The sequence below is a fragment of the Oreochromis niloticus genome, linkage group LG18, assembly GCF_001858045.2.
Source record: "Oreochromis niloticus isolate F11D_XX linkage group LG18, O_niloticus_UMD_NMBU, whole genome shotgun sequence".
NCBI classification, from domain to species: Eukaryota; Metazoa; Chordata; class Actinopteri; order Cichliformes; family Cichlidae; genus Oreochromis; species Oreochromis niloticus.
Window position 1 is genome coordinate 36,592,865 of NC_031982.2, and position 228,216 is coordinate 36,821,080.

A 228,216-nucleotide genomic window follows, 5' to 3' on the forward strand; every position below is an offset into this window, starting at 1 on the left:
ATGTTATTACACTATAGAATGCTAAATGCTAAAAGGGAAACATTGATGTAACTTAAGTTACCATGAACGGAGGGGACACATGATGAATAACTGTTCTGTGTAAGTTTATTTTGGGTTATAACACAGGTTGGATCATAAGTGGAGAAACTGAGTATAAAAGGTGATGTTCTGGTTAACACACAGGCTTTTGTTTCTAGGACGTTTCAAGGATGCAGGCTGTGGATGGAGCCAAGAAAGGATTTGACAGGATGATTAATGTGATTTTATTCCTTAAACACAGGTTTGAAGGGCCGGAGCATGTATGCCTAATATGATATGACTAACCTTTTTCATTTAATTTCCTAAGCTCGAGTGAAGGATTTTGAGTTTGTAACACATGAGATGTGTCACAAAAAGGGGGGTGTTAATATATGCGATTAGCTACATGAAATGTGTTCTTTTAGGGTTACTAAGCAAATGTCTACGTGACCTTTACCTAACAACCTTTGTGATGATAAACTTGTTTACCGACTTGCTCTCTTGTAGAACATACAGACTTAGAAAAGGGGAACTTCAGCTTTGAGTTTTGAGAATAACTCTGTTAAGTTGACAGGAAACACGTCGGAACAGCCATATAGGGCAAATGTGTTGGAGCTTGTAATTAAATGTGGGACTTGAAAAGAGGAAGCAAATTTGGTACAGGACGTGCTTGAGATGATCAGACGAGAGAAGGAGAAGGTCAGGAATAGTTTAAACTAAGATTGAGAAAGTAAATGGGGTAAAAGGGGGTGTAGCTTCAGGGCAGCTCACAGCCCGGCGTAAACGCAAGGTGCTGTCACACAGCTTAACCCTCAGGTCTTGTTCAAAATCACCACCCTTTCAGCTTGTTCGTGGCCAAAAGTGGCCACCTACAGATTAGGTCTGTAATTTTTATTATTTTTGGTTTTTTGCCATTTTTTTCTGCATAAAGCTTTTAAGTAACTTCAGTTCTTTCCATAAATATAAAATAATTATTACTTTTTTATTTTTTAACCCTTTAAACACCAGTTTGTTTATCCACTGCACCAGCTGGACGACAACCTCAAATCTCACAATTTTATATAATTGCATTGCTACTGAAATTTCTTGTATTATTAATAGTAGAGTCTGGGGCATATAATTGATTCACATCAACATTGATTATAATGCATTGTTATTTTTGTGCTGGGAGAGCAAAAACATAAAAAACCCCTTTCAGACTGTTCGTGGCCAAAAATGGCCACCCCCTGTTTACATTTACAAAATGCTATAAAATTCATATATATTAATAAAAATGTCCAGGTTTTTTTACATGATTTTTTAGATTAGCATCAGGGCTGTTCAAGAAAATCAAAATTTCATTCAAATTCTGAAATTTAACCCTTTAAATACCAGTTAGAGCACATAATCATAACAACTCATAAATAGAGAAAATCATAAAATCCCAGTTTTTTTTCTAAATAATACATGCCATCTGATTTATTTGCTAACCATGATGAAGGTTAGATGCATAGCAATAATTAACAGCATCAATGACATTTATGCAACATTGTTTTTTTCTGCAGTGGCAGAAAAACAAAAAAACTCCCTCTGAGACTGTTCGTGGCCAAAAATGGCCACCCCCTGTTTACATTTACAAAATGCTATAAAATTCATATATATTAATAAAAATGTCCAGTTTTTTTTACATGATTTTTTAGATTAGGATCAGGGCTGTTCATGAAAATCAAAATTTCATTCAAATTCTGAAATTTAACCCTTTAAATACCAGTTAGAGCACATAATCATAACAACTCATAAATAGAGAAAATCATAAAATCCCAGTTTTTTTTCTAAATAATACATGCCATCTGATTTATTTGCTAACCATGATGAAGGTTAGATGCATAGCAATAATTAACAGCATCAATGACATTTATGTAACATTGTTTTTTTCTGCAGTGGCAGAAAAACAAAAAAACTCCCTCTCAGACTGTTCGTGGCCAAAAATGGCCACCCCCTGTTTACATTTACAAAATGCTATAAAATTCATATATATTAAAAAAAATGTCCAGTTTTTTTTACATGATTTTTTAGATTAGCATCAGGGCTGTTCATGAAAATCAAAATTTCATTCAAATTCTGAAATTTAACCCTTTAAATACTAGTTAGAGCACATAATCATAACAACTCATAAATAGAGAAAATCATAAAATCCCAGTTTTTTTTCTAAATAATACATGCCATCTGATTTATTTGCTAACCATGATGGAGGTTAGATGCATAGCAATAATTAAAAGTATCAATGACATTTATGCATCTTTGTTTTTTTGTGCAGTGAGAGAAAAACAAAAAAAAATCCCTCTCAGCTTGTTCGTGGCCAAAAATGGCCACCCCCTGTTTACATTTACAAAATGCTATAAAATTCATATATATTAAAACATTTTTCTACTTTCATTGACTTGATATTTTAAATTAGCACCGCTTCTAGTCATAAAAACCAAAATATAATTCAAATTCTGATATTATACCCTTTGAATACCAGTCAGATTATGTATTATTATAGTAAAAATAGTAATAAATTTCACATCTTTTAGCATATAAATGGTGAAACCTAATATGTTTTTATCACCATTGCAGGTCAGTAAAAGTAACTGTTACAATGATTTATTTTTACTTTATTTATTTATTTATTCTTTTTTTTGCGGGGGGGAGGGGGGATGAATGGCCAAAAGCAATGTCACACATGGTGTGTTAGTGGCCAGAAAGGCAATTTAATGACCAAATAATCCCTGCAATCACCAATAAAATGATCAAAATTTATATTCCAGTATCTGTGTGCTTCTGTGTGCATCCTCATTAGCAGCCACACTAGAGTGGTTTTTGTAGGCACACTTTCTACACCTGGTTCAAGGGGCTGCTGTTCCGTTCCTTTCACGCATCCTTTATTCCCCATCACCAACTGCTGGTTCCTTGTGTGTTGCTGTCAAAAGAAGCATATTCCTCCGTTGCTTTGGCATGTGGGATATTGCTGTGGTAGTTTTGGTGAAGCCAAAGACAGACAACAAAATCTTCCTCTGTTGCAACTGGAGGAGCTGAGGAGGATGCTCTGGGTTGTTTCCCCTGTGCCGGTTTTCATCTGAGGAGTTCCTCTGCCAATGTGACCGAAGGAAAGACGTTGTCCTCGGAGCTCCTCCGTCAGTTGGAGTCTGAACCCCATGCCTTTTTTACTTCCTGAGAACTTCCAGTGTTTTCATCCAACATGCTATGTATTGCTTTATTTTGGTGTAGGTTTTATCTCCACTTCATCTATAATCCTCCAATCCTCACACCTTGGCCTCCCGTGCAGGTTTGTAAGGGTGCACAGCAGCTAAAAGATCTCCTTTGTTATAAAAAAGTCAAAAGTAGATCTCAGGCTGCTAATGCAGGACTAGGGTGACCCCTAGTGGGTACTGGATTGTGGTGCAGTCTCTCTTCAGTAGTGGGACCCACATGGTTTTCCCTTCATGGCGGATCCACTGAGTCGCCGGCTCCTCGGTCTCAGAAAATGCTCCTATGTTCTTTTTTTTTGGGGGGGGCTCCACCTCCATCTCCATCTCCATCTCCATGCCCCCCAACCCCAATCCTCCCCCAAAGAAGAGGATTCGGGCACTGGCTAGAACTCAACATCAGTGGTGATGCAGTCAGCCTCTTTGAAGATTGTCCCCTCATCTTCTGGAGAGGAGGTTTCTTCATCTTGGGCAGATGTGTTTTCTTCAAGGGCAGAGGACTGCTTGCTGTCCTTGCTCTCTGACCAGATCATATAGACAGTGCTTGAAGCAGTGATGATCTAATTGCCATATTGCCAGAATAAATGATCTGGAAGCTGTTAGGCTTACTTACAGCAGTAGCTCTGTCTGCACCTGCATAAACTCCAGGACACGTTTACAAATAGTGTTTGTTGTTGTTTGCGCTCCAGCTGCAGCTGCAGGTTTGAACTCTGCAAAATGTCCTGTGATTGGGGTTTTTTTTGTTTCTAGAGTTGATATTTTGGGTATGGTATCTTTTGATGAAAAATACAAGAGTAAAAGTGCTTATAACATGTGCTTCAAAGCTAAGTTTGACTGGGAACCTCAAAGCTCAATATCCTGCACCCACAGAAATTCACTGCAGCCTATGTAATGTTTGAATTTATTCCAGTCTATCTTGCAAATACATGTTTGTACTGCAATGTCATGCACAAAAACAAACTATTAGATCCTTAAGATCAAACCTATGTCAAAATTGTTTCATTATTTTGGTCCATTGGAGTGTGGTAGGCCAGCAAAGGCTGCTACTAGAAACTCAGAATATTACATGAAATTGCTTGCTTGGCCAAAAATGGGTAAATGATGTAATTTGGTAAAAAACATTAAAAACTACAATTTTCATGTGTTGAGTTTAGAATGAAAGCAATTTTACCTAAATTGCATGATATAGTACTGTCAGTAACAAGGAATCAAAAAAGGTGGTTATAATGGGTTTCAATTGGCCACAAATGGCCACGATAGAACCAAGAGGAGCAATTTGGTGTATAGTGAATATTATTGACATTATTAAGGAGCTGATGTTGAAAATTAAAAAATCTGAAAAAAAATACACCCCTTTGGGAAGTTTCATTCCATTTGCATTGACAGAACAAAAATGGTTGAAAAGCGAAAAGCGAAGTGGCCACAAATGGCCAGGATAGAGACCAGAGGGTTAAGTTATTTGGGTGATTTATTTTATGACAAAATAATAAGGAAATATTGAAAATATACAACACGTTGAGGAGATCTCTTTTGTTATATGCCTCTCTGGAGCTTCTCTCCTGATGCTCTCAGCCAGACTGAAAAACAGGAAGCTTTAGTGCACAAGGCATATTAATAAATATAGACACAAAAAGAGGAACTCCCCATATAAACAACGTTCAAAATGTGTGAAGTATAAAGTACCGAAATAACACTATATAAGTCACAGTTGATGATTCTAATGTTAGAGAGCTCTTGCAACTGGCGTCTGAGCTGTGCAGAGGTCGATGTTTGTCATAACAGTGATGTCTCTATTTACAGGTTGAGTTCATTTTATACACAGTGCATAAGTGTGCTTGTTTAGAGTTGATGTTCCGTCCAAAAGGGTTTTAAGCTTCACTGGTGAGTGTCCAGGTGATACATGTTGAGGGAGGATGAGAATATAGCAGGTTAATTGCAGGCACGCTTACAAACACACATGATTTAAATATAGGCCAGGCTAAAGGCCTGGACTTGATGCAGCTTTCAACTTTACAGCTCCTAACGTGCAGGAATGGCGTGGAGTGTAATGAATGAATGCAAAACATGCTTACAGACACAAACATGACAGGGGTTTATTTTACAGGGTAAAGGTGGATCACAGGTTGCTTTGTTTCTGCTTAGCAACTACTGAGGTAAAAGGTGTTAAAGATAAATATGCAATAAGTGAACAGGAAATGTGTGAAGGTGAGCCGGGTGAAACAAAATGTTGTAGATAATGGAAACTTGTCTAACGGGGATTAACAGTAACCTTTGCATGTTATGTATATGCTTGAGGCCAAAAGAGGCGTAAATCCAGATAGAAAACTTTGAAGTGTGCTTTTTAGCGGAGAGTCAGGCTGACATGGGGATGGTGTGTATTTTACTTGGGTTGTGTTTAATAAGACTAAAAGCGTTGCTCACACACATAAAGAGTATTGAGATTGAAGAAAGTTAATATAATGGATAGAGCCCAGAACATGATAATATATAAGTGAAATCAAATGCAATGTGTGATTTCACTTTTATTGGGAAAATAATTAGCCAAGAAATGTGTATTGAACTCTCCACATACATTGACACTGCGCAACTATGAGTGGGCCATGGAATCAAGAAACTGTTACATATCTGTATTAAACTAGCCAACATAGACTCACCACAAATGATGTAGGATGTTGCCCTGCAGCGGGGGCAGAAAATAATTTGCAAATCAGGGATGTTATGTTGATTATAATATGCTTACCTATGTAGACACACACACAGAAGGGAAGAATTTCAAAACAAAACAAAAAACAACTTCCCTTATCCTGTCAAGCACAGGAGCAAAATAAAAATCTCTTTGGGCTCTGGTAAAATTTCTTTAGTAAAAGTGTAAAAGGTCAAACCTAAGAGGTTGGGCAACCCGGAAAGTCCCTCCGGTATCAGGAGTTAATAGTCAGGAAACATTTCTCACATTAACGCCTTATATCTGAAAAATGATTGACTGATAGATGACTAGACCACCTAGAGGACAGGAGGTTATTGTTTGATTTGCTGAGTCAGGGGGCGGCAAGAGAGGGCCAGAGCGAAGGTAGTGGACCTGGGAATGGTGTAGTGACGTCTTTGGAAGACGTCAAAAGGGGGAATTGTGGAATTACAGGGATTATTTTACATAACCATCATCTTATCATTGCATTAATTATCATTTCATCAAAGCGTTTATTGAAGCTGCTGGCATTATGTTATAATTTATATTATAGGGGTTATCATAATCAAATATTAACATGTTTATTACAGGTGCAGTTATAACTACTTTAAAATGATTGAGTTAAATATATATATATCATAACTCATATGCTGAGTATATTGGTACAGTAAAATAGTAGCTGAGCAAAGGCCTGAATGTATTCAGCTTCTTGTGGTATTTGAGTTTGCTTAGTTACAGGTGACAGAAGGATGTCCAGTCCATGGTGACCTCAAAGGCCTTAGGTCATCACCATATTTGGAAGAGTATGCCACAAGGAGGAACCTCTGTGTTTGCATTTAATTCTTAAAATACATGAATGTTCTGTACATGCAAATTATGTGCTTGTAAACGCAAGAAGGGGCGTTACAATACCCTGATGTTATAAAAGCAATCTAGAGTGTATTTTGGGCAGAGATGTACAACTGTTTTGCAGTTTGCACCTCTCCACGCTGCGTGCATTAAAATCAATTGTTTGAACGACCTTTTCTGGACTATCATTGTTTTACTCTCATCCTCAATTTCGAACCCGTAACAATGTCTAGAGTTTTGATCTCCTCCATACCTGCTTCATGCCCTGGAGGACGGGGCTGTGGCCCCCCACACCCTCTAGCAGATCATTACATGAAGGAACCTTTTAAATACAAGCGTGCTCATGCTCACAGGTGTACACACGGGTGCTCACAGACACAAACTACACCCTTTTTGGCTCCTACCTCAAAGCACACTGTGCGCTGTCGATCTCACGTGCTGCACAATAATGTTTAATATTTAGTATTTACTGTCATATTCCCATAGATCATTGTGATCTTGTTTATTACTCTCGTTTTCTTCTGCTTGCTTTCTTTTTTCTTTCTCAACAGGTGATCGATATATGTATTTTTTGTCTGCTTATTCTGTTGTTTTTTGTTTTTTGCCCTTTTTCCCCATCCCTCTTCTCAGCTGTTTTTCTTTCCCTCTTTCTTTCTCCCCTTTCTTTCCACCAGTCAAGTCTGTCCCATATTCAGCAAGTGAAAATAAAATAAACAATAAAAGGTGAATCAGATGGACCATTACGGCGAGGCTGGGATGGTCCATTTGGTAAAGTAAATCCGTTGGGCATCTTTCTTCGCCTTTAGACAATAATTCTGATGGCAAAAGAGCCAAACGGGACAGGCAAAAAAGAAAAAAAAAAAAGAAAAAAGAAAAAAAAAGACAAGTGACAGCGCAGACATCTACTAATGAGAGAACATGTTTTATCATCATAAAGGCTGAGATGTGAAGCATCGTTAAAGTGTCACTTCAGTAATGCTGCTGGGAGAAAGTGTTGACTCATGTTTTAATAGATGACTTAAAACACTAAACTCGTATTTCACTGGGTTATTTTTAAAGAATATAACATCTGGTAGGACGATGAGTTTTACTTCTCACTGTCCGTGTTATGTCATAATATCTATTTATCATGTATGTTGCTTTGCTCTGTAAACTGTAAAATGTTTCATTGTATTCATGAAATAAACCAGACTTTCACAGTCTGAATCTTTTACTGTTTTTCTGCTTTTGTTCACTCCAAGTTTGACAAAACCCACAGACATCCAGAGTTGACTCACTAACAATGTGGAGCAGTCTCAGTGTATTTAGCTGCTTTTTCCCTAAACACAATCAGCTGACTGAGAGAAATGCTTGTAGTCCTCACATTGGTCATTGTGAACGCTGAAGGAGATTTGTTCCATAGACACCTTATACTAGTGTTTCCTGCACTTACATCAAACACTACTGCGTTCTATTTAAATCCAGATTCCTTTTATAGTTTGCAGTAAAATTTGTTAAACCGTTGCTTAACAAGCCAGAAGTCACTCTTTACTAACACATTGTAGATAAGTTTATTGCTGAACCACACAGCTAGCAGTCTCACACACGCTTTAGGTTTTTGAAGTTTTGTGTGTAACGGTTTAGTCTATCAAACATTTCCCTATTCTCCCCAGTATCACAACAGTATGACTCCCAAAGTACGGCTCAGTAAACAAACAACGACTCTAAAGTCAGAACAGAAAGATACAGTTGGAAGATGAATGATTGTGTTTTTTATGAGGCGGTCGCACTTTTCTCCCTCTCCCTTATCTTTCCTGCTTGGCTTCTCATGTCTTTTGTATAGTCTCGCTTATTCTCTAACCCTCAAAGAGTCCCTCAGTCTTGTTCTCTAAAACCTAAAGAATTATGGATTTGATCAACTGGTCCCGTAACAGAATTGACATCTTCCTGGGATTGGGAGAGCCCGACTGTCCTGCGGAGACATTTGCTGCCGGATACTCGATGGTCGGTTGCGTCATGTGTCTGGTGACACTCTCGATGGAGGACATTGAACGACATCTTCCAATTTAGAACCACGATAACAGAGGTCGTGCTGATTGGAGCTGGCTTGGACCTGGCTTATCGAAGAACAAGAAGCGGCTACAGCTGTTCAAAATCCCGCAAGGCTGGCCGACATGATAGACGATGGGCAGCGCTGTGAGTACTCAGACTGTGTTTTGAAGACAATATGGATAAGATCTTGGAGAAGAACAACGGGAATTGAGAGAATTGGTGACCAGTGACGGACATTAGACCAACTGTAAAAATTGGATGCAGTTGTTCGCACTAAACCCAAACATTCACCATCTTCACTCATGCAGCTATCCCACTGGCACCAGCTGAAGGCCTGCCAAGGTCGAAGCCGACTGGAACAACAAATTCTTCCCATGATAACAGGATTGTTGTCAGAACTCTTTGTCCCTCCTTCAAGGCCACCTGGGTCCACTGGAGACTGTTGACCTTCGCTTAACCGGGGGAAGGGACACTTTCTCTCGGTTGAACACGGAACACACACACACATACGCATGTACACTGACACAGATCTACACTCACCCCCCCACCCCCTTCAAACGCCTTCAAAGCTTATGTCTTCTACGTTGATGAGATGTGATGATTCATGTGCTGAGGTGTTTTTTTCTGTTCTCAAACTGATCTCCCTGTTGGAGCTCAGTCTGGGGGGAGTTCTTTTTTTCTCCTCGTCTTTCCTCATGTTGTGCATCTTCCATGGTTACAGCTCTCTGACCTGTCTTCTCCGTGTGATGTTTGTGTAATGTATGTATGGTCAGAAGGGTAAGATGGTGCTGGCAAGGCTGGCAGCCTTAACCCAATTTCCCTCGGGATGAATAAAGTATTATCAATCAATCAATCAAACTACCCCCCTCTTCTTCTCTGTGTTGTTGTTCTTGTGTGTGTGTGTGTGTAGGTGTAGGTGTGTGTGTGTGCACCTTAGAAGTCAAAGTATACATTATCCATACTTACAAAAACCATTTGAGTTTCATTTAGAACTGAGATTCTAAGTTGTAAGCAGAAATCTTATGTTCAGCCAGAAGCATGTTTCCCCACTTTCACAATGCTAAATCCATGACCCCCAACAGATGGTTTTTTACACGTGGGACGAGAAGGGCAAGCTTTACTTACACAGCCTCACACACTATAGATTTTTAAAGTTCTTGTGTACAATGGTTTAGCCATATTTATAGCATATTTGCAGCTCTGGAGGCCAGGATTACTGAATTGGAGACTCGGCTTCGCACCCTTCATTCACCCGTAGCTAGCCAGGCCCCTGTAGCTGGTGCAGCCGAAGATAGCGTATGCCCCGCTAGGTGTTCCCCGGCAGACCCCAAGCAGCTGGGGAAAGAGGGCGGCTGGGTGACGGTGAGGAGGAACCATAGTCTTAAACAGAAGCCCCAGGTACACCACCAACCTGTTCATGTGTCTAACCGTTTTTCCCCACTCGGCGACACACCCGCCGGGGGTCAAACTCTGGTAATTGGTGATTCTGTTCTCAGACGTGTGAAGCTAGAGACACCGGCAGCCATAGTCAATTGTCTTCCAGGGGCCAGAGCAGGCGACATTGAAGGAAATTTAAAACTGCTGGCTAAGGGTAAACGTAAATACAGTAAGATCATAATTCACGTCGGCAGTAATGACACCCGGTTACGCCAATCGGAGGTCACTAAAATCAATATTGAATCGGTGTGTAACTTTGCCAAAACAATGTGGGACTCTGTAGTTTTCTCTGGTCCCCTCCCCAATCAGACCAGGAGTGACATGTTTAGCCGCATGTTCTCCTTAAATTGCTGGCTGTCTGAGTGGTGTCCCAGAAACGATGTGGGCTTCATAGATAATTGGCAAACCTTCTGGAGGAAACCTGGTCTTGTTAGGAGAGACGGCATCCATCCCACTTTGGATGGAGCAGCTCTCATTTCTAGAAATATGGACCAATTTATTAAACCCCCCAAAATATGACTATCCAGAGTTGGGACCAGGAAGCAGAGTTGCAGTCTTACACGCCTCTCTGCAGCTTCTCTCCTCCTGCTACCCCCCCAAAAACCCATCTCCATTGAGACTGTGTCAGCTCCCAAACAGACAAAAAACAAACCAAAAACCAGCAATAAACAACTTAAACATAAAAAATCCCAAAGAAAGAACAATACAGTATCCACATCTGAACCAAAGAGTAAAACAGTGAAATGTGGATTATTAAATATTAGGTCTCTCTCCTCCAAGTCTCTGTTAGTACATGACTTAATAATTGATCAACAAATCGATTTACTCTGCCTTACAGAAACCTGGTTGCAGCAGGACGAGTATGTTAGTTTAAATGAATCAACACCCCCGAGTCATTCTAACTACCAGAAACCTCGAAGCACAGGCCGAGGGGGCGGTGTGGCAGCAATTTTTCACACCAGCCTATTAATTAACGAAAGACCAAGACAGACTTTTAATTCATTTGAAAGCCTGATGCTTAGCCTCGTCCACCCCAGCTGTAAAACTCAGAAACCAGTCTTACTTGTTATCATCTATCGTCCACCTGGGCCTTACACAGAGTTTCTCTCTGATTTCTCAGACTTTTTATCTGATTTAGTGCTCAGCTCAGATAAAATAATTATTGTGGGTGATTTTAACATCCATGTAGATGCTAAAAATGACAGCCTCAACATGGCATTTAATCTGTTATTAGACTCAATTGGCTTCTCTCAAAATGTAAAAGAACCCACCCACCACTTTAATCACACTCTAGATCTTGTTTTAACATATGGCATAGAAACTGAACATTTAACAGTGTTTCCTGAAAACCCTCTGCTGTCTGATCATTTCCTGATAACATTTACATTTACAATAATTGATTACACAGCAGTGGAGAGTAGACTTTATCAAAGTAGATGTCTTTCTGAAAGTGCTGTAACTAAGTTTAAGAATATAATCCACCCACTGTTATCATCTTCAATGCCCTGTACCAACATAGAGCAGAGCAGCTATCTGAACGCTACTCCAACAGAGGTCGATCATCTTGTTAATAATTTTACCTCCTCACTACGTACGACTCTGGATACTGTAGCTCCTGTGAAAACTAAGGCCTCAAATCAGAAGTACCTGACTCTGTGGTATAATTCTCAAAAACGCTGTGGATGGTGTTACGCCCCAGTCTAGGGGTACAGGAACATAACATAAGAGTTAAAAAAGGAAGTGACCCCGCCCTGGGCCCCAAAACCATACACAGAAAAAACAGTTTCTTAGTGAACTGTGGTTTATTTGTCTACACTGAAAATGAAGCTCCGGGGTGAACAAAGGCCAAAATAACAAACAAAACAAGCTAAGTCAGGTGAGGAGGTGCTATCTAAAACCCTATGTGAAGCAAAAACCAAACAAAAACCGAACAAAAGACAAACGCTACACCCTAACTCCCTAACTGAAATAAACAGGAGAAAACAGTACAAGGAAAAACAATAAGGCAGCTCACCCCTTCTGTTTCAGTGCTATTTACAATGTGCTATTTAGAAGTGAAAACTAGTGTACACACTATATACAAAGCTAAGTCACGAGAATCTCAAACATAAATGTCACAGGCTTTGGAAGCCAGGGTCATGTCTGCTGCTGCTGTCAGTGGCTGCCCCGGGACAACTGCTGGTGAGGGATTTTGAGAGCAACCACATGATCAGGGGACCAATCAGCAGCCGTCAGCTTATCCAATCAGGGACCTGCAGAGACTTAAAGACACAGACAGAACAAGAGACAGCCACCAAGACACATTATGGCCAGGGCCGCAACAATGGCCTCCCAGCTGTGTCTCCCTCCTGTTGCCCATTCCCTGATTACCACCCTGTGTATATAAGCCCTGTGTTTTCCTGTGTTCCTTGTCGCGTCGTACCCTCAGATTAGGTTTTTTTTGGTTTCTGTATTCACTAGTGATGGGCAGATGAAGCTTCATGAAGCACTGAAGCTTTTCATCCAATTGGTTCACCCCAGCACAAAGCTTCTTGAAGCTTCATTTGCTCTAGTAGGACATCTACTGGACGTAAAAATATTAGTTGGCATGAATTTGAAGAGTGTGGCATTTTGCACACAGCCTGTAAATGTCAACAACAAAAGGAGTGTGTAAAACATGTATATTGTAGTGATGGCAGTATGCTGTGTATATTTATACTGGCAGTATGGAAAATGATTATTTGGAAATGCTTAAAATGGAAATGATCATTTACTGTGAGGTGAGGTGTGGTTGAGGTATGGACAGCTACACACTGAGGCTTTGAGCCTCAGTCCTGCCTGTTCACATTTTATTCTGTAAAAGCTAAATTTTCACTGCTTTTATGACCTTTTTAGTGGGGAGAACATAGCTAAGATTTAATGATTTAACAAATCTTTTAAATCCTTTGTCCTCCACAATGCTAAATGGCTGGGAGTCCTCAATCACCATGCTAACCAGGTCTCCATCTATTTGAGATTGTTCTCCTGAGGAAAGACAATAAAAACAAAGCACAAATATAAATATCACACACGTAACTTATTACAGTTGTATAATATTGTTATATCGAGACTAAGGAGCTTGGAAAGAAAAGCGTCTGGACTTCTTGAGTTGCTTGAAGACGTTTCACCTCTCATCCGAGAAGCTTCTTCAGTTCTAAGGTCAAATGGCCGAGAGTCCCAGATTTAAACCTAGTGGGAGTTTCCCCCCCAAAGGGGGACAAAGGACCCCCTGATGATCCTCTAATCACATGAGCCAAGGTGTGAAAGCGGGTGTGGGACCTAATCAGCCAGAGTTTCGGGTGAGCTCATTGTGAAACCTGGCCCCACCCTATCATGTGATTTCCTGAGGTCAGATGGCCCAGGATGTGAGTGGGCGTTAAGGCGTCTGGGAAGGGATCTCAAAACTGGATTATAGATGGCAGACAGTTGGTGTCGTAAACCACCGCCTCTGTCCCAGAGGCGGTGGGACCACTGATCCTTAGAACTGAAGAAGCTTCTCGGATGAGAGGTGAAACGTCTTCAAGCAACTCAAGAAGTCCAGACGCTTTTCTTTCCAAGCTCCTTAGTCTACGATGACCTGGATGACTGAGAACCTTCACAGAAATATTGTTATATCCTTTAGTAACATTACGGCATGCTATATTATCATGGCATTTGATGGCTCACCTGGTCTTGCTCCACAATCGGTGTTCGCCTTATTCTCATGCAAAGCTCTGTAGTGCCTGAGCATGGATGAGGTGTTGTTGTTATATCCCAGCTCCCTGGCACATAGCAAACACTTCACCTTGTACAAAGGTAAAGACAGCTTAACAGAAATTGTATTGCACCATCAGTATTATGAAAATACATCTTCTGTAGAAATTTACATACCTTGTTGGGAGGAATAAGATCAAAATGTTCCCACACAGGGGACGACATCCTCCTCTTCTTAGCTGGCTCCATTCTCTCCTGACTTTCTCTCCTCACTCTCCTAAACCTCCAAACTCTCTCCAAACTCTCACTAACCGCAACTCTCCATCAAACACCCACATTATGAATGAAGTCTGAGGGGTTTATATCGCTGTCACAGCTCGCGGCAAAGTTCGAACCACTTCCTGAACCAGTCACGTGGTACAGCCGGGCAGCGAGGCTTCGGACGTCATCATTTTCAGCTCCTCCCATAAATGAAGCAAGCCTCGATACGCGCATCGCGGAAACGCCCCCTCCATTACTCGACACAAGCTTTGAAGCCTCGATACAGAACGTCCCATCACTAGTATTCACTTCATGTTTGGTTTTCATGTCAGCAATAAAGCTGAGGTTTTGATTTACAATTCTGTGTTCGAGTCCTGCGCTTGGATCCTCCTCTCTGCCTGCCCACACACAGAGCCCTGACACCTGAACCCTTTACCCTTGGGCCTTTGTGCTGCCACCCTCCCAGTTGGCCACCTGAACTCTATGGACTGCTGTGCTGTCAGCCCCAGGCCGGTTCCCAGAACTATATTTTGGACTGTTCGTGAGCTCCAGTGTGTGGGGTTTTTTTGTTTGTTTGTTTGTTTGTTTGTTTGTTTTTTGTTTTTTGTTTGGACTCTCGAGACTCAGCGTTGGTTCCGGTCGAGTTCTGAACCTGCCACCGGTGTATGTTTTAATGGTCACGTGCTGTGAGCAGTACTAAAGAGCAGGTTGGTGTAAGTAATGACAGAGTGTCTAACAGATTTAAAAGTTAAGTTTACACTGTTATTCACTTTGTAAAACTTTGCATATTTCTGTTTGATTCAGAGGGGAGATCACTTGCTGTATGATTCCTGTGTGTGTACTTGTCCCAGCACAACGGCTCTGCAGTGAAACCAAAGTCAGTTATGATGTTCTCCCTTGAAAATGTACGAGTTCAAAAGGGTACAGTTGGAGAATAAAACACCCACAAAAACCACAAAAATAATATTTTCTGTGTCCTGTCTCATTCCCCATGACCGGGCCACATATACTATTCTCGTGGTTTGTTAAAATATAATTTCTCAAGTGTGTCAATTCTCAGGGAGCTTATCAAAAATCATAAACACAGAAATATTTTCCCAACACCTTTTACAGGGGTAAGGTCTCACACCTGTGTGACTTCTATTTTGAGGGAATATGGATGAAGATTTTCCAACATGTTTAGCAGGAATGTCTGACGAGTGTGGATTACTGGATGGCTCTTAACTGCTGATAAATAAGTAAATCTCTTTCTATGCGTGTTACATATGTAGAATTTCTCATCGGTGTGTGTTCTAGTCTGGATCTTCATGACACTATAAATGAATTGCTGGTCTGTTTCATAAAATTGCCATTACTGGAGTTGTTGGGGCTGTGTGCGCAGTGAGGTGAGTGACAAACACGTTTGGAAGCATGCCCAGTAACTTGTGGAGAGCAGTCTGTCGTGCGCTCAACATTAATGAGGTGCATAAAGTCTTTGGTAAAATGTAAGTTACAATAATACAAAGGGACTGTGTGAGGAGCAATTTTGCCTTATTTTGTAGTTTTCATGTTGATGTGCAAAGAATCAGTCTATTTGTCCTGATGAAAAAAATAAATGGCTGCACCTCAAGAGACTCTTCTGTCATTCTTTACGTCAGGGGTCTGCAACCTTTAATACCCTAAGAGCCACTTGGACCTGGTTTCCACGCAAAAGAAAACACTGGGAGCCGCAAATACTTTTTGACATCTAAAATGAAGATAACACTGTATATATTGTTTTTTTTTACCTTTATGCTTTGTGTGAACAACTAAAGTAAGTAAGTAAGTTTACTTATTAAGCGCTTTTCACAGACAGGCAGTCACAAAGTGCTGTACACAAATATTAACATAAACAATACAATCAATAGACATTATACACAATGTAAAAGATCAAATGTAAATAATGTAAAGAATATAAAATACGTAGATCAACAAAAGGCTTGTTTGAACAGAAAAGTTTTTAACTGCTTTTTAAAAGAATCCACAGAGCAACTAAGGTGTGTTGCTTATGAAATCCATGAAGTGCTACAGAGAAAATTACATTTTATTTATGTAATTAACACATTTTGAAGAAATATAACAAAAGGAAAGACACCCAGCTGAACTAAAATGATCCATGTAGCAAACAAAAACTGTTGTGAGCCTCATATCGTTTTTTGGAGCCTTGACCTGACTTTTAAAAAATAATTGGAAAAAAAGCACTATGCTGCTAAAAAATGAAAAATAGATATTTGCAAAATTCTGCCTAAACATGTATTTTACCTGGTTAATGTGTGTGGCAGGGCGTGGTCTGCAGTGCCGCTGCAGGGGAGGCGGACGCACCTGAGCGGCACCCGCAATCACACCTTGCAGCCTTAAAGCCTGTGCTCTCTCTGCTGTTGTGGTGTCAGGCTGTGAGCTGAAAAGCTACGGCTGGCTGTATGCGTCAGCAACCGTGTGTGAAAAGTGGTCAATAAAGAGATGCTGAAAAGCAGCGGGTCTGCCGTGGTACGAAGTCACTTTCATCTTTACGCAGGACTGTAAGCTGTCATCTGTGAAGCGTGAGCGGTGTTTGTTTTTAACATAGTTCACGGTGGAGAACAGCTGCTGACATAATGTGGATCCGAAGATCCATAATTGGCCTATCTGGGGTTGAAAGTCTCGATAAATGCACAGCGTTTCGGCGGGTACACCGGCTTCTGCGAGTGTGACGCTTATTTTGAGCGATGAAAAATAATAAAATATAATTTTATTTTTATATTTCAATATCACAATAATCTTCCAAATTAGAACTACAAGTTTAAAAAAAAAGAACTAACATAAATAAAATACACTTCAGCTAAATATTTCTAATTTATTTTCCCAAACCACCCGGAGCCGCAGTATAAGGACTAAAGAGCCGCAGGTTGCCGACCCCTGCTTTAGGTCAACGGCTGACCTGATTACTGCAACTTTTCCCACATCCTGTAAGAATATGTTTTCTTAGCTGGATACAGAAACATCCACACAGAGTCATTCATAGTTTTTCTTAAAGGATTTTCCACAAACATCAGCTTCAGTAACTTTTTCCTGTGTCAATTTTACACTCTCTGGTATGGAGAGATCTGTCAGGCTGCTGGAGTGCAAAGTGGGTACTCAAATGTTGGACACAAGGCAGGCAGAGTGAACAGAAAGCAAGTCATTTATTTAGGTTAATGTTTAATAGTACAAAAACAAAAACACAAAATATGAAAGGGTACAGTCAGGACCATATATATTTGGACACTGACACAAGTTTTGCTTTTTTACCTATTTGCTAAAAGATATTCCCATTATCGTTCTGTAATCGACATGGACATAATGTGGAGACTCTCAGCATTCATTTGAGGGTATCCACATTTGAACCGTTCATCCAGTTTGAGAGTTTCAGCTTCTTAACATATGATGAAGATGTTCAAAGGTGAAACCAAAAGGAAAACAAAGGTTAAAACCACTGGAGGTTTCTGAGTTTGTGCTGAAAGCTGTAACATGTATTGAGGTTTGGTTTTGGTGTTTGTAACATGCAGAGATATGAGAGGAGGAAGAGGCTGAAGGAGGAGCAACACTGTCACAGAGCAGAGCAGAAAAGGACTCCCACTGTCAGATACATTCAGTATCTGAAGCATACAGAACAGATAGTGTGTGGAAGATGCTGTCACTGCATTACTGGCTCATGTTTCCTTTGTTTCTGATCACACTAACAGGTCGGTTAAAGCAGGAAGAAGAAATGTCTTTAAAGGATCTGTTTGCTAGAAATCACTGGAACAGGCGCTCACAGTTTAACATCGTCTTTATTAGACACCCAAGCAATGGCACTGGATTCGCCACTGATGCCAGGTGAACTCCAGGAAGCCCTGATAAGTATGCCCAATAATAAGGCTCCAGGTCCAGACGGCTTTCCTGCAGAATTCTACAAAGAATTCTGGACGATTCTAGCACCAGTTTTTTACAGAATGTTGCAGGAAATCAAAGAAAATGGCAGACTACCACCAAATATGAACTCTGCAAATATCAGTCTCTTACTAAAATCAGGCAAAGACCCTGTATATCCCTCAAGCTATCGTCCAATATCCCTTATTAATGTCCAATATCCCTTATTAATGTAGACCTTAAAATAATCTGCAAAGCTCTCTCAAAGAGATTAGAGAAAATGACCCCCCTTTTAAGTCATCCTGACCAAACTGGCTTCATAAAAGGTAGGCACTCATCAACAAATACACGTAGATTACTTAATTTAACAGACTACTCATGCAGTAAAAACACTGAAACCATAATATTGTCTCTTGATGCAGAAAAAGCGTTTGACAGAGTTAACTGGAAATTTCTATTTGCAACTCTACACAAATTTGGTTTTGGAACCTCTTTCATAAACTGGTTAAAAATATTATATAATTCCCCAACAGTATGGGCAGAAATCTGTGCCATCAGAAACTGAATTTGAATAAGTTAAATTTGAATTTGAATTACTCGGATTGAATCTGAATTGTAACTTGAATGAAAGCTTTTGAAAATTGAATTTGAATTAGTCTAATTTCAAATTGAATTTATGGTTTGAAAATGAATTGATTTGCTTTGAAACTGCATTTTATCCTTTAAAAATTCAGCTCTCGAATAATTTCAGATTCACTTCTCACCATTCAGTTTCAGTTCTACAATTCAGTTTTTTGGGACTTACATCCGGTTCCGGTTCAAGCGCAGATTAATAGAACTACAGACTGATAGCGTTACTGACGGAATCTACAGCGTCTTGAGCTGAATTAAGACTTCAGAAGTCATTCGTCATGTCGAATGACCAGCGGATAAACTCTCAGGTTGGTAATAAATGTATTACATGTATAAGAACAAGCGTCATGTTAACAATTGATAGCCGTACAGTAACCTTTATGCTTATTGTAGCTGCTAGCTAAAAACGCTAATTTAGCCTAGTTTGCCCTGGATTCAGCTTTGACAAACAAACATGATCGACTGTTTCTAGTAGAATTCCAAAGTTGTCATCTTGTACCCTGTCAGAGCCCTGTATGCTTGCAGAGACCCCTACAGTAGGGAAACATGCAAAACGGTGTCCAAACCTTTGTATTTGAGCTTTATTTATGTCTTACACAGCATCCCAACTCTTTAGCTAACTTAATAACTTTAGCTAAAGTGAATAGTTAGTCTAATTCATTAGTGCAGCTTTACTGGATCACCTGTTTGAAGTGATATAATATGATATACAACTATCACTGACACAGCAAACTTTGTAAATAAACAAACAACACTTCTCATTCTCTAAACGTTTGGCCACAGCTGTAAATTACACTATCAGTGCTTGTTCACTCTTGACAATAATTACATTTCTAAATTCTCTTTGTGCATTTACAGGTAAACAATATCTAATATTTTATCTAAATGACTGCTTTGTCTTTGAAAAGGTGAAGAGCCTGAGGCCGGTGACAGTCCAGTTCTACTCTAAGTACATCCTTACGGTGGCTCACAGGACAAGGCGACATTCCTGTCCTGCCAGAAGAGAAGAGAAACTTCAGTCTTCATGAAGTTCAACCACACCTGTCATATGGAATATGACAGGGGTCTCAAACTCCAGTCCTCGAGGGCCGGTGTCATGCAACTTTTCCATGCCCTCAAGGACTGGAGTTTGAGACCCCTGCTGTATGGTGTTCATGCAGTTTTCTACCCCACAGTTACAGCATGTCTGACTGCCTGTTCAGCATATGCAAAAATATATGATGAGTTTAAGCATGTGATGACTAAGGCCTTCCATTATGGTGTTTGTCATCACATGTCACAGACATCTGGATGATCATTTGGAATAAACAAAAAACTTGTAACTTCATCTTTTATCTTTATTATTATTATTGTTCTTATTTTACATTTTTCATTGTTAGGCATTAGGTTTATTTGTAGTAGTCCTTTCCAGCTTCTTTCCCTCTTCCATATTACTGTGTCAGCTTGTCAGCATCTATTTGGGTTTGGGAGTGGAACAGGAAGTAAGGAACAGAAAGTGCCATTTAAACCAGGAGAGGTTCTTATATTTCAGAAGAAGGGATTAATTCAAAAGAAATGACCTCAATGCCATATTTTATTTAGGAACCCTAGAGAGCACTTTGCAAAATAACACATTCTTATAATTTCACCCTCAGATGAACCAAGCTACGACTGTCAGGGAAGGTGATGTAGGTACAGAGCATGTGAGAGTGGTTAAGTTAATGTCTCTTGTCTAGATGAAGGCACAGGAGGGATCAATGGCACGGCGTAGAGATTCAGTATCTTCAGTCTTCAGTGGACACTCCATTTCTGGCACAAAACACCTGTAAAAGATGGTCGATTTAGGAGGTGACCTGACAACTTCAGCCTGTCAAACATAGCAATGGAGCAGTATGTTAAAAAAAAAAAAAACTAATTAAGCATGCACTCAGTACCCTAAGAATTATTATGGTAGTTAAACACAGTGATAGTTGTATATCATATTATATCACTTCAAACAGAGGTGATCTAGTAATGCTGCACTAATGAATTAGACTAACTATTCACTTTAGCTAAAGTTATTAAGTTCGCTAAGGAGTTGGGATGCTGTGTAAGACATAAATAAAGCTCAAATACAAAGGTTTGGACAGCGTTTTGCATGTTTCCCTACTGTAGGGGTCTCTGCAAGCATACAGGGCTCTGACAGGGTACAAGATGACAACTTTGGAATTCTACTAGAAACAGTCGATCATATTTGTTTGTCAAAGCTGAATTCAGGGCAAACTACGCTAAATTAGCGTTTTTAGCTAGCAGCTACAATAAGCATAAAGGTTACTGTACGGCTATCAATTGTTAACATGACGCTTGTTCTTATACATGTAATACATTTATTACCAACCTGAGAGTTTATCCGCTGTCGAATGACTTCTGAAGTCTTAATTCAGCTCAAGACGCTGTAGATTCCGTCAGTAACGCTATCAGTCTGTAGTTCTATTAATCTGCGCTTGAACCGGAACCGGATGTAAGTCCCAAAAAACTGAATTGTAGAACTGAAACTGAATGGTGAGAAGTGAATCTGAAATTATTCGAGAGCTGAATTTTTAAAAGATAAAATGCAGTTTCAAAGCAAATCAATTCATTTTCAAACCATAAATTCAATTTCAAATTAGACTAATTCAAATTCAGTTTTCAAAAGCTTTCATTCAAGTTACAATTCAGATTCAATCCAAGTAATTCAAATTCAAATTTAACTTATTCAAATTCAGTTTCTGATGGCACAGATTTCTGCCCATACAACAGCTTGTGTCAGAACAAATGATCAAACATCCTCCAGCTTCTGTCTCCTGAGGGGCACCAGGCAGGGATGCCCACTCTCCCCTTCACTGTTTGCAATTTTTATTGAGCCACTAGCAGCAGCAATTAGACAGAATACAGTAATTAAGGGCATAAAATGCAAGAACGTGGAACATAAAATCAGCCTTTATGCAGATGATGTGTTACTTTTTCTCCAAAACTCACAAACCAATATCTCTGGGGTGATTGAATTGATAAATTCTTTTTCAAGAGTCTCAGATTATTCAATTAACTGGTCAAAATCTACAGTTCTTCCAATTAATTGCTCCTTCCATAATTCTTCTCCTACACCACTGCAATCTGGAAATATAAAATATTTAGGTATTAATGTCTCTCCTAAGCTTTCAGAATTAACTAAATTAAACCACATCCCACTTTTAAAGACAGTAGAAAGCGATCTGGCTAGATGGAAATCTTTACCCATATCACTCATGGGAAGGGTTGCTGCTATAAAAATGATGGTCTTGCCAAAAATAAACTATTTGTTTTCAATGATCCCAAATAAGCCATCACAAGATTGGTTCAGATCTCTGGATTCATATATTTCTAAATTCCTTTGGAAAGATAAACCCCTACGTATCAGCTTAAAAACATTACAAAGGACCAAGGATAAAGGAGGATTAGATCTGCCCAACTTTAATCACTATTTTTTAGCCAACAGGCTTCAGTTCATCTCTAGATGGTTTAAACACAGCTTCTTAGATGAACCCTGGCTAGATGTAGAACAGGCACTATGTAATAATCTAGAAATTTCAGACCTACTATTTATCAGCTCAAACATCAAACAACATGAATGCTTTAAAAGCATCAACATCAGCTCTTCTCTGACAGCATGGTGGGAGTTTCTAAAAATGACAGCGTCCTCATTAATCCCATGCAAACGTACACCTATCTGGAACAACCCTGACATATTACAAAACAATAATATGATTAATTTTCCAGAATGGAGTTGTAAAGGAATTAAATACTTAGAACATATATTAGAGGGAACAGAATTTATTTCATTTGACAGACTAGTTACACAATATGGGATCAACAAGAAAAGATTTTTAGAATATCAACAAATTAAATCCATAGTAAAAAAGAGATTTAACCTCAGTCAAGCTGAATTACAAACACCACCAAGTGCGGTACACTTTCTTACTCTTAAATCCCCCAAATTATTATCTAAAATATACAGAACACTTTCTAAAATAGATGAATCAATATCCCTTCCTATTGTAAAGTGGGAAGCAGATTTATCAGTAAGCTTAGACCAAAACTTCTGGTCTCAGGTTTGCTTAAAAACCTTTAAATTGATTAAAAATCCCAGTCTGCAATTAATACAATACAAAATACTACATAGAGTGCACTATACAGGTCATCGGATGTTCAAGATGGGCTTTACATCTTCCAACAACTGCTCACACTGTCAAGGCAATACACCAGACAATTACATCCACGCTCTTTGGTTCTGTCCACCAGTGCAGAAGTTTTGGCGTGAGATATGTGAAGACTTATCAAAGTGTCTGAAATGTAACATTCCAGCCTCCCCTTTAGTGTGCTTGCTGAGCAACTTGGATGAGGTCACTGCAGAAATAAACACAGCCCACATTGTTTTTACAGCCCTATGCATTGCCAAGAAAACGGTCCTCCTTAACTGGAAAAATAAAAATAATCTTAATTCTAATCAATATAAAAACCATCTAATAGATCACATTAGTCTTGATACAGCCTCTGCCACCACATTTGATCAATCCCTTTGGGCTCCTTTGATCGGCTTCATCACCTAGTGGGGGTGGGGGGTCATGGTTTGGTCCTGCCTTCGCTATTGTGGTTGATGTGGAGGTTGGGATGGGCTTAGGGCGCCAGGAGAACCCCTAGAGACATTATCCCTGGAGGGCTCAACCCGGGGGGTTGTGGTCATAACCTGGTGAGTGGCTCTGGTCACTCTTAGAGGGTGTTTTCCTCGTGGCTGCGTGCAGCGGGGCTGGGGGATGGTCTGTACTGGCGGACGTAGGTTACTGGCCTGGTAGCCTGGCTGCCCCTGAGTGGATCCGGGGCAGGCGGGGGGGCTTGGGGTTCAGGGGTGCTTCGTCTCCGTGATGGGGCTCTGGCTGGGCCTTGGGGGCTTCGGTCCTCATCGGTGTGTCGCCGAGGTTGTGGGCGGGTGGGTGCACGGGGGCTCAGCCCTGGCGCAGGGGGCCTCTGGTGCATCGACCTAACTGAGGGGCTCTTCAACTGGCAGGGAGGTTGTTCCATCCTTGCAGAAGTCCACTCTGCAGGTGGGGGAGAGACACAGGAGAGGTGGAGAATAAACCTAACCTGGGTGTCTGTTGTCTTGTGTAGTCTGGAGATGATTGAATGTTGGGGTGGGTATAGTTTCCTCTGCGGTGGGGTGGGGTGGGCTTCCCCAGGTCCTGTGGGGCTTAGCGGTGCTGCTGCCGTAGGCCCCGATCGGGATGGGCCTGGGCTCCCTTGCCTTGGTGGGTACTAGAGGACGGGGGTGCCTACTGGGGTCAGCCGGGGAGCTGGCCCTAAGGAGGGGCATCTTGCCCCTCCCTTCTTTTCCTCCCCATCCCCGGCTGCCTCCCTCTTCCCGCTCCACCACACCCACCCACACAGGTAGGGCCTTGGGGTGCGGGTGTGTCACCAGGGTGCAGGGGAGGCATCCCCCCCCCTCTGTCCCCTTCTGGCCACCTGTGCCTCAATTTTATTTCACAACTTAGACATCCACATTATTCACACTCTCATAACACACACACACACACATATATATATATATATATATAGGGCCTTGAGGGTGACCACGTTAACGGCGTCCAGAGGACGGTCTGTGTATTCAACCCTACCTCTGGCGCCGGTGCCCACCTCTCAATTTTAAATCCATGTAGACATTGAGGGTTCTCGGGAGGGGCCGTGCTAACACCTGCTGCTCTCTGGCAGCAGCACCATGCCCTCCCTTGTTTTAAATGCACTTTAGAACAACACGCAGCAACACTACACATGAGCGGGAGGAGGGAGGTATGGGGTCTTCACACATCCCCGTTCTCTACTAGCCATCGGGGCGGGGGGCTGGGAGGAGGTGTTGGCTGTCCGATTGGCCTCCCTGCTGCTGCGGAGCCTGGGGCGGTCTGCTTGCCTCCACCCCGGGGAAAGGGTCACATCTCTTGGGTCTGGGTGCCGTTTCCCCTCTGGGGGCGAGGGTACCTGGACCCGGGGTATAGAGTATGTTTGGGGAGTATGATTGTGTGTACATGTCTATGTATGTCTATCCCTACGTTGGGTGAGTGCTGAGTGTTTGTATATGTGTGCATGAGGGTGGGAAAGCATGTTTATGTCTGTGTGTGCCTGTTTGTCTGTGTCTATATGTCAGGTCGGGTCTTAGACTCCACCTCCCTGGGTACTCCCAGGCCCTCCAAGTGTGGAGGCCTATCTCCCCTCACCACACTCCCTGCTGGTAACTGATGTCCTCAGGGGTTGGTGCATTGGTGGTTCTTGGTGTCCGGGGCTGGGCCCTCAGGTATGCACCAGCTCACTCCCGGTGGCTACTTGGCGGGGCCCGGTGCCTGTCGCTCGGTCAGGCCTCTTCCGGGGCAAAGGGGGCCCTCGGGCCTCCGGCCTCGGGGCCTGCAACTCGGTTCACTCTGGCACAGCTGGCTGCCGGCAGAGCCGGCGGGCACGCCGGTGCAGCCCCCTCTGGCTTCTGCTCCGTGGCTACTGGGTGACCCCCTCGTCTGGGGATCCCCTCAGCCCTTCCCAGGAAGGTGGCACGGATGCCCCTCCGGTGGTGCTCCTTGGGCTCTCGCACTCTGGGGCCTCTGGATGTCTGGAGCCTGGATCTCCTCCATGCCTGCTTCATGCCCTGGGGGACGGGGCTATGGCCCTCTACACCCTCTAGCAGACCGTTACATGGGGAAACCTTTTGTATACAAGCGCGTTGATCCACACAGGTGTGCACACGGGTGTTCACTGTTCATAGACAAACTACACCTTTCTTAGCTGCTACTTCAAAGCACATTGTGCGCTGTCTGTCCTGCATGCTGCACAACAACTTTCAATATTTAGTATTTACTGCTGTTCACACTTAGCTAGATTAACGTGATGGTGTTGTGTTTAGTATGTTGCTTTGTTTTTGTTTGTTTTTTTTTGCTTGTCTTCTCTTCTTTTTCTCTCAACAGGTGATCCAGGAGATTTTTTATTTTTTATTTTTTCTTTCTCTTTGTCTTTGTAAGTGCCCTTTCTCACTGTCCCTTTTCCCTTCTGTTTTTCTTTTCCTTCCTCTCTTTCTTTCTCCCTTTCCTATCCCCCCGTCATGTCTGTCCCATCTGTAAAAACTGAAAATAAAATAAATAATAACAACAAAGTTTGATCAAATGGACCAATACGGCAATGCCATGATGATCCATTTGGCAAAATAAATCCATTTGGTATTCTTGTTGGTCTTCAGACAACAATTCTGACGGCTTAAGAACCAAATGGAACAGGCAAAAAAAACCCAACATAAACAAAAACAAAACAAAAAACATCGTCTTTAACAACATTTATCTCTTCCTTTAGGTGTCAGCTGTGATCAGCTCACTGCAGTCAAGGATGAAGAGTCCACTTTAGAAGGAAACACTCTCACTCTGTCCTACAGATTATCCAGAGATATTATAATTAATGATTACTTTTTCTGGTATCGACAATATCCTGGAAAACCACCAGAGTTCCTGATCTACATATCAGGGACGAACAATTCAAGACCGTCAGAGTTTCTAAAATCAGCTGCAAGATTCTCCACAAAACTGTCTGGAAAAAACCATCTGGATCTTCAGATCTCCTCTGCTGCAGTGACAGACTCTGCTGTGTACTACTGTGCTCTGCAGCCCACAGTGACAGGAAACACCAAAACTCTGTACAAAAACCTTTGGAGCAAAGACAACAGAATACTCCACAACATCCACTAGAGGGAGCCACACACTGTTAAACCTCTGATTCTTGTGTCATTGGACTGATGACAAAGACAACAGAGAAATGAAGCAGTAAAGATCAGAGACAGAGACAGAGCTGCTGTGGAAGCACAAAACTATTTGATTGGCTGAGCTATTAAACTGGCCCCGCCCACTGAAGTTGAGCTCATCCAATGACATTATTTGTTGGTCATTGTGCTGCAGTGGAAGAACATTGTTCATGTGCTGTCTGTCTGGCTTTAATAACTCCAAAGACATGTTGCTGCACCTCTTTTTGCTTCTATCTCACATTATAGGTGAGTTTAAGAACAGGGATTAAAGTTTAGTTGAAGCTGCTGCATTAAGCAGATATACAGACTGCATTTCACTACTTTTCTTCTTTCTTTTTCCAGGACTAACAGCTGGAGACTCAATCACTCCTCAACAAACTGAAGTCACTGAAACAGAAGGAAAATCTGTCAAACTCAGATGTGACTATGAGACAGATTATAGTGATGTTTGGCTTCACTGGTACAAACATGATTCTGACCTTCAGGCTCCTCAGTTTATTCTCAGGAAAGGAGCCAAAGGAAACTTGGGTGAATATATTCCTGACAAACGATATAAATCAGAAACAACAGATACAGCAACTGATCTGACCATAACAGCCCTAACCCTGGCAGACACAGCTCTCTACTACTGTGCTCTAGAAACACAGTGATACAAAGTGTAGAAGAGGCTGTACAAAAACCTGAACACAGATATCTGACTACTCTTCAAAGAGGAGGGAAGTGGTATTCAAAGCACAGCTTCATATCAGATGGATTCTGCTAATTCCTGTTTTATCAGAGTCACTGTGGTTACAGCTGCTAATGAAACACTGTGGGAGGATTCACATGAGCAGCAAATCCACATCAACCACAAACCAACTGTAGGAACGTTCAGACACAATAAAAACTGTCAAACATCCAAAGCTGCTCATTTACACTATTTTATATTTAGTGGATGAGGACATGCAAAAATGCAGCAGAAGCCAAATAAACAGAGTAACAGAGGTTTATCTCTTTAAGGTAAAATCTCTCACATGAAGCTAAAAGTCCAACCAGGAAGACCATCTCATGCTTATTCCATTTATTCTCTTTGAACTCATCACATCAGATGATGATGCTCTCCTTCATCATTGTCCTGCTCTGGTACTTTGTGCCTGGCCTTCTTGAGGTCTCTGAGCAGGATCCTGGACGCTGCATCATCTGGTAACTCTATTGTGCTTCTGAGGACTTTATGTGTCAGAGTGACAGAATGGTGGTTTCTGTTTTACTGGACTTGTGTGCTAACCACAGTATAGGTGGATGTTTGACTCTGTAATTGCATCATCAGGTCTGCAGCAGTATGTTCTGGACACTCTGGTGAAGAGAGGAGCTGAGCTGTCATCTGATCACCATCTGGGGGTGAGTTGAGTCAGGTGGTGGGGGAGAATGCTGGACAGGCCTGGCGTATCAAAGTGGTTCAGGTGATCTTCAACTCCCACCTCCAGCAGAGCTTTGGCAGCAGTCTGAGTGCGGCTGGGGACTCATTGCTGATGGGGCTGTGCAGAGCTTTGGCTGCAAGCTGGTTGGTGCTTGTAGTGTTGGTGACCTCCTAACCAGATCTCATTAACTCCTCATGTTTTGGGGAATGAAAGGTCCAGCTGAAACATCCACTCTTTGTCAGATTGTTGTCTTCATTCTGGTGGAAATTCAGCTCTTAATTTATGACTTATGAGTTTGTGCTTGTAGCTTCTGTTACCTCACCATGTTCTCTTGTGTCTGCTCATAGCTCTGTGGACTTGAGTTACCTGAAACCTGAAGGATTCTCTCATTGTCTGCTGCAACCTAAGTCCAGGCTGAAAACCAGAGGTGATCGTGCCTTTGCTATTGCAGCTCCTCAACTGTGGAACAATCTCCCTATTGCCATTCGCTCTTCTGAGTCTATTCAGTCTTTTAAATCTCGTTTAAAGACTCATCTTTTTACTCTGGCTCTGACTTAAGATAGTTTGACTATCATTTGGTTGGCTTCTAAGTTTGTCTTGTCTTGTGTTGTTGTTTGGTAATTTTGTCTTATTTTATTTATTTCCTAACTTGTGAAGCACTTTGATCGTAACTGTTGTTTTTAAATTTGCTATATAAATAATTTTGATTTGATTGACTGATATCGGGGCTGCCACATGAAGGGGCAAAGTGAACAATTTTATGAATACCCCCCAAAATACTTTAATTAGTGTAAATTATCCTCTAATATTAACAATATCCTGGAACACCAACAGAGATCGTTGTATTTCACTGGGAACACAAAACAGAGAAAATTTCAGACTGTCTGTTAAAGTTGTTGATGATCAAAGATGAATGGATCTTCAGATCTGCTCTGCTGCAGTGACAGACTCTGCTGTGAGGCCCACAGTGACAGCAAACCCACAGAGACGCTCCACTAGAGGGCGACATCATCCAGTAGGCGGTGCTCTCCTTCTGCACTGTGTTCAACCATTGTGTCAATAATAAGTGCTGCTGTGAAGAGAACAATTCTCAGACTGAATGTTGAACATCAGCTAGTTTCTCCTGTTGATTGAAACCTTGTTGTACAGATGGAACATTGGCTGTGGATTATTCTTGCTGCTCTTTTCTTTGGTAAGATACAAACATCAACATGTTTCCTTTGCACACGATTCACAACAAGGACAGAAAGAGGAGATTTCATCATTTTACACTGTGGAACTTTTCAATAACTTCAATCATGTTTATTGATCCATCTCTTCCTCTGCATGTTCTGTTCTTCCTCAGAGTGTAAAGGAGAAGACAAAGTGATCCAGGAACAAGGAGATGTCATTGCTGCTGAAGGAGACACAGTTACACTTGGATGTAGATATGAGACCAGTTATGCAGCTACACTCATCTGGTACAAGCAAGAAGTTAATAGTTACCCAAAGTATGTGCTCAAATGTGTCTCAGAAACAACAGTTAAAGCTGAAGAGTTCAAAAACGACAGATTTGATGCAAAAATCAACGAGAAGCAACAGTCAGTTCCTCTGAAGATCCAGAAGCTTCAGCTGTCTGACTCTGCTGTGTACTACTGTGCTCTGCAGCCCACAGTGACAGGAAACACCAAAACTCTGTACAAAAACCTTTGGAGCAAAGACAACAGAATACTCCACAACATCCACTAGAGGGAGCCACACACTGTTAAACCTCTGATTCTTGTGTCATTGGACTGATGACAAAGACAACAGAGAAATGAAGCAGTAAAGATCAGAGACAGAGACAGAGCTGCTGTGGAAGCACAAAACTATTTGATTGGCTCAGCTATTAAACTGGCCCCGCCCACTGAAGTTGAGCTCATCCAATGACATTATTTGTTGGTCATTGTGCTGCAGTGGAAGAACATTGTTCATGTGCTGTCTGTCTGGCTTTAATAACTCCAAAGACATGTTGCTGCACCTCTTTTTGCTTCTATCTCACATTATAGGTGAGTTTAAGAACAGGGATTAAAGTTTAGTTGAAGCTGCTGCATTAAGCAGATATACAGACTGCATTTCACTACTTTTCTTCTTTCTTTTTCCAGGACTCACAGCTGGAGACTCAATCACTCCTCAACAAACTGAAGTCACTGAAACAGAAGGAAAATCTGTCAAACTCACATGTAGCTATCAGACAAGTGATAGTCATCCTTGGCTTTATTGGTACAGACATGATTCTGACCTTCAGGCTCCTCAGTTTATACTCAGGAAAGGAGGAAAACAGAGCACAGCTAAATATATTCCTGATAATCGATATGACTCAAAAACATCACCTACAACAACTGATCTGACCATAACAGCCCTAACCCTGGCAGACACAGCTCTCTACTACTGTGCTCTAGAAACACAGTGTTACAAAGTGTAGAAGAGGCTGTACAAAAACCTGAACACAGATATCTGACTACTCTTCAAAGAGGAGGGAAGTGGTATTCAAAGCACAGCTTCATATCAGATGGATTCTGCTAATTCCTGTTTTATCAGAGTCACTGTGGTTACAGCTGCTAATGAAACACTGTGGGAGGATTCACATGAGCAGCAAATCCACATCAACCACAAACCAACTGTAGGAACGTTCAGACACAAAGAAATGAAAAAGCAAATTCACACAGCTGAAATTCAAAACCCACTGATTTTAAATACATATTTATGCATTTAATACTAAAATGTTAATTTATGCTCTTAGTACTTAGTTATGTGCAATTTAGATGGAACTGTTTAGAAGCTTCAACTAAGGATCTGACTTAGCCACAAAAGTTGTGCTTTACATAACTTAGGAGAGACTACTGCCATTTTAAAGAAGTGGTTTTATGTTTTATTCCAGCAGTTATAAATGCATTCAGAAAACAAATAAAGTCAACTATTCTAATCTGTCCTTAGTTCTCTTATCCCACACTTGTAACCACCTTGGATCTTGAAACATGGCTGGATAATAGATGAGCTTAAAGCAGTAATTCTCAAAGTATGTGGCGTGCGCTACTGGTGGGGTTCTGACAGGTGGGGCACAAGTTACCTGGCAGAAAAACCATATGCAACTAATGTTTAACATTAGTTGCGCATGTTAAGCATCTGCTGAAAAGCTGCAGCCGCATGTGTAAGTCGACAGTTGCAATAAAGGAGTGTACTAAAAAGTGCGATCATGTGGTCGGGTCTGTTGTGCATCTTTTACAGTGGTGCCGAAACCCAGGACTGGGGCATGAGACCCAACCACATTTTTTTTATAAGACTGAACTTTCTTTCCCACGTCTGGCCACGTTCACGTTCTGCTTAACTTGTTGCTTTTTTGAAGAAGTGCAGCAAACTAATGAAGCAGCCTAGTGACAAAAGTTACAAATAGTTGTTTGAAGTGAAAGTTGTTTGTCTGAAACAAAAATTGTTGAAGGATTCATTGTGAATGAGTTGAATGAGGCAGCTGTTGTCAGCTGTGGTTGGTCCCCATGAAGGAGACAAAGCATCTTTACTTCAGGCTGTGACCTCATTTGTGCTCCTTGGCTAAATGAGCAGAGGCCTCCAAACGCCTCTAAGTGGGTCCAGGAACAGGCTGAGGGAGTACGAAGGACCAAAAACAGCCTGTGAGGATTTTTAATCAGCATCTGCTTTTTGAAAATCTTTGACACAGACAAGTGAAGAAACTGCACTCCTGTGCCGCTGTGTAAAAAAAGCAACCCAAAATCTCCCGAGCACATGGTGGCCCTTTACCCGTCTTTGGATTCTAAAGTTGCCAAATCATGTTTAGATTTTAACAAAACCCCAATGCACAGCATCAGTATTAAAATGATGCACAAAAAATATCAAAATAAAGAAAAATTAAAGAAACTATTAAACAAACAGTTGCATCTGCAGGTATGGGAGGAAGTCTTTACTGCAGGAAAGGGGATTCTGACCATCTGTAACACAAAAACAAAAAAGATAAAACAATAAATAAATAAATGTTTTTCATGCCTTTCTTCATTAGTATTGTTTTCTTCAGAAACCTTTCCAGAGTAGAGGAACATTTGAATTGGATGCAATGACTAAATCAAAGAATATTAATAATTAAAAACCTAAACATTGAGTCACCAGACTGAGGACCATGAGAAAACCTAAAAACTACCTGCAGCCGAACCAGGCTCAGGGAGGGGCGGGGCCATCTGCCACAACCGGCTGAAGTGAAGAAGAAGACAGGATAAAGACATGCTGTGGAAGAGAGACAGAGATTAATAACAGATATGATTCGATGCAGAGAGGTCTGTTAACACACAGTGAGTAAGAAAGGTGACTGAAGAAGAAATACTCGGTGCATCATGGGAGTGCTCCAGCAGCCTACACCTTTGCAGCATAACCAAGGGAGGATTCAGGCTAAATTATATCACCATGACACTGTTTGAGATGACATTGTATTTTTGTTCTAACCATTTTTTGCTGTGAAATCTTGTTTCGAGAACCTGCCAGAAAAAAAAAAAAATCACACTTAGACTTTTGTTGTAAAACTTTAACACACAGGTAAGAGAGTGGCATCCCTGCCTCACAGCAAGAAAGTTTTTTCTTTTCACATTCAAACTTTAGTAACTGTGAAAACATTGATGTGATTTGGACAGTTTTACAGATTATTATATGTCTTGTACATAAAAATCTTCACTGCTTCCCAGATAACCCCGCCCACTCAGGTCTTTGCCTTTTCTGGGTTTGTGTAGGATTAGGTAGGTTGTGAGGCAGGCGATGAGAGGAGGCACACCTGTTACCACTGTGGTATTGTTGAAAAAGGCCTGCTAACAAATGTTCAGTCTTCTCTCCAGCAGGCGGGGATGTGGTTTCTCTGGCATTGGTTTAATTTTCATTCTTTTTCAGGCCTTAGCTACATACAGACATCCACACACTCACCACATGACTGTTAGCCTTTCCACATTTCTTTTAATTTACAATAATGGTTGATTATGTGTTCTAGGACTGGGCGATATATCGAGTTTCTAAATACATCTTATACGAGATATGAGATGCGACAATATCTCATATTGTTTATATCGATATAGTCTATGTTACCTTATAACTATACTTGTGGAGCCACTAGTTTGCCTCTCTTTCGTCTACTTTTGTCTCTACGCAACGTTACTCTGCCTCGCCTCTCTCCTTCACTGAACACAACTCCACCATCGCTTCACCTGCAGGCAACGACAAGACAGACATGGCAGCTATCAAAGAGGAGCTGGTACACAACACTCAGCAATCTGTCAAAGAATGTTTCAGTACGACTTTGGTAATCTACGAGGCCACACCGGTGCATGGATTGTTGGAGCATCACAGCTACTGCAGCCAGGAGCCTCGCGGAGTGATACGTACTGTGCTTCAATATTACCGTACTGTGTGTGTAAAAGGATCACAAATTGCACCTGTTCAGAGACATGGTTACAAAGAGGATTTCAAACTCCAGGCTGTCAGTCACGCAGTAGAAGTTGGGAACAGAGCAGCTGTGAAATCTGTCTTTGTTATTATGCTCAGCGTCTGTCTGTTAGTTTAAATTTTGGCTGCACAATTGTGAGCTCTTTGTTATGCACAAAACAACATAGTTTTCTTTTATTTATGGAGCATCATTATTTAATAAATGCTGATAATTTATTTCTGAGTCATTTTCTCATGTACATCTACAGCGTATGTTAATAAAAGTGCCTGTGTGAGTTGTGGGACACAGCTTAGACTAAGAGCTCTTTTTGTTCTTACTCTATGGCTTTAAAAAAATATCGAGATATATATCGTATATTGCCACTCAGCTAAAGAATATCGAGATATGAATTTTGGGCCATATCGCCCAGTCCTAATGTATTCTGAACTTCATATATATGAGCAGCTGGAACTCAAATGTCAGCCTCCTACTTGTAAAATTCTGTTTTCTACACACCTCCAAATCTGCATCAGAGATTTGACAACCAAATATTTTAGGGACTTCCATCATCATTCAGTCAGTTCCACTTCTCCATATTCATGGAGCCATAGTGCCAGATAAATAATATGAAACATCTTAAGGACCGAGCTCAAGTGACTTTACAATGACAGAATTCAGGTGGAAGGGGTCTCAGGAACAGACATAGACCCCTGTGTAACAGTTTTCAATAAAGTTCAGGTGTGTACAAACCAAAATGACGGAGGTAAAGGGGAAAACTGTTTCTCTAACACACAATCTTAATTTTACATCACTCAGGAAAGACTACTGAAAGAAACTACTGAATGAAATAAAGTAAGGACAGGTGGGCTTTAATATAATCATAGATTCAATTTATTTAATGCAGGCAGAAGGCTAACAGCAATAATATATAAAAATCTATTCAACAGTTATAAAGGATACAATTGAAGTAATCCGTTATCTTCACTTATCCCTATTCCATCTTATTCTACTCTGCTTAAAACCCTCTTTGATCTTTTAAAGCGGTGCTGAATGAAAGTTGAGCTCAAACCAGCCTTCCTCAGCTCTGGCAGGTCCCCATGACGCAGGAAAAACATCTTTGCCTCACACTGTGCTCTCAAGCAGAGAAACATATGTGCAGCTACAGGAACGAGGTCTTTGCTGCAGGCTGGAGGAGTCCAAGGGTACACAAATGTTCTACTTTATTACTGTCAAAATATTCTTTCATTAGTTACTGCTATGCAGATAAAACACAACAAGACAAAGACCCTCCCCAATGCTGGTACTGGTAAAACCTGATGATCGCATAACAACGTCTACATTCTTACAAAACTGAAAAAACAAACAAAAACAAAACAAAGTCAGTCTAAATGAACTAAATGACCAAAAATGATATGAACCAAATAAACTGAATAGCTACAAAATGTAAAAAACAAAATTAAAAAAACCTTCAACATTTTCTATTTATTAAAAAACAAATAGCTCAAATGCACTTTTACATCACAAGACACCAACTCCAAATCAGCAAAAGCTATCAGCTATCAACGAATAGACAGCAAATATAAAACTTGATATTCAAATTGAGTTTCAACCACCCGATAGATAAATATTCTCTGAACAGCTCTCCTGTGAACCTGTATAAATCCTTAGATCTTCTGTTACGCTTGGTTTCTCAGATGTTCTCTCTAAATGCTTCAAGACTACGACTTCTCAAACATATGCTTTGTCAACGAAGTGAGTACTCGTGTGTCCAAACAGATAACTTCTGTATGGGAACATTTTCCCGCATCTTTTACAATGAAACGGTCTCTCACCTGTGTGCAGTCTCATGTGTATGGTCTCTGTTTATGGATGGAATAAAGAAAGGCAACGTAGTTGATGCCTTGTAACTAAGCAACAATCTATATGCTGCACTTAAGTGCAACGCTAAGTCACACTCTGAGTCTGAACTTTTACAAACCAAGCTACTGAGAACTGAGGACACAATCAGCAGAATGTCTGTGATGAAAATGACCATGAGCTGCCTGAAATGACACTGATGCGTTCATATTATTGGAGACCCACAGGAGGACTTCTATTGCTGTATCTGCATCTGTACTCTGATCTTAATGCATACATACATGAGGGTATTTTACTTTACATTTTCTTTTAAAGTGATACCTTCACAGTTCTAACTTTATGCTGTTACATAAAGAACACTCAAATCCAGGCTGATTTCAGCGCCTGCTGTTTGAATGGAGCACAGTGCAGTCCTGTCCTCTGTTTGCTCTTTGTTAGCTCACATCTCCAAAAAGTCCTCACAATCAGAAATGTCCCGCAGAGCTGTGATTAGGATCCTCCCTCAGAGTGACACTCACCTGACCTGTGCAGCTTGATTTCGGGTTTCCAGGTGATATCCAGCAGTCTGCGCTGACGGTCGATCTCTTCCTCGTACTGGACGATCGTTTTTTCAAACTCCAAGAATATTTGTTCAGCAGCAGCAGTTAGTCGCTCGTTGATAAACTCTCTCAGATACTGAACTGAAGGCATTGTTACTGCCACAGCTCACACACTCAGCTCACACACTCGGCTCACACAACAACATAACCAACCTCCAGCTCAGTCACGCAGACAGCTAACACTACTTCCGCTTTTGCATTGTTCACTTCCGTCTAGTGTCGCACAGTTAAGTTCCGACAGAACAGGACATAAAATCTATCGTACAGTTTTAGTTGGGATATTATTTCTGCATCCCGTATGAACAGATTCATCTGTAAATAAAGTTCACGTCCAAATAAAAGACAAATAATCAGACTCAGATATTTGTGATGGAGCTCATCAGAGTTACAGCTGTCAGCTGTAAATGTCCATCAGCTTGAATACATTAAACATCCAATCAGACATTTTTAAACCTCCACCCTGTGCATCACCAACATTCATACTGTTCTTCAGACTCTCTGAATCTTTTAATGATGTGATGAACTGTAGATGATGAAATCGATAATCTGAGAAACATGATTGTTTGATTCCTTTCACAGAGTGATGGATCCCTCTAACTCTGACACTCTCAGCCTCTCTCGGAATAAAGCAGCTAGTTAACGTCACCTGTTCAGCCTCTTCTTCTGTTGAGTTACACTTTTCCAGTCTATTGTTGTCCCATCCTCACTTAAAACAAACAAACAAACAAACAAACAAACAAACAAACAAACAAACAAACAAACAAAAAAACACGATGGGACAATAAGTAATGAAACAAGCTCAGATTTGTCAGATAATTATTAAATATTATCTTCATAATATTTTACATAGATGTAGGCTTTAAGGTGCTCACAAATCATTGTAAAGCTACTTTCAGCTGCTCTCTTAATCACAAGAGTTTTGCTTAGTCTGATTTTTACATTTCATGCAAAACCAGTATCGTCCTTTAGAAAAAGCTGCTCTCTCTTGTGACTGCTGCAGAGTTCCTCCTGGCCTGCAGGGACAAAAGGAGATCAGAAGAAAACTCACATAAACAAAAAAAAATGAATCTGTGCAAATATTTAGTTTCAACTACAAATAAGCCTGCTTCAGCCCGGTCATGAGACCGAGTAGCTCTGAAACACAAGCACATGATGAACACACCAAAGACTGAGTGACAGTTAAGAGTCGACAGCAGTGCCTGTTACTGGAATAATGATCAAAACCTTTGCAGGTAAAAAGCCAAAAAGAGTCTGTCATCAAACCCTCAGATCAAAAAGAACAATGAAAGAAGCTTGTTTTAGCTGGTGGTTAAATGCATGAATTCCATCAATGTGACATCAGATCGGAAGCGCTGGTTTTAGGTGTTGGGCTTGGCTCGACGCGCCGGGGGTGCGAGGGCCCTCATATCGCTGCTTGCAGCTTTAATTATTAGGGCCCGAGCACCGAGAGTGCGAAGGCCCTATTGTATCTGCTCTGTTTCTTATTATTATTATTATTATTATTATTATTATTATTATTATTATTATTATTATTATTTCGGCAAATGAATCGGCCTTTTGAGGGCCTAAACATGCTCAAAAACTCATGAAATTTTGCACACGCATCAGGTCTGGTGAAAATTTACGTATTTTAATGTCCGTAGACATGTCCAGGGAAAATTGGCTCAGTAGCGCCACCTAGAAAAATGAGAAACGCGAGCCCCCGAGATGGGTATGACCTACATGTATAAAACTCGGAACACATATCTAACGTTCGGAGACGCACAAAAAAGTCTATTATGGCCATGTCCTAAACCCAACAGGAAGTCCGCCATTTGGAAGTGAAGGTGACATTTTGGCTCTAATTTTGCCATTTCCATGCCTCGAACTTTTTCGAACTCCTCATTGGAATTTCATTGTACAAGCTTCATATTTGGTCAGTGTCAACTACACACCTGGGCCATGTTAAATTGCGGAGCTTTTGAGTTTTTGGGATACGGTGAGGCCGTGGCGCCACGGCGAATTTCGATGACTCGCCATGAAAATCTTATTGCCTCTCGTTCTGTCATACATTGTCCGACCTTGACCAAAGTGGACACATATGATAAGGCTCCACCCCTGAACATATTTCAACTGCCATATTTGACATCAGGGACAGCGCCACCTAGTGGGAACAGGAAATGTCATGTTTTACACTTTGGGGTACAGTATTGTAATGGGTGACATCTGCAGCCTCAAATTTCTCCAGGAAAGCCTTAAGGAGTTGGTCTTGGGTTACAGAGAAAACTGTGAGTTTTTGCTGAAGGGTGTGACCCCAGCAGCATGGCGAACATTGAGGTCTCGCCATGAAGAAACAAATTAGTGTAACTCAATGAAATCCAATGTGATCAGTACCAGATTTTACAGGGATGATGTCAGACCCGCCCTGAACAGATTGATATGCCCATTGTCAGGAATACGTAGAGCGCCACCTAGTGGCAACAGGAAATGTCATGTCTTTCATTTTGTTGTACTGATTTTCACAGGTTCATCGTGGCCACCTCAAAAGCGGTGAATATCACCATCAGTCCCTCTTGATGCTTCAGTGAGAAAATTGTGACTATAAACTGAACGGCGCACCCTGGTGGCAACGCAGTTCACCATGAAAGATGAAGTGGCTTTTGAGGGGCTTGAAAAGTTTAAAAAGTCTTGAAATTTGGCGCACACCTCTAATGTGATGAGGGTTTTCTTTTTATATGTTCATTTTCCTTGAACAGCGTTTAATGGCTCCACAGCGCCCCCTACAAAATTTCAAAACAACAGCCCCTGCTCTGTGTTTTATGTATGAGTTTGAAACCTGGCAAGCTTATTGGAGATATCAAGATGTACAAAAAAGTCTCTTGGAGCAATATCCCAAATCCAACAGGAAGTCAGCCATTTTAAAATTAATGTGTAAATTTGGCGACATTTTCCCCTCTTTTCAGGCCTCATACTTTGACGAACTCCTCCAAGGGATTTCATTAGATTTACGCGATCTCCTGTGTGTGGAATCTAAAGACCTTTGTGATGTTAAATTGCGAAGCTTTTTACGTTCAGGGAAACGGGGTGGTCATGGCGGCACGTGGAGTTTCAATCACTCGCCAAAAAGCAGTAACCTGCTGTCGCTCAAAAACACAATGTCCAATCTCTCCCAAAGGTCGCAGGCGTGATGGGACTCGAGCTCGGAAATGTTTGTTATGCCATTTGTCAGTAATGGTTAGAGCGCCACCTAGTGGGACGACTATATAATGGTTGAATGAGATGAAATTTTAGCTGGTGGTTAAATGCATGAATTCCATCAATGTGACATCAGATCGGAAGCGCTGGTTTTAGGTGTTGGGCTTGGCTCGACGCGCCGGGGGTGCGAGGGCCCTCATAACGCTGCTTGCAGCTTTAATTATTATTATTTTTCATTGAAATGAATTGCCTTTTTGAGGGCTTTAACATGCTCAAAAACTCATGAAATTTTGCACACATGCCAGGTCTGGTGAAAAATTTTGTATTTTAATGGTTTTACATATGAGCACTGGGAAATGGCTCTGTAGCGCCACCTATGCCTTGTTAAATGCAGCCCTACGAACACATCGTTTTAGCTACATGTATGAAATTTGGCACACATGTGTATCATGCCAAGACGAACAAAAAAGTCTGTGGGACCATTGACGCAAACCCAACAGGAAGTCCGCCATTTTGGATTGAAGGTCACATTTTGGCTCTAATTTTGCCATTTCCATGCCTCGAACTTTTGCGAACTCCTCATTGGAATTTCATCGTACAAGCTTCATATTTGGTCAGTGTCAACTACACACCTGGGCCATGTTAAATTGCGGAGCTTTTGAGTTTTCGGGATACGGTGAGGCCGTGGCACCACGGCGAATTTCGATGACTCGCCATGAAAATCTTATTGCCTCTCGTTCTGTCATACATTGTCCGACCTTGACCAAAGTGGACACATATGATAAGGCTCCACCCCTGAACATATTTCAACTGCCATATTTGACATCAGGTACAGCGCCACCTAGTGGGAACAGGAAATGTCATGTTTTACACTTTGGGGTACAGTATTGTAATGGGTGACATCTGCAGCCTCAAATTTCTTCAGGAAAGCCTTAAGGAGTTGGTCTTGGGTTACAGAGAAAACTGTGAGTTTTCGCTGAAGGGTGTGACCCCAGCAGCATGGCGAACATTGAGGTCTCGCCATGAAGAAACAAATTAGTGTAACTCAATGAAATCCAATCTGATCAGTACCAGACTTTACAGGGATGATGTCAGACCCGCCCTGAACAGATTGATATGCCCATTGTCAGGAATACGTAGAGCGCCACCTAGTGGCAACAGGAAATGTCATGTCTTTCATTTTGTTGTACTGATTATCACAGGTTCATCGTGGCTACCTCAAAAGCGGTGAGTATCACCATCAGTCCCTCATGATGCTTCTGTGCAAAAATTGTGACTTTAAACTGAACGGCGCACCCTGGTGGCAACGCGGTTCACCATGAAAGACGAAGTGGCTTTTGAGGGGCTTGGAAATTTTAAAAAGTCTTGGAATTTGGCCCAAACCTCCAATGTGATGAGGGCTTTGTTGTTATGTGATCATTTTCCTTGAATAGTGCAAAATGGCTCCACAGCGCCCCCTACAAAATTTCAAAACATCAGCCCCTGCTCTGTGTTTTATTTATAAGTCTGAAACCTGGTAAGCTTATGGAGGATATCAAGATGTACAAAAAAGTCTCTTGGAGCAATATCCCAAATCCAACAGGAAGTCAGCCATTTTAAAATTAATGTGTAATTTTAGCCACTTTTTCGCCTCTTTTCAGGCCTCATACTTTGACGAACTCCTCCAAGGGATTTCATCAGATTAACCCGATCTCCTGTGTGTGGAATCTAAAGACCTTTGTGATGTTAAATTGCGAAGCTTTTTACGTTCAGGGAAACGGGGTGGCCATGGCGGCACGTGGAGTTTCAATCCCTCGCCAAAAAGCAGTAATCTGCTGTCACTCAAAAACACAATGTCCAATCTCTCCCAAAGTTCGCAGAAGTGATGAGACTCAAGGTCGGAAATGTTTGTTATCCCATTTGTCAGTAATGGTTAGAGCGCCACCTAGTGGGACGACTATAATAATGATTGAATGAGATGAATCGTTAGCTGGTGGCTCTAGGCATGAATTCCATCAATGTGACATCAAATCGGACGTGCTGGTTGTAGGTGTTGGGCGTGGCCCGACGTGCCGGGGTGCGAGGGCCCTCATAACGCTGCTTGCAGCTTTAATTTTCTTGTTGCATTCGCAAAGACTATCCAAAGACATTTTGGTTATAGTCAAATAGACACTCTCTGATTGCAGACTGAGGAGGTTGTGGTGTTACAACCCCAGGACTGAGAAAAAAGACTCTTTACACAATATATTCACTTGCCACCTGGTTAGAAGTGGCCATTGATGAAAATATATTTTACTTCCTCTTGTCTTTGTTTGTATTGTATCCCAGGGAAGTTCTAAGTTGTTCAGGTTGGAACATTTGTACTTAGAGTTGGTTAAGTTTCCTTTGGTGTATCAGTATCGAGCTGATGTTTATGAGTGTATGTTAAGGACGGATGTGCTCCAGTCCATCAAAACTTTAAAGTGCTGGACACCGATGGTAAATTGCCATCAGACCCTAAATAAATTGTCCTCTGCTGTTATCCATATTGCTTCACTCATTCTTTGGTGAGTAGACGTATTGGTTACACTGACAGCCAGTCTTTGGTTTTCACAGTGAAAAAGTTACAGAAAAAATAACAAGGAAGAAAAACTGTTTCCATTTCATTTACATTTATTCATGTATTTGCTAACAGGAAAAGTGATCCATCCCACTGAATCCAGCCTGAAAGCTAAAGTGCTTCTATCTGTTCACTAACAGGAAGTGTAAGAAAGAAGTGAAAAAATATATAAAACAGGAAACAGCGATTCAGGGAGGAGCACGGAGGAGTGACTGAACTACAGAAGAGAGAAAACCTTCCACGTTTCATTAACAGACCACAAAGGTTAAAGATTTCCAACATGCTGCCACTGGACTGTTATCTTATTTCTCTACTGATGATGACTTCTCTAACAGGTACGTTATTATGTGATGTTTACATTTAAAAAATATTTTAGTCATTGATAAATATGATTACACTGAAGAAAATGGGACATTGTACAAAACATATTTGTCTCATTTTAGGAGTCAGATGTGAAGAACTCACTGCAGACAACGAAGACACGTCCAGTTTAGAAAGCAGCGCAGTTACTCTGTCCTACAGATACTCCAAACAAGCGTATGAAAGCGATGAATTTTACTGGTATCGACAACATCCAGGAAAAGCACCAGAGCTCCTGATCGCTCACATGGGATCAAAGAATTTAATGAAACGAGAATCCTCCAGAGTGTCTTTCAAAGTGCTCGATGACAGAAGACAAATAACAATTTCCTCTGCTGCAGTGACAGACTCTGCTGTGTACTACTGTGCTGTGAGGCCCACAGTGACAGGAAACACCAAAACTCTGTACAAAAACCTTTGGAGCAAAGACAACAGAATACTCCACAACATCCACTAGAGGGAGCCACACACCTTTGTTAGGATACAGACTAACACATATCACACAGCTGTGATGAAGAGCTTCAGGTGAAGTTAATGTGATGTGAGCCTCCTCCTCCTCCTGTCTACAGAAACCTGTCTGACTCCAGCTGTGAACATCAGACCACTCACAGCTAACTCCCAGTGAACATCACTTCCAACATTTCTCCTCTGGAAAAATGGAAAAACTGGCTGTGATTTGGATCTTTGCAGCTCTCGTAGGTACGTATGTTTCTGACAGGAACACCTGAAATTCAAAGACATGTTTACAGCGTTACAGATCCAGTTTGGATTTTCTTTGAGCTCAAGTTTGGAGTGATGATTAAACAGAAAATATTTCAAGTGTGAAATCAGAGAAACTTCAGAGAAATCAGCAGTAAAAGCTGTTTAAAAAAAACACAGTAATACTCACAGATACTCAGCCTCATGGATAATGTTAGTCTGATGGCTTCATTTTCTCTACTCTTCCAGGACTCACAGCTGGAGACTCAATCACTCCTCAACAAACTGAAGTCACTGAAACAGAAGGAAAATCTGTCAAACTCACATGTAGCTATGAGACAGATGCAGATGGTGTTGAGCTTCACTGGTACAGACATCATTCTGACCTTCAGGCTCCTCAGTTTATACTCTGGAAACAAGCAAGATCATGGACTAGAGAGTATATTCCTGATGATCGATATAAATCAGAAACGTCAGATACAACAACTAATCTGACCATAACAGCCCTAACCCTGGCAGACACAGCTCTCTACTACTGTGCTCTAGAAACACAGTGATACAAAGTGTAGAAGAGGCTGTACAAAAACCTGAACACAGATATCTGACTACTCTTCAAAGAGGAGGGAAGTGGTATTCAAAGCACAGCTTCATATCAGATGGATTCTGCTAATTCCTGTTTTATCAGAGTCACTGTGGTTACAGCTGCTAATGAAACACTGTGGGAGGATTCACATGAGCAGCAAATCCACATCAACCACAAACCAACTGCAGGAACGTTCAAAAAAGTGTAAAATAAAAAATTTTTACTTAAAGCACTTTAGACAATAAAAATACCCAAAGACATGTTATGCATGTTACTTTAAGTGGAGTTTTTCCCACACTTCATCTGTGTAGGTTCTCAGTCATGAAGTACAAACAGCTTAGAATGAAAGTTTCTTTCCTTTTTCATACCTCGGCTTATGTGATGAGGCACAAGATTAATGATGGGTCAGCGATCCTCTTTTATTTTTTTTAATTTTTTTTTTAACCTGTCCCGTTTGGTTCTTTTGCCATCAGAATTATTGTCTAAAGGCGAAGAAAGATGCCCAACGGATTTACTTTACCAAATGGACCATCCCAGCCTTGCCGTAATGGTCTATTTGATTCACCTTTTATTGTTTATTTTATTTTCACTTGCTGAATATGGGACAGACTTGACTGGGGGAAGGAAAGGGGAGAAAGAAAGAGGGAAAGAAAAACAGCGGGGAAGAGGGACGGGGAAAAAGGGCAACAAACCAAAAACCAACAGAATAAGCAGACAAAAAATACATATATCGATCACCTGTTGAGAAAGAAAGAAGAAAGCAAGCAGAAGAAAACGAGAGTAATAAACAACATCACAATGATCTATGGGAATATGACAGTAAATACTAAATATTAAACATTATTGTGCAGCACGTAAGATCGACAGCGCACAGTGTGCTTTGAGGTAGGAGCCAAAAAGGGTGTAGTTTGTGTGTGTGAGCACCCGTGTGTACACCTGTGAGCATGAACGCGCTTGTATTTAAAAGGTTCCTTCATGTAATGATCTGCTAGAGGGTGTGGGGGGCCACAGCCCCGTCCTCCAGGGCATGAAGCAGGTATGGAGGAGATCAAAACTGCCCGTGAGCTCCGCCGGCAGCCAGCTGTGCCTGAGTGACCGAGCCCCGGGCCGAGAGGCCGAGGGCACCCCATCCCCGAAGTGGCCCGAGCGAGCCCAGGCTCCAGGCCCCGATAAGCAGCCGCCAAGGAGTGAGCCGGTGGGTACCTGGGCGCCCACCCCCGGACACAAAGAACCACCAACGCACCGATGTCTGAGGGCGTCCACCACCGGCAGGGGAAGTGGTGGGGGGAGATAGGCCTCCAAACCTTGGAGGGCCTGAGATGTCCCCAGAGAGGTGGGGTCTGATACCCAACCTGACATATAGACACAGACAAACAGGCACACACAGATACAAACATCTATTCCCACCCTCATGCTCTCAACACTCACCCAACGTGGAGACAGACATAGAGAGACACTGTACACACAATCACACTCCCCAAGCGTACTCTAAGCCCCGGGTCTAGGTACCCTTGCCCCTGGAGGGGGAAACTGCGCCCAGACCCAGGTGGTGTTACCCTTTTCTTTGCGGTGGAGAGAAGCAGACCGCCCTGACTCCGCAGCAGCAGGGAGGCCCCACATTCCAGACCCCAGTCGGACGGCCAACTCCTCCTCCCAGCCCCCCTGCTCCAGCAGGCCGCAGAGAACGGGGGTGTAGGAAGACTCCAAACCTCCCTCCACCCGCTCATATGTAGTGTTGATGTATGTGTGTTCTAAGGTGCATTTAAAACCCAGGAGGGCATGGAGCTACCTGCCAGAGCAGCAGGTAAGCGCATAGCCCCTCCTGCTAGCCCTCAATGTCTACGTGTATTTAAAATTGAGAGGTGGGCAGCGACGCCAGGGGTGAGGTGTACACCCTGATGGTGATTGGAATCCGTGTAGCGTGCCCACCCCCAAGATCCTATATGTATGTGTAATGAGAGTGTGAGTAATGTGAATGTCTAAGTTGTGGGATAAAATTGAGGCAGAGGCAGCCAGAAGGGGACAGAGGGGGGGGATGTCTCCTCTGCACCCTGGTGACACACCCCTACCCCAAGGCCCTGCATGTGTGGGTGATTGTGGTGGAGCGGGAAGAGGGAGGCAGCTGGAGATGGGGAGGAAGGAAGGGAGGGGCAAGTGACCCCTCCCTGGGGTCAGCTCCCCCGCTGACCCCAGTAGGCACCCCCATACTCTGGTCAGCGATCCTCTTAAAGGAAAACCCCCTACTAAGGTTAAAAAGCCTGGGACTATCCATTATTAGATTATTTCGGAGAGTTAGAGGCTGCAAAGGTTTGCATGGCTATCTACAAGTGAGGTAAATGTCCTAGAAAAGTGTAACAAACTGCACATATTGTCACCCGTGTTTTTAGAGACTGTTTCCTAGCTTAGGAAGCTAAGTTTGTAGTGTAATGACTCCGTGTTTGTGATGTGATGTCCAGAATCCTGGAAAAAAATAGTTCTTAAACAACTTCAGACCCTTTTAGATGCTAATGATATTTTTTTTTTTTTTTTTTGCCTGTCCCATTTGGTTCTTTAGCCATAAGAATTGCTGTCTGAAGACCAACACGGATACCCAATGGATTTATTTTGCCAAATGGATCATCGAGGCCTTGCCGTATTGGTCCATTTGATCGACCTTTGTTGTTATTATTTATTTTATTTTATTTTCAGTTGTTACAGACGGGACAGACATGACTGAGGGATAGGAAAGGGAGAAAGAAAGCGAGGAAGGAAAAGAAAAACAGAAGGAAAGAGGGACAGTGAGAAAGGGCACTTACAAAGACAAAGAAAAAAAAAATTTCTGGATCAACTGTTGAGAGAAAAAGAAGAGAAAACAAGCAACAACAAAAAAAAACCCAAAGCAACATACTAAACAACACCATCGCATTAATCTAGCTAAGAGTAAACAGCAGTAAATACTAAATATTGAATGTTGTTGTGCAGCATTCAGGACCGACAGCGCACAATGTGCTTTGAAATAGCAGCCAATAAAGGTGTAGTTTATGTCTACGAACAGTGAACACCCATGTGCACACCTGTGTGGATCAGCGCGCTTGTATTCAAAAGGTTTCCCCATGTAACGGTCTGCTAGAGGGTGTGGAGGGCCATAGCCCTTTTAACTGTTGGTTGCTCTGTAGTTTTAGTTTTAATAGATTTGACTTCTGCCTGTGATACGGTTGATCATAACTCTCCAAAAGTTGATTCTGTTCATCTGGACGTAGCGTTTTGTGGCAGAAACGTTTCATCACTCATCCAAGTGACTTCTTCAGTCTCAGCTGACTGCAGGTTTCCCCAAATCTTATAAACAGTACATTTGCATAATGACTGAAACCAGCCCACTGATCATAACATTCATTTATCAAGGCTAGAACATGTAGTTGGTCTTAAAGGCACAGTTTTATCATCGTTCAAATCATATCTCTCAGAGAGGTCGTTCTCCGTTGCAATGGGGCAATACTCTACCTCTTCTGCCCCTATTTACTGTGGTGTCCCACAGGGGTCTGTTTAGGGTCCAACTCTTTCTCCTTGTACATTCTGCCCTTGGGATCCATTTTAAAAAAAAAAAATATCTCCTGCCACTGCTATGCCATTGACATCCAAATTTACTTTTCCCTGAATTTCGATGTCTCTGCCCACAGCAACCACTGCTTAACTGTCTTCATGATGTCAAAGTCTGGTTATCACATAATTTTCTCTCCCTGAATGAAAATAAAACCAAAGCTATTGTTTTGATAGTCATACCCCTTTGGGCCAGCTAACTGATACTGTTGGTCCTCTTGCTAGCCATCTCTCCCACAATGTAAGAAACCCCTGAGAATTTTTGGATAGGTCTTTCAAATTAGAGAAGTAAGTGTCCACAGTGGTTAAAACCAGTTTTTATCAGTTACATCAGATACCCAAAGCGAAGCCCTATCTTCCGATGAAAGACCTTGAAAAACTTATTCATGCATTCATCACCACTTGACTGGACTACTGCAACTCTCTCTGCACACTCTACTTGGGCCTCCAAAGTAGTAATAAACAGGCACTTTTGTTGCCCCCCACCCACCCACCCACCGTGCGGGTTCATGTGCATGCGTGTACCCGTGCGCCTACCCCTGTACAAGGCACTTTTGCTCGTTCGTGTGATTTCTGAGTTCATATATGTTTAACCAGGGTTTTTAATTTAATCAATCAATTATGAAGTGATATTTCTGTGCGAATTTTATACAAGTGTGGAATTACTTTATCTTTTTATCCTAACACTATAGAAAGACTCTGTTTTTAGACAGTCAACCTCAAACAGCAAATTGCGTGTGTTTTAAAAGCAGATTTTCTTGGGTTAGTTAAGCTGAATTTGCATCTTCCCAACTGTGATGCATTGCCACATTGTCTTAACAACAGTGCTTTGTTGACTGTTTCAGACTTCATGACGCCGTGTATCTCGAGAGGTGGGGGAGATGAAGTGTTTTTTGTCTGTCTTGAGAATGGGGGAAGAGGCATAAAGGTTGATAACAGCCAGCAAACTCTTTCCTTGAGCCTGACACCTACGCACATTTTCGTTAGTTTGTGTATTTGACCGTCTAAATTTCAAATTGCTTAGACAAAATACACATTGACTTTCGATGCCATCTTTAAAACATAGATGTGCAATACATTATTTAATTTTGTTTATCAACCGCTGTGTGCGTTTCGGTTTTGAGTGTGAATTTATACAAACAGGAATTACTGTTGTAAATGCAGGATCAAAGTTCTTAATGGTGCTTTTTAGACACTGATCTGAAAGATGAATGTTTGTGTTAGAAGCAGCTTCGCTGGATTTGTTTTAACTTTTTTTCTTAATTCAGTAACTGTGTGGTCTTTCTGTTTTTCTGGAAAATGTAGGCCAACTTGTGAAATGAGAGCGTGCACTGCTCTTCAGAACTGCCAGCTTTGCTTCTTTCATGCGTCCTCTTTTGATAAAACTGATTTTTTTTATGGATCTTAATGTTTAGGGACAATAGCGAGAGACACACTGACCTGTGTGTCTCTTTAAACTGTAGATGTTTAATTCTATGGCTACATATTATTTATCTCCCACACATATGCTATGTATGAAGGCTCTGGACCTTTCTAAAATGACGTAGAGGCGGATTTAGCGTGATTAATTTATTAAAATTTCAGTTTCTGGGAAGTTTTCAGTTTTCCCTCCTGTGTCTATGAACAGTATGGCTGGTGCAAGCTTTTTGTTTATTTGTGAAACTGAGCGTGGTCGTGGACAATTCCGACTGCGCTGTTTGATTTGAGTTTCGTGTTGGATCACTTTCTTTAATTGTTAATTCTCTGCGAGCAGTGAAGACCCAAACTAGGACTTACAAGTTTTGCCGGGCCCCAGTGACCAGTGCGAGGTTGTGCTGCAGATCCCAGCATGAAAAGACCAGCCAGCTGGTGGAAAGATGCCAGGACATGTGTTGGAACTGACTTTGCTACCCGCACGGAGCGTTTATGACAGGCGGGCGTTGCTTATGCATAAGAGAAAAGCAACAATACAGCGTGTTTCTCTGCTCCAAGACATCCTGTGACAAAGTGGAGGAGCAGTTGAAATGCTCTCCATTTGTACCATATGTGTTTACCTTTTTTTTGCACATTGTACACATCATTCTGTTTCTATGTATTTGCTATGATTTGCTATTTGTCAAGTAACATTGCTGCACTCACTATCCCGGGTTTGTTTGTGTAAGCGTTTTGTTGCTGGCAAATCAAACATTCTGCAAATTAAGGCAAATACTCAGTTACATGTTTCTTTATATTTTATTATGTTACAGATTAAGTCATTTGTTCATACTTACTTTGTCTTTTCAGTCTTCATGAGGGTCAGGTGTGGGGAAACGCCCGCCTACCATTTCCTCATTTTAAAATCCTGATGATGTCACACATGACATCAGCAGGTCAAACCAAGTGGAGGGGTTTCTTTTTCCATAGAGATGCTTCCTTTAGTTTGTGTTAAGGTTTAAATGAATTTGTTGAATGTTTTTCTTTTCATTAATATTGCCATTTAGTTGTGTAAATGTGCATATTAGAAGTATGAAGAGGTTTTGTGTTTTTAGATCATCTGTGTAGAGTTTTAGATCCCTCAGTCTGAGTGAGTGGTACTGGCTGGGCAATTGGAGGGAAATTGATGGCCCTATTTAAAGCCAGTCTCTACCAGATTCAAGAGAGAGGAGAGGTGAGCTGTGTTACCAGAGCCATGTTATGTTGAGTTTTGTTAATTGAATGGATTTGGGGGGAAGTTTTGTTAAGTTATTGTCAGGAAGAGAAAGATATTTTTGTGGATATTTTTATAATCATCATTACCATTTCATTATTAATAGTGATGTTGCATGCAGATGCATTCAGATGTTCAAATATATTGGTATTATATTAGTCTTTATTACAGGTCCAGTAAGAACCACTTTAAACTGTTGAGGTGAATCTATAATTTTAAAGGCTTTTGAATGTTTTTATATTTTTACACTGAAGTCTTCAGTGGGTGAGAGACTGAGTTGCAGGCTGACAGGAAACGCCAGGCTTTGCAAAAGTGAAACTGAAAACAGAGTCTGAGTGTAAGCCAAGAGCAGGGTGTTTTATTGTGCATTAATATCTCTGATTAAGCTTTAAGTAGTTGTATTAGATTGAAACATTTGTTTTATACATTTTACATATAAGTCAAGATAGGCACACACAGGATGGCCTTAGCCTGGTTGTTTAAGTTGAGGTCAATTAAGGTGCAGCGTGTATGTACAGACATACACACACATAGTTTCAGTTGTGGCCTTCTGTCTAGTGGAAAGGTTACAAGGTCTGGCTGGGGAGCTGAGAGGTGAAACAAAGGGCAGCAGAAGCTGACATACACATACACACATATTAGACTCATTTATATAGGTAAGAGTTTAATCATGTTTTGCTGTAACTGCAAAGTTGGGGTGCGTACATGTTAGTCTGTTCCAGGAAGTACACCAGATGTCCCAGAGATAAGCGACAGCGAAGACGAGCTGAGGGGAAGCATCGAGCCGAAGACAATGTTCTTTTTTAAAACTATGTTAAAAGTTGTCAACAGAACATTTGTGGTTTTGGATTGACGTATGTTGTATTGTGTCTGAGGGGGGGGGGAGCAGTATCACCCCCAACCCTATAAAGCCTTTGTCTGACTATTATAAGTTAGTTCGACGCTGAAATCTGCACAGTGTTCGGACTCCACATGTGTTCATTAAAATGCCGTCTAATTGCACCGGCCGGATCAGTGGTGGTTATTTCTGGATTCCTCTCTCAACATTGAACCTTAACATTATACATTAAATTAAGTTCACTGTAAATAAATTGATCATCTCTGGAAATCAGAAATGTCTGCCTAGTCTGCTTCCCTACCACCTTCCTTGATGTTTGAGTCTGACTACCTCACACATCCGCGGTCCTTTCACAGGGTAAGCATGTGTGTGTTATAGCCGGCGCTTCATAAATGTCTGTCTGTCAGCGCTGGTTATTCAAACTATGTTTAAAATGTGACTCATTTGTTGTCCAAAAACATTTCCTCTAAATCAGTAATTAAGTTACTGATTTAAAAATATATATTTTCAATTTTTAGCTGAATGTCAAACATATGATAGACTCTTGAGCATATTTATATAGCAAAATTCACAATGGTATACCCATATTAAATAAAAGATGCCCCTCTAATGCAAGCCTCTGAACTATATGTTGATAATGAAGCGTATCTCTACCTCTATAGCTGAAAAGAGTCTGTTATAGTCTGCGCGGATCTGCTGATTTGTTTTTTAATGTGGCACTTTTTTTTTTCACGAACTGCAGATGATGAACTCCTCTTTGTTTGAGAAAGTGTCCCTGATCTATTGCTGCTCATACTTACTGAGTTCCCTAGCTACTTCTTTACTGTGTCAGTAAACTTTCTGATCAAGAAAGGTATCGTAGATTTAAAGACACATCTTAATTGAAGCAAAGGCAAAAAATTGGAATGAATTTCATGTGGCTGTGAGTCAGTCAGTCATGGGGATAATGTGACAAATCTTTTGTGGGCCCTAATAATGATCAATGGTAATTGAAGAGGAAGCTTGAACCCTGGCTCTGGACATTTTCATGACAAGTGACAGCGCAGACATCTGCTAATGAGAGAACATGTTTTATCATCATAAAGGCTGTGATATGAAGCATTGTTAAAGTGTCACTTCAGTAATGCTGCTGGGAGAAAGTGTTGACTCATGTTTTAATAGATGACTTAAAACACTAAACTCGTATTTCACTGGGTTATTTTTAAAGAATATAACATCTGGTAGGACGATGAGTTTTACTTCTCACTGTCCGTGTTATGTCATAATATCTATTTATCATGTATGCTACTTTGCTCTGTGGACTGTAAAATGTTTCATTGTATCCATGAAATAAACCAGACTTTCACCGTCTGCATCTTTTACTGTTTTTCTGCTTTTGTTCACTCCAAGTTTGACAAAATCTACAGACATCCAGAGTTGACTCACTAACAATGTGGAGCAGTCTCAGTGTATTTAGCTGCTTTTTCCCTAAACACAATCAGCTGACTGAGAGAAATGCTTGTAGTCCTCACTTTGGTCATTGTGAACGCTGAAGGAGATTTGTTCCATAGACACCTCATACTAGTGTTTCCTGCACTTACATCAAACACTACTGCGTTCTATTTAAATCCAGATTCCTTTTATAGTTTGCAGTAAAATTTGTTAAACCGTTGCTTAACAAGCCAGAAGTCACTCTTTACTAACACATTGTAGATAAGTTTATTGCTGAACCACACAGCTAGCAGTCTCACACACGCTTTAGGTTTTTGAAGTTTTGTGTGTAACGGTTTAGTCTATCAAACATTACCCTATTCTCCCCAGTATCACAACAGTATGACTCCCAAAGTACGGCTCCGTAAACAAACAAGGACTCTAAAGTCAGAACAGAAAGATACAGTTGGAAGATGAATGATTGTGTTTTTTATGAGGCGGTCGCACTTTTCTCCCTCTCCCTTATCTTTCCTGCTTGGCTTCTCATGTCTTCTGTATAGTCCCTCAGTCTTGTTCTCTACAAACCTAAAGAATTATGAATTTAAACAACTGGTCCCGTAACCAAATCGACATCTTCCTGGGCTTGGGAGAGTCCAACTGTCCTGCGGAGACATTTGCTGCCTGTTAAGAGATTTTTTAGAATTTTGGGATTTTTATTATGTTGTGCTTAAAAGTACGTTTCTTTATCTAAATATGTTTGCTCTTTCAGTATTAAGCTTAAATAGGTAAGTCACATTTTGTGCAGACTCCTAAATGGGGAAGTTACATACACTCTGTACTCCACAGGAAGCCTGCAGGCAGCACGGGTCTATTTTATCTCTTCCTGTATGTGCTCTGTGAATAAAAAGACTGTGTGTGTGTTGTTGTTTTTTTGTTTGTTTGTTTGTTTTTTGTTTTTTTTTGTTTTTTTACTGCAGGGTGCGAGTCTCCCTGAGTCTCACCCGTGTACACGTTAAACCTGTCTGAGCATTTTCATTCCGACCTGAGTTGCAATACAGGAAAACTCCTGACACTGCCGGATACTCGATGGTCGGTTGCGTCGGGTGTCTGGCGACACTCTTGATGGAGGACATTGAACGACATCGACCAATTCAGAACCACAATAACACCCATACGGTAAAAAAATACATTTTTCCTGGCCAAAATATATTTCAAATATATGGTAAATATATTTTGTATTTGTGATGCTCCAAAAAATATATTTTTGAAATTGAAAATATATTTCTTTCAAACCAAAATACATTTCAAAACATATTTTAGGGTGAAGAAAATACATTTCCAACCTTACAGTAGAATGTATATCAAAGTATCCTCTATTTAAAATGTATTTAGTGCAATAATGATAATAATACTAAAAGTAACATGTTTTATGCACATCTGCAAAAAACAGTTGGATTAAAAAAAAAACAGAGTCAAAGGTCTATCACGAATTAGGTTGTTTATTCATTTGCTTACAGTATTTCACATTACACAATATCTCACTATAATGTAGCGTTCATTGACTTTGAAATTATCTGTCAGTGATACAGTAAACAAGATACAACAACTGCTATGTACACTTTAGTTTTTGACAATATATACAAAATAGTACTTAAAGGAACACACTCCACTTTTTTTGGAAATAGGCTCATTCTCCATCTCCCTCAGAGTTAAAAATGCAGCGTCTTCTTTCTAGATCCGTACGTTAATGGGACTCTGGAGCGTGATCTTACGGGATGGGGCGTAGCCAGGATTTTTGGTCGAGGCGCCATATTAGCAGGCCAAACAAATGCTTGCTGTGTGGTCGGTTGTAATGTTACATTGCACTACCGGCAAAGGAATAAGCTTGAAAACAGGCTCTCTTTTCATTGTTTCCTCACCTGGAAGCATCATGAGGGAGCTTATGTGTTGGATGTTACCAAAAGAAGGCGTCTAGCCTGGATAGCAGCTGCGAGACGAGCTGATATTCAGTTCTCTACCATCTAAGTTCTAAATAAATTCATATTATTCTTTATAGCCTGTTAGTTTTATTTTCAATGCGCTCTGAGATCACAGCACAAACTTAGAACAAACATGCAGAACTACCTTCTATTTATAGAATTGCTAATTATTTGGCATTATTGCAGCAAACCAGCCTATGAAATGAAAGAAACAAATCCTGACTGGGTTCCAACACTACACATGGGGCACTACAAAATCCCTGTTTCAAACTACATGCTACATACCACCATACCAATCAGATTACTTCATCCATGTGTGGGTAAAAAGCTGACCCTTCTGGATAAGATGGCAAAGGTTTGCTGCGTTTTGGTGAACATGTGCCCCAGTGTGGTAGTAAAACCAGGGAAAAATGCTCTTGTTAAATACTCTTAAGTCTTGTGCTGTTTATGTACTGATAAGTTTTCAAAAGAGACAGTAAATTACAGAATGGTAGTAGTGGGTGATATTATTTAAATGCTGTCATGATTTTTTGTGAACATTTTGTCATTTGTAAACTATACATAACATTGATTCTACATTGTAACTGATTTGATGTTCTACAAAGTGCTTTTAATTAAAAATAGGCAAACATTTCTTTGTTTCTTTATTCAACTTTTGAACAGTGGTACTTAGTAAGTACATATTCAGTAAATGCAAAGTATTTACATGGCCCCCTAAATTAAAACATTATGGGTTATTCAGAACAGAACTATGCTTGGAAAAATATTGTCCCATCAGTTGATCCAACTCCTCCACAGTAGCAGGTGGAACTTTTCTTTTTTGAGGACAGCTTCTTTTACCTGTCACAACGAATGGTCTGTTTATGTTTTGATCAAGAGCCTTTTTTTGGGCAGCTGAAGAGGAGAAGTCTATCTTATGGCCAACCTCTGACTGTATCTTGGTCATATTACCAGGCAAAACCCAGTATGCAGGTTCATCTGTAAAAGTCCTTGTGCCACAGATCAACACTGTTGCTTCTACATTAAACAGAAGAGCAGCGACATGGCTGCAGGTCTCCACAACTCCGGCCATACAGGTGTAGTGGGCGGCTTCAACCTTCCCTGTGATGCTCACAGTGACCCATGGCTGCAATGCTGCAATTCAGTCTTTAAGAGTGCAGTACCTGAAACACACACAGACAAAGTTCATTTAAAGACAAGAACTTTAATAAGCCAAGGCCGACACAAATGTGTTTTATCTACTTTCAAATCCATTTATCATAAATATAACAAATAAAGTGTTTTTATGCATCCCCTATCATCCATCTATAGAACACTGCATGTTATATTCTAAATCTGCCTGTTCTCTTTCAGAAACCTGCCTGCAGAAAATGAACCTAAAGTATGTAATGCAAGGATGTAATCACTTTCAAGAGGGAGAAAACATAATCTCCAAAAGTTGAATCTGTTCATCTGGACGTAGCGTTTTGTGGGAGAAACGTTTCGTCACTCATCCAAGTGACTTCTTCAGTCTCAGCTGACTGCAGGTTTCCCCAAACCTTATAAACAGGACATTTGCATAATGACTGAAACCAGCCCACTGAAGGAACAATGGGCTGTGAGGTCAGTTCCTTAATCATAAACATAATGTTCAACTTTAAGTGACAATTATGGACACCTAATATGATAAGGAGATTCTGCAGGTCATTAATCAATGTATAAAACTAAAACAGAATGTATTTTTAGTGACACAGGACACAAACAAGGAAGCAAGATGTGTAATTAGGATTATTTATAATAAATATGAATTAATTAGGGCAATTTCTTTAACCATAAAGAATAACTAAATCCTTCAGGACAATGTCACATCAGTGCACTGAACTCACTATGTTATCCCTCTAACAGAGCCTCCACATGTTCTCACTGTAATTATGAATCATGAATGAATTTATGCTTGCACTAATCTGAATGTTCGGGGGGAATCAAACGCATTTTACTCGCAGTACTCAAGCTGACTTACCTTTGCTTGAATGACGGCGTACTCACAACGTGGAGGCTTAAAAATAGCCAAATCTTGTACCCAGTCCTTGGTGAATTGGATGTGCGCCTCCAGAGATTTATAATTGCGAAATTGGTGCGCCGTGTATGCGCTGACTCCACAAACAAGGTACCAGAGTAGATCATGCTAAGTCAATAGCGGTTTGGTCTTCAGGGTTTCTACTCCACGGCCGTATTTCATACGGGTCCACATTTCAACAATCAAGTACCGTCTCTTTGCATCTGGACACAATCTGTCTCTATACCGTCATTTTCTTTTGAGCTACGTTTCAGAATGGTTCGTAGCAATCTTGTTTTGATTCGTGGCCAGCCAAGATGGTGCTGCACTCCCACAATGCATTGCGGCATTACGTCAACTCCAAAGCCCTGTGCGTGCAGGAGAGTATGCGCATGCGCATTTCCATGGTCGTTTAAAAAATAAAGATATAATGAAAAGTAATTAATAAAAATTTAATATTTAAACATTCCCACAAATGTGCAATGAACGTGCAAAAACTCTCTTTATTAGTTGTTGCTGTTTCTTTCTTTGTTCCTTTTTTTTTTTTTTTTTTGAAAAATAACGACGTCTCTGAGGCGCGAATTCCGACAGTGAGAGGAACGGCCGGATACAGGAGACGGGAAGAAACAAGCCGATTATGTTCGCGTTAATTAGTGTGAATGCTTGTAAAAGCATTCACAGTATTGTTCTTCTAATCTTTATTATTAGTGTGAATGCTTGTAAAAGCATTCACAGTATTGTTCTTCTAATCTTTATTATTATTATATATTCCGTACGTTTTTTGGCATCTAACTCCTTCAAAACCGTTCAACTTAGAAAAACCATTCAAACACCGTTAGATTCCTCTTCTTTTGGACATGACTGCTTCTATTTTTTTCATTTATAACATTTATCTTTTTAAAATTATTCAACTTTTTTCAACAAAAATTTCCCATGCATTTCAATGGGGAGACCCTTCAAATTCTCATTCAACTTACTCCTCTTCAAACTGTATCTACTTCCACATACATTGACGTAGAGCCATCATTCAAACTTTAAAACGAAGACAAGACATTCAACTATTCAACTTGTATTTATCTTTTCAATATCTATTATACTTTTTCTTCAGTTCCAGTTTAAGTTTCATGCTGTTTTTTCAGTCGTTTCAGAGTTTATAATGGGTGTGTATGGGACGGAATGTTGGGGCTAGAGTGAGACAGCTCAACTGCCAGAGTGAGAGGAGCAAAAAAATTAATCTTAAAATATTTTTTAAAACTGCTGCTGTGTGAGCAGCTTTTGCTCTACAGGTATGATTTTACCCTCAAAACGTAGCCATCGCTGTCCTCTTTCATCCAATGTGTTTACTATTGTACTAGGTGTTATGGTTCTTTCATAAATGTCACCAAAGCACAGCCTCCTCCCTCCAACTCCTCCATAGACTCTAATGTTAAAATGGCTCAGAAGGTTCCTTTGAAAATCAGAAGAGCATGGTGTTTTTACACTCTCACCACGTCCATATAATAAACTCCACAGGCATGAAAACTGAGAATTTGGTAGACTGGACATTGCTGCCGCTCACGGTGAAAGAATTTCGTCAATAGAACCTGTATTTTTCATTTGGGAGCGATTTGTTTCGGCCTGACTTTTCTGTTCATTTTAAGCAGCAAAAGTGAGGTGCATGTCTGTGAGCGTGTGTATGGAGCCATTGGGTGCAGTCACTATAGCAACCAGGCTCACACCTGCCTAACGAGCTCTGTCTCTCACTGTGCCAAGATTCATCTTAAACACTTCTCTTTCAACTGCTGCTGTGTCCACAGTGTTTGGTCTATAGCCATCATTTTACCCTCAAAACGTCGCCATCGTTGTTCTCTTTTCAACAGTGTGTCTTTCAGAGCTCAGAGATGTAAAGTTTTTAAACTGTGTGGATCCAAGTGGAAGGATGAGATTTTAGTCATTCAGTGATTCAAAGAATATGAACTTTTAATATTCATTCAGATGTTTTCTGACTCTAAATAGTCTTTTCTCATTTTTTAGGTTTTTCTAATTTACATTTAAAACATTTTCAGCTCTTTTCTAACTTCTTCTCTGTGGATGTCAGCTTTTAGCAGTTCAGCTTTAGGTGCAAATTTCTGTATTTTTCATCCCATTCAACATTTTTAACTTAAAATTCAGCAATTAATTCATTTCAGCGCATATATTCAGATTCAAGCATTCACACTGCAGTTTCTTCAGAAAATGCACTTTCTAGTTCTATTTTATTATTATCTATTCCGTACGTTTTTTGTACTCCTACTCCTTCAAAACCGTTCAACTTAGAAAAACCATTCAAACACCGTTAGATTCCTCTTCTTTTGGACATGACTGCTTCTATTTTTCTCATTTTTAACATTTATATTTTTAATTTTATTCAACTTTTTTCAACAAAAATTTCCCATGTATTTCAATGGGGAGACCCTTCAAATCATCATTCAACTTACTCATTTTAAACTCCTACTACTTCGACATACATTGACGTAGAGCCACCATTCAAACTTTAAATCGAAGACAAGACATTCAACTATTGAACTTGTATTTATCTTTTCAATATCTCTTATACTTTTTCTTCAGTTCCAGTTTAAGTTTCATGATGTTTTTTCACCCGTTTCAGAGTTTATAATGGGTGTGTATGGGACGGAATGTTGGGGCTAGAGTGAGACAGCTGAACTGCTAGAGTGAGAGGAGCGAAAAAATTAATCTTAAAATATTTTTTAAAACTGCCGCTGTGTCCGCAGCGTCTGCTCTACAGGTATGATTTTACCCTCAAAACGTAGCCATCGCTGTCCTCTTTCATCCAATGTGTTTACTATTGTACTAGGTGTTATGGTTCTTTCATAAATGTCACCAATGCACAGCCTCCTCCCTCCAACTCCTCCATAGACTCTAATGTTAAAATGGCTCAGAAGGTTCGTTTGAAAAGCAGAAGAGCATGGTGTTTTTACACTGTCACCACGTCCATATAATAAACTCCACAGGCATGAAAACTGAGAATTAGGTAGACTGGACATTGCTGTCGCTCACGGTGAAAGAATTTCGTCAATAGGACCTGTACTTTTCATTTGGGAGCGATTTGTTTCGACCTGACTTTTCTGTTCATTTTAAGCAGCAAAAGTGAGGTGCATGTCTGTGTGCGTGTGTATGGAGCCACTGGGTGCAGTCACTATAGCAACCAGGCTCACACCTGCCTGCCTAACGAGCTCTCTCTCTCTCACTGTGCCAAGATTCATCTTAAACACTTCTCTTTAAACTGCTGCTGTGTCCACAGTGTTTGGTCTACAGCCATCATTTTACCCTCAAAACGAAGCCATCGTTCTTCTCTTTCCAACAGCATGTCTTTCAAAGCTCAGAGATGTAAACCTTTAAAAGTGTGTGGATCCAAGTGGAGGGATTACACTTTGGTCATTCAGTGATTCAAAGAATATGAACTTTTAATATTCATTCAGATGTTTTCTGACTCTAAATTTTCTGTTCTCATTTCTTAGGTTTTCCAAATTTTAATTTAAAAACTTTTCAGCTATTTTCCAACTTCTTCTCTGTGCTTGTCAGCTTTTAGCAGTTCAGCACTTTTGTTTTCAGGTGCAAATTTCTGTATTTTTCATCTCATTCAACATTTTTAACTTAAAATTCAGCAATTAATTCTTTTCAGTGCATATATTCAGATTCAAGCATTCACACTGCAGTTTCTTCAGAAAATGCACTTTCTAGTTAGGTAAAAAATTCTCAATTCTGCCAACTGAACATATACGAGATTTTAATGAGGATGAATAATTAGCCGGCATGGAGGAAACGGACCTTTATTTGGTGGAGTGGCGACAAGGAGCCAAAAGGCGGGTGGCCGGTCTATGAAGCCTCCATCATCAAGCTAGCAGGTGCCTTTTCTCATATATTACTTTATTCTCGCTTATTTGGCACGGAAGCGTAGAGCTGCCACCCAGGACAAAGAGAAATATAAGTATATCACGTTATAACGTGAAAAGTTTATCGTTCTAACAATATACTATCATGTTAGTACAATATACTTTTCATGTTTGAACAACATTGTACGAGCAATGTACATAATTATCACGTCCGTACAATATTGTGCGAACGTGACAATTATGTATATTGTAATAACGTGATATTATATTATACAAACATGAAAAGCATAATGTTAGAACAATAAACATTTAATGTTATAACGTGATATAGCTCTATTTTTCTTTTGCCTGGGTGGCAGCTCCACGCTTCCATAATGTGGTAATCAAAATATGTAACTTAATTAATTATGTTGTGACGTACTTTTGCCTTTTCTTATTATTCTGCCTTCTCAGAAAGGGGAAAAATACAAATAAAACTGTTTACACTTGTTATATACAATAACTATCAAAACCTATTCACATTTAATTTGGCTTTCACAGAAATCCCACCTCTCCTTCTGGCTACAGAGTACTTACCAAGGTTAGAAACAAAGCACAGTTATGCTTTATTAATGTTCGCTAATTAAAATGTTCCACATTTTCTTGCTTTTTAAGTCATTTTTAGGCTTTTTAGAGTTTTTGGTTTTTTTAGCAGTAATGTTTCTGCCTATTTATTTCAGCCCATGAAATCGAATGCAGATCTTCCTGATGTGAGATTTATATAAATGTAAGTAATTTTGTTTGTCATTGTCATTAATGTTGTTGCTGTTGTTGTTTTTGTGCAGTTTGCAATCATATAAACCTAGCAAGCATCAGTCAGCACAGTGACTAACCTAAACTGATTCTTGCTTTATTCACATATATTATATGTAATTATATATACCTGCACATTGTACCTAGGGTTGCAGCCACTTGGCCCCACCCCATTGTTGTGACAGCCCTGATTGTACTTATACACTGCATCTGCCACATTAATGTATTTTTAAGTGACTTGTTTGTAATACATGAATTTGTTTCTTACAGATGTCAAAGTCTCAACCTCATGCTGCCCTCCCCCATCCTCCTAAAGTAAGTATTTGTTGTTGTAGTTTTTATGCAGTGTCTGTGTCACATGCTAATCATAATTATTGAAATAACTGTTTTCTAACAGATTTTCCAAAACACTAGTTATATTTGTTGTCATTCAGACTAATACTACTGCTTAGACATTGCTTAGTGGTCATGCATGTTTGACAAGCTTGTTATGATACCAAAACAGTAGGCCTATCACAATAATCGATATATCGACTTAACACACAATACATGTACATGACCTCAATAATTGTTAATGATGCAATTTATCTGCCATTATATTTACAAAAATAAAATATAATAATAACAACACAATAACATTAAATAACATTGTTTTCTATTTGTTAGAAAATTTACTATTTATTCAAGTTTTTATGGTATCTAATATTTTGATACCTAATTTCCATGATCTAAATATTTTAAGAACTAGATGTTGGTTTGTCAATTGAAAGTGTGTAGATCTTGCATTATTATGGTGTTATATTATGATTATACATTCAAAGACATAAAATGGTCTTAAAATGACAATGACATAACTTGTCGCAATTGTTTATGGGGCAATATACCGACCAACAAAAAGTTGTTATCGTAACAGGCCTTCAAAACAGACGGTTTTATGATTGATAAATTCAAAAAATAAATACATTTAATTTCTCTGAGATTCTCTAATATTCAGTTACAGTTCACAACACAGCTACCTGTACATGCAGTATTAATACTGTAAATATAAATCTCTGCATTTAGCATCCCACTAGAAGAATCACAGTTACTGCCTCTTTTTTTTTTTTTTACAAATACCTGTACTATTACTAACACATTTACTGTTTTACTTTTAGCCTGTGGATACAAATGCAGATTTCCTTAATGTAAGTTGTGCATTTTAATTACATCATGTTATTTTTATTATTATTTATTTATTTATTTTATTTTACATTCAAATATGATTGCTAGTAGGTAGGTAAAGAATAGTTCACCTATAATTGATATTCCCAATTAATTTCTCATTGAATCTCATTTCTGATTGAATGCCTTTGTTTGTTTGCCTTTTTTTTACTATAACAAAACATTTTTGCAGGATATATATGGTGAATTTATATGCATAGATACAGTCGTAGTGCTTGACACATGCACACAGCAGTAGATGTACTAAAAAGGAAATAATTACAATCATGATGTTGATTGCTGATGTCAGTATATATATTTTAGGGGAATGTTTTGTTTTTCACCCAAAATGAACTATATTGTTTCAGAAGAGATTTATTACTCTGCCTGACTCTTATATATTGTTCTGTTTTTTGTTTGTTTTTGTTATTTTCAGGTTCAATAGTGCGTGTTCTTCTAATGGCCGCCTTCCCACTGGAAGTTTTGATCCACAGCAATTTAAAAGGTAAACAGCTTTGAAAGTCAGTTCAAATGGTTAGCTAATAGTATTCTAAAAAGCCTACTTCTCTGTCACCAGTTTCTTTACCAAAAAGTACCCATAAAAGTATCTCTCAATAGCATATCATTGTAGTTCAAATGTTTAGTTGTACAAATATCAGATTTTTGGAAATCTAAAACTAGTCAAACACTCAAATGTTCATGCTTTTTATAGGAGCACAGATCAAAACGGACATCGGCGCAGAGCGAAGAACTGCCCTTCATAAGGACACTATGACAGCCATATATAGTAAGTGAAGACTTTCTGTGTATCTAAAATTGCATACAGCACAAGTAACTTACTTTGCAACCATTAAAATAGGTTGTAAAGTAAGTTACCAATACAAATAGGTGATGATGCATTGTAGTGGTTGGTCTCAGACAAAGAAGGTCAACAGATTTATGAATGCTGGAGGGTAAGGAGAGACAACCAAAAGGGGTGTTAGCATTACTGTAATGTGAACTGGATAGACTTTCCATCTAGGAAAAAAAAGAGGTAAAATTATGCGTAAAATATATCTGTATTAATATCTGTATCTATATAAACAGAAATATCTGTTTGCTAAATGAAGCCAGCTAACATAAATCATATTTTTATTTTAACTCTGATAAAAGTAATAGAACTGTGACTTTTGTTTGTTACAGTGGCCGTAAGGAAGAGGTTTCCCAATGTGTCCAGAAGGGCTTTGAGGATTGCAGTGAAAGCTGGGGGAACTGAGACTGCTGGAAAAGGAAAAGAAATTACATTTAAAGTATGTTGACTTATGTTCACACAATCACACACACATATACACATACACACACATATGTGTACATATATATATATATACACACATATATATGTATATGTGTGTCTGTGTTTCTTTTAGAATGTTTAAGTATGTAATGAGAATAAAATTATAAAATGAATATTCCTTGCTTGATTGATATGCTATATGTATGTTTTAAACATCAAATAAAGATTTCTTTCAGCTGTTACATGTGAATGTGTTTTCTTAGAAATATATGAAGGGTTAAATTTATATATTTTTGAATGATTTTAAATAAGTTTAAATTGTATTTTGAAATATATTTTATAAATATATTTCAAAATAAAAAAACAGCCAAAAAATATATGTGTTAAAACACATTTCAAAATATATTATAAATATATTTTTTAAATATATTTTAAAATATACAAAAAATGGCCAAAAATATATGTGCTAAAATATATTTCAAAATATATAAATATATTTTAAAATGTATTTTAGCACATATATTTTTTGGCCATTTTTTGTATATTTTAAAATATATTTCAAAATGTATTTTAAAATATATTTTTTTACCGTATGGGCAGAGTTCTGGCTGATTGGACCTGGCTTATCGAAGAACAAGAAGCGGCTACAGCTGTTCAAAATCCCGCAAGGCTGGCTGACATGATAGACGATGGGCAGGGCTGTGAGTACTCAGACTGTGTTTTGAACGCAATATGGATAAGATCTTGAAGAAGAACAACGGGAATTGAGAGAATTGGTGACCAGTGACGGACATTGGACCAACTATAAAAATTGGATGCAGTTGTTCGCACTAAACCCAAACATTCACCATCTTCACTCATGCAGCTATCCCACTGGCGCCAGTTGAAGGTCTGCCAAGGTCGAAGCCGACTGGAACAACAAATTCTTCCCATGATAACAGGATTGTTGTCAGAACTCTTTGTCCCTCCTTCAAGGCCATCAACATTGATCGAAGATTGTTGACTTTGCTTACCGGGGAAAGGGACACTTTCTCTCGGTTGAACACGGAACACGCACACATACATGTGATGATTCATGTGCTGATGTGTTTTCTCTGTTCTCAAACTGATCTCCCTGTTGGAGCTCAGTCTGGGGGGAGTTCTTTTTCTCCTCGTCTTTCCTCGTGTTGTGCATCTTCCATGGTTACAGCTCTCTGACCTGTCTTCCCCGTGTGATGTTTGTGTAATGTATGTATGGTCGGAAGGGTAAGATGGTGCTGGCAAGGCTGGCAGCCTTAACCCAATTTCCCTCGGGATGAATAAAGTATTATCAATCTACCCCACCCCCTTGTTCTCTGTGCTGTTGTTCTTGTGTGTGTGCACCTTAAAGTCAAAGTATACATTATCCATACTTACAAAAAACATTTGAATTTCATTTAGAACTGAGATTCTAAGTTGTAAGCAGAAATCTTATGTTCAGCCGGAAGCATGTTTCCCCACTTTGACAATGCTGAGGTGTCAAATCCATGATCCAACAGATGGTTTGTTACATGCGGGCGAGAAGGGCAAGCTTTACTTACACAGCCTCACACACTATAGATGTTTAAAGTTCTTGTGTACAATGGTTTAGCCATATTTATAGCATATTTGCAGCTCTGGAGGCCAGGATTACTGAATTGGAGACTCGGCTTCGCACCCTTCATTCACCCGTAGCTAGCCAGGCCCCTGTAGCTGGTGCAGCCGAAGATAGCGTAGGCCACGCTAGCTGTTCCCCGGCAGACCCCAAGCAGCTGGGGAAAGAGGGCGGCTGGGTGACAGTGAGGAGGAAGCATAGTCCTAAACAGAAGCCCCAGGTACACCACCAACCTGTTCATGTGTCTAACCGTTTTTCCCCACTCGGCAACACACCCGCCGGGGGTCAAACTCTGGTAATTGGTGATTCTGTTCTCAGACATGTGAAGCTAGAGACACCGGCAACCATAGTCAATTGTCTTCCAGGGGCCAGAGCAGGCGACATTGAAGGAAATTTAAAACTGCTGGCTAAGGGTAAACGTAAATACAGTAAGATCATAATTCACGTCGGCAGTGATGACACCCGGTTACGCCAATCGGAGGTCACTAAAATCAATATTGAATCGGTGTGTAACTTTGCCAAAACAATGTGGGACTCTGTAGTTTTCTCTGGTCCCCTCCCCAATCAGACCAGGAGTGACATGTTTAGCCGCATGTTCTCCTTAAATTGCTGGCTGTCTGAGTGGTGTCCCAGAAACGATGTGGGCTTCATAGATAATTGGCAAACCTTCTGGAGGAAACCTGGTCTTGTTAGGAGAGATGGCATCCATCCCACTTTGGATGGAGCAGCTCTCATTTCTAGAAATATGGACCAATTTATTAAACCCCCCAAAATATGACTATCCAGAGTTGGGACCAGGAAGCAGAGTTGCAGTCTTACACGCCTCTCTGCAGCTTCTCTCCTCCTGCTACCCCCCCAAAAACCCATCTCCATTGAGACTGTGTCAGCTCCCAAAAAGACAAAAAACAAACTAAAAACCAGCAATAAACAACTTAAACATAAAAAATGTTAACTTATTTCTACCTGTCCAATCCAAATAAAGATATAATTAAAAAAAAAAAATCACAAAGAAAGAACAATACAGTATCCACATCTGAACCAAAGAGTAAAACAGTGAAATGTGGATTATTAAATATTAGGTCTCTTTAATTCATTTAATTCATTTTCTTTAAGTCATTTTAATTCATTTGAAAGCCTGATGCTTAGCCTCGTCCACCCCAGCTGTAAAACTCAGAAACCAGTCTTACTTGTTATCATCTATCGTCCACCTGGGCCTTACACAGAGTTTCTCTCTGATTTCTCAGACTTTTTATCTGATTTAGTGCTCAGCTCAGATAAAATAATTATTGTGGGTGATTTTAACATCCATGTAGATGCTAAAAATGACAGCCTCAACATGGCATTTAATCTGTTATTAGACTCAATTGGCTTCTCTCAAAATGTAAAAGCACCCACCCACCACTTTAATCACACTCTAGATCTTGTTTTAACATATGGCATAGAAACTGAACATTTAACAGTGTTTCCTGAAAACCCTCTGCTGTCTGATCATTTCCTGATAACATTTACATTTACAATAATTGATTACACAGCAGTGGAGAGTAGACTTTATCACAGTAGATGTCTTTCTGAAAGTGCTGTAACTAAGTTTAAGAATATAATCCACCCACTGTTATCATCTTCAATGCCCTGTACCAACATAGAGCAGAGCAGCTATCTGAACGCTACTCCAACAGAGGTCGATTATCTTGTTAATAATTTTACCTCCTCACTACGTACGACTCTGGATACTGTAGCTCCTGTGAAAACTAAGGCCTCAAATCCGAAGTACCTGACTCCGTGGTATAATTCTCAAACACGCCGTGGATGGCCTCCCAAACAGTCTCCTGAATGGTGTTGCCGCCACTGCCTTCTGCATGGTCGGCCTCCGAATTTGTTTTGCTTGTGACGCCACCACTGCCTTCCACGTGGACGTCCTCCTGATCTGTTTCCACGCTACTGCTGCTTTCCGTGTGGACTGCTTCCCGAGTTGTTAAGTTGCCGCCACTTTCTGTGTGGTGGGCCCCCTGAACCCTTTACCCTTGGGCCTTTGTGCTGCCACCCTCCCAGTTGGCCACCTGAACTCTATGGACTGCTGTGCTGTCAGCCCCAGGCCGGTTCCCAGAACTATATTTTGGACTGTTCGTGAGCTCCAGTGTGTTTTTTGTTTGTTTGTTTGTTTGTTTGTTTGTTTGTTTGTCTGTGTACTCACTACCTAATTTATAGCCAAAGTATTCACTCACTGTCTCTTTACTGTTTCGCTAGCTTAGCTTAGCTCGTAGCCGACTCGTTAGCACCATGGCTACTTCACCTGTCCCTCCTGCACTTTCCTGCTCATTGTGTCAGATGTTTAGTTACTCCTCGGCCTCCTTTAGCAGTAATGATACCTGTAATAAATGTAGCATATTTGCAGCTCTGGAGGCCAGGATTACTGAATTGGAGACTCGGCTTCGCACCCTTCATTCACCCGTAGCTAGCCAGGCCCCTGTAGCTGGTGCAGCCGAAGATAGCGTAGGCCCCGCTAGCTGTTCCCCGGCAGACCCCAAGCAGCTGGGGAAAGAGGGCGGCTGGGTGACGGTGAGGAGGAAGCATAGTCTTAAACTGAAGCCCCAGGTACACCACCAACCTGTTCATGTGTCTAACCGTTTTTCCCCACTCGGCGACACACCCGCCGGGGGTCAAACTCTGGTAATTGGTGATTCTGTTCTCAGACATGTGAAGCTAGAGACACCGGCAACCATAGTCAATTGTCTTCCAGGGGCCAGAGCAGGCGACATTGAAGGAAATTTAAAACTGCTGGCTAAGGGTAAACGTAAATACAGTAAGATCATAATTCACGTCGGCAGTAATGACACCCGGTTACGCCAATCGGAGGTCACTAAAATCAATATTGAATCGGTGTGTAACTTTGCAAAAACAATGTCGGACTCTGTAGTTTTCTCTGGTCCCCTCCCCAATCAGACCAGGAGTGACATGTTTAGCCGCATGTTCTCCTTAAATTGCTGGCTGTCTGAGTGGTGTCCCAGAAACGATGTGGGCTTCATAGATAATTGGCAAACCTTCTGGAGGAAACCTGGTCTTGTTAGGAGAGACGGCATCCATCCCACTTTGGATGGAGCAGCTCTCATTTCTAGAAATATGGACAAATTCATTAAACCCCCCAAAATATGACTATCCAGAGTTGGGACCAGGAAGCAGAGTTGCAGTCTTACACGCCTCTCTGCAGCTTCTCTCCTCCTGCTACCCCCCCAAAAACCCATCTCCATTGAGACTGTGTCAGCTCCCAAAAAGACAAAAAACAAACTAAAAACCAGCAATAAACAACTTAAACATAAAAAATCACAAAGAAAGAACAATACAGTATCCACATCTGAACCAAAGAGTAAAACAGTGAAATGTGGATTATTAAATATTAGGTCTCTCTCCTCCAAGTCTCTGTTAGTACATGACTTAATAATTGATCAACAAATCGATTTACTCTGCCTTACAGAAACCTGGTTGCAGCAGGATGAGTATGTTAGTTTAAATGAATCAACACCCCCGAGTCATTCTAACTACCAGAAATCCCGAAGCACAGGCCGAGGGGCGGTGTGGCAGCAATTTTTCACACCAGCCTATTAATTAACGAAAGACCAAGACAGACTTTTAATTCATTTGAAAGCCTGATGCTTAGCCTCGTCCACCCCAGCTGTAAAACTCAGAAACCAGTCTTACTTGTTATCATCTATCGTCCACCTGGGCCTTACACAGAGTTTCTCTCTGATTTCTCAGACTTTTTATCTGATTTAGTGCTCAGCTCAGATAAAATAATTATTGTGGGTGATTTTAACATCCATGTAGATGCTAAAAATGACAGCCTCAACATCGCATTTAATCTGTTACTAGACTCAATTGGCTTCTCTCAAAATGTAAAAGAACCCACCCACCACTTTAATCACACTCTAGATCTTGTTTTAACGTATGGCATAGAAACTGAATATTTAACAGTGTTTCCTGAAAACCCTCTGCTGTCTGATCATTTCCTGATAACATTTACATTTACAATAATTGATTACACAGCAGTGGAGAGTAGACTTTATCAAAGTAGATGTCTTTCTGAAAGTGCTGTAACTAAGTTTAAGAATATAATCCACCCACTGTTATCATCTTCAATGCCCTGTACCAACATAGAGCAGAGCAGCTATCTGAACGCTACTCCAACAGAGGTCGATTATCTTGTTAATAATTTTACCTCCTCACTACGTACGACTATGGATACTGTAGCTCCTGTGAAAACTAAGGCCTCAAATCCAAAGTCCCTGACTCCGTGGTATAATTCTCAAACACGTAGCCTAAAGCAGATAACTCGTAAGCTGGAGAGGAAATGGCGTGTCACAAATTTAGAGGATCATCATTTAGCCTGGAGAAATAGTTTGCTGCTTTATAAGAAAGCCCTCCGCAAAGCCAGAACATCTTACTATTCGTCACTGATTGAAGAAAATAAGAACAACCCCAGGTTTCTCTTCAGCACTGTAGCCAGGCTGACAAAAAGTCAGAGCTCTACTGAGCCAACCATCCCTTTAACGTTAACTAGTAATGACTTCATGAACTTCTTCACAAATAAAATTTTTATCATTAGAGAAAAAATTACCAATAATCATCCCACAGATGTAATATTATCTACATCTACTCTTAGTACCATCGATGTTAAGTTAGACTCTTTTTCTCCAATTGATCTTTCTGAGTTAACTTCAATAATTAATTCCTCCAAACCATCAACGTGTCTTTTAGACCCCATTCCTACGAAACTGCTCAAAGAAGTCCTGCCATTAATTAATTCTTCGATCTTAAATATGATCAACCTATCTCTAATAATCGGCTATGTACCACAGGCCTTCAAGCTGGCTGTAGTTAAACCTTTACTTAAAAAGCCATCTCTAGACCCAGCTGTCTTAGCTAATTATAGGCCAATCTCCAACCTTCCTTTCATATCAAAAATCCTTGAAAGAGTAGTTGTCAAACAGCTAACAGATCATCTGCAGAGGAATGGCTTATTTGAAGAGTTTCAGTCAGGTTTCAGAGCTCATCACAGCACAGAAACAGCTTTAGTGAAGGTTACAAATGATCTTCTTATGGCCTCTGACAGTGGACTCATCTCTGTGCTTGTCCTGCTAGACCTCAGTGCTGCGTTCGATACTGTTGACCATAATATCCTATTAGAGCGATTAGAACATGCTGTAGGTATTACAGGTACTGCACTGCAGTGGTTTGTATCATATCTATCTAATAGACTCCAGTTTGTACATGTAAATGGAGAGTCCTCTTCAGACACTAAGGTCAATTATGGTGTTCCACAGGGTTCAGTGCTAGGACCAATTCTATTTACATTATACATGCTTCCCCTAGGCAACATCATTAGAAGACATAGCATAAATTTTCACTGCTATGCAGATGACACGCAGCTCTATCTATCCATGAAGCCAGGTAACACACACCAATTAGTTAAACTGCAGGAATGTCTTAAAGACATAAAGACCTGGATGGCCGCTAACTTTCTGCTTCTTAATTCAGATAAAACTGAGGTTATTGTACTCGGCCCTGAAAATCTTAGAAATATGGTATCTAAGCAGATTCTTACTCTGGATGGCATTACCTTGGCCTCCAGTAACACTGTGAGAAACCTTGGAGTCATTTTTGACCAGGACATGTCCTTCAATGCACATATTAAACAAATATGTAAGACTGCTTTCTTCCATTTGCGCAACATCTCTAAAATTAGAAATATCCTGTCTCAGAGTGATGCTGAAAAACTAGTTCATGCATTTATTACTTCCAGGCTGGACTACTGTAATTCACTATTATCAGGATGTCCTAAAAACTCGCTGAGAAGCCTTCAGCTAATCCAAAATGCTGCAGCAAGAGTCCTGACAGGGACTAGAAAGAGAGAGCATATTTCTCCTGTTTTGGCTTCCCTTCATTGGCTTCCTGTTAAATCCAGAATTGATTTCAAAATCCTGCTCCTCACATACAAGGTCTTAAATAATCAGGCCCCATCTTATCTTAATGACCTTGTAGTACCATATCACCCTATTAGAGCACTTCGCTCTTGCACTGCAGGCCTACTTGTTGTTCCTAGAGTATTTAAAAGTAGAATGGGAGGCAGAGCCTTCAGTTTTCAGGCCCCTCTTCTGTGGAACCAACTTCCAGTTTGGATTCGGGAGACAGACACTATCTCTACTTTCAAGATTAGGCTTAAAACTTTCCTTTTTGCTAAAGCATATAGTTAGGGCTGGACCAGGTGACCCTGAATCCTCCCTTAGTTATGCTGCAATAGACGTAGGCTGCCGGGGATTCCCATGATGCATTGAGTTTTTCCCTTCCAGTCACCTTTCTCACTCACTATGTGCTAATAGACCTCTCTGCATCGAATCATATCTGTTATTAATCTCTGTCTCTCTTCCACAGCATGTCTTTCATCCTGTTTTCCTTCTTTCACCCCAACCGGTCGCAGCAGATGGCCGCCCCTCCCTGAGCCTGGTTCTGCCGGAGGTTTCTTCCTGTTAAAAGGGAGTTTTTCCTTCCCACTGTCGCCAAAGTGCTTGCTCATAGGGGGTCATATGATTGTTGGGTTTTTCTCTGTATTTATTATTGTGCTATCTACTGTACAATATAAAGCGCCTTGAGGCGACTTTTGTTGTGATTTGGCGCTATATAAATAAAATTGAATTGAATTGAATTGAATTTGTTTGTTTGTTTGGACTCTCGAGACTCAGTGTTGGTTCCGTCTTTTGGAGCCTTGACCTGACTTTTAAAAAGTAATTGGAAAAAAAGCACTATGCTGCTAAAAAAAAGAAGAAAAAAAAAAAAGAAAAATAGATATTTGCAAAATTCTGCCTAAACATGTATTTTACCTGGTTAATGTGTGTGGCGGGGCGTGGTCTGCAGTGCCGCTGCAGGGGAGGCGGACGCACCTGAGCGGCACCCGCAATCACACCTTGCAGCCTTAAAGCCTGTGCTCTCTCTGCTGTTGTGGTGTCAGGCTGTGAGCTGAAAAGCTACGGCTGGCTGTATGCGTCAGCAACCGTGTGTGAAAAGTAGTCAGTAAAGAGATGCTGAAAAGCAGCGGGTCTGCCGTGGTACGAAGTCACTTTCATCTTTACGCAGGACTGTAAGCTGTCATCTGTGAGGCGTGAGCGGTGTTTGTTTTTAACATAGTTCACGGTGGAGAACAGCTGCTGACATAATGTGGATCCGAAGATCCATAATTGGCCTATCTGGGGTTGAAAGTCTCGATAAATGCACGGCGTTTTGGCGGGTACACCGGCTTCCGCGAGTGTGACGCTTATTTTGAGCGATGAAAAATAATAAAATATAATTTTATTTTTTTATTTCAATATCAAAATAATCTTCCAATTTCGAACTACAAGTTAAAAAAAAGAACTAAACACAAATAAAATACACTTCAGCTAAATATTTCTATTTTATTTTCCCAAACCACCCGGAGCCATGTCATTTATTTAGGCTAATGTTTAATAGTACAAAAACAAAAACACAAAATATGAAAGGGTACAGTCAGGACCATATATATTTGGACACTGACACAAGTTTTGCTTTTTTACCTATTTGCTAAAAGATATTCCCATTATCGTTCTGTAATCGACATGGACATAATGTGGAGACTCTCAGCATTCATTTGAGGGTATCCACATTTGAACCGTTCATCCAGTTTGAGAGTTTCAGCTTCTTAACATATGATGAAGATGTTCAAAGGTGAAACCAAAAGGAAAACAAAGGTTAAAACCACTGGAGGTTTCTGAGTTTGTGCTGAAAGCTGTAACATGTATTGAGGTTTGGTTTTGGTGTTTGTAACATGCAGAGATATGAGAGGAGGAAAAGGCTGAAGGAGGAGCAACACTGTCACAGAGCAGAGCAGAAAAGGACTCCCACTGTCAGATACATTCAGTATCTGAAGCATACAGAACAGATAGTGTGTGGAAGATGCTGTCACTGCATTACTGGCTCATGTTTCCTTTGTTTCTGATCACACTAACAGGTCGGTTAAAGCAGGAAGAAGAAATGTCTTTAAAGGATCTGTTTGCTAGAAATCACTGGAACAGGCGCTCACAGTTTAACATCGTCTTTAACAACATTTATCTCTTCCTTTAGGTGTCAGCTGTGATCAGCTCACTGCAGTCAAGGATGAAGAGTCCACTTTAGAAGGAAACACTCTCACTCTGTCCTACAGATTATCCAGAGAAGCAAGAAGTGACGATTATTTCTTCTGGTATCGACAATATCCAGGAAAACCACCAGAGTTCCTGATCTCTCATTCAGGGACAGGAGTGGAAATATCAGATCCAGTTCCTGGAATAACCTTTAAAGTGAGTGACAACAAAACACTGATGACTCTTCAGATCTCCTCTGCTGCAGTGACAGACTCTGCTGTGTACTACTGTGCTGTGAGGCCCACAGTGACAGGAAACACCAAAACTCTGTACAAAAACCTTTGGAGCAAAGACAACAGAATACTCCACAACATCCACTAGAGGGAGCCACACACTGTTAAAATGAAGCTTGTGCGAAAGGTCTCTCTTCACTCATATGTCTGCTTTTCCAGGTGTTTGGCTGATTGTCTATTCTTTACATCACTTTCACTTTCCCATGCTCTAAAACTCAATACTGAGATCATTGCTTTCTGCCTGCCTTCTTCAAGCAGATCAGCCTCCACTCTGCGTACTTCAAATGCACCTTCTCCCAATCTCTGCTTCACATACTTCACTTTATCCAAGCCTCCATCTCGTCTTCACCACTACCAGTGTCTGTTCCTGGGATCATCAAACTTCTTCATGGTTTGCAGATGTTTAACATCTGAATGAGAAGCATTTGATACCCAAAGTATTATTTTACTATAGGGTGACCATATTTTGATTTCCATAAAAGGACACTTGGCCCAGTCATGAAGAACTTTAATAACTGTTTGCTTAAAGAAAATTTTATCATATTTATCTGATACCTTCTCTGTGCGGTTAATGAATGGTGAAATAAAACGTGTCACGTAGGCTTTTAAAAGTCAACAAGTGCAAAAAAAGATAACTTAAAACCCTCTGGGATTAAATAATGGTACAGAAATAATTCCTCATGTGTATAAGAAAAATTACCAGTAACTAAATGTTTTCGCCCTCTATGCAAAAAAAAAATCCGAAATATATTTTCAACATAAGTATTCTATTCTTTCTTCTCAAAGTAATAATACAAAGCAGCAGTCATATGACATTTATTTAACAAGAAAAGTCATTTGTTTTCTTCTTCCTCCTTTTCTGACCACCCATATTTGTCTTTGGAGCAGATCTTTCTCAGCAGTTTTTGGTTGCTCAACAAATAAGAATGAAATTCTATTGCACAAACAGAATCCCCTTCAGTGACTCGACAGAAAGCTGGTTCCTCTCCTTAGTCCACTGACTCTGCATTAGTGAGAAAACCCTTTCAACATTTGCGTTGTGTGACAGAAGTGCAACGACAAACTGTGCAATCTTCAGTAATTCTGAGCAACATGTGATGCTTTTGGCCTTCTCAAAATATTTGGTCCACTTCTGATTCACTGGTACTCCACTGAAGTCCTCATCACTGCTGCACCTCTCTGTGAATTTCTTCATATCTTCATATCTTCATTTCTTCCCAGTCAAAACACTTGACATCATCAACTGCTGCTCCCTTCTCTCCTAGGTACTTGATGCAGACTTCATCATCATTCCAGTCTGGTGGCTCACTCAGATCCATCCACCTAAATGTTGAAAGCTCTTCCATGGGGGCCATCCACTTCTCAAGATACTCCAGACATACACTGTACAGGCCCTGAACATCAGCACAGAACTGGTCACAGTCCTTACCAAGTCCATCTTTACACTTTTGTGCCAGTATTCCCTTAACTTTAAGGGACATGAAGTTTTTGCTCTTGTGTTCAAGAAGAATGGTGTGGACACTGTTCAACATTTTTTAAACCTCCATAATGGACAGCTTTCCTTTTTCTTCTTCTTCTTTTATATCTGGAACATTGGTGTGGAACACAGACATGAGTGAGTGCATGTGCCAGAGGTAGATCTCTCTGAGCTCATTTTCAGAAAACGTCTTGATCACTGTGGGTGACTTTTGCTTGAGCAATGACAGCCACCTTTTCTTGCTGTGAGAAAGCATTGCTCTGTATTCAATATCAACAAATTCACAGAACTCCTTCAGGTTCTCAGTGCACAGTGTGTAAATGTGGAAATACTGATAACATGATGTTCTCAACATCATTGTCTATTGTGCCTACTCCATGATGAACGCAGTTTTTCAAAAGCTGTGCTGGGCCGCACCAATCAGATTCTTGTTCTGAAGTAACCTCTTTACATTGGCAAACACATTCTTTCCTCCTTCATCGTCAGATTCCTCCAGAATTTGTGTTGCAGTTGTCTCCAGTAAACACAACACATTTTTCAGACAATCTGTTTTTTGTGTTTCAGTGAGGTATTGTGCAATAGTTTCTGCTGTCTCATTTCACGTGTTTCTAACCTCAATTAATTTTGTTTGTATGCCACCGTTCAGCACATTCTTCCGGTCAAAGTACTGACTTATGACTGGGAATATTTTCTCTGCTCCATGGTTACTTCAGTCTGTAGAAATGACTGTACCAGATTTCATTAAGAGCTTCACGAGTGACTTCCACTGAGTGTGGAGCTATCACACCATTGAAAATAGCTTCAGTCTTGGTGCAGGCACTGCTGAACGTTTTAGCTGTGTTAGAGTCTGGAAATGCATTTTTAGGAACAGACTAGAGCAATCCATTGGACCTGTAGCTATTGTGATGCTTCACCGTATGAAATACCAGTGGATCTTCTGCTGCAGATACTGTCAGGAAACAGCTGTGTGCAGGCAGGGGTGGACCCAAACGCACGACTCACGACACACGAGGAGTAAACTCAAAAGAAGGCTTTATTCATGCAAAGTACAAAACTAAACTGGGCAAAGCTAACCTCACAAAGAAACACAGGGAACACACGGGGAGTGCACACACCACTGAGGGACGACGCGACACGGAACAGAGGGGGACTCTGACATAAAAACACAGAAGGTAACGAGGAAAGTGGAAGCACACGGGGAACACCCTGAGGATAACTACACATGACAGGACGGGAAAGACACGGAAACTGAAAATGCTGACACCAGACACGAACCTTCAACCCAACACAGGATGTACACAGAGACAACCTGGAGGGAGAGAGAACAAGGAGCAGCACATGACCGGGTGAGGAAAACACGGAACACAAAGCACCAGAACTAACATCACAATATAAACAAAGTTACACAGGGAGGACACAAAGGGCAACTACACACGGGGGGGGGGGGGGGGGGGGGGAACAATACTGAACAGAATAACCTAGGAAACCTGGAGTAATCCTCAACATAATGCAGCTGAAAATCAAGAGAAGTTGATATGTATAAACTAATAAGTTGGAAGAGATCTGATGGGATTATTTCCTGCTTATTCTCTTTGAACTCATCACATCAGATGATGATGCTCTCCTTCAGATCTGGTGAAAACATCATTGTCCTGCTCTCATGTTTAAGTGTTTCCCCTCTCAGTGTCAGATGGATGCAGCACTCCTCCACCTTTCATCAGGACCAGAGTCTGTGGGTCCTTCCACTGAGGTCATCAGCAGTCCTGCTCCACATCACATCCATCCAGATGTTCAGCATGGTTCTTCAGCCTTGCTCCACCACCACAAGAGTCCAGACTCCCTCTGATCTAAACACTGAGGACTCCTCACATGTTTCTGCAGCAGCAGGGAGAGTTTCCAGTGAGCAGCTTCATGTCCTCACAGCAAACACAACAAACAACTTTAGACAGTTTTAAACCTTCACTATCATTAACACATCAGCCTGCAGCTGGCAGCACATTTTTCCTTGGTTTATATTGTAATTTTGTCCATATTCATACAGGAAGTGACAAAAAACGTTATTTTACTCTGAAAAATCGATAACATTAAATAAATTAATCCATAATTTTAAATAATCAGCCATCAGAAAATGTTGTAAAAACTTTATTTACACAGAGACTTTCATATTTCCACGCTGTACATCTGCTTCAGTTTTCTCATGGTACATTAAATAATGTGCTATTAAATAAGAAAAAGACTCGAGCTGGGCAGAAACTAAACTTCAACATCTGAGTGTGACAAAAGCCTGAGGCACAGTTTAAAAGATGAAATCCAGCATTCAGAGAGAATGAGACATGAAGTGAGAGCACAGCAGCGTTCAGCAGACGGGCCAGGAGGTCAACTGTGTGGAAGAAAACCTAACAGTGACGACCAGGAGCACAATCAGGCCTCCATCAACAGGAATTCATGCAGGAATTTTATTTCTTTAACTATTTTATTGCTATTCTACTGCAGGAGGTTAAAGTATTTGTGTGTTTTGTACAAATATGAAAGGATTCTGCAGCAAAACACTTCAGATATTAAATATAGCAGCATTACATCTTAGACAGTGTGATGCTGATGTGATACAGACGGATGATACGAGCGGCCAAACCTCACGCTTTTTTATATTTCACAAACTGATCAAAACGTTAAACTTAAAACACACACACACACACACACACAGAAAACAGCTTTTATATTAACAGAGAACAGAGAGACTCCTTCCCACTGGTGACAAGACACTAACTCAGACTCACTGACAGTCACCACGTCCAGCCCTCTGTCTCTCTGTCACTAACACAGAAGCACAAACATCCAGCTGTTGTAAAAGCACACAGCTGTTAATCCAGCAGCAAAAAGCTCAGCTGTTTGAACTGCGGCTTCAGAAACATCACATGTAATAAACTCTGAGCTTCTTCATGAACAGTTTGAAGCTGCTTTCAGTCTGAAACATGTTTCCAAGCAGTTCTTGAATCTGTAGTTTGGCTGAAACGTTTCCCTCGTTTATTTGAACGATAATCACACATCAGTCCGGATCCTTCAGCTTCTTAAACTTTATCATTCTCCAGTCATCAGTGATTTAAAATCTGATGATAAACCAGTTTCAGACGAAGACGCTGAACATGCTGTCGATCCATTCCTGACCAGAGTGATGGAGTAGTCATGGATAAAGCCCACTCAGATCATCCAACAAACATGGATCAGGGTTCGTTCCTTCAGTCCAAGGCCGGCTTTATTTTTATTTAACTTTTATTATTTTTATTTAACTTTTCAGGTATTTGTCAGAACTTAAAATCCAACCTTTTCATTAAAAAGCTCCTGATGCACCCTGAGAAAGTCCAAACAAAATCTGTGAAATTTACTTATTTATTTTATCCTGGTGTTACCATGGCAACCCAGCCTTCACATTATACTGGTGTGATTAACTTCACTAACTACACAACAGTACAAGACTAGTTACAAAAACGTCAATCCAGATGCTGAGTCCTCCGCTGCTGCCTTCTCATGAGCACCCCCTAAAGTCCAACCCCAAAAAGTACAAGTGAAAACTTCCTTCATTTGGGCTCCTTTCAAAACTGCTCTGTGAGGACCATCAATGTCTGTTTGACACAAGCATTACTTCTTTCTCCTGTGCTGGTACACATGAAAATCACTCTCATACACTCACTCTGATTCAGCAGTAGTTGACAATAATCCAGTCGTACACAGCAAACACTTAATATTTCCTGACTTTCACAGTTTCCTTTAATAAACTTTGAAAACTACGTCTTCTCACCTGGGTGACTCTTCATGTGGCGCCACAAATGGCTGCTGTACGTGAACACTTTCCCACATATTTTACAGTGGTACGGCTTCTCACCTGTATGAGTTCTTATGTGTGCCAACAAAATGCTACTGTACGTGAACATTTTCCCGCATGTCTTACAGGGGTACGGCCTCTCGCCTGTGTGGATTCTCATGTGGACAGTCAAAGCGCTCCTCTGAGTGTAGCTTTTTCCACACGTTTTGCAAGAATGAGGCTTCTCACCTGTGTGGGTCCTGTAGTGGTCCTTCATTCGGGACCTTCTCTTAAAGGCTTTGCCACAAACATCACATGTTACGAGCTTTTTCACTGTGTCAGTGTTGCACTGGCTCTCTGACATGTGGGGGTCTACACCGTTACTGTGACTTTTGTTCCTAAGATGTCTCGTTGGTGCTAACACTTTATTTCTAGTTGAATCAACGTTCCTGCTTTCTCCATGATCTACAGCAGAGCTGTGAGAGAGGAGCTGCTCCATGTTTGGTCTGTGCTCTCCTTCCTCAGCAGCAGTCATCATAAAGGTATCAGGCTCCTCCTTCAGTCCCAGCTGCTCTCCCTCCTGACTGCTGCACAGTTCCTCCTGTTCCTCTTCAATCTGTGGAGGTTCTGGTTCCTCCTGGTCCACACTGGAGCTCCTCTCCTGGTTCCAGAGCTGCTGCTCAGGGAGAACCTCCTCCTCACAGACGGGCTGCTGTGGAACATCTGGAACTAAAGAAGGACACTTTTTATAAAAACTAATAATATATCGGCAAATTCACAGAAATAACAAGTGATGAGCAGAAATATTGCAGACTTCTGACTATAACAAAACACTCCCACATGGTCATTTAAGCAGTTCAGATTTAACAGATCTGATCATTTAATTCAGACAACAATGAAATCATTACATTTCTTACTATCAACATGAAAAACTGTATTTTAAAGGTAGAGACATTTCTGAAGTTAGAATAAACAGCTTGGAGTTACAGATTACCAGCGTCGCAGTTACACCAGCCCGAAAAACTGAGCCAAAAGCAGAAGCTAATACTACACAGAGTCAGTGGATGAGGAGCTAGTTAGTGCTAGCAGTGCTGTTAGCAAGCATCCAGATAATACAGCTGCTGAGCGTCTGTCATCTGAGCCTCAGATGAGAGACGCTCATCCTATTCATGTAACCCCTTCCGCCAGGGTTACTTGCGTAGTAGCATTCCAACAACGCCCTGTTTTCGTCTCTTGCCCACCGATGCCTTCTTGTTCCAGTAGCCCACTTGTCGTCAGGGTGCCCTGGTTCCTCAACACCTGACGCGGACCTTGTTGATCCGGGCGACGTCCGAGCCGGCATGCCTTCATATTTATCTGTCTCGCTCATGTCTGCGGTAGGCTTACTTTTTAGCATAGGGGGTCTAGCCTTAGGACCCTTACTGGATACAGACGCCCCAGGCAGGAATCGAACTTGCGAATTTATGTATTTATTTATGATAATGAACAATAGTTTCAGAAACAATACATGTTTTAATTCAGCCCAATATATTTATATATAAAAAATATTTTTTTTTTTTTCTGGCCTATAGAACAAGACCTCTGTTGAGCATCTTTAAAAATGAATTTACAAAAAAAAACTCCGTGACGCAGCACTGGGTGCAGATATGGAGTCTACACAACCTCTGCAGAGGTCAGCAATACTACTGAAGCACCAGCAGCAGTGCTACGAGCTAACAATGCTCAGTATGTGGCTGCCATCTACAAGAATGTATGTTTCTAGAATTTATGAAGCTTAAAGATCACACACAAAGTATTCGATACTGAGATTACACCTCAGCATCCAAACAAGACAGGATGCACCAACGAGCTGCAGCCCATCATCACCTGTCCTCTGTTTGCTCTTTGTTAGCTCACAATAGAGCTGGGCGATATATCGAGTTTTTTAAAAATATCGATATATTTTTATACGAGATATAAGATGTGACAATATCCTTTATATCGATATAGTCTATGTTACGTTATAATTATAGTTGCGGAGCAGCAAGTTTGCCTCTCTTTCGTCCACTTTTGTCTTTACGCAACGTTACTCGGCCTCGCCTCTCCTTCACTGAACACAACTTCCCCTCCTCCCCCATCGCTTCACCTGCAGGCAGCGACAAGATGGACACGGCAAATCTCCGTTGACGAGTTACTGCGCATCGCCCCGTGCGTGGGGCTGGACGGCGTCAACGTGTTAACGAGCTAGCCACGCTAACGCCATGCACGGCCTGAAATCCTTTCATTCTCTCAAAAGTTGACAGCGCGCCTTTTGTATGAATTCTGGTTGTGCTTGATGACCGCGAACCGATTTTATGTGATACACAGCGCTCAGCAATCTGTCAAAAAATGTTTTAGTCCGCCTTTGCTAAGCTACGGAGCTGCACCGCTTGATGGATTGTCGGAGCATTACGGCTACCGAGGAGCCTCGCGGAGTGATACGTACTGTGCTTCAGTGTAATATTACCGTACTGTGTGTGTATAAGGACCATAAATGGCTCCTGTTCAGAGACATGGTTACGAAGCGGATTTCAAACTCCAGGCTGTCAGTCACGCAGTAGAAGTTGGGAACAGAGCAGCTGTGAAATCTGTCTTTGTTATTATGCTCAGCGTCTGTTAGTTTACATTTTGACTGCACAATTGTGAGCTCTTTGTTATGCACAAAACAACATAGTTTTCTTTTATTTATAGAGCAGCATTATTTAATAAATGCTCATAATTTATTTTTGAGTAGTCTTTTTCATGTACATCTATGCTGTATGTTAATAAAAGTGCCTGTGTGACATCTGGGACACAGCTTTGACTAAGAACTCTCTTTTTGTTCTTACTTTATGGCTTTAAAAAAATATCGAGATATGAATTTTGGGTCATATCGCCCAGCTCTAGCTCACGTCTCCAAAAAGTCCTCACAATCATAAATGTCCCGCAGAGCTGTGATCAGGATCCTCCCTCAGAGTGACACTCACCTGAAATTTCTTTGGATTTGGACTGAATACGCATAAAGGTCTCAGAACCTTGTGAGAAGAAGTGCTCGCTGCCTCCTCCTGGTTCACTGTGCTCTCCTTCCTCAGCAGCAGTCACCATAAAGGTATCCGTCTCCTCCTTCAGTCCCAGCTGCTCTCCCTCCTGACTGCTGCACAGTTCCTCCTGTTCCTCTTTAATCTGTGGAGGTTCTGGTTCCTCCTGGTCCACACGGGAGCTCCTCTCCTGGTTCCAGAGCTGCTGAGAAGAGAGAACCTCCTCCTCCTCCTCCTCACAGACAGGCTGCTCTGGGACATCTGGAGGACAGAAAATTAAGATTGATGTGATTAAAGAGAGAAAACTGAGTAAATATTCACTGCAACCGTAAGTGTGAATAAGAGCAAAAACTAGAATAAAATGAAGTACTTTTCTGTTAAAGAGGTCATATAACCTGTGTAAGCTCCCACACTCTCCATGCATGTGTGTGTCTTGGCTCGGTCCAGCACATATATATCTGTCATATACTGGATCACATCACACACAGGTCACTGCTGTATGAGAAGAAGATGCTACACTACATGCAACTGTCATACTCCAAACCTCTAATCACGGAGCCTGAATGATTCTGGGTTCAATATGGAAACAGAGGTCAGTGATCTGTGCAGAAATGATGAATCGATGTTTTGCTCTGAGTGTCTGACGCCCTGCAGAAAATGATGAATTCACAAAAGGTAAATATGAGTGAAAATTCATCTGAAACTGTGGAAGCTGAATGAGACGTCAAACCGTTCTCCAGCATGAAACGTTACAGCAGTACGAGGCCTGGATTCACTTTAAAGATTAGGGCAGCAGAGCAGACAGGAAAGGGGGAGGGAGCGGGAGTACCCCCAGACAGGAAACAGCCCAGGGTGGGTCCACCCCGTCCTCCTGCAGGAGCACCTCTGAATCCTCACTTTTTCCTGTGGAAACACCCACAGAGGGGATACGAGTGCCCGGCTCACAGAAGGCAAATCCAGACCAGAGTGCAGCCCGTCTCCAGCTGATTCGTTTTATAACACGAGCTGTGTGTTTTGGCAAACCCGACTACATCATGCTGGTATCGCTCGTCCGCCAGAGAAGTGACTTTCCTCACCTCTGTGGTCAGACTGGTCAGAGATTAAACTGCTCGAGGCGCAAAGAACAGAACCCCTAAAGCCCCTCATGCAGCTTTTTATGGGCTGTGGCCCCCCAGACACTCACTCCAGGCCCGGCTCCAGGATAGGGCCTGGTACAGGTACACAAACCCCTGCAGCACCACAAAAAGCTGCTGATTCACACACAGACAGAACAGGTGTGTTTAGATTAAGATAAAGTGGAACTGGTTTCAAACAGTCCTCAGCACAGCAGCAGATCACAGCGCTGAGGACGAGAAACAGCCTGTAGATCAGTCACATTAGATATTTTATTATTGCACAGCGACTTTATGTTTCCAACATTTGTTTGTAACTTTCACAAGTGCAACAGGAAACATACATTTATATAAACGTTATATTTATATGTATAAAATCCATCTGGAAGAAATGATGTAGTCTGAACCTCGATTTTCGATGTTTTCCAACTTTGACAGCAAACATAAAGAAACTGATTGAGTGATCCAGGTCAGAGAAAAGCCTCAAATCCACCGCCTGCTGTTTGAATGGAGCACAGTGCAGTCCTGTCCTCTGTTTGCTCTTTGTTAGCTCACATCTCCAAAAAGTCCTCACAATCATAAATGTCCCGCAGAGCTGTGATCAGGATCCTCCCTCAGAGGGACACTCACCTGTCCTGTGCAGCTTGATTTGGGGTTTCCAGGTGATATCCAGCAGTCTGCGCTGACGGTCGATCTCTTCCTCGTACTGGACGATCGTTTTTTCAAACTCCAAGAATATTTGTTCAGCAGCAGCAGTTAGTCGCTCGTTGATAAACTCTCTCAGATACTGAACTGAAGGCATTGTTACTGCCACAGCTCACACACTCGGCTCGCACACTCGGCTCACACAACAACACACTCTCTGCTCGGAGGAAAAGCTAACGCTACTTCCGCCTTTTCCTAGTTTACTTCCGCCTGGTGTCGCGCAGTAAATTTCCGGCAGAGAAGGGCAGTTAACTTTTCTTTCCGCCTCTCTCTCAGCTGACTTTACCATAGCATCTGTTGGTGATATGATTTATTTATTTGTCAATAATAAAAGAATTCATATTATATATAAATACCCACAGACAGACAGGATACACAGAATAAGTGAATAAAAGCAAAGGGTTATTTTTTTTTAAACGGACACCATTAACCCAGCTAGAAATGTCTATCAGCTTAAATACATTTTGATTAAACAACAAAAATCTCTTAAACCATAAAACTACAGACATTTTAAAGGTGTTCTAAACCTGTGAGAGGGCCTGAAGATCTCCAACAGTCAGTCAGCTGTACAGGTTTCTGTAGATTCTCTCAATCTTTTCATGATACGATGAACTTCTTCTTCTGCTTGCTCCCTTTTGGAGTCACATAGATGGTCATCAGCCTCCTATCCCAGCATCCTCTTCTGTCACACCAGTCCTCTGCATGCTATCCTTCACTACACCCATGAACCTCCTCTGAGTTGTTCCTCTTTCCCTCCCGCTTGGCTGCTCCATCTTCATCCTCCTTTGTCTGATATATCCACCCTCCTTCCTCCACACGTGTCCAAACCCTCTCAGCCTCTCCTCTCTGATGGACTCATTTCTGATCCATGCTGCTCGCTGAACATGTGATCATCTTCAGCTCGGCCTCATGTTTTCGTGTCAGAGCCACCGTCTCCAAACATCCATCCCAGCAGGTCTCACTGCCACCTCTAAACCTGCCCTTTCACTCTTGCTGCTGTCCTTTTGTCACAGATCACCCCTGACACTCTCCACCCACTCCACTCTCTTCTTCACCTCTCTTGTGAACTGTCCGTTTGCATGGTTGATCCCAGGTATTTAAACTCAGCCACCTTCACTACCTCTGCTCTTTGCATGTTCACCCTCACAGACTCCCTCATTCAGTACCACAGCTCCTCTCTCAGCAGCCAATCATCTGATCAACACTGTCAAAGCAAACATCATGGATGAAGCCACTCTGCTGCTTACTGATCATCACTGATCATTCTTAACTTAGATTCAGCAGCTCTTTCCTATATCTTCATGGTGTTATCCCTCTGTGGTCCTATAGCTCTGCACATCAGCCTGTCACTGCAAATGAGTACCAGTGCACATTTCCTCCCTTCCTCAGGCACCCTTTCCTGATTATTCCTCCTTCCTCTGTAACAACAAAACCGAGAGGAAGTGAAAGTGAACACTCTGCACACAAGACAAACTGTCAAAATAAAACAGGAAAGATGAGACACAGACAGAGATGAAGACTTGAGTCTGGAACCGGAAAAAAACAGACATGAAAACATAACTTGATTAGACGTGACACAAGGAACGTGGGAGCTGCAGAGACAGCTGCACCTCCCGCTGTAACATGTATTGAGGTTTGGTTTTGGTGTTTGTAACATGCAGAGATATGAGAGGAGGAAGAGGCTGAAGGAGGAGCAACACTGTCACAGAGCAGAGCAGAAAAGGACTCCCACTGTCAGATACATTCAATATCTGAAGCATACAGAACAGATAGTGTGTGGAAGATGCTGTCACTGCATTACTGGCTCATGTTTCCTTTGTTTCTGATCACACTAACAGGTCGGTTAAAGCAGGAAGAAGAAATGTCTTTAAAGGATCTGTTTGCTAGAAATCACTGGAACAGGCGCTCACAGTTTAACATCGTCTTTAACAACATTTATCTCTTCCTTTAGGTGTCAGCTGTGATCAGCTCACTGCAGTCAAGGATGAAGAGTCCACTTTAGAAGGAAACACTCTCACTCTGTCCTACAGATTATCCAGAGATATTATAATTAATGATTACTTTTTCTGGTATCGACAATATCCAGGAAAACCTCCAGAGTTCCTCATCCACATATCAGGGACGAACAATTCAAGAAAGTCAGAGTTTCTAAAATCAGCTGCAAGATTCTCCACAAAACTGTCTGGAAAAAACCATCTGGATCTTCAGATCTCCTCTGCTGCAGTGACAGACTCTGCTGTGTACTACTGTGCTGTGAGGCCCACAGTGACAGGAAACACCAAAACTCTGTACAAAAACCTTTGAAGCAAAGACAACAGAATACTCCACAACATCCACTAGAGGGAGCCACACACTGTTAAACCTCTGATTCTTGTGTCATTGGACTGATGACAAAGACAACAGAGAAATGAAGCAGTAAAGATCAGAGACAGAGACAGAGCTGCTGTGGAAGCACAAAACTAATTGATTGGCTGAGCTATTAAACTGGCCCCGCCCACTGAAGTTGAGCTCATCCAATGACATTATTTGTTGGTCATTGTGCTGCAGTGGAAGAACATTGTTCATGTGCTGTCTGTCTGGCTTTAATAACTCCAAAGACATGTTGCTGCACCTCTTTTTGCTTCTATCTCACATTATAGGTGAGTTTAAGAACAGGGATTAAAGTTTAGTTGAAGCTGCTGCATTAAGCAGATATACAGACTGCATTTCACTACTTTTCTTCTTTCTTTTTCCAGGACTAACAGCTGGAGTCTCAATCACTCCTCAACAAACTGAAGTCACTGAAACAGAAGGAAAATCTGTCAAACTCACATGTAGCTATCAGACAACTGCAAGTGGTGCTTACCTTTACTGGTACAGACATGATTCTGACCTTCAGGCTCCTCAGTTTATACTCTGGAAAGGAGCAAGATCATTGAGTAGTGAATATATTCCTGATAAACGTTATAAAACCCAAACATCAGATCGAGCAACTACTCTGACCATAACAGCACTAACCCTGGCAGACACAGCTCTCTACTACTGTGCTCTACAAACACAGTGATACAAAGTGTAGAAGAGGCTGTACAAAAACCTGAACACAGATATCTGACTACTCTTCAAAGAGGAGGGAAGTGGTATTCAAAGCACAGCTTCATATCAGATGGATTCTGCTAATTCCTGTTTTATCAGAGTCACTGTGGTTACAGCTGCTAATGAAACACTGTGGGAGGATTCACATGAGCAGCAAATCCACATCAACCACAAACCAAACATAAAAGCACACTAACAAAGAAATAGCATTTATACAACACATGAATCTGAATAAAACTTCTCACTCTGGTCTTTATTAGTCTGAAGCTGCTTTTAGACTGAAACATGTTTCCAGGCAGTTCTTGAATCTGTATTTTGTCTGAAACGTTTCCCTCGTGCTTCAGGACGACACAGCGTCTCACCTGTGTGGATTCCTCCGTGGTGATGCTATTCTGACCACACAGACTGACTTTATTACAGAAGTTGTGAAAATTTTGTCATAATCACACATCAGTCCAACTTCAGTTTATCAAACCTCATCAACTTTGCAGACACAGAGACGATGATGAGCTTGCTGCATGTGTGGATCCTGACACAGAGTCTGTGGGAGCCTTTAAAGGTGAAGGCCGGACCGTGAGCAGCTAAAGGTCAAAGGCCACTGCTGCAGCCTGGGCACTAAAATGTGTGTGTGCAGTTTATTTGTTCATTTCATCTTGGTGAGAGTTGCCATGGCAACCCAGTACAGAAGCCCAGGTTAGCCCTCACATTATACTGGTGTGACTACACACAACAGTACAAGACTGACCACCAGCACCCCCTACAGGCCAACCCCAAATACACCACTGTGGTTGACAGCAGCTCTGATCACAGCTTCGGTCCTGCACAGGTTTCAGGCTGCGTGTCAACTTTACTGCTAAGTAAATGTTCATGTGTGTTTAGAGAAAACTGCTTAGAAGCTTCCAATAAGGAGCTGACACAGATCTGTATTTGTCCACGACTGAGGACGAGCTGCTGGCAGTTTAAAGAAGTCAAACAGAGGACAGTGTTACAGATTAAATACTTTATTTGATGCATGCATGAGTTAAACAACAACAATCAATAAAATCAATGACTCTATTCAATAGCTGTAAATGCAGTAAGTCACAGTCACTGCTTTCATCCACAGCTGTGAGCTTATGAATTAAAGCTGGAGGAAAGATGAACCAAACTCAGCTTTCCTCGGCTCTGACACATGCCCACGGAGCAGGCTGGGCCTCGCGTGGGCCCCTCAGAGAGGCCTCCAGACACCTCAGCAAACACCACCAGCCAGGTCCCGCAGCGGCAGCCAGGTCCTGGCTGGGAGTCTGAAGGACACAGTCACCACCTCCAGACTTTACACTTTATTACTGTCACAATGATCATGAGTTATTGTTTTAATTTGAATGTATTGCCTTCAGCTTTTCAGAATATCCTTCAAATTTAACCTCCCACCACCTCTAACACTGCTTCTTCTGTTGTTGCTCCTTCGGTGGATTCTGACAAAACCCAAAAACAAATCTAACAATAAACTCGTGTAAACAAACAAAAATGAGCTTAAAAAGATTAAATATCCGTCCCTCTAAAAATCAAACAGCCTAAACAAACATATATATATTTTTAAAACTTTTTCTATTAAAAAACAAAAAGCTCCTACAGTTTGTTTTAAAGCATCAACAGTCTCCACATATTCAGCGGTACTGAGGAAAATCAGGTTATAATTCATTTACACTTAAAATCACACCAAACCGTCACTGAAGGCTTTGATGCCTGAACATCACTGTGACCTCTCACTGTGGGAAACATGCTCCAGTGTGACGCTGAGCTCTGTGGTTTAGAACAAAGGTTTGCTCTGGGTACATAAATGCTATCTTTTATATTTAATCTGACCGACTTTGTTACTTATTGAGACATTAATGATGCGTTTTTGCTGTTCCCATCCTGGAGAGAGCTTTCTCTGGGATGGAAACTGCCTGGGGTAATCTCAAAAACCCAGCAGGGACGTGGATGAAAAGCGCCCGATGATTTCATTCAGTTTTATTTATACAGCACCAAATCACAACAACAGTCACCTCAGGGCGCTTTATACTGTAAGGTAGAGCCTACATACATACATAGAAAACCCAACAATCATATGACCCCCTATGAGCAAGCACTTTGGCGACAGTAGGAAGGAAAAACTCCTTTTTAACAGGAAGAAACCTCCAGCAGAACCAGGCTCAGGGAGGGGCGGGGCCATCTGCTGTGATTGGTTAAGTCACTGGGACTTGAGCGGACCCTGACGCACTCGCAGACGTGGGAAGTGTTATTCCTGTTTCACACATACAAACACAGACTTTGGTCTTTGTGAGGATGTCATAGAGAATAAACACGCAGGTGTGGTCACACTTCAGTTCATCTGTCAGTGCGCCGGGTAAGATATGTGAGCAGCCTGCAGCACTCACAGTGATCCAAATTAACTAGTTGGGTTTGTGCATCCCAAATTCCCACTTTCAGGTTCCCACCTGTCACTCGGAGGCTGCAGTCACTCCTGAATATCTGTTCGAACTGGAAGTTTTCATTCTTACACACTGTAAGAATAATACTTCGAGCATCCTGGTATGACAGGATTACAGTTTTCTCTCTTTTTTGTGTATAAGGACAGCTTTAAAGTACTGGACCCGTGACCAGCACCACTAACAGTACCACTACTGGGACTCCTCCCCCATGTGAATTTTCATGTGGCGCAACAAATGATTACTGCGTGTGAACATTTTCCCGCACGTTTGACAGGAATAAGGCCTCTCGTCTGTGTGAGTTCTCATGTGGCGCAGCAGATTACTGCCTCGGTTAAAAGCCTTTCCACACGTTTCGCAGGAATACGGCGTCTCTCCCGTGTGGACGGTCGTGTGTCTTTTGTATGTCGACAAGTCTGAAAATCTGTCCCCGCAGGTATTACACAGGTAAGGCATCTCACCCGTGTGCGTTCTCATGTGGACCATCAGATTACTCCTCACCGTGCAACCTTTCCCACATATTTTGCAGGAATACGGCTTCTCGCCTGTGTGAGTCCTCATGTGGACAGTCAGCGTTCCCCTCTGAGTGAAACTCCTCCCACACGTTTCACAAGAATACGGCTTCTCACCCGTGTGGACTCTGTGGTGATCAATCATCTTGTACTTGTTCTTAAAGGCTTTCCCACAAAAGCCACACGTTAAAGACTTTTCCCCTGTGGTGGCGTGACACTGACTCTCTGACACAGGAGAGTCTTCTGCGTTGCTGCTGTGACTTCTAGACGCTCCTGGATCTGCGCTCCTGACTCCTTCCTGGTCTCGGATCTCGGTTCTCTCAGCAGAGCTGTGAGAGAGGAGCTGATCGCTGTCCGGCTCTGATTCGCTGTGCTCGCTTTCCTCATAAGTTTCAGTCACCAAAAAAGTATCGATCTCCTCCTTCAGCACCAGCTGCTCTCCCTCCTGACTGCTGCACAGTTCCTCGGGTTCCTCTTTAATCTGCGGAGGTTCTGGTTCCTCCTGGTCCAGACTGGAGCTCCTCTCCTGCTGCTCGGGGAGAACCTCCTCCTCCTCCTTACAGACATGCTGCTGTGGGACGTCTGGAGGGACTGAAAGAGACAAGAAATCTGAGAATTCCAGCAAAACAGTTCAGAGCAAATATATTGTTTTAACCACTAATGAGGCTCCACAGAGTGAACATGTTGCCCTCCCACTCTGTGGAGTATTTTATTGCATCTTCAGGATGAGTCTGAACATGCAAAGGGTCAAAGGTCACGCCTCACACCTGTGCTGAAAACACAGACAGCTGACGAGCTGCGTGAGAATCTTGTTTCTGAACTTTTCCAGTGCCTTCAGCACCATCGGGCCGGCTTTACTGGGTGGTGAACTGACAGTGGTGCAGGTGGATGCCTCGCCGCTCACATGAATAGTCGACTATCTGTGTGACAGTATGTGGCCTGCAGTGCTCACGCTGACTGAGGGGAGTGTGTGGTGGTCGGTGCCATCCTCTGCGCCGGGGCAGCACACACCAACAGACTCAGCACACCGATCTGTGTGGCTGGTGTGGGTGTGGATGTGGAGCCTGGCTGTCTGACAGCACGTCAGAAAGGAGGACGCTGCCAAAGTTACTGACTGCACCTCCTCTCCACGACGAGGAGCCTCATTCCACAGGAAGTACTCGTGCAGTGGGCTTTACGCCTCCTCGCTGTGACACCTTTTTCACTTCTAATATCTCGTTTTTATCATAAACATTGTTGTTTAACATGTCATATGCTGCACCTTGAACAGAGGACCTAATTTTAGTATCTGTTTACATTACAGTTGAGCATCTATAAGAAATCAGGTTGGGGTTGATAAAGTGTTCCGGCTCTGATTCATTGAGTGGCTCAGGTGGGAACCAAAGCTCCTCCCCCGCGTCAGGCTGAGGCTCACCTGTCTTGTGAAGCTGTGTTTCGGGCTTCCAGGTGATGCTCAGCAGCCTCTGCTGACGGTCGATCACTTCCTCGTACTGCACGATCGTTTTTTCAAACTGCAGGAAGATTTCCTCGGCAGCAGCAGTTAGTCGCTCGTTGATAAACTCTCTCAGGTAGCGAACTGACGACATCGCGGCTCCGACAGCTCACAGATCCGGCGGAGAGACGACCACAGCTCCGTCTTCCTGCTGAAGCTCCCGGAGGAAAGCGAACAATACTGGCAGCGTTTCCTCTTCACTTCCGCTTCGTGTCACAGGGAAGCTCTCCCGGTGGCTGGAAAACATGGAAATGGTGCATTAGCGCCATCTGCTGGCGTGGAGTGTGGACCAGCGTCACTGAGAAAAAGAAGATGTTGTTTCTTCACAGCTGTCACATTTCCCTGTTTCCTGTTATGAACAATGTGCTGTTTAAACCAGAGCGTCCAAAGTGCTGATGACTCTTCTCTCCTGCTTTCCTCTGTCCTGTAACACCGTCATCCTTCCTTTTCCTCCACCCACTGCTTTTGCATCGTGTCTGCTTCATCATGCTTTGTATTTCTGTGTCTGAAGCTGATAAGAGGCTCAGCTTTGTGGAGCTTGCTTTGCAGGCTGATCTACTGCTTCATTCCTTATTTACAGAATGATTCTGTTGTGTTTGTTGGCTCTCTGTCAGGACGTCTGCTGACTTGTATCTTCAGTATATTGTTACCTGTACACAGTTTCTCTGGTGTATAATGATCATCCATCCTTGATCCTTCCCTGTATGTTAATATGAACCTCAGGAACAATGAACACAACCCTGGTTTGACTGATCTGCATGCCTTTATGTACTGTGTGTCAGTTTAAAGTAAAAGCTGTCCTCCTTTTCCAACACTGTGGCATCAGGACGTATTCCTGGTAAAGCTGCTGTTCACTGATGTTTAACCTGCTCTGACACCTTCTGAGTCACAGTCCATACAAAGCTTTATATCCATCCTCTTTTCCCAGAGTGGTTTAAAGTGTCCATGACCCTGGAGACTTCCTGCTCTCCTCTGATCTGTGGAGGCATTTCTGTACTTTAAAACAGTGACGTTTGCTTCCACATCTTTTAAATGTCTCCAGATATTACAAAACAATTTCCAGTAGGAAGGAATATTTATTCTACACATCAAACACTAAACAGTAACTTGACCATCATAAATTCATTTTCAACCTAAACTTCAGAATACTCTTTAAGTTTGAGCTCACATGCTGAAGACAGAATTAGAAAGATCAACGACTTTGAATCTGTTGTGTGATGTTTTTGGTGCTCCTCGTCTTAAAAATGATATTTCTCAATGTTAGTGTTGCTTTGAATTCGTGCTGTAAAACATGCAAAACTCACTTAAATACATTTTCTTTGCTTTGACAAAAACAACTGTAAAACATGACAACTCAGATGTTCTGGAGCCTTCTGAGGATGTCACGCTTAAACCTCAAATAATCTGCAGAAATATCTGACCCTGAGTCTCACTTTAAGCACGAGAAGCATTAATGGCCTCAGTGATGGAGAACATTTGGCTCGTTGTGCTTGCACACAGTGCAAAGTGCTCCATCCTCACAGTGACTCAAATGCTGCTAACAGTCTGTGACTCAGGAGGAAGAGGAAGTGAGAGAAGTGAACATCCAGCTCAAAGAGGAGACAGAGGGCGACATCATCCAGTAGGCGGTGCTCTCCTTCTGCACTGTGTTCAACCATTGTGTCAATAATAAGTGCTGCTGTGAAGAGAACAATTCTCAGACTGAATGTTGAACATCAGCTAGTTTCTCCTGTTGATTGAAACCTTGTTGTACAGATGGAACATTGGCTGTGGATTATTCTTGCTGCTCTTTTCTTTGGTAAGATACAAACATCAACATGTTTCCTCTGCACACGATTCACAACAAGGACAGAAAGAGGAGATTTCATCATTTTACACTGTGGAACTTTTCAATAACTTCAATCATGTTTATTGATCCATCTCTTCCTCTGCATGTTCTGTTCTTCCTCAGAGTGTAAAGGAGAAGACAAAGTGATCCAGGAACAAGGAGATGTCATTGCTGCTGAAGGAGACACAGTTACACTTGGATGTACATTTGAAACATCTGATCCATTTCCATATTTGTTCTGGTACAAACAAGAAATAAATGACTTTCCAAAGTATGTTTTACTGCGTGGCACTTCGGGAACAGCAGAAAACGCTCAGGAGTTTCCAAAGGACAGATTTGATGCTGAGCTCAACAAAAGAGAAAAGTCAGTTCCTCTGAAGATCCAGAAGCTTCAGCTGTCTGACTCTGCTGTGTACTACTGTGCTCTGCAGCCCACAGTGACAGGAAACACCAAAACTCTGTACAAAAACCTTTGGAGCAAAGACAACAGAATACTCCACAACATCCACTAGAGGGAGCCACACACTGTTAAACTTCTCTGGTCTGTCAGGTAGAGTCTAGTTTCTCTTCACTCGTCTGGCACAGCTGTGATGACGAGTTTTGGAGGCAACACCTCGTCCACCTGGGACAGCACGTTATCATTCCTACAGCAGCAGCCAGAAGAGCAGAGCTGCTTCAAATCATTGCACAAAAACATTTTTCATGCCTGTATTTTGAGTTTACCTCTGAGGATGCAGATCACAAACGTACAAACATTTAATGCAGCAGAACAAAGTCTGAGAAGCCTGTAGGAGCCTTAAGAGGCAGCACACAAACCTGCTACACTGTGCCCTCTGTTTCTGTGAAGTGTATCCAACTCCACATCCTGATGGTTACTCGAGTTATCAACACTTTAGGCCAAAACAATGTTTATTTCTGAAGAGCTTTTTACAACAGCATGTTGAACATGGTCTTAATCTCGTTAGTGTCACCTCTGAAGATGTAGTGTGAACACAAAACGTCCTTCAAACAGAAGCCGCGAGCACGAGAGGGCTCCTCAGCTTTGACGCTCAATCCACAAATAACTGAGACAATAACACAGACTTCAGTCAAGGTTTACGAACTGATGGAAGACCTCACGTCTGTGTTCTCCACCTGTCCTGTTTTTAGATTTGCATGATTAGACATTAATGTAGCAGTGAGGACACCACAGAAGCTGCAGAAACGCACAAACAGGAAACACTTACAGCTTTATCGTATGGATATTATATAAGTTACATCTGTGCACAAAGCAGGCAGGGTCTCACAGAAAAACCTCAGAACAGCTTTTATAGCAAACTAATGAATAAATACAGTTATTTCCACTGGTGGCTTAAAGCAGTTTTCAGCTAAAACTAGTTCAGTGACACCTGTCAGCACATCCACTGACGCACAGCGACTCACAACAAACGCAAACATGAAAACTGTAACACACGTGTGTGAGACGCAGCTACTGCTGAGCAGTAATCTGAGCAGACACAAAGAAACGAGGAGACTTTTTCTGTGGTTTGAAATATTTACAGTACGTAGTGTCTGTGCTGGCACACTGACAGCACCGCCGCTGTTTCTCTAATAAATACAATCTGAACTATTAGTATATGAAACAAGTAACGCTAACAGTCATGTTACATTTGGCTGAGGTCTGCTGCAGACTGTGATGTAACCCAAGCAGCGTGCTTGTTTCAGAGAGAGCACAGCTGGGAAATAACGAGCCCTTCGTGGCTGTACAGGCAGCACGACTGGCTCAGAAATGTAAAATATTAAAAACAGATCTTTGTTATGATCTTCAGCTGTGAGTCTGGGTTTTGTAGATTAAAGCGGGGAACACACGCCAACTTAAATCTGACACTCTGTCCTGACATCATTCACCTACTGTTACTGTTTTTAACCACATACAAAAACAAGATGGCAGAGCCTGCAGAGATATCAAGTCAAGAATGAAGCAAATGTTCAGACTAAATCATAGTCAGGGCTGTGCGATACGACGAAATATATCGGACGTTGAAATGTTATTATATACGCTATCGTTTGTTACGTATATTTATAATACTGCAGTAAAATCCACTGTTTATGGTGATATGTTTTCATGGTTTGGTTATGAAACATCTGACACGGACCTGAAAACTGTACTACGCAAATTATGGTGCAAACCGGTGCAGACCTCAGACTCAAACACAGCAAACCTCTTCAACCACCCACACAAGAATCACGTGACAGAGTGTGGACAGAGTTTACGGACGAGAAGCAAAAACGAGCCGTCGGGTGTTCACAATGAACCTTAGACTCAAACATCAGAACAGGCTTCTCCCCGCAGCACGCCGTCTAATAAATACTCAAAGAAACAACTTCTATCTAACACGGTCAAAACACTCGACGCCCAGCTGGAAACACTTCCCACAGGTCGAGCTGCCCGAGATTCACAAAGTTTACAGAAAAAGCACTATTTTGTGATATTTATCGTTATCAGGATGAGAAATGTCTTCTATCAGGAGATTCTGGTCATATCGCACAGCCCTCATCACAGTTATATCTGATTCAGTGCTGGTAACGAGTACACATCTTTCTCTTCATGCTGACAATACGAAACAAACTCCTGCTGCCTCTCTCGATTTCATATCTTCCCATTTCTGAAACAAACACAGGTCAGCGTCTAGAGCAGGGGTGGGCAATCTCAGTCCACGAGGGCCGGTGTCCCTGCAGGTTTTAGATCTCACCTTGGGTCAACACACCTGAATCACATGATTAGTTCATTACCAGGCCTCTGGAGAACTTCAGGACATGTTGAGGAGCTAATTTAGCCATTTAAATCAGCTGTGTTGGTTCGAGGACACATGTAAAACCTGCAGGGACACCGGCCCTCGTGGACTGAGATTGCCCACCCCTGGTCTAGAGTCTGTGTTAAAGCTGTAAAGTGCGCCTCCTAGCTGGTTGGCCCACGTAACTACATCTTTAAATAAATACATTAGTGTGGTCACCGGTACGAACAGAGAAAACAACGGAGAGAAGGTGACATGAAGCTGACCTCACAGAGAGTCTTTTCCCACAGAAATGTCCGACTTCAGCGTCTCAGCTGTGTGAGTTTTCATGTGGACCAACAAACCACCATTTTTACTGAAACTCATCCCGCAGATTTTACATGAATACGGTTTCTCGCCGGTGTGAATTCTCATGTGCACCAACAGAGTACATTTTTTAGTGAAACTTTTCCCACAGGTTTTACAAGTATACGGTCTCTCGCCCGAGTGGATTCTCATGTGGACCAACAAACTGCCACGCTCCGTAAAACCTTTCCCACACGTTTCGCAGGAATACGGCTTCTCGCCCGTGTGCACCGCCTTGTGCTTTTTAAGCGCCGATAAGTAACAAAACCGTTCGCCGCAGGTGTTACAAACGTACGGCTTCTCGCCCGAGTGGATTCTCATGTGCACCAGCAGACTACCTTTTCGAGTAAAACTGTTCCCACACGTTTCACAAGAATACAGCTTCTCCCCTGTGTGAACTCTCATGTGGCCCAGTAAAGTACTATTTTTAGTGAAACTTTTCCCACACGTTTTGCAGGAGTATGGCTTTTCACCCGAGTGGACTGCCATGTGTCTCTTAAATGCTAACGGGTCACTAAAAGGCTTAAAGACCTTTCCACAAACATTGCATTTTAGAGATTTGGTGACTGTGTCGGTGTTACACTGACTCTCTGATGTGGGAAAGATTTCTGCGTTGCTACTCTGACTTATGTTTCTAGTGGCAGTTGAAGTAGAATCGAAGCTCTCGCTTCCTTCCTGATCTCGGCTCTCGTATAGAAGAGAGCTGCGAGAGCCGAGCTGGTCGCTGTCCAGGTCAGGTTCACTGAGGTCGCTGTCGTCATAAGTTACAGTCACCATAAAGGTATCAGTCTCCTCCTTCAGTGCACGCTGCTCCCCGTCCTGACTGATGCACAGCTCCTCCTGTTCCTCTTTAATCTGTAGAGACTGTGTTCGGTTCCTCTGCTGAACCTCCTCCTCCTCCTCCTCCTCACCACAGACATGTTGCTGTTGGAGGTCTGAAGGTACAAATGGAGACACACAAACAAAAAGTTGTCAGAGAAATCCACCTGAGCCAACAGTGTGAACATGACAGACGCCTCAGTCGGCACCGATTACCACTGGAGAAGCACCGACTGCATTTTACTTTGCCGATGAGTTCATATACAAACAAAAATCACTTTTCAAGGCAAACAATTTCCCCCAAACTGCACTAAGTTACAGGATCTGACAGAGGTACAAAAATCTAGCTGAAAATGAGCCGCTGACATATTTTCCTTCACCAAACAAAAGCAGCTTGAACGGGTGTTTCCATCATGTTGCTGCATGTTTGGAACACCAGACAACAGGAAATCGACTCTGAGCTGCGGAGAGCTTTCGCCACTTTGGCTTCGTTAGCGTCTTTAAAATGTTCAGCCAGGTCGGACGATTTGGTGTCAGATTACGTTTGTTGTTGTTTGTTGCTTTCTTGGTGCTCCCCCTCCCCCCGAGGTTCACTTTATAGTGAGGTGCTTCCATGCAAGCAACGTGCTTGTGTGTGACTGTTTGACCTGCCACTGTGCGGACCAGCTCGTTATCAGACATAGGAGAGACTGACCGGCTGTCCTTTGCAGTTCTGCTTTCACACTCAGTTCTCTCCTCAGCACCACAGACAGACAGACAGACAGACAGATAGACAGTACAACATGTGCATCGCTGCAGATTTGTCCATCTCCTGCTCCATTCCCTAACTCGTGCACAAGGCATTAAGATAAACACTGACAGACCTCAGCTTGAGGCAGGAACTTGAACTCCCTGACCTGGAGGGGTCGCTCCTCCCCTTGTTGTGAACAACCCCACTGCAAGCTAAACGCCACCGTCTAATGCAGTGTTTCCCAACCACTGTGCCGCGGCACAAAGGTGTGCTGTGAGAAATTATTTAATTTCAATTAATTGGTCCAAAAAATACAATTTAATAATTACTGGAAATAATAAAATCATTTCTGGGCATCTGTGCTTTCAATGAGGTGACTGGTGGAGTAATTACTCTTTCATGTCAGTGGGTAGCGCAATATGACCTTGTTGAGTTAAGCCAATAGAATTATGATGCGCACGCTACGTGGTAGTTGCAAGACGTACAACAAAGATGGATAAATATTTGAAAAGAAAAACTCCAGACTCCGAACTGGGCCCTGGACAAAATTCTAATCCAGAAGACGAGCGGTGGTCAAAAGAAAGCAAAAACGGTGAGTTTGAGGCAATACAGCGAAAGTTATCTTTCGTTTGGATTTACTTTCACTGCGACTGCACCGACTCCGTTGTGTTTGGGGAGAAGCTCTCAAACAGTGCCGCAGTCCGAAGCAGGCTTTAACGTCATCTCCGTACAAAACATCCCTCAAACAAGAACACAGACTATTTTGTTCGTGAACTCGCTGAGAATCGGATAACTTTAATGAGAAAAAACACAAAGGTGTTTTTACCACACACTGTAGCGGAGACGTTAATACTACCTGCCTGCAATGCCACTGTGAATGAGATGCTCGTCCTGATGCGGTTACAGAAATTGCCAAAGTCCCGCTCTCAGCCGTATCGATGACACGTCTGCAGACATTGAAAGTGTGTTTGGAAGAAGATGCGCATCAGTGGGAAGTTTGCAGTGCAGCTTGATGAGTCTACGGACATTAGTGGACATTCCCAACTCTTGGCCAATGTGCGTGTGGTGGATGGAGACTCCATCAGAGAAAACTTTCTCTTTGCAAGGCAAAGCCAGGAAAAACAACAGGAGAGGAAATTTTTCAGGTTACATCCGAATATTTGAACAAAGAGGACTGAAGTGGGAAAACTGCACGAGTGTCTGCACTGATGGAGCAGCATACACCCAGATGTTACTGTTACGCACTGTTTTCTGCACCGCGAGGCGCTTGCTGCCAAGACTTTACCAGCAGACCTAGCTCCTGTGTTGGATGATGTTGTGCACATGGTAAACTTCATCAAAACTTCGTGAAATTTGGGTCTTCAATTCCTACCAGAATATCATCTTTGTGCTCATCTAGTCAGGACCAGGTTTCACACTGAGGACTAACTTGCCATTATATGAACTGCATTATGCTACAGTGTGTCATTTTAGAACAAGCTTGGTTGGTGGTGTGCCACGGGATATTTTTAATCTATAAAATGTGCGACGACTCAAAAAAGGTTGAAAAACACTGGTCTAATGAGCCCAAGTCCACAGAAACAGAAACGCTCTGCCTTTTGGCTGCAGCTCAAATTGTGTCCATAAAAGTTCTGAGCAGAGTCAGCGGGTCTGCTTTCTGACAACAGTGTGAACCAAGCTCTACCTGCACTTACACAAGGACCAAACTGTCCATCCCAGACTCCCAAAACACTCCCCACAGGACCCCCCGAGGGTTTGCTGCCTTCTCCCAGTCCAAAACAAAGCACTCAGCACATGGTGATAAATCTTCCCCGGGTGCTGAGACGTGTCATCCCCCTGAGGGGCGACTCTCATCCATCCTACCAGGCCGTGTATTCAGGTTCGGGGATATGTGAAAATTTTCCAGGACAGTTGTCAGTCCAATAACCAATCATAGGTGATATAGTCGCACAGGTGACTTTTTGATGGGCGGAGCGATCATGCACAGACTGATTCACCCATTTAGAATTTATACATTTTGTTTGGAGGTTATATTTGACCTTCTTTTGTTTCAGTTTTAATACAGAGACTCTTTGGATTATTCCATCATTTATTTATTTATTTATTTGAAATGCGCCAAATCACACAAAAGACTTTACATCAGGGATTTTTTAATGTTCGCTGGAAGAGACGTTTCGATTTTTAACTTACTTTTTGTTTAATTTTGTATTAGTTGTTTGGTTGAGTGTGTGAGACAGATAAACATGGTTAGAGCCAGCTTCTTTCTTCTGTCACAAAGAAGAGTTCTGCTACCTGGGCTCAGTCATCAGCTACGATGTCCAAACACGAATAGATGCAGCCTGGTTAAAATGGTCACTGGTGTCCTTTGTGACAGAAGAATGCCAGATCGACTCAAGGGAAAAATCTACACACGGTGGTCCGCCCAGTAGCCCGCATATTGGCCCGCACTGACCACACATGAGCAGGCCCTAAACACCATGGAGATGCGCATGCTCCGATGGGGCCCGGGAGTTACCAGATGGGACCGTGTTATGAACGAGGACATATGGAAGCGACTAGGTGTGGTCCCATTAAGGAAAAGATGCTCGAGTTCCTCCTGAGGTGGAATGGACACGTGATTCTAAGCGATGAGAACTCGGTAGCAAAAACGGCTAAGAGGATCAACCCAGAAGGACGCCGGCCTCGAGGCAGACCGAAGAAACGGTGGATGGACAAAATCAAGGAAGACACAAGACCGTCGACGCATCACCTGAGGACAGAACCAAAAGGAGAAACCTTTGCCGAAGAGCGGACGCTGCCCCAGTGGGAACAACGCCAGGATGAAAACACAGAGCCAGTTCCTCTTCGTCTCCCCACTGTTGTGGTTTTGTTCTTATTTAAATAAAGTGTTTTTGTGTTTTCTGAACACAGGCTACTGCCGTTCTTTCTTTTATGAGTTTGAGTAAATGAATCGCTGCCATTAAAACAGCGCTATTATTTTTCCCTTGACTGCTTCTCTTAGCTTCAACCAACATTACTAGCAAACTTACTCGTGGACAAATAAATAAATAAATAAATAAATAAATCGCTCTAGTTCGGCGAAAGGCTCAGCCTATCGTCGATGGTCGATATATTCGTTCAAACCTTACCGTGTGTCTGCTTTAGTGACCTCAGCCACAGTGACGGTCCCACAGTTGTGTTCTGGGCTCACTGCGATTCTCCGTTGGCAGCCTGGTGGCAGACCGTGGGAGGTACAGACTACCTGCACAGATCATCGAGGCAGCGGCCAAAGTGCACCCAGCCTGTGGCTCCTTTGCTTCTGCTGTTTTCATCAGCCAGCTGCAGAGAAGAGTTCTAACATACAACGAGCTGAAGTCCAACCGAGTGTCCAAAGCAGTGAACAATGTCCACTGCAGACACAGCTCGTCCTTTTGTTGATCTTCTATGTTTTTTCATACTTTTTCCATCTGTTTCAGCCAGCTCGTCAACCAATCAGCATTCAGCGTGGCCACAGTCAGGCATTAACTGTTGGGTTTTAAAGGGTACAGTAAAGGACTGAAACATGCTGGGTACTCTGTATACAGAGCATAAATCCAAACAACAGTCAGGACCTGTTCCCCGACCCAAAGGCACAGGAAAGTAACCCTGTGTGGAAACACCCACAGAGGGGATACGAGTGCCCGGCTCACAGAAGGCAAATCCAGGCCAGAGTGCAGCCCGTCTCCAGCTGATTCATTTTATAACACGAGCTGTGTGTTTTGGCAAACCCGACTACATCATGCTGGTATCGCTCGTCCGCCAGAGAAGTGACTTTCCTCACCTCTGTGGTCAGACTGGTCAGAGATTAAACTGCTCGAGGCACAAAGAACAGAACCCCTAAAGCCCCTCATGCAGCTTTTTATGGGCTGTGGCCCCCCAGACACTCACTCCAGGCCCGGCTCCAGGATAGGGCCTGGTACAGGTACACAAACCCTCCAGCACCACAAAAAGCTGCTGCTTCACACACACACAGAATAGGTGTGTTTACATTAAGATAAAGTGGAACTGGTTTCAAACAGTCCTCAGCACAGCAGCAGATCACAGCGCTGAGGACGAGCAACAGCCTGTAGATCAGTCACATTAGATATTTTATTATTGCACAGCGACTTTATGTTTCCAACATTTGTTTGCAACTTTCACAAGTGCAACAGGAAACATACATTTATATAAACGTTATATTTATATGTATAAAATCCATCTGGAATAAATAATCTACTCTGAACATCGATTTTCGATGTTTTCCAACTTTGACAGCAAACATAAAGAAACTGATTGAGTGATCCAGGTCAGAGAAAAGCCTCAAATCCACCGCCTGCTGTTTGAATGGAGCACAGTGCAGTCCTGTCCTCTGTTTGCTCTTTGTTAGCTCACATCTCCAAAAAGTCCTCACAATCATAAATGTCCCGCAGAGCTGTGATTAGGATCCTCCCTCAGAGGGACACTCACCTGTCCTGTGCAGCTTGATTTGGGGTTTCCAGGTGATATCCAGCAGTCTGCGCTGACGGTCGATCTCTTCCTCGTACTGGACGATCGTTTTTTCAAACTCCAAGAATATTTGTTCAGCAGCAGCAGTTAGTCGCTCGTTGATAAACTCTCTCAGATACTGAACTGAAGGCATTGTTACTGCCACAGCTCACACACTCGGCTCACACACTCAGCTCACACAACAACAACAACAACACACTTCCTGCTCAGTCAATAAAGCTAACGGCACTTCCGCCTTTTCCTGGTTTACTTCCGCCTGGTGCCGCACGGCGACGCTCCGCCAGAGGAGGACAGTTACTTTTCTTTCCTCCTTTTCCATCTCCGTCTGAAAAACAAGTTATTTCGTTCACGTCATGTTCTAAATATCACTCACATTAAAAACAAGAGTCCCACCAATTATACATTTTAAACGTTATTTCTCAGGTTCAAACCTTTAGGGGGGCTCAGCTCCCAATCACAATCATTCATGCTATATGCTGTTTGTCCTCTTTTCATATTTACAACCTCAAGTCAGAGGATTGAACATCACGGCTCAGTCATTAAAGAAGTAAAAGAACTATTAGTGACAAAGCAGATCAGATGAGAAGCATCATTCCACCAAATCAGCAGGACGGACCGTGGAGAATCCCCCTGCCACTCCGTCATTATGCAGACTCAGCACAGAGCATCGTGTACCCAGAATGAGCGCTGTGGCCATGTTGACAGTAAATCCTGCAAAGTGATATCATTCATATCAATTTGTTCTGTTTATTATGTCCTCTGACATTTTTTAAGTGTGTTACTGGAAAGCACACAAAGCCTCCGTGAAATACATGAAAAATCACTTTATGAAGAATAATTGTTGCTTTTCCAGCTGACGTCACGACCTGCTGCCCTCGCTTCCTGAAAAAGAACGACTCTGATCCCTTTAATATATTTCTCAGCAGAAACACGGGGGCGGCTGTTGTAAAGGCTCAGCTTTCAGCACACTCACTTTACCGGATGCACCTTGTTTCATTTCCTCACCTTTGATTGGATGTGGTGCTTTCCCTTAATTGCACTCACCTGTCACTCCTTATATAAGGACTACACTCACCTGCGATTCAGTCTTTCTTCACTCCCACATGGGGCAGTAGCTGAGGTGAGTTTCTGTTTGCGTCTCCTGAGTTTATGCATTATTTTGGGTCGCTGAGTTGCTTAAATCATATTTTATTTCCTTTCAGTAGTGATGTGTAGATGAGGTGAAGCGTTTCAGCACATTCCCCAAACTGTGTGGATACTGTGTCGACAGTGTTGCTGTTTTGCTCCATACTGACACCTGCTGGACCTTAAATATCATTGCAGGCAACTTACTTGAGACTCACAACAGACACTGATTCAATGACCCAGTCATACGTGTATACACTGTAAGGTATTGTGCTTTCCATGGAATCATTTTAGTTCTTTTACATTTCAAATATTGTAGACATCTTTAAAATTGTGTAAGACATTAAGTGAAAAGTAGAAAGTATTGTGAATGTAATATTACCTATTTAAATGTAATTGACTCAGTTTATTATAAATTTTTATTCAGAAAAATAAGTTTATCCAGTGTTTTTGCATTCAGTCTATTGTGTTTTTTTTTTACACCATTATCCCAGCTTTGGAAAACACACTTGCAGGGCACAGATGAAGCTGGGGTACACAAACTGTAAAGCCAGGTGGGAAAGGTTCTGATAAGATGATGTTCTATTCCCTCAGTACGTTAAAGGATCCTCTGACCGTGGAATGTTTCTCTCCTCCAAGTAGCGCTGGACCTCAGTGATGGAGTCCGCTGTTGCATTGTTGCTGCCAACTTCTTCATCGAGCCGCTGCCACAGGTTTTCTGAAATAATAAAAAATGCATGGCCTTTTTAGTTTTTGTCATCTACTCCAAATTAGTACACATCAGCATCAAAATAATACTGAACTTGCCTGAAACAGGTGACTGCTCTGATGAAGGTCCAGGCTGTGGCTCAGATGTTGTGAGGGCAATTACTGCAGACCACTCCACTTTCAGGCGATTGACTGCCTCACTACACTTGGAGGAACTACGAAATCCAAGTGTTGTAAGTCTGGGGTCTAAAAGTGTTGAGAGGGTCAACACACTATGACTCCAGATTAGAAGCGATGTCTGACACGACGCCTCAGTTGGTCATGCAGATGGGTGGATGCTTGTGTGTGTGTGTGTGTGTAGATGTAAAGAGTTCAGCTCAAGTGCAAAATAGAATTTTCATCATCGGGATGACCTTTGATCCTGAAACTCTCCTCAGACAACTCCACTGTGGCCTGATGGAAAGGGGCCAGCACAGGAAGTGCTTCCCTTACAATGTCACACTCATCAGCCGTAAGTGGAGTTAAATCTGTTGGAAGAGAAGAGATACCCAGACTGCTTCTTTCTCATCATGTAGCTGTGACAGCATCTGATATGTGCTGTTCCAACGTGTTGGTACCTCGTTGATAAGTTTCAAGATGGGCTGTCCCATCTGCTGCTGCACTTGAGCAAGCTTTTCTTTGGCTGTAGTGCTGGATCTGAAGAATGATATGATTTATCTCTTATGGATGAAAGTTCAGGGATTTGATCACATGATTTCTTGACTAATAAATTGAGTTTGTATGCAATGCAAACTGAATGTCAAATTTGGAGAGTTCTTGTTGCTGCAATCACATTTGGTGCTGCATCGGTCACAAGACACATTATTTGCGATGGCCCAGTCATCCATCATGTCCTTTTTGAATTGGGCCAAATTGTCTGCAGTGTGACTTTGTGGAAAGTGTTTCACATCCAACACAGATGTGCACAACTGCCACAATACTAAGGGGTTGGCAGTCCTTTACAGTGTTGGGACTAACGCGTTATTAAGTAACGCGTTACAGTAACTACGTTATTATTGTGGTAACGAGCACGGTAACTAGTTATTATGCCAAAACCAGGAACGCGTTACTCGTTACTAGGATTTAGATAGGCTCGTTACTCGTTACTTCGTGTGGTGGATATCGCGGAGCTTCCACAGATTCAGTAACATTAGCAAGTGGTGGAAGCCAGCAGGTGGATGAAGGAAAAGGGAGGCAAGAGGAGAGACCCGAAGCGGCCGCCGGTCCGCGTGTCAGGTGAACTGAACTTCAGGTAAGAAGTTATGACCTGCAGTCTATCTGGGTCAGATATAAACCAAGTTTAGGTGGAGTTTATTTTCGGTATGCTGACATTTTCGTACTGCGTGCTAGCTAGCATGACGGAGTTTCTATACAGCTGGGTGGGTGCTATGTTACTGATGTTGAACTTTATTTTGTTCATACGGTTAATTATTAGTTGCCAACCGTCCGGTAAAAACAGAATCGTCTGGTATTCAGAGAAAATATTACGCGTTTCGTACTGAGGTGAAAAGGAACACAGTTTGTCCCGGACTTCAGCTACAATGAAAAAGACACAAAGCTGAAGCTGCACAGCTGCCTCTTCTTCTCTCATTCTCTCCCGTTTCTACTTCAATCACGAAACTGATCAATGATCAGCTGATCGGCTTTTCTCTCTTGTTTATTTATCGCCCACTTTGCGCCAGAAAGAGGAAACCAGCGGATGTCGCGCTAAACAACAGCAGCACGTTTAAGCTTGATCAGCTGTTGTTACAATTTATTTAATATTAATTTCTAGTATCAGCTGATGTTTGCTGGAGCCACAGCTGTAAAGCTGCTGGTCATGATATCGGTTTGGTTATCTGGTGAGAGGGAAACATGCAGATGAAACCAGGAGATGTCATTACTGAATCATCAGAGCTGAACAGGTGATGGAGAAACAGGTTTACCTTTTAGGTGACATGAATGAGTTGAAGGGACGTTATGAGCTGTTTCTGAGAGACAAATAACACCAGGATCCTTTTCTACGTAGCTGACAGCTGGTAACTGTGCAGGGGCGGGTCTAGCAAAGTGTTGCCAGGGGGCCAGGTAGGGCATTAACAGGGAAAGGGGGGCACAAAGAAATACTTTTCTTTATTATTCTCATTTAAAATGTCTCGCTTTTAAAAAAATAATTATCTGAGTCTTACAACAAACAATTGATAGATTGATACATATATACCATCAGAACAGTGTACATCACTGTCACAACAGTGTTTGTTTTCATTCAAAGGCTTTATGATTTTTCCTATAATGGTGGGCCGGTCTCTAGTCAAAATGCCCATCTGCAGTCTGGTGTTACCTACATCTTCCTATTCAGAAGGCAGAATTTCCGAGTTCTGAGTACAATCAAAAGCACCACGACTGCAGTTTTTGTGTTGGATGTAAAAAGCAGGCTAGAATCATGGCGGCAGTCAACGACGGTCCAGGCGTGGGATTTCTCTCATGGAAATGTGCACATTATTTTTTCCTTTCTATTGGTAGGTGGCACAGTGCACTTGTGGCAAGTAAGCAAGCTAGAAGACTGGCAAACTTGTTGGGTATCCAGTTACGGAAGCAACACATTAACAAGAGAATTCTGAGTAAAACCAAAGTTACTTTCCCTAGTAACTAGTTACTTTGAAAGTAACGAGTAACTTGAAGTAACTGAGTTACTTTTTTAGAGAAGTAACTAGTAATGTAACTAAGTTACTAATTTAAAGTAACTTACCCAACACTGGTCCTTTATAATAAAATTCAGGACTGCCTGGACCAGAACAGTCTTCTGTTACGTTCTTAGTCTAGGTGAGTATTGAACGCAACAAGAAGTTGGCCCACTCACACACCACCCAAGCAAGAACACAAACAACAATATCTTTTAAAGTGCTAAGCAGCCATTTATTTTCTTCAGCAGTGAGCAGTGCCAAAAATAACACACAAAACTCCCTAATGGTCCCTATGCTTTCCTACACAAAATGAAAACCAAACAAAAGACAATTCACTTACCTAACTTCCTAAACGAAAAACAGGAGAAAACGTAATCAACAAAAATGGGAAAAGGGTAACACCACCTGGGTCTGGGCGCAGTTTCCCCCTCCAGGGGCAAGGGTACCTAGACCCGGGGCATAGAGTACGCTTGGGGAGTGTGATTGTGTGTACAGTGTCTCTTTATGTCTGTCTCCACGTTGGGTGAGTGTTGAGTAATTGTATATGGGAGCATGAGGGTGGGAATAGATGTTTGTATCTGTGTGTGCCTGTATGTCTGTGTCTATATGTCAGGTTGGGTATCAGACGCCACCTCTCTGGGGACATCTCAGGCCCTCCAAGGTTTGGAGGCCTATCTCCCCCCACCACTTCCCCTGCCGGTGGCAGACGCCCTCAGACATCGGTGCGTTGGTGGTACTTTGTGTCCGGGGGTGGGCGCCCGGGTACCCACCGGCTCACTCCTTGGCGGCTACTTATCGGGGCATGGAGCCTGGGGCTCGCTCGGGCCACTTCGGGGATGGGGTGCCCTCGGCCTCTCGGCCCGGGGCTCGGTCACTCAGGCACAGCTGGCTGCCGGCGGAGCTCACGGGCACGTCACTGCAACCCCCCTGGCTTCTGCTCCGCGGCTGCTGAGTGACCCCTCATCTGGGACTCTCCTCAGCTCTTTCTGGGATAGTGGCGCGGCTGCCCCTCTGTTGGTCTCCCTTGGTCTCTTGTGTTCTGGGGGTCTCTGGATGTCTGGAGTTTTGATCTCCTCCATACCTGCTTCATGCCCTGGAGGACGGGGCAGTGGCCCCCCCACATCCTCTAGCAGATCATTACATGAAGGAACCTTTTAAAAACAAGCGCGTTCATGCTCACAGGTGTACACACGGGTGATCACACACACAAACTACACCCTTTTTGGCTCCTACCTCAAAGCACACTGTGCGCTGTCGATCTTACGTGCTGCACAATAATGTTTAATATTTAGTATTTACTGTCATATTCCCATATATCATTGTGATGTTGTTTATTACTCTCATTTTCTTCTGCTTGCTTTCTTTTTTCTTTCTCAACAGGTGATCCAGGTCATCGATATGTATTTTTTGTCTGCTTATTCTGCTGGTTTTTGGGTTTTTTTGCCCTTTCCCCCCGTCCCTCTTCTCAGGTTTTTTTTTTTTTTCTTCTTTCCCTCTTTCTTTCTCCTCTTTCTTTCCACCAGTCAAGTCTGTCCCGTATTCAGCAAGTGAAAATAAAATAAACAATGAAAGGTGAATCAAATAGACCATTACGGCAAGGCTGGGATGGTCCATTTGGTAAAGTAAATCCGTTGGGCATCTTTCTTCGCCTTTAGACAATAATTCTGATGGCAAAAGAACCAAACGGGACAGGTTAAAAAAAAAGAAAAAATGGCTTCTCACGCCTACTAGGCTGCTGCAGTGAAGGATATATACAAGGTGAACAAAATGTACGATCGCTACTTGACAAATCTATTTACAGCTATTTACAAAATTGACATAACAATGCCAGACACACACACACGAGGTTATACTTGCTAATCACTTTGTCAAAGAAACTCTACACTGCAACGAATCAACACACAGGTTCTTGGTTGGACGGTGGAGGTTAGGAGAGAGGGGGCCAGGTGGCTGTCATCTGGTGGCTAAATACTGGAGGTGATCGACCAATTATCCAATCCGAGGATAGGCAGAGACTCCACCCAGCTACTCAGCAGGCACGCCCAGGTGTCCACCTCCTAAGAGAGAAGAGGGAAGAAACCCACAGCCATCCTCTGGTGGGAGGAGTCACTCATAAAGCAAACACAACATTGAAATCATAACACTTCCTTGATGATTGATTTCAAAATAATAAAACACATTAATTAAAAAAAAGATGATAAAGCTGCTCAATGTGTATATAGGCCTACCTGTGTTCATTCTCGGTGTGTTTGTCTCATTTTCATGTTTGGCTCTGTAATGCCTAAACACTGAGCAGGTGCTTTTGTTTGTGTAAGAAATGCAGAACAGATGCTACATTTAACCTGCATAAAATGAAATAAATATTTTACACTGCAGGTCACATTGCTGTTTTTCCTGTTCTGATAGATTACACTGAGACAAAGATAAACTTGCAGTTAAAAGATCAAAATGATCCCACACTGCAGAAACAGAAATTTCTTGCTCCATTTTGTTATGGAGAGATGTATTTTTTTTTTCTTTGCGAGAGTAATTTTGTTTTTTTGGTGGTGACTCATTCCGTTGACAGATGCGGATGCTTTTAAACACAGTTTGGCGCGTTGGCCGTGAGCGATACAGCAGCTGTATCAATCACGTGACTTTTTCTTAAAGCGACACACGCACCGATACAGGTTTCGCTCTGTGAGCTGGATACATGCGCCGGTGCGTCAGTGTTGCTGGACCCATCACTACCTTTCAGAGACAGCAGTCCATGTGTGTCTTTCCTTTGTTCATTATTCAATAAAAACAAAAACCCTGCAAGTGATTGCTGACTGTTCATTCTCATCCTGACCGCAATGAGCCATGATGGTAATAATCCCCAACCTCCTCTGAACCCTCCTCCAAACCCCCCGTGGACACCATGTTTCCTCCTTAACATAATCTGCAGCCCTTTGTTGCAGCTGCTGCAGGTGTCTTTCTCAGTTTTCTATTTAATGAGTGAAAAGCAGCTCTGCTGGTTTGAGATCAGCTGACTGACTTTGGTCACTGAAGAATTTTTCTTATCAAAACCACTTTAGTTGTCTTTTTAGTCTTTCGGGTCTTTTTAATGTTGCTGAGCTGATCAGTGCATTCCTTCTGTTTAAGGACGGACAGATTGTTGATCTCCCAAAGTTAGTGCTCCATCCCTGATAAGCTTATTTGGCTGCAACTCATCAGCACAACAATGGAAAACCGAGTCTTCTTAGATTTATGATCCAACATGGCACAAATGAGCAGAGAAAATGTCAAAAATATCAAAACAAATTAAAAGTCCACTGTTGAGCAGTGGCTGAGCCCCGCTTTTTCTTTGTTTACTTCCGCCTGGTGTCACAGTGAAGTTCCGGCGAAGTAGAACCGTTAACATGAAGTTCCGCTGGAAACAGTTTCAGGTCGGACAGAATATTTACTCCTGAAACATAAACATGATCATAAATCATCAATGTTCACTTCACTGAGTGAGACACAATTTCACACAATATTTTAAAGTGAAAACAAATTGCAATGATTTTAATCTCATAAACTCATTTTAATAACTCCAGAACACAGAAAAAACTCAATGCTTGACAATAGAGCACCGCCCAGTGGCAGGTTCACGCCACAGCAGCCCGGAACTAAAAGTACCCAAATCATTTATATTTTTATAATTTAAAGCATGAATCCAGCTGTGCCAGTCAGTCTTCATTTACTGTCTAAGTCCAAGATGAAATCCAAAAGTATGAAACACAAAGGTTAAATCCACTGGAGGTTTCTGAGTTTGTGCTGAAAGCTGTAACATGTATTGAGGTTTGGTTTTGGTGTTTGTAACATGCAGAGATATGAGAGGAGGAAGAGGCTGAAGGAGGAGCAACACTGTCACAGAGCAGAGCAGAAAAGGACTCCCACTGTCAGATACATTCAATATCTGAAGCATACAGAACAGATAGTGTGTGGAAGATGCTGTCACTGCATTACTGGCTCATGTTTCCTTTGTTTCTGATCACACTAACAGGTCGGTTAAAGCAGGAAGAAGAAATGTCTTTAAAGGATCTGTTTGCTAGAAATCACTGGAACAGGCGCTCACAGTTTAACATCGTCTTTAACAACATTTATCTCTTCCTTTAGGTGTCAGCTGTGATCAGCTCACTGCAGTCAAGGATGAAGAGTCCACTTTAGAAGGAAACACTCTCACTCTGTCCTACATTTATCCCAAAATTTCTCCTGGTAATGACTTTTTTTGGTATCAGCAATATCCAGGAAAACCACCAGAGTTCCTCATCTACATATCAGGCATGAATATTTCAAGAAAGTCAGAGTTTCTGAAATCAGCTGCAAGATTCTCCACAAAACTGTCTGGAAAAAACCGTCTGGATCTTCAGATCTCCTCTGCTGCAGTGACAGACTCTGCTGTGTACTACTGTGCTGTGAGGCCCACAGTGACAGGAAACACCAAAACTCTGTGCAAAAACCTTTGGAGCAAAGACAACAGAATACTCCACAACATCCACTAGAGGGAGCCACACACTGTTAAACCACTTTTTACTTTTTCAGCACTGTATATTTTTCTCTTCCACTGACTTCACTATTTTGTGGGCTCTGCCCACAAAGGTCAAGTTCAACCAATGAGATGATTTCTGTCTGCAGAGCAAAAGGTTTGAGGAAATAAAAGCACAACCTGATGAATCTGCTGCAGTGGAAGAACATTGTTCATGTGCTGTCTGTCTGGCTTTAATAACTCCAAAGACATGTTGCTGCACCTCTTTTTGTTTTCATCTCACTTCATAGGTGAACTTTTGTCTCTTTTCTCAGAACGCAACATTTCTTTCTCTGCTCTGAACTCTATGCTAGAAATGAATGATTGGTCTGGAGGATTTTAGATTTTCACTTCTGTCCTACTTTTCCTCATTTCCACTGTCTTCTCCTCTCAGCATCATGAACATTGTTAGTCTGATGGCTTCATTTTCTCTACTTTTTCCAGGACTAACAGCTGGAGACTCAATCACTCCTCAACGAGATAAAGTCACTGAAACAGAAGGAGAATCTGTCACACTCACATGTAAATATCAGACAAGTTATAGTAATGCTTGGCTTCACTGGTACAGACATCATTCTGACCTTCAGGCTCCTCAGTTTATACTCCTGAAACAAGGAAAAGGAGGCAGTGGTGAATATATTCCTGATAATCGATATCAGTCCACAACATCAGATACAACAACTACTCTGACCATAACAGCCCTAACCCTGGCAGACACAGCTCTCTACTACTGTGCTCTAGAAACACAGTGATACAAAGTGTAGAAGAGGCTGTACAAAAACCTGAACACAGATATCTGACTACTCTTCAAAGAGGAGGGAAGTGGTATTCAAAGCACAGCTTCATATCAGATGGATTCTGCTAATTCCTGTTTTATCAGAGTCACTGTGGTTACAGCTGCTAATGAAACACTGTGGGAGGATTCACATGAGCAGCAAATCCACATCAACCACAAACCAACTGTAGGAACGTTCAGACAAAAAACACGAAAGCAAATCAAAACAGTGAAACGTGGCCGACGGCTAAGTAATCTGAGAGTCTGTAACCTGGAAATGATCAAAGTATGTAGGTAAGGTTTTGGATGATTTCATAACAGACAATAAAGTTTTTCAAAAAAAAAAATCCATAACTCTGCTGTGTCTGAGAATGTTTGGTGGATGTTTAATGGACTGATTTCAATATAACACAAAGCAGCAGTGTTTTCATCTTCAGCATGTCTGCTTTTGAAAAATATGAAAAAGACTGAGTCCACAAACAGGGCCTTCAGTAAGTGGACTCTAAACACCAAAGAATTCATCATAGCAAGAATACAGATGATCTAGATCCATCTACATAAATGACTGTGGAAAGGGTCCACGGGGTCCTTGGAGTACACTAAGCAGACAACCTCCCCTCACCAACATTCATCAACAATGCTCAGTACCAACTTAACGTCTTGAAGCTTCTCAGAAGGCACAAACTTTTTGAGAAACAGTTGCTGTCCTTCTGACCTCTGTTCCACTGAGTGTTCTGAGCTACTACAAACCCATGATTCTCTTTGGTTTGGCACTCCAGAGGTCATCACTACAGCCCAAAGTATCATGAGCTGCTCACTTCCTCTCCTCAAAAATATCTACACATCAAAATAAAACTACTAGAAACCACCATCAAACTCAGATCATCTCCTGTTTGAACCTTCACCTTCTAGGAAGATGTAAAGGCTCATCCAATCACAGGCAGAGCCATCGTCACACTTAACTCCAGATACGGAAGTTCGCGCTTCCGGGGAGGGCGTGGAAGCTCCTCCGCACGGCTGTGGCCTCACCTGCACTTGATCGCTCTGCCAGCTGCTCCTAATCTGCCTCCATCTTAGAGCTGTGGTATATAAGGAAGATGGGCGGCAACCATCGACGTTGGATTATTATTCCAAGCCGGTAGCATTCGTTACTTAAGGGAAGTTGATAGTCGGTTTAAGAGCTCTGCTAACTCAGTGTTTGCTTTCTCCTCACCTAGGAGTTTGGCTCGGAGAGGAGGATCAGGAAGCACTACTCACACACGGGATTGCACAGACGAAGGAGCACTTAGGGATTTAACTGGAACACCTTTTGGATAGCACCTTTAACTGTTTGTGACACCTTTTTTGGACACTGTAAATAAACGCACTGTTCTCCCTGCTAACCTGAGCTCCGCATTTTGGGTCCTCTTTCTCCTGCGACTTTGACAGAACTCCTTCCCATTGATTTGTCTTTACGTCATTTCATACGTAAATTCAAGCTAAAACAGTCTACGTCGCTGTATCCATGGTTACAATGTACTTCCTAACCCACACAACACATGAAGACAACTTCTTGCCTGTGTGACACATCATGCGACCTTTCAAATGTGAGGGGTAAATAAATCTTTCCCATAGGTGGTACAGGGGTAAGGATTCTCTGAGTGCCCTCTCGTGGTGAGTCAAATGACAGCTTTGAACCTCTTCTCACATGTTTTACATTGATAAGGCTTCTCACCCATGTGGACTCTGTGATGTTTCTTCATTCTAGACTTTTTCTTACAGGCTTTTCCAAAAATATCAATTTTTAGAGACCTTTTAGTAATATGATGATTGGGACACACATCTGGACATCTATATTCACACCTTAATAATTCATAATTTCCAGGACTCTTTTGTGCTTTGTTGCCTTCACAGTAGACATTTCTGTTCAGGAGTTTCTCAAAGAGTCGTTACACCACCGGACACACCCCAGTCTACATCAGCTTCCTGGCTGAATGCAGACAGCTTTCCTGAACTGCTTTAAACAGACCAAAAGGTCTCTCCAAACTCCTCTCACACCTCAGCTTTTGACTTCTATCACTGCCAAAGCCACAGCCCTTCAGTTCCCACCTGCTACTTCAGGAGATCCCTAAGAAAACCCCCCTTCAGTCCTTACCATGACCACCAGTGGGTCTTTAGATTGCTGCCATGACAGGCACCAATACCCTTGTGAACACTGGCCTTAGATTCTCTACTACCAAGTACACTTATGATCCACCTCGTGGTATCTGTTATAGCCAACACATGCCTAATATAGCAGTGCTTCCCATCAGTGACGTGATGCTGCAATGCTGAGGATCCACACACACGAACACGCCCCATGAATTCAGGCCTGGCCACCAGATGCTGACCTGCAGCCCTGTTTCCCTCTTATGGGCATGATTATACACCATCAGATTTTGGGTTTCATTTGCTTTTTCAAATCACTCTGACTCTGGTCTCTCTACAAATCGTGGCAGGATCAGCCTGATGTTATTTGTATCCCGCTGTAACTTTACTGCATAAAGAGCTAACATCTCCAAAATGTCAGGAGTAGTTAGTCATTACAACAAGTGTTTGTGAACTAAAAATCAAGAATGTGGGATCCTGTTTGTCCTTGATTTGAACAGCCCAACCATGCTCACAGGGAAAACCAATTCTGCAGGGGAGACCTACCTCGGCACTTGTGCAGGTGAAACCAAAGGGCAGATATGCTTCATCATATTTTCTAATCTTTGGCTTAGAATGAAGTTGGTTTGGAAACATATTCAGCGATGCTTCATCTCCTGCTTTGCGTTCCTGTAGGCGCCCCGTGCTAGCAGTGTCCAAGCGTTTTGTCCCCCCCCCCTTTTCATACCGCGCCCCCCTGCAATGGCTCTGCGCCCCCCCAGGGGGCGGGCCCCACACTTTGGGAAGGTCTGCCATAAAGCATGTAGCTAATGTGTGTGTGTGTGTTGCTTTATTGCATGGCTACGTGCTAACATCGCTGTGTGCCTCCCATGAGTGAAAAACTCCTGCTTAAATATAGTTCCTCAGTTAGTTATACTCAAAAACATGTTAGTCATGAGTAATCATGTCTTATTAAATCTCCTCTTATTGTAAGACACAAACCACAAATAATCTGCAGAAATATCTGACCCTGAGTCTCACTTTAAGCATGAGAAGCATTAATGACCTCAGTGATGGAGAACATTTGGCTCGTTGTCCTTGCACACAGTGAAAAGTGCTCCATCCTCCCTCCTCACAGTGACTCAAATGCTGCTAACAGTCTGTGAACCAGGAGGAAGAGGAAGTGAGAGAAGTGAACATCCAGCTCAAAGAGGAGACAGAGGGCGACATCATCCAGTAGGCGGTGCTCTCCTTCTGCACTGTGTTCAACCATTGTGTCAATAATAAGTGCTGCTGTGAAGAGAACAATTCTCAGACTGAATGTTGAACATCAGCTAGTTTCTCCTGTTGATTGAAACCTTGTTGTACAGATGGAACATTGGCTGTGGATTATTCTTGCTGCTCTTTTCTTTGGTAAGATACAAACATCAACATGTTTCCTCTGCACACGATTCACAACAAGGACAGCAAGAGGAGATTTCATCATTTTACACTGTGGAACTTTTCAATAACTTCAATCATGTTTATTGATCCATCTCTTCCTCTGCATGTTCTGTTCTTCCTCAGAGTGTAAAGGAGAAGACAAAGTGATCCAGGAACAAGGAGATGTCATTGCTGCTGAAGGAGACACAGTTACACTTTACTGCAAATATGAAACAACTTCTGCATTTCCATATTTGTTCTGGTACAAACAGGACGTGAATGACTATCCGAAATATGTTTTACGGCGAGATGCTTCTGGAACAGAAAATGCTCAAGAGTTCCCAAAAAACAGATTTGACGCTGAACTGAACAAGACATCAGTTTCTCTGAAGATCCAGAAGCTTCAGCTGTCTGACTCTGCTGTGTACTACTGTGCTGTGAGGCCCACAGTGACAGGAAACAGCAAAACTCTGTACAAAAACCTTTGGAGCAAAGACAACAGAATACTCCACAACATCCACTAGAGGGAGCCACACACTGTTAAACCTCTGATTCTTGTGTCATTGGACTGATGACAAAGACAACAGAGAAATGAAGCAGTAAAGATCAGAGACAGAGACAGAGCTGCTGTGGAAGCACAAAGGAAACTTTATTTATAAAGATCCTTTCACATCGACAGGTCAAACAGCTCATACAGTTTGTTAGTGTCAGCTCTAACGACTTTAATGTTTAAAAAGATGAGAACACAAAACAGAGCATGCTTGAAACACAAACTTCAACATCTGAGTTCAATCCAAAAATCACTGAGGTGGTCCAGACAGTCAAACATCTTCCATTAAACGTTCAGGTGCAAACAGAGTGATGGAGGTAAAGAAGAAAACCTCGAGTGTGATGCAGGCGGAAGTTCAGAGCTGCATCTTTGTCATTTTTACACTGTTGCTGCTGATTCTACTGAAGCAGAGACGTCATCAAACATGTTTTCTTCCAGAGTCTCAAAGAAATCCTCCAAAACAGCTTTTATAGAAAACAGAACCCAGGAACTGATTTCTACTGATCAGACTTTTTATATCACTGCCAGATTGATACCCATTAAAACACGTGATCTATGGCTGCAGTCCTGTTTAGTTCCTGTGCTTCTGCCAGTGATCCATCTAGTTGCTGGTAGACAGAGAACCAGACCCAACTGACTTTATGAGCCAAGCATCGGTTCAGCCTGCAGTTCAGAAACTGACTTTTTCCCAGATTCAAACACTTTTTATACACAAATTGTTAATCGGTGAAATAAGAGGATTCATAGTGTGATGGGTAACACAGCTGCTTGCCAAGTGAGAGGTTGCTGGTTCAATTCAGCTGGAGACATAAACCCAGGAAGGGCAAACATGAGCAGCAGCTGGAAGCAGCCAACTCATCCTGTGAAGTTACGCTACAAAGACGCAGACTCTCCTGTGGACACTGGAAACATCACGTGTTACAAGGGTAAGGCTTCTTATCCGAGTGGTTTCTCATGTGTACAGTCAGATGATACTGAGAGCGAAAATCTTTCCCACACATTTTGCAGGGATACGGCTTCTCACCAGTGTGGATCCTGGTGTGGATGGACAGCCTGCTGCTCTGACTAAAACTCTTCCCACACGTTTTGCAGGAATATGGTTTCTCCCCTGTGTGACTTCTCATGTGGACCCACAAACCGCTATTCTGACTGAAACGTTTCCCACACGTGTTACACAGATACGGCTTCTCCCCCGTGTGGGTTCTCATGTGGCTCAACAAACTACCACTCTGAGTAAAACCTTTCCCACACGTGGTGCAAGAATATGGCTTCTCCCCTGTGTGGACCGCCTTATGCTTTTTAACCGATGACGGGTCACTAAATCCCTTCCCACAGGTTTTACAAAGGTACGGCTTCTCACCTGTGTGGATTCTCTGATGAATCCTCATTTGGTACCTTTTCTTAAAGGCTTTTCCACAAACATCACACGATACAGACTTGTTACCTGTGCCAGTGTTACACTGACTTGCTGGCATAGTAGGGTCCTCTGCATTTTCACTGTGATTTCTCTTCTTTGGCTTCACCTCTGCATTCTCAGTTACTCCTAAATCTCTATATTTGCTTCCTTCATGATCCTCAGACTCAGCCACAGGAAAGCTGGGAGAGAGGAGCTGCTCCCCGAGGAGTTCTGATTCACTGTCGTCACTTTCCTCATACATACAAGGCACCATAAAGCTATAAATCTCCTCCTTCAGTCCCAGCTGCTCTCCCTCCTGACTGCTGCACAGTTCCTCCTGTTCCTCTTTAATCTGTGGAGGTTCTGGTTCCTCCTGCTCCACACTGGAGCTCCTCTCCTGGTTCCAGAGCTGCTGCTCAGGGGGAACCTCCTCCTCACAGACAGGCTGCTGTGGGACGTCTGGAGGACAGAAAATTAAAATTGATGTGATGAAAAAGAGAAAACTGAGTAAATATTCACTGCAACCATAAGTATGTATAAGAGCAAAAACTAGAATAAAATGAAGTACTTTTCTGTTACAGAGTGTAATGGGAAAATTCTAGTTTTCACATTTCCACATTTAGATTGAGGTGCTTAGATGAATTGTATGTATGTGTCAGTATGACCTGGTGAAAACTGTTTAGTTTTGCTTAACGATGTTTCACTAAGTTATCTGCTAACTGTTAGGGTGTACAAGGACAAACCCCCCAAGAAGACCAGTGCCAGGAGCTTCCTGGGAAAAGATAGTGGGAGTTGCTCTCTGCCCAGCAACAGGCTGTGGGACAAAAACCTGTTGTAACTGAAAGATACAGAGGTTTGTGTGTGAGGGTATAAAAGGGTTAGAGATCCCATGACTGTGAACTTTGATATTTGATGTGTGTTGGCTCTCCTGCATGCAGTAAGTAAAATAGCTTGACCACAGCTGACGGTGTTGCAGATTTTATTAACAGAAAATTCCACGACAAGAGGTCAGATAACCTGCATCACTTGTGCAAGCTCCCACACCCTCCATGCATCACACACAGGTCACTGCTGTATGAGAAGAAGATGCTACACTACATGCAACTGTCATACTCCAAACCTCTAATCACGGAGCCTGAATGATTCTGGGTTCAATATGGAAACAGAGGTCAGTGATCTGTGCAGAAATGATGAATCGATGTTTTGCTCTGAGTGTCTGACGCCCTGCAGAAAATGATGAATTCACAAAAAGTAAATATGAGTGAAAATTCATCTGAAGCTGTGGAAGCTGAATGAGACGTTAAACTGTTCTGCAGGATGAAACGTTACAGCAGTACGAGGCCTGGATTCACTTTAAAGATTAGGGCAGCAGAGCAGACAGGAAAGGGGGAGGGAGCGGGAGCACCCCCAGACAGGAAACGGCCAGGGTGGGTCCACCCCGTCCTCCTGCAGGAGCACCTCTGAATCCTCACTTTTTCCTGTGGAAACACCCACAGAGGGGATACGAGTGCCCGGCTCACAGAAGGCAAATCCAGACCAGAGTGCAGCCCGTCTCCAGCTGACTCGTTTTATAACACGAGCTGTGTGTTTTGGCAAACCCGACTACATCATGCTGGTATCGCTCGTCCACCAGAGAAGTGACTTTCCTCACCTATGTGGTCAGACTGGTCAGAGATTAAACTGCTCGAGGCTCAAAGAACAGAACCCCTAAAGCCCCTCATGCAGCTTTTTATGGGCTGTGGCCCCCCAGACACTCACTCCAGGCCCGGCTCCAGGATAGGGCCTGGTACAGGTACACAAACCCCTGCAGCACCACAAAAAGCTGCTGATTCACACACAGACAGAACAGGTGTGTTTACATTAAGATAAAGTGGAACTGGTTTCAAACAGTCCTCAGCACAGCAGCAGATCACAGCGCTGAGGACGAGCAACAGCCTGTAGATCAGTCACATTAGATATTTTATTATTGCACAGCGACTTTATGTTTCCAACATTTGTTTGTAACTTTCACAAGTGCAACAGGAAACATACATTTATATAAACGTTATATTTATATGTATAAAATCCATCTGGAATAAATAATCTACTCTGAACATCGATTTTCGATGTTTTCCAACTTTGACAGCAAACATAAAGAAACTGATTGAGTGATCCAGGTCAGAGAAAAGCCTCAAATCCACCGCCTGCTGTTTGAATGGAGCACAGTGCAGTCCTGTCCTCTGTTTGCTCTTTGTTAGCTCACATCTCCAAAAAGTCCTCACAATCATAAATGTCCCGCAGAGCTGTGATTAGGATCCTCCCTCAGAGGGACACTCACCTGTCCTGTGCAGCTTGATTTGGGGTTTCCAGGTGATATCCAGCAGTCTGCGCTGACGGTCGATCTCTTCCTCGTACTGGACGATCGTTTTTTCAAACTCCAAGAATATTTGTTCAGCAGCAGCAGTTAGTCGCTCGTTGATAAACTCTCTCAGATACTGAACTGAAGCCATTGTTACTGCCACAGCTCACACTAGTGATGGGTCCTGCAACACTGACGCACCGACGCTTGTATCAAGCTCACCTAGCGATGCCTGTATCGGTGCGTGCGTCGCTTTAAGAAAAAGTCACGTGATCGATACAGCTGCTGTATCGCTCATTGCCAACGCTCCAAACTGTGTTTAAAAGGTACCGCATCCGCATCTGCCAACGGAATGAGTCGCCACCAAAAAACACACAAAATTACTCTCGCAAAGATTTAAAAAAAAAAAAAAATACACATCTCTCCAAAAACAAAATGGAGCCTGAAAGAAAAAGAAATGTTTCTGCTGTGCGGGATCATTTTGATCTTTTCACTGCAAATAAGGTAACTGTTTGTCTGTCTTTGTTTCAGTGTAATCTATCAGAATAGGAAAAACAGCAATGTGACTTGAAGTGTAAATTATTTATTTCATTTTATGCAGGTTAAATGTCGCATCTGGTCTGCGTTTCTTACACAAACAAAAGCACCTCCTCCGTGTTTAGGCATTACAGAGCCAAACATGAAAATGAGGAGACAAACACACCGAGAATGAACACTGGTAGGCCTATATAGACACTGAACAGCTTTATCATCATTTTTTTTTTTTATTAATGTGTGTTTTATTATTTTCAAATCAAGCATCTAGGAAGACTGTTCTGGACCAGGCAGTCCTGAATTTTATTATAAAGGACTGCCAACCCCTTAGTATTGTGGAGAGTGTCGGAGAGAAACATTCCAAGATCAGAGGATCCTTTAACGTACTGGGGGAATAGGAAGACATCTTATCTGAACCTTTTCCACCTGGCTTTACAGTTTGTGTACCCCAGCTTCATCTGTGCCTGTATGTTTTCCAAAGCTGGGGAAATGGTGTCAAAAAACCCCCCGCAATAGACTGAATGCAAAAACATTGGATAAACTTATTTTTCTGAATAGAAATTTATAATAAACTCTGAGTCAAATGGGTAATATTACATTCACAATACTTTAATTTTAATTTTCACTTAATGTCATTCACAATATATTTTAAAGATGTCTACAATATTTGTAATATAAAAGATATAAAATGATTCCATGGAAAGTACAATACCTTACAGTGTATACACGTATGACTAGGTCATTGAATCAGTGTCTGTTGCGAGTCTCAAGTAAGTTGCCTGCAATGATATTTAAGGTCCAGCAGGTGTCAGTATGGAGCAAAACAGCAACATTGTGTCGACACAGTTTGGGGAATGTGCTGAAACGCTTCACGAGGCCTCATCTACCCATCACTAGCTCACACACTCGGCTCACACACTCAGCTCACACACAACAACACAACACACTTCCGGTTCAGGCCAAGCATTTCGCCGGTGCTTCTACCGGATATGACGCGGCGCTGCCCTCCGGAGACCGTTAACTGCTTCGAGCTCTGAGCAGAAAATAAAAGATGAGATAAAAACAAAGAACAGAGCAGTAAGAAAGAATGATGACGTCAGGTTTGTTATTTCTTTTCAAAATACGAAATCAAAATTGAAGGGAAGAACATTATCACTTATTTTGAAACTAAAGAAAAAAAATATGTGCCATTGTCAATCTTTATGTCTTATTAGGGAAATTCCATATACATAAATGTAAATTTCAAAACTCAACCCCATCATTTAATTTGTTTTTGATTGAAATTGAATATTACTTAAACTCTCTTAAATTAACTTCCAATAAAAAAGGTTTATCATTGATTGAAATTCATTCAGAAATGTTTAACGAATAAGCTGTCACAGATACAACTTTCAAGTACAAAGTTGTTATGACGTCTGTCACATCCCTCTCTTTTTTTTATCCTTTATTTATTTATCCTTCTTATTTCATTGTACTGTATATTGTTACTTTTATTTGCCCTGTATGTCTACTGTACAAACTGAACTGGAATGACTGACTGTTCAAATTATAATTTCAAATAAAGTAAAAAATAAATATATAAAAAAAAGTATTTCTTTTCAAAATAAAGGTTTAAATATTCAGGACCTTAGTGAAGCTGTACAGAGAATATAAAACATCCACGTTCAAGTTCACTAAGAGAGGCCATTATGAACAAAGCAGTGACACTAGACCCACGCAGGAAACAGTTTAATATACACATACACTACAAACAGAGGAAACATCTGGGCTGCAGACAGCTGCTGAACTGGTTTCTTTCAGTCTGGGAGGAAAACAGCTGGAGGTGAGGGAGGGAGGGGTGACCTGCTTCCCCTCTGCTGCATCAGCACTCAGGCAGGAGCCATCTACTCTTTGTGAGAGCTACGAGCTGACTGTTCCAATATCAGCATACTTTTATTTATTCATTTTTACCGGTGCTTTACAGAGTTTCATTTACATGATGATTTCTCTAATGGTCAGAACAGTTACCATCACTGTGTAGATAAGGACCTCCCCCCCACCTTCCATCCATCAAATTACAAGCATCCAAAATAAAAGCAGGATGTTTGTTAAAGCTCTCTGCTCTGTTTAACAGCACCTGGGACATTGAGTGTTATTAATTCTGTCCTGATGTGGAAACAGCACAGTTAGAAGGCAGCTGTAGTTTTAGGTTTAGTCACATTCAAAGACAAATATCATCAGATTTTGTTTATTACACAATTTGAAGCATAAAATAAATAAAAAAGGATGCAAAGACAGATAAAATCAGACTGTGTTTATGAATAATCTGCACAGAGACGTGACTGCTGAAAGCGCAGCTTCACTTAAACCTCAGGCAGCTTTTCCTGTTTCACTGCTTTAAATGAAACCTTTACTCTGTTTCACAGAATACCGCTCCCATCTCTTAACTGTTCTTGAGTTTGAGAGTTTCGGTTGTACGAGCATCTTTGGCTAGGACAGACAGAAAGTTGCCATGGAAACAGTCCACCTTTCACATGGATTTCTCCTTTTTCCGTGTTTCACATGAATCCGGCTTCTCGCCTGTGTGGGCTCTCACATGGACGCTCAGGTTAGAGCGAGAACTGAAGTTTTTCCCACACTCTTCACCTGTGTGGATTCTGTCCTTCCCACAACTATCACAGTTTACAGGCTTTTTACCCATGTCAGAGTTACACCGACTCTCTGATGTAGGGGAACCTCCTGCTGTCACTTCTGTTCCTAATTTCAGACGTCCTGAGTCTGCACTCCTGCCTCCTTCCAGATGCTGACTCTCAGCTACAGCAGATCTGTGACAGAGGAGCTGCTCCCCGTCTCCTCCTGGTTCACTGTGCTCTCCTTCCTCAGCAGTAGTCACCATAAAGGTATCAGTCTCCTCCTTCAGTCCCAGCTGCTCTCCCTCCTGACTGCTGCACAGTTCCTCCTGTTCCTCTTTAATCTGTGGAGGTTCTGGTTCCTCCTGCTCCACACTGGAGCTCCTCTCCTGGTCAGTGAGGATTTCCTCCTCCTCACAGACATGCTGCTGTGGGACGTCTGGAGGAACAAAGAGAGAGGAGACAAAGGTCACTTATGTAAGGACAAAAAAAGTACCTGAGCAAAATAACAGATGCAAAAACTCAGAGCAGAGTCAGAGTCCAGCACCAGAGTGAGACTGAGTTCTGACACTCAGCCAGTGTGTGTGACTCAGCTCTCAGTGTTGGGTTAAAGGGTCACTCTTATATATTTACAGTTAAAAACATTATCAGCATTATGAGTTTATAAGCACATTTAATAACAACACAGACTGAACAAAGTGCTGCACAAAGTAAAACAAACACAAAGAGAACAAAACGGAGTCACAGTTAAAAGCTGCTGAGTAAAGATGTGTTTCAGACGGGATTTAAAAATGTGGAGTGTTGGAGAGACGCTAACTGAAGAGGCAGACTGCTCCAAAGTTTAGGCACAGCATCATAAAGTCTCCGTCTCGTCCGTGGTTTAGGCTGCTGCTAGGAACAATCAGAAGCAACTCATCAGCTGACCTGAGAATTCTGTTTGGAGTATTTTCAGTTAGAAGATCAGAGAGGGACGAGGAGGCCAATCCATTTAAAATCTTAAAATCAATTCTACATGTACTGGAAGGCAGTGTAAACGAGCCAAGACTGGGAAATATGGTGGTGTTTACGAGTGCCTGTGAGGAGTCGGGCTGCAGCATCCTGAACTAGCTGCAGATGAGACAGCAGCGCTGATACCAGAATAAAGACTGTTACAGTCGTCAAGCCTGGATGAAATACATGCATGGATCACTTTCTCAAAGTCAGCAGATGACAAAATGTTCAGAATTTTTCCAAAGGCCCTGAGCTGGAAGGATCAGGCTCTTACAACAGAAGTTATTTGTTTGTCAAATGAAAAACTGCCATCAAAGAGAGTTCTGGAGTTTTCCAGAGCGCCAAGGTCAACCTCAAGAGAAGAACGAGGGTCAGAAGGTCCAAATAGTACGATCTCAGTTTTTTGATCATTTACATTCAAAATATGTAATGCCAACTATGATTTCATGTCATCAAGGCAGTCCAGCAAAACTTTAAAGAGTCTGTAGATTTTTTTAAAAGGAAAGTAGATTTGAGATTCATCGGCATAACACTGAAACGACAGTCAGTCAGTCGGTGCTCCGTCTTTGTGTCGTCACAGTTCACGGTGCTAATGTGGGCTACACGTCTGTGCTTCATGCCTCAGATGGAACTGTCACAGTGTAAGACAGAGATTCTCCATGCAGCAAATGTAACACATGACTGAAGTGGAGCTCTGACAGACGACACAGCGTTTAGCTCAAAGATCATTTTTGCTTGTTATGAAGCAAATTAAAAACTGACGGGCTGTGCTGAGTCTGAACTCTGTCTTTGCTCCCCAGAACAAATGCCCCCACTGTTTATGATGGAGGTGACAGGTGCTGTCAGCCCAGCTCCATCAGCTGTGTAACTCACTGTAACACTGGGTGTGGGCTGCGGCTGCAGAGGAGGGTGGTGCAGTGAGTTCAGGGGTCCATGACACAGCTGTGTTGCTGTACTACAGAAGTCGAATGTTAACTTTAACTGGAAACCAGCCTGGAGTACGGTGGCCCTGAGAGGCCAAACGGACTGCAACTTCAGAAAACACTTGCAAAAAGAAAAACACTTGCAAAAAGAAAAATGCTGCAAAAAGAAAAATGCTGCAAAAAGAAAAACACTTGCAAAAAGAAAAATGCTGCAAAAAGAAAAACGCTGCAAAAAGAAAAATGCTGCAAAAAGAAAAAACACTTGCAAAAAGAAAAATGCTGCAAAAAGAAAAATGCTGCAAAAAGAAAAAACACTTGCAAAAAGAAAAATGCTGCAAAAAGAAAAACACTTGCAAACAGAAAAATGCTGCAAAAAGAAAAACGCTGCAAAAAGAAAAATGCTGCACAAAGAAAAACGATGCAAAAAGAAAAACGCTGCAAAAAGAAAAACGCTGCAAAAAGAAAAATGCTGCAAAAAGAAAAAACACTTGCAAAAAGAAAAATGCTGCAAAAAGAAAAACACTTGCAAACAGAAAAATGCTGCAAAAAGAAAAACGCTGCAAAAAGAAAAACGCTGCAAAAAGAAAAACGCTGCAAAAAGAAAAACGCTGCAAAAGCACACAAAGCACAACGGAAATGGGAAAAAAGACAACGGAAATGTTTCTGGGGAGACAATAACCGGACGGACCAGTTGCACGAACCAAAACGTATGTATGGCTGTATCCCAATTCAGGGACTGTTTCCCAATTCAGGGTCTGCAGCCTTAAAGTACGCAGCCTTAACGGTCCTTAAGGGCCGCACTCAAAGACCGCTGAGGCCGGCTTGTAGGCTTGTAAGATGGGACGGTCTAGCCTCCGTCGCGCTGCCCAGGTTGCCTAGCAACCATGATACTAACAGCTGGAAACGTTTCATACAGCTTTGTTTGACAGAAATGAAGGAGAACATATTTTGTACATTTGTTTCTACATGAGCTTTGTGTGATTTGATAAGTATCTGAGGCTGATGATTTTTGGGCTTCATTTCTGTACTGAACAGTCATTTAAGATTAGCTAGTAAATAACAATTAGCTCATGTTGTTCATGAGACTAAAGTCATCTCACTTTGGTAATGTAAATATAATATGGCCAATATTTTATTAATCATTATTAGTTATTACAGCAGTGAACATGAACTCTGTGCCAAACACTGAGCTTCAGTAAAGATTCAAGTTGCATTTATTTATATTTCCTATCACCTTAAATCTTCACTCAAAGACAAGCATCTTTGACAGTGTATATATAGATGTATTATATATAAGAGACAAATATTGTTTTTTTTAATATGTTGGCATTACTAAATTTGGCTCAATGCTTATATATGTGTGGAAGAAGCAAATGTACGAGCTGTGATAACTGTTTCTGATAGAATGAAGATCAGACTGATATATTAAATATTCCTTTATTGGGTGAGAAAATCAGAGCATGTCATAACTGCTTTAAGTCACACAGAATAGATATCAGAGCCTTAAACAGGCTGACTTCTGCTAAATGGGTCAAACTGGGCAGAAAGTACACAAACACATAACATCCTTATAGAATATGATGTAACACTATAGATCAACTTACCTCAGACTATATAAAGCATATAAACAGTTACAGCAATATGATGCAACAAACACAGCAGTGCTACTAATCCAAAATACTCAAAGCTTCATAGAACTGAAACAAACATTTATTTTTAGCTCCATTCTGCTGCTGATACATACTTCAGGTTTCTGAATATTAAACTTGTTGCTGCCTTTCATAGTGTGTAACTTGAAGGCCCTGAGTACTTTCTCCCACACTGAAAACACTGGAATGATAACATTATTTGAACATTACCTAATAAGACTGATTCAGGACAGACAATTAGTTATGTTAAACTTTCCTAGCAGTCCTTCACAAACAGGGAACAGTCTGTCTATTCTCTCCGTCTGTCAGCTGCTGCTGGCTCTTCCTCCTCCTCTTCCTCACACACTGCTGAGTTTGTCCTGGTGGATCATCAGGGGTGCAAAGCCTCACAGATGATGTGCAGCAGTGGGTCCCTCAGTCTGTCCTCACTCTGGACACTTGCAGTCGTCACACATGGAAATCAAATGTGTGATAAGCTGCAGGATTCAAACACAAGTGTAACTTATAAATACATGTTCATACTTTTATTCCACAATCAGAGAGAAAGAAACAGAGAGAGAGTGCAGGACAGACAGACAGGTGACAGTCTCAGGTGTATACACTGCTACAAAACAGCACAAGAGAAGGAGGATTTAATGTTTGTGTTATTACGAGTGCTAAACAAGAAGAGTTCCCAGATGGTCCAGTGGACACATGTGTGACTCCTGTGATTAAAGCATCTTTCTTTCAGCTTAACGAGTGAACCGTCAGCTCGTTCAAACACACGTTAAACTCCGTTTGGCTCGACACCACCGAACAGAGGCAGCAATATAACATAGCGAACATTAACAGTGCAGTGAATCCTGCTTGTGCCGTCATATTCAGGACTGCAAACCGAGCAGCATCACTGACTTTCAGCTTGTTGTGTTTGTGGATATATGACTGACTTTAATTATCCATAAAATCATCACATTCTCTGTAAGATTAAGGTCGACTATCTAACGGCGTATAAAGTAAAGGCTTTAAAACAAAGTAAATGCTGAAAGTACAAACATCGCTAATGTCACATAACTTTGCCGGCATGTGGCCAACAGTAATGTTTTAATGTTCCTCATTATTAAACATTTGCACATAAATAAGTGACATAATATTCAGAACTTACTTTTGAAAGTTTACTCTTTGGCCGCTCCACTTCTTTGAAGTGTCTCCCAGTGCACTTGTTAGCATGTTTTGGTTCGTGCAACTGGTCCGTCCGGGTATTGTCTCCCCAGAAACATTTCCGTTGTCTTTTTTCCTATTTCCGTTGTGCTTTGTGTGCTTTTGCAGCGTTTTTCTTTTTGCAGCGTTTTTCTTTTTGCAGCATTTTTCTTTTTGCAAGTGTTTTTCTTTTTGCAGCGTTTTTCTTTTTGCAGCATTTTTCTTTTTGCAGCGTTTTTCTTTTTGCAAGTGTTTTTCTTTTTGCAGCATTTTTCTTTTTGCAGCATTTTTCTTTTTGCAAGTGTTTTTCTTTTTGCAGCGTTTTTCTTTTTGCAGCATTTTTCTTTTTGCAAGTGTTTTTCTTTTTGCAGCATTTTTCTTTTTGCAAGTGTTTTTCTTTTTGCAGCATTTTTCTTTTTGCAGCATTTTTCTTTTTGCAAGTGTTTTCTGAAGTAGCAGTCCGTTTGGCCTCTCAGGGCCACCGTACTGGAGACCTGAGACCTGCTGTCAGTCTGCTACAAACAGAGTGAACTGAAGACGCTGAGTCACATCAAACATCAGAACGAAGTCAGAGAAACCACATCACTGACTCGTGTGTACAGCTCACACTGACACACACTTCACTGCTACAAACACCTTAGAATCAATGAAATCACATGAAAGTCACTGATGTTGGTGGCAACATGACGGCCGTGTGGTCTGCACTGACCTCGATAAAAGAAAATCATGAGTATGTAAAACATTTATATTCTACACTTTAATAAATAATATATATATTTATAGTTACAAAGTGAGCTTTGTTTTAATGACACTGGCAAAAGCGCTCGTCCAGCATTCTGAATGTTTCACAGTGAGCGAGGAGGCCGTCACACTGGAGCCGCTGCAGCCCCTCAGCTCATCCTGAAACATGATGTTTTAGCTCCGTTATCCTTTAATCCAACTTCACTGTGATTGGCCGTCTTTTGAAAACTGAGTTGAAAGCTGAGTTCATTCAAACCAGCAGAGAATCACACACTGCTGCTGCATGCTGGACGATACCTGTGTGTTCATCAATACCGGCGCTGCACTCAAACTCCATAAAGGTATCCGTCTCCTCCTTCAGTCCCAGCTGCTCTCCCTCCTGACTGCTGCACAGTTCCTCCTGTTCCTCTTTAATCTGTGGAGGTTCTGGTTCCTCCTGCTCCAGACTGGAGCTCCTCTCCTGGTCCCAGAGCTGCTGCTCAGGGAGAACCTCCTCCTCCTCCTCACAGACAGGCTGCTGACAGAAGTAATTATTTTTATTGAAATAAGTACCACGTGGAACCTTCAGAGGCTCACACACCCTCCGTGCCTTTAAATAAACGTGTGTGTATTGAGCAGCTGCTCAGTCTGATTCTACAGCAGCGTCCACAGAAATGCGCGCTGTTAGCTTTACCGATGAACTGTGTGATCACTGCGGGACGTTTCTCTTATTATAGACATTTATGTGAATTTACCTTCAGTCTGTGAGCCTAAAAACGGTAAAACACTAAAATATTACACATAGCTGTGTAAGCTGTAAGCTCAGACCTGCTCTGTGAGGCTCCTCATCACCAGAGTCTTCCTCAGACTCCAACATGTCCTCCTCCTCCTCGGTGATAAACTCTCTGAGACGCTGAACAGCAGACATGTTACTCCAACCGCTGGAAACAGTTTCAGGTCGGACGGAATATTTACTCCTGAAACATAAACATGATCATAAATCATCAATGTTCACTTCACTGAGTGAGACACAATTTCACACAATATTTTAAAGTGAAAACAAATTGCAATGATTTTAATCTCATAAACTCATTTTAATAACTCCAGAACACAGAAAAAACTCAATGCTTGACAATAGCGCACCGCCCAGTGGCAGGTTCACGCCACAGCAGCCCGAAACTAAAAGTACCCAAATCATTTATATTTTTATAATTTAAAGCATGAATCCAGCTGTGCCAGTCAGTCTTCATTTACTGTCTAAGTCCAAGATGAAATCCAAAAGTATGAAACACAAAGATTAAATCCACTGGAGGTTTCTGAGTTTGTGCTGAAAGCTGTAACATGTATTGAGGTTTGGTTTTGGTGTTTGTAACATGCAGAGATATGAGACGAGGAAGAGGCTGAAGGAGGAGCAACACTGTCACAGAGCAGAGCAGAAAAGGACTCCCACTGTCAGATACATTCAATATCTAAAGCATACAGAACAGATAGTGTGTGGAAGATGCTGTCACTGCATTACTGGCTCATGTTTCCTTTGTTTCTGATCACACTAACAGGTCGGTTAAAGCAGGAAGAAGAAATGTCTTTAAAGGATCTGTTTGCTAGAAATCACTGGAACAGGCGCTCACAGTTTAACATCGTCTTTAACAACATTTATCTCTTCCTTTAGGTGTCAGCTGTGATCAGCTCACTGCAGTCAAGGATGAAGAGTCCACTTTAGAAGGAACCACTCTCACTCTGTCCTACACTTATTCCCAAGATGCAGATCTCAATGATCATTTCTTCTGGTATCGACAATATCCAGGGAAACCGCCAGAGTTCCTGATCCACATATCAGGGATGAATATTTCTAGACTGTCAGAGTTTCTGAAATCAGCTGCAAGATTCTCCACAAAACTGTCTGGAAAAAAGCGTTTGGATCTTCAGATCTCCTCTGCTGCAGTGACAGACTCTGCTGTGTACTACTGTGCTGTGAGGCCCACAGTGACAGGAAACACCAAAACTCTGTACAAAAACCTTTGAAGCAAAGACAACAGAATACTCCACAACATCCACTAGAGGGAGCCACACACTGTTAAACTGCTCTGGATTGTGAGGAAACAGAGTCTTTGTAGTTTGAATGAAATTGAAAAATGTTCGAAGTATAAAACAACAGTAATTCTTTAAGATAATCAGTTCTTGTGGCCTCTGCATAATGTTCTCAGCTACCTCGTCCTCTCCTATAATCCATGAACATCAGCCTCTGGTTTAAAGTCAGGAGCAGCAGCACAGACACTGCAAAGCAGAGCCCTGAAGGAGCAAAGCAGCAGAGTCCTTACAAACACACAGTAACACCCACACATACCCAGACAGTGACTCAGTTTGCACCTCATTTCTGTCACACTGAAGCCCTGCAGACACCTGAAGGCAGCAGGACACATATGTTGATGAATGTGTGGACAGAGCGCTCTGACATGACACATGAACTCCTCTGTGGTTCGCCCCATTAAACCCCTGCAGATGACACCAGGCTGCTTCAAAGCCCATCTGACTCTACACTCAGCGACTGCTGCAGTGTGAGCTGTATTCTCATCACGAGCTCCTTTATTTTGTAGTCAAAGCAGCATTTCATGTTTCTCTGAATCGACCACAGTGAAAAAGCTGCTGAGTCACAGTTTATCAGCTGAGATATGAATCCATAAATAACAAAGAAAATCTGAATGACATGCTGAGAAAGAATGACTTCAACATTCTGATTATTTATCATCACTGTAAATTTTATTTACTAACAAAGAAAACCTGAATGATGTCGGTGAGGTCAGGTTCCATGAAGGGTCACTGACATCAGTTTAAACTGAACGAATAACTAATCTGACTTGATTCACTCGTCAGATTCAACTTTTTACAGCAGCTTTCTGTGTCCTGAACTTATGTCTGCTGTCAGTTGTGTAAATGCACAAAGAGCAGCAGCTCAGCTCATCTTAGTCTGTACACAAAGCAAACCCACCTGCTGAAGCTCACAGTCTCAGTTATTCTATTTACTTTCATATTTTCTTTTGTCCGTGCTGCACTGCTTCACCTGATGTGGGTCCCCACCTGTAGAGCTGCCAACTGTCCCATAATGAGCAAAACTCTTTCTTCCTTTATTCCACTTTAAATGTCCCGTTTAGTGACCGTTACCTGCAGCGTCACATACAGTGCATATTTACACTGTCATGGTTGCTGGCCCAGTGTTTTGAGTTTATTGTTATTATTTTCTAGTTTCTTCTGTTTCGTATTAGTTCTTAGGGTTTGAGTCTTGTCTTTAGTGTTTCTGTCGTCCCGACCTGTGTCCTCTCCCGGTGTCCTCTCCCGGTGTCCTGTTCGTGTCTCTGAGATTATGTTTGTAAAACAGTCTGTGAGTTTCCTGTTTTACTTTGTTCAGCTGTGCTCCCCTCCTGTGTGTCATTCCCTCATTACCTTGTGTGTATTTATAGTGTGTGTCTGCCTCTGTTTGTTGTCGCTCCATCTGTGTGTTTTGGTATTCCTCGCGTCTCTCTGCTCTCCTTTCCCTGCACGGCCTCATGTTTTCAGGTTTGTTTATTAGTTTTCCCAGTTTAGGCTTTAGTTGCTCCCGTTCCTTATTTCCTGTTTTGTACTTTACTTTCATTACAAATAAACACTCACTCGCACCCCAGCCAGTACCTGCATTGTGGATCCTACACTAAGCTCAGCTGGTTGTGTGTTGTGCTTCTGGCAGAGTGTCCCTTATTTATAACGGGAGGCCGTGGCTCATGTGGTAGAGCAGATCAGCTACTAGTTCGATTCCTGGCTCTGCCAAATATCCTTGGTCAAGATACTAACCCCAAATTGCCCTCCGCTGCGTTCATTGGAGTGTCAATGTTTATTAGTTTACACTTGAGTTTAGAAGTGCTTGTATGAGTGGGTGAATGAGGCATGTTGTATACAGCACTTTGAGTACTCTAGGACAGTAGAAAAGCGCTATATAAGAATCAGTCCATATTTGATGGTTAACCCACCTGCCAAATCTCACTTTATCCCCAGTATAGAATCAGCCACATGTGGCAGCTGGTTTATTAACGCTGAGTTCTGCTGCTACAGACGACTGCTTTAACTTTTATGGTTTACTTTTGTTCTTTTCTCACTTATTGTTTCACTGCAGCTCCTCTGTTCTTTCTTTGCTGTGCTCTGTGAAACACGTAATGCTTCATGTTAAAGAAAAATACAGCTTCATAAATCCAAATCATTTAAACCATAATCAAAGCTTTTCAAGTCTCACTTTAAGCATGAGAAGCATTAATGACCTCAGTGATGGAGAACATTTGGCTTGTTGTGTTTGCACACAGTGAAAAGTGCTCCATCCTCCCTCCTCACAGTGACTCAAATGCTGCTAACAGTCTGTGAACCAGGAGGAAGAGGAAGTGAGAGAAGTGAACATCCAGCTCAAAGAGGAGACAGAGGGCGACATCATCCAGTAGGCGGTGCTCTCCTTCTGCACTGTGTTCAACCATTGTGTCAATAATAAGTGCTGCTGTGAAGAGAACAATTCTCAGACTGAATGTTGAACATCAGCTAGTTTCTCCTGTTGATTGAAACCTTGTTGTACAGATGGAACATTGGCTGTGGATTATTCTTGCTGCTCTTTTCTTTGGTAAGATACAAACATCAACATGTTTCCTCTGCACACGATTCACAACAAGGACAGAAAGAGGAGATTTTATCATTTTACACTGTGGAACTTTTCAATAACTTCAATCATGTTTATTGATCCATCTCTTCCTCTGCATGTTCTGTTCTTCCTCAGAGTGTAAAGGAGAAGACAAAGTGATCCAGGAACAAGGAGATGTCATTGCTGCTGAAGGAGACACAGTTACACTTGACTGTAGATATGAAACAACTGATGCATATCCATATTTGTTCTGGTACAAACAAGAAATAAATGAATTTCCAAAGTATGTTTTAAGACGTGACACTACAGGAACAGAAGATAATGATCAGGAGTTTCCAAAAGACAGATTTGATGCTAAAATCAACAAAATACAACAATCAGTTCCTCTGAAGATCCAGAAGCTTCATCTGTCTGACTCTGCTGTGTACTACTGTGCTCTGCAGCCCACAGTGACAGGAAACACCAAAACTCTGTACAAAAACCTTTGGAGCAAAGACAACAGAATACTCCACAACATCCACTAGAGGGAGCCACACACTGTTAAACCTCTGCAGTTTGTTAGGAGACAGTGTAGATCCATTTTCATCACAAGATATGGCTGTGTTAAAGAACACAAGGTTTACACCTGCCCACTGATAAATGCAGCCATGTGTGGAACATCCACCTCTGTGGGTTTGATTTCAGTCTCAAAATGAAAACAGTTTTATCTTGGAAACAAATGTTCAGCTGCTCCCATCACAAACCATCAGTTTAATGTGTTGCTGCTTGATCTGTGTTTAAGTTCCAGCAGAGGAGGAAAGAGCCTCCAATAAAATACAATTCCTCTCCGAAATGCAACTTTACATTCCAGCTGTAAATGATGGATGACTTTAAAACCCAACAATCATATGCTCAAAGGGGGTCATATGATTGTTGGGTTTTTCTCTGTATTTATTATTGTGCGATCTACTGTACAATATAAAGCACCTTGAGGCGACTTTTGTTGTGATTTGGCGCTATATAAATAAAATTGAATTGAATTGAATTGAATTTAAAGATCATTTTCAGTAATAATCATTTCTTGCGTCAGCACACATTGTGGTACTTTATGGTGTGTTTTATGAGTTGGTGTGGCTGCAGCGAAGCTGCTCTCACCTGCTCCCTGATTGAGAAGTGATCCCACAGCGAGTCGTTCCACATGTCTGAGGTTTCATGCCTTTCCTCAGACTGTGGACCTTTTGCTTGTTAGGTAATGTGTAACACACAAAAGTTCACTTTCATCTCCTGCACCTGACATCCAGAGACCTACCAAAAGTTGAGCTAACACAAGCCCTGCTGAGTGTGACATGCAGCTTGTTCAGAGCTATGTCATTTTGTCATTATATATTTTGATATCATTTGATCTTTGCTATGACAGTGGAAGTTATTGTTCTTAAAACTGTTGCAGAGACCTTGGAGAAAAGCTTTCCTGCACGTCTGAACTGTTTGTTTCATCTAAAGTGAGTCCAAACCTGTTAAACCTGCTTTCAGAAACCGCAGCTGCTGTGTCTTCACTCAACTGCCACTAGAGGTCACTGTGTATCTGAGGTTTGACTTTAACTTGCTCCCAGAGGCTTAACTGAGGTCAGAGGTCACATTTTCATCCATCTTTGTTCAAGAGGAGTGAGTAGCTTCCAGAGGGAGGAGATCCAACAGGGACAGTTTGGTACTGAACTCCAGGAGAAACGATCTGAACTGATGCAAGTTTGCATTTGAAAGCAGACGTCTCTGCTTGTTCCTAATGTTTGAACACTTTCAGCCTTTTTGTGTGAGATCACAGGTTTAGTTAACGGTGTGGAGAGTGATTTCCAACCAAGTGTGTTAACCTAATGTTAGATTATCATTGATTATTATAGATCTAATTATTAAGTACACAAGTATGTTTTATTCACAATATAGCAGTGAGGACAGTATAAGGGACACTTTTATACATGAACATATAGTTTTACTTTCAGTAAACTATATGCAAATCATTATGCCTCCTATGTTTTCATGTTTCAGGTAAAACAGGACATAATATTTTGTCAAAGTAGATGTTTTTCTCCAAGACACATTTTTTAAAAAATCTAATAAAAAAAATCTCCCTGCTCTCTGAAAGATGAATTAAGGATTAATCATCTATTTATCAATGAAACATTCTATTTATAAGGAGATCTGCAGTTTATAATTCAGTATAAACACTTTCTGTGAGGGAAGTTAAAATATGACTGACTATGACTGTTTTAGGACCAGATATTCATGTGTAATAACCACTGAGGTTCAGCAAAATCACCAGAATAAGGAGCCGTGTGATACACATATTTAAACTCTTCACAAAAACTCATCTTCACAATTAAAGAATGTAGATAAGAGAAACAATGAGAAAGAAAAACTACAATCATCACAGTTTTCATACTCAGGGAGAGTCACTGTGGTGCCTGACTCGTGCATAAATTATGAACATTATTCGAGTCCGACCATATTTAGGGTAAAGAAACAATAACGAGCAACAAACACGTTTCCTTGTGTTTTTGTTCTGGTTCATTTTAGACTCAAGGTGCAAAGATTATGTAATGATTTATGGTCTTATTTGGAGAATTCTTATAAGTAGTAAGAGACTCATCAGCAATTAGTTGTCATATCCAGTTAATCCCAGCAGGTGTCACTCTACTAATAGTTATTAGTGAGAGGTTTGAACTAATAAGCAGAACAATAAATTTCTATGTAAGTGTATATCCATTACATTTTCTTTGATCTATAAAACACACAACACACACACACACACACACACACACACACACACACACACACACACACAGCAGCTTTGGTTCCTCACCTCACCTGTTTGACCACCAGAGGTCACCAAAGCTTTGCCAAACGGACCAGAGCAGCACAGGATGTTGTTCACTTTCTGTTCCTTCTTCCACAGCTAGTATACAGTATTGTGCAAAAGTCTTGAGCCTCTTTTTTATACTTTGCCAGGAATTGTAATGTATTGCAAAGTATTAAAATTTACAAACATAAATCAAAATAAAGTACATGGTAGTGTAGTACATATGAAGTAATTATGTGTTTTTGCTTGTAACAAAGTGGGTAAAGATACAATTTAAAAGCAATTCTTGTTGTCTGTTATGTGCAAACACAAATCTTGAGTTCATCCCTTGAATTAAGAACCTTTCTAGTGTTTCACTGAGTCATGTGCCATCTTTAAGAGGTTTAACAAACAAAGAGCAATTCTCTGAAAATGGTCAGGCACGAGGACAAGACCGAAAACAACTGAAAAAGCTGCCAGTGTCCAGGGGAAACTTGAAAAGATCAAGCGCACTTGAAAAATTACAACTTTCAGCTCCACTGTTCAGAGCTGTGAAAAAAAAACGACTGAAACTGAAGAACAGTTTACTTTCACACAAAGTCTGTCGTTAAAATAAATTCAAAAGAAATTTGTGGGACATAAAACATAACATAAATTAATCACAGGAGGTCACTCGCCTGATGTCTAAGTTAAGTAAGCTCATTTCTGCCACTCCCCTTACTCATGAGCAAGACCTGGGGATACTTAAACTTCTGCACTCTTGGCAGCAACTCTTCGCTGACCTAGAGTGGGCACGCCATCCTTTTCCACCTGAGAACCATCGCCCTTCAGACGTCCTCCTTGTTTTGTTTTTTTGTCATGGGACATAAGGGTTGATTAGAAGCCTTTGTTCACTGCTTTGGGCACTGCTTAGCTCTAAGGAAAATAAAATATTCACTCGGTCGATGACTTTGATTTTTCTTAACTAAGTCACTAACACCAAGGATACCTATTAAACGTATCTGTGACTTTGATGAAGTTGAAGCTTGTATAAACATATAAGAAATAAATAATGATTATTTATTGCTTATATGTTTACTTCTGAAATAATGTCCACCGCAACACGGTGGCACGGTGGTTAGCACTGTTGCCGCACAGAAGGTCCTGAGTTCAATTCCACCCTCAGGCCGGGGTCTTTCTGTGTGGAGTTTGCATGTTCTCCCCGTGTTCGCGTGGGTTCCCTCCGGGTACTCCGGCTTCCTCCCACCATCCAAAGACATGCAGTTTGTGAAAATAGGTTAATTGATTAATCCAAATTGCCCATAGGTGTGAATGCAGGAGTGAATGTGAGTGTGAATGGTTGTCTGTCTCTGTGTGTTAGCCCTGCGACAGACTGGCGACCTGTCCAGGGTGGACCCTGCCTCTCGCCCTATGACAACTGGGATAGGCTCCAGCGCCCCCTGCGACCCTGAAAAGGAGAAGCGGAAGCGAATGGATGGATGAATGGATAATTTCCACCACCTGTGTAAAACATTGCTCGCTAGTGTTGCAGAGGTAAGGTTTCCCATTTGCATGAGTCCTCACATTTTGGTAGGACTTTGGCTTTAAATCATTGAAATAATGTGATGTGTGCAATAATGTGATGGTCAAACTATATTTGGTACACACAAATATATCTCTGAATCTTTAAAATTGCTTATGATTCATGTGTTTAGGACTCTTTACTAGAGAAATTATAAGCAATGTGGAGGGTTCTCATGTCATTAAATCTTTTCTGACCAGTGTTGCAGGGGTAGGGTTTCTCTCTCCCTGTGTGTCATGTAGGTGTTTAACGCATTGCTTTGGCAATAATGTGTCTTTGATATCTGATGCAAATTCTTTACTGTTTTTATGCATTTAAACTTTTTTCACAGGTGTTCCCAGAGTAAAGTTTCACACATGTGAGTGTTAAAATGGACAATCAAATCACCAATCAATGAAACTTTTCCAATTTTTCGCAAGAATGCTGCTTCACACTAATGGGATATCAGTGTTTTATGTCTTAAATCGTTGAGATCTGATGTTTTGATGCTTTGATACATTTACATTTCTTGTCACTGGTGTGGTATGGAGTTTAATTTTACAGATTTTCTCTGAGATCTTTCCAGGGGTACGGTTTCTTAGTTGTTCATCCATATGAGTAATCATATGATAAAATCACCAGTTTTCACACATTTTTTGGCTTGGAAGAATCTTTGATGTGTGTCATTTGATGTGAATTTATTTTTACAGATTTTATATTAATTAACAATGGAGGTTATTGTACTCGGCCCTGAAATTCTTGGAAAGATGTTGTCTAGCCAGATTATTACTCTGGAGGCATTACCTTGGCCTCCAGTAACACTGAGGAATCTTGGAGTTGTTCTTGAGTAGGATATGTCCATCAATGTGCATATTAAACAAATATGTAGGACTGCTTTCTTCCATTTGTGCAACATCTCCAAAATTAGAAATATCCTGTCCCAGAGTGATGCTGAAAAACTAGTTCATGTGTTGTGCCCTAAAACCAGGGAATTAGTGAAGGGAGATGAATGAAGACACTGACACGCAGGTCTTGTTTTCAGTCATCTGCATAGAGTATCGGTTTCAAAAGATTGTTTGTTTGTTAATTTATTTTGATTATGTAAACAATATACAAAGTTCATTTAGCAAAGAAAAGAAGAGAAAAAATAGTATACAAAAAACCCCAATACATATCAACATTGCTTCACCTGTTCTGATTCAGTTACATATCGAAAAAGAGTTTGAAGGACACGCATATTTAATCCCACCCCTTCACCATAAGTTATCAGTCAATATTTCATCAGCTTCCTTACTGATATAATCTGCAGTAATAATAACAAACATATTTCTGATATAATATATACAGCACACTATAAAACTTCCTAAACAGAGATATTCACTGAATTTCATCAATTTCTCCAAACTCAAACTGTTCCACAGCTTTGCTCCACTCACAGAAATAAAAAGGCTTTTTCAAAATCCCTTAAATTATAACTTCCTTCTATGCTGACACATCTTTAGACGGTTTAATAGGATTGTGTGGTTAACAGTACCAAATGCTGGACTCAGGTCTAGAAGAATTCAAACTGTACTTTTACCAGAGTCAGCAGCTAAAAGTAAATCATTGAACACCTTCAGTAGAGACGCTGTGCTGTGGAAGGCTCTGAAACCAGACTGATATTGTTAGGGTTCAATGTTGAGAGAGGAATCCAAAAATAACCACAGATCCAGGCGTGTGCAATTTAGACGGCATTTTAATGAACACATGTGTGAGTTCAACAACCCAATCAGTGTTGAACTGTCTTACCAAAAGTCAAAACAAAGACTTTATAGAGGTGAGAATTGTACCGCCCCCTCTTCTGTTGCTAGGCAGATTTAATACAGCATACGTCAGCCTAAACCACAAATGTTCTGTCAACAACCTTTAACATAGTTTTAAAAGAACATAGTCTTCGGGTCGGTGCTTCCCCTCAGCTCGTCTTCGCTGTCGCTCCATGAGCGCCTCCTTATCTCCCCGAACATCAGGTGGACTTCCTGTAACAGACTACCACGTACGCCTCGACTTTGCAGTTATAAACTCTTACCTAAATGAGTCTATCTGTGTGTGTGTGCACGTGCGGGGGCGCGTGCATGCTGTGTACTGTGTACTGTGTACGTGTCGTGACCTCTCCTGCACCCCAGCTTCACCTCACACCTCTGTCATAGCCAGACATAAGGCCTGAGCTCATACAGCTAAACTATGAGTGACTTTTGGCCTAAATGTCACACTCCAATGATGATAACATAACCTCAAATGCAATCATGTATAAAAGATTAAAATCATTTTCATAACACAGGTTTTCCTTCTCAGATCTGCCAATATGTTTGCTCCTCCTAATATAGTCTAAAAGCCACCCCAAGCAACACAATTTGAACTTCCCCTATCAGTGATCCCTCTAACTAAGTGTGTGTGTTAATCAACGATACATGCATAATAACACCCTGCTCTTAACTTGCAGTTAAACTCTGGTTTCAGTTTCACTTCTGCAGAAGCCTGCAACTTCAAACACATGTAACTTCCTGTCCCTGCAGTCAGCTTCTCACCCACTGAAGACTTCAGTATAAGAATACAAAACATTCAAAAACCTTTAAATTATAAATTCAACTCCACAATTTGAAGTGGTTATAACAACCTGTAATAAAGACTGATATAATACCAATATATTTGAACATCTGAATGCATCTGGGAAAGCAACATCACTATTAACATGAAACGGTAATGATGATTATCAAAATAGCAGCAAATAATAGCAGGAAAATATTTCTATTCTTCACACTCCCACTCTCGACCTCTGGACCACCAGAGGTCGCAATACATTATGTTGGGTCACTCCTTGGCCCATTCAGCTGCTTCCCTGTCCACCCCTGACGTCATAAACTTTAGGATCACTTCTCCCACTCTGACCCTCTCTTGTTCTCTTCATTCAAACCTGATTCAAGCTAATATTACTCAAAACATGAACCTAATTTTGTATTTGGTTTTTGACTTTTATTTTTATATCTCATTCAACCATACTCAGCATTTGTAAAACTCTTAAAAGCACTGCTTGCACGTCTCTGCAGGCTTCCTGTTGGTTCCTTATCTGATCACCAACATCCTATACACAAAACTGTCGCTGCTGCAGGTGCCTCTCATCTAAAGTCACCTATTACAAGAAAATGTATCAAGAAAATCATTATACCTGCTTATTCTACTAAAGGATAAAAAACACAACCACTTTAATCACTACGTGTAAGCACATTATCAATAGCTCCTAAATAAATTTCATCATAGCTAAAAGCTCCCTAGGAACAACTTCTGTGTATATCATTCTATTTCATTTTGCTGCTCTTATTGTAATGATACATTCTAATTTATTCTTTATCAGACTTAAGCAGACTATATAAGCTTTCTCCCTTTGCTTCTGTTCTAAACAAAAACTTAGTCACTTCAACAGGCATTTGTTATTCTGTAACTGCATTTTATATAAGAGGACTCATTTGGAGCTGCATGTGTTATCTCCATATTTTACATGTCACCCAATTTAGTTACAAGCGAAACTCCTATTCAGTTAAATGCTAAATGGATTTCAGGCCTTTTGCCTGGAATCAATCCTGTCATGTGTCTTAATGAACTCTATATGTCTGTAAGCGTGTGCAATCCTTCAATAACTCAGGTCATTCTCACAGTAGATTGGCTAATCATAACGTTAACCAAAAGTTTGTGACCCTCAAGAGACGACTCTCTGAGCCACAACTCCGTTAAAGGCACAAAAATGCAATGTGTATGAAAAAATCATTTCTACATATATAATCTCCAATATTATTCATTTGAGTCAGCGAGACTTTTAACATCCTCATAAAAGCTCTCCTCTACCCTAGAAATAAATCTATTTACTCTCTGTTTCTAAAGCCTACATTATAACAACATTCTAACATTATGTCACTGTGACAACTTATCTTAAAAATCAAAAAGAAATCCCACATTTTCTACTCATAAAATGTTCACTATTTTCCCCAAAGCATATCCTTTATTCCCACCATTTCCCTCTAAGTTTGGTGTACAACTTCTTATTAACACCAGCAATTTATCTTCTAAACAGAATTCAGTTCATTTTACTCCTTTTTTTAGAATTAACAATCTCTGCCTCGGTTTTACCATATCTAAATTATCAAACAACCCCAATCGTTATAAAATTATACTAAAACCCATTTTAAATTAAACAAATTAAATCTTAAACCCCTCTCTTTTTTGACACATCTCATGTGGCAAAAACTCAACATGCTTCACCCAAGCTTAGGAAATTAAAAGGGAAAAAATGTTAGTCCTATCATATCATTCCTCAGAACACTTCAGCCATCCTCCTCTCCGGTATTTTGCTCCAGCCCTGAAAACCTGTATTTAAGATGTTAGAGTGAATTGTTAAATGTTTGTCATTTTTATTCTTACCATTTGTACTTTAACTGTGTGTTGAAAGGAATTCTTTTGTTCTCCCCTCCCCAGATTCTCGAGGTTCTGAGTGGGGGGCTGTAGTGTTTTATCACAGGCAAACATCCTTGTGAAGGTCTGATGTGGTAAAACTTCCTGCCCTTTGTATGGCTTCACTGTGTTATCTAGGGTGACCATAGATTGGGTGTGGGGAGGTTACCCTCTTTATGACCTAGGATGTTGTTCCTGCTTTATGACCCTTTTGGTCAGCAGCTCACACACACACACAAGGTATTCCTTGTTCACATGTATACCTATAAGATGTCATATGTTAATGAACCTATGCATATTCATGTAACCACAATAAAAGAGCAGTGTTACGGGGGAACGGACGAGAGCAACTGGGGTCAAGCGAAGGAACGGCGCCTGTCCAGTTCTCTCCCGTGCACGTGAAACATAAAGAATGTTGCCTACTCGGGTCTTGCTTGCTGTGTGATCACATTGCCTTCAACGTTCCAGCGAATAGGTTTAAGCTACAAACCTATCAAAGGAACAAAATCAATTAAATTATTATGTCAAATCTTCTCAAAATCGTTGCTCCATCGAACTCTGGATCCTTGGAACTTCCTGGAAACAAAACCTGTACTTCACTCTCCCCCTTTATGATCCAGTCTGTGTCATGACAAAAATAACCTTAAACAAAACAGTTATTAATCCTGAGTTACCTCAGTTAATGGTAACTTAAATCTCATCAAACAATGTTTCCCTTTTAGCATTTTGCATTCTCCCAACAATATAATGTAATCCCATAATCTAACCCCAGTAAAAAGAAATTTTCTCCAAACATCCATCAATATCCCAAAATCAGCACCCCCTTATTTAAGTCTCCCACTTGTCCTTTCATTTATTTCCCCCCTTGGTCTCATCACTCGCATTCACTCACATGCATTCACACCTGATGTTTTTGCTGATACTGCAGCCTTCTGCGCACGTCATCAGATGCTCCACATCAGCAAAATGAGCTCAATCATTTGTTTTATTTCGTTTTCCTTTTTAGGAAAATAGTTCGCTATACTTTTGACTGGATTGACTCGCTGCAATCATTTTTAGACAGGGACTCGCCGCCACTCAGTCTCTGATTGTAATCAATTATAATTCTGTAAAGCCCACCTGATTTTCGTACTTGGTAATTTTGTCAGCGCCGTCGGTTCACTCTCTTCCAGGCCTGCTTAGAACAAAAATGAAAAAAGAGAGCTGATTATTAGCTCATCAAAGTACAAAACAAAATCACCTGACAGGTTTTTCCTAAGTGCACTGTTCCAAAAACTATGGGCCCTTTTAGACATGTCCATGTTTATCAAAACTCCCTCTATTAAAATGAAAAACAACAGCCCCAAAAAATCTTAAACAATCTTAAATTTCACCCATTCAACGCACTGAAAACCTCGTCAAAAGATCAAAGACCGTTTGCACAATGTCTCCCTTCCTCACTTTACCATGTGTTCATTCTGCATAAGATCTAAACCGATTTCAACAACGTACCATCACTAAATTATAAATTTCCTGTCCAAATCTGCCCCTCTGAACAGACCTGACCACCGTAATCAAATATCCTGATACTTTACCATTATATATTTCGCCAAATAATCTTCAACAGCCACCGCTCTCTCTTGAACTGAAAGCCTCCGACACACACGCACACAGGAAGTGTCTCTGCTCCAGCTAATTTGCATAGACTCACAGCTCAACAGCCAACTTGACAAGAGAAATACATGTTTAAACCTTATCACATTATTGAATTATTCTCATTTTCTTTCTATACTAATCACCGGTTTTGATCACTCAGTACGAGAGCACTCCTAAGTCACTCTTATAAACACTTTTCTTTTGTTTTTTCCATCTATTTTAAATCTTTCCATCAATTTTATTAACCATTCACACCATTCTCTCACTCATACAAGCAGCAAGCAGATCTTCATTGCATATGCTTGTGTTCTTAGCCAGGGTTTTAATCAATATCTGTTCATTAAGCTTCAGGAGCTTGTCTTTATAAGGTTAATGCATTTTCTGTTTGTGTGTGTATGGGTATGTGTCATTTTGCATCTATGGCTTCACAGTCTCCCAGACCCTTCCCAATTCTCCAGTTATCCAGTCAGTTTTCTCTTTCCCCGAATTACTAACCGAAACTTTTGATTTCCCACCTTAAATAAAATCCCTCCTGGTCTTCAGCCAGGAGCTAGGGCTTGCTTTTCAGGTTCATGGACACATGATTCTGTGAACAATTCAACCAGAAACTTGCCTTAACTTATCCATTGATGTTAACCTACAATTTCCTTCCGACTGGTGCGTCTGGAGAGTTGGTCCAAGTCTGCTTTACTCCTGAAAATAACAAAACTAAGACATTTTCATTATTATCACAAGTGCTTAAATAACCCATTTCTCTGTCTCTGGTCAGAAATACCAATTAGGCCATGCATGTAAGCGTGTTCTTCCTTGCATTTTATGTTAATTGGGTGTAAACTGCTTCTTCATTGAATTAATCCATTGAGTTCTTCGTTGCATTTCTATGTATTCATGTTAATGTACTCTACGTGTAAGCTGTTTCTTCATTGCATCCTATATATTCATATTTAATTTATGCATTTCACCACTGAGCTTTAGATTCAAACTATCTCCCTTCTGATTCATTTCAAAAATAATCTCACATGTAACAATTTGTATGTGTGTTTTCTATTCATTAAGGTAATGACAATTATTCTCTTTCATTATTCTTACCTTTTCTAATGTTTACCTCTTTGTTATGCTGTAGTGGACATCCCTAAACAGTCATGAGTTCAGGTTTCAATTTTCAGTCCAAACATATCCTGTATTCTCGCAATTAAACTCGTCCAGCTTCATCTCTCACCGGTCCCTTTTTCATTCACAGTGTCCTGTTCGTGCTTCAAAGCTCCAGCAAACACAGTTTCAACTCAGCTGTTGTCTTCTTCTCTGTTTCTTTACAGTCTTTTCTTTTAAGTTAAGTCCCAGCATGGCAAAATATCACATTCAGTGCCTTCAGTCTTATTTTCATTTGCTCTGTTTTCTTCTCCATTCATGGCAAATATGAGAGTCAGTGCCTTCAAGCAGACACATCACCCTGTTCTTCACCAGCATGCATGTTGCATCTTTCACACTGCTGGACTCATCAGTGGTTGTCAGTGTTACTGCTTTCGCTTGCACTGCTTTTAGCTTCAGTTAATTCTTCAAGTCCACGATGTTCTGTCGGTCTTCATCAGGAGATTGACTGTCCTTTGAGTTTCTTCTCAGTTTCAGGGACAAAGTGAGAGATCAAGCTGCACAATTTCGAGCCAAAGACTGGCTTATTCTCCCAATTCTGTTAATCTATTGTTCTGGTGCTGCACTCAAGGTTCCAAAGTTGAGAGACGTCCACCTGTATTGACACACTAAAGCATACAATTAGTATTATATTCATTTTTTCTTAAAGGCTTCATTTGCTTCATGTGCCTCATCTGTCTCTCTGTGTTCTCTCTGTACACACTCAGTTCCTTTTATGGGCATGCAGAGTTCCTGTTCACTATTTCCTGTTCTCTGCAGAGTCTGTCTCCCTTTATATTTATAGTCTAAAAATCCTCTTTAAGTCTACTAAATCTTGATCTAAAAAACAATACACCTTCATTTCACTCACACACATTTAAATAGAGCTCTTTCAAACATCAGGACAACTAACACTTCTCCACACACATCACCCTTCACCCTTCTTTAGATCAGTTTGTAGCGTATACACTTATATGTTTTCCATCAGAAAAAATAAACTCAATTTCTCATAACCTCACTCATGCGTTTCTTGAATTAAAAGCACTTGCAAACTTTAAACATCCTATTTTACATCACAAAAGAAATATATTTCACACTCCTTTATTTCATACACCCCTTTTAAATGCTCTAACCTCTTTCAGACGCCATAAATCGTCTCACACACACTGCCTTTTCTCTCTCAAACTTCCATTTTCCACTCACTCAGACAAATCATGCAGAGTCACTCAAATCAAATACTGACAGCATTCACACAGTTAAAATCACTCGAAATACGCTTTCATACGAGTATTTTGGACATGCCTTCCATGATCAGAAAGAGCAAGTCAAAAGAAAAGGAAAAACTGAAACCTCTCATCATCTCACAGCTTCTCCCCACACACACATAACTGAAAAATAAAACACACCAACATTTATGGCTCACAAAATATACATCTATCAAAATTCAGTCATTTTCTAGTCATTTTCTATACATCCACACTAATATATTCAAACTGTATTCATACTCTCGTAATAAGCAAAACCAACCTCTTATATACAGGAAAATTGGCAAACAATAGCCATAAAGCTCAATACTCTCGAAACCGAAACCACCCTCTCTGCGCATCACCGCTGCTCATTTGCATTTACACACACCATCAGTGCACATCCGGCTGTGCATTACTGACACAGAGACTGATCTTACTCATAGATCTCATATTTTATATTACAGACGTCTTTAATTACAACTGCACAGATTCTAGGCCTCTTAGCTCCTACGAATTTCGATAGATTTACCATAACCGACTCGAACGGGCAAACCCCAGGTTTTTTGCGACCAATTCACCAGACCAGACTCGAACTGCTCTGTCCAGATTTCTAGCCCTAACTTAATTTACCGGTAGCCAAAAAAGCGCAAAAATAGGAGACTCTAACTCCTAGCAATTTTGAAGATTCCCCAGTCCTTCCCTGCTCGTCGTGCCGTACTAACCCTACTCTTCAGGGTAGGTCAAGGATAAACGTCTTTATCCAGGAGGGAGTGTTACCTCCGAGAAAATGCGCTTCTTAACAGACGCCGCTGTCGTCCTAGAAAAATTTACAATAATTTGAAACAACAATCTAAGCCCAAAACAGGATTAAGATTGAGGCAGATCTACCTTTGTGGACATAGGGGACTTGAACCCACGAGATGACCATCACAAGATAGACCCAATGTCCAGCGGGACTTGAACCCACAGAAATGACCAATTTCCCTACTTTCTACGTTTCTTTGGGACTTGAACCCAGTACTTTTACTTATCACTTATCATTACTTCAACCAGCATGCTCATGAAATTCCCATCAAACTCAAAACAGACATTCACCAGTAATTACAGTGACCAGGCTTTTAATTTGACATGCCCAATGTGACACCTTTTGGAAATATATTTCAACAGGCAGTGTCTTACCTTTAAATGCCCCGGGGAATGCCTGCTCACTTTCACCACTGATTACCGTCTGCCCGTCCAATTACCACGGACCCCGGATCTCTCAAAGTTCCTCCATCTCTCTCACCGGACGAAGCCCCCAAATGTTAGGGTTCAATGTTGAGAGAGGAATCCAAAAATAACCACAGATCCAGGCGTGTGCAATTTAGACGGCATTTTAATGAACACATGTGTGAGTTCAACAACCCAATCAGTGTTGAACTGTCTTACCAAAAGTCAAAACAAAGACTTTATAGAGGTGAGAATTGTACCACCCCCTCTTCTGTTGCTAGGCAGATTTAATACAGCATACGTCAGCCTAAACCACAAATGTTCTGTCAACAACCTTTAACATAGTTTTAAAAGAACATAGTCTTCGGGTCGGTGCTTCCCCTCAGCTCGTCTTCGCTGTCGCTCCATGAGCGCCTCCTTATCTCCCCGAACATCAGGTGGACTTCCTGTAACAGACTACCACGTACGCCTCGGCTTCTCACCCACTGAAGACTTCAGTATAAGAATACAAAACATTCAAAAACCTTTAAATTATAAATTCAACTCCACAATTTGAAGTGGTTATAACAACCTGTAATAAAGACTGATATAATACCAATATATTTGAACATCTGAATGCATCTGGGAAAGCAACATCACTATTAACATGAAACGGTAATGATGATTATCAAAATAGCAGCAAATAATAGCAGGAAAATATTTCTATTCTTCACAATATTTATCCAGAATATTGTGTGTGTCTAAGAATGAGGATAATTGGTGGAGGACAACTTTCTCGAGAACCTTAGACAAAAATGGCAGCTTAGAGATTGGTCTAAAATTGCCAAGAACTGACAGATCCAAACCAGGTTTCTTTTAGAAGCGGCTGGACAACAGCTTGTTTAAACGAATAAGGAACAGTTCCATTTGAGATACTTCTGTTTACAATAGCGCATCTCTGAGAAATGGTGTAGGTAACACATCCAAGAGGCAAGTAGTTGGTTTCATGTGCATTATTATATCAGTAAGATGGGATAATGAGACTGGTTTAAATTCGGAGAAAAAGAATGAACATGTAGGTGTTTTCGAAGGGTCTTGGGATGGGAGCGGGATATGTGCTCTGATATTATCAATTTTTTTAGTAAAGAACTTTTGAAAATCCTCAGAAGTGTGTGAGGCAGTCTCAGATATGGCTGAAGTGGTGGGATGCAGGACAGAGTTGATTGTGTTGAATAGAACTTTAGGATTACCAGACTTCTTAGTAATGACCTTGGAGAAATAATTTGCTCTTTCTACCTTGATGGTGTGCTGATAGTTCTTTAAACAATCTCTAAACACTTGGTAAGAGATGTGGAGCTTATCTTTCTTCCATTTTCGTTCTGTTTTCCTGCATTCCTGCCTGACGGCACGAGTGACCTTATTTATCCAAGGCTCAGTTTTAAATTTTTGCCGTCTACATTTTAGAGATTAAAACATGCAAGAAGCTCATCAGGATTATTGCAATGAGGAGAACTTTCATCAAAGGTGGCTAAAGGAGATGCAGCAAAGGCAAATGAGAATTGGGGAGCAGTTTCAGTTGTTATAAGAGAGGGGGCCTGGTTTGTTTAGAGGACGAGTGAGGAATGGGAATATTAAACAAAATGAAATTATGATCAGATGGACACACATCAATCACCTCAACGCTGATCACTGAGAGCCCAGATGACAAGATGAGGTCTAGAGTGTGGCCCTGCTTGTGCGTAGGGCCGTTGACAGACTGGTTCAGGTTAAATGAGTCCAAGAGTTGTAAAAATTCCCTAACCAAAGGTTTGGAGGGGCAGCACATATGGATACTGAAGTCACCAAGGATTAGAAGCCTATCAGTGGTTGGCAGTGTCACAGATAGAAAGTCAGAAAATTCCTGAATGAAATCTTTGTTAAGGTGAGGAGGCCTATAAACTAGAGCAGAGTACAGGAGAGCACCGATCCAGCATAAACAGTTGCAATTCAGAACTAGTGTAGTCACTTCTGGGTAGCATTCTGCATTTAAAGTGATCTCTGAAAACTGTTGCCAAGCCGCCTCCACGATGGCAGGTTCTAGGTGTGTTAGGGAGGTTAGTTTTCAGGAGTCAATTCCACAAAAGCAGCTAGATCATCAGTGGATAGCCAAGTTTCAGTAATAACAAGAAAGTCCAAGCCATGAGAGACAAACAGGTCACAGTATATGAAAGTCTTGTTCAGCACAGACCTTGCATTGATTGGTGCCAGTTTAAGTGGTGAAGAATCCCAGACTGAATGTGTGACAGCACCAGATGGTACAAATTCCAGATACTGAAAATTGGTGGTGTTGGCACCTCTGCTTTTCCTGTCCAGTCTAGTTTATATTATTTATATTATTATATAATTGCTTCTTATAGTATTTCTGTTTTTACTATATCTTAGAATATTTATTAACTTACTATATTGCTTTGTTGGACAATAATGTAAATATTATTATACAATATTATACAATAATTATACAATAATGTAAATATTATACAATAATGTAAATATTCATCATATTCATTATACGCAGCATTAACGTCTTGTTTCTTACAAATTTCACCCCAGTTCTGTTTCATGAAATCTTTTTTAAATGCATTTATTGTTTCCTCTGTTCTTACTCGTCTGTACACTTTTTGACTGTCCACTTTATTAATCTTGTTATTCCTACTGTAGATTGTAGAAATTGAAAGATGGTCACTGACATGGTTAATCAGAATTCCACTTACTGTCTTATTTTCAAAGTTATTTGTAAACATGTTGTCTATGAGAGATGCACAGTGTGATGTGATCCTGGTAGGTTTAGTAACTTTAGAGAATAGGTTCATACAGTACATTGTGTTAATAAATCCATCTGTGGTTTTATGTTTATTTGGGTTTAGCAAATCAATACTGAAATCTCCACAAATGAAAAGTTTTCATGAACTATTTCAGTAAATGTTTCTTCTATCCAGTCTTTAAATCTCTCAACACCACTGGAGCTCTGTACAGCCAATGATTACATTTTTACTTTTTTCTTTATAGATTTCATAAATAGATAATGTACAGGAATGTTATACATTCCAGTACATTATCAATCACTGTTGTCATCTTATCCACCACATTAAATCTCAATGATTTGTCCACACACACGGCCACTCCTCCTCCACCTTTGTTTTGCAGAGTTATAAATGTGAATTCATAACCCTCCAGTTCAAAGTCTGTTCCTCCATATTAATTCAAGTTTCAGATAAGGCAATGACACTGGGTGGATGTGAAAACTGGTTAAAATATTCTTTGATATGATTAAAAATAGCCTATGGGCTTCTACATTTTAAGTGGATAATTACTAATTGAGTCTCAGTTTTATTCCTCTGATTGTACTCTTCATTTGTAGCAGCAGTCGTCATTGATACTTTAATTGTTGTCTGAAACTGTTTCATATTCTGTTCTGTTCCAGTTGATCCTATTCTGCAACTGTCTGACTGATGCAGTTGTTTCTTCCAGATATAGCTGAGTTGTTCCTTTCATTGTGTGTCGTAAGTGAGAGTGTGGCTGTTTGTTACCTTGTTTGTAGTCCAGATCATGTTGCTCACTGATATTTTTTGAGATCCACCATGTTTTTAATGGTCAAACATGCACCCAAACCCATGTTTTCTCTGCCTGGATAGAATCAGTTTGAAGACCACAGTTACCTGCAGTGCGTTACATGAACTGTAACATAAAATAAATACATCTCCTTAACTCACCTGCTTAATCTCTGTCTCTCTTCCACAGCATGTCTTTGCCCTGTCTTTCTCCCCTCACCCCAAACCATCACGGCCGCCCCTCCCTGGTCCTGGTTCTGCTGGAGTTTTCTCCCTGTTAAAAGGGAGATTTTTCTTCCCATTGTTAGTGTTTGATAATAGGGGTTGTTTGCTTGTTGTGGTTTCCTTCTGATCTTTACCTTACAACATAGCTGGACTGGCCATCGGGCATACCGGGCATTTGCCCGGTGGGCCGCTGGACATTTTTGTTTTTATGGGCCGATGGATTTTTTTCTTTTTCTTTTTTTTTTTTTTTAGGAAGGGTATATATAATGAAAGGTGCTGGATTGGCCAGTTGGTCATGATTGACTGTGGGCTGGACCAATTACAGCCGAGGAGGCCGGATGCACCCTCCCCCTTGTTTAGCAATCTTATAGAGGAACTAAAGAAAATGGAGAACAAAAAAAGGAAAGGAGGTGTTTATGAAAATATCACTAAATCTGTCATTTATTAATTTTAATATTAATTAATGATCATGTCTCACCTCTAGTGTTCTTGGTCTTAATTTAAGGTTTTTCCTATAGCGATTGACAGATCACGTGACTTTCGCGCATTGCATGCTGGGAACTTGAGGCAAAACAATCCAAGTACCGCATCAAATGCAAGCATTTGCAGCACCGCAAAACGTTCATTCTCCGGTTCCAATACCTTCTTGGTTTTTCTTTGCCGCACAAAAAAGGAATGTACAAAACGAAGGAGAATAATGCCGGACCGTACAAAGACAGACTCGACGAAAAGGCAAAGAAAAGATACGAGGAAAAAATCAAAGGAGTGAGAGGGTCAGACCCTTAGGAGCACACAGAGTGGACAAAAGACGTCAGCGTGCTGCCCAACTTTCACCACGCTCAGATTTATAATTATACGGTTCTTGGAGTGAGTGCATACACTCATGAAGTTTTTAGTAACTTCAGGTCACTGCAACAAGCCCAGGTACAGTTTACCGACAGATGGCTACAGGACCTTGAAATGCACCGTGTAGAACGACCATCATACAAACAAAGGTAAGTTTACCAGTCTCACAAATCGTCTTCATAAATACACAATCGTTAACCGTTTATTAATAGGACCTTTGAGCTCAACGGTAATTAATTAGTAGTGGAAATAATTTCTGGTAGGCATTACAGAAATGTAGCAGTGACAATAATACTGTATGCTGTAATCGCACTGGACAATTAGTGATACAAAAAAACTGTTTTATCCTGTGAATAAAAGTATATGTTTTTGTCAATGTACCGTGGTAATAACAGAAGCGAAACGCAATATTGTGTCAGGACAATTCACTATTTATGCACAATAAGTAAAGGAGCATAGCGCGACAATTTCTGTTCAGCGCCAGACTTGCTTGTAACCTATATCACCAATTATGCTAAGAAAAATGACATATTAACTACTACAAAACACTGACCTTTGTGGGAATGCTTGGAGCAGACTAACATGTGAGCAGGAGTGTTCTGAGACGTTATATTTGGTATATCCAGACCATCCGTCGGCTCTTACTTCGGAAACATGGCTTAAAAATTTTCTCTTCAACGACATAATCCGATAAAAAACGATCTCTTTACCCGTCGGCTACCCGTGGCTGTCACGCGACCGGCTATTGCAGTTAATAATACAACAGCTTCTTGCCATTTTTTGTGTTTCTTTTTATCGCTGTGTAACTGAGTTCAATTGAAAGCCTGCGTGCGCTAGTACCTCTTGCCTCAAGTTCCCAGAATCCTTTGCGGTTTTACCCCTGAATGACATCACATTTTCAATCTCTATCCTGGTGGGCCGGTCTCTAGTCAAAATGCCCGGGCCGATTTTTTGTCCCAGTCCAGCCCTGCCTTACAATATAAGATCTTTGGGACGACTGTTGTGAACTGCTGCTATATAAATAAAATTGAATTGAAATACATTAAAACCTTTCTCACTGGTGTTGCAGGGATAAGGTTTCTCACCTGTGTGAACACCATATTATCAGTAAAATCAACAGTTAAAAATGTAACATTTGGCCAACATGCATCTTTAAACATTTAAGTGCTCATTTGACATTTCACTGTTTTAACATCTTTAAATCTTTTCTGACAGGTTTTGCAGGGATGAGATTTCTTGTCAGTCCTCATGTGGATGGTAAAATCACGGCTTTGAATCTTTTCTCACAAATATAGCTTTTACTGTGTGAGATTTGTCAATGTCAATTCACTTTTTTCATTAATTTAAAACTTTCCTAATTATGTTGTAGGGGTAAGTGAGTGAGGGTTTTTTTTTTCTGTGTTCGTTCTCGTATGTACTATAAGCTTCATTTCTCACAGGTGTTGCAGGATTAGACTTTCTAACCTGTAGGACTCATGTCGATAGTAAAACAATTACAACAAAATGAAAGCTGATGAAACTCTCTGATGTGACATGTCAGTGCTTTTATACCTTTAAATGTTTTAAATGATAGAATTCATCAGAAACTTTAAATATGTTTGGCCAAAGTCTTTTAGTATTTTTTTCATGTGTGAACAATGTTCCCTCTAAACTGCGCGCGTGCGCACTCGCTGGCACGGTCTCTGCACAGAGAAAATCTGCGTTGCGCACAAAAAAATCTAACATGAATTGCAATTAAAATAAATACGTTAACAATTAATTCTGTTTTGCAGTGTGAGTCAGTAAGTGACCAGAGACTGGCTGCTCCAGCCAGTGATGCGATTCACATTCGTATATATGCAGCTAATCAACGTGGTTGACAGGCTATGACAGCGTCCTTATGTGCCGACACCGGTGTTTTAGCTAGCAAAGCGGCGTGGCTGATGTGGAGTGAAGCCACGTTAATGACAACGTGTCCAACCATTGGAGATGTGAGCAGGACAGACGGAACAACTGACGGGAAAAGTGTGGACTTTATACCAGTTTTTAAATTGTGTTATAGACCATGTAAAACCAGAGTTATGATAAAAATATCTGCAATATTTGTTTGTTTTTTTCTGAATACTATCATTGTTTATATTTACTGCGGGAAGAAACAGTAAAAACAGCATTTTATAAGGAAAATGCTCGAAAGCCTGTGAGCAAAGACACCCCCCCCCAAAAAAACCCCCCACCCTTTCCTATTGGTCGAAAAATGTACCATGTAGACCAATCAAAAAGTGATATGGCAACATGGCATTTAGATGTTTAGGAAGGGGGGAAGTTTTAGGAGTGTTTTGAGATGTGAGAGATTTGCGACGTTTAGCGTGTTTGGAGTCTAAAGTTAGTGTGTTATCTTGTGTAGTTAGTGTGTAGTGTAATCAATAGTTTTGTTGTGTGTGTCAGAACAATGAGGCGACTGCTGAATGTTACAGGTGTTACAGCAGTGATACATCTCCTGTTGTCAGGCCTGCAGGTATCAGGCTGTTGTTCTCCTTTATCTCATAGTGGACAGAAATTATTTTTTGGAGAGGCACAAATAATTTGTGTGGCATCAGATTTGATGCAGAACAGCTGATTGTTCTGTAAATATTTTGAAATGTTTATTTAAAAAAAATGCATTGGCTGCATTTTTAGGTAAATAGCTGCAAAAAACCCCCTTTGTTTTCATAACTCAGTTACTTTTTTGAAGAAGTAACTATATAATTAATTGCCCAACATTGGTCATTATTTACTGTATTTTGCAGACAGAGAGTTACAGACTCTCTCCCAGACCACAGACTCATAATACAAATCAGAGCTTTATAAAAAAAAAGAAAAAAAGAAAAGAAAAGAAAGTTGTGTTTTCAAAATTGGAGTTCAATTTATTTTTGCTTCCAATAGTGTTAACATACTACACAGGTCATGAACAAGATTTTTTTTTTTAATTTTCAATGTAAGTGGGCTAAATCACTTAATTAAAAATAGTCTAACATAAATGTAAATGCTGTCATTTGATTATTTTAATAAACCATGTAACTTGGATGGATTAGATGCTGGCGTGACAACAGCACACATGTCTGATGTCGCTCACAGTGGTCCAAGGGACGCACAGGGAGTTTGTGTGTTCGCTCAGACACATGAAAAATTAGAGGGAACATTGTGTGTGAGTATGTGTGTACGTGTGCACACGCCTTTAAATATTTTCTCACAGGTGTTGCAGGGGTAATGTTTCTCCATGTGAGTCCTCATATGAAGTGTAAAATCACCATTTTAAAAAATGTCCTCCATTTTTTGGGATGAATACAGCTTTGAATCTGTGTGATCAGACATTGTGTTGTTTTTATACATTTTAACTTTATGTATGTTGTTGCACAGCCAAGCCTTCCTACCTGTGATTTCCTAATATTGACAATGAACTGATTCATTTCACAAAGGTCTAGCAAGAATGCATCTTCTAGGCTCTAACAGCCTTTCTCAAAGGCTCAGAGGTATGGTTTCAGGGTTCAGGGATAATTCATATACTGTTTATAAACATTAGAAATATATTGTTGAAAAAATAATGAAACAACAGGAAAAATAAATCAGCTCAGAAAACAAAAAGAAAACATTAAACACAGAGCATAACTAAAAGCAAAGTTTGTCATGAAACGCAGAAGGAAGAGAACCGAAACACATGAAACAGGTAAGTGCAAAAACTTTTATTTCAGCGAAGTCCAAGAAAACAATCCAAAGACAACTACATTGAGATTCTTCAAATGAAGCCAAAAAACACACACGTGGGATCAAATATGAGAAAGTCACACAGAAGGGAGACAAACAGCCACTCAGACAAGGAACAATGGGAAACTAAGACTACAAATATACACGGGTGCACAATCAAACGTGGGAGGAAGTAGACACAAGATACAGGAGACAACCTTTACCAAAATAAAACAAGACGTTATACAGAAGTTACAACTTTACAGTCCAGGGAATCACAAAACTGTCCCTATTTAGTAAGTCCAGTCTAGATGATTTCTCCACTTGCTGCTCCTTGTTGAGTTGAGGACAGGGCTAAAGGGTACCTAATTCTGCTAGAACAGGATCTTGGATCTCCCAGATTTGGAGCAGAGCCTATGTTATGAAATCTGACAGCTCGTGTCGGTAAAGTTAGCATCCACACTGGCTCAAATGTCTGTGTACATTTTATACAGATACACGAAATAACAACAAAACAAAGGCCTTCACAGAGATGCATGTAGGCTGTGATTTCAGAACCATGGACAGAGCTCTTTGTGTGGCGGTGCTATTACTTGATTGTGAAATGAAATGAGAGAGCAAGAAACATATTCACACAGCATTAATTCAATTCAGTTCAATTTTATTTATATAGCACCAAATAACATTAAAACACAATAATACAGAGAAACTCAACAACTGCCCTATGAGCAAACACTTTGGCAACAGTGGGAAGGAAAAACTCCCTTTTAACATTTGGAGGATTTTGAGCGTCATAAAATGAATTAGCTGCATTTTGATGAATTTGAAGTAATATGCATTAATTTCTACACTTTTTAGCATTTTATGGAAATATTTGTATTTTTATAAAAGAAAAAATGACAGTTTAACACAATGAAAATAGTCAAAAAGCTACAAAAAGCAAACATTTGTGTTAATCTGAGTGCAAACATGTCAAATGTTTGAATTCACCTTTAAAATGACTTTTTTTGACTGATGTTCAGTTGCATCAGATAAAAATCCTCCTCTCTTCAAACAAGCCACAGAGGCTGATAAGAAGAAACCTCAACCCACGTTCAGCTGCTTGTGCGACTCTCCCATAGAGAAACAGTTCAACAGTTTTTGTACGAGTGTTTTTCACCGTGTGGACGTACCACAGTGACTGAAGTCAGTGTGACACCTTTACAAAAACTCCCAACAAGCTTTTCTTTATATCTCAGCACTGTTCCTGAGATCACATGAGTTATGTGTGAGGTTTCTAACCTCAGCTTTTATGTTGTAGATATCTCCTGATGCTAAACGAGACTTTCCCTCGTTTGAGTCGTGACTTGCTGGCTGCTAATGAAACCTGCTGCTTAACTGCAAAACACTGGTGTGGTCACTCCAGTAAAACCCAGAGATACTAAAAGTAACTGTATGCAAAAATGAGGAACAATATTAAAAATAAGGCACTTATTGTGTAATATTCTACATTAAATATTACAGATCAAATAATATTGTGTGCAATATAAACAGATTTATCGGTCTGCTGAGGTGAAACTGAGATTTAGCTTAAAAGAAAGAATTCAGAAGATGACAGTGATGTGATCCTGTGGATAGCAGCTGGCAGGTCAGGAGGCTCTTTGTTATTCCTGTGATGCTCAGCCTGTTCAGAACACAGCAGTTAAATATAATTACAATAGTAATTTTGCTCAGCATGGCAGTAAAACCTCTGAAGCCCCTTTTTTAGACTGACGCTCAGCTCCATCAGATAAGAGCATCTCCTGTCTTCAAACAAACCACAGAGAAGAAACCTCAAGCTGTGTTCAGCTGCTTCTGCACGTCTGCCATAGACAAACAGTTCAACAGTTTTTGTACGAGTGTTTTTCACCGTGGATACGGGGCCACAGTGACTGAAGTCAGTGTGACACCCTTACAAAAACCCATCCACAGCATTTCCAGGTCTGAACGCTGCTCGTACAGAGCAGATGAATAGAGTTTCTAAGTCAGCAGTCAGTCAGCAGGTTCACACATATTTTGTTTGTTTTTAGGTTCTCTGGAGACTTTTTTCACCATCAAAATAAAAACTTTATAAAAAAAAGACTTTAAAAGATGCTCATGGAATAGCAAGTTTCATCCTTCAAACAAACCTTACATGTTTTTTCATGTTTAAGTCTTTATTAATATGTTTGTTGTTAGATTGTTCAGACCAGTTTCTTACTTCCACTTTTTGTTTTTAATTGATGATGAAAAACGATTAAATGATGTCAAACAGCTTGAATCTACTGGACTGATTTTTAAAGGTTTGCATTGTCTGATTTGTGTTTTGGTGTATAATCCTTACATGAAGAGAAACTTAGCACTAGGATTGACTAAATAGAGATGAAGTTCAAAAATGTCAATTTTTACTCCACACAAAAAAGGTGGAGGTGAATTCAGGGAGGTGGGGGGTTTCTTGCAGGTCTGAGGGAAAGAAATCCACTAGAGACTGGAGAGAAGTGTTAAATCCAAAGTAACTGCTGTGATGGTGAGTGAGAACAGAAGGTGTGTAGGGATTTACTTTGAAGGGAACAGGATGCTGGTTGAAATCCAGGTAAGGTTTGGCATTGCAGGTTTGAGCTGGCAGGTGGAGAAGTTGAGGGAGGTGACTGAGGTTGGTTTGATGAGTCAACCAAAGTATACCAGCAAAATGCAAAAATGACCAAACAATAGCACAATACAGGACAATAACATCAGTTTGTATTAAATGCAGTTAAAGAGTAGTTTTGAGGTATTACTATATCATGACTGCAGGGACTAGTGTACACATTTACTTTATGTCTGTTATGTTGTTTAGCCTTATCAGTTCATATTTCCTTGTATTTATTTTGTGTATATTATTTATGTAATTAAGCACTGTATGAATTTTGCTCTACTTGTACAATGACAGTAAAGATATTCTTGTCTTATATGTGTGGGTCTTAAACAGTATAGTGAGGTCCGTGTATATTTGGACACTGACACAAGATTTGTTTATTTACATGTTTACTGAAACATATTCTAGTTATAGTTACATATTGGACATGGACCCTAACTGGTCTCTGCCCTCTACCCTGCACCTCCTCTGTGTGGCTCCCAGTCAGTCCTGCCAATGCAACATATAAACTTCTATTAACTTTGTTAATGAAAGACTGTTAAGCACAACCATTCCCGTCTCCCTGCTTGGGTTTTGCTCTTGACTCGGTGTAGCCAGTTCATGACAGCTAAGTCTCTTTTCCGCTGCTGGAACTGCAGCTGCAAGAACACACAACAAGAAATCCTGTTCAGTCGATCCATTTCACTTTGACCTCCAAACAAACTGAAGTGATTCCCGCGTCTCCTCTAAGGCTGCGGGACAGAAAGCTTGAATATTGAATGTCAGACGTGCAGGCATCACATTAGAAACAAACAGCAGCACTGAGAGCACACACTCCCTCACAGTTATAAAAGAATTAACAAGAATTAAAAAGCTTATTTTACTGCTATGTGCACTAAATGACCAGAATGCAGATTCTTTGCAGCATGTTGTCTTATTTGCAACAGTGTTACATTTTATTATATTTTTAAATGTTCTTTGCAGATTTAAACTTTTATTTATATTCTATAAACATCATCTGTATTTCATTTTATTAGGCAGCACTCATAGGGATCATTTTAGGAGTCAAATGAACCACAACATGATCTTGCACATTGACAGCTAATGACCTCTGTTGTGATACCTGTTATGTCTGAGTGTAGTTTTAGTTTTGTGGAGCCAATGAATCCAAAGAAAACCTGTGTTGTGTAGCCCTCTGTGCTAATTTGTAGATCTCTAATTTAGTAAGCCATTGTTGCAGTTTCAAGGTTTCCTATCGTGATGCAAAATAACTGTTAGATAAGAGATTTTCCCTCAATGACTGCAGGGAGCTTTGGCTAACTGGTTTAACATCTGAGGATTGCACTAAAAAGCAAGTTCAGTATCCTTCAAACATCAGAACACAAAGAAAACTGTAACTGATAAAACAGAAAAATCTAAGCCCACTGAGGTGATTCAGCTGTCTGACTAGATGCTTCCTCAGTGCTTCCTCAGTCCTCAGTGAGTGTTCACTGCTCCGGCCTGGTCCTGCAGTGTCCGCCCACTCTGGGTGGAGCCCGGAGTCCACACGTGCCTGGTTCACCTGTTCGTCATTGCTGGCAATCAGTAGGAGGAGCATTTAACATGAGGATCTCCACCAACTCTCCTCCAGTCCATTAACTACCTTATTGTTTTTGTTGTGTTCAAATTTTTCAGACAGAATTTCAGGAGAAAGTTCTGTCTTTTAAAAAGATTTAATTTGCTTTGGCAGTTGAAATTACAAGTTTACACAGAGCTGTGGACCTCTGTGTGAACCAGCAGCTTGCTTTATAAAAAGGATAAGCTTCAAACGGGTTGTACAACTTTGTAGTGAGACAAAAACAAAGATTATCATGGCTATCTTACTCCCACATGGACGAAGCAGTCTTGCTGTCTTCCTGCAAATCCTCCCCGTCCATGTCTGACCTCATCTGGTATTCATTTAAATTCAATTCAGTTCAATTCAATTTTATTTATACAGCGCCAAATCACAACAACAGTCGCCTCAAGATGCTTTATATTGTAAGGTAGACCCTACAATAATACATACAGAGAAAAACCCAACAATCATATGACCCCCTATGAGCAAGCACTTTGGTGACAGTGGGAAGGAAAAACTCCCTTTGAACAGGAAGAAACCTCCGGCAGAACCAGGCTCAGGGAGGGGCGGGGCCATCTGCTGTGATTGGTTGGGGTGAGAGAAGGAAAACAGGTGGAAGCTGGTTCCACAGAAGAGGGGCCTGAAAACTGAAGGCTCTGCCTCCCATTCTACTTTTAAATACTCTAGGAACAACAAGTAGGCCTGCAGAGCGAGAGCGAAGTGCTCTAATAGGGTGATATGGTACTACAAGGTCATTAAGATAAGATGGGGCCTGATTATTTAAGACCTTGTATGTGAGGAGCAGGGTTTTGAATTCTGGATTCAACAGGAAGCCAATGAAGGGAAGCCAAAACAGGAGAAATCTGCTCTCTCTTTCTAGTCCCTGTCAGGACTCTTGCTGCAGCATTTTGGATTAACTGAAGACTTTTCAGCGAGTTTTTAGGACATCCTGATAATAGTGAATTACAGTAGTCCAGCCTGGAAGTAATGAATGCATGAACTAGTTTTTCAGCTTCACTCTGAGACAGGATATTTCTGTCATGTTTCGCTGTGTGCAGGCAGGAATTGGACCCAAACGCAAACTCACTAGAAACGGGATTGAACTCAAAAGGCAGCGTTTATTGCTAAACCAAGAACATCTACAAAAACCTAAACTGAGACAAATCTAACAATACACACATAGGGAGACACAGGGAGAAACACACAGCATGAGGGAGATCGCGACAACGAGCACGGGAAAACACAGGGCTTAAATACACAGGGCAGTAATGAGGGAATCGGCAACAGGAGGGAGACACAGCAGGGAGAGATCAGGGCTAACGAGACAGGGGGAACAAAGCTGCTCACATTAACATAAAGCACACGCCTTCAAAACAAAACAGGAAACCATAAACCACTAAACAAGGACGCAGACTGAGAGGCAGAATATAACACATGGAACTCAAACAATACATGACCACAATTCCAAAACACGAATAAACAGAAACTCTAATAATAATAATAATAATAATAATAATAATAATAATCATCATCATCGCCGCCACCAACACAAGCACTACAAGAGAATAAGAAAACAATCCATAATGCAAAATTAAACCAAAACATAATAAACTCAAAATACTGGGTCCAATGGACCCAGAACCGTGACAGTACCCCCCCTCTAAGGGCTGGCTCCCGACAGCCCTAAACAAAAAAGCACAACAAAGCACCAGGCCAGGGCGGGTGGAGGGGGTCCAGGATGGAGGGACCGAAACAAAAAACCAAGGAGCAGAACAGTCCAGAACACAGGAAAACACATCAAGAAAGGAAACCAAACTACAGCTCAACAAGAGTCCACAAACAGACCAAAAAACACAAGAACACAGGTCAACACAAAACAAGGCTATTCATGAATCCACAGTAAAGTCAGGGGGTCGACCCGGAGGTTGACAACACAAGGACCAAGACAGTTCAGGGGGCCGGCCGTGTACATGGCAATGGTGGCGACGGGCAAACAGTTCAGGAGGCCTACCACTCGGAAGGCAGTGGCGGCCACTGAGCAGATCCGGAGGTCGGCCGCGATGCCAGCAGCGGCGATGATCTCTCTCCGGAGGCCGGCCTCGACGGCCATAACGCCCAACTAGAGGCCTAGAAAGCGGCCAGCAGAGGCGAGGCGGAACAGGACGAGCTGGGTCCCATGACGGTGCGGCAACCGCAGGGCCAGACGTAGACGAGGCAGGGCCAGACAAAGGCGAAGCTGAAGCCGGACCAGGCGTGGATGAAGACACGGAGGCCGGACCAGACGTGGATGACGGCAGCGAGACGGGTGCGGAACCTGACGGCAGCGAGACGGGTGCGGAACCTGACGGCAGCGAGACGGGTGCGGAACCTGACGGCAGCGAGACGGGTGCGGAACCTGACGGCAGCGAGACGGGTGCAGGAGATGATGCTGCAGGAGATGATGCTGCAGGAGATGATGCTGCAGGAGATGATGCTGCAGGAGATGATGCTGCAGGAGATGGAGATGATGCTGCAGGAGATGATGCTGCAGGAGATGATGCTGCAGGAGATGATGCTGCAGGAGATGATGCTGCAGGAGATGATGCTGCAGGAGATGATGCTGCAGGAGATGATGCTGCAGGAGATGATGCAGAAGTCGCGGGGGATAGTTCAGCAGGTGACGGCTGAACAGACCTCCCCGGACTGTCAGCTGACATGAGGATGTGCTGGCTGGGTCCTCCAGGACCCTCAGCTAACGAGGTGTGGTGCTGGGTGGGCTCCTCGGACCCGCCAGCAGACGTGGCGTAAGGCTGGACGGGCTCCTCGGACCCGCCAGCAGACGTGGCCTGAGGCTGGACGGGCTCCTCGGAACCTCCAGCAGACGTGGCCTGAGGCTGGACGGGCTCCTCGGAACCTCCAGCTGACGACACTTGAGGCTGGACAGGTTCTCCTGAACCCCCAGCAGACGACACTTGAAGCTGGATGGGCGACTTGGGCCCTCCAGCAGACGTGGCAGGATGCTGTCTGGGTTCTCCCGAACCCCCAGCAGACGAAACCTGAAGCTGGCTGGGCTCTCCCGAACCCCCAGCAGACGAAACTTCAGGCTGGACGGGCTCCTCGGGCCCTCCAGCTGACGTGGCATGAGGCTGGACGGGCCCCTCGGACCCTCCAGCTGACGAAACCTGAGGCTGGACGGGCTCCTCGGGCCCTCCAGCTGACGAAACCTGAGGCTGGACGGGCTCCTCGGGCCCTCCAGCGGAGAAGGCAGGTGGCGGCGTGGGAGCCGCAGGGTGCTGGATGAGCTCATCCGAGCTTCCAGCAAGTGTTGATGTAGAGCCAGGGGGTATTGGGACCCCTGGCTGAATGTTAAGCGGACCAGAAGACTGGGCTACCGGAGACACGGGGAGCTGGGCTACTAAGGGTGGTGATGAGAGTGGAGCCGGTGGTTGCGTGGATAGCTGTGCTAGGGGAGACTGAACTGAAGTCTGAACTGGCACAGGGGACTGAGCTAGCGGGGGCACAGGGGACTGAGCTAGCGGGGGCACAGGGGACTGAGCTAGGGACTGGGCTACCAACAGAGTGAATGACTGAGCAAGGGACTGTAATACATGTTGTAGGGGCTGTTGTAGCGATGGCAATTGTGACGGAGGCTGAGCTAACTCTTCTGAGCCTTCTGAACATGAAGAATATGGCAGGACAGACTCGCTTGAGCTTACAGTGGATACAGAAACGGGTGCAGGCATCTGCGAGACAGGAGCCGCTCCCACCCGAGGAGTGGGTACAGGTGTAGGAGGAAGCTGAGTGACGGCTGCCCTCACCCTAGGAGCTGGTACGGGTGCAGGGACCAACAGAGCCTCAGCCGGCCGGGAAGCCGGAGTAGGGACCAGCTGGACCTCAGCTTTCTCCACCCGAGGGACTGAAACGGGTGCAGAGAAAAGCCGGGCCCGAGCTGCCCTGGGAGAAGAAACACAGGTAGACGGAGAATTATGCTCAGAAAAAACAGTCTTTGCTTGGGCAGGCTCAAACGGAATCTCCACCGGGTCCACAAAAACAGACCTATCCAAAATAAATTCTGCCTCTTTCCCACAATGTTTTACAGTCTTTCTAGGTCTGGTACTGATAGAGTTCACGGTTTCAAAAACATTGTCATGTCCCAGCTCAGAGGGAGCAGAGCAGAAAAAGTTCTCCCAGTCTATGTCATCGTCCAGCAGGGACACATCGACAGGATCAGGAGTGAGTCTGTTGTTTTTAATGCCCAAAGAAGCGGGAGAAAAATAATCATTGTAACTCACCACCGGGAGTTGCGTAACACTGTCCAGTTTATGGCGGCGTGTGCGCCGCTTCCTTCGGGAAGGGGACGCGGACGGAGAAAACAGCTGAGCCTCCGGCATGCAGAACGGCAACGCCGAGGCTGGAGCATGGGCATCTGAAGAGATGCGGAGAATTCCCACCTGAAGCGGCCGCGGCTTGGGTGCAGCCGAAGCAGCAGGTGGGGGCTTTCGGCAGCTCCGGGGACCACCGAGAGCCAGCCGAGTTCCTTGGAAAATCCGCCCGTAGTCAGGAGTGCGCCACGGCCTCAAGCGGAGCTCTTCCTCCAGCTCAGCAAAGGCAGCATCCTGACGCTCACGCAGCTGAGAGCGGTTTGCTGGGTCCATGTACTGGTCGCGATCTTCTGTCATGTTTCGCTGTGTGCAGGCAGGAATTGGACCCAAACGCAAACTCACTAGAAACGGGATTGAACTCAAAAGGCAGCGTTTATTGCTAAACCAAGAACATCTACAAAAACCTAAACTGAGACAAATCTAACAATACACACATAAGGAGACACAGGGAGAAACACACAGCATGAGGGAGATCGCGACAACGAGCACGGGAAAACACAGGGCTTAAATACACAGGGCAGTAATGAGGGAATCGGCAACAGGAGGGAGACACAGCAGGGAGAGATCAGGGCTAACGAGACAGGGGGAACAAAGCTGCTCACATTAACATAAAGCACACGCCTTCAAAACAAAACAGGAAACCATAAACCACTAAACAAGGACGCAGACTGAGAGGCAGAATATAACACATGGAACTCAAACAATACATGACCACAATTCCAAAACACGAATAAACAGAAACTCTAATAATAATGATAATAATAATAATAATAATAATAATAATAATCATCATCATCATCGCCGCCACCAACACAAGCACTACAAGAGAATAAGAAAACAATCCATAATGCAAAATTAAACCAAAACATAATAAACTCAAAATACTGGGTCCAACGGACCCAGAACCGTGACAATTTCTAATTTTAGAGATGTTGCACAAATGGAAGAAAGCAGTCTTACATAGAGATGGACCGATCCAATTACTGGATCGGATATCGGAGAGAAATAAAAAATGTAATCCGATCCATTAAATATCAAAAAAACACCTCACAAAACTTGCAACACAGCGTAACTCGGCTCATAACCGTAGCACGTTGGAGCAGTGTGCTCACGTGATAGAGCGGCTGTGTGTATTTGTAGCCTCGCTACCAAACCAGCATTTAATCTCTGCCTAACATCTGCCTCTCTCCCTCTCCTGCTGCTACTTCAATCATGAAACTGATCAATGATCAGCTGATCGGCTTTTCTGTCGCGAGTCCGTCTCTCTTCTTTGTGTTTGGCCCACTTTGCACCAGAAAGAGGAAACCAGCGGCTGAACAACAGCAGCACGTTTAAGCTTGATAAGCTGTTGTTAGAATGTATTTAATATTACTTTCTACACCAGGATCCTTTTCTACGTAGCTGACGGCTGGTAACTGTGCAGGGGCGGATCTAGCAAAGTTTAGCCAGGGGGGCCGATAGGGCATGAACAGGGAAAAGGGGGCACAAAGACATACTTTTCTTTCTTATTCTCATTTAAAATGTCTCGTTTTTAATAAATAATTATCTGAATCTTACACCCAAAGTTTTAATCTGATGTAAAATGTATAGAAGTCCATTACTGTATATAGTAACTGTTAAGTCTAATATACCCTAGTAAGCTATAGTACTTTTTCCTTTGGGAAGGTTCCATCTGTGCAGTCTGCAATTCTGTTGAAGAAAGATGTTGAATCTATTTAATTATTCTTGAAAAATAATTTATTTCTGTGCATTTTTTTTCACCCTGCATCAAATTAAAGTTGATTACGTCGATTAAGCATCATGAGGTGGAGGGTGGGGGGTGGTTCCCTATTTTTTTTTGCTGGGAGTTTGCAACCCTATTAGTTAGGTTGCTTAATATTTCTGCTAAGTACTCTTTGAAATACCAGAATAGGGAGGATGGAGCAGGTTTAAGTTTATTAGATTGATCAGTGTTGCTGAACTATGAAATATTTTGGGTGCAGTGTATTTTTTACATACAGGTATAACAGAATAGCTTTAGTTGTTGTTTATTTAAACTTGAGTTTGAACTTATACAAAATGCAGCAAGATATTAAAAAACAGTTTTATTGATTAAAAAACACTATATCGGATTCATATCGGTATCGGCAGATATCCAAATTTATGATATCGGTATCGGACATAAAAAAGTGGTATTGTGCCATCTCTAGTCTTACATATTTGTTTAATATGTGCATTGAAGGACATGTCCTGGTCAAAAATGACTCCAAGGTTTCTCACAGTGTTACTGGAGGCCAAGGTAATGCCATCCAGAGTAAGAATCTGCTTAGATACCATATTTCTAAGATTTTCAGGGCCGAGTACAATAACCTCAGTTTGATCTGAATTAAGAAGCAGAAAGTTAGCGGCCATCCAGGTCTTTATGTCTTTAAGACATTCCTGCAGTTTAACTAATTGGTGTGTGTTACCTGGCTTCATGGATAGATAGAGCTGCGTGTCATCTGCATAGCAGTGAAAATTTATGCTATGTCTTCTAATGATGCTGCCTAAGGGAAGCATGTATAATACCCGGTATCTGCTCCCTCCTCTGTCACAGACAGAAAAGCCTAATGTTATTATCCATTGTTCTTCTACTGATTCTGGATATCTTGTAACCCAGAAACTTATTCTAACCATTTTCTGTGTGTGTGTGTTGCAAACAACCCTCTGTAATATAATTCCTACAATATCAGTCCAAACAGTCACGCCGAATGAAGCTTCAAAAGACAGAGTGCTAACTCATATGAGCACATTCGCAGTGTGTATTTAAACATAAATAAAACGGTTTTATTTATACTAACAAAACAAAAGTTTTCAACCCTAACATTATCACCAGGCCATGTAGAAATTCTTTGCATGTTTTTGATTGAAACTAACTTGTATCTCTTCTCATGTTGAGTTACTCGCCTCTTCCTTGGCTGCTGGAATACTGGATAACAGGTTGGAAGTTGCTTTCTCCTGATTCCCTCCCCTCACGTCTACTCACCTGCAGATTCAAGTTAGCCCCTCACCACACCTCTGCTACTGAGATTTCTGATTTTCTCCCCTCCAGTCATCAACTCTTATCTCCTCTGTTGCAGTGTCTTTTCCTCAGAGACTCGTTGACCCCCGTGCAGCAGAAACAGAGATCCTAGAGTCACACTACATCACATCACCATAACTTGTAAATACACAATAAACTAGTGAAAACCAAACTTGCCTCTGCACTGTCTTTGGGTCCACGCTCTCTCTCCATGGCCACCTGGCTTTAACACTATGTTGCATTAAGATGATTCTTGAATTGATCGATTGGATTTTTCACAAGAACTGCTCTGCTATTGGTCAGAAAGAACTAATGAATGAGTGCAATCACAAAACTCTAACTTAAACTAAAGATAACTACAAGAAAATCAAACTGAAGCAAATGAAAACCACGTGGCCACTTTCTCTCCAAAGCAGGTGATACAATTTGTTTTTAATAGTTGGGGAAGTCGACAAGCAACGGCAGGCCCGAAGAACAGTATCTCGACAAATATCATGAACTGTTTGTGTGCATGTCAGCTAGCTAAAGGCAGATTATTATATAAGAGGAAACTGGCGGAAGATGATGGACAGTTCAGCAGCCTTGTGCCACACACACACACTTTGTTGCCCTTCCAGTATTTCCCATCCATCCACACATGTGTTCATCTGTCAGTCTGCTCAGGATAGACCTGCCTCGCACTCCTTGTACTACAAATGATCCTTTCTAACATGCTTACCAGTGTTTTTGTTTCTCCTGGTGTTTTAATCTTTAATTTTGTTCGTCTTTTTCAGTGTTCTGTATGTTCCTGCTCTGTCTCTGCATTGATTGATTTCCTTGATGACTTGTCTGCGTATCACCTGTGCTTGGATTAAAGACTGGACTGCCTCTCATGTCCTTCATTTAGCTCCTCTTCCTCAGTGTGCTTCAAGTTTCCTTAAAATCCCTCCTCTCCCTACGCAGCACTTTCCAAGTGAAGATATTAGTTAAATCAAATACATTGAAGTGTAATAAGGTCGTGAAAGGTATTTGAAACTATGTCTTTGATTTATGTGTTTGCAGCATTTATTTCCTCACATGCAGTAATGAAGTAAAGTCGTCAGTAAAGACAGAGAGTCACAGAGAAACAGTGAGCAGTAAGTTTTTGTTCATGTGGCAGCGACTCACATCTGCTTCCTCCTGCTGCTGTGGCAGGTTTTTGTACGAGGGTTTTTCACTGTGTTGGGGTGGGATCCACAGTGACTGAACATCCACACAGAGCTGAACAAAAACCCTGCAGCTTCATCTGAACCGTCTTTAAAACATGGAATCAGCCAAAGTTCAGAAAAACATCAAGAAACAAAACATCTGCTTCAGGTGAGTCTTCGGCAGCTCGAATTCTACATGAAAAGTAATATTTCTTCACTTTTCTGACCCTCATGGCTCTGCTCTGTGTGCAGGTAGATGGTTTTATATTTGTACTTTAACCTGATGAAAACTTAAAAATGACTTTCTGATTGTTCCTCTGGTGTAACAGCTCAGTGTCTGTCCTGTGGAAGTGGATTTTTTAACGTGTTTGAGCTGCTCTGAGGACCTCTGACAGCCGAGAGGTTTTTGTACGGGGCTGTAACACTGTGATGCACTAACATTTGGAAATCCGATCAAGCTCACCGTCCGCCCTAAAGGTAAGAAAAATCCCTTTTTCTTGGCTGATACTGTGAGAAATAATCTCCTTTTAAAGGTCTGTTTAGTCCAAAACTGAGTTTTTATGTTTTAAAGCTTGAATTTGATGGATCAGTAGTGCAGCGACGTGACGACGAGCTGCTGTGAGACAGAGCTGCTCTGTCTCACACAGGATGTCCTGAAAACGCCTTAAATCCTGTTTTCTGTTCATTCAAAGTGTGAAAGTGTCCAAAATAGAGTCAGCTGCAACATGTAGTTAGTGTGTTATAACTCTGCAGAGAATGACAGACTTTGATGACTGAATAATGAACTTATTGTACCAGAAAATTGTGACTTTAGTGAGGACCAAAGCAAAAAGTAAAACAAAGTAAAATAATCACCAGTAAAAAAGAAAAAAAACGCTCAGAGGGAAACCTGAACATTAGCTACAGAAACATGTCAACAAACCAACAAACTGTCAGATTTAAAAATCTGAAATTCTGTTTTTAAAATCTCGTTTTGAAAATATAAAATCAAACAAAGTCGGCCTGAATTCTCTGAAACGTCTTTGTGTGCAGTTCTGATGAGTCTGCTAAAAGTATTAATGAGTACAAATAGTAAAGATGTATTTAATGTTAGAGCCAAAGAGTCAAGTCTGTTCAAACAAACAACAAAACAAAATGTAACAGAAACCTCCCAGAGCTGCTGATAGTGACTGTAAAGCACAAAAAAGGCAGAAGAGTTATAAATGTGCACAATTATAATGACGTAAATAAAAGAACATGCATCATGTTCATGAAGCTGTTTTTGCAAATTGGCACAGAAGAAAGAAAATCCTGGATAAATACTTATAAGGACAGAACTTCAGGTTTTGGTAGTTGAACACTTGACTCTTCACAACAGGCTAAAAAATACTTGAACATGAGCTCGCAGTGACTTTCTGATTGTTACTGTCTGAACTGAAAATAAAGGTAAAAGCTGTGAGAAAAGTTCAGTTTTCTAAAAAGGATTTTCTGGAAACTGTCGTAAGAAACATCAAATTAAAGCACTGAAGGTTCGGCACAGATAATACGTGTTTTTATATCAGAGCTTTCAAGGAAACACTCAGATGTGATTATGTCTTAAATTATGTGTAAAGCATAAAAAAGCAGAACCGAACAGTTTGGTCGAACGTATGTTGGTAAGTGATGATATATACTGTGGACGCTGCATTAAACAAAGATAAATGCATCTGAAAATAAACTTTATACAACAGAAATAAAGAAGTTTAATATTTACTCAAATATTCAACATCTGATTTTTATTTATTGGCTCAGTTTGGACCAAAATCAGTTCATTTTATTTTTGTTGGACTGAAATTTGACTCTCAGGTCAAAGAACTCATCGTTAGTTATGTGAAATACAAACGAACAAGCTACAGAATGGCTGAAGTGTGAATGTCACAGTGTTTTTGTCAAACTCTTAAATCCTAAAATAAAAAGATTAAAGTGTTCGGAGCGGAGCGAGCAGCGCCTCAGTTCACAGTCGCCGTCGGCTTCCTCTCAGTTTAACTGTGAGTTTGTATCCACAGGAGCTTCGTGTCAAACAGTCGGCTTATAAAAAACACACAAACTCGTTGCCTCAGTAATTAATGTCACCTTCAGAGCGGGCGACTATTTCCAGCCTGCTGTACTTACAAAGAACAACTAAAATAATTTTGTTATCCTTTAAGTTTAATGTACAAATTTTATACAACATAAATTTGGGGAAAGGCTTTTGTGTGTCTTCTCCATCGCACAGTCTTTACTAACATTTACACACCCTGAACATGAGCAAACTGTTCTTAGCTGCAAACTGCAACACAAACCCACAACAATCAAAGTCTAAACCTAACAGAACTGAAATATCGATCAGGGCACTTCTAAATGTAGAATCAAGGATTCAGGGTCACCTGAGTCATCATGTTTGGAGTTATGGTGTTTCATAAGATCTCATTTACAAATGTCAGATAAATGAACCTGTTTTAAAGCTGAAACATTAACGTTTGTTTTGTGGACACTGAAACTTTGTTATTTTCTTATGATCCTTTTCTACTTTATAACTTTGTCCGTGTGGTTTTGCTTTATCCTGTTTTCCTGTGTAGATCGCCCTAATGTGACCCCGACCCTTCACGTTCTGACCCCTCTGGCACCTTCTGCTTATCCACCGCAGCCCGCTGATGCTCTGGGCCCAGAGGTCTGTCTGGCCACTGATTTTCATTCAAATGAAGGAGAAATGATTATGAATGTCAGGGACGGGAAGGCCAGCGCGAACTTCAGCAAGGCCGTTCTGTCCACAAAGACTAAAACCTACTACTTTGTTGGATTCAGCAACCAGACCATCCACTCCTGCGAGCTGCAAGGAGTCTCCACCAATAACGAAGCTGGTATGAAAACGAACTCACTGAAACAATAAGTAATGCCAGTGTGAGACTCAGAATCACTTTAAACTTCAGCTGTGTTTGTTTCAGACACTGTTAATCTTTTATTTTTAACACAAACCTGTAAATATGGTCATAAATAAAATGACTTCATGTCATAGTTGGTTGAGACTTTCTTTGACATTTCGAAATTTCAACCCTTCTTATATTATTTCGGGTTGAGATATAAAAACAGTTCATCGAGCTCACACACAGAATCTGTGTGACGTATTTGTGTGACGTGTTTGTGTGACTAATGGACTTCATATTTCCACACAGATGACGCCTGCAGCAGCGTCTACCCAGGTGAGCGTGCAAACACACCTGAACACACGTTCAGCTGTTTCACAGTCACATGAACGAGATCATCATCATAGGACTCATCACTAACAACGTCACTGCTGTCTGACAGATTATTGTGTAACCTCAAATATTATATATAATATATAATGTCAGTCACACAAGCTGAAAACATGCAGTTCATATCAGAGCAGCAGAAAATCATCTGTTTGCTTTTTACTCAAGTTTCATTTCCAAAAAAAACAAACAACAAAAAACAAAACAAAACAAAACAAAACAAAAGAGAATAAAAGTAAAAAAGAACTGAAGTGTAAATATGATCAAACATGTCATCAGTTCTGCCACACCTCGGTCTCATCTGTGGATTTTTCACGTGGTCAGTTTGTGTGAGTGCTGATGTATCAGTGCAGAGAACAACACACTGATGTGTTCACGTTAACAAACAAGCAGAAATATACAGGAACAGAAATATGAAGAGTTTAGTGAGTATTAGTGTTTAGTAATTAAACTGCAGTCATGAAAATAAATTTCTTCTGTGTCCTTTGTCTCTGTATAACTGAGCCGTGGTGAAGATCGACACGGGGAACCTTTTTTATCTTTTTTACCTTCCTGTTGAAATCGTGTTCGTGTCTCAGTCCGAGCTAACACGTCTGTCTCACCTCTGTACAGAAAAAGCAAAGCTCAACTTCTACCTGCTGGTGATGAACGGAGTCAGAGTGCTGTTCACCAAGACTTTGGCCTTCAACACCATCCTGACCATCAGAGGTCTGCTGGTCTGAGTCCATCAGCAGGTCGGCCAGATGAGAGCAGAGCTTCAGCTTCAGTTTCTTTCTCCTGTTTTAGATAAAAGCACAAACGTTCAGGACGTCTTCTGTAAATTCGCACATAAAGCACAAACATTTGGCCACAAACATTTTTGGGTCTGATTTTAGGATCATTTGCCTTCATATAACAGCAACGTTTCAAATTCCAACAAAATCTAAAAGTAAACAGAAATTTTGACACAAATGGAAAAAACATGGAAACACATTTTTATCATTTTGTTGTAAATACATGCAATAAACATTAAACCAGAAACATAAAATCTGTTAAATGTTTCAAATTATCTGTACAAAATACAGCAAAGACTTAAAGTCAGTGTGCAATTTAAACATTAGTCTTAAAGAACAAAGGCTAATGAATGAATGCAGTGAACTGATTCAACATGAGATGCCCTGACGGTCTCGACATGTTCTGTCAGAGAAGAACAATGTCATGTGTTAAACCTGCTGATGTGTGAAAGTGTGAGCCGAGCTGTGCTGACAGTCGGAGCTTCGTCTTCGCTCTGCTTCGTCCTTTTGAGCTGCTGTAAATAAACCCTGTCAGTGTAACACTCTCAGCTTCTCAGCTGTTTGTACAAACATTACATTTAGTTTTACTTCCTGTCGTTTATAATCACATCGTTTGTATCTGATTTGTGTCTGTACACTTTATTCTCCGGTCAGTGTGAGGTCAGTGTGACCGCTCTCACTGAAACATCGTTTGCTTCTAATACAAAATAAACTTGTTTGTGTGTTTGAATCTTCTCTTCATTTTCTGATACTGATTTAAACTTGGGCAGCGTGCAGTATCATCACAGCCACTGCAGGTTTTTGGTGGCTGCACCCTCACAGAGCATGTGACCTGCCGCAGGGTTAAATAAAGGATTGCTCTTTGATTAAAAGCTTCCCTCGAATCATTAGAGTTTAAGTTTGCTCACAGGTGAAGTCTCTGTCTCTCTTATTGCACCTGTGACGTCGTCATCAGTTGACCCCGTTTGCCTCATCGTGCTTCACTGTGTCTTCCTGCTTTCAGTTGAAACCACAGTTCAACTGAAAGCTGAACAGTCAGACGTGAAGCTGCAGATAAAATCAGACAGAAACCAGCAGCTCAGTTTCACATCGACAGGAAGCTGTGAGCAGCTCGTTTCCTCACACGCTTTCTGCAACACTTTCACAGCAAGTTACACGTTACAGCATCACACTGATCATTAAAGGGGAAACATGCAATTCTCTTCTTTTCATTATTGATTAACTTTGACTTTTATAACACACTAAAATCAGATACAACAAACACAAACAGAAAACCATGTTTAAAACACATTTAATGAGACACACGTCCTGTTTTGATGGTTGTAAGAATTTCAGGCTCATCTCTGTAAAATCTGCTGAACTAAGCTTCTGGAGGTTTGTCCTCTTTAAGCTCACAGATGCATAAATGAAAAACTGTTCGATGCAGGAATCTTTGATTTCCATGTAAATCTTAAACCTCGTTATCGTGTCGCTTTGTGGACATTTGGTATTGATCTGTTTACACAAAATAAAACATCAACCAAACACTGGAGCGACCTGCTTTGGTGGAAGGCAGTCATGTGATCTCTGACAGCTGACAGGTACACTGCCTCTGATTCTGCACCTCTGATCTGACTCTCATCACCTTCAGCAGCCCCATGAGCAGCATTTTATCCCCACAAAGTAAATCAGCTTCACTGCCAGTGCAGACCCTGCAAACTCGGAAAAACCTGTCAGTTTTTCTAAAAACAGAAGTGACAGCAGCACAAATGCGGCTGCCACAGAGAGACTCTGCCCCCCAGTGGACGGCACAGGGAGAACATCAGGTATGCTGGGCCCTGCACACCTGCCCACGTTTGCAGCTGTGTCTGAAACACATTGCGACCTGATGATGTTGGCTGAGTCTGACTGCCACAGGCCCGCCTGATGTGAGTCAGATGAATCTGGTTGACAGCGCTGTAACTGAGCTGTAGTTAGCAAACATGGAAACTTGGATCAAGCTCTGCAAACTGGGTCAGAGCCCAAAATACTCACTAACAGCTGGATGTTTTATTCACACTGTTTTTAGGCCACAGGTGAAGTTTGTCTGAGAAACAGGTCACATCAGTTCTGCGCTCTGCTTCCTGCGTCTCACACAAACTATAAATGTAGTCCTGGATGAGTTTGTATGTGAGAGAAGGAGAAGCAGAGGAGGCGCTCGTCCAGAAATCCAAGAGACGCTTCAGTCAGGCTTCCTGCAAACACACTGTGAGTTTCATGTGTAAAACACACACACAGTTCTGATGAGTTTAGTCGAAACTATTTTTAGCCTGAATGATGCAATAATCTTCAAACTGTGACTGTTTGTCAGTAAGCTTGTTTTAAACTTTCAGCTCGTTTTTCATTCTTTAACTTTGACACAAATGACTCATTTTTGACTAAATCATTTCCAACATGTGTTTCAGTTGTTCTCACATCTGAGTAAACAGACATTTTTAATAATATGGTTACATTAGCCTCCATCACTCTCTGCCATCCGTCTGACTGCAGGCACCTCCCCGTGTTATCCAGACAAACTCGCGACATGAAGTGACAGTGATGCTGACATCATAGTTTACCTGCTGGGCAGCCTGTTATCAGGTTACCAGGACTACAGAGTGGATTATCACCAAATATTAATCAGGTGATAGCTAAAAGCTAACACAGATACTAGTTTGTACAACACGACATGTTAATAAAAGCTCTGTTAGTGTCAGTAACCGCTCAGCGAGCTGTGTTATTGCTCACTGGTTATTATTGTGTCATTAAAAAGGCTCCAACAGCACAAACAGGGTCAAGAGGTCCAGTTCAGGGACTCTAACTAACTGAGGTGAAGCCTAGCAGACAGCAGCCACCTGTGTCACCATCCACCTGTCAGTCAAAGAGGCCACGCCCCCAATAGTGCAAACATTAAGGTTAAAATCAGCCCCTGTACTGTTGTGAAGATGGAGGCTGTGAACATGTTTACGTCTGATGTGATGTGAACATGGTCGTGTTGCAGGACTGACTCACTTTTAGAGGAAGTTTTTCTTCAGAGTTTGATGCTTGACAACAACAATCAGCTGAACTTGTTGAAGTTCAGTTCTGGTCTTAAACTGTAACACAGCTAAACTTCACTGATGGCCACATGAGCTGGAGATCGTTTACTCAGAATAATCTTTCATATAACGCTGATTATTTCTGCACCACACTGTGACTGTGACCTGTTGTGAGCTCTTAAAAGCTTTAAAAAACATTTTAAAGTAAATTTGAACTTTTGTAATCTAGGTTTTAGGCCACACCCCTCTGACAGAGGTGGGAATAACTGGATCAGGGGACACAGGCGACCAGTGAAAACACAGATGCTTCATCCAGAGTAACACAGACAACGTGTTTGGTTAGAATGACTCAGTCTGAAGGATTAAGGTGGATATCTGAAAACGAGCCCAGTGACTCTTCCACATCGTCTCAGGTAAGTTTCAGTTTACATGATTTTCTAATTTGAACAAACAGTGTTAGAAAAATGTTATTTCTATGTAAAAACAAAAAACAAAAAACAAAAAAACAGGATAAACAAAGTCTCGTACAAACAAAATGGAACAACACAGAAAACAGTGAATGACACAATCTTTATGGAGGAAATATCTGTTTTACTCTTTGATAGCAAAGCTTCTTTTAATGAATGTGTAATTATGTAAATGTTTCACGTTACCATCACAGAAATGACCAGTTAATGCAAGAAAACCAAATAAATCTAAACTGTGAAGGTGACAGGAGGAATAAAAACACTGATCATGGACAGAAAATCTGAATATTTGACATCCACACGAGTCTGTGAGTATTGGTCACTGTGTGAGTCACAGTGTGAATAATCAGAGGACAGACAAACTTTATTTTGGCAACGGAACCAAACTGACTGTAGAGACAGGTAAGAGGTTTCTTTGGTTAAATGATTTTAGACTTTAAACTTTCATTTGTAATTTTTTTGAAAATTTATTACTTTTTGTAGATTCTAATTAGTGCAAACTGAGATGGTTCCATTCAGTCTTAGTGAGAAACATCAGCTCACATTCAGCTCAGAACAAAATGTGAAACATTCGAGAGAAGAAGAAACAAACACTGAGTGGATGCTGCCTGTATTTTGGTGCTGGAACCAAACTGACTGTAGAAAGTGTAAAACCGTTTAATATAATATCAAAGTGTCAGTACAGAACCTGCAGTCATGATTTTATTTGCTTTCACTGCATTTTTGTCTGATTCGTTCTGATTGAGTGAAAAAAACATCAAAAACAGTAAAAACTGCGACACAAGTTTGAATATCTGAGACAAATAATTAAAATAAGACATAAACAGATGTTCTGAAAGATTAACGAACAGACAGAACAACAGCAGGAACAGAGAGCAGCAGTATTTGTCACGGTGTGTGTTACTGTGTGACTGGAGGAAACGACAAAATTTATTTTGGCAAAGGAACCAAACTGACTGTAGAAACAGGTACGTTTGCTTTCTTTAGTGTTTAGTTTTTGTGCGTCTATAGAGAATCTATGTGTGTGTTGCATTTGTGTATTTATAGAACTGGACAGATTTTGACTGATAGAAATAATCAGGCTGTGAGCAACACAGACAAACACATGCAAATAAATGAAGAGTTTAAAATGAATTCAGATTTGTTGATTAAATGATTAAATGTTCAACAGTGTGAATAAAAATATGACTCATGTTACTGTAAAACAATGAGATCAGTTAATAAATGAACCCAACAGAAGCACAAACAGATGCAAATTCATCCATAAACACCATAAAAATATGAAATAAGTAAAATTTCCAGTGAAAACATGAAATGTAAGCTGTGAAAGACAAAAGTGGTATTTGTCATAGTGTGTGTTAGAGTGTGAATCAGGGAGGAAACAGCAGACTTTATTTTGGCAAAGGAACTAAAGTGACTGTAGAGGCTGGTAAGATGATTATATTTATATATTTTTATGACTAACACTGTGAAATGAGCGACTCAGTTAAATGTTTTAATATTTTACTGAAACATTTTTTCATGCAAACCATCCAGACAGTAACCATGGATACACGAGCACCGTGTGCTAGCCTGATTAATGACATAAATAAGCACAATATGAAAGTGAGTCAAACTCTAAAGCTGACCCTGAAACATGACAGAGTGCAGCAGTTTTTGTCACAGTGTTTGCTGTAGTGTGACGAGAGGAAACGACAAGCTCGTCTTTGGCAGTGGAACCAAACTGAGCGTAGAGACGGGTAAGACTTAACGTGAAGTCGGTTTTTATCTTTTTATGCTGCGGTCAGCTCAGTGCTCAGAGTCTGCAATCACTGTTTGTATTTATTGAATATTACATATTTGAAAGGTTTTCACTCATTTTGATGGACTAACACTGCAGGCTGACGACTGTACGGGAAAATAACATCAGCTAAAAACAGGATTGGTGATACTGAGTTTAAATGTTGGGATGAAACGACTGAATTTACCAAACTGCTTTTAAACGTCTGAAAAACCCCAAAACAAACAGAAGAAAACAAAACTGCTGGACGAGAACACAGAATGAGACTGAATAATACAGAATAAATAAACAGAAACATGTGGAGACTAAAGTGAGAGCAGCAGTATTTGTCACAGTGTGTGTTAGTGTGTGACTCAGGGAGGAAACTACAGGCTTTATTTTGGTAAAGGAACCAAACTGATCGTACAAACTGGTAAGAAGAAGATTTCTTTCTTATTTCACGATTTACATTTTTGTCTCATTGAAGTTGACTTTAGGCTGCAGATAATCATCGTGAAGTAAAATATCTGAACACATTTATAAAATGTATTAAAATGATTTCCAAACAGAAACAACCAAGTAAACCAAAAGATAAAAATCATCAATGAGACATCAGCATGAAATCTGGAAACAAATACAGATTCATGTAAAAACAACAAGATGAATAAAAATATGAACCAAAACATTTCAGTGAAAATCAAATGTAAACTCAGTCCTCATGCAAACAAGGTATTTGTCACAGTGTTTGTTACTGTGTGACTCAGGGAGCAGCCGGCAGACTTTATTTTGGCAAAGGGACCAAACTGACTGTAGAAGCTGGTAAGACTTAGATTTCTTTTAATGATTTCACACTTTGCAGATGCAAACAGCTCTGGACTGGTGCAGGCTGCAGACAGGAATCATGTCAGAAAGGAAAGAACACAGTTTATTTAAATGAACAAATATCAGCTCTGCTTTTTCCAGTTTATTAAACAAACTGATGAGAAATTCAAAAGATGAAAACAAAGAAAGTCAAACTGAGTTTAAGTGGAACTTAAAACAGAGACATCTGCAGTGAAATGCATCAACAAATAAATGAACCGTGTCAAAATCTGCAGCTGAGGACAGACAATGATCACAGACAGGCTCAGAAACATTTTCAGATCCACAGAAACAAAATAAATTACTGCTGAAATTAGATTATAATGAAGGACCATGGTGTAAACATAGATATGGATAGAAAGAGACAGATATGCTGACACACAGCAGTTTTTGCTGGTGTGTGTGTTACTGTGTGAATCAAGCAGGAACCAAAATGATTTTTGGGAGAGGAACCAAACTGATCGTACAAACTGGTAAGATTAAAAAAATACTTTTATTAGTTTTAGTGTTGATGGTTTTATTGGTGCAAACTGGCTGCAAATGGAAATAAAAATTTGTATATTTTTATGTGACATTTAATGTAAAAAACAAACAAACCAAAAACTGAGACTCTACAAAGACCTGATGTGAAACGTGATTAATAACTAACAGATACATAAAGTAGCAAAGATGGGAAATAAAAACTGTGCAGCAGTATTTGTCTCAGTGTTTGTTACTGTGTGACTCAGGGAGCAGCCGGCAGACTTTATTTTGGCAAAGGGACCAAACTGACTGTAGAAGCTGGTAAGATGCTGATTTTCATGAAATTACTTGAAGTAGTTTTGTTTTAGCTGTAATTTTAACAGGAGTTTATTAGAGCTTTATTTGGACCGAATAAGAAACGAGAAGAAAATTCAAATCAAACTGATGAAACGTGTCCAAACCTGCAGCTGACGACAGACAATGATGACAAACAGGCTCAGAAACATTTTCAGATTCACAGAAACATCATAAATTACTGCTGAAATTAGATTATAATGAAGGACCATGGTGTAAACATAGATATGGATAAAAAGAGACAGATATGCTGACACACAGCAGTTTTTGCCAGTGTGTGTGTTACTGTGTGAATCAGGGAGCAGGCAAAATGATTTTTGGTAAAGGAACCAAACTGATCGTACAAACTGGTAAGAAGAAGATTTCTTTCTTATTTCACGATTTACATTTTTGTCTCATTGAAGTTGACTTTAGGCTGCAGATAGTCATCGTGAAGTAAAATATCTGAACACATTTATAAAATGTATTAAAATGATTTCCAAACAGAAACAACCAAGTAAACCAAAAGATAAAAATCATCAATGAGACATCAGCATGAAATCTGGAAACAAATACAGATTCATGTAAAAACAACAAGATGAATAAAAATATGAACCAAAACATTTCAGTGAAAATCAAATGTAAACTCAGTCCTCATACAAACAGGGTATTTGTCACAGTGTTTGTTACTGTGTGAATAACCAGGGAGGCAAAATGATTTTTGGGAGAGGAACCAAACTGATGGTACAAACTGGTAAGATTTAAAAAATACTTTTATTAGTTTTAGTGTTGATGGTTTTATTGGTGCAAACTGGCTGCAAATGGAAATAAATGAACATTTGTATATTTTTATGTGACTTTTAATGTAAAAAACAAACAAACCAAAATCTGAGACTCTACAAAGACCTGATGTGAAACGTGATTAATAACTAACAGATACATAAAGTAGCAAAGATGGGAAATAAAAGCTGTGCAGCAGTATTTGTCACAGTGTTTGTTACTGTGTGAATAATCAGGGAGTGAACAGAGTTTTCTTTGGCAGTGGAGCCAAACTGATGGTAGAAAGCGGTAAGACTTTTTTATTTTCATGATTTTACACATTTTTCATTAAAGAACTTTCAGTTTTAGTTTGTCTGTTTGATGCAGACTGGATTCACATGCAGACTGTATGTGCAAGCAAATGTAAGTAAAGTGAGTTTTAGGAGCCGAGCAAATCCAAGATGGAGTAAAAAAAAAACTGTAGGGAAAGAAAATAATTTTAAAACTAAATCAGAAAAATGACAATAAATAAAAAGTAAAACATTCTGAAAAAGCCTCAAAATGCTGAATGAAAAGTCTGTTATAAAAAATTACTTTGGTTTTGAATTTCAGTGTAAATGCAAAGTATAAACTGAGTCTCCTGTTGGTGAATGTGAGGTTTGTGAGTTTTACAGTTTCAGATTTTGCATTTGTAGGGCTAAGGAGGAAAAATGAGACGTGACGAGCAGAAGTTAAAGATTTGTATTATTCTGACTCAGATGGGAGAAAACTGAGCAGTTAAACTGGTCCCAGTGCAGGCAGCTGTTTTTGCTGAGCGCTGTATCTTAGTGTGACTGGTCAGGGAGGCTACAGGACTGTGTTTGGACCAGGAGTAAAACTCAGTGTAGAGTCCAGTAAGTAACTTTAAAATGATGTAAAACATGAACTGAAGCTGCAGATCACAGAAAATGTTAAATACTGTGATACTGTGATAATCCAGGATTATGTGTTTGATGCACATGAATCTTAATGAAAGCCTGATTTTTACAGATCTGTCACTAACACATGAACTTAAACAACATTTCTTAAACCCAAGTTATTTAAAGTTTCGACAAAACACTGAATATTTTCACTGATTTAATAACAGAAGCTGTAAACTATGAATGAAGTCAAACAGAAAACTGATAAATAATGATTCTGCTGAAAGTTGAACGTTTGAACTTTAAAATGAGGACAAACGTGTGTGATAAATGTTTCTAAGTGACTATAATGCAGCTATAATTAGATCTGATTACATGTTGGAGGGTTCAACATTAACTTTTGTGAGAAACAAAGAAAAAACTCAGATCACACGGCTGCCTCCAGCTGTTCACTGCCACAATATTAAACACATATTTCTGTCATTTTAAACCAGTCAGTGGATTAAAAATGATTAATCAGGGACCTTTCACTAAAAGGCAGCTGTGAGGTTTTTATCAAACTGTTTGTCACTGTGTGAGAGGAACTGCAGACAAACTGATCTTTGGCAGAGGAACTCGACTGAGTGTCGAATCAGGTAAAATTTTATAGATTTAAAACATAAAATCAGAGGAGAACAATACTTCAATCCAACACAGTGTTCAGTTTTTAATGATTTATATTTAGTCATTAAAGCTTAAAAAGGTAAATCCCTGTTTTAGTGCAATGAAAATATTTCAATCATCAAAACCTGAAACGATTCAAACTTAAGATTGAAACATGAGTTTGAACTTTGGAGGTTTTTATTCAGCGATCAGTCACAGTGTGAAAGGAAACGCACAGAAAATGATTTTTGGCAGAGGAACTCGACTGACTGTCAACTCTGGTGAGTTTAAATATATATTTAACAAATATTTAGGACATTATGTGCAGAACAACATGATATTATTTTTATTGCTCAAAATCCAGTTTAACGTGTGAAGTTTTCGCCATCAGAACGAGTCAAAGTGAAAGTTCGACTGTTGTAATGCAGAAACGATGATTAGATCCTAAACCTGTCACAGATTATTTTCTATGAGAGACGTAAAGTTTTCATTCAGAAAAAAAGTTCATTTCATTGTCAAACATTAAAATATTCTCCTGAACTCAGACTGAAAATAAAAACTAATCAAAGAACGTGATCTGTGACTACAATCTCCCATTAATTTATCTGTCAGTGCGGTTCAGTAATGCTGCACCGCTGTGAAGTTTAGAGCCTGTTAACCAGTTTAATTTGGACAGGACTTCATTGTAGAAACAGCCAAAATGTTTTAAACCGAGTCTCCACGTCAGACTGTGGGTGAAATATTTTAGTCAGCTGTGTGAAACTAAGTGCAGACAAACTGATTCATGGGGAGGAATCTGACTCCTCGTCTGCTCGGGTGAGATGACGGTGATTCTTCAAAACAAACATACACTAAGGAAAGTCTCAGCATTGCTGCCATTTCTGTCTATAATAATGTCTCAGTGAATATTTCTGAATGTTTGTGTTTACACCAAAACAAAAGTAGAAAGACTGTGTGAGGATTTGAGTCAGCTGTCAGTCACTGTGTGAGAGGAAGTGCAGAAAAACTCATCTTTGGTCGAGGAACTCAACTGATCGTCGAATCAGGTCAGTTTAGACTGAAAGTTTCATGAATCTGCTGATAAAAACAAACATCACCATAGGATGAAGGAAAATATGAAATCGTTTCTTGTGTTTATGATTTAATGACTTAAACATTTAGTCTAAAGTTACATTTGTTTCATAAAGAGAATATTATGAAAACCTTGCACAAGTACATGAAAATAAACATGACAGCAAAAGTTATTTTGTTAATCTGGAACAAATATTTTCATGTACTGGCAGCACAAAAGTAAATAAACAAGAAATATTTGAAACATTTGGATTCAGTTTAGTAACAAACAGACAATTAAAGGCTTAAATCTGTGTCATGGTTTAGTTGACGGTGTGAACACTGGAAGCACAACACTGGTGTTTGGATCAGCGCAGACAAAATGTCCACGTCTGTGAGTTTAACACTAGAATCAGTCACAAGATGGAATTTCTATTTTTCATATTCTAATAGTCGAAGCACAGCATCAATCAGATTCTTTACAGTTGGTGTGAGAATCACCTTCAGCTCAGAAACATTTCGGTCAGGAAAGAATTAAATAGAACAGATGGAACGACACAGAGGCACAACCAGGTTTTTGTTGTGTTGTGTGTCATGGTGTGAATACTGGGGGCGGATATGGCAAACTGGTGTTTGGATCAGGCACCAGACTGAACGTCCAGAGCCGTAAGTTTAAATTAAATTATTAAAGCTGCTGTAAGTCTGAGTTTTCTTCTTCTACTAAACTTATTCAGCAGAATCATAAAACTCGTTTAATCAGCCTTTCTCTCGATTTGTGATGATGTAACAGTCACACCTAACATAGAGATCTTATCAGTGTTCAGTTCAACTTGTTGGAAATGAACTAAACTGATGGCCGTGTCCATTAATCCAAACAAACAGATACAAATAAACATAAAAAAATATTTAGTATTTAAAAAATTTATTCTTTCTTTTTGGCAAAGTGAAAATAATATCAGAACCATAAGAAATCATGATAACTGTCCACAATCTAACAACTGCATTAAACTTAAAATTAAATAGTTTCAAGAAAATAAATATAATAAACATATTATAGTGAAGCTCAGCAGCTGCTGTAGGCTGATGGTTTTTGCTGAGCTGGTTTGTGCTGTGTGAAGACTGGAGGAGCACAGAAGATGATGTTTGGTAAAGGAACTCTGCTGACTGTGGAAGCAAGTAAGAAGTTTCAATCTAACAGACAATAATCAGTCTTATTAATAACTGTTTTCACTTTGACAGGTTAGACTGAATTAGTGACTCGAAGCTCTTTGTCTAATGTTTAATGTTCAGTGAGTCATTAAATAAAAGTCCAAATAAATAGAGTCTGTAGTTGTTAGAAATATGAGTTTTCATATTGCCACATTCAGCTTGGTGATGTTTCAGTAACAGCTGTGAGTTTGGGAAAAATGTTTGTGTAAAACAGATGAAATCAAGCTGAAGTCTGAGCAGCTTCAAGCGTCTCGTTGATGTTTCAGCTTGTTGTGTTCTGGTCTGAAAACTCAGTGATTTTCTCAGTGATGCTGTTAAATCCTGAGAATATTAGAGAAGAACGAGTGTGTTGGGCTAGTTGTGCTTTTTGTCAGGCAGTGTGTTGCTGTGTGAAGGGCTCTGGTGTCGATAAAATCTTGTTTGGAACAGGAACTAAAGTGATTGTTGAAACCTGTAAGTCTGCTCATCTTTATCTTTTTATTCTCATTTTAAGCTCATTTACTTACAGTTGACCTGCAGGCTGGTGTTGGTGCACATTTGGTGTTTAATCAGAAACTTTCTGCATCAGTCTCATAAATAAACACTTAAAAACTAAAGTTTATCAGAGATGTTCGGCTGTGTTGTGACAGGACATCTGTGCATCCAAAATTCATTTCTTATCTTCAGTTGAAAGACCAAACTCAGAAAACATGAATGTATATTAAGATTATTATATCAGACAGACTGAAGTGATGTGTTACAGTTTTTGCACTGACATTTGTTGCTGTGTGAAAACTGGAAGCTTCCAGAAACTGGTCTTTGGTTCTGGGATCAGAGTGACGGTCGAGTCCAGTAAGTTTTACCTCATGTATGTTTTACTTGGACACAGTCAGGTATTTAAAACTAAGCCTTTCTCTACATACAGTGAAACAGAGAATATATACGTTTGTGTAAAAGATAATAAAATGTTCATTTGAGCCTTTGTGAGCTGAGTGATGTGGAGTTGATCTGCACTCAGATTAAGTGTCTGATCAGTAACACTGTGTGAGTACGTCTTCCACCGGAGGATGGAAAACAGTCTTTGGGGGAAGGAACCACACTGATCATCAACAGCAGTGAGTGTGTGCTGAAAGTTAGAGTTGATCAAAGCATAAAGAAGAAGCTGACAAAACATTTTAAGTAAAGAAATAAAAAAAAAATGCTGACATTGAAATTTACATGTATTTTTAAATTTGCATAAAATCACACAATCTGTGATTTCTTGTAAAATGTGCAGTTACAAAAATACAGTAATTACTTCAACTAACAAAGGATTACTCATGGACACCAATACTATATGCAGTATAGTTACTGTAAATATAAATATTTCTACAACAGTTCTGATTAATAATTCTAAAAATAATATGACAGTAGTGAGAAAACTCAGAAATCACGTCTAAGATGAGCTTTTGTTCAGTTGATCATCTGCTAAGTTTGTGCTATGAGGCTTCATGTTGTGTGAATACTGGGTATAAGATGCTTTTTGGAAGTGGAACCAGGTTAATCATTGAAACCAGTAAGTGCTGAAAAATGTTTGTTGTTTATTCGTTTTTTTATTGGCAAACAAGCAAAATCAGGTTAGATTTGTAAATATCACATTTAAATGTTGACCAGTGTTCACAGCTGAGGGACATTAAATCAATATGTTTTGACCCCTTAAAGGTCAGAAGACCAGCGAGAAATGTCAGAAGTTAAATTATCTCTAAATTACAAATATTTCTGTAACATTTATACAGATAAATAAACACAGATAAAGACTAAAATACATCAACTGAACAAACTTATGATAAAACACTTTGTTCTTCACTATAGTGAAAATAGCTGAGCTTATGTTTATGATATATGTTAAACTTCTGTGTATTTTTAAATGTAAAGATCAAACACAGAGTTTGGTTCAGCTGATCCTTTCCTGACTTTGTGTTATTGGGCTTCATGTTGTGTGAATGTCGGCTTAGAAAAAATTAACTTTGGACGAGGAGTCAGATTAACCGTTGAGCCGAGTAAGTACTGATACACTTCCATTTATAAGTGACAGTAACAGTCATAGTTTTAAGTTAACTGCAGTAATGCAAACAGAGCTGAAACATCTGCAGTGTATTAAATATGAATGGATTTAATTTTTGGCCACAAAGCAACACCAAATGTTTAAATGCTGGAATATGAAGCAAACTGAGCATTAAGAATAAAAGTTACTTTTACAGGTACAATTAGAATAACAGTGAAGAGTAAAAACATTCATCAAACATACACGACGAGTCAAACATATCCACTCTGGATCACTTTGAAAGATTTCCATGATCTACAGGAAAATGTCAGAATTTACATTTTGTTTTATTCAGAAAACCATCAGAGCAAATAGAAACAGGTCAGCTGACCAAAACTGTAGTTATATTATTTATTGTTGGCCCAAAAAGTGACTGCAGACGTGAAATGTTCATATTTGAAGTAAAGTCTTTTTGCTCTGAAGCCAACGATCCATCTGTTTAACATACTTCAGATAAATCATGATCACAATAAAAACATTAACTTGTAATAAACACAACTGACACAAGTGATCGACTTTAGCAGTTTGTTCATGTTTATTCATAAAAAAGTCAAAGAAGTTGATGAACGAATGAAGTGCTGAGTTTGTGTTATGGAGCTTCATGTTGTGTGAATGTTGGGCAAAAGATCATCTTTGGAGCAGGAAGCAGGTTAATCATTGAAGCCAGTGAGTGCTGCCATGTCTCTATTTGACTTCTGTTATGGATTCAATTAAAACTTCAAAACAAATATCAGAATAAATATAATGAAGAGATCAAAGGATCAAAAACTGATCACTTAAAATAATTTTTTTCTGTAAATAAATTAGGAAAAACAAATATTTACATCAGTTGTACGTCATATTGATAACGTCCAAGGTTTACAAGTTTGATTTAGCAGAGCTAAACATTTGCTGAGCCAAATAAGAAATTCTTTCCTTTTTTAAATTAAAGTGGGATCAGTCTGTGTGAAGGTTGTGCTGCTCAGAGTAGATTTTGTCATGGTTCACATCGCGGTGTGAAGACTGGCTCTTACGGGCGACTGCTGTTTGGATCGGGCAGCACACTGAACGTCCACAGCAGTAAGTTTAACACCAACATCAGTCACAAGATTTCAGTCCCAGCAGATATTTGTTTTCAGATTCTAATTGTGAGGACAGATTCTGACCCACAACATACTGAATGACTTCAACATGTTTGTAGTCCAGGACAGTTCGTAGAAGCGAGACACAGAGGCAGCCAGGAACCAGTTTTTGTCACGCTGCCTCTCATAGTGTGAATACTGATTATAATAAGCTGCTGTTTGGATCGGGCACCAGACTGAACGTCCACAGCAGTAAGTTTAATTTTTAAATTAAAGCTACAGGCAACGAACATTAAACACATTTTCATGAGGCTGTTCGGACTGAAGGTGAAAAAGTTACAGTTTAACTGTGTCTTTGAGATTTGAGCTGCTCTGTTTTTAGTGAGTGTGAACAGTAAAGGTGAAACGCTGCTGTTTGGTTATTGGTGCTGAACACTGAGTTAGAAACACGTAATCTGCAAACAGTGAGAAACACAGCAGCTGGTGTCATTTAAAAAATTCAGATTACATGTTGGTCCTAACATCAGGACATCAAATAGTTCCTGACAAATAGTTTTAAGAAAATAAATATCATAAACATATTATAGTGAAGCTCAGCAGCTTCTGTAGGCTGATGGTTTTTGGTGAGCTCGTTTGTGCTGTGTGAAGACTGGAGCAGCACAGAAGATGATGTTTGGTAAAGGAACTCTGCTGACTGTGGAAGCAAGTAAGAAGTTTCAATCTAACAGACAATAATCAGTCTTATTAATAACTGTTTTCACTTTGACAGGTTAGATTGAATTAGTGACTCGAAGCTCTTTGTCTGATGTTTAATGTTCAGTGAGTCATTAAATAAAAGTCCAAATAAAAAGTGTCTGTAGTTGGTAGAAATGTGACTTTTCATATTGCCACATTCAGCTTGGTGATGTTTCAGTAACAGCTGTGAGTTTGGGAAAAACGTTTGTGTAAAACAGATGAAATCAAGCTGAAGTCTGAGCAGCTTCAAGCGTCTCGTTGATGTTTCAGCTTGTTGTGTTCTGGTCTGAAAACTCAGTGATTTTCTCAGTGATGCTGTTAAATCCTGAGAATATTAGAGAAGAACGAGTGTGTTGGGCTATTTGTGCTTTTTGTCAGGCAGTGTGTTGCTGTGTGAAGGGCTCTGGTCTCGATAAAATCTTGTTTGGAACAGGAACTAAAGTGATTGTTGAAACCTGTAAGTCTGCTCATCTTTATCTTTTTATTCTCATTTTAAGCTCATTTACTTACAGTTAACCTGCAGGCTGGTGTTGGTGCACATCTGGTGTTTAATCAGAGAGTTTCTGCATCAGTCTCTGACTGTGATCATATAACTGCACATTCTGTTGCAAATTGTGACAAAGACTACTAAACCCTCCCAAAGTTACCTAACTCAGTTGAAATGTATATATGTTTGTGTAAAAGATGAAAAAAATGTTAATTTGAGCCTCTTTGAGCTGAATGCTGTGGAGGTGATGTGGCTCAGATTAAGTGTTAGGTCATAAATACTGTGTGACTACGTCTTCTGGTGGAGGACGGAAGATTGTGTTTGGGGAAGGAACCACACTGATAGTTAACAGCAGTGAGTATCTGTTAAGAGTTTCTAACATTCATTTGTAGTTTGGTGAAAACTGTTTGGCACAAAGTGGATCTAAGATTGTTTATGGAAGTGCAGCCAAGTTAGTCACTGATGCCAGAGGGACAGAAATGTGTTTCTGGATGTGATTTTGGAATTACAACATGTGATCTTACATATCTGAACTTCTTTTACCTCAACGTTATCTGGTGTTTCACACCCGAGTCACTAACAGGCAGAAGAGAGAGAAAAGCCAGATGTTTGAATTTTAAACGTCCCTTACAGTCTGAATAATAACAGTAAAAGTGTAGAACTGAACACATGTATAACCCAGGAAGCATTTTGTTCTCCACCCAAGTGAAAATAGAGCTTATATTTATCATACATGTAAAACATCTGTTTTTAATGAAAACAAGCTCATTAACCGAGAGCTGAATGTTCATGTGTCCAGATGGTGTTTGGTTCAAACTGAGACTCAAAGATAAAATAATGTCTGACAAATGATAATTATAATAATTATGACACTTCAACTTACAAAACTTGTCAGCTTTAAACATTTTTAAATTCAATGATGATTTTACCTAAAGATATAAACAGATGTGAATCCAGTGGATCAGGTTAAGTTTATGTTCAGGAGCTTCATGTTGTGTGAATGCACAAAAGATCATCTTTGGTAGAGGAAGCAGGCTGATCATCGAACCCAGTGAGTGTTGACAGAGATCAGTTATTGTTTTTATTTACTTGTGTTCTGCATCTATAAACAATTTAACAGAAAAATGTGTCTGAAAAATTGTGATTGTAACAAAATTGATTAGCACCAAAATAATTTGGCTTTTTTGAAACAAATGAGAAAAAAACAAACCAGAATTACATTCAATGTTTGACAAATCATAACCTTAAAGAATCGTGTGTAAGGTTTGTCAGTTTGATCCAGTCATCTGCTCAGTTTGTGTGCTGGAGCTTCATGCTGTGTGAATGCTGGAGGTGGAACTAAGATCATATTTGGAAAAGGAACCAAATTAATCATTCAACCCAGTAAGTGCTTGTTATACAACATTAATATTAATTTTTAGACAACAATAATGAAGCTAAAGAAGAAACAGGTGAAATCGTGAAACTGTCAAACTGACGTGTGTGTGTTGCACTTTTACTGTACTTTAAACTGTAGAATCAGTAGAATCCAAAATAAACTTTACACACTACATAAATATATCAGATAGTTATGAAAACCTTCTAAATGGAGACCATAATGAACACAGATGAAAATGACCATCTCTAAAATATTTCTTTACATTTTACATTTGATCTATAAATTGTCATCATGTAACTTTCAGCTGATTTTCAGTTACAAAAACAACTGTAGTTGTAAACATGATTATCTTTAGAAGCTGGCCAATCACTGACTGCAGTGCAGATGTAATTTTGTAATATTATTATATGTTTTTAACAATAGAAAACAAAAGCACAAAGACTGTAAAGAAGTATGGCATGTTAACATTCAAACAAAACTGCTACAGTTAAAATTACAGCGTTAGCTGGCTGCGCATGACAACACGAGTTTATGTGCTGGAGCTTCATGCTGTGTGAATACTGGAGGTTCCAATAAGATCATCTTTGGCAGAGGAACCAGATTACTGATTGAACCCAGTAAGTGCTGATACTGAACACAAATATGACTGAAAATCAGGAAAATGTAACTACATGTAATATTGTAAACTGTCAGGTAAACTGGTCATAAAGTGAAGTTCAGGTTTAAAACAATATTTACAGCCATTTATGAAGTTTATAACTAAAAAAAGTCTCATTTAATAATAATAATAATAATAATAATAATAATAATAATAATAATAATAATAACAATAATAACAGCAATAAAAAGGAAAATATACAAACTGAGCTTATACCATACTCAATAACATTGTGATAAACAGCTGTTGAAACATATTTTCAGTGTTTTAATGTAAAAAACAAACAAACCCTGATGAGTTCTGACACATATTCAAATATTATTTGTATTGAAGTTTTTTAAAGGAACTTGTAACAGTAGGTGAAACATTTAGAAAATGACACATATTAGTTTTTCAGTATGATTTTAGTGATCAGACAGATGACTTTCAAACATTTTTAAGATGCTGTTCCTTTCAGTGTATTTGAACAAAATCATAGTGCAAATCTTAGACTTATCTCCAAACTTTTTATTATTTTTTGGAGTTATGATGCACGTCTGAATACGTCTAATAGCTGTTGATTTTTGCACTGAGGCTTGACACTGTGTGACATCTGGCTCTGGTGTTAGCAAGCTCATCTTTGGCAGCGGCACTAAGCTTTTCATTAATGACAGTAAGTTCAGTTCTTTTGTTTTAGTCGTGAATAATTCAGTACATGGAACAAAATACTTTAATTATTCATTCAGAGTATTAAAAATCCTACAAAGTGCAAAAATAAGTTAACATCAGCATTTTCATGTAAAGTATCAAATGTAAAACACGGTTGTGTGAATGGATCCTGGTTCAGTTTGTCACTGGTTTTGGTCCCAGTGCTTCATGCTGTGTGAATACTGGTACATATAAGATCACCTTTGGAAGCGGCACCAGCCTGATGATTGAACCCAGTAAGTGTATGAAAGGATCACCCAGAAACATTGTTATTACTGCTAATATTTGGACTTTAATGCATTGTTATTGACAGATACAAATATATAACGTCACTGTAATGTAAACAGCAACACTGCCCTCCAGAAGTTTGTTCATTTGGAAATCTGTGAGACAAAAGTAGAGACAGATTTTATCGGCTTTATTGATGAACTGAAATGTATTTGTTAAAACAAAAGATTGAGCGTTTAAAGGTCAGAATGACACTTTGAGTTTGCTGCAGTCAGTCAGGTTTGTGTGCTGCAGCTTTAGACTGTGTGACTTACAACACAGACAAGCTCATCTTTGGACGCGGCACCAAACTATACGTCAGTGACAGTAAGTAAAATCCTGACCTCATAAAAAAAGCTTTAAAATTTCACCCAAAGTATTAAAACTCAATACAAACAAATCAAAGTAGTAATTAAAAGTTTTAATGTATAAACAGCAGCTTTTTGATTTTCCCAGAAGGCTTTGGTGCAGCTTGTTACTGAGTGTTTGTCAACGTGCTTCAGGCTGTGAGGATGCTGGTGGAAACAGGGTCATCTTTGGAATGGGAACAACATTAACAGTTGCACCCAGTAAGTTTTACTGGTCCACATGAAATAATGTTATTACCGATCATACTGTGAAGACCAAACACAGTTTTCTATGGATACATAAAATATCTGAGATCACTGTGACATTAGTGTCAGTGCTGGCCTTCAGTATCATGTCAGATGAATAATCTGTTTTCTTTTGTTTGTCTGACCAAGAAGTTTATAAAACAAAATAAATATTGTTTTATCTTCAGATGTAAAAATAAGATGCAGATCTGAAAACATGGCAGTCATATACTGAGAGGTAACTGGTTATTCTGGAATTCATTTTTACCTCATAGCTGATTGAATAGAACCATCTGAACTTTAAAGTGGACGGTCTCAGTTGTTCAGACGGCCACTGCTGAGTTTTTGTTGTGCAGCATCACATTGTGTGTCTACTGGGAACCAACGTAAGCTCATTTTTGGAAGTGGAACCAGATTACTGATTGAACCCAGTAAGTGCAGCCACCGATTTAAACATAAATAAATAAATTAGTTTTTAAGTACATTTTACCAGACAAAATAACAATAATGAAATAATAAAAATGAAATATTCTTTTTCAGGATTTGTTTAGCTGTCAGAATTGGTCATAATAAAATATTTATAGCAGTCGTTAATGTTAAATGAAAGAAAGCAGCTCATGTCTTTGTTTATTAATAATATGATTAATATTAAGCTTATTCGACCTTAATATTCTGCAACAGTCTCAAATGTAAACACACAAGTGTGGCCCAGTTACTGTCTCTGAGTTTGTGTTATGGAGTTTCATGTTGTGTGAATTCTGGGCAAAAGCTGTTATTTGCAACAGGAACCAGGTTAACCATTGAACCTGGTAAGTTCTGATACAACTTAAAATATTATTTATATGCAAGGTTTTTAAAGGAACTTGTAACAAAACAAATGTTTTGACACAGTGATTTTTCAGCATGATGTTTATTACTAAAGACAGATCGGATTAAACTTTTGTTGCTGTTTCTTTCAGTGCATTTAGGCAAAGTTTTTGTGATATAAAAGTACAATAAAGTACTATTATGGACAATAAAGTAGTTAATAATTGCAGAGAATGGCTTATCTCCAAAATTATTATTGTTATTTGGAGTTACGGTGCAGGTTTGAATACGTCTATATAGTTCTATATTTTTGCACTGAGGCTTGACACTGTGTGACATCTGGCTCTGCTGTTAACAAGATCATCTTTGGCAGCGGCACTCAATTATTCATTAATGACAGTAAGTTTAATTCTGTTCTTTCAGTGGTGACAAACTGAGTACATGGAACAAAATACTTTAATTAATTATTCAGAGTATTAAAAATCCTACAAAGTGCAAAAATAAGTTAACATCAGCATCTTAAATGCAGCATTTTCATATAAAGTATCAAATGTAAAAACATGGTTGTGTGGATGGTTTAGTTTGTCACTAGTTTTGGTCCCAGTGCTTCATGCTGTGTGAATACTGGAGGTGTAACTAAGATCACCTTTGGCAGAGGAACCAGATTACTGATTGAACCCAGTAAGTGAAAAATGTAATTACATGTATTATTGTAAACTGTCAGCTAAACTGGTCTTCCACCGGACCACTTTAAGTGAAGTTAGTTCCAGTTAAAAAAAAAAAAAAATTATATTTACAGCCATTTATGAAGTTTATAAATGAAAAAAAAACCCATCTAATCTTCTTCTAATAATAATAGCAATAAAAAGGAAAACATAGAAAATAAAAAGGAGCTTATACCATAGATTCAAGATTCAAAGAGTTTATTGTCATGTGCACAGAAGAAATAGTATTTCTCTGTGCAATGAAATTCTTCCTTTGCTGTCCATCACACAAATGCCAAGTTAGGTTAGTTTGAAGGAACAAGATAAATAAGGATAAAAATAATGAAAGATAAATAAATAAGTACAAAAATAAGTAAGTGAAGACAAGTGAGGTAGATGTCGATGTCGATGGATGTACAAAGGAGCTTAATGTGCAAAATGAACTTAATGTGCAATAACATACTCAATAAATTGGATAATAACAGACTTATCTCCAAAATTAATATCATTTTTGGAGTTATGGTGCAGGTTTGAATACGTCTATATAGTCCTATATTTTTGCTCTGAGGGTCGACACTGTGTGACATCTGGCGCTAATTTTAACAAGATCATCTTTGGCAGCGGCACTAAATTATTCATTAATGACAGTAAGTTTAATTCTGTTCTTTCAGTGGTGAAAAACAACAACTTTGTTTATTCATTCAGAGTATTAAAAATTCCACAAAATGCAAAACACCAAAGAAATATTATGATTACTGCTAATATTTCAATTTAACTTTAATGCTTTGTATTCAAATATACAAACTTTCAACTTCACTGTAATTTAAAAAGCAGCACTGCCCAGAAGAATTGTAGATAATAACAGGTGGGAATGGCTCATCTCCCAAATTATTATTATTATTACTGTTATTGTTATTATTATTGGATTGCAGTGCAGGTTTGAGTAGGTCTGTGTAGTTGTAGATTATTGCTCTGAGGCTTGACACTGTGTGACATCTGGCTCTGGTTCAAACAAGCTCATCTTTGGACGTGGCACTAAGCTTTTCATTAATGACAGTAAGTTCAGTTCAGAAACGAGTTTTTCTTACTGACACGTGTACAAGCAGACATGATGTTTGGAGGCCGGGGTTATCTTGTATATTTGATGTGTGCGCACAGCTGCTCCTTGTTTTATATCCAGACTTATTATCTCAGTGAAAAATACAAACAACATCACCCTGAATGTAAATCACCTCAGTGATACAGAACCAAACTAACAGAGTAATATAGTAACTATTAGGGTAACATTGTAATCACATTATATTTAGACTCTTTTTATCCATTTGAATGGGATTAACAGTATTTTAGGCTGTATTTGTAAGTAAGTCAGGTTAATGTGCTGAGGCTGCAGACTGTGTGACATACGGCTCTGCTATTAACAAGATCATCTTTGGCAGTGGCACTCAATTATTCATTAATGACAGTAAGTTCAATTCTTTGGTTTTAGTGGTGAAAAACATGGTTGTGTGGATGGTTTAGTTTGTCACTAGTTTTGGTCCCAGTGCTTCATGCTGTGTGAATACTGGAGGTGTAGCTAAGATCATCTTTGGCAGAGGAACCAGATTACTCATTGAACCCAGTAAGTGCTGATACTGAACACAAATATAAGTAAAAATCAGAAAAATGTAATTACATCTATTATTGTAAACTGTCAGGTAAACTGGTCTTCCATTGGAGCATTTGAAGTGAAGTTAGTTCAGGTTAAAAACAATATTTACAGCCATTTATGAAGTTTATAAATGAAATAAAAAAACCCTCTAATCTTCCAATAATACAAATACGAGCAATAAAAAAAGGAAAACACAAAAAGGAACTTATACCATACTGAATAACATTGTGATAAACAGCTGTTGAAACATATTTTCAGTGTTTTAATGTTAAATATATACATATATATATATATGTATATATTTCCTAAATGCTTGGCTCAGTTGATGCTGAGTTTGTGTTATGGAGTTTCATGTTGTGTGAATTCTGGGCAGAAGCTGTTATTTGCAACAGGAACCAGGTTAACCATTGAACCTGGTAAGTTCTGATACAACTTAAAATATTATTTATATGGAAGTTTTTTTTATGGAACTTGTAACAAACCAACAGTAGGTGAAATATTTAGAAAATGACACACAGCAGTTTTTCAGTATGATTTTAGTGATTAGACAGATGACTTTCAAACATTTTTAAGATGCTGTTCCTTTCAATGCATTTGAACAAAATCTTAATGCACACTTTGACTTTTTATGAGATAACTCAATAAAGTAGATAATAATAGACTTATCTCCAAACTTTTATTATTTTTTTGAGTTACAGTGCAGGTTTGAGTAGGTCTGTGTAGTTGTAGATTATTGCACTGAGGCTTGACACTGTGTGACATCTGGCTCTGGTTTAAACAAGCTCATCTTTGGACGTGGCACTAAGCTTTTCATTAATGACAGTAAGTTCAGTTCAGAAACGAGTTTTTCTTACTTACACGTGTACAAGCAGACATGATGTTTGGAGGCCGGGGTTATCTTGTATATTTGATGTGTGTGCACAGCTGCTCCTTGTTTTATATCCAGACTTATCATCTCAGTGAAGAATACAAACAACATCACCCTGAATGTAAATCACCTCAGTGATACAGAACCAAACTAACAGAGTAATATAGTAACTATTAGGGTAACATTGTAATCACATTATATTCAGACTCTTTTTATCCATTTGAATGGGATTAACAGTATTTTAGGCTGTATTTGTAAGTAAGTCAGGTTAATGTGCTGAGGCTGCAGACTGTGTGACATACGGCAGTGGGAACTACAGGGTGATCTTTGGCAGCGGCACTAAATTATTCATTAATGACAGTAAGTTCAATTCCTTTTTTTGGTGGTGAAAAACTGAGTGCATGAAAAAAATACTTTAATTATTCATTCAGAGTATTAAAAATCCTACAAAGTGCAAAAATAAGTTAACATCAGCATCTTAAATGCAGCATTTTCATGTAAAGTATCAAATGTAAAACACGGTTGTGTGAATGGAGCCTGGTTCAGTTTGTCACTGGTTTTGGTCCCAGTGCTTCATGCTGTGTGATTACTGGTACAAATAAGATCACCTTTGGAAGCGGCACCAGCCTGATGATTGAACCCAGTAAGTGTATGAAAGGATCACCCAGAAACATTGTTATTACTGCTAATATTTGGACTTTAATGCATTGTTATTGAAAGATACACATTTATAACGTCAGTGTAATGTAAACAGCAACACTGCCCTCCAGAAGTTTGTTCATTTGGAAATCTGTGAGACAAAAGTAGAGACAGATTTTATCGGCTTTATTGATTAACTGAAGTGAAACCTTGTTAAAATGTAGCTTTAAAAAGGTCATGATGACACTGATGTTTCCACTTCAACTTTGAAGTTGATGTTTTTGGTTATTTTTTGGTTATTTTGGAAACACTGAGTGCGTCAGGTTTATGCGCTGCAGCTTCTTACTGTGTGACATACAGCAGTGGTGGCAACAAGATTATCTTTGGACGTGGGACTAAACTCTATGTTACTGACAGTTCAGTTCTTTTAGTGAAGGAAACCCAAGTACATGAAGTCTGAAGTAATATACATCATCAATGCACCTTAACTGATGATTACTCACATGTGGAACATAAAACAAATGTTCAAAAGTTTTTAAAATCAACAGATTAATGGTGTATAATAACTAAACAGCAGGTCAAAGGTCACATAATGCAGTTTGTTAAACAGAGTTTGGTTGAGTTTATCACTGTGTTTTGGCTGTGGTGCTTCATGCTGTGTGAATACTGGAAGCAGGTTCATCTTTGCAAAGGGAACCAGATTAAACATTGAGCCCAGTAAGTAAATCTAACATTCATCATTTAATATATCAATGTTTGCATACATACATATGTATATGCAAACTCACTTTAAATGTAGTGAAACCTTGAGACTTAAAGACATCCACTGAACCAAAAGAGAAACTAGTTTATTTGAAAACATATTAAAATAAGCTGAAGCTGAAGCTGTGCATGTTGAATGTGCATTCAAACAAAGACACATCAGTGCAGTACAAACGCATGTCTAACTTCCATCTACTGCATATTTCAGCAAAGAATTTGCTTATTAGTTTAATTAAATATAATTATTTATTTACAAATTAATTATTTAGACAAAAGGATTCAATATAAAACTAAAACAGTATCAATGATTTTCATAAACACTGTCAGTTTGCTGCAGTCAGTCAGGTTAATGTGCTGAGGCTGCAGACTGTGGGACATACAGCGGGAGTGCAAACAAGGTTATCTTTGGACGCGGCACCAAACTATATGTTAATGACAGTAAGTCAGTTTGTGTTTCTGCATAATAAATATGTTCAAAGTGTTAAAACTCAATGCAGATAAATCTTGTGAGTAATTTAAAGTATATATTTATAATATACAAGCAACAGTAGGAAAAACTCACTGCGTTTTTTTTCTATGGACACATGAAATATGTAAGATTACTTTGATTGAAACTTAAATCCAGTTCCCTTCAGTAGAATATCAGACAGCAGAATAATATTTTATCTTTTGTTTGTTTGTTAAAGACGTTTATGAAACTTGTTTTCCTTCATATTTATAAATAAGAGTCAGATCTTGAACAATGACAATTACACAATGAGAGCTAACTGTTCTTAAATGTATTTGTGTTACAAAGTTGTTCTGAGTAGTAAAGGGCCACTGCTGGGTTTTTGTTGTGTAGCATCACATTGTGTGTCTACTGGGAATCAGTTTAAGCTCATTTTTGGAACTGGAACCAGATTACTGATTGAACCCAGTAAGTACTGCTATTGATAAATAATAATAAGCAAATACAGTTTGTTAAGGAAAGGTTGCTATAAAAATACATACAAATAAAACCTTATTTTAAACTTAGTTTAGCTGAATATTCTTCACCAGTCTCACATGCAAACTCACAGAAGCTCAGGTCAGTTAATGGCTTTGAGTTTGTGTAACAGAGTTTCACTGTGTGTGACTCAAAATACAAACAAGCTCATCTTTGGACGAGGAACCAGATTAACCCTCCAAACCTGTAAGTTTATTGTTCTGATATGTATATGAGTGCAAACAAACCAATAATAATGTAATAAGCAACAAAAGGATAGCTACTAACTCTCTGACCTTCAATTGTTCTGTAGAAACTGAAAAGTGATTAAAATGTAAAACTAATGTTTAAATTTAAGTTTGCACTAAACTGAACAATTTTACATCAATTTGACAGAAAAACCAAACGCTCGTACAAAAAGCTCAGAGTTGAATTTATTTTTTGAATGGAGTTTGATTCAGTTTGTGTGAGGGAGCTTCATGCTGTGTGAATGCTGGCTTACAGAAACTTACCTTTGGAAGAGGAACCAGAGTAAATATTGAACAAAGTAAGTACAAAGTAAACATTTAGAATCATATTTTTAATACAAAAGCAGGTTACGCATGAAATTCCCTAAAGATGAAGCAGACATGTCAGTGTCAGTGGCTGAAATGCTGAAATTTGAACATTTGTCAATTTAAAAAGAAATCTTACCCAAAGCACATTTACTTTGACCTACAAAAATAAGACACAAAGATAAGATACAACATCAAAGTGGATGATATGACTTTAAACAGTATTTCTACTAAATATAGATGCATAATATAATATATAATATAATATAAATACAGTTTTGACATATCCTCACTCTGAGAGTAGAAAAAGCATTTCTAAAGGCGTCTGATGTTACATCACAGTTTATGTGCTGGAGCTTCATGTTGTGTGAAAACTGGAGGTGGTTATAAGATCATTTTTGGAAGTGGAACCAGATTAACCACTGAACCCAGTAAGTGCTGATATCTGTTTTAATGGTTTAGCATGAAATATGCCTAGAAACTGTTTTTACCTTTAAAAAAACAAAACAAAACAAAACAAAACAAAAAAAACCAGTAACCCAGTTTGTGTGTAGTTGTGGTATTATAATAATCATTTTTAAAAGTTACAATTTGAAGTAACTTGAATGGAATTAATTAAAAAATATAATGTTTGAAAAGCTTAAACAAAATAATTGAGTAAATAAACAGTAAGTCAGTAAAATAGTTAAGTGTGTTTAAAGAAGGATGAGTTAGAAGACAAATAAGCAAAGTTAGTTGAGTCTTTTCATTCAAATTGTTTTAACTGTGGTTGGCTCCTGTCAGTTACTGGTTTGTGTGGTTGGCTCCTGTCAGTTACTGGTTTGTGTGCTGGTGTGTCATGTTGTGTGACTTCTTCAAACCGTAATAAGCTGATCTTTGGAAGAGGGATCAGATTAACTGCTGAGCCCAGTAAGTGCTTTGACATTGATTATAATTATTATTTATATTATTATATGAGATGTCTCTGAAAGCAGCACTGAGTGCAGTTTATCTGTAATAAATTCAAACCATTGTTAACATCAATTAAGTACATTTACCTTTACTGTAGAAATACTTTACATGAAACTGTAAAATGTTACTGGTTTCCATGTGTTTGGTTCAGTTGCTTACTGGGACTTTGTGTAATGGGGGTTCATGCTGTGTGACAACTGGTGCAAATCAGTATAAGATATTCTTTGGCAGTGGAACCCGGCTAAACACTGAAGCCAGTAAGTTTTCATATTAATAATAATAATAGTAAAACCATGTAACCAGTAACATAACACTGTTGTTAGCTGGGAAACTAAATGTCATCGTATTTGCAGGATAAAGTCACTCATATATATATTATAAAGGTTTTTACTAAATTAATTTGCATTAATCTTTTTAATCAAAAAACAAAATAAATATATGAAATTATTATTTTTTAAATAACACTAAAATAGATCCACAGCTAATTTATTTGATGGAGTTCATGTTGGGTTAATTTTTTTGGCGTGTGAATCACACACTTCTTAAAAGCGTACTAATACCTCAGTTATGCTTAATGATGTGACATTATGATAAGTGCTACCTGTCACATCATGCAATATGCAGTTAATATGGATAATCATTTAAAAAGTGCAAGAATCATAATTATATGTAAATCAGTGTCATTAGGTATGGTAATACAAAATATAAAAAAGCTCAAATCTTAATATGAAAAATTAAATTTTCTATATTCTGCAAATACAGATCACAGAGTTTATGTTGTGAAGCTTCATGCTGTGTGAATACTGGCAATGCTTATAGGATCTTGTTTGGGAGTGGGACCAGATTAATCATTGAAACCAGTAAGTAATTATATGCAGTGGAACATGATTTTATTTATGTACTTATATTTAAATATGGATCATCTGCAGTGCATGCTGATGAACTGATTCATTAAAACCTAATTATATGTGAATCATGAGCAGCATCATCAGTGTAATCATGTGAGGTCAATAACAGAGCAAAATGTAAAAACATGTGAGAGGATCTCGATGATTTAATCATGTCTGAATATTAATGTTTAGAGTTAACGTCTCAGTTCTGATCTTTAGCTTTGCTGAGTTTGTGTTATGCAGCTTCTTGTTGTGTGACTGGTGGCAATCAGAATAAGATCTTCTTTGGGAGAGGAATCACATTTACTGTTGAATCCAGTGAGTAAAAGAAATATTTTATATAAATCATAAACTACATCACACCTTATTCAGACTGAACATAATGTTCATGTTAAAGTGAAGCTTTAAAGTCTCATCTGAGTTTTATCAAAAGTACAATAAAAACAGTTTGTTTGACTCTTATCTTTGACCTGAATAAAGAATTTAGTGATATAAAAATAACTGATTTTAATATCAGCTGTACATCATAAATCTAAAGTTGCAGATTTTTACAGTAGTTATTTTAATGAAAACATCAACGTGTTTGCGAAACATGAAAACCCTGTTTAGTTTAGCTGGTTTGTGTTACTGAGCTTCATGCTGTGTGAGTGTTGGTGGAACCAAGATGACATTTGGACGAGGAAGCAGATTAATGATTGAACCCAGTGAGTACTGTTATTGATCATAATCAGTGTTAAAATGACAACTGTAAATATAAAATAATTAAAATAACAACTTAATCACTGGAACACAAACAAAACCTCAGTTCATTTTAAAATTATATATAAAATATTTGATAGATTTTTTAATAACAAATCTGCAAATTCATTTGAACATTGAATAATCTGACACAGTTCATGTGACAAAAATGCAAATCACATGTTTCCTTTATGGCCTCACATCAGCAAGTCAAACATAAAAGATATAACGAGCTCTTTGAAAGAAAAAAAAGATATTTCCAGTTATTTGGTATCAGTATTAAAAATTGACTCTTAAGGTTAACGAGAAGTTTAGACATAATTCACTGTAACACTGTTACACAAAATGCTTGTAACATGAAAACAACAACAACAACTGTAAAAGATAAAAATCAACAGCACCCAGCTAAAATATTTATGTAAACTTGTAAGAGAAGAAATTCAGTAAGAGATAATTTTATGATCTTCCTGAGTTGAGTCAAAGTCAGTGGTGAGTTTGTGTTGTGGGTCTTTATGTTGTGTGACATCTAGCAGTGGATACAAGCTTATCTTTGGAAGTGGAACCAGATTAACTGTTGAACCAAGTAAGTAAAGCACTGACTCAGGTTCATGAAGGAAAATCAGAAAATATGAAGCTGAGAAACTGAAAATGTCAGTAAATTAGAATATATGGTTTTGTGTTTGGGTGCTAAAAGTCAGAATAAGATCTTCTTTGGAAGTGGAACTAAAACTATCATTAAAACCATTTAAGTTATGATATTTATGAAAATCAGGGTTAATGTAGCTCTCACCAAACCAGAAATATATAACACTGTTGTCAAGCAGAAAACTTCAAAACATCAATTTTTCACAAATTAAGAGTTTTTGTTTGATCTACATGATGCTGTGGTGTCATAACAGCTCAGAGAGCTAATAAAGGTTTAAGATGATTAAGAAGTACTAATCTATTAATAACAGGGGAAAAACTAAAATGAGTGTTTTTTAGAAATAATCTGAAATACAAAAGTGAATAAAGCTCAAATCTTAATATTAGAAATTTGATTTCCTCTATTTTACAAACATATAAGTGGATCACAGTTGGTCACATGCAGAGTTTATGTTATGAAGCTTCATGCTGTGTGAATACTGGAAGTGCTAATAGGATCTTGTTTGGGAGTGGGACCAGATTAATCATTGAAACCAGTAAGTAATTATATGCAGTGGAACATGATTTTATTTATGTATTTAAATTGAATCATCTTTAAACACGGTGCATGCTGATGAACTGGTTCATTAAAACCTAACATGTGAATCATGACCAGCATCATCAGTTTAGTCATTTTACTTTAATGCACATTATCATGTGAGGTCAATAACACAGCAAAATGTAAAAACATGTGAGAGGATCTCGATGATTTAATCATGTCTGAATATTAATGTTTACAGTTAACGTCTCAGTTCTGATCTTTAGCTTTGCTGAGTTTGTGTTATGCAGCTTCTTGTTGTGTGACTGCTACAAGTCAGTATAAGATCTTCTTTGGGAGAGGAATCACATTTACTGTTGAATCCAGTGAGTACAAAAGTCTTTAATATAAATCATAAACTACATCATACCTTAGTTTTTTAGAGTTACATACAAAATCACAAATACTAAAAATAGACTTTTAAAGCTTCAGTAATGGTGAATAACATATTTAACACTGACTGAACATTAAAATCATCAGTATACCAGTAATACCAGTAATACCAGTTACGTAAATATATATGCAATAATGAGGTCGTATGTCAGTATTTTTAATAAACAAATGTCTTAAATGAGACAAAATCACTGTTGATAAATGAAGTTCACCAGTGCTGAGTTTGTGTTGTGAAGCTTCGTGCTGTGTGAATGCTGGAGCTGGAACTAAGATGATATTTGGGAGGGGGAGCAGATTAATTATTGAACCCAGTAAGTACACACCAAAATATTCTAAGTAATTAAATTTGTGATCTTATATGCACAAAACATCATGTTGTATAGTAAAAGACAACAATTTGAGGACAGTGATAATTAAGTAATTAAGTAATCATATGCAGTGGAACATATTTTTATGTATGTATTTCTATTTAAATTGAATCATCTTTAAACACAGTGCATGCTGATGAACTGATTCATTAAAACCTAACATATGTGAATCATGAGCAGCATCATCAGTGTAATCATGTGAGGTCAATAACAGAGCAAAATGTAAAAACATGAGAGGATCTCGATGATTTAATCATGTCTGAATATTAATGTTTAGAGTGAACGTCTCAGTTCTGATCTTTAGCTTTGCTGAGTTTGTGTTATGCAGCTTCTTGTTGTGTGACTGCTACAAGTCAGAATAAGATCTTCTTTGGAAGAGGAATCACATTTACTGTTGAATCCAGTGAGTAAAAGAAATGTTTTATATAAGTCATAAACTACATCACACCTTATTCTGACTGAACATAATGTTCATGTTAAAGTGAAGCTTTAAAGTCTCATCTGAGTTTTATCAAAAGTACAATAAAAACAGTTTGTTTGACTCTTATCTTTATAACATTATTAACAAAGAATTCACTGATATGCAAATACCTGTTCTTCATGTCAGCTCTACACCAAAATCCAAATTGGCAGATTACAAATTTTTCTCACACAGTCGGGTTTTTTTTGTTTGTTTTTTTTAAGTAAACTATCAACATGTTTGTGAAACATGAACATCATGTGCCATTAGCTGGTTTGTGTTACTGAGCTTCATGCTGTGTGAATACTGGTGCAGCTAAGATGACATTTGGACGAGGAAGCAGATTATTGATTGAACCCAGTGAGTACTGTTGTTTATTATAAATATAAAATATTTTTAAAGCACAACTTAACTGTATTCAACAAATCTATACGATTAATCTGATAAATGTTGAGACATAATTGATTGAAACACTGTTACAAAAAGAAGAAAATTTGTAAGATTAAAGAAAAAAAGAACTACACCATACAGCTCAGCATTTATATCAACATGCAAGAGCATAAAATCTGTAAGAGATATGTTTTATGATCTAACTGAGTTGAGTCAAAGTCAGTGCTGAGTTTGTGTTGTGGGTCTTTATGTTGTGTGACGAGTGGCAGTGGATACAAGTTTATCTTTGGAAGTGGAACCAGATTAACTGTTGAACCAAGTAAGTAAAGCACTGACTCAGGTTCATGAAGGAAAATCAGAAAATATGAAGCCGAGAAAAGAAATTTGTTTTGGAAATGGGAGTAAATTAGAACGCAGCCCAAGTTTAAATAAGTAAAGAATGGCTCACATGTATATTAACAGAAGGCTGCTCAGTTTGTGTTGAAGGCCTTCGTGCTGTGTGAATGACGCCAGTCGAACAAAGCTAATGTTCGGAAGTGGAACCAGATTAACCATTGAACCCAGTAAGTACTATGATGATGGGTTTTACTTAAAAACAAAAACTTAAGAACAGTAAGAATAAAATCACATCCAGTCAGAAACTTGAATCTCTGAGATAAAACATTTAAAAAAGACAAAATTTAAGAATTAATATATATTTGTTGCTTAAGAAACAAGAATAAAAATAATTATCAGCTGTGAAAAATGTGCTTTTTAAAGTGTAGTTGAACTCAGTTATTCAATGCTGAGTTTGTGTACTGGGGCTTCTCATTGTGTGAATGCTGCTAATAAGTTCATCTTTGGACGGGGAACCAGATTAACCATTAATCCAAGTAAGTCTTAGTATTTTATGTTATGCTAGATGTTGATGAGAAAAGGTTTAAATTAACTTCAGAAATCCACTGATTGAAAATCTATGATTATGAATATTAGATGATTCAGTCTCAACATGTTTGTCAAATCAACACCAAACAAACAATCTGACGAAAAAGAAAACATGAAACAGTTCAGTGCAGCGCTGCCATCCGATGACACACATTTATATCGCTTCATTTTAGAATGTCGAATAAATAGTCTCTATGTTTACCGAAAGACTTTTTACTTTTAAAAACAACCCTAAGATCACACATGTGGCTGCATAATGTGTGTGTTTAAACAACCACAGCAGAAGAACTAACTGTCATGAAATAACATTAAGATCAAGTCGAGATAAATTATGTTGGGACATCAGAAACCTGCATCTCTAAAATAGAACGAGAAACTTTTTTAAAAATAGACACAAATTAAGAATGAATGTATATTTGTTTCTTAGAAAAGAGTATCGAACAGTGTAATTATTAATGGTGAAAAAGTTCTTTATCTAAATTCAGTTATCCAGTGTTAGTTTGTGTTAGTTTGTGTTAGTTTGTGTTAGTTTGTGTTAGTTTGTGTTAGTTTGTGTTATGGGGCTTCATGTTGTGTGAATGTTGCTAATAAGATCATCTTTGGACGGGGAACCAGATTAACCATTAATCCAAGTAAGTGTTTATATAAAGGTCATATTAGATAACAGTTGTAGCAAATAGTAGCAAATAGTTAAATTAGTTCACATTAATTTAACTAATCTTTCAACAGTGATGAAAATGAGTAACAGGATTATAAAACTGACAAATGAAAGAAACATAAACAGACAGAATAAACTGAATATGTGAATATATTGATAAAATATGGTTGTTTGACAGAAATCAGGGGGAAATGATGTAACTACTGCTATGTTGTCTTTGTCATTCAAATACATTAACTAAGAATTCCTGTATTCAGTAAAACCAAACAGTGCTGCATATCAGATTTACACTAAACATCAGAATGTATGTTAATAACTGTTCTGGTTAGTTTGTGGATGCTGGCTTGTGTCTTCATGTTTGAGATGATCACAGCTGAGGTTTGTGGCATGGAGCTGTGTGCTGTGTGACTGTAAGTGGTGGAAATAAGATCAGCTTTGGAAGTGGAACAAGATTAATTGTTGAATCCTGTAAGTATTAAAAACAATAGAAGACATTAAATGTATGAATTTAAATGGACAAACCAGAATCGTGACTAGAAAACAGCAGCAGTGATGCTCTAATGCCTCATCTGAGTCTCATCAAACCATCATAAAGACAAATTCAGTAATAATTTTAATCTCATTGCATAAATACCTGAACAAAGAATGAATCGATGCGATGTTAATACTATGAAAATAACATGGTAGATCATTTTTCTCATAGAGTAGTTATTTTAATGTAAGGAGACAATTGTCAAATATGAAATTCATGTTTTCCAAAGTTCAGCACGACTCAGTCTCAGGTTGGTGTTATGGAGTTTCATGCTGTGTGAATCTTGGTGCAGCTAAGGTGACATTTGGAAGTGGAAGCAGATTAATCATTGAACCCAGTGAGTAATGATATTAATTATGATCAGGTTTAAAATAAGAACTGTAAATATTAAATATTTGTAAACAGCTGGAAACCAAAGAAAAACACAGCTCAGAGTAAAACCTGCATATAAACAACATATATAGTATTTAATGGGTCATTTTATTAAGAAATGTCATCTTAATATTTAATAATTATACAAACATATATTGCAAATGTTACCATTTTATTCTCAAGGCTCACGAAAAGAGATAACTCAATCAAAAGGGAAATGATGTAAAACATGTTGATTAGCCATTGAACTTTTGACTGCTTGTTGTTTCAGGAAAGCCATACATAAACAAACAAACATTAAAAGAAAACACAAGCAGCTTGTAATAAGATCAATTATATGAGTTTTTATCTTTCTGAGAGGACTCAGAGTCAGTGCTGAGTTTGTGTTGTGAGTCTTCATGTTGTGTGACGAGTAGCAGTGGAGTTAAGCTTATATTTGGAACTGGAACCAAACTAACTGTGGAACCCAGTAAGTACAGAGTACACTGTTGTTTTCATATGAAACACGTGTGTATGTGGAACGGATTCAGATGATTTATCATTTGAAAGCCAATGATGAATGCAGGACAGTAGATAAAATTGGCATAAAGTTAAGAATAAGTCTAGAAGAATGGTCTGTAGTCAGAAACCTGCAATTCTGCCAAATAGTGATTTAATTTTTCAACATGAATCATTGGAGACGTTTGTGTTATGAAGTTCTTCATTGTGTGACTGGAGGAGGTGGATTTAAGCTAATGTTTGGAAAGGGAACCAGATTAACCATTGAAACCAGTAAGTAATATAAGTAAAGTTGTTTTTTAACAAGTCATCACTATATTTATTGGGTGTCATTTCATTAAAAACAAAAACAGGTCCAGCGAGGATACAAACTAACAATGAAATAATAAAACCGACTCTGAGAAACATCAGTCTGAAGTTCAGCTTTGCTGTTTCACACAAAACAATCAGTAAAAGTCAAATGTGATTGAATCTGAACTCCAGGTTCAGCTTCTGGCTCCTGGCTCTGTTCACTGGTCAGAGTATGAACTGTGTGTGAAACCATGTTTGCTGTGGAGCTTTCAGTCTCTTTGGTTTTCACTGAGTTTCTAAATTTTGGAGCGTAAAAGTTTAAAAAGACTTTTTTACAGTTCTGTTTTTCTAAAAATGTTTCCATAACAGATCTTACACACAGGAACCTCATAATGAACGTTTCTGCATTATATTACATTATTTTACAATATCAACAACTGTGTTATTTATTCAGATGAGTCAGATGAATTAATAATATGAGCAGCATCACTGTTAGTTCTGTAGAGTTTGTGTAGAGGTGTTTCCTGTTGTGTGTATACTGGAAACAAGCTCATCTTTGGGTCGGGAACCAGGCTGAACGTTGAAGCCAGTAAGTCCAGTTTGAATTCAAAATGAACTAAAACAAAATATTCAAACATGTAATTATTCACGCAGCTGTTTTCTAATAATAAGTCCGGAGGACGACACAAAATAGGATCCATGTTTCTATCGCCCTGTTCTCTCTTTTATTACTTTGTTTCACCTCTCATTGGATATTAATAATTCAGACTTAAATATCTAATAACACATGTGCAAATTTAAATCCTGAACTGAAACGGTGTCAGAGTTGTTGTTGAGGGGAGCTGCACTGTGTGACTGGAAACCAAAAAATACTTTTTGCTGAGGGAACTCAGCTTTCTGTTGATTTGTGTGAGTATGATTTACTGTAATCCTCTAGTGTTAGTTTCATTATCCAGGACCCGTCTGACTGTACGTCACACATTTATTGTCTGTAGACTGTTTGTTGTTTCAGGAAAGCCATACACAAACAAACAAACATTAAAAGAAAACACAACCAGCTTGTAATAACATCAATTATGTGAGTTTTTATCTTTCTGAGAGGACTCAGAGTCAGTGCTGAGTTTGTGTTGTGAGTCTTCATGTTGTGTGACGAGTAGCAGTGGAGTTAAGCTTATATTTGGAAGTGGAACCAAACTAACTGTGGAACCCAGTAAGTACAGAGTACACTGTTGTTTTCATATGAAAAACGTGTGTATGTGAAACTGATTCAGTAAATGTTAGGCTTATGTGCTACTTTTATTTTGAAAATTGTCAGTCTTTAGATAAGTGTGGAAGTAAAAAATCCTGAAAAAGAGAATTTTAATTCTTTTAGTTTTACAGAAATAAACAGATTAAACATTGAAATCAGTAAATACAAGCACAGCACGTTAATATTAGACCAGCCTAACAGAAATATTGAAGAAATAAGTAAAACCATAACTAATAAACAGCAGTGCTGAGTTTGTGTTAAGGGTCAACATGTTGTGTGAAGGATGGTGGTGGAGTTAAGCTAATGTTTGGAAAGGGAACCAGATTAACCATTGAAACCAGTAAGTTCTCTGATCTTGACCACAGATATGTTATATCCTTAGAAGCCAGTGACACATGTGGTTTAATAAAAACATGAAATATTTTAATATTTAGTATTAATTTCTATTTATTTCTTAGCAAACAGGAGTATTAGGAAAAACAAAGGAGCAGAAACAGTGTTTCTACAGTCAGCTTGTTGCAGTTCTTCAGTGTTCAGTTTGTGTGTTCGGGCTTCATGTTGTGTGAACGCTGCTGGTAAGATCATCTTTGGACAGGGAACCAGATTAACCATTAATCCAAGTAAGTGATCAAGAGTAACCAGAAGTATTGTTAGGATCGTTAATATTGTCTAAATAATAATGATGAGTCATGATAATCAAGCTGACGAGTTTGATTGTATGAAGCATCGACACTGACATATTTAGTCTAAGCCCAACAAGACGTTTGTGCTGTGAAGCTTCATGTTGTGTGAATGCTGGATATAAGATGTTGTTTGGAGGAGGAACCAGATTAGTCGTTGAAACCTGTAAGTAATCATATCAATTCAAATAAATCAATATTCAGGGGCTCAAAAATGGTACAAAGAAAGTCACAATTCAGCTTTCTCTGTGGAAGTGGGACCAAATTAAAAGTCCAGTTCATTTATCAGTAACATCGTTGCCATGGGGATTTTTTAAAGAAGCACAGACAATGATTAACATGATGATTTAATGAGAGTTGATTGAAATATTTGAAAAATATATTCAGACTTCAGAAGTCTGTCTGAGCAGCGTTGGGTTTAGTTGGTTTCTGCAGGGCTGCACTGATGATGTTTTAGCACTGGCACTTTGAAGTGTGTGAATGTTAATAAGATTATTTTTGGAAGAGGCACAAAGCTACATGTTGCTGCCAGTAAGTTGAATTCATTTTAATCTTGAGGTTACTTGGTATCATTAGTGTACATATGATTAAATATATCACATATATAACTGTTTAAAGTAGAAGGAAAGTCAGCTTTTGTGAAACTTCGTCACTGAAAAATAAATCCTGAGGATCCAGACAAACAGAAACTTAATACAAACGATATTTAAATAGTTTGAGCTCCAAACATGTTTGCTACATGAAGAATGAGAACAATGATGGATGTTTGAAAGGACTCTGGTAGTTTTTGTTCTGTGGGTCAAACACGTGAGTCTGACTCCATCAGCCACACATAATATACACTTTATTCAACATATATCACTTTAATATTTCATCAAGTTCATTTATTATTAAGTGAAATGAAATCTCCAGAGTTCTGTTCTTTTTTAACAGTTAAGTCTTTTATTAGAAATGCAAAATCTTCAACTGCAGATTTTCACTCTGTCTCCAAAAAAGATATAAAAAGATACATCATGAAATTCAAAGGTTAAACATATATTTTAAATTTATTGATTATGTTATTCGGTGTGCTGGATGACATCAGCTCTGTCACTGTGAGTTTGTGTACGGCTGTTTCTTATTGTGTGAATAATAGAAACAACAAGCTCGTCTTTGGAGCAGGGACCAGACTGAACACTGAAACCAGTAAGACCAGTACTATAAACCATGATCAGAATAAACTGAATATAATGATGATGCGCTTTACACTGATAAAAAGTAAATAATGAAAAAACAATGTTTTATAAATGTTAATCTCAGTGACTTTAACGTCCAATCCTAATGATTTAAACGTTCTGTGGAGGACACAATGAAAAGTTTTATATTTTATTTTTATCATTTCTATTAACTGAATTTTCACTGAGAAATTTTAAAAAGTAAAATTGTTCAGTCTGTCAGTAAAGTTTTAAAATCTATATGTCGATATATGTTACACTTTAGCTTTGCTCGCTGCTCTGTTTGACCCGTCTGTGCGTGGAGTTGTGCTGATATCCTTCACTGTGCGTCTCTGTCTGGAAGCTACAAACTTGTCTTTGGCAAAGGAACCAAATTAACCATAGAAACGAGTGAGTGTCTCTGTGCAGCAAACAGCTGCTGTGTCAAACATTTACAATTAACGGGAAAGTGATGTGTGACATTTAGGAACACCAGTGGTTCATGTCAACAAACTGTTTGATCATTCAGTGAATAATTATTTGTTAGAGTCCAACTATCAACTAAATGTATCAGACATGAGGGGAAACACACACATATCCTGACAAATGAAAGTGTGAGCTCGTAGTTGTTGTTGAGCGTAGGCGCACTGTGTGACTGGAAGTGGAAACAGAAAACTAGTTTTCGGTGAGGGAACTCGGCTGACTGTTGAAGCGTGTGAGTATCATTTCTGTTATAGATCAAGTGCATAAAATCAAATAATAAATCCTCTAACAGTGTCGCTCAGTCTGACTGTAAAGCGTCACATTTATCATCACTGCAGTCTCTCAGGTGGAAAAATCTCATCATTCCTTCTTTGTACAGACAAACTTCATCATGTTCAACTATTTTTATTTTGCATTTTTAGATTGAAAAAAAATTAAAGCTCATAGTGATTGAAAGAAAAGTTAAACCTCAAATTTATAATTAAGTAAATTCATTTTGCATTCAATTCAATTCAATTCAATATTATTTATAAAGCGCCAAATCACAACAAAAGTCGCCTCAAGGTGTTTTATATGACATTACATTCCACCTTTATTAAGAGCAAACAGATAATCAGCAGCATGTCCTGTACAAGTTTACATTACAAGTCTTTGTTTATATTTACTTTTAGAAAAACCAAGTGTAGATTAGCTGTTGTTGTGTTGTCACACACGTGTGTGCAGTGGCAGTCAGTTTGTGTTGAGGGCAGATCCACTGTGTGACTTCTGGATCAGGAAACTTCAAACTGATCTTTGGAGAAGGAACCAAACTGACTCTACAAACCAGTGAGTGTCAGGAGTTTGTACTGTGATACTTATACTAGTATCTGTACTGGTGATGTTGTGTGTCCATGTCGAGGTTTTCCATATGTGCAGCTCACAGATCAGGTCGTCAGTGTTCATCACTGTCGATCAGTTATTTGTGTAAGAGGAGCGACTGTGTGACTGCTACTGGAGACAGCTGGAGGTTATTCTTTGGGGCTGGTGTTAAATTAATCATTGAAGCCAGTGAGTATCCAAAGAATTCAAAAAATATATAAACAATATATTTACTGTTTCATGTAACATACGTACTGTACATGTGTTAAAGTGATAAAACTGAAATACTGAGAACGAGAGCTCAGTGCAGGACTGAATCACTGCCCACATTAGTTACAGCTACTTGCTGATTTGTGAATAAAAACAGCTTTTTGATTCAATACAGATACTTAACATGAAGTTCTTAATCAAAGCACTAATGACCGTTACATAACCTTCAGCTAATGACACACTACAGTTAGATTAGCAGTGCAGTTTAGATGTTTCAATCATTATGTGGAAGAACAGACCCGTGTTAAAGTTTTAATCATTTTCAAATATTGGAAATATTTTCGATCTGCTGCACATGTTCAGTACCTGTTGCTCCTCGATGTGTCAGCTGTGAGTTTATGTGGAAGCATTTCTCCAAGTGTGACTGGAGGTGCCAAACTCCTGTTTGGTTCTGGCATTAAACTGTCCGTCAGTTCCAGTAAGTACAGTTTATATTTTTGCTGTTTTGTTAGTTTGATTAAACAAATTTGCTAAATAGTGCTTTGAGAAACAGTCATAAAACAACAATATATAAAATACACAAATGACGTCCAGACAAAGTTTTCATTTCTCTGCCATCATTCCTGTGGGTAAATGTTCATGTTGACTCCACTGTGTGACTGCTGGAGGGGCGAGACCAAAGTAACCATAGTAACCAGTGAGTAACTTTAGTAAATATTAAGTATTGGAATTAAAAATAATTTTCATGTACTTTAGTTAGCTAAGTACATGTTGCAACAACTAAACACCAAGTGAGTCCTTTATGTGGCGTTGTCGACAATGACTTTAAATCAAATGCTTTTACTCATTTTGCAGTTTGGTTCATTTCATTTCAAGTTTCATTTACGTGTCCACGTTTTAAAAACACCTTTAAAGGTGAAGACGTTGACTCACGCTCACCTGCAGCTGTCCACCTCTGTGTTTAAGTGCTGACAGCAGTCACAGTGTGACGTTCTCTGGATCCTCCAAACTCAGCTTTGGGTCAGGCGTTACACTGACAGTTAGCTCCAGTAAGTCCTTTTACACATCCCAAACAATGTTACATCATCATCATTATTATTATTGTTATTATTATTATTATTATTAGACACAAACACAGTTCTTGTAATGATTCAATTTTCAATTCAGTTTTATTTATACAGCATCAAATCACAGCTACAGTCACCTCAGGGTGCTTTATACTGTAGACCCTGCAGTCATACACATTACAGTCACATGACTGTAATACTGTAACTGTTCACATCTATACACACACAGTTCAGCTTGTATGTGTTTGCAGTTTAATGATATTCTTCATGTTATAATTAGTTGTGATGTTGAGGTTTTTAACTATAAAGATATAAAACATAACACATTAATTACCACAAACCAATACTCTAATAATCTAGCAGTTCTCTACTGATTAGCGCACAGCTTCTTACAGACGACGACCTTCTCAGGTAGTTTTTGCTGAGCGCACACACACTGTGTGACTGGGACAGGGAGCTGGAAAATAGTTTTCGGGAACGGCATAAAAATGACAGTGATGGACAGTAAGTGGAATTTTTATCAGTAGATCATTAAATCAAAACACAGTTAGTAATAAAAACCAACTTAGCTCAGTACAAACAATGAAAATTATTCCTGCGTTTTGGATTTTTCCACATTTCATCGGCACTAATTTTAGTTTCTGTGTCAGAGCTTATCTCTGAGGTTTATGTCACTGTTAGTGTTACTGTGTGAGTAACTATGGAAACAAGCTGGTCTTTGGTCCTGGTAGTAAACTCATAGTTCAGTCAGGTAAGTGTTTATAAACATCTGAGTTTATCTTTTATTTATTTGGACTGAAACTTTAAACTTTCAGTTCCGTAATTATTACTTATGTTATTCATCTGTACCTGACATACACATGTCATCACACTCTGACCTGCATACAACTGTCACGTGTAGATTTTGGCTACTCTTACATTTTTATATATATTAATATTTTGTTTTAAGCCAAATGAGATTTGGTAAAAAATAAAATAAAAGTAAAATATTATTAGCCAAAGATGTTTTGTGAATAAGTTAATATGTTGTTTGTGGACATGTGCACTCAGGAAATGGATTTAACTGAAGTCAGTTTGTGTGATTGTGTTTTTTGTTGTGTGACTGGCTTCGGAAACTCCAGAGTCCAGAGGTTTGGGCACAAAAGTTAGAACTGAGTCAAGTAAGTCGTTTTTATTTAGGGAACAGAAACGATGCAGCTGACTTTTCTCAGCTAACTATCCCCATTTTTACCCAGAACAATGATACCAGCAGTCCACAGATGTCTGTGAAGTAAAAGTTTCTAAGACATCTGTATGTTGTTACTCTTCACGGTCTCACAGATAAAAAACTTACTAAAAGTAACAAAGTGTTCAAAACGCCAAAGTTGTCCCATCATCAATGATTTGATGATTTGGTTATGACTCCAGTTAATGCTGCGAACAGCTCCACGGTGTGACTGCCTCAGGAGCAAACTGGAAACTTCTCTTTGGAAAAGGAACTAAACTGACTGTAAACAGCAGTGAGTCGAATCCAAATATTCCAAATATATAATACGGTTTATTCATGACAGTGTTGGACTTTGATTCAGTTACAAAAGTGTGATTTATAAAAGTCACATGTAGTTTTAACGTGCACGTCAGAACATTTAAACAGCTGTTAACAGGATCAGTTTAACTCTGAGATTTAAAACAAAAACATTTTAATAAAAAATGTTAACAGTTTTTTTTATCAATTGACTCCAAAACACATTGAGTGACGTGTGTAAGACAAACAAGCTGTGGATAGAAAGATGAACAAACTGGAAACTGCTGTTTGGAGAAAGAATTAGACTTAAAATAAATCTAATTAAACCTAATTTCTTCCGCTCTCATTTCGTTCTCCTGCCTAGGCATCAAAACAACCAAAATGAAATCATATATAAATAAAAGGAATAACTTTAGCTTTCTTTCAGTTTATAAAGTCTGACCTCATCATGGTCAGATGGAGTTCTCACAGGAGAATAAATATCACATAATATAAATAAAAAACCTGATGAACTAAATTATTATGACTGACATCAGAACAGAAACATTTCTCTGTGGTTATTCTTCATCTGGCCCTAAATGTATTTCACTCCATGGTGCTGCATCCTTTCAGTCTCTGAGTGTGTGACTGACTCTGGGCTTTATAAACTCACCTGTGGTGAAGGCACAGACCTGATGGCTTCAGTAAGTCCATCTTCCCTGTTTAACCAATGGAGTAGTTCAGTACGTGGAGGTTAACAGAGTATGGAGACTGTACCTTTGGTAACCTTGGTAATAATAGTGATATTGTGTCTGCCACGTCTACCTTATGGTAACATTATGTGTTTTTTAATTCCAGTCGCTTTAAATCCTTTACAAACACAGGAACAAATGTCCAGCCTTAAACTGGTTTCATGTATTTCGCCCCTCGCTGAGCCCTCACTGGTTTTTGCTGAGTCTGTTCTCAGTGTGTGAATGACGGTGTTAAGCTCCTGTTCAGCACTGGAACAACTCTGCATGTAGAAACCAGTAAGTCTGAGGTAGTTTTACAACATTAATATTCAGCCTTAAATAAAACTGAAGTATGAGGTCAGCTGTTATTGTGACATCAGCTGGTAAATTATTGCCATTAGATGCAGATGTGATTTACTTTGTCAGGGTTTTGTTTTCTTAAACCAAACTCACAGTCGATGCCTGTAAGCTCGTTTTATTCATAATCCAAAGATCGTGTTTAGAAGTTATCAATCACAACATTACAGCAGAGCAATGAGACATCATTCAGATTAACTCCACAACATTAGACACAAAAACATGCTTTAAACTTCAACCATTGAAAAGTGTCATAATTCAGCAGTAACTTTAAATTGCCTGCAGTTACTTAAAAGAAACATTAGAATAGTTTCATGTATTCAAGAAAGTCTTTCGACAAAATGTCATAATTTCATGACTAAATGCATCAAATTTGAGTTTTATATGTAAGATAACTTTACTGAGTTATCAGAAGTTATTGTTACAAACAAACCATTTACACTAAATGCAGTTTTGTAGTTGAGGTTTTTGGTTTGTAGCAGCGTGCAGTGTGACTGACTCTGCAGGCAGAAAACTCCACTTTGGAGGTGGAACCAGGCTGATTATTCAAACTCGTGAGCCATTTATCATTTATTAATCATGACTTAGAACTAAATGGGTCCTTTCTGTCTTTGAAACAGTTTTTCTTTTGTCCTGACGTCTTCTTGAATGTCATTACACTTTAATACAGAGCCACAGTTTGTCAGCACAACACTGAGTAATTGTATTTATTGTATTCTTATGAGATTTTACAAGTTAATATTTCAACAACCCAAAACAATCTTGAAACGATCAGCTTCATCTGCAAACCAAAGTTGATGAATAACCAAAATTATTGTCACTGAGTTTCAGTCTTTTAGGTTAAATTTGAGGTAAATACACAACTGATCCAACGTGCTTAGTTGTTAATATCATTACTCTTATAATTATATATTATTAGTTACTGTGAAGATGTCAGCTGATTACTGAGTTGAAGTTAAGAAGTGTTTCACTGTGTGAACGATGGGACGGGAAAACTCGTGTTTGGAGACGGAACCGAGCTGAAAATAGAGAAAAGTATGAAACAAACGAACATCACTGAACATTTCTCATTTTACATTTCGATGATGATTTTTTTCCTATAGTCACAGAAAATAGGAATCTATTTTCTATATTTTCTATTTATTTCTCAAAAAAAGATTTTTAGTAAATAATAATTTTTGAAATAAGATCATTTATCTAAATACATGCAAAGAGAAAAAAGACACTGAACACAAACGTCCTGTAAGGTGTAGATAAGTTATTGATCAGTCTTCTTTAACTGTGCGACTGCATCAGCTGATGAAAAACTCCAGTTTGGATCTGGAATGAAAGTCATCATCTCTGACAGTGAGTCGTGTTTACTGCAAGAGAAGAAGAAAAACGAGGCGTTACTAGAAGATATTAGTTATTAATTTGATTTTAATTTGATAGTTATTATTCATTCTAAAGGGTGCACAAACTGTATATTTATATAATCATTTAAGTTACAAAGTGCAGCTTTGAGGGTGCGAGGTATGAGTGAGTGAACTAATGTCCTGAAATAATCCTTTTCATTCACATGACAGCTTAATGTTTGGTTTTAAGGTTTAAGCAGAGAAAACACTGGTTCTGAATACGTCTGCACTTAAATGTCCTCGAGCCATAAACAGCAGGTGAAACTTTAACCTGTTCAGTTTCTGTGATGAAGTAAGTCAGTGTGTGAATGATGGGACACGAAAGCTAATCTTTGGACGAGGAACTGAGCTGAAAGTACAACAGAGTAAGAGTTTCCTTTCATTAAAACTGCACATCAACGTTTGATGTTTAGTAAATCTCACATTGTTAAAATTATAATCACGACCAATCCCACATGTTTGATAGAAGATAAGTTATCAGCATCTGCAACTTTAAAAATGTAAATATTAATATTCTGTTAGGCTTTTAATGTTAGATTCAAATGACAATGAGCAAAAACATCCTATAATTTTCTAAAGATAATTCTGTTATCACATTTAGTGACACACACACACACACACACACACACACACAAACCTGTGAATGTAATGAAAAATAAGTCTTTGAAAACAAATTTAACTCAGATGAACAGAGTCAACCTTCTGGGATTTTCTTACATGGTCAAGATTTTTAATGCTTATTTATTATTTCATGTTTTTTTATTACACAAATACATTTAACCTCAGTTAAGCTTCATTCAGCTTCTTTCTTTTTTTTTTTTTTAACACTGAATACTTTTCCTGACTCAAACCTCAGGATAGGTTCTAGGATAGGTTCTTTTACCCAATTAGATTAATTAAATACATAATTAATAAAAGCAAATTGTAGAGATTATGGGGAAAAAAGGAAAATGTAAACACATGATCAGTGACTCAGTTAATATCAGTTTGTTGTCTGTTGGGCTCCACTGCTGCTGAGTTTTTGTTGCTGAATCGTTCATAGTGTGAAGAGTGATAATTTGAAACTGATTTTTGGTTCAGGAAGTCGACTGAAAGTTCAAACAAGTGAGTGAAAAAGTTTTATTCAGAAAAAAAAGCTTCTACACCAACAAAATATAACAAAATATACCATCTGGATTTAAAGTAGTGATGTGGAGAAAAAGAGAAAACTTCAGCTCTGACTCCCAAACAGTCCAGATTGAGTCTTTTTAACTTAACAAAAAGATTTGAACTGATTTCTGTTGCTGCTGATGTAAATGGATGAATTTGATTGGTCCTGAGTGATTTTAGTGAGTGATGGATGGAACAACAGGAGCAGCAGTCTTTGTTTGGACAGACGATGTTACTTAAATCAAACAAACTCTTTCAGGTCAGCAAAACACAAACTGTTGTTTCTGTATTTCTGATTTAGGTTGTAATGATGTAAAACATTTTATGTAAAACAGAAAAATGTGTTTATTTATTTAGTAAAAGACACAGAAGCTGAGTGAAACACAGAGTGATGAATCTGGTTCAGGTTTTTGAATGCCACTGATTCACTGTGTGAACAGTAATAACAACAAGCTGGTTTTTGGTTCTGGGGTCAAAGTTACTGTACAGTCACGTAAGTGCATTTACGTATAATCTGTCTATACAGTGTTAGGGTGGTCGTATCAGTGTGGTTGTTAAATGTAAATGACTGTTAGTTTCCAATTATTTTTCTGTTCACACATGTTCAGTATTTTTAAACATCCTAAAATGTTAGAATTCAGTAAACAAATGTAAATCCTGATTCATCACTACATCGTTGCCTGTCCCAAACATGCTCTGTTGGTGTCGTCTTGTTTAAAAGGAGCAAGTAAAATATCCAGATCGAGCTCCATGTGTAGCATCTGAAATTAAACGTACTATTATTATAATTGGTGAGACGTTTAAGCGCACGTTAGTTTATACTTTAACTTAATGTTGTGACTCTGATGTTGTGACTCTGATGTGTACAGAAGCAACATACTAGATCCAAACACTCTTTAAATCAAATGTTTTCACCCATCAAATGACAATGTTGATGTTGAACTTATATTTTTTATATTTTTGGTGAAATGAAACAAGTACCTTTTTCCTCTGTCACATTTCAAAAGTCTTACATTAAATTAAACACAGTGATCTTATAATCATGATTCATATTTAAAGAATAAATAAACTGTATGCGGTGAAGAGCGGTAATTGTCCAACACCAGAACAATGTGTGAAGCGATCTGAAGCCTCGAAACTCATATTTGGTGATGGAACCAAATTTTGGGTCAAAGTGAGTCAGAGAGATGATTTTAAACACTGTCTCAGTTATTTTTCCTGACGTGCACCTCAGAGGCAAACACAATCTCTGAGTCATTAACTTTATGTTAGCCTGCTTTTTATTACCAGAATTGTATCCTGTTAGTAATAGTGTTAACAACGACTCAAACATGCTTGTAATGTTACTGATATATTACACTACAGTAAAACAATATGACAGACATTTACTGAACTAGTATTATTTGCATATACATGGTTAAGAGCTGCACTGGTTTTTGTAACTGGTTTAGCTGCAGTGTGAATAACAATAATTACAAAGTCATATTTGGATCAGGAATCACATTAATTTCATCCTCAAGTAAGTGGATCGTCTGCATAAACTGAAAAATTAATGAAATTATAAAATGTTTTTCATTTACTTGAATTCAGAACTGAGTTAAATATATAATCTCAATAGGAAATACTTTGCACTTAATGTAATATAAAGTAATATCTGATCATTATATCACCTCACCGTATGAAATAATTTTAAAACTAAATAAACTTTTGTATAAATACATAGCAAGGAGGCGCTCATAACTAAAAAGCTCCAATTTGATATTTTAATTGAGTACAGTATTTGTGAACAGATTTATATTTATTTAATACTAAATACTACAACACAGACAAATAACTTGTTTTTATGAAACTATTGCACCAAACACCATGAATGTACTTAAATAAGTTACTTTAAAATAAAAGACCGATTCACGTAACATGTTTTATAACGCTGGTAAAAAAAATATATATATTTAACTTAAAATATTAGATAAATAATTTCAACATATAAAAGTGACTAAAAGATGACTATGTGTCCTCATGTGAGTCACAACAGCTGCTGCTTGAAGTTGTAATTGTGTTGTGATAAAGTAATAAATTCCTGCTGTGGACCAGATGAAAGTGAATCCATGTGAGAAACTCCCAGTGGGAAGGCAGTTAAGTGAAAGTGTTCTCATGTGTGAATAACATGAAAAACTCTACAAATACCATCAGCAAAGTTTTACAAAGTTTAGAAACCATCTTTTACAGAGTGCAGCATCATCCTGATGATCCTTTTTGTTGAGTCTGATCTTGGCAGCTCAGATGTTTTTGACCATGTCTGAATCACAGTGTGTCTGTGAGTGATCTCATCTCTTTGCATTAAACCTTGTTTCTTTGGTCAACAAGTGATCAGAGGTTTTGAGACGAATGCTGAAGCTGCAGATAATTCCACATTATTCCAGTTTGTTCATGAGTTCTGCGTTTGTGTTTTTCAGGGGCAGAGTACAAGCCATCCTATTTCAAACTGGGAGAAGGCAAAGATGCGGCATGCCTGGCAACTGGGTTCAGCAGACACAATGCAACATCATCTGAACAGCAACCATATTCTGGGAATTTCAGTGAGACAAAAGCTGTGGCGATATCACCAAAGTTGGATCTGTACAACCAGGTGGTTTTTCCAGGCGATGGTGCAAACCATTGTGAATGTAAGTATCAAGAAAATCATACGAATTATTTTCATCATATAATTAATGACATAATTGGGAAAAAAACAAAACATCGATACTTCAGAAAAGTATCATCAATCAAAAGCTTGATATTCATATTTGGATTTAAGTAGCAGATTGTTTTGATACGTAATTCCCCAATCCACTAAATCTACTTTTCCATAAGAACATTTTATGTATAGTGTGTACATAACACTTTAATCTTACACATAAACCTACATATGTATTTTACTGTCAGACTATATTTTGTTGTTTTTGCTATAAGTGTGCATTTACTTTGAAATGAAGCTAATTACCACTTTTATCTGTTTGATTTTTTTCAGCACCAGACAATATCACCAGCCCATGTGTTGATGTTTTGGAGCCAGGTATGTATTAGATCTGATTAAACAGGTGGATTGAAAGAAGCTGTTTGTGTTTGTTGGTTGACATTTTTCTGATTGTGCTGTTTGCAGATCCAAAGGTGAACCTCATGTCTCTGACCATCCTGGCTCTCAGAGTGATCTTCATCAAGACCATCATGTTTAACATCATAATGACTCTGCGGCTGTGGATTAGTCAGTGTGAGTACAAAACAAACGTGTTTGTGGCCTGGTGACTGGGGAGATGTTTTTGAATTAATATATTGGGTTGTTTGACTGTTATCTCCATCACACACAGAGAGACAAACATGTTCGAGCTTTATTGAACCTTTTTGTTCATTTTCCAATGAGAAGATACAGACTTAGTACACAGATCCCTGACAGTCGATATGGAGCCTGCATTTGGGAAACTTTTACCTGCATTTGCCAATTTTCACACATTTGTGGACTGCAGAATAACCCAGGATCAGTCAAACTGTGATATACACTTAGAGCATGTTAGAAATGGAAATCTGCTTTACGTCCATTGGATCAGAGTTCGTAGTCCACATCCTGTCAGGTTGAGGGAATAAAATCATTTTGGTAAAGGTTTGAAATAGTTAAACAAAAAAAAAAAAAGAATTTCCAATATTTAAACATGAAAATTTGATGAAATATTTTTAACTGACCAAACAAACAAATCCTAAACCATGATAAATACAGTCCATGGAACTGTGTTGCCTCAGTGGAAATGATACAAGACGACACACGAAGATCCAATTTATACATCGACCTCGAGATAGAAAAGTTGTTTTTTCCCTGATCGTCTAATCAGGGATGTGGATAAAACCAAGGTGAATGTCAAACTTCATAAACTCTGTCTCATGAACGTTGGGTGATTTTATAAAATCTTTTGTTTTGCCTTTGAGATTATCATAGATAAAAATTCACTGTGGGAAGCAGCAGAGGATATTACAGAGTCCTCACCTGTGACTCACGTGGTTCAGTAACAGTGTATGGGTTTCTCTTGGATACTCTTTAAAGCTCTGTCTGTATGAAAAGCTGTTCTGTTATTTCTTCTACATACAAAACAGAAACTGTTACATTTGAAAATGATTCTCTTGGTGTTGGTTTGGTCAACAAAGTCCTGAAAACTCTCTCACACGACCAGGTTAAGAAAGGAGACCTGACGTCTTAATCAGCCATTACATTTTATTTTAAAACAGCAGGAATATTTTTTCACAGTTTTCAAAGCTGTAGATAATGATATCTAAACATGTAATTTTTCTTGTATCTGCTTTCTCTCCTGGATAGAAAAGAAACTCTGACAATAACACACGTCAGGTTTCAAACCAGCAGCATGTGAAGTTTGTTTTTACTGTTTGTATTAAAGCAGGTTCAGTTCACATGAATCAAATTTCTTTTTTATGTTTTGTCTTTCAGAGACTTCACAGAAACCCCAGGAGGACAACTTTCTGTGTGATTGGATGAAACTTGAAGTTCACTGAGCTTCAGCGTGTATATCATGTATAAATATCATATTACCTGTTTATCATACCATCTGTTAATAACTCTCTATAGACGTTAACCTTTAATACATTGTTGATTGTTCCAAAAAGTTTGATTTTATGTTATCTTTACATATTGTCACTGATGTTTTTTATGAATGAATTAAACTCTGTCTCGCTTGATGGTGTAAATGTCACAGTTATGTTTAACAGATTGTCCTTTCAATCATTCCTTTGTGTGATGTGGTAATAAAAGTATAAAAAGAAAACAGTGAGATTGTTTTTATTCTGAATTATTTGCATTTATATAGCATGATTCTATCTTTACTGCCCACTCACAGCACGTCAGACTGTAGGTGTTTAACCATAATTTTACAGAAGACTTTCCAAAGAACCTACTGAACTGAACAAAAATCTAGAGCTCTCCCTCATTTCCTCACTTTCTTCTGATTTCTAAAGTGACCCTGGGCAATATTTCTCAGCTCTCTGAAGGGCTTTCAAAGTGTTCTTTGGATGTTTGCTGCCTTTTCACTCAGTCAGTCTAGTTCTTGCCCTCTAAAGTTTTAGAGAAATTAGCTTTTTGTTTGTTTGGTTGTTTAGTTGGTTAAGTTATTTCACAGTGACCTGTTAAACATTCAGGCCGAACATAGACACAGAACCTGAGAGCTGCATCAGAAGCCTCATCAGATGTAATCTCAGTGGAAGTGTGACTGTCAAAGCCTCTCTTAATGAAGATAAATGGGATGTAAAAGGCTGGGATGTGTCAAATTACACAGCAACAGCTCTAAATCAGTGTCAACAGGTCTGATGGAGTGAAAAATAAAAATCTTTATCAATACGTAGGAAGAGTTCTTGAGAGAGGTACAACAGTGATACAGCTATCTGTCAGGTTTAGGCCGTGTCATGGTGTCGGGCTGCGAGTAGTTTTGAGGACCTTGTCAATATTAATGAAATTATGAACAGTACTGTCAGAGTTTGATCAAGCAAGTCAATTATTGACAAACGATAAGCTTCCAGCAGAACCATCTAAGGGTCAGGGGAGGAAGAATGGACAAAGACTCACTATGGAAGAGAGCCAGAGATGAATAATTTCATTCACGGTCACCTGGTCCAGCCCTAACTATATGCTTTAGCAACAAGGAAAGTTTGAAGCCTAATCTTGAAAGTAGAGATAGTGTCTGTTTCCTGAATCCAAACTGGAAGTTGGTTCCACAGAAGAGGGGCCTGAAAACTGAAGGCTCTGCCTCCCATTCTACTTTTAAATACTCTAGGAACAACAAGTAGGCCTGCAGAGCGAGAGCGAAGTGCTCTAATAGGGTGATATGGTACTACAAGGTCATTAAGATAAGATGGGGCCTGATTATTTAAGACCTTGTATGTGAGGAGCAGGATTTTGAATTCTGGATTTAACAGGAAGCCAATGAAGGGAAGCCAAAACAGGAGAAATCTGCTCTCTCTTTCTAGTCCCTGTCAGGACTCTTGCTGCAGCATTTTGGATTAACTGAAGACTTTTCAGGGAGTTTTTAGGACTTCCTGATAATAATGAATTACAGTAGTCCAGCCTGGAAGTAATGAAGGCATGAACTAGTTTTTCAGCATCACTCTGAGACAGGATATTTCTAATTTTAGAGATGTTGCACAAATGGAAGAAAGCAGTCTTACATATTTGTTTAATATGTGCATTGAAGGACATGTCCTGGTCAAAAATGACTCCAAGGTTCCTCACAGTGTTACTGGAGGCCAAGGTAATGCCATCCAGAGTAAGAATCTGGTTAGATACCATATTTCTAAGATTTTCAGGGCCGAGTACAATAACCTCAGTTTGATCTGAATTAAGAAGCAGAAAGTTAGCGGCCATCCAGGTCTGTATGTCTTTAAGACATTCCTGCAGTTTAACTAATTGGTGTGTGTTACCTGGCTTCATGGATAGATAGAGCTGCGTGTCATCTGCATAGCAGTGAAAATTTATGCTATGTCTTCTAATGATGCTGCCTAAGGGAAGCATGTATAATGTAAATAGAATTGGTCCTAGCACTGAACCCTGTGGAACTCCATAATTGACCTTAGTGTGTGAAGAGGACTCTCCATTTACATGTACAAATTGGAGTCTATTAGATAGATATGATACAAACCACTGCAGTGCAGTACCTGTAATACCTACAGCATGTTCTAATCGCTCTAATAGGATATTATGGTCGACAGTATCGAACGCAGCACTGAGGTCTAGCAGGACAAGCACAGAGATGAGTCCACTGTCAGAGGCCATAAGAAGATCATTTGTAACCTTCACTAAAGCTGTTTCTGTGCTGTGCTGAGCTCTGAAACCTGACTGAAACTCTTCAAATAAGCCATTCCTCTGCAGATGATCTGTTAGCTGTTTGACAACTACTCTTTCAAGGATGTTTGATATGAAAGGAAGGTTGGAGATTGGCCTATAATTAGCTAAGACTGCTGGGTCTAGAGATGCTTTTTGAGTAAAGGTTTAACTACAGCCAGCTTGAAGGCCTGTGGTACATAGCCGATTATTAGAGATAGGTTGATCATATTTAAGATTGAAGAATTAATTAATGGCAGGACTTCTTTGAGCAGTTTTGTAGGAATGGGGTCTAAAAGACACGTTGATGGTTTGGAGGAATTAATTATTGAAGTTAACTCAGAAAGATCAATTGGAGAAAAAGAGTCTAACTTAACATCGATGGTACTAAAAGTAGCTGTAGATAATATTACATCTGTGGGATGATTATTGGTAATTTTTTCTCTAATGATAAGAATTTTATTTGTGAAGAAGTTCATGAAGTCATTACTAGTTCATGTTAAAGGGATTGTTGGCTCAGTAGAGCTCTGACTGTTTGTCAGCCTGGCTACAGTGCTGAAGAGAAACCTGGGGTTGTTCTTGTTTTCTTCAATCAGTGACGAATAGTAAGATGTTCTGGCTTTGCGGAGGGCTTTCTTATAAAGCAGCAAACTATTTCTCCAGGCTAAATGATGATCCTCTAAATTTGTGACACGCCATTTCCTCTCCAGCTTACGAGTTATCTGCTTTAGGCTACGTGTTTGAGAATTATACCACGGAGTCAGGTACTTCTGATTTGAGGCCTTAGTTTTCACAGGAGCTACAGTATCCAGAGTCGTACGTAGTGAGGAGGTAAAATTATTAACAAGATAATCGACCTCTGTTGGAGTAGCGTTCAGATAGCTGCTCTGCTCTATGTTGGTACAGGGCATTGAAGATGATAACAGTGGGTGGATTATATTCTTAAACTTAGTTACAGCACTTTCAGAAAGACATCTACTTTGATAAAGTCTACTCTCCACTGCTGTGTAATCAATTATTGTAAATGTAAATGTTATCAGGAAATGATCAGACAGCAGAGGGTTTTCAGGAAACACTGTTAAATGTTCAGTTTCTATGCCATATGTTAAAACAAGATCTAGAGTGTGATTAAAGTGGTGGGTGGGTTCTTTTACATTTTGAGAGAAGCCAATTGAGTCTAATAACAGATTAAATGCGATGTTGAGGCTGTCATTTTTAGCATCTACATGGATGTTAAAATCACCCACAATAATTATTTTATCTGAGCTGAGCACTAAATCAGATAAAAAGTCTGAGAAATCAGAGAGAAACTCTGTGTAAGGCCCAGGTGGACGATAGATGATAACAAGTAAGACTGGTTTCTGAGTTTTACAGCTGGGGTGGACGAGGCTAAGCATCAGGCTTTCAAATGAATAAAAAGTCTGTCTGGGTCTTTCGTTGATTAATAGGCTGGTGTGAAAAATTGCTGCCACACCGCCCCCTCGGCCTGTGCTTCAAGGTTTCTGGTAGTTAGAATGACTCGGGGGTGTTGATTCATTTAAACTAACATAATCATCCTGCTGCAACCAGGTTTCTGTAAGGCAGAGTAAATCGATTTGTTGATCAATTATTAAGTCATGTACTAACAGAGACTTGGAGGAGAGAGACCTAATATTTAATAATCCACATTTCACTGTTTTACTCTTTGGTTCAGATGTGGATACTGTATTGTTCTTTCTTTGTGATTTTTTATGTTTAAGTTGTTTATTGCTGGCTTTTAGTTTGTTTTTTGTCTTTTTGGGAGCTGACACAGTCTCAATGGAGATGGGTTTTTGGGGGGGTAGCAGGAGGAGAGAAGCTGCAGAGAGGCGTGTAAGACTGCAACTCTGCTTCCTGGTCCCAACTCTGGATAGTCATATTTTGGGGGGTTTAATAAATTGGTCCATATTTCTAGAAATGAGAGCTGCTCCATCCAAAGTGGGATGGATGCCGTCTCTCCTAACAAGACCAGGTTTCCTCCAGAAGGTTTGCCAATTATCTATGAAGCCCACATCGTTTCTGGGACACCACTCAGACAGCCAGCAATTTAAGGAGAACATGCGGCTAAACATGTCACTCCTGGTCTGATTGGGGAGGGGACCAGAGAAAACTACAGAGTCCGACATTGTTTTGGCAAAGTTGCACACCGATTCAATATTGAATCAGTCTGTCATCACTGCTGATCTGAATTATAATTTTACTGACTGAGTGAAGAAGAAACACTTTGTGCATCCTGGGAATAAGACATTATTTTTATTAACCTTTATTTAACCAGGAAGATCCCATTGAGATTAAAAACCTCTTTTTCAAGGGAGACACTGGCCAAGATAGGCTGCTGCCTATCTTGGCCAGTGTCTCACAGTTACAGAAATTACTCAATCAAACACAGGCAGCAACAACACACATGCAACAATAAATGAAACAATTCAAATAAAATAAAATTCAATAAAATTCAATAAAGTTCAAATAAAAATAAAAAGTCAGTTAAAATGACAGTCAATCTAACTGAAACAGTTGCATGTTATGGACATAAAGACCTGGATGGCCTCTTCCATTTGCGCAACATCTCTAAAATTAGAAATATCCTGTCTCAGAGTGACGCTGAAAAACTAGTTCATGCATTTATTACTTCCAGGCTGGACTACTGTAATTCTTTATTATCAGGATGTCCTAAAAACTCACTGAAAAGCCTTCAGTTAATCCAAAATGCTGCAGCAAGAGTCCTGACAGGGACTAGAAAGAGAGAGCAGATTTCTCCTGTTTTGGCTTCCTGTTTAATCCAGAATTCAAAATCCTGCTCCTCACATACACCCTCCCTGAGCCTGGTTCTGCCGGAGGTTTCTTTCTGTTAAAAGGTAGTTTTTCTTTCCCACTGTCACTAAAGTGCATAGAGAGTCATCTGATTGCCGGGTTTTTCTTTGTTTTGTTTTTTTGCATTGAAACGTGATTTAATGAACTTCCAGCTGCCACAGGATTACAGGCAGCGTGTACCATACACAGCTTACAGGGTAAACACACAGAGACAAACATTCATACACCTGTTTTTTGCCAGTTACTCCAAACATCAGTGGATTTAAACCCATGACCTTGCTGACTCAGCAGCACTGTTCACTGCACCATTTTTACATTTTAATTAATTTAATTTTTTATTTTCAATCATGACTCCTAAGATGGCTGTAACAGGCTGCTGATTTTTAAGATAATTCTTCGATGCAGAAAACAGACGGAGGAGTAATCAGTGTTTGAGATCAGCAGAGCTGCTGTAACTGGAGCGAGCTGCGATTCTCTCTGTGGTTTGTTGTTTGTTCTGTTTCCTGTTTGTGCAAAATACAACAACAATATGAAGATAACTCTGTGTGTGTGTGTGTGTGTGTGTGAGTATATTTTAACATAAACTTAAATAATGTAGAAATACACTCGTTGGTGCAAAGTGGATGTGAGGCTGTGGGGTGGGTCACCAGCAAACAAAGAAAATATATTTGAAGACAGTCTCATTTTAAAGAGAGATAAATCATGAAAGCTGATAAAGTGTATATTAATTACAGAGTTTCAGTCTTCCTTAAAGAAATCTCACTTCCAAACAAAGTTTTGTCTTCCTGAAGCAGTAAAACAAGTTTTAATTAAAACTGCTGATTTAAAGTAAAAAAAAAAAAAGTATGCAAATACTGAAGAATTTAAGGTTTCTTTACTTCAGTGGTCTTCACTTTATGGAAGGTGTGGAAGCTGGACTGGAAGAAACTGAATCAGGGACAGATGTGCTTTATAACAAGTAGAGATGATGAGTATCAGTAACTGACAGATTGACTGTAATCTGTGGGAGTCAGATTTCTGTCAATGACATAAAGGACATGCAAAT

The 228,216-nt window shown here is 39.9% G+C and overlaps 4 protein-coding genes, 3 long non-coding RNA genes and 2 gene segments (V, D, J or C); 6 read left to right on the forward strand and 3 right to left on the reverse strand.

The window, feature by feature from the left end:
• The first annotated feature begins 13,893 nt into the window (after nt 1-13,893).
• LOC112842850 (uncharacterized) lies at nt 13,894-14,137 on the forward strand. Its single transcript, XR_003214876.1, has 2 exons — nt 13,894-13,951; nt 14,077-14,137. It is a non-coding gene; the product is annotated as an uncharacterized LOC112842850 (long non-coding RNA).
• Nucleotides 14,138-41,669: 27,532 nt separating this feature from the next.
• Nucleotides 41,670-42,432, forward strand: LOC109201834 (T cell receptor alpha variable 3-like). The segment is given in 2 exon segments: nt 41,670-41,898; nt 42,007-42,432. Coding segments are annotated over 2 exon segments (429 nt in total).
• A 17,010-nt stretch (nt 42,433-59,442) lies between these two features.
• Nucleotides 59,443-63,108, forward strand: LOC109201835 (uncharacterized). The gene is made up of 8 exons (XR_002061750.2): nt 59,443-59,592; nt 60,121-60,160; nt 60,300-60,346; nt 60,643-60,687; nt 61,527-61,556; nt 62,009-62,077; nt 62,285-62,359; nt 62,755-63,108. It is a non-coding gene; the product is annotated as an uncharacterized LOC109201835 (long non-coding RNA).
• Nucleotides 63,109-76,476: 13,368 nt separating this feature from the next.
• LOC102081628 (zinc finger protein 420) lies at nt 76,477-102,100 on the reverse strand. Its single transcript, XM_019357478.2, has 9 exons — nt 101,958-102,100; nt 101,488-101,851; nt 95,401-96,409; nt 90,450-90,637; nt 88,717-89,626; nt 87,243-87,348; nt 82,927-83,113; nt 81,134-81,445; nt 76,477-78,878 (listed from the first exon to the last, which is right to left on the reverse strand). Exons 2-9 carry the CDS (start codon nt 101,657-101,659, stop codon nt 78,133-78,135), a joined length of 3,630 nt encoding a protein of 1,209 aa, XP_019213023.2. The 5' UTR covers nt 101,660-101,851; nt 101,958-102,100; the 3' UTR covers nt 76,477-78,132.
• A 757-nt stretch (nt 102,101-102,857) lies between these two features.
• LOC112842839 (uncharacterized) lies at nt 102,858-104,353 on the forward strand. Its single transcript, XR_003214864.1, has 3 exons — nt 102,858-102,916; nt 103,246-103,364; nt 103,468-104,353. It is a non-coding gene; the product is annotated as an uncharacterized LOC112842839 (long non-coding RNA).
• A 5,463-nt stretch (nt 104,354-109,816) lies between these two features.
• Nucleotides 109,817-110,699, forward strand: LOC112842795 (T cell receptor alpha variable 3-like). The segment is given in 2 exon segments: nt 109,817-110,064; nt 110,178-110,699. Coding segments are annotated over 2 exon segments (441 nt in total).
• A 3,929-nt stretch (nt 110,700-114,628) lies between these two features.
• LOC102081292 (uncharacterized) lies at nt 114,629-222,303 on the forward strand. 4 transcript variants are annotated; one of them, XM_025900238.1, is made up of 7 exons: nt 114,629-114,880; nt 115,034-115,334; nt 190,326-190,381; nt 219,949-220,158; nt 220,503-220,547; nt 220,635-220,742; nt 221,964-222,303. In XM_025900238.1, coding segments are annotated over exons 1-7 (765 nt in total). In that variant the 5' UTR covers nt 114,629-114,837; the 3' UTR covers nt 221,966-222,303. The 4 variants fall into 4 exon arrangements, with proteins under 4 accessions (XP_025756023.1, XP_025756021.1, XP_025756020.1 ...); XM_025900236.1 differs by lacking the exons at nt 114,629-114,880; nt 115,034-115,334; nt 190,326-190,381 and adding exons at nt 132,166-132,404; nt 132,558-132,867; nt 178,138-178,196; XM_025900235.1 differs by lacking the exons at nt 114,629-114,880; nt 115,034-115,334; nt 190,326-190,381 and adding exons at nt 132,167-132,404; nt 132,558-132,866; nt 202,019-202,078.
• LOC102081374 (zinc finger protein with KRAB and SCAN domains 8) lies at nt 115,523-119,361 on the reverse strand. Its single transcript, XM_019357480.2, has 2 exons — nt 119,153-119,361; nt 115,523-117,294 (listed from the first exon to the last, which is right to left on the reverse strand). Exons 1-2 carry the CDS (start codon nt 119,322-119,324, stop codon nt 116,351-116,353), a joined length of 1,116 nt encoding a protein of 371 aa, XP_019213025.1. The 5' UTR covers nt 119,325-119,361; the 3' UTR covers nt 115,523-116,350.
• LOC112841665 (zinc finger protein 112) lies at nt 121,921-128,735 on the reverse strand. Its single transcript, XM_019357482.2, has 2 exons — nt 128,603-128,735; nt 121,921-122,755 (listed from the first exon to the last, which is right to left on the reverse strand). Exons 1-2 carry the CDS (start codon nt 128,700-128,702, stop codon nt 122,217-122,219), a joined length of 639 nt encoding a protein of 212 aa, XP_019213027.1. The 5' UTR covers nt 128,703-128,735; the 3' UTR covers nt 121,921-122,216.
• Nucleotides 222,304-228,216: the final 5,913 nt, after the last annotated feature.

What these genes read in the sequence shown, in the direction of transcription:
- LOC102081628 (XM_019357478.2), bottom strand. Translation starts at nt 101,659, where the DNA reads ATGCCTTCAGTTCAGTATCTGAGAGAGTTTATCAACGAGCGACTAACT. An exon ending in AATCAAGCTGCACAGGACAG is followed by an intron (nt 81,446 to 82,926) that starts GTGAGTGTCCCT and finishes TCTGTCCTCCAG; the next exon opens with ATGTCCCAGAGCAGCCTGTC. An exon ending in CAAATCCAAAGAAATTTCAG is followed by an intron (nt 78,879 to 81,133) that starts GTGAGTGTCACT and finishes GTCCTTCTTTAG; the next exon opens with TTCCAGATGTTCCACAGCAG.
- LOC102081374 (XM_019357480.2), bottom strand. Translation starts at nt 119,324, where the DNA reads ATGGCTTCAGTTCAGTATCTGAGAGAGTTTATCAACGAGCGACTAACT. An exon ending in AATCAAGCTGCACAGGACAG is followed by an intron (nt 117,295 to 119,152) that starts GTGAGTGTCCCT and finishes TCTGTCCTCCAG; the next exon opens with ACGTCCCACAGCAGCCTGTC.
- LOC112841665 (XM_019357482.2), bottom strand. Translation starts at nt 128,702, where the DNA reads ATGTCTGCTGTTCAGCGTCTCAGAGAGTTTATCACCGAGGAGGAGGAG. An exon ending in TGAGGAGCCTCACAGAGCAG is followed by an intron (nt 122,756 to 128,602) that starts GTCTGAGCTTAC and finishes TTGTTCCTCCAG; the next exon opens with ACGTCCCACAGCAGCATGTC.
- LOC102081292 (XM_025900236.1), top strand. Translation starts at nt 132,362, where the DNA reads ATGGAACATTGGCTGTGGATTATTCTTGCTGCTCTTTTCTTTG. An exon ending in TCTTGCTGCTCTTTTCTTTG is followed by an intron (nt 132,405 to 132,557) that starts GTAAGATACAAA and finishes GTTCTTCCTCAG; the next exon opens with AGTGTAAAGGAGAAGACAAA. An exon ending in CAAACTGATCGTACAAACTG is followed by an intron (nt 178,197 to 219,948) that starts GTAAGATTAAAA and finishes TGTGTTTTTCAG; the next exon opens with GGGCAGAGTACAAGCCATCC.